We start from the raw sequence: 261,792 nt of genomic DNA, 5'->3' as shown, positions 1-261,792 counted from the left end.
GTTAAAAAGGAATGTTTTTGCCTGGCGCCTAAAAGTGTGTAATGAAGGCACCAGGTGAACTTCCCTGGGGAGAGCATTCCACAGATGGGGAGCCACTGCAGAAAAGGCCCATTCTCATGCTGCCACCTTCCGGACCTCTCGAGGAGGAGGCACACGAAGAAGGACCTCAGAAAATGATCTCAGGGTTCGGGTAGGTTCATATGGAAAGAGGCGGTCCTTGAGGTATTGCGGTCCTGAGAGGGAGGTCTACTTGGCTCCAAATTTGCCATCATTTTGACGCCATTTTGTTTTCCCAAGCATTTGGGCATAGGGTTGCCAGACTCTATAGAGGACAGGACTTCTGTGCCTTTAACTGCCCTGCTCTCTTTTGAGTCTGGAAACCTTAAAGAGAAACCAGCAGACCCTTTGTTTAATTTCCAAGCAAAGGGTGACCGCTGGTTTCTCTTTAAGGTTTCCAGACTCAAAAGAGAGCAGGGCAATTAAAGGCACAGAAGTCCTGTCCTCTATTGAGTCTGGCAACCCTATTCGGGCATCATTGGTTACTTATTTTGAACATTCCTCTTTGACAAGGGATGGGATTTGTCAAGCAATGGCAAGCAGCTAGGAGGAAGATGGGATTCTAGACCAGTCCATTACCTGCTGTACTGGCTGTTTGCAAAGCTTGCAATCTGATATGATACAGTTACTCCTCTATCTCATTTGTTGCATGTGTACATCTGAAGGCAACCCTGTAACGGGAAATTTTTAACGTGTAATGTTTTACCATTTTTTATGTGCTGTAAGTCGCCCAGAGTGGCTGGGGAAACCCAGCCAGATGGCAGGGATATAAATAATAAAATTCTTATTCTTATTATTACATCAAGCCTCTAGAACCAGCAATTCCTAGCCTTTGGTTCCCAGGCAAATTTGGGCTGTGACACCCATCATCCTTTAAAGCCATTATTATTATTATTATTATTATTATTATTATTATTATTATTATTATCCCTAGATGGCACAGCCCATGTGCAAGAAAGATGGGAATTTTAGTCAGGAACATCTTGAGTGCCAGAGGTTCCCATCCCTGCACCATGGCTTAGACTAGACCAGGGGTCAGCAAACTTTTTCAGCAGGGGGCCAGTCCACTGTCCCTCAGACCTTGTGGGGGGCCAGACTATATTTTGAAAAAAATATATGAACGAATTCCTATGCCCCACAAATAACCCAGAGATGCATTTTAAATAAAAGGACACATTCTACTCATGTAAAAACACCAGGCAGGCCCCGCAAATAACCCAGAGATGCATTTTAAATAAAAGAACACATCTACTCATGTAAAAGAACACATCTACTCTGCACATGGGGTCACGAAGAGTCGGGCACGACTAACGACTAAACAACAACAACAACTCATGTAAAAACATGCTGATTCCTGGACTGTCCATGGGCCAGATTTAGAAGGCGACTGGCCGCATCCGGCCCCCGGGCCTTAGTCTGGGGACCCCTGGACTAGACAATGCTCTTAACTTTTTGTTGTTCTTTACAGATCTACTGTTCCCATGCTATTCTACCCATAGACCAGGCATCCCCAAACTGCGGCCCTCCAGATGTTTTGGCCTACAACTCCCATGATCCCTAGCTAACAGGACAAGTGGTCAGGGATGATGGGAATTGTAGTCCAAAACATCTGGAGGGCCGAAGTTTGGGGATGCCTGCCATAGACACTGGGGCAGTGAGATTAATACCCATGGCACCCAAATGTAGCAAAAAATACCTCCGTACCCATTTCATTCACCTGTGCCTGTTTAAGGTTTCCAGAGACTTTGGGTACAAGGTAAAGAAACCAAACATAGTTGCAACTGCTGTCATACAGCTGGTGGGGTTTTTTATTTTTGCAAAAAAAAGTTTTTACCTGTTTGCTTTGCCATTGTGGTGCTACCTACAAACTCTCAAAAAAGAAGTATTGCTGTAGAAGGGTCCTGTTGACGCCACTTTGAGCTGCTGTTCGAAGACTGGAATTGCTCCTAGTATATTTGCTTTTCAGAGCCACTAAGAACAAACCCCACTTTCTGATCCAAAACAAGAGACTTGATCTTTGCTCTGATTTGTTTTCAAAAATGTTAAGTATTAAACCACTGCACACACCATGGTAGCTATTGGTGTGACCTGAAAGGATGGTGCTTTGAACCTTCCAGCAAAGAGGGGAAAGGCAAGGTAGGGGTTATCAAAGGAGAATGCTCAATAAACTTTTTTTATCTTTCTGAAAAATAAGATCATCCTCCTGTCAAGTGTTCAAAGCTTTTGAAATAAAATACAGTCAAAACAATTTATGCCACATTAGAAATGTCTATGCTAGTGCCCTGAGTGCTCACTGGAAGGACAGATCGTGAAACTGAGGCTCCAATACTTTGGCCACCTCATGAGAAGAGAAGACTCCCTGGAAAAGCCCCTGATGTTGGGAAAGATTGAGGGCAGAAGGAGAAGGGGACGACAGAGGACGAGATGGTTGGACAGTGTTCTCGAAGCTACGAACATGAGTTTGACCAAACTGCGGGAGGCAGTGGAAGACAGGAGTGCCTGGCGTGCTATGGTCCATGGGGTCACAAAGAGTCGGACACGACTAAACGACTAAACAACAACAACAACAATGCTAGTACTGAAATTTCTTCCAGGGAACGGCAAAGATATTAATGGGGGTAACTGTGTTGAGTACAAATGCAAGAGTTGCCAAGTGAATTAGAAGAATCAGGAATGTTTGTTTATAACCGGAATATTGTTCTGTACTGGAATTTGCAAAACAATCCGGATAGGCAAAGAGCAATGAGATCCTTATAGACTGGAACATAATATTGTTGATGAGCTTCAAGGGCTTTAGTAATTTTCATGATGTGATCTAAATAGACTCTTGTTTGCTGTGAAAAATCAAAATCTTGTGTGTGAATTTTTTTTATTGTACTGTGTTTCTACACTTTATTGTCGATAAGCAAAACACGTAGTCTAATGGCATCTTATTAACACTGATGCGTGTGGCCCCTTTATCTTCAGCACATCTCAACTTTTCATAGAAATGTTACCAACCACCTCCTCTGTTTCGTGGCCTTCTGACACCTCTTTATATTAACTTTCGTGTCTGTTTGTGTGTCAGCTGAGAATAACCTTTCATATATCTGATGAAGGCAGCTGTAATCCAGAAAAGGATAGGCTACAATAAATCTGAGCCTTTGCTTAAGGACATTGGTGACGTCATCTGTGGCCAAACCTTATAATTTCCACACCCAACAACCTCATGCCCCTCTGTTCTGTCATCTGCATCGGCTTCCACACATCTTGTTGGTGTTGTTTTCATTCCTGAATGCAAACCAAGACCTAGGTGAGGAACCATGACTCTCTAAAAGAATAAGGTGCAACATCCCTTTGCAGGGGTAGTCAACGTACTGCTCTCCATATATCATTGGCTTCCACCTCCCCTCGATCCTAGCCAGCATGATAAACTGTCTGGGATTATAGGATGTCCATCAACATCTAGAGAAGCACAGATTCCCCACCACAGCCTTTGGAGACTGCTTCCCACATTAGAAAACCATTGGACAATTTTAACGCATCTGATGAAACGTATAAAATTATGCATTGTGCATTCAGGAAGCTTTTTCTCCTCCCAAATACTAGCCCTCAGGGTCATCTGGTGAAGATGAATGTTGGAAGATTCAGGACAGGCCAAAGGAGGTTTCTTCACACAACTATGGAACGGTGCTCACGGCAGATGTAGCCGTGGGTGGCTTCGAAAGAAAATAAGACAAATTCATGGAGGGCAAAGCTTTCCATGTCTACCAGCCATGATGGCTATATTCTACCACTGCTGTTGCAGGCATTATGCCTCAGAATCACAAGTGGGGGGAATGGTGATTGCGTTCATGCCCTACTTGTAGGCTTCCCAGAGGCATGTGGTTGGCCAACGCAATAAGTGTGTTTCTATCCAACGTAGCACCAAGTTAAATACACCGGGGCTGTACATTTGCACAAGAGAGTGCACAAGCAAGTCGCCTGTAACTTTGTTGCACAATAGATGGTGCAATTGGTTGCACAGGGAGTTTCTGCAAGCACAGCTGCTGAGTTGGGGCTCCTCTGTTGCGCAACATTAAAGCTCGCCAGTCCATTAGCGAAAACGCTAGTAGCTTTTTGACTGTAGACCGTTAACTCTCGATTTGTTTGAGGGTGTAGGGTGTTGCTCATGTAGCCTGTGACTTTCCAGATGAGGTGGCCTATAAATGTAAGTAACGCAACATGATGACTTGTCGCTGCAGTCCTGCAGGTGCTTCAATGCATGTAAGACCCAGTCACTTCTATGGGGCCTACAAGGGCTGAACGATAAGCAGGGCTGCAGTTTTCGCCATCTGTTCCTCCCCCTCAACGTGAAAGCTGCTCCGATTATGTAATAAGAGGATGAAAAAATATTTTTGTACCAAGTAACATTGTCATCTGTGATCTCTCCCCCCCCTTCATGTTCCTGACCAATTTTTAAAAAAGAAATCGCTGGGGGGGGGGGGACCTGTTTCATGCTGTTCTACTCTGTCGCGTTGGAAAACTGTTAGAGCAAACAGGTGCTTGGGGTGGCCAGATTTACACTTAGCGAGTTTATCTGTTCTTTTAGACTATGTTTTACTTATTTCCTATTTTATTAACTTAACGTGTGTCTTTCAGGCCACCCCTCAGGGCAAAAACAGCCCTCTTTAAAGCGATTTGTAACATAAAATCTGCAGCAGATTGCACCTGTACTTAAAAAACTGCAATAGCTGCCAGTTTACTCCTGGAGGAAGTTAGTGGTGTTACTATTGGTCTATACAGCCTTCTCCACTCTGGGATGATCAGCCAAAAAATACTGAGGCTGTTGTCAAGTTCGTTTAAGAAGAGGGAGAGGTACAGCATTTTGCCGGAGGAAAGTGGGAGCTCATGTGTTTTCCATGATACACAAATGTTGTAGGAGGCATCATCTCAGAAGAGGCTATCTTCCTATCTTCCTGAGTCTCTTGGGCTTGCCGATTGTATGGTTGGCAGATTGAATCCGTGCGATGGGGTGAGCTCCCATGGCTTTGTCCCAGCTCCTGCCAACCTAGCATTTTGAAAGCATACCAGTGTGAGTAGATAAATAGGTACCGCTGCAGCAGGAAAGTAACTGGCATTTCGGTCCCGTTATGCCAGAAGCTGTTTAGTCATGCTGGCCACAAGTCCCAGAAAGCTGTCCTCTGCCTGAAGCGAGATGAGCGCCGCACCCCATAGTCCAGTGATGGCCAAACATGGCCCTCCAGCTGTTTTGGGACTACAGTTCCCATCATTCCTGACCACTGGTCCTGTTAGCTAGGGGTGATGGAAGTTGTAGTCCAAAAACAGCTGGAGGGCCAAGTTTGGCCATCACTGCCATAGTCAAATTCAACTAGACTTAACCGCCCAACCAAAGGTCTTTTACGTTTTCTGTCTTTTTTAATATGCTGCTTGCTGACTTGCAAGTTTCTCTGTGAAAACCGTGTAGCTATCTTTTTGTAATGGCTGTACAACAAAGCACTGGATATAAAGAGCTGAATGTGCGCAGAGTTATGAGCTGTGGATTTAAACCAGGGGTCAGCAAACCTTTTCTTTTTTTTAAATAATTTTTATTAAGATTTTCAAAATTTAAATACAAAGGATACCAAAAAAAACACAATAAATTTCGAATTTCCACATCCGGTTTACAACTAGTAAAATATTAAAAGAACAATTGATAATAATAATTAAAAAGAAAAAGAAAAACAGAAAAAAGAAAAAACCAAACCATACATCGTAATTCAAAATTTCTATAATGGACCTCCTCGATGCCCCCCTCTAACGGTTCATTGCATATCCTTTGCAGGTTCTAGTCATACTTTCACTCCCTATATGCAAATTACAATTTTCCTTATATTTTACTATCCAACTTAATTTCCTACTCTAAATTCCTAAAAAAAAGACAAATTTCTTAACTCTTAACCTGCAACATACATAATTGCTTAGATTAATCTTCAAATATCAATTTTACAATACTTTTTATAATAAATGCCCAGTAGAAAGGATTCTGGTTTCTTAATAAACGTGTTCTTGAACACTCTTTTCAATTCATTATAAATCTTTTCCCAGAAATCCTTAACTAGTGGGCAAGTCCACCACATGTGATAGAATGTTCCTTCCGCTTTTTGACATTTCCAACACTTATTGTCCTGGTTGTGGTAAATCTTAGCAAGTTTCACTGGCAGGGGTCAGCAAACCTTTTCAGCAGGGGGCCGGTCCACTGTCCCTCAGACCTTGTGGGGGGCCGGACTATATTTTGAGAAAAAATATGAACGAATTCCTATGCCCCACAAATAACCCAGAGATGCATTTTAAATAAAAGGACACATTCCATTCATGTAAAAACACCAGGCAGGCCCCACAAATAACCCAGAGATGCATTTTAAATAAAAGGACACATTCTACACATGTAAAAACATGCTGATTCCCGGACCGTCCGTGGGCCGGATTTAGAAGGCGATTGGGCCGCATCCAGCCCCCGGGCCTTAGTTTGGGGACCCCTGATTTAAACACTTAATTTTTGTGATCTGCCTGCTAAAATGACAATGGAACAGCAGCATCTGTACCATCAGTACAGTATCTGTTTTGGAGTTGCTAGTATGGTGCGCTCCAGATGATTTCAGACTCCAGCTCCCATCAGCCCCAGCTAGGGTGGTCAGTGGCCAGGGAAGATGGGACTCGCTGTACAAAACAGCTAGAGGACAGCAGGCTGGCAATGCCTGGAATAAGATCCAGTGTAGTGTGATGGTTAGTGTTCTGACTATGACCTGGAAGACCAGGATTGAAATCTCCTCAGCCACGAAGCTCACTGGGTGACGTAAATTCTGATGGGGTGGGTGAATTTGATGCATTTCTCAAATCTATGCTGCTAATAAGAGTTTTCGTCTTTTCCTTTAGCTGAAATGTTTCCCTTAATAAAGCTGAATAAATAGTTGCTGTAACCTCAGGCATACAATCTTAAAAGGCACATCAAAAGGAATAAAGGAGCGGGGGGGGCAAGAAACCAGATCTTAGTTACAATGTTGTTATAAGGACCAGCTGGAATAGAAAGAATTCAAGGAGAGCACAAAAGTGGCTGGTCTCTCAGCAGAGTGGCACACATTTTATAGCACAGCTGCACCATGAGGCAGTGCTAGCATGTTTGTGTGTGTTTTTTTTGTACCATGCAATATGTGAGCTTAGATGCAAGCTGTAATTAGCTGATGCAATTGATGCCATATAAGAAACAGGAAGATCTACACTTCACATACAGGCTTTTGTACCACTGCAGTGCCTTCAAGCACTGGGGCTGGAGTTTTTTTTAACAGCATTCTTGCAGGCATGAATATGAGCTGTGGTTATTAGACTGCTGATTTGAGACAACTGACAGTAACTTTTTTAAAAAATCAAGATGCTAGCTATCCCTTTTTTAAGCCAAAGTGCCACAAATTCATGACACTTTTTTTGGCTTTGCTGTTGGAAACAGTACGTCCCATGCTGAGTGCTGGGAATCACAGATGGGCAAGGTGCTGTTGCACTCGGGTCCTGCTTGCAGGCTTCCCACAGGCATTTGATTGGCCCCTGGGAGAACAGGATGCTGGGCTGCAATGAGCCTGATCCAGCAGCCTCATGTTCTTATGTTTTTACAATGAATGTTCACAGGCACACAGAAGCATGCTATAATTTGAAAGTGGATTTGGCATTGCCCCATGTATTGAAAAATAAATCACGAGCATTTCTGCAGCTCTAATGGATCCATAATAGATTTAAATAAGGCAGTCCAAATGCCAAGATGTCGACTGTGGTTTAGGCAATAGATGCGTGGGGTTTGCCGGTTGTTGTTTCTTTAATCGAGCCATCAAGGATCCATTAAGATTCCCCCCCCCCTCCCACGTGTGGAGCAAACCCGCTTAACTACCCGAATAAAAACTTTAGGAATATGGCTCCATGATTTTTAGGAAGCATAAGCTTTAATTTAAAACTACTTGGCCACATGCATTTTTCCATCACATCACAGTTTACTCAGAAACAAGCCCTAGTGGGGTAGAATTTACCCTCTCAGGCAGGTATGCATGAGATTGCAGCTGTCTCAGAGTGGGAGCCCACCTTAAGCGCGAATCAGAACAGGAGGACAGGAGCCTGTTTAAAAGGCTGCAGGAGAGCAATCACGTGACCCACAGCTTTCTTCCCTCCCTCCTCCTCCAACCCTCCTCCCCCGCCTCCTCTGCGGCTCTGAAGTTACCGCAGTCTCCGCAGAGGCCACGCCCCTCCCGCCTCCTTTCCAGAGACCACGCCCTCTCAGGCTCCTCAAGCCCGTGAAGCCGAAGCCACGCCCCTTCCGTGGCTGCTTGCTGCAGCTCGTCCCCTTAAGCGTCCCGTCCACCTCCAAACCCCGCCCAGTCCACCTTCGCGCGACTGGCGAGCAGCGCTCCCTCACCCCGAGGAAGCCCCGCCCTCCCGTCACGCCCCCTCTCCGTTCCCTTTTGCAGCTTATAGATTTGGAGCAGGCCCCGCCCACCTCCCCTCAGCCGCGCCTCCCCATTCCCCCCCCCCGGCCGTTGCGCTCGCGCTCTCTCGTTCTCTCTTAGTGTCGCGTGCGCGCGCGCCGTATAAGCCCCGCCCCGTTTCCCTCAGCGGTTCCTCAGAGAGCGGCTGGCGGTTTGTGTGTCGGCGCCGGCGGGCCGCTCCTTCTTGTGTGCCTCTCGCTGTCTTCCTCCTCCACACACAGACACGGACAGCCGGAGCCGGGCAAGGGGAGGGTGGAGTCCAGCCCCTTGTCGCCTTTCCTCTCCTCTTCCCTCCCTCTTATTTCCCCCTCCTTCTTCATCCCCACTCCCCTCCTCTTCCTCCTCCTCCCCTCACGGACAACAACATGGCGGCGGTGTCGGGGGCAGCGGCGGGCAGCTGTGCCAGCCTCGCCGGGGGCCCGGAGATGGTGCGAGGGCAGATCTTCGACGTGGGGCCTCGCTACACCAACCTCTCCTACATCGGGGAAGGGGCTTACGGGATGGTCTGGTAAGAAGGGGCTAATTCTCTCCTCTTGCTTCCACTTCTCCCTCCCCCCCTTCAGCCTTTGCTGCTGCTTCTGCTGAACTTCCCCCTCAGCATTATTATTACAGTACTATTTTAATGCAAGAAAGCGCCCTTGGCTTATGGGGTTAAAGGCGCTGCGCACTAACGCTGCAACGAGGGACTTTACCTTACCTTCCTTCTGAATAAAAGCATGCATGGGATTGGAGATCGGGGCCGAGAGGTTGCAGAGCCCGACGCCTGCAGTGCTGTTCTGCGCGTTTTACTCGGAAATAAGCCTCTGTGCGGGGAGTGAGTACCCAAGGGCAAGAAAGGGAAACAGGACCGCAGCCTTATGTATGGTAGAAAGAGAGACCCCTTTCCTGTTTTTCTGGCTCAGTAAAAGGTACAGCTTGCAGGAGAATAAAAAATGCTTGCACACTGACCTGTTAGTCGTTGGGTTTTCCTTCTCACCTTCCTCTGCCTCCCAGTTTTTCAGAGGCTCCTGTGCCCTGCAAAGATGACCATCCACAGTGTCACTTTTATGCTGAAATCCTGTTGTGCGTGTATGTACAGCACCTGCTACCAACATCGGTGCACTGTATTTAGATTGTGTTGGGCTCCTAAGGGAGGCAGGGTCTGTTGGGAAAGCAAAATAGTATCATAAGTAGACTAGTCTTGCCCAGACATAGATTTACAAAGTGCAGCTCTTCAACTCAAGCTTGTGCAGGTTTACTTACAAGCAAATAGCAGTGACTTCAGTGGACTACCCCCAAGTAAATGTGCACAGAATGGTATATATATGCAAAGGGCTGGATTTCTTTTTTTAACCACCTCTTTTCTGTCAAACCATTAAATCAATAAGAGCATTGGAAGCAGCTTTATACCGAGTCAGATATATGGTCCATTTAGCTCAGTACTGTCCACACCAGGGGTCAGCAACCTTTTCCACCCTCAGACCATGTGGTGGGCCGGACTATATATCTTTGGGGGGGGGGTTTGAACAAATTCCTATGCCCCACAAATAACCCAGAGATTCATTTTAAACAAAAGCACACATTCTACTCATGTAAAAACACGCTGATTCTTGGGCCGTCTGTGGGCCAGATTGAGAAGGCAATTGGGCTGCATCTGGCCCCGGGCCTTAGGTTGCTTACCCCTGGTCTACACAGACTGGCAGTTACTCTCTAGGATTTCAGACAAGGGTTTCTCCCAGCTTTACCTGGACTCCAGGAGATGCTGAGGATTGAACTGTGGGGACCTTCTGCATGCAAAGTAGGTGCTTTTACCATTGAGTTATTGCTCTTTCCTGTGTTTTCTGTTGAGCAAAGTGGAAGTTGTTGTAGGTTATAGGGCAATATATAAATTCAAATTATTATTATTATTTTATTTATTGTAGTTTGTAACATTCATGAGTCGCCTCTCCTTGGCCAACAGCACCCTGTGCAATTTATACTGATAAAAGCAATATAAATATAAAATGTGAAGCCAAGAGCTCAATAATCATATCACTGTGAACATGAAACAAAACCATAGTGTTTGTGTGTTGTGGCTTAGTTGATATATTTGACTTGATTATATATGTAGTGTGGGAGCTTTCTGGGAGGGCATGAGATGCCTCTATAAGCTAGGGAGCTACCTGATCTCTCATTGCTGAAAGAGTAAAAGCAAGGTGACATCTTTTCCCCAATTTATTTTGTCTTAGGGAAAAGTGAGAGAAGAGATCCTTGGTTGGATTTAATTAGCATTAATAACTTGTGGTGGGTTGCCGCTGACTGTATGCTGTCATGAGCAAAAAGAGATGGAGATGCAAGTGGAAGATTGAAAATTGAAAGAAATGATTGATCAAATGCCATCATTTGTCACATTTAGTTGGTACTTATAGGAAGTATGAAGAAAACAATTTGTTCTTGCATGTGTATTATGCTGGTTAACTCACATCCTCATATATCTGTCAAAATATGGATATGAGAAGCTGTGGCAGTAAGGTGCAAGACAGTGTTGTCTAAGCTGTATTTGCTGTTTGATTAGTACTCAAGTTTAATTGCTGGCATTTTCGCTTTTCTTGCTCTGCCAAATGTATTGTAGCAAGTGCAGTAGAACTCTGGCTTACCGTAACTTGGTATCTATCAGTAGTGTTTCAGATTTGCCAGAATAATTGAATATATCTTATTTAAATATCCATATGTTGTTATGAAACAACATAAAGTATACAGCGAATAATGAAGGATGAGAAGTAGTGGTGCATATGTAGGCAAAGTCTTACTGTGCACAAAAAAATCAGAACCAAGTGGTGATAAAACCACATTTTTTGCTTCAACTGCTTTTGGTAGAAGTCTACAAAACTGTGATTCAGTTTTTGTGTGCTTCATTATTATTAAAATAAGTACATTGAAAGTATTTTGAGTCTCAGGGACTTCACTGCAGCATAAACATACCAGTCTTGCAGTGAATGAGCTTTTTTAAAGGAAACATGTAATGGAATATAGTTGGTGAAAGTTAATAAATATTTAAAACATAATTTGACATTAAATATTATCTACCGGAGTCAGAGTGTATCTCTCACATGTACACACCCATTTAAGACTAGGCAACTGCTGCCCTAGAACTTTCTTCAGTTAGCTTATTCAGTTTATTCTATGTAGCCTAGTATCTCCTAATGGCTCTTTTGCAGGCATCAGTGACCACTTTTCAGACAGTGTGGTATCTGTGGACAAGGAGGAAATAATTTTTCTCACAGTGTTTGCTCAGCAGCACTTTGCATCAGGCCCTTTTAAGAAACGTTTTCCCCCCTTAGAAAGGAACATTGCACAGTACTCTGCCCTAGGGGAACTTTTTTTTAAAAGCAATATTAATAAAAGTTAGCATGTGAGCAATTGTTAAGCAATAAATAATACTGATTTAAATCACATTTGAATGCATTTTTTTTAAAAAAAACTTGTTGAATGCTTATTTTAGTGATAAAAAAACAAATGGGTCATTCCTTTAAAAACTATAGGTGATATAAACTGTGAAAACTGTAGTTGTATTTAGTTAAAAACTAAAGTATAGGCATAAGCCACTCAACTGCAGTTAGTAAGTGACCATAACGTGAACACTTATGTCTTAGTGTTACAGTAATGAGATTGGAATAAAGTTTATAGAAGTAGAAATGTCAATATTAAATGTAAAGATGTCATAAACGTATGCACATGCTCTAAAGCAAAGAAACTGTTGGAAGGTTGTGTTAATGTAAACATGTTCAGGACCAGTGTTGAGCTAACTCTGTGACTTTGCTTGAATCACTTAAGATAACTCCACAACAAAAGTTATTTGAAGCCAGGAGGAGGAGGAGGAGGAGTTGTTTATTTAATTTGTATACCGCCGTATACCCGCAAGTCTCAGGACGGTTCACGGGATAAAATCATGATATAAAAATACAGAATACATACTCAAAATAAAAACAAGAACAATACTACATTTTTAATAGGACCAGCCAAAGGCCTGGTTAAAGAGGAACGTTTTTGCCGGGTGCCTAAAGGTGTATAATGAAGGCTCCAGGCGAGCCTCCCTAGAGAGACCATTCCACAAATGGGGAGCCACTGCAGAAAAGGCCCATTCTCGTGTTGCCACCCTCCAGACCTATTGTGGAGGAGGCACACGAAAAAGGGTCTCAGAAAACCATTTCCTCAAGTGACAGCAAAGGATCCAGGAGTACTCCTAAACTATGAACCTGCTCCTTCAGAGGAAGTGTAATCCCATCAAGAGCAGGCAACCTCGAAGCCATCCGATCTAGGGAACCACCCACTAACAGTGCCCCAGTTTTATCTGGATTGAGTTTCAGTTTGTTGGCTCTCATCAAGTCTGTTATTGGGCCAAGACACTAGTCCAGCATTTCCACTGCCTCACCTGCAGATGTAAAGAAAAGTAGAGCTCTCTGTGTCATCAGCATACTGCTGACAGTGTACTCCAGACCTCCGGATAACCCCACCCAACGGTTTCATGTAGATGTTCAGCAGCATAGGAGATAGGATTGATCCCTGAGGAACTCCACATTGAAGGCTCCACAGGGCTGAGTTGAAATATTCTAGATTAACTCTCCTTGTGGATTGTGATACAGTGGTACATCTGTTTAAGTACACAATTGGTTCCAGAAGTCTGTACTTAACCTGAAGCAAACTTTTCCATTGAAAGTAATGGAAAGTGGATGAATCCATTCCAGACGGGTCCGCGGAGTACTTAAACTGAAGCGTACTTAACCTGAAGCGAACTTTCCCATTGAAAGTTAACGGAAAGTGGATTAATCCGTTCCAGACAGGTCTGCGGAGTACTTAAACTGAAAGTACTCAAACCGAAGCGTACTTAAACCGAGGTATGACTGTAATTAGGAATGCTGCTTTTTTGCCTCCCTCTAGCTCATTGCACTCACCAAAATCTGGCTCCCCTCCCCCAACACAGTCTCTGTTGCTGCTCTTGTCTTTTGAAGTTTCTTCTCCCACTCATCCTGACTTGGCTGATGTGATGGCAGAATTGGCTTCTTTGCAAAATCCTGCCATTTCAGCTCCTGGTTGCTTGCTTTTTTCACAGCTTCTCAACCTTCAAAATTCATCTTTTATATTTCCTTTGCATCTCTGGATTGCTGTGGTATATTGCCATTTCCCCATGCTACCTCCCTTTAGCTTTCATGCCATGCCTCATATGGCTTTTCCCTCCCCCCCCCCTGACAATATTCCAATTTTGCTGGTACTTCAGCATTCATACAAATAACCTCATTGACCCAGCTTCCCCTCCCCCCACATTCTCTTTTACACTGACTTCTTTTCAACCTCCACTGATAACCCTTAAGAACTCTCTGACCATTTTCCTGTGGAAATCTGTCTTGGCATTAGCGCTATTTCCTTCCCTCTTCTATCTCTTCCTATTTCTATGATTTGTAGGTGGCTGTGGTCCTCTTGAAAGTGTTATCTTCTGCCTACACCTTAGACTCTGTAAGAATGTAAGAAGTTGCCTCATACTGAGTCAGGTCATTGGTCCTTCTAGCTGCATCTGATCTAAACGTCTACCATCAACTCCTCCCTATCCTATATTATTTGCTTCCTGTTCTGGCTTACTCTTTTTATATAATTCTTGAAGCATCTCTGAAGAAAACAAGATTTGACCAACTTTGCCCATTTTAAAGTCATGCTGCCTTTCTTCTCTGCTGTCTTCCCAACAAAGCACCTTCTGCACCTTCTAATGTACACTCACTAAATCCTAGATGCTTCTTTACCTTTGCTTTGCTAAGGCCTGCACTTACGCTATACTCCTTTTGCTCAGGGCCTTGTTGACAAGGATAAAAATTGCTTCCCACACTGTGTCCATTCCCTTCCCCTTCCCAGGGTAAGTTTATTTAAAAACCAGTCATTTTCATATTGCCAGGAGCTGGAGTCCTTTTGGAACCCCAGCCTTCAACCTGGAGTCCACCTGTGCACACTTGGGGGGTACAGCCTAGAAGTAAAGTGGTGGAGCCCATGCAGTGTGAGCAGAGTCCAGTGGTAAAAGGGTTGTGCCCATGCACCTGGGGGCACAGTGAGGGAGGGAGGAAGCAGAACCCACAGAAAAATGCATTGCCAAGGTGTACTACTCTTCCATGGGCATAGAAGATACCTGCCACTAAGCAGTGTATCCATGCATGACATTAATGACTCTACTTGCTTCACAAGCACAAAGCATTAAGTGCATAACACAGTTTGTTGAGTGCAAGTGCAGTTTACGTGCTAAGTCACAAGTATAAACTACTGTAATGAACTTCCCAATACAGGGCTGCCTTCAGGTGTCTTCTAAAAGTCATATAGTTGTTTATTTCCTTGACATCTGATGGGCACCACTACCAAGAAGGCCCCCTGGCTTGTAACATCACTTCTCACAATAAGGGAATAGTCAGAAAGCCCTTGAAGCTGGACATCGGTGTCCAGGCTGAATGGTGGGGGTGGTAGGTATACTGGGCCTAATGCAAGCTACTAATGCAATGCAAGCTTTATCTAATATGGTTAAAGTTATTGTGATGCTGTATAATCTTGCAACTACCGGTACTGATTCTGAGAAAAATGATAAAGTGCTGAAACCTCACAGTATTTTGGCAGATAAATTGAATTTTGTTATCTTCATGATTGAAAAAGCATTTCTAGAAAACCTGAGTCTTGTTCTGTAGATAATGCCATTAATTTTTTAATAATGACGATTCTTCTTCCAGTTCAGCACATGACAATGTGAATAAAGTTCGGGTGGCCATAAAGAAAATCAGTCCTTTTGAACACCAGACTTACTGCCAGAGAACTCTTAGAGAGATCAAAATCTTACTGCGCTTCAAACATGAAAATATTATTGGGATCAATGACATTATCAGAGCTCCAACAACTGAACAGATGAAAGATGTGTATCCTTTAAAGATGTATGCCCTTGTGCTCTCATTGTTTCAGCTTTCTGCTCTGTATCACTGTTGATTGTTTATCTTGGTGTTATCCTAAATTATATGTTAAAGACTACTTCCTTGATCTTGTCATTCACTGATTCTTGCTGTTTTATTAGTTGTACTAAGCCCAAGTCTTTCTGTTTGTAATGTAACAGAACCTTTTTAATCTGTTGAGGACTTGAATCCCTCATGGGTAATCTGCTGGAGAGAGGGCTGCATGCTGGCAGAGGGTGGGGCCAAGGCTAAAAGTGGACAGAGTTTCAAGTGTAGCATAGCTCGCTCTTTGTACACCTCATCTCTTTTTCCTGTGCCATCCCATCTCTCTGTGCTTCCCTCAACAGCTGTCTATTTTGGCTCCTTCCCCCACCCATCCATTGACACTGTTTGGAACTGATAACTTGCACAGAATCTTCCCACACACACACACTCTCACACACTTCCATTGTTCCACTTGTTTTGATTGTACAGTCGTACCTTGGAAGTCAAATGGAATCCGTTCTGGAAGTCCGTTCGACTTCCGAAACGTTTGGAAACCAAATCAAAGCACGGCTTCTGATTGGCTGCAGGAAACCACGGAAGCCCCTTCAGCTTCCAAAAATAGTTCGCAATCCGGAACACTCACTTCTGGGTTTTGAGCGTTCGGGAGCCAAAACATTCGAGAACTAAGCTGTTCGAAAACCAAGGTACGACTGTCTCCACTTTGGGGAGTTTCCCTCTCCTTCTTTCTTATCCTTCTAGGCCCATCCCAAGGTTCACAACAAGCCTTTTCCCCCTTTAACTTCAGGGCTCATCATCTAACAGCCACTTCTTCTCTACTTTTCACACATGCGCATGTGCACACACATACAAAATGCAGATGAAATGACTTCCAGAGGGGTGGTTCAGAGAGCAAGGTGGCCTCACAGTGTCTGGAGGGCTACATGGAATTTGGCCAATGACTGCAGACTCCCCACCATTGTAATATAATAAGATGGGGAAAGATTATACAAGTATCCCTGCCAAGCACCCTGTTTTAAGCAGGATGGCCCTGCTTTCTTTGAAGGTGATCCAGGCTCTGCCTTTGTCCTGGGACACCCCGATTTCGCACAGCAGATGGGCGAGGGTGAGAAGGGGCAGATGAGGGTATGAGAGAAACAGGTGGCTGGGCGAAAATGTGAGAGAAGTGAGTGAGTGGACAGTGGGTGGCCAGGTGAGCAAAGAGGAGGGGAGATTGCGCGGGCAGGGTGGTGGTGGGGTGTCCCGCTCTACCCTCCCAAAATGTTGGACACTATGTATATGTCCAGTTGTCATACTGGAGAGGATTGTTTGAAGCAGTCATACGAATTTTTCCAAGAGCCCAACTGATTAGCAAATTGTAATAGGATATGGAATCATGCCATTCTCAATTCCTAAGCAATCGTTGTACCATGTGAATGTTGCAATTTAGAATCACAGAACTGTAGATTTGGAAGGGACCAAGAGGCTCATCTAGTCCAACTCCAGCAATGCAGGAATCTTGCCCAACGTGGGGCTCAAACCCACAACCCTAAGATTAAGAGTATTGTGCTCTACCGACTGAGCTATTCTTAAGTAAGACTACTATGACATTAGTTATGGGTGATGTGCTTCTTTATTGATTAACCATCTAGCAATATTGCACATTTTTTCTTCTAAAAATGTAGAAATGATTTTTAAAGAACTTGGGAGCTGAGCAACTCCAGTATTATGTAGTAGAATGTTGGTTTGTTTGCCTTAATACGATTTACAGATACATTGTGCAAGATCTAATGGAGACAGACCTTTACAAGCTCTTAAAGACTCAACATCTCAGCAATGACCACATCTGTTATTTCCTTTACCAGATCCTGAGAGGATTAAAATATATCCATTCAGCCAATGTGCTGCATCGTGACCTCAAACCTTCCAATTTGCTGCTAAACACCACTTGTGATCTCAAGGTTAGCAAGTATCTTTTTGTCAATATGAAAGTATCCATGTCAATATAAAACTTACTCATTCGCTATTTTAAATCAGTGGATTTCTAGGCCGACAAAGATCCCAAAAACTAAGCTGCAACAGAGACTATTAGAAAGGCATGTGTGCCATTGTTGTGGTATTTGGCAATGAAGTTTTAGCACACACACAAAAGTTGTTTATGCATGGATTGAAGCTTTGTTCACTTTTTTGTTCTGATGTTATCTCCATTTCCTTAAAGAATGGAACCTGTAAATGTTCCTTCTTGTTGCCATGGGACAGCTAATCTGCAGATTCTAAAAGACAGAAAGCACATTTACAGTTTTTATTGCAGCTTGAAAATCAGAGGGTTGTTGATGATAGGATCATAGAAATATAGAGTTGGATGGGACCTCAAGGGTCATCTACTCCAATCCCCTGCAATGCAGGAATTTTTGCTTGATTAGGAATATTGATGTGACAAAAATAAAGAGAAAGCTGTCCCTATAACATCTTTGTTTGATTTTATATTAGATCTGTGACTTTGGACTGGCTCGCGTTGCAGATCCAGATCATGATCATACTGGGTTCCTGACAGAATATGTAGCTACGCGTTGGTACAGAGCTCCTGAAATCATGTTGAATTCTAAAGTAAGAGCTATGCATGGAAGAATGCCTCATGTGGTGCTTGAAATATTTAATAACAAATAATAATAAATATTGTTATTCTTATTACTACTACTACTGCTACTACTGTTGTTGTTGGGCTGCCTTCAGGTGTCTTTTAAAAATCACGTACAGTGGTACCTCTACTTACGAATGACTTGACTTACGAATGTTTCTACTTACGAATGGAGCTCCGTCCGCCATCTTGGATGCTGTTTACATAGGATTTTTTCTACTTACGAATTTTTAGATAGGGTTTCTTCGACTTACAAATTTTTTATCCCAATGCATTCCTATGGGAATTGGCTTACAATTTTTTTCGACTTGCGAATGTTCGTTTGGAACGCATTAAATTTGTAAGTATAGGTACCACTGTAGCTGTTTATCTGTTCAACATCTGCTGGGAGAGCATTCCACTACAATGTGGCTCCTGGAAAATCTGATTAATTTCTAAATTTTGTTCATGAACAAATTGCACCCCGATATTTAATTCACTGACAGTGACCATATGAGAGTTTGCTGGCTCAGTTGAATGTCTTGATTATGTGTTTAACCCAGTGTTTCTCAACCAGTGTGCCTCCAGATGTTTTGGGACTACAACTCCCATCATTCCTGACCACTGGTCTTGCTAGCTAGGGATGATGGGAGTTGTAGTCCCAAAACATCTGGAGGCACACTGGTTGAGAAACACTGGTTTAACCAACTGTGCTGCAAACCAGAGCTAGCTTTGACTTCAAGCAGAAATTCTTGATTGCATATCATTGAAAGTTATGTTGCTTTCTGAGAGATGAAGCTGCTTGCGTATGCCTTTTTATATAATTACCAAATTGAGACCACAGTACCTAGTGCTGCTACTTTTTAGCTTTGGAATGAAAATGTGAATATGATAGGAAATAAACTGTAGCAGCCCAGCATTCATTTGCAATTTTAATCCCTGGAAGAAAGTGTACATATGCAGGCATGCAATTATGACTAATGAGAGACAGGAGCTGGCTAAACTGGCAGAGCACAGTGGAACACATGGTTATGGGTTTGCATCCTAGTTTGCAGAAGCAGGCAAGTGGGAATCTAAGGCAGTCTGAAGCTTAGTAGTAGTGGGATCCAACTCACATAAACCCAAAAAAGTTCAATGGACCATGTTCTAATACTTGTCCATTCTTTTAGCATGTATATATAAAATCTTATGCACAGAAGTATATCCAAAGTTCTAGTGCACTTCAGAAATCCATATTGTCAGGTTTTTAATTATTTCTGTATCATCTCTTTGTGTGCAAAATATGCTGTTTATTTCCATATGAAATCAGAAGTTAGTACCATTTTACACATGAGCAGCTCAGGCTAAGTGTGTGGCTTGCTTAACTCTGCAATCATTGAAGTTTAAGTTTCTTGATACTTTGTCTATATCAAAAGATCACACTGGCTTTAGGGCTTGGAATAATAAAAAGAGTAATCTTTGTGGGTTTCACATGGTAACAATTAAATAAAATTTGTATTTTTTGTTTCTAAGACTGCATTCCCATGCACACATGTCAGGGTGAGTGCAAGGGAATCCAGCTGAAAGCAGTGGTTGAATATGCACCTTATGATAAACCATAGTTTAGCATGATGTGAATAAGCAGGAGTTGGCTGTAGCGAGCCTCAGGCTTACATGCTCCCCTCCCCTTTTTTGTTCCTACATGATGATTAGGAATCTGGAAGCTTTTACTTAGTGACCGTTCATAATGTTCTGAACCAACCAACCAACTGTGGTTATTGTTAACTACAGCTAGTTTAAAACAAGCCAGCTTGACACTATTGCTACTGATGTTGGCTTGTTAAGACTAATTGTGGCTAGGCTTAATAGTAGTTCTTAGTCCCAACAGCATGGCAAGCTGTGCTTAAATCAAAAGAAGAAGCTTCTAAACTTCTCATGGCTGAACTGTGGTTTTCTGTGATAAGCAAATATAAACATTGAGACTGACTTTTTAGTAATCATCCATAGATTGTATGGTAGGTGTCTTCTGTACTTTTGTGGTTACCCTTCATATTTATAAAACACAGTGCTTGCCTCATTGTTCAAGAACAGTTATATAAATTCTGATTCATCACAAGTGCTAGGACTGGAATTCTGGATTTCAAAATTACCATATCTTAGCTCTCTTAAATTGCAGTATGTTGAACAGTACAGCAAATGCTAGCAACAAGTGATTTTCCCCATCTTTCTACTTGTAGGGTTATACCAAATCTATTGATATCTGGTCTGTAGGCTGTATTTTGGCAGAGATGCTATCAAACAGACCCATCTTTCCAGGAAAACACTATCTTGATCAGCTGAACCACATCCTTGGTAAGATTTCTATATATAACTATAGGCAAATGCTGCTTTTGTCTACTAATTGCCATTTCTCTCCAGCCTACTGATTTGATTGATGGTACCAGCTGTGGCCATCTATTCATATTTTTATTTTAAATTCATGCTGATTTTCTCCCCTATTCTCACCTCTCCTGCTCTGCATGCAGCACTCTGCACTTCTCCACCAGACAAGGGCACAATCCAGCAGAAACCTCCTTGATGTAAGCGCCACTGAAACAAATAGAAAATGAACAAGAGCAAAATTCCTCTTCAGTACCATCCTTTGATACAAATTTTCATTATCATCCATTGGTACCCAAATATGAATTAGTTTGAGACAGTTCAAGAATACCACATAATTGCCCTTCAGTACTGCTCCCGGTTAATTTAAAATACAGCTTCCAGATTACTAGTAGCTGTTTCCAACCAGTTTCCAAAGTCAACCCCTGAGGAGGGGTTAAATCCGGAGGTAACCAGAGCAGGGATAATGTCAGGAAAGGCAGCAGCTGGTGAAATAACCTTAATTAGTGGAAGGTGCTCAGCACCACAAATGACACATGGGTGTTCAGTGACAAACCTGCATCTATTACTACACCCAATCTAGTAAATGATAACAGATTTAAGAAACTTGATATTAATCTTTATCAAATGCATTCACATGCTTTGTTTCCACAATAATACTCTTTTCTCTATTTTATTGAATTGTAGGAATACTTGGATCTCCTTCTCAAGAAGACTTGAACTGCATAATCAATTTGAAAGCCAGAAACTATTTGCTTTCTCTTCCGTACAAAAACAAGGTGCCATGGAACAGGCTGTTTCCAAATGCTGACCCCAAAGGTAACATAAAAAGATTGAGATAACAACTGGAATATAGTGATGCAAGGTTTGTGACCATTGAAATCTGAAATCTTGCCCATTAAATCTCCCTTCACAGAATATAACTTTATAAACTACGCTATATTTGTGTTTGGTATCAGATTCATTGCAGCTTGTAAAGAGTTTAAATCACAAAAAGTTAGAGATTTGTAGTTTGCTAATTTCTGTTCCTAGTTCATATTCATTGGAGCTAATCACTTCATGTGCTGGTGGTCAGTGGCACTCTGAAGGATGGTTGCTCACCCTAAGCATTAACTTGGCCAAATGCTCATGAAACTCCTTTTAGCTGGTGCTTTTTTCTTTTTCTTTTGGAGTTGGGAGTGAACCTCTATCAATTGTGCTTGACTCCAGGTTAACAAAGCTTGGAAATAAGGGCCAGGCGCTATGGACATGCACACAGTGCATATGGGCTTTGCATTTCATGTTTGGGTGAAATCTACACACATATAAAAAACACTGTGAAAACGTTTTGAAAAATATATTGAATTTGCCATAGCTTACTGTTGCCATCTAGTATCACATTTGTATTTTGCACTTTGCAACACACTTAAAACATTTTATTTGCAGCTGTATAGCTGAGTCCTTGGTGATGAGCAGAGGTAGGGAGCCTCTTTGGCTTCTTTTGCACCCTTCTGGGGCAGAAAGACATAAGTACACTGACTGTGGCAATGTCCAGCAAGATCAGAAGCAGAGGGCTGGCAAGTACCCCAAGACAAAGCACACTTACTGCTCATCTGCTCCCAATAAAATTAATTGTAAGTCCAGTCCAAAGTCCCAAATAGCATGATGCCTTGGAACTTATTAGGGAGATTGTGGGATTTGGTTTGTTCTCCTATAAACTATTTTTCTTCCCACCCTCCAATTTCTGTGTTCTGAATTTGGATATATATGTCTTGTGCTACTGGCTAAACTTATTCAGAACCACTCTGAATCATGCATGAAGGGAAGAACAGTGCTGAATTAATATGGCTGCATTACAACACAAACTGAGTCTAGCTTTCTCTACTATAGCTCTTGATTTGTTGGATAAAATGTTGACCTTCAACCCTCATAAAAGAATTGAAGTGGAAGAAGCTTTGGCGCATCCATATCTAGAGCAGTATTATGATCCAAGCGATGAGGTAGGGGAACATTTTATTTTACTTGGTTTGAAATCACTGAAACTCTTTAAGTAGATGCTTAGAATAGTTTGGGGAATAGAGGAAGCTAGCAAGTAAATCACAAACAAAATTCATAATTTTATATGTAGTAGTACGTAAGTAATTATATATTTACATTTACAGGCAGATCTGATAATTTTTACATTTCCCTCCTTTTGTCAGGCTCCACTAACAAGATCACTGTTAAAGTGACAAAATTCTGTGCAAGCACACTCACTAACATTCAGCAATCCATTCTAGTGTGATTGTGAGTGTGTGACAATGCTCACACATCCTAGCCCTTTGCCATTCTCTTAATTCCAAATACAGTCGTACCTTGGATCTAACGCCTTGGCTCCCAAACCACCTGATCCTCGAAGTAGTTTACATTTACCTCACTGTTACCTTCCTGTTTCCTATGGTGGTTTGGAACAAATTTGTAAACAGGTGTACTAAAAGCTTTCATGTTTTTGTTGTTTTTAGCCTGTAGCTGAAGCACCCTTCAAGTTTGACATGGAGCTGGATGACTTACCAAAGGAAAAACTGAAAGAACTGATTTTTGAGGAAACTGCTAGATTCCAGCCAGGATACAGATCCTAAATGACATACAGGTACATTGAATCTTAGCCTAACTCTGTAAAGATGGCACAAGAAAATAACAGACACATAATGTGTGACGACATTTTTCTAAAGTAATTATTTTATAAATCTTGAATTACTGGATATCATTCTTGAGTAATCTTGGGTAAATTGGGGCCTTCCTCTGCAAGGGAATTCCCTGCTAGCCATCTTAAAATCAAAAAGAGAAAAGTTCAGCCCCAAATTGAAAAATGGTCCAAAAATAAAATAATTAAAACCATTCAAAATAAAGACTCAAAATCAAAATCACAAAGATAAAAATCCAAATAGCCTCAAAAAGCAAAATAGAAGTCAAAAATCCTCAAGTCTCATTGGTGTGTTGCAAAGGAAAGGGGAGGAAAAGGGCAGGCGAGTTGATCCAACAGTAGAACAAAAGAACTCTCGTGGCTTTGAGAAAACAAAACAGAAGAAAAATATTTCTTCAGTTTACGTCATTTTCAATAATTAGTAAAAACCTCAGAAATCTCTGGAATTCTTTCCTATAACCTTATGATGGGCTTTATTAGGTAGGTGAGGCAATATAATTAACTATATTTTATTCCCCTACAGACCCGCATGTGTGGGTTAGCAGCCAAAGAGATCAGCTTAGCAATTGCACTTAAAAGCGTAGGACTGAGCAGAGTTTAAATCCCACCTTAAGCAGTTTAATTGAAAGCATAGGACTTAGCTGTTAGGCTGATTTCTCCCTTTATTATCCCATTTATCAAAGAAACAGGCTACAGACTGAAAATTAAGTTTAAAACATATATTTTACTCACAGTCAAGCATTTGTCCTTAGCAGCAAAAATAAATGCAGGTAAAATATTTTTTTGGGTACAAAAATAAAAGGTTATTTTCAAAATGGGATCTAGGCTTGGGGCGGACCCAGACATGTTCATCTGCTCACACGGTATGAAGCACAGAGAGAGAGAACAGGAAATACTTCTTTTGCTTCCCCCCCCCCCCCAGGAGAGAAGGGGGAAATGACAGCACACGTTAGTCTGAGTTTGCCTATCAGCAATACAGTTCTATGGTCTTAACCCCTTCACATGTTAACTAGCACGAATATGCATTGTTAGATTTTGCATATCTCCCACACTACAAATTTTAGTCAAATGTGCTCTGGGTACACCTGGGGGTAGAGCATAATTTACATTTGATTTGTAAATAGTGGACACAATTGGGTATTTCAGTAGAGTATTAAATGCAGTACTGTTTGGATTATTTACCTCAGGTGGCGCTGTGGGTTAAACCACAGAGTCTAGGGCTTGCTGATCAGAAGGTTGGCGGTTCGAATCCCTGCAACGGGGTGAGCTTCCGTTGCTCGGTCCCAGCTCCTGCCCACCTAGCAGTTCGAAAGCACATCAAAGTGCAAGTAGATAAATAGGGACCGCTCCGGCGGGAAGGTAAACGGCATTTCCGTGTGCTGCTCTGGATCACCAGAAGCAGCTTTGTCATGCTGGCCACATGACCCGGAAGCTGTCTGCGGACAAACGCCGGCTCCCTTGGCCTATAGAGCGAGATAAGCGCCGCAACCCCAGAGTCGGACACGACTGGACCTGATGGTCAGGGGCGCCTTTACCTTTACCTTACCTGCTTTACCCTTCTTAAAGATGTTGCAGAAGGTCTTTCAGAATATTTAAGTGAAGACAGGAAAGAAATATGTTTCAATAATGTTGGTTCTGCTGCCTTGGTTTGCTTTTTTGAGGGCTGTAATTTGATGGTTGGTTCTCATTTCTAATCCTTTCTACTTTAACAATAAATACACACACGGTTCTTTGTTAAAACTTGTTTCTTCTTTGCCTCTCCCTCCCCAGGAAAAAGGAGTTCAAGGGCTGGACATACTCCACATAGATGTTATCTTCCTGGTTCTTTATCTATGGTCATGCCTTGTGGCCTATTTCAGCTTATCCACTAACCACTTCAAGCCATTCAGGAGAACCATTTCTGGTAGTCCTGGCTTTTATGCTTTCAATGGATTCTTTATTTATGCCTGAAAAAATTGTCACTGATATTTCTGTGCGTAATGTCCATCACTGACCTTTATGCAGTACTGTACTTCCATATGCACCTACTGCTGACAATACTGCTTCCTTTTCTGTTTTGAAAGATGCAGTGTTTCATCCCCAGATTTTAACCTAGAAGGTGGCAGACAAAGATTTCTACATCATGAACTGTTTTATTTTCTAGATTTAAATTTTGTTAGTAGCATTTTTATTTTTTAAAGAAAAAGCTACGATTTAGGGCACTTTAAGTCAGTGGCATCCTCCACTCTTTTGCACTTGGTAAATGGCATTTCCGTGCGCTGTTCTGGTTTGCCAGAAGCGGCTTAGTTATGCTGGCCACATGGCCTGGAAGCTGTACGCCAGCTCCCTCGGCCAGTAAAGCAAGCTGAGCGCCGCAACCCCAGAGTCGTCCGCGACTGGACCTAATAGTCAGGGGTCCCTTTACCCTTTACCTTTAAGCAGTAGTGGTTACTAACACACACAGTGCAGATGGACTGAGTGACAGCATAGGCTACATTAATATTAAAATCATGTGCTTGCTCTGATTTCTTCTACACATGTAAATTATTTATTGCAGGGCATTTTACTAGGACATCCAGAAATCTTGCTTTGTTAACCAAACCTTAATAATGGGCGGGGGGGCCATTCTGTCACCTCTTTCAGCAGTCCTAGGTACGTCAACAATTTTCAATTTGAATGGTACTCCCAAAGCATTTACTGTCCTATTTGAAAGATATGCATATCCTAAGCATGTTTACTCAGAAGCAAATCTCAGTGAGTTCAGTAGGACGAGTAGGTATTCCTAGGATGATAGCCTTGCAAACAGAAAGTAGCAGCTCAATAGCAGTGAGAGAGTAATTTAGATAACCAAATTTCATCCTCAGTAGTTTTCTGTTGTGGAAAGGCACCATGTGGTATTCATTAGTGAGTGGATATATTCATATGAATATGTGAACTCAGTCTACATATTAAATACCAGTGAAACACTTCAGGTATCTTTACAATCTTTGAATTTACACGGAGGGCTCTGACAATGGAACACTGCATCTTTGAATAAGAAATTTAGAATTTACCTTGCTGTAATCTTCCCTGTGGTGATAGGCTCTCAAATCCTTTGATTTGATCTACTGCTCAGTTAAATTGTTTATTGATAATGCTGATTTAGGGCCACCAAACGAAGCTATCACTAAATCATGTTTCGTTGAACACCTTACCTTTTTTAATGATAGCTCTTTAAGTATTTGTTTCTGAAACTGTGTCATGTGGAGTTTACTAGGTGTAATGTTCCAGTGCAGTGCCTCCTTTACTTTCCCCACTGCTCTGTGGTGAGAAATTTGCCTTGTTTAAGATAATTACTGTGCCCTCGCATGACTGTTACAAGCTTTCTGTGCAAAGATGATTGTCTAAGTGCCACATGCCTACAATTGAAAAAGTTACCTCCGAGTTGTGTTGAATTAAATTCTATCCAGCAAATAACTTAGGAAAAAAATAGTTTTGTTTTAGCTGTTTTTTCTCTGCTCTGTTGTGTTTTGGAAGCAGTGAAGAATAGACTGTATAAAGAACGCTTACTAATGCGAACAAAGACGCACTTGTAATTAATCAAAAATAAATTTTAATCTTGTATCTTTACATTAACCTTTCAAATAATTTTATTTGCTCTTTGGTAAAGCATTTAAATGGGAATCTGACGTCTGTTGTATTAAAGGACACTTGCTGGTGATAGCACTAATTTTATCTGCAGTATAATTTAGAAAGCATTAACCTAGACTTTTGGCCCTATCATTTTACATATTTACTGAGATTGACAGAACAACTCCCAAGTAATGATACATAGGATGGTTCCAGGCCCCAGCCACCTCAAGTTAGTGATAACCAAATCCCATTGAAAGTATTGGGACACTGGTTAGTCACACCTAAACTAGTTTTGATTGGTTCCAATGGGGCATGCTGCACAATCCTAAGCATGTTTACTTGTCTCATTGAGACTTAAGCTGCAATCCTGTGCACACTTACCTGGGAGTAAGTCCCATTGAACTCGATGAGGTTTACGTCTGAGTAAATGACTTTAGGATTGCAGCTACAGGCACTTTAGCAGAATTCGGGGCCCAGTATAAAAGGGTGCTTATAGGATCCAAAATCCAAATATTTTCTTAATGAATAATTTAGGAATTTGTTTAAGCAGACTAACTTTTAGTAAACACAAGTTTGTCTTCAAAGGGCATTTTCTATTAACTCTTATGGTCCATAGTACTACTACTTTGTAAACCACGAATAGGGGACATAGTTGGGAAAACTGCGAAGATGTCAATTTTGTTAGGATTCTACACTTCGCTGTTTGTACTCAGGTGGAAACGTTTCTTGGACTTTTACAAATCATATCTTAGCCAAAGGCCTGCACCTCATTCAGTTGAAATATAGCCCTAGGCTCTGCATGTACGATCATTACAGAATTAACTTGGTGAGTTTTGACTGTTAGAAAAGCTCTACTGAAATAACACCACTGTTTTATTAGAGCTTTGCCAGCTTTTCATTTACTCCTTGCAGTTATGCTTTGGAGATTTAACTTTAGTAGGATGAACATTACCTTGGATTTACAACTCTACAAAAGAAGCCATGGGCACTATTTACTAATATCTGGTGCTTTGAGGCATTACTTCTGTCTGCTTTTAAAACAGATTGACTTGAAAGCATTAATTGCAGACATCAAATGTTTTAAGGCGTGAAATTCCACCTTGAGCATAAAAGCAGGATTTTCAACAGGAAATATTTTTAAGATGAATGCCTATACCAATGTGTTTTTATTACCTGTCTATTTCTGCATGACTATCCCAGGAATTCCTACTAAAGTGATTGAGAACATGAGGTCATGTTACCAATATAGTATGCAGTTATACGGAAGTTTGTTCAGGGATCTTTGGTGTAAGAAATGCATATTTTGGATTTGATGTGAGTTGAGTGCAGATTGTGCATATTCACCGGTCACTATATTAAATCCTTTGGATAACTTCATATTCAGCTTGGAGACTATGCATATTGATCAGGCAATATATACACTATTCATTCCGTCAGTTTGTGCACATTCTCCGTTCAGCTCCTGTTAGCTGCAACATATGCAAGCTGCCAAACATTCCAGTCTTCGGCTAGTAAGACCCTGCAATTCACAGTGGTATAATGCAACAAAATTATGTTTCCTGGCTGTGATTGATTGAACTTTTGCTTTCTGAGGCCTATTCCCCCCCCCCAAAAAAAAGCCATACATGTGTGCCATACATGGGAAGCCTCATAATGTGTGTTTTAATTGGTAACTGCATTATCACATAGGTAAGATATGAGAGCTGCAGGAGGACTTTGGTAATTGAAGGCAACCAATTTTGTTTCTGCTTTAAAATACTTAAATATGAAGCCGCCTTATAGAGAGTCAGATTATTGGCACATCTACCAAAGTACTTGCAGTGGCTCTCAAATATCATTAATGGGGAGGTTTTCCCCAGCCCTGCTATACGATATTCTTTTAAGCCGGAGATGCCAGGGATTGAACCTTGGACTTTTGGGCCATGCAGACCTTATTGCTTCTGCTACTATGTGCTACACTATGGTATATTTATAATTTGTCAGAAATACATCAGCCAAGAAGCTGTCATGGGGATTGTAAATTCTTAAAGAGTTCCTTGGTTTCCGTAAGTTCAGTATCCTAAATGCTTGCTTAATAAACCAATTTTTAAAATAGCTCAGATAGGGGTATACATACATATGATTTCACTTTTAGTCCTTTGCATAGTACTTCTATATTTATAAAGCAATGTTTTGAAGCAATCCCAAGTTTAAGGGAAAGTATTTTTGTAAGTGTTGCAGTTTAAGTCCAAGAAATCCTTTTCACATAAGTTTAAAATGCATTTCTGCTTTGGCTTGAATGATTTGTCTGAAAAGAAGACACTAATGAAAAGTGCACCTTGGTGAAGTTCATCCAAGCCATCAGTGTTATAGCATGTGCTGTGATCAGAACTGAAGTGATATATTGGAAGAAATTCAACCATAGGACTAACCTTGTGACCCCAGAAGAAACTTGTAAAGGCTGCAGCAGGTTTACTTACTATTGTTGCCTTTTCTTGTGGTGTTTCAGCGTAGAGCACTCCCAAGGAAATACTTCTGCTTTTGTATTTGCTTTGTACTGTTGGTGCCTTAGTCATGTACCCCAAACATCCCGCACAGCTAATTTTAGTTAATGGTAAGATTTAAAACCTAAAACAAAAGCAAAATTTTATAAAGGTTTTCTGTATGTTGTTACATTATAACAACTAAACGTTTATATCGTGTGACAGATTTGTGATTTGTTTATTATAATATGTATAGAATGACTGTGAGTAGAAAAGGTTTATATTTCATCTTCTGTTGATGTAAACGTATATACTTTTTTTTTAATTAAATGTCTTTTTAGTATATGCCATCTGATTCTTGTACAAACAAATGTGAATAAATCATTAAATTGTGATCCTGGATTACCAAAGTAAGAAAGTATTGTGCATATGTAGAATGAATGTGGTAGTTGCCTTTCTAACAACAAAAAACAAACAAACCTAAGAACAAAACGTTAATTGAGGACACATGAAGATATCATATTAAGGTTTTCAGCACCCAAGTAAAAGCTGACTCTCTTAATTAACTTAAATCCATTTTTGCCTAAATAATAAGCTAGCACTTCCAGGATATAAAAATAGAAAAAGTTACTACTACTTATGCTCAGGTTAAGCTATTTACCAAATAACCCTGTGGTGAGGGGGTGGAATATGCTGCCATTTTGCTTGCGGAACAGCCACGATATCCTGTGTGCTCTTCCCCTTCCTGTGCTAACAACAGCTGGAACAGCACAAAACACCAGGCACCCTCCCAATCTCCATAGAAGCACTGTCAAAGCCAACGAAGTAGGAATTGCGCACGGAGTGAGCTGAGAAATGCCTGCCACCACTGTGTCGCAACCTGGTGACACAGCCAGCAAGTGGCCAAGTCACCAGGCACCACTCCAAGCAGGAGTTTGAGTCCCTTTCGCTGTTCATGAGTACCATTTTGGAGCATAATATGGAAGGCAGCTCACACAACACCCACATCACTTCCTGGGGAGGGGACCTGCAGCCAACCTATGTGCACACTCTTGGGACAATATTCAAGACATTCCACCCCCCACTCCATAGCATGGCAGCAGTTGCTAATTGCACGGCATGAGGAATCTTGTGTCATGGAATTGATCCAGAGTAGATTCCAATGTATAGTTAGCAGAGTAACAACTTAACACGTTGCAGGATTCCCCAAAAATAGACCAGAGGCAATTGCATTTCATCCAGCAGAGCTTTACTTGCTACTGAAGGCAAATGAGCATAATGGTCACAAATCCAATACATTCAGGATTGGCAGTGTCCATAAGAAATCCAGTTGTGGCAGACTTGAACTTACAATAACTTCTAATAAGTCTAAACCTTGACACTAAGCATACTGTGTACAGAACACCACACCAGAAAGAAAAGTGAGTGAAAGTGAAAGTGAAACTCAGGCTCCTTCTGGCCTATAATTATAGTTAGCATGAGCTTGACAAAGAGATAACGGAACCAGTTTACGCCAGCTGTACTCGGCTTCTCTGAAGGAATAACCCAACCATCATGAACCTTCTGCTTGTTTCTTTCACACAGAGAAGCTTTCAGTACCCTCTCGAATTAATTAGAATAGGAAAGATCTCTACATATCACATCAATACTTTCTGTGCTAAGAAATGCAAACTGACAATCTGGCCTTCCGACGTCATATTGCACCTCCCACCTTCCTGAGCTTTGGCCTTGTTGGCTGGGGCCAAAGGGAGTTGGAAGTCCAACCCACCTGGAGCACCACAGGTTCCCCACTCCTGGATTACACTTTGTGTGTATGGGTGCTGGGTTTGAATCCAGGGTACCATCCCACCCTAGGGTGGGAGGGACCTGAGGGGCAGGCACTCCTGAGCCAATCAGGAAGAGTGCTGCATGGGCCAACTGCCTGCCTTGTGCATAGGACAGCCAATCCCTTCCCCTGACAACCCACATGACCAAAGGAAATCAAAAAGGAAAAAGTGTGGAGTTCCTGCAGAGTTTACTCCTGTGCGTAGGACAGCAACAGACATCACGATAACAGGTGTAAAGTCCCTTAGGGCTCCAGTTCCCCTGGTAGAAGCATGTCCGCCTCACTATTACAGAGCTTGCAAGGGTCCAGGAGCCTGGCTGGAGAAAGCACAACATCTAAAAACTCAGTAACAGTTTAATAAAATAGCAACCAGGGGCCTTCCTTAAAAGGGTGGTCTTTACAGTAGAAGACCATCAGGTCATAGCTGCCAAGTTTTCCCTTTTCTCACGAGGAAGTAAAAAAAGGGAGAACTTGGCAGCTATGCATCAGGTATGGGAGAATCTCTGGGCCAGGGATTCCAAAGGACATGTGCACTGAAAAGGGGCTTTTTTCAGATTCTGCAACAGGGAGGAATTATACCTTTTCTAAAAAATTGTCCCATCTCCTTGAGAAAAATAACTGGGAGGATAGCCATATTCCTACCATATCCCCCTACAAACCTATCTATAGGAAGGAGTTAAGTCTATAGATGAAGTGTGAGGAATCTTCGCCCCCCCCCCAGCTGTTGCTGAATTGCAACTCCCATCCTCAGTGGCCATTGGCTATGCTGGCTGGGACTGGCTGGAGTTGTAGTTCAGGGTCAAAGGTTCAACAAACCTCCAAACCTTCAACAAAGTGGAGGGTCAAAGGTTAAACAAACCTCCAAATTATTCTACCACCGGCAGCTTCCATCTCAGGAGAACCACAACTGACTGACTGCAGGCTAGCCCTACATATCTTGAAGTGGGTCCTAGAAACTTACGTCCAAAGCATATAGCCTAGTTTTTCAGGTTCTCCTGTCCCAGGAGAAACCTACTGCATCACTGGTGGCAAAAGATATATGTGAAAAAGTCCACAATCACAAAAACTTGGCAATTTACTTGCTAAGCCCACTGAAAAACCACAGAAGGGAGATGGGGAACCTTTGACCCTCTAGATCAGGCATCCCCAAACTTTGGCCCTCCATATGTTTTGGATTACAATTACCATCATCCCTGACCACTGGTCCTGTTAGCTAGGGATCATGGGAGTTGTAGGCCAAAACATCTGGAGGGCCGCAGTTTGGGGATGCCTGCTCTAGATGTTGCCAAACTACAGCTCCCATCATCTGTGGTCATGCTTGCTGGGGTTGATGGGAGTGGAAGTTCAGTGACATCGGGAGGACCAAAGGTTCCTCCTCTTTGCTGTAGACCTGATTCCTGTTCCTCCTTATGGCACAAGTTTTTAAAGAAAAAAAATAGAGATTAATAGATCTGAAAACATTCAAGATGGAGAAATTAGCTCCTCCACGGCTGCAGCTGCATCCCCAGAAGACTCTCTAATGCCTATAGACTTAAAAAGATGCTTGTCTGCATTGCTACCAGAAGCTATAGCGGAAAAATGAAGCAGCAGTGTGGAAATAATAATCACTGTGCAGATCTATTTTTAAGCTGCTTACACTGCTTGTTTAGCGGGTTGTCACAGGCATGTGAACCCTGTGGATTACAATCGCTCTCCCAGCTGCGAGAGAGGGCACTCAGCTTGCAATTGTTTGCTTTTAGAAAGTTGATGCTGCCACCCTCTTAAATTGGCTTTTAAGGCAGGCAGCCAGCCAGCCAGCAATGTATACTGCATTACTATAATTATGTGAAATGCATGAAGGTTCCCATTTGCAAAGGACCGGGACTCATGTGGGTCTCCTGACTAGCTCAAACTAGGCTTCTTGAAGTTAAAAAAACCACTCTGGTTCCTTCTCTCACACTTCAAGTGGGATGCTGGAGCTGTGCAGGGCTAGGCAACCTGGGGCGCTCTCCTGATGTTTCTGGACTCCAGCTCCCATCATCCCTGACTTCTGACCTTGCTGGCTGGGGCTGATGGAAGCTGGAGTCCAACAACACCTGGAGGGTCACAAGCTCCCTACCACCTGACTCAGACCCTGGAAGAAGAACGGAGGAGGTAGCAACCCACTTGAATTCTGCGAGGCCTTTGTGTGTGGGTTACTGGTGGTGGATCTCTGCAGACTGTGGAGCCAGGTGACATGGAGAACAAAGCAGGGGTGTGTTCCTCCAGATGCTCCTAAAGTATCACTTCCACACAAACCCCTGTCCTTTGGTCATGCCGGCTGGAGCTGATGGAAGTTGGGAGTCCAACACGGCATCTGGAAGGAAGCCATCCCTAGACTAGAGACTGAGTCACATATTATTCTGGTTATTCTCTGGTTATTCTGGTTATTCTCATGCAAGTGGATAATATACAAGTGGTAGAGTTTACCCATCGCCAAAGAAGACGCTGCTTTGCCTGTATATACTCAATGTATATATATTTATATAAGAGACAGTTTTAGGGGGGAAACACCATAATTTAAATATAATTGCAACAAGTTGTATCCAACATTAGTCCTGTTCAAAGTACATCCATATGGTGCATTGATTACAGTGGGTCAGGATGTTCACTGTAAAGGCCTGGGTGCCCACTCCGTCTGCTGTCTAGATGCTGCCTGCTGATGGGCATCTTCAATTATTCTGCTTCCCTCCTTTCTTAGGCCTGGACAGTTCTCCAAACAGAGGACTGTCCTCTGTAATGGAAGTCATACAACCAGCCTAGCTGGGTAGCAATCTACTCACTTGAGTAGCATCATGTGTGGGGTGAGCAAGACAGCTAAGCACAGCTATTGCTGTTTTTCTGCTATTAATTCATGGCCCATCACAAAGGCTTGTGGCTTTACAAATATTGTACTCATCATTAGCAATGGGCCAAAATAAATGTGACCCGGGAGATATACATTATCAGGTCTCCTAAAGTGTTCACACACTCCTTAGCAGAGATGAGGCACATGGGAAGCTGCCTTATATCAAGCCAGAGCAATCAGTCCATCCTGCTCAGTATTGCATACACCAAGTGGCAACATCCTTTCCACTGTTTTCGGCAGAGGACATTCCCAGATTTACCTGGAATTGCCTAGGATTGAACCTGAGACATTCTGCATACAAAGCAGACGCTCTACAACCGGGCCACACCCTTTCCTAAACTTGTGGTCCTCTGTGGTAAAACAATACTGTAATTCCCATCTTTGCCGACCATGGGCTATATTAGCTGGAGCTGATGGGAGGCTGAGTCCAACAACTGGAGAGTTACAGGATCCCTAGACCTTGTTTAAAGCAACTGTGAGAGGATGGTTTTTATTGCAGCAGTGATGCTCACTTGTTAAGATCTTATCTTGGGACCCTTCACAAGCTGCCTCTATGTTACCAACTGAGGTGATACCAATAGGGTTTTTCTGATTATTCTTAGCAATAAGGAAGGATTTTGTTGTTGTTGTTGTTGTTTAGTCGTTTACAAATATACAAATAGATTGTCCTTTCCCCATGCCATTATCCTGATCTAAATCACAACCCACCCACCCCTGAAGCTGCCTTTAGACCATGGGTAGGCAAACTAAGGCCCAGGGGCTGGATCCAGCCCAATTGCCTTCTAAATCCGGCCCGCGGATGGTCTGGGAATCAGCGTTTTTTTACATGAGTAGAATGTGTCCTTTCGCTTAAAATGCATCTCTGGGTTATTTGTGAGGCCTGCCTGGTGTTTTTACATGAGTAGAATGTGTGCTTTTATTTAAAATGCATCTCTGGGTTTTTTGTGGGGCATAGGAATTCGTTCATATTTTCTTTTCAAAATATAGTCCGCCCCCCCCCCCAAGATCTGAGGGACAGTGGACTGGCCCCCTGCTGAAAGGGTTTGCTGACCCCTGCTCTAGACTCATAGTTTGTAAAAGGACACACACTTTTATCGTGTCTGTATTCCCTGCCCCCCAGTGGGAATACTAGCAGGAGAGTGGGTGGGCAGGGGGTGGGGGTGGGGTTAGATCAGGAAAACAGCACAAGTGGGGGAAAGCTTCAACATCCCCTCCTCCTGTAGCACTCCTCTAATCAGAATTGTAGCCGCTCTCCACAAGTTCTTTAAAAACCATGAAACATGTTGCAGCATTTATGGGTATGCGCCACTAGTGCAAACTAAAAATTAGAAAATTTGAGTGGCCTTTGCAAAAAAGGAGAGGAAGGAAGGAGGTCTAGAACATAAGGAAAATAGTAGCTGGGTGAGGTCACTGACTTGATGGCTATTTACATACTTTTGCTCACAGAAGCTAAATTTAAGAGCCCCCATTATACAGAATTGTCTCCTGTGTAAACAGGTTCTGCTTGTAGCAGCAGCTGCAAGGATACGTAGGTACAGCTGTGCCATCCAAATAAGGAAAACAGTGTGTTGTTCTCTGTACATCAGAAATGGGTTCTAGTTGTCCTGAAGGCTGCTTCAATAAATGCAGAGCTATAATTACAGCATATAATTAGATGAACCAGAATCCTTTGCACTAGCACCAGAGGAAGAGGTTTAGGTTGGAGAAGTACGATGTGGGAGACTCCTCTCAAATGCCTGTTAGCTTTGGCTGCTAGAAGTCAATGATGGTCTGTGACTCACCTAAGTAGAGCATGATGTATGTTTCCTCCCCCCTCCCAAGAAAAAAAAAATCTCAAAAACCCGGTCCTATTGTTAGGAAAAGAGAGACAGTCACCTCGGGTGGCAGAAATCGGAAGTGGTGGATATGTGTTGGAGGGCAAAACTGTGTGTGCCATGTAGCCCCCACCCTGTGCCTCCTAGGCTAGGGTGCTGCCTTTTGGGAATGTGGTCCTGTCCACATTCTACTTTACAAACAAAAAAACAAAAACCTGACATATTTCATTTCACATGCTACGTACAAGCAAGTCACTGCTATCCAGTGCGAGCAGATACAGGGAAATGATGCAACAATGATAATTCAGCATCTATAAGTGGGGAAATAAAAAAAAAGTAATACACATTTATCCAGTGCTTTCCCCCCCCCCCTTAAAAATATGTTTAGGAGTACTCTCATTTTGACTCAAGAAAACCACCATTTTATAGTTCAAATCGGGGGAAATAGATACAATAAATGGACAAAAGTACAAAGATTCACAAAATGTTTGGGGGTATGCGTACCCCCAGAAAAAAGGACTGCATTTATCCCCCACTTCCCTAGTCTTCACCTGGATAGACTGGTGGGGGAACTGTCACCGATACATGGTCAGACTTGGGAATTGGAACAATATCCAATTTGCATCTTTTATTCCCGTCACAGAACTAAAATTCCCAGAGAATAGGGAATGACTGCCAAACCACTGTGGAAATCATACCTCTGTGACAGGGGTGCTAACTCCTGGGGGTCCAACCCTTTGGGCCCCCCCAAATATTTTGGCGAGGGGGCTGCCCTTCCAATTGAGCACAGAGCCCAAGCATGGCGTGGCTTCAGTGTCTGGCTCCTTCTCCTCCTGCCATGGAGCAGAAGGAGGGGAAGCAGCCCCCGGCCAGTGTCAGTAGCGGCAGGAGGAGATAGAGCCACTGAAGTCACGCTGCCACTGCGTTCAGCTATGCCCCCGGCTCCTCTGTCATCCTGCCACGACATCAGGGCACACGCAACATGGGCGCCCCCAATCTCCCTCACAACTTGGCGACTCTGCTTAGCACCCTTGAAAACTACAGTTCCCAGGATCCTTTGGGGGAAGCCACAACAGTTTAAAGTGGTATGAGGCTGGTTGTTTTAAATGCATAGTGCAAATGAGGCCCAACTTCCATCCCCATCCTCTTTGCTGCTGAGTCTCAACACTGAGACTAAGGAGGAGAAAGCTGCCAGCCAGTGCCAGCCTATGAGCTGTTTGTAAGTAAGGAGGCAGGCAAGCGGGGGCTGGCGAGGCAATGCCCTGCCAGCCTTGAAAGTTGGCATCTCCTTCTGGAAGCACTGGTTTGGCTGGCCTGCATTTAAAAATAACTATTCTGGGGTGGATGTCAGAGTGAGGTTACTTGCGAAGGCTGCCTTGCCAACAACAAATAACGTGGCTTGTGACATCTATGGGGCAACGAGGAACATAATGTTTCCTTGCGAGGGACAGAATGTAGGTGGTTCTGCTGGTCGTTGGTGCTTCTGCAAGGCCATTAGCTAAAGGATGGCAAAGTGCAGCAACCCTTTAGCTCAGCTCTTGTTGCAATAATTATATGTTTAAATGGTTTGAAACGCCACCAGCTTTTTTTTTGCTGCCGGCTGGTGAGATGGAGGGAGAGGCAGAAAGGGGGGGGGGGGAATGCATTTAATTTATGGCCAGAGAGAACAATATAGAAAATCTGTTGCTGTGGTAGCATGCTATCTTACCAGTCCGTTGGCTGCAAATAGGAGATAGTCAGTTTTTCACACTACTAAGAAATTGTCAAAGGGAGGGGTGGCAGAAACAGGGGGGGGGAAACATATTTTATTTATTTACAGACTTACTTACTTAGAAGCAAGTCGTTCTGTGTTTAGTAAGGACAGCGGGAGAAATGCGACTCAGTTTGCATTTGTAGGCGAACCCACCTCGCTAATCCACACTTTCCAAGCCAATTACCAAACCAAAACACAGCCACCTTTGGAAATCCACACTTCCCCAAGTTTTGCAGTGCAGTTCTTCAGCCAAGCATGGGGTAATGTGTCCATTGAAATGTGTATATTAGTGAAAGTAACATACATTATTCTGGAGGAATTGCTCTGGAAAAATGTGCATACACTATTAGGCAAAACTGCATGCAAACAAGTATATTAGGAGAATTTTGTATTAAAATGTGGGTGGGTTTTTTATAAGGACTTTAAAAAAAAATTAACAAATTGCAGACTGATATGGAAATAGTAGGAGATGTGAACTTCAGGTTGAAAAATGAGGAGCTGAAATTGACAGATTCACCCATCCCTAATGGTCAGTGGGGACATACTCCCTGGTAAGTGTGGGCCTTTGGCTGAATGTGAATTGTGAACCCCACTCGCTTCTGTTAATTCACCCTCGTCCAACTAATGCTCTCCCATGCTTTCTCCTTCCTAAACCAGATGCTGCACAGGGAATCTCTGGATTGGGGCTACTTTGATCTGTGGATCTGGCACTGCTAAAGGTGCCACATGATACTTGTTCAGCATTTGTAAGAAAAATTGATCTTTTTGTGCATCTGCACTTGGGAACTCCCTGCCCATTGACATCAGACAGGGGCCTTCACTGTCGTCTTTCCAGCTCCGGCTAAAGACTTTTTTGTCCAGCCAAGCTTCTCCAGGCACATAGAATATTGAGAGGCATTTTAATCTGGATTTTAGCTTACCATTTATTTTAATTATTTCTAAATGTTTTATAGAGTTGCTTTAAAATGTTTTTACTGATAATTCTATTGTTTTATTCTCTTTTTACAAACTGATCTGAGGCTGTTGCTTTGTTTACAATTAAATGGTGTAAAATTATTGTGTAACAATTTTTAAAATATATATATATATATATATCAGAGTTTAGTACCACATTCCTGCCAGGTATATAGAACGCTAAAGGAGGGTATAAAGTAAGGCTGAGGAGGAGTGTGGTCAGGGGATAAGGTGGGTAGCTGAGGTGAAGCTGTGGCCTAAGGAGATTCTTGAGGGTCAGATATGTAGGCTTGGAGGGTCATATCTAGCCCCAGGCCTAAGTATACTCAGCCAGTGCTAGGCAAAGTAAAAGTAAAAAAATAAGGTAAAGGACCCCTGGACAGTTAAGTCCAGTCAAAAGCAACTATGAGGTTGCAGCGCTCATCTCGCTTTCAGGCTAAGGGACCCGGCATTTGTCCACAGACAGCTTTCTGGGTCATGTGGCCAGCATGACTAAACCGCTTCTGGCACAACGGAACACCTTGACGGAAACCAGAGCGCACGAAAACGCTGTTTACCTTCCCGCCGCAGCGGTTCCTAGTTATCTACTTGCACTGGCATGCTTTCAAACTGCTAGGTTGGCAGGAGCAGGGACAGAGCAACAGGAGCTCACTCGGTCATGGGGATTCGAACCGCTGACCTTCTGATTGGCAAGCCACAGCGCCATACTATAGAGCCATACTAGGCAAAGTATGGGTTGTAATATGACTGCCTACTGATGAACCTATCAGAGTCTAAGAACAGCATTCTGCACTAGCTGCAGTCTCCAGGGAAGCCCAATGTAGAGGGCATTGCAGCAATCTAAGCACAAGTTTACAAGAGCATGCAGCAGAATGGCAGGGCTATCCTGGCCCAAGAATGACTACAGCTGGTCTTACCAGCTGGAGTTGTTCACCAGGCCCTCTTTCCCACCTGGTTCTCAAGTGGATTCAGGAGTACCTGCCCCCCAGCTATGAAGCTGCTGCTCTTAGGGGGAATGTGACTCCACCAAGGGCAGGTCATACATCCAGTTTCCCATCATGAGTCTAAGAACAGCATTCTGCACTAGCTGCAGTCTCCAGGGAAGCCCAATGTAGAGGGCATTGCAGCAATCTAAGCACAAGTTTACAAGAGCATGCAGCAGAATGGCAGGGCTATCCTGGCCCAAGAATGACTACAGCTGGTCTTACCAGCTGGAGTTGTTCACCAGGCCCTCTTTCTCACCTGGTTCTCAAGTGGATTCAGGAGTACCTGCCCCCCAGCTATGAAGCTGCTGCTCTTAGGGGGAATGTGACTCCACCAAGGGCAGGTCATACATCCAGTTTCCCATCATGAAAACCGCCCATCGGCACACCCTCTGTCTCAACAGGATTCAACTTCAGTTTATCAGCCCTCAACCAACTCATTTACTGCCTCCAGAGCTGTTGTTAGCCCCTCCTTCTATGATAAATGCTTGCCCATTAAGGGAAGAAAACCCTGATTGTAGACAAATTATTTTTGCCTATACATTGGTACCTCGGTTTTTGAACGTAATCCGTTCCGGAAGACCGTTCAACTTCCGAAACGTTCAAAAACTGAAACCTCAATAGATGACAGTTATTTTGGACTCGGCGGAAGCCGCGTAGTATGTTTGACTTCCGAGGTTTGTTCAAAAAACGAAGCATTGACTTCTCGGTTTTCGGCGTTTGAAAACCGAATGTTTGACTGTATAATGATTTTATCAATTTTAGCAGACATACCAAAAAAAAAAAAAAAAGACACAGCAAATTTCACCACAAGATGGAGCCATCGTAATACCATATCTATGCGTGATGGTGTATTGCTATAAGCATGTTTTCTGGATCCCACCAGCGAGACGTGTTGTAGTATAGAGAAAGCAACAAAGGGTATTGAGGCACACTGAAGAATAACACATCTATTAAGGCATAATAATATGCTCTCAGCACCAGCCAGTGTGGCCTAAGCTCGGGAGTTGTATAGGAATGCAGGGGAGATAGGAAGTTGCCTTATACTGAGTTTATACCATTGGTCTGTCTAGCTCAGCAGTATCTACACTGACTGGCAGCAAATCTCCAGGATTTCGGGCAGAGATGCTCTCCAAGCCCTACCTGGAGATGCTGGGGATTAAACCTGGGACCTTCTGCATGCAAAGCCAATGCTCTACCACTGAACTATGGCCCTTAAGAAACCACGTTGGCCCACACGGTCAGTCAGAGATGATGGGAAGTGGACCCCAGACTCTCCTCTACCTTCTTCTTCCCAGAACACCCTGCTAAAAACACTCTTTTCCTGTCACCTCACACCCATTTACCCTGACAGCTTTCTAAACTCTGTTCACAGGACAAGGGGGAAGGGCAGTTCTCTTTCATTGGCTCTCAATGGCCCTGTATTGTTTCTTAATGTCCATAGCTTGGCCAAGTCATTTTACATAGGTGAGCCCATGAATTCCTCTGTAGCTGGTATTTCTAGCTTCACATCTCAAATAATCAAAATCCTACCATTTATTAATTTCTAGGGTTTAAGGGAGTCCCCCCCCCAAAAAAAACCTGGCCACATGACCTGGAAGCTGTACGCCGGCTCCCTCGGTCAATAACCCACGATCTCTTCTTAGGTCATTATGACGTGTCAAGTATTTTAAGTAAGCCCTGTTTAGAGGAAAGGCTGTGTCCATGGGTGTATTCAGGGGGTGGGAGAGAGCAGCTGCCTCCCCAATCAAGTAAATAAATAAAAATGCTTAACTAAAAATAGAAATTGCAGAAAGATTTTGACAGATTTTTCTGAGCACTTGGGGTCAAAAGAAAGTAATTTAAAACAACTGCTGTTGAGACATTTCATTCCGAATCTGATAGACAGCCAGACAGAGGATGATGACAGGTGGGCGCCCTGTCTCCCTAACATAAATCCTGACTATTGCCCACGGCTGTGCCCTTTAATCTGAACGGCAATTGAACCTGCTCTGCATTATTTATAAACAGATTTCTACACTGCCTTTCACCAAAAATGGTTGCAGGGTTAAACAACAAAAAATTAAAAGGTAATGTAAATCATAATACAATTTTTTTAAAAAAATTCTAGTAAAGTACATAAGTAACAACAAAAATGACTTCAGATTCAAAGCTTGACAACAAAAGGTGAGTTTTTACCTGACACCTAAAAGAATAAAAAGTTAGGTCAAAGTCATTCTGCAGATGCAGAGTCACCACCGCAAAGGCTCTTCGACAGGCCCGCACAGAACTCATTTAATTTAACACAGGGACCCCAAAGCGACCAGTCTTTCGTTGATGGGCAGGTTGATATGGGAAGTGTTAACAGGACCCCAGGCTATTCAGGGCTTTAAATGCCAACATAAGCCCCATGAATTGAGAGTGGAACGTTGGGTTATTGATCATTATGAAGTGGTCCAGCATTAAACGAGAGTGTAGTGAATTAGCAAAGAGCCTTTGAAAAAGTCTCAAGATCCCTTCCCATGCTGAGTGGTGCATCTTTCTTTCAGGGTACCCACTGTGTGTATGTGGTAAAGAGTGACATCATAAGTGCTCACAAGTAGGGCTTTTAAGTCATGTGCATCAACTTACCTCCCCATAGTATGGGCATCCTGAACCTGCCGTCAAGTTTTCCTGTAATGTTTTGGCCGAGCATTGCTTGGCATAGAACACTGTGGCTGTGGAGATTCCTAAAAGTAAAGGTGAGGAAAGCTCTTTTAATTATGCCAAATGTATATGAAGGTAAAGATGCATACTTTATAAGGTAGCAGAAAAGTAGCTAACTTCCTGCTATAGAGCACGTTGCCAACACTGGTGCAATGGTACCTTTGAGGCCATTTTTTTTAAAAAAGCTTTTGTACTGCTGAATTTATTATAATTGTTTCACCGTGGATGTTTTAGTTGTATTTTTTAAATTTGTTATTATTTGATTGCTATATGCAAACTTTCTGTGTTACACAACATCTCTAAATAAATAAAAAAACATTAAAAGGTTACCAGGTCATAATCTTGCAGATTAAAAACCGTTACCTGTTCCAGATGTTTATTTTCCTTATGTTATTGAGCTTCACATCGCATAAGGTGGCTTCTTAACGCATCAACGGGGCCATGAAGAGAAAATGCATCACCAAAAGGTGCTGGTTTGTATAACATTTACATATGCTAATTTATATGCATAGATTTACATTTTAAAATAATTCCTTTTGTTTAAATATAATCTTCTCCAACTTCAACTATGTAATAGCAAGGAGACAATACAAATCGGGAGTTGGGGGCTTCGTTTATGTAGCCAGTTTCACAAAAGATTTTCTCCCAAAGAATCCTGGGAATTGTGGTTTACCCCTCAAAGAGCCATAATTCTCAGCACCGTTAGCTACAGTTCCCAGGATCCTTTGGGGGCAGTCATGAACTTTAAATGTGTGCGCAGCCTGTAGAATCTTATGCTTGACTATTTGAGAAGGAAGTCCTTACTGTGTCCCGTGTAGACTTATCCACGGGAAAGCATGCATGGATCGTATCCTTACAGTGCAATCCTAAATTAGATAAATTAGATAAATTAGATAAACAAATAGCAAAATATACATCAGGAGGCTTAGTTTGGTCAGTATTGAGTATACACTTCCAGAGTTAAAGCAAAATACATTACTTCTGGTGAATGAGTCACCATAGCTGCTAGTGGGCCGTGAAATTTTGTGCCCCAGTTTTTAAAGATATCTACCCATGTACTACCTGAAACCAGAGGGGCACATTGGTTGCCAGATGTGACATTTTTTCAGCTCTCCACCCCCACTATAAAGATTTTACCTGAAGGACATCAAGTTGATGAAGGTTGGCAGACGGGGTCCTCTTCATCAGATGCACCGTTGTTCTTGAATTACCAGTTTATCCGGGAAGGGCAGGGGGTTAAATGAAGAGGCCAGAAGGAAAGGATATAGAAAAGTACAGTCAGTGATAATTATTAAGAGCAGCCATTCAGGGAAATCACACAAAACAATTGTGTTGAAACAGACATCCTAGTAACAAGGCAATTAACAAAAGTAGTGTTATAAGAATTTTGAGGTCATATATATATATATATATATATATATATATATATATATATATGGACAGATCGTGAAGCTGAGGCTCCAATACTTTGGCCACCTCATGAGAAGAGAAGAATCCTTGGAAAAGACCCTGATGTTGGGAAAGATGGAGGGCACTAGGAGAAGGGGACGACAGAGGACAAGATGGTTGGACAGTGTTCTCGAAGCTACGAACATGAGTTTGACCAAACTACGGGAGGCAGTGCAAGACAGGAGTGCCTGGCGTGCTATGGTCCATGGGGTCACGAAGAGTCGGACACGACTAAACGACTAAACAACAACATATATATATATATATATATATATATATATATATATATATATATATATATATATATATAATTGTTCATAAAACATGTACATGAATGTACAGAAACATGTCTGAAGCAGCACAGGAAGACAGGCCTGACTGACACCATTTTGACTCTCTCTCTGACCAGGTGTTCCTCTGCAAGGAAGAAGGGGGGTGGGGGGAACCTTCTCATTGTCTCAGGAATTAAAGTGATAATCCCTGGCATCCTGATACCTGGGTGCCAGACAAAAGGGTGCGATTAACTTGGCTGGGAAACAGGGAAATGTAAATATCTCTCTTTTTTGTTGATTAGGTTTTGGGGGCAGGGGACAGGGTCCAGGATGCTCAGATTACTGCCACCAGACCTCCCCTTTCATGATGTACCTATGATGAATCTAGGGAGGGGGGTCTTGGGCTACACCCCTTCTGTGACATATGGATGATGCTTCTGGGGGGTGGGCTGAAACCAATTTCAAATTTCTTTTTAAGGGCAGGACACCTTTGTTTGGGGTTCCTTCCTTGTTCTCCTGCGTGAGAGGAAGGACCCTGTTGCAACAGCGAAAATAAAAGTGCCTTGCTTCGTAAGTCCTGGTTTGGTCTCTGTTATTTGGTGGGCAGGAGACGCTTAAATTCGTCTGCCTGCCAGGATACCTGGACTCTACCTGGGTCAAGGATCCACTTATTCCTAGGACCGTGTAGCTCCGCAAATTTTTACAACAGTAGTGTGATAAAAATCCACAAGTGAAAGCACTGAACCTTGTGATTAATTTATGTATCAGATTGATATATAAAAACACAACCAAAACACTCAATATCTCTCCCTCTATATTATATACTACAGCAAAAAAGTACAAAAATTGACAATTCAATTTGAGCCTGAGAAGTTTACAAAATAATCACAGTGACTCTTCACAAGGGCTGTGGCAAGCAAAAACTATACAAAATACTCCTCTGGAATTTGTCTCCACATATTTCCTAGAAACATAGCTGCCAAGTTTTCACTTTTCTCGCGAGGAAGCCTATTCAGCATAAGGGAAAATCCCTGTAAAAAAGGGATAACTTGGCAGCTATGCCTAGAAAAAGAGAAAATACTGGCTGTTATCTTGTTATGATAAATCTTTAATAAAAGTAAAGAGAAATTATCTAAACGTGTTGGGAATCCACACAGTCAACTTTCTTTGTTTCTGTAACAACCCAAAGTTGAGCGGCACCATAAAGCATTAGCGTTTGTGGACTTCATAGAAAGCATGAATTGTTATCCTTAAGATTATCTGCGCAAATAGTTGCCAGCATAGGAGCCAACTCCTAGGGTCAACCTCCCAATAAAATATTTGATGGGACCGCCCCTCCCCAAAAAAAGGTTAATGGGCATTGCCTTTCAAACTGTGTGCATGCACCACATCTTGTGATTATGTGGGGCAAGGTTTACCTGCCCTCCCCCCAATATTTTTTTCAAGATGCTGCTTTTTAAAGGGCTGTAAAGAGCTGTATTATAATATGCAACCTTCATGGGGCATTTTAATGTTAGCTGGTATCAATAAATAGCTCATCAGCTACCGGTAATTAACAAGTGATGTCATTAAAAAACCACTTTACCCCTATTATTTATTTATTTATTTAAATTTGTATACCGCCCTCGGTAGAGCTCAGGGCAGTTCACATAACATAAAAATACAAGATAAAAACCACACAAAAATCTATGTATTCTGCATCATTATTGCATTCCCCACACGTCGCCCTTTGCAGCAACTGCAACGTTGTTGTTTTTAAGAAAGGGGGTGGGGAGTATATGACTCGTGATTGACAACGTGCGGCCGCAGCGGCAACATTCCACGTCTATCATTTATACAATATTTATTTATTTATTTATTTATTTATTCATTTAACGGCTACAAACTCCCGCCTTTCCCAGAAGCGCATGCGCCTTGCCTCAAAAGTCCGCGCGCGGGCCAAACGTCGCTGTACTGCCCCTCCCCCCGCCCACAGCGCTTGTTAACGGCAGCGCGCAAGCCTCGCGCCTTAGCTGCGCGCCTGCGCCTCGCCTTGAAAGTCCGTGCGCGAGGGACAGAGAGCGCTAAAAGGGGGCGGAGTTGTTGTTGTTGTTTTTTTAAAAAACCACAACAGCCCAAAAGAGCGTGTGCGAAGCGGAGGGGGTTTAAAAACCACGAGTCCACGTTCTTAACGGCGGCTCAGGACATGAATAGCGCGCACCAAGTGTGGGCGGAGTTAGAGAGGCGGGGCGGAGAGCGCAAGGCAAATCACGAGTCTTTCGCGTTGAAGCGCGCGCGGGCGCTCAAGGGGGGCGGAGCCAAAACGCGAGAGTTCCCTCCCCCCACCCCAGCTGCTAATAAATTAACGACAGCGCGCGTGCGCCTTCGGCTGAAGTGCGCGCGAGCAGAGGGGGCGGAGAGAGAGGGGAGAAAAAGCAAGAGAGTCCAAGCAAAACAAAAGGCCGGCGAGGGGGCGGGGCGGCGTCAAACGTGCGTGTGGGGGTCGTGAAGGAGGAAAGAGCAACGGCGGCGGCGGCAACAGCAACCACGACTACACCGACGACCGAAGGACGACCAGGATGACTTCTCGGTCGCTTCTCGGCCCTGAGAAGAGCGGGGGGGACCGGCTCGGGAGCAGCAGCGGCGGTGGCGGTTGGCGCTTTCTATGACCTCCCTCACAGGACACCCAAGCCCGCCCACCCCGCTGCCCGCCTCGCGTTGGGTCATGGTCGGCGCTCGTTGAGCAGGCGGCGGTGGCGGCGCGACCCTCCCCCCCCCATAGCAGGTAGACACTCTCTACCTCCTCGGCCGCTTGGTGCTCACCTGCCTTTTTTCCCCCGTCTGGGACGAGGGAAGAAAGAAGAAAGGGGAACTGGACTGTGTGTGTGTGTGTGTGAGTTGGTGTTTGGCGGGGAGGCACATCTCGATAGGGTGGGGGGTACGCTCCTCACACATTTCAGTGTCTTGTCTCCCTCCCCCTTCTCTTTCATTCCTCCCCCTCCCAAATAAAAACCACACACCTGAGGATTGTGAGGAGTTCAGGTAGTCCTTCCTGGAAGGGTTGTCATTGATGGGGGGGCAGGATCAGTTTATAATTGGGGTGGACTTGTCCTTTTCTCCTCCACAACATTTGTGATTGGGGGGATGAACTTTGGGGCTGATGACGATCCCTTTATTTGTATGACTGCCTCTGTTGGCAGGAGGTAGGGTATTTATATTTTGTGTGTGTCCAGTCAACTACTTTATTGACTATATTTTCATATTCCCTGGAGGTTCAGAGGGGCTTATAGCAACTTCCCAAAATGATGTTTGTTGTTTGGGTGATGGTATCCTGCCTCTAGGTAAACCTGCCAAGGCTGCTTGGGGAAAAAAAGAGGATTTCTAAAATATGAACAGCTACAATTCTACTGCATATGTACTCAGAAGTAATCCACACTCAAGTTCAGTGGGACTTATTCCCAAGGTGTAGATATGTAGGATTGCAGCCTAGGAAGACAGCAACAGTAATACAAAAGGACAGGGAAGCAAAATGCATTCAGATAATGAGAAGCTGACAAACAAAAGTGTTATAAAAGTAATTCAGAAAAATATTTTAAAAAAATACTCTGGGATAGTGATAGCCTTGACTAATACTTATTATTTTGCTAATAACTGCAAGTTTATATTCTATTGCATCCTCTTGGCAGAGGCAACTTACAGCAATTTCAACATCATCTGAGCCCCTTGAGATGACAACCTTAAGTAATGTGGTCTGTTTGGCCTGAGGAGAAAGATTTGTTTACTTGGATTTTTTTGTCTCTTCCAAGGTTCACCGTTAAAAGATGAATAAATCCTGAACGAAATAAAAGAAACCTCCAACACATGGAGGAAAAGAATAGTTGTTTTTCTATTTGCTGTAGAAGGAAAAGAATTGTGCATCCTTGAGAAAGGTCTGATCAGAGCTGCTAGCCAGGGACTCCTGTTACCTGTTTGTCTCAAATGGAAGTCCAGTTTCTTAATAGAATTACTATAGGTGAATGTGTATTGGAATGTACTCTGCACAGGCTCAGAAACCCAATAGCATGCAACTTAATGCTTTGTATGTTCTAGAGTTTTTTTCTGATTCATATTTAAGCATCAGTTCGCATATACACAGAAGGCTTCCCTCTTTCTCCTCCCTTGTTTGAGCAGTCTGAGAAAGGAGTGCAGGGGGATTTGGCTTTTGCAGCCTGTGGAGGTAATAGGGGACACAATAGCCTCCATGAGGGTTTTTTGTTTGCTTAAAGGTTTAGAAAGAAATTGTGTTGCAAGATGAGTGTTGTTATTTTTAATTAGCGTGTTACCGAGAGGGGGACAAGAGCTTATCCTAGCCAATTCAGTTGTAATCTTCTGTATGCGTCGGTGATTTAATTTCCTTCTCACGCTCCGCACTCCATCTTTCAGGGCTGCGCACCACAAGGGCGGTATGTTTACCCCTGATCATAGCGTCGCAGAAATTCCCTGCAAGATGCAGGCGGTCCTTGAGCCTGTTATCTGGGGCAGTAGAACAGTAAACATCTCTGGGTCGGTTTTGTGTCACTCTGCCTCCGCAAGCTCTTTGTCGGTTTGGAGCTGAGGTGCGGGGGGGGGGGGGGCGTTTTGTTTGCTGCTCGGATTCGCACATTTTCCGATGACGATCGTGCTGAGCAGCTGGGGGGGTCGTCTATACGTGCCGCCCCTTCTGCAGTTTCTTGTTGTTTTGGAGCCTGCTAGGCTGCTATTCAATGGCTCGATCAAGTAAGCCCCAGAGGTAAGGGGATTTTCGTTCAGCTTCAGCTGCAGAACCGGATCTGTTTTGCTTTGCTTTGTTTGTGACTGCATGCTGGCTTGCTCTTTTCCGTCAGCCCTCGAGGCTTTTTCCTCGCCAGATCTTTCGCTTTCATTGATTTAACCGCAGAAAAGAGAACTTGCCCTTTCTCCCCCTCCCCTTTCGGTTTCGTGGTGGTTGGAATTTGGGGCAGAGTGGAATTGGAATTCTGGCTCGAGCTGATCGCCCTGCGGCTGGACAAGGAAATGAAGCTGGAAAAACACCTTTCTTCCCCGACCTTTTGCCAGAACTGGACACCCCCCACCCGGGGCAAGTCGAAGCCAGCGTGGTTCACTTCGCTCTAGGTCGACCCCGCCGGGGGCGCTCAGACACTGTTTGTAAACAGTGCCAGAAAGTGAGCCGTTTGCAGCAGCCGTTGGCCTTTTGTTTTGATCCACCGGGCGCGGGCTGGCTGCTGCTGTTGTGGGTAGGCTGGCTGGGACTTTGCTGCTGCACGTCCTTTCATCTCCTCCCCCCCCCCGGTGCTGTATTGTCCAAAACAGACTGGAGGTGCATGTTTATTTTTAGAACGTTGCTTCTTGCAATGCCCTTGCCTTTCTCGATGAAAAGTTGCCTTTTCCTCAAGGCTCCGAACCCATTGTTTCTACACTTCAGAGGAAGAACAGGCAAAAGAAAGGGTGGGAGGGGATGTTTTGGTTAAAATCAGAGCAGGCAGTGATGTTTAGCTTTGTGGTCTGTGTGTGGTAGTGAGTTTTCGATTAGAAAACTCCACTAACAACAGCCCATGAAAGTAAAGATCAAATCTGCACAAGTCTTTTGTTTCTCTTTATTTTAGCATTGTTTGAAGATTAGTAAGGGTGAGGTCTATTAAATGGTCTTATGGAAATGTGTTTTCACAGAAGTCACTTTAGCACTGTCTACAATGCAGCAACATCTATTTCTATATATACATTTGATGCAGTCTGGATTGCTGGTGGATCAAAAAGGTTCTTTAGCGTTCACAGACTTCATGGGAAAGTCCAGGACAGGAAAACAAAATTGATCTTTCTGAGTTCTTACTTACTGTTTAGAGGGGGTGGGAAACAACTTCTCTTCAGTTAAATGAACAATTATCCAGCCACATTTTATGTGTCTTATATAACAAATCTTAGGGGTTTTAAACCTAGCAAAAATCAACTGTGCGTGTTTCTTCAGAAATAAATACTTATCTGCTTATTGCAGTGTACTCTCATAAGTAAGGATAATGTTATAACCACGATTTTTGTAGTTCATATTTAATAGAAGCCCTTTTAGTAGCTTGGTAAAAACATGAATGAAATTAAGGCTTGTTATAGTACAAAACCTCTATAAGTATAATGTGTGAAATAGCAGTGGGACATGCTGTATGTTAGAATCAGATGACCTGTTGCTTGTGTTCCTGATAAAAGCCATTTTATGGTTTGAGAATATCTTAATTTTCTGTAGATCTGTTGTATGCTGATAATGTTCTGTTGCAGCTAACATGCTTAAATATTTGTTTATACATCCGGGTGCAGAATTAGGACAGCCCACTATGCTTAAGATTGGCTGCTGCTTGCCTACTAAGATTACGCTTTCCTTTAAATGACATCATGCTGCTAGACAGAAGAGCTAACATTGTATGCATTCAGTGTATGAATACCACATGAAAATAACACTTATTTATCCATCTAATAAAACAGGTAGCATGTTCAAGTGGGAGTAGCAAGGGCATGATGAAAATGAAAATTGTGTTGATTGCGTCTAGAATGAATGTTTGAAAAAACATGTTTTGAAAAAAACATATGTTTTGAAAAAAAACATGAAAAAACATATGTTCCAATGCTTGAACCTGTTTTCACATGGGGCTTGGCAGAGAATATCAGATTTGTACAGCATGCCCTTCTGTATGTTTTGTCGTTTAGTCGTGTCCGACTCTTTGTGACCCCATGGACCATAGCACGCCAGGCACTCCTGTCTTCCACTGCCTCCCGCAGTTTGGTCAAACTCATGTTCATAGCTTCGAGAACACTGTCCAACCATCTGTATAGTTAGCATTTTAGGAGACAAACATTTTGATGGCTTTTAAAACTCCTTTAGTTTGGGGAAATGGAATGGGGGGGACTTGGTTGTCGTTACAATCTCAATCAGTTTTGCTTACACTTTTAAAAGGGAAATCTTTTCATAGTTCAGTAAATTTGAGCTCTATTTTCATCTCTCTCTCTTTGGTACTTCTGTAAACCTCAGGATTCGCCCACACCTGTAGTGTGTGGATGGTGCTGTTTTGGTTGCAGTAGGTATGGCAATTCATGTAGGTCTGTTTCAAAGAAACTACTGTTTGTTTGTTTGTTTGTTTGTTCCTTTATATACCACAAAACCGATATCTATGCAGTGTACAATATGAGTCAGTTTAAAACCAAAACAACATAACAAATAAAATAGAAACAAACTACATTAAAAACAAACAAACAAACAGAAGCACAGAATGGGTCACCTAACATGAAGGTTCTGAAAAACAAGTTAATCATTTTCATAAGAATGCTCCCTGAAATAATTAAGTAATGGTGCCTAAAACGCATTATAGTTGGTGCCAGCTTGATTTTATTAGGTAGACTACCCATAAACCGGGTGCCACCACACTAAATGCACAATCTGTCACTGCCAGGCACTCTTAGATGTACCTCAATGGCAGATTGCAGATATCAGGGATAGGTATATGAATAGTACTTAATCAAGGGTTCAGAAATCTTTGGCTTAACTTATTAGGCAGTTATTACCCTTGAGCCCTCCTATCGCTATATCTTCTGCCTGTGCCTGTGGCGGTGGAGTTTGGGAGGAAAAAAACTTTGTCTTGAAGATTTGACAGATGGTTTAATCTTACGCAACAGCCCAGTCAAAAATACAGAAAGACCCAACCCTTGATTCCAGTGCTTTATAAATGCTTCCAGAGACTGTGGGGAAGCACTGAGAGGGTCCCATTGCTTTTTCTGAAGATCTGTAAAAGATGAAACAAGACCTCCACCCCCAAGAAGTTACCTGTGCATGCCAAAGAGTATGGGAGGGGTCTATTCGTGTTTCATTTCTCACAGGATTTTTGCAGAATGCAAAACTCCACAAAGCAAGTGCAAAGGGAATCATATTCCTCCATGTTCTCTGCATCTCCTCAAGAACTTGGGGAAAGGACTAATCAGCAGAGGGAGGATAGGGTTAGGGTTATTGCACTTCCTTGCACTCAGGTTGATTTATTATGGGATACAGCATTGGTACTAGATGTCTGTGGTCTCCAGACCCTAAGTTCATTATTACATGTTAGAATCAAATGAGACCACCTTGAAGCTCGAGGATCTGAAGAGAATGTATCTCTTGCTTCAGCTGGCTGATAATGAACAGAGGTTTATGAGTGTCTGGCATCCATGGAGTGATAACATCTGCCAAGTTTCTGGAAATCATCTTCCTTTTGAACAGCAGTATTTCTTATAAAAAAGGACCCAGGTGGCGCTGTGAGTTAAACCACAGAGTCTAGGGCTTGCTGATCAGAAGGTCGGCGGTTCGAATCCCTGCAACGGGGTGAGCTCCCGTTGCTTGGTCCCAGCTCCTGCCCACCTAGCAGTTCGAAAGCACATCAAAGTGCAAGTAGATAAATAGGGACTACTCCGGCGGGAAGGTAAACGGCGTTTCCGTGCGCTGCTCTGGTTTGCCAGAAGCAGCTTTGTCATGCTGGCCACATAACCCAGAATCTGTCTGCGGACAAACACTGGCTCCCTCGGCCTATAGAGCGAGATGAGCGCCGCAACCCCAGAGTCAGACACGACTGGACCTGATGGTCAGGGGCCCCTTTACCTTTACCTATTTCTTATAGAAAGCTGTTTGAAGAGGCTACTCTATGAAGTTTTTGAATCCACATATTTCAGTATTTATTTGGGCTTTGGCTGTGTTTAAACGTCCTTATACACCATGGCTTATTGTGATGGAAATGAGCCAAGGTGAGCCTTGGACTCAATATGCTCCCTGTCTTTCCCCTCCTTCTCCAGTGTGGCTGCAAGCTGCTTCTTTCATCCAAACCTGATAGCCGGTGGTTAACCGTTTGATTTGAACAAGCAGACTTCAGAATGCACTTATTTTGTGGGGAACCTATGGGCAAAAAGTTTCATAGTTGGCCTACCCAGCAACTATTTTGTGTTGGCTGAGTGGAATGTTAGTTATGCTTGCCTTTTGTTCATCTAGCTGTTTTACCTCCCTTGAGTTTCCAATACTTGTGTTTGCATACTGCCCTCTGTTGCAATGTTCCCCATCTCTCTTTTGGATGGGAGGTTGGGTGCACCTCAGTATTACAGTGCACAAATAGGGCCCCCCTACCCTACCGTTTCCTCTCCTCTCCCATGTAGGACTCTGTGGCATATACATGCAGGCATGATACTTTAACAGGGAGCAACACTGCATGTAACTTAAGGTACCCATTTCATTTTAAACTTAAACTAATGATAAAATGGAGAAGTTAAATGTTTAATTAGAAATAAGTACTATAAAAAGACTTGAAGTGGCTTATATGCCTCTTTCTTAAGGTTACCAGATTTTTTTTCAATGAATCCGGGGACACTTTTCAACTTCAATGGATTTTGTATGGGGACTGGTTTGTAAATCCAGGGACTGTGCCCGGGAAATGGGGACATCTGGTAACCTTATTCTTTCTTCTGTTGCAGGTTTTGATTGTTTCTTCTGTGGCGTTTGTGTGGAAGCTGCCACACACACTCCAGAACAACAACGGCTTTTGCTTGCATTTTCCAGTGTTTCTTTTGTCAGCAAGTTCAGCAAAGTTGTAATTCTTCAAGTGCCAGCCCTGATCAGAGTGAAGAACTGGCAACAGAAATGGTAAAAATGACAAAATCCAAAACGTTCCAGGCTTACCTACCAAACTGTCATCGGACCTACAGTTGTATCCACTGCAGAGCCCATCTAGCCAATCATGATGAACTAATTTCCAAGGCAAGTGGCCTGTCTCTAGACCTCATGAATGCATGATCTGGTGCCTGTTTGTAACTACCATAATGAGACAAAAAGATACACCCAAAGCTATGTGTTTCAGGGTCTATCAGAAATACACCGCGTAAAAAATTACATAATGTATTTCCTGATTACATTCTGTTTGTGTTCAGGCGCTACTTCTTGAGGGGTGTTTGGTCTCTTCTCAGGCAGGAATGATGTGTAATTGATATTTTAAAAGAAGTGCTCTTAATGTGAAGCACATTGATCAGGGTTGTGGTCACTTGAGGTAATGTGACTAACCTGCTTGTTTTAGTTTGGTAGCATGATTCTTCCAAAGAGAATCGCTGTGTAACTTACACTATGTTCAAATGTTAATGTGTTCTTAATACATTCTTTTGAAGGACTTTTGGTAACAACTGTGAATCAAGGCTCTTCTTTGAGATCTGAATATATGAAGAAACCTCTCCCCAGGCAGTTTTCCCAACTCCTATGCAAAGATTTGGGAGTTTCTATGTTTCTGAAATGAGAGACCATATTCTCCCAAGCATATATTCATATTCACCTGCTCTGTATCCACTCTTCATGTGCATTGGGGAGGAATTTGGACTTCAGGAAGAGCATCTAATATTCAGATTTTCCTTCACAGCAATGGGGTCTCTCATGATTGCTATATGCTGCGATCTACATGCATATATTCTGAAGAATATGCATTTGTTAGCGGTTGCTACAGCTCTGGTTTGTGCTGCAGATTTAAGCTTATCACACAGAAACACAATAAAGGGAATATGACAAGAGAGATGCTCCCTCCACTGATTTTTGTTTCTCCCCCTCACCCCCAGTCAATTTTGCACCAAAATTAAAGAAATAATTTTTTTAAACAAAGTATATTCTGTAAAGAAACCTCACATAATTTTGTACTTCCTGTGTGTTAAAAATAGTATTGTATTCTCAGGTAAAAGCATAATAAACAATCTACCAAACATTTAAAATGGTTTCAGACTGACAATTTGTCTAACACCCATCTTCTTTAATTGTTACAAGATTAGTATACTGTGACTAATATGTTGGTGGGACAGGGTCATGTAACTGTAAAATATGCCTGGTAATTAAACGTTGTACTTAATTAGGTTAATTGGTATAGTTTTTAGATGACGGAGAGAGAGGTGAGGGTTTCCGCTACGGTTATTGATTTTTTCAATGCCTGGTTTTCCTAATTAGGTATGTTCACAAGACTTTGATGGGATGAAAATTGAATACATAGCAGTAATTTAAAGGTGTAAATGATTGGGTATGCCTGTTTTAAAAACAAACACTACAGTGCAATTAGTTGACTCACTGTTGCCCTTAAAATAAATCCAAACACTCCCTGGTTTGCATACTACATGGCGTGGTGATATGTGAATCACTCACACTGCTGAAAAGATGGGAGGAAGATTGCTTTCCAGTATAACTTGCAACCCACCAATTCTGGTGCTCCTCCGGAATTCCTGTTTCTTCCAGCAATGAATATTGGAGGGCAGATTTCCTAGGAACTCCCACTATTGCAGTAACATACAGTATTGGGTAACCTTCCAAAGAGAACTATTAGTAGCTTAGCTTCAATCATCCTCATGCACTGACATTGAAACAAATATATGAGGTGTGTGTGTGTGTGTGTACACTTTGTACACAAATGGCAATGGCTAGTGGATGGTACAGATATGTGTGATACTGTGATTGTGTTGCATACAAATTATGTAAAGAAGGGGTGTAGCACCTTGCCAATCTGATCTTACTGTCTTAACTTCATTTCCCTCCCTCTAGCCCTCCCACAGGCTATTTGTTTGCCTGAAAAGTTTGCTTGACTTACAGTTCTGGGTACTATAGCTAGTAATTTTTAAATTTTTAATCTTATTTTTTTATTCAACTGCAAGACCATTTTACCCTGCTGATGTATATTGGACATGGGACTTGTTAATAACTCTTGAACAATTAAATAATATGAATCAGAGGAGCCAATACTTGGAAAGGCAACTAAGTTGTAATAAAACAGGTGCTAATAAAATTCTTAACCCTGAGTATTGTAAGTAACAATAACTTATGGCTATAAGCCATAAATTTGTGACTCACAATTTTGTTGTTTGCTGCACATCAGTATTTTGACACATGTTTTCTCAGGCACACATAGCTCAGATTAAAATTCCCTGCTAAGGATAATGTTAAAATATATGGTGTAACTTTCTCTGATCTTTTCTGACAGGGTGGTAATGAAAACTAAATGAATTAATCCTGAATTTTTTGCTGGTTTATGGAATAGACATCATTTTACAGCCATTTTTATGTATTCAAATTCCTGTTTGAGATCTGTATTCCCGTTTGGCCTGTTAGGTAGCAATGATGATGAATTCAAGAGCTTCATTTCAAGTACAGTGGTGCCTCAACTTACGAATTTAATCCGTTCCGAAGGCACCTTCGTAGGTTGAAAAATTCGTAAGTTGAAAAACGCCATTAGAATGCATTGGAAACGAAAAAAATCGTAAGTCGAAGCAACCCTATCTAAAACCGCCGCGGTTTCCTTTCAGATGTTGAGACATTCGTAAGCGCGCGGCCATTACCCCCATTCATAAGTCGAAAAATTCAGTTGTCGAGTCCTTCGTAAGTCGAGGTACCACTGTACTGTATATAGGGAGTATAGGAAGGTGCTTTGATACAATTGCATTCCATATGACTACAATGTGGTTTTTAGCATGTAACTAATAACTGGTGCAGAATCCCATTGCCCCTTGCATAAATTTGCATGTACTTCGAAAGGGGCTGTCACCTCCTGTTTTTTTTTCCTGCCCAGCGCATCTCGTGCTCTGAGGAGAACTATTAATATGGAGATTATTTTAGATTTTAAAAATGGATCGTACCAACTGTGTAGTAGTTGGAGCTTCCTAAGTGTTGGTGGCATCTCTTTCTGAATGCTCTAGCTCATGTTTATGTGTTACTTTATCCTTTATCAGTTCTGCCATTTAACTGTAAATGGACACAGCCATTTCTTCAGGAATTCTAAATCTTCCATATGTGATACTTTTTAGCAACAAGAACTCTATAGAGTCTTTGTGTCTCTGCCATCTATCACACTGCAACATTTTCTGCCACTTAGTTAACAATGTTTCAAGGACTGGCAGTGTTTGAAATAAAAACAATTATTTAGGAATAATATACATCTTGTATTAAATGCAGTTTTCTGACCTATGTCAACTTTTACGTGCTCTATAATGACAATCTTGCTGAATCTGAACATTCACCAGGTCATAAGCAACTCTGCATAGAGCTCATTTGTAGGAACAGTTTTACAGAATATTACCATTTTGTCTCAGGTTGGTTCTTTCTGGCTCTTGTTCACTAAGAACATTCTCATATTCATATTATCTCCTTAATCGCCTGATAGCTTAGCACAAGAATTAAAGACTAGCTTTAGTTGGTTTTTTGGGGTGAGGGGGATCTGGTTTTTTTAAACCAAAAAAGGAGCCAGCCAGATTGGTAAAAGGGGGAGATGGGGGACCTAAGAACTGCTGCTTGTTCTGCTGGGTTGATTATAATTTGTTTTCTGCTCCCCCATTCATCATCTCCGCTTCAGACAGTGCTTAACCCAGGGGTGCAAACTTGAATAATACATGGGGGGAGGCAGGTGAGCACTCCTCCCACATAATCGATCACATGACACGGTGTGCACACACCATTTGAATGGCGATTCCTATAATAATAAAATAATAATAATAATAATAATAATAATATATTATTTATACCCCGCCCATCTGGCTGGGTTTCCTACCAACTTTTTTTGGGGGGGCGACCCCCTCAAATATTTTATTGGGGAGCAAAGACGCTAGGAGTAGGCTCGCCAGACTCATTTTTTAAAGCACCAGCTATAACTGAGTGTCATTTTAAATCTCCAGTTTTAATTGTGTCCCTTCTCCTAACACTAGAATCCTTTGGTGGGGTGGGGTGGGGTGCACTTTGACAGTTTCACACACACACCCAACTTGAAACTCTTTCTAATAACTCAAGAACTGAATGGAGAATGCCCAGTGAACTCATTTTTCTAGTTATCCAATTTTAATTTTCTGTAATCCTATACAATTGCACCTGTGTCATTTTTTGGCTTAGTTTAGGGAATAATGACCCAAGTTGATTAAAAGCAAAATTTATTTAAAACTTACTTATTTAGCTTACTAAATAAGCAACAAAAGTGGAGGGCAAAGTGAGTGCAATAAATTATTGAGAGGCAAATCCATGTATTTTTCACATGTTTTATTTCAATAAGGTTTCAATAATATTATAAGGTAGACTGTTACTATCCCCATATTACTGATGGGGAAGGAACAGTGGATTGCCTTAAAACAGTGTGTGTTAATGGTAGAGTGGAGCTACAGACTTCTATAGCTAAGGTTTTGAACTGTGCCATATCTTTCTTTGCTATACTACATTACGTTAACTCCCGTACCATACTTTTTCTTTTGTCTATTGCAGCAGTGTCAGACACTGTTGGCTTAAAGAAGGCACTATACCTAGCAGTAGTTGCACAAACAATTGGAGAAAGATTTGGTTTTGAGATTAGAGCTTAGACAATGAGTTTCCAGCCCCATGTGGCAGATCTGAAGAATAATTACTTGGAACAATACTGTACATGCAGCTGAATTTGCACTTGACATACAATGTGCTAGTTTCAAAGTTCAGATGCAATGCTTTGATTTGCCTCTTCATTGAGACAATGTTTTAGTGCTTTAAAAAAATATTTATATATATGTATATGTCTTCTTTTTCTTTTACAGTCCTTTCAGGGAAGCCAGGGGCGAGCCTACCTCTTTAATTCAGTGTAAGTGCAATTATTATTTTCTATGAAATAGGAGGACTATTTTACACCAATAGCATGTGAGTGGATTGGCTTTTTGTCATGGTTTATGCAAAGACCCAAGTCGAGCCCTATGGGATCAGCCCAGTGGCCCATCTAGTCTAGCAGTCTGCTTCCCACAGTGCCTAGCAGACATCTTGGAAGCCATAAACATGGCTGAAATACAGTAGCCCTTCTGTGTTGTTGCTCCCTGGCATCTGGCATTTTGTAGTTTTCAAATACTTTGAATGGAGTGAGAGAAGGATTTTGCTCTGCCTGCAGAAGGCCACACATCCTTCAGTCAGGCACATGTGGAAGGCTTCTGAGGGCTGAACGGCTGTGACTCAGTAAAAGAGTGCATGCTTTGCATGCGAAAGATCCACAGTCTAGATCAAGTCTAGATAAGAAAGGTTCCTGGAGAGATGCTGCCAACCAGTGTAAACAAAACTGAGCTAGGTGGACTAGTGGGCTGACTTGATATAAGACAGCTAAGTTCCTCTTAATTAGCATGCCAGAAAAGTTCTGTTTGGAACCAGCCCATACGGAAACATAATTCTAACTAACTATAGACTTTACAGTGCAACGTTTTTTCTTCTTTAGAGTATCTATTAAAATCCTTTTCAATGTAGGTAATAACTTCTGTTGGTGGCATATAACCACCTTTTCCTAGCCATAGCTAAAAGAAACATGGGGTGCAGGTGGCGCTATTGGTCTAAACCCAATCAGAAGGTTGGCAGTTCTAATCCCTGCGACGGGGTGAGCTCCCGTTGCTCTGTCCCAGCTCCTGTCAACTTAGCAGTTCAAAAGCATGCCAGTGCAGGTAGATAAATAGGTACTGCCGCGGCCGGAAGGTACACGGTGTTTCTGTGCACTCTGGTTTCCGTCACGGTGTTCCGTTGTGCCAGAAGCGGTTTAGTCCTGCTAGCCACATGCCCCGAAAGCTGTCTGTGGACAAACATCGGCTCCCTCAGCCGAAAAGTGAGATGAGCGCCGCAACCCCATAGTCGCCTTTGACTGGACTTAATTCTCCAAGGGTCCTTTACTTTTAAAAGAAACACAGAAACAAAGCCATAGTTAAAGCCAGGGCTTTTTTTTCCAGATGAAGCTCACCAGAGCTCAGCTCCAGCACCTCTCAGGTGGGCACCATTGCCATTCTAAGAGAACAAGGGAGAACTTCATGATGAGCTCTGGCACCTCTTTTTCTAGAAAAATGGCACTGGCTACAACAATTTACCTGGTAATTAATACTAGGTTGGAAATCACACAAATGTTTAATTTGGTTTGTGTTCAAAAGCTTGCTGTATGTAAGGAGGAACAAGCAAAGCATCTTGGCTTTAAAATGGCTTCCTTGTGTGATGTTGGAAATATTTGCCAAAAATCCTGGTGTGAATGATCTTGAGATTTTGCATCTAGCATTTGCATATAGAGTGGTACCTCGCAAGGCGATTGCCTCGCGCAACGAAAAACTTGCTAGACGAAAGCGCCTAGCAATTCTTTGTTGCCTCGCAAGACAAAGCTTTCTATGGCCGCGTCTCGCAAGACGAATTTTTTTTTGCCGCTTTTTTTTTGCCATCTGCCATTTGTTTCCACAAGACGAAAATTTTCGTAAGACGGCACGACCCGCAGAACGAATTATTTTCGTCTTGCGAGGTATCACTGTATCTTTATATTAATGGGAGGGGAAGTTAAATTCTTATAAAATGGCTTATGCTTTCCCCACTCTCTCTCTCTTGCAGGGTGAATGTGGGCTGTGGTCCTGCAGAAGAGAGAGTTCTTCTGACAGGCTTGCATGCAGTAGCAGATATTTATTGTGAAAACTGCAAAACCACTCTTGGATGGAAATATGTAAGCATTTGCCCATTTTTGGACATGCAACCGCTTGGTTTTGTCTGGTCATTGGAATAGGCTGTGTGCAAATGTGGGAGTATCTGGGTTGTCGCCAACTAAGTACTACTCGGAGTAGACTCATTAAAGTTATTAATGTCTGTTTATTTCAGTGGGTCTAGTGTGAGTACCCCAACATTGATACCCTCTGGGTCTTGTCAGTCCCTCTTTGATGCCTTGTGTTCTTGTCAGACTGGTGGCCTGAGGATAAATTGACCAAGTCTGGCTACAATTCAGATCCATGGGTAAAAGTTATCCACATCTTAGAGAGGTAACCCAATCTTCCATCACCAGTTGGCCTTCCTCTAGTAGAAGTAGTAGTAGTAGTAGTAATTGGGTTATTTGTGGGGCATAGGAATTCGTTCATTTTTTTCCCCTAAATATAGTCTGGCCCCCCACAAAGTCTGAGGGACAGTGGACTGGACCCCTGCTGAAAAAGTTTGTTGACCCCCCGTTTTAGGCTTTCCAGTGAGGCTGTTCTGGCTTGGCCATGCCCACCTACCATTTACCTGACACCAGGAGCTGGTTCAATAAAGCTGTGGCGCAAAGGAGCAATCAGGAGCCTTTGAGTCTCCTGCTTTGGCGCTGCTTAAATAGGGCACCAAATACAAGCCCTGTGGCTTTTGCTCAGGTCACTCCACTGATCATATGGAATCAGCACAGCTGCCCACCTGACAAATATGCCCATGGAGGGTTAGGCACTGATTGATCTAGACCAGGGGTCAGCAACCTTTTTCAGCTGTGGGCCAGTCCACTGTCCCTCAAACAATGTGGTGGGATGAACGAATTCCTATGCCCCACAAATAACCCAGAGATGCATTTTAAATAAAAGCACACATTCTACTCATGTAAAAGCATGCTGATTTCCAGACTGTCTGTGGGCCGGATTGAGAAGGCGATTGAGCCGCATCCGCCCCCCAGGCCTTAGGTTGCCTACCCCTGATCTAGTCTTCTGGTTGAAAGTGGTTTCCACTCTTGCTTTAAATCAACAGTCTTCTGCTAATAATTGAGTCCATTGCTCACCTGTGTAAAGTATTGAACTGTTGAGGTTTGAACCAGGTCACCCCTCTTTCGTTCATACAGTGATGCTGAAGTGCATAAAGTACAACAGTTAAGCTGAGCAATACTCTTGCCTTGCCCCTAACAGATATGTTAAGAAGCATTCTTATTTGAGGCGGCGGATCACGAAATCTAATACTTTATTTTCTTGCCTAGGAACATGCGTTTGAAAGCAGTCAGAAATACAAAGAAGGAAAATTCATCATTGAACTTGCCCACATGATCAAAGACAATGGCTGGGAGTAAATGGGAACACTTCTCTCTCTCTCTCTTTGGACAATTAATCTGTGGAACATGCTTTATAAAGACTAATGCAAAAAGGATTTTGGTTGGGCTGGCTGAGAAAATTGCTGCGTTTTTGAAACCTCCAAACTGAGTAGTGTAATTTTGTGCCCCCCCCTTTCCCCGAAAGGCCATCTTTTGCCTTTTTCTCTTTGTGTAAGTTTCCCTCTTTTTGAATATGTATTCCTGTGTGAACAGTTGTTTTGGATCGACTTTTTCTACAAACTCTAGAGGAATAATTCCCTAATTTCAAATTACTTTTAATAGCTAGCGCTCTCTTTTGACCTGTGCTTTTTAAATGCTCCTTTCTTCTGTGCATGCTTTCCCCCCATCACTTGCCCCAGAATTTTGTTGAAGGCCTGCGTGAACAGTCCTAGAGTGAATGTAAGGCATGTTCCTTCCCCATGACCCCAAACATAGCAATTTCTGTGCTCTCTTTGCAGTGAGAAGGACATAATATTGTAGTAACCATTAGTTCTTTTTTTCAAAAAAAAAAGTACTGCAGCTTGTGTGTATCTTCGGGCAGGTTGGTTAAAGGTTTAGTCATTTGTACTGGCTGAGGTTTATAAATCCTTGCTTTTAGTTTAAAAAGAAAATGAGAAGGAGGGTGGAATAATAATTTACAAGGTCAACTAACTTATAAGGTCTGACCGAAATCAAAACATTCCTAAGAAAGTTAAACTTTGCTCTTTTAAGAAAGAATGTCTAGCAAAGTCTTCAAGATCAAAGGATGCAACTATATGCAGCTCTTATTTTTAATGTCATGTGAAATGTCTCGGTACTGTACCTTTAACAAGGACTTGTACATCCACTGAAGTTTTTATGGCTGGTTCCATGTAGCTACATACTTTTTAATGCACTGGATAAAGAGGTTGATATTAATTAAGTGATTTGCTCTTGCAGCCCTTAAGCACACAGGATTATTTTTGTGTGTGAAAGTGGCCAGAGCTTCTAGCTGTTACCTGTGGGAGGTTGGAAGTTGGGGAGCAGGTAAAAAAAAACGCAAATTGACTTCTTCATGATAGGTTTTTTAAGGGGCGTTTGATTTGCTGGCTGAATCATCCCTAAGCACATTTTGTAATAAACAGTTATGTGAAATAAGCATCAGCTTGTAATTTCCCCCAGCTGCTGCTTTTATGTGGGGTGACTCAGTCAGACACTTCCACTATGTGTTTGTGTGTGTATGTGTGTGTGTATGTAAAGTTCACTGATAGGAACTTTTCTACACACTGTTTCAAGAGATTTGAATAATTTTTATGGCATGATTTTTGCATTAATATTCTAAAATTTATGAGAGGAGGAACGGATTGGAGGATATTTTACACTAACACCACATAGCTGCTGATAGCATGAATAATACGGAAAGCCTTACATTGGAAAATCTGCTTCTTTCTAATACCGGTACAATGTCTTTTACATGGCGTAAGAAAAACGTTGCATTGTTCCTCTCTGCTGGCTGCTGCTATCCTCGTCTGATGGGCTTTCAAGTCTCTACTGCACTTTAGCTTTATCTTTCATGTTAAACGTAAGAGTAATCTTTCCCTAAAGAGGAAATGTCCCTTCCCTCTTCTGTTTGAAGAATTATTTCCCAAGCAAACCATCTGGGAAGTAGTATGGTTACACTGTGATGCAAAAAAAAAAAAAAAGGATATTGAATATATCTGTTTAAATGTGTGTGTACATAGTTACCTCTTAGGCATTCAAATCCAAAGAGCTGTACTAGTGACAGCTAGATTCAAATTTTGTTTTGCTGAATGACCTTTTATTCTGGTGCTTAATTTAATATGAATGAGGGTTTGTTTGTTTGTTTATCCATTCATCTTCAGTACAGTACTTGATCTAAATGTACACTAGAACCAGGAGTTATCTTGACTCACGCCTAGACAGCAGCAGCAGCTTCAGCCGCCCCCATCGACCACAAGCCGCTGAAGTTTCTCTCGTGAGAAGACTTGGCTCTCTGGTATCCCCCTTAGTGCTGCCATCACAGATCCTTCCAGTCCCCTTGGACTAAGAGTAATCAGCATGGGAACCTAGAATAGGCAGGCGCTGTGTGTCTTGTGGGTTAGTGACTTGTGCAAACATCTGTCTGGTGTGCCTCGCTGAATATCAGTAAACGGTCTTTGTTTATTTTGTATTGCTTTCAAATCGCTTTATCCGAAAGGTCTGGTTTCCCATCTTCCCTCCACTGCTTATGGCTGAAACAGTAAATAACTATATTGAACTATATTCTAACTGGTATGCCAACCATGAAAGTACTGAAATCGTAAGCAGATGGGCCCTGTTGTTGGCTCACAATGCTGGCTGTAAGCCGTACCAGCTATGAAATTTGCTAGAAGCGTATCTTTTTCAAAAGCATGGTTCCTCATTGGTTTAAATGTCTCTCAGCTAGTACTTACAGGAATTAGAGGACAAATTTCGGTCAGGTTTTTTGGGCAGGAGTTTGAGACTCAAAAGAGTTTGAGAGACAAAATGTTTAGAGGGGAAAAAACCTAAGAGTAATCCAACCTCTTTTTATCCGTGCATTATTCATATTCTAAACCTAAATCACTTAGGTCTAAACTACACGTTGGAGGCAAGCATGTAATCGTAGCCTTCCTTAAAAGTTGAAAATTCACTTTGGGATGAAAAAAGTGGAGACGGGAGATGCTTAGACTTTCCCCTGCTCCAAATCATTTCCCCAAGTATTCTCCCTCTGCCCCCACGGTTTCAATTGTATGTTTGTATTTTGGGGGCAAGCTGTGGGTAGGGCCTGAAGAGGGGCTGGAGTGGAGCTCCTCTTCTCTCTCTCTCTCTCTTTTCCATTCTTACTAATTCTCCTGAATGTTTTACGGTTAAAAAAAGAGAGGGGCTTTTAAGAAAACACACTTGCATATATTGTGTAGTTTGGCCTTCAGGGTACAAGGTTTCACCTAAACCTTTTGTTAAACCTGGATGCCAAAAACTTGAGATTTTTATTTTTTAGTTGGCACCTGGAGTATCAAATTGCGGGTAAAAAATCTAATGCAAGTCATTTGTAGTGATAAGGCATTTAAGAATACCAAATAGAGCAATATTTTTATGGATTTTGAAAAGGGGATGAGAAGGGTGGTAGAGAACTCTAAATCTAAAAATGATACTGTAGGTATCAAGTAGCATTGCATATTAGATCCTTTGGGGGGAAATGAATGATTTTTCTTGGCATTGCAGGAAGGTCTTTAAAACTGGGTGCTTCAATTTTACAGGTTGGGTGTCAGTATAGGATCCAGATACTGCTGGATGTTGGTTGATGTATAAAAGGTCAGTCTGGTTACTGAACTTTCAAGCATTACATAAGCATAATACTTGAACATTTTTCAAAACATTTACCCTCTTAACCATTTTGAGTGTGTGTAATGTATTCTATTTAAGGTTTTGTGTGTTCTTTCTGGGTAAGTTTACGCTATCCCTTCAACTTGAGCACTTTTGTTACCTGTTATTTTTATTACTGTTGGTCTTAACATTTATTATATATATATATATATATATTTTATAAATTGTAACAACAATTTTTTGTGAACTTCTGTGTGCTACCTACTAGCTCCCCCCCCCTTTTTGGACTAGATGAACTGACTACAAGCTGGTTCTTGGGAAGAATGTTCATTCGCACATACAGAAAATGTGCTCGCAAAGTGTACATGTATTGAGGTGTTTTTCCCTTCGAACTCAATAGCCATGGCTAGCACAAACGAACCAAACAATATGGCATGACTGAGGGCCAGATCAGGCAATTTAAAAATCTCCATGTGGAAGAAGGAATGTCTAATCTTGCAGAACCACAATGGCAGGCACCTAGCAAAGTAAACGCTAGGAAACAATGCCATGACATGGTCATGCTGGATCAGATGCTAACTTCCTCCATGCAGATGTATCTATAAGGATGCTGATGTGAAGCTTTTTTGTGCATCTGAACTAGCCCCACTGTGCACCTTTTTTTCCTCTTCCATTTTTTCCCCTAGCTCCTTTGGTGTGAGCGTTACAGTAGTAAGAACTAATTTCATGTGGCAGTTACTTCTCTAACAGCTGTGGACAGCTTTTCACCACTGGAAGAAAACACCAGGCTTCCAGAATATTAAGTTGCATTATTTCACCACTTGTCCCAATAAAAGCTTGCTTCTCAGCCTAATCAGTCTTGTTATACACACGGATTTGACTTGCTGTGCTATTGCCATGAATCCTATTATGTAACAACCCAGAACAACTTGAACTCGCCTTGGCCCGTTTCTTAAACAAGGCTAGAGAGCATTGCTTTACTCTTGGCCCAAGTTTAACTATATTATGTTGTGGAGTTGAAATTACCAATGTCTCTCTAAATTGCTTTATTACCTGTATGATGAACCTTATGTCACAGGACTGCATTATGCATAAGCGTTACTGAAAGCTCCCTTGGTGTCGGGTGAAATTAGATTTTCAGAGGAGCAGTGTTCCCCTTTTTAAGGGAAAGGGACAGTGCACTTGGTCATTAATATGAATGTCAGCATTAATTGGGCTTGTACCATTTTGATTTCTAATAAATCTGAAATGTGAGATTTACAAAAATACGCTGTTTTTTTCCAGAGATGATTATGGTCTGCTACGATAACCTGTTTTATGATGACACAACCCAGATAGCCACAGTTTATTATCCAACTTTGTATAATGGTGAAAGGAATGACAGCAAATGTTCAAGTTAATGGTACCTGCTGTACCATTAGTGTAGAGGCAACCACCAGTACTCTTATGCTGGCGTGAACAGGGATTTCACAGAAGCAAGGTAGGGTCAAAAACACAGGAGTGATAGCAGGTGCCCATTGACTTGTGCCTCATTGCTGGAACACTTTGGGGAAAACGCTTACTTTTTGCGCAGCTGATGTGGCTTCTTTCTGGTTTCTGTCTTGGCAATACTGTACACAAGTTGTTGTTTCCCTTTATTGTATCTACTTGAGGTATCACAATAAACGTTTTCAGTTTTGTTGGATTTTGTGCTTCCCCCGCCCTCCCCCTTTAAGAGGATGGAGAAGAGTCACATTTTAACGAGAAAGCAATTCTTACACAAAACGTGAAGTTTTTGTTGCAAAAGATTCTAGTTGTTGTGAAAGATTCTAGTTCCACTTTCCCTGGACCAATATTAGGGTGTAGAGGGCAATTGTTGCTGGCTGCTACTGATGTGGGGGAATGATCTGATCACGGTATAAAATAAAAAAAATAAAAAAGCAGCAGCAGGGCCAGCACCTGAATGTTCACGGTTCTAGTTAGCCATGCCTTCCCCCACAATTGTCTCTTCTATCCTTTCCAGCAGTCAATCCTCAGTCCATGGCAACTGAGCATGCTTGGCGTTCGTTGAGCTATTTCCCTGTAAATAATTATGTTTGTCCTACTTCCTTGCAAGCTTGAGTTTGCTGGTATGGTTTTGGCTGCATAAGGCTCAAAACCTGGAAAGCTGAAATCGTCACCAGTATATCCTGTTCTCAAGTCAGTCTGCAAATTCAGTGCCCACCACTGATACCTTATGTATTCCATATGCCAATAAAAAAAGAAAAGTATGGTAAATTTTCTTACTCAACTTGTTAAGTATAGAGGTAGGAAGGAGATAGTGGCAGACCAGCTATCCCAGACCAATATTGAAATGCTAAGAAGTGTTGGACTAAAGCACAAATGCAAATCCATAAGCAATATTAAGTTAGGAGTCTAATTAATTTTCCTCCATTCTGGGATTGACCAATCATGATTCCAGGATTAGGTATCACTGCCTGCCTTCGGATGGTCCTTTCACAGGGAAGGAAGGAAAAGTCAAAAGTCAGCCTATTTTTTCCACCCCATATAAGGTAGAGGATCGCATGTCTGAAAATTGTCCATGGGTTTGTAGAAGGGAAGGAATCCACCCAGAGTCAATAGAGGATAAATTTTCAAGATACATAAAATGTCAAGCCTGCTGTGTTCAAAATAAAACCTTCCCCAGGGGCTCTGTAAAAACCAGTGTATGCTTCTCAAATACTAGAAAAACTGGAGCATAGGCAGGGCAGAGAGAAAGGGGTGCCCTGATCCCACCAGTTCTGGTTCCATTCACTACCGGCATGCAGCCCTTTGACAAATTAAGCAGCCTTCAACTGCAGGAAAAAGTCCCCCCACTTCTACTATAGAGGCTTCTCTTGGGGAAATAACACCAGAAGGAGCAAAGGTGTTCACTCAGAGCCATATATCCTCAGAGGCCTTGGGAAAGGGTTCACCAGTACTTCCTTCCAAGGACAGCTGCAGCATTGCTTGCTGTCAGGAAAATACATGACTCATAAATTTTATGGTTAAGCGGGAGCACAAAGTATTGGTCACTGTAATTTTCCACCCACTCTCCACAAGTTCATATTTCTTTCCTTCCTTCCTTCCTTCCTTCCTTCCTTCCTTCCTTCCTTCCTTCCTTCCTTCCTTCCTTCCTTCCTTCCTTCCTTCCTTCCTTCCTTCTCTTCTCTTCTCTTCTCTTCTCTTCTCTTCTCTTCTCTCTCTCTCCACTAAAGCCAATACATAATTACAAAAGATAATGGCAATCGGACACTTTTGGACCTTGGCACAACATGGATGTTGTGTAAAAGTTGTTAGCAGCTCAACGTTTAAGTTACCTAGAGAGACTAGACGAATGCAAGGAGGATGAAGCTGTGTTCAACATGCGTCTGAATGCCAGATGCTGGGAAATCACAAGGGGGACAAACAGCTCAGGTCCTGCTTGCGGGCTGGTCACACTGAGAACAGAATGGTGGACCAGATGGGTTATTGGCCTGATCCCAGATGCCCCAATGGGAAACCTGCAAGCGGGACCTGAGCACAATAGTGCTCTCCCCTATTGTGGTTTCCAGCAACTGGCTTTCAGAAACATTACTGCCTCCCCAAAGGCCAAATGTGGAGAAAGAGAATACCTCCATAATGGCTAGTAGCCACTGATTGCCTGATCCTCCAGGAACTTGTCCAACCCTCTTTTAAAGCAATCCAAGCTGGTGGCCATCGCTGCCACCTGTGTGTGAGAGAGTTCCTTAGTTTATGTGCTGTGTACTTAATTTTATCCTGAACCTTCAAACAACCAGCTTCATTGAATGTCCATGAGTTCTAGTATGATGGGAGTTCATGAATTGTTGGCAGCGACTGGAGGATTGAGCCAGTGTCTACTCGAGGGCTTCCGAGAGGCACCAGTCAGCTACTGTAGAAGCTAGATGTTGCACTAGATTCCAAAAGAGCTCTTCAATATTGCTCTGATCCTATAAGGTTCCTCCTACATTTTTAGGGTTTAAACTGCTGTGACCCTCTTGAGTAACCCGTTCATGTAAGTATCTCTTGCTGTGATTTGGTTGGCTCTTGATCACATAAACTATTGCCTTCTGGGACAAGGAGGTCTCTGGCATGATTAAAATTTGCCGGAACTGAGCTCTCACAAAAATAGCTAAAAGCATTAGGGAAGAGATTTTAAAATAAAGCCGCTGATGTTGTTTATAACACCCTTATACAAATCTACGATGCGGCTATACTTAGAATATTATAAACGGCTCTGGGTCGCACCATTTAAAAATAAAATAAATGTTTCACTGGGAAAGGAGTAGAAACGATGAAGGAATCAGAGCACCTGCCCTATTGGAAAAGGCAACAATATTTGGGGCTTTCTTTGCTGGGAAAGAAAGATAGCTGCAATAAGAGATTTAGAAAACATGCAGCGTATGGATAAATGGGGCCTTCTGGAAGACCACTTCTATCACGCACCTCTCCCCCCACCCCAGTCATTTGCCGTGTTTGCTGAAGCTAATGGGAATTGTAAGTCAACAACATCTGGAGGGCCAGAGGTTCCCCCCACCACCACCCCACCCTTATTTTGAAAGAGGAGCCGATAAATTCATGGAGAAAAAGCTGCTGGCGATTAGTCAGGTTTGCCAAATGGCACTTCCAGATTCAACAGCCTCATGCTCCTGAATGCCAATGGCTTTGGGGGGGGGAGGGCTGTGCTCTTAGCTGCCCTGGGGATGCACTCACCAAAGCCATCCGACTGGCTCCTGTGGGAAGCAGGAAGCTGGATTAGGAGGCCCCTTGGGTCTGATTTAGCTGAGGGGCTCTTATCTTAGTTCTGTATCCCTGTGGTTGGAATATACGTAGGTGGCCACCCAGACAGCTGGCTGTAGACGAAGCAGCACAGATTGCCCTCTATGGAACCTTGGCCTCCATAACTATTTGTGGTGTGGGAGGTGCACCTGTTGGTATGAAAACAGGCCTAAGCTTAGGCTCTTGTGAAATCCAAGGCACCTCTCTGCTTCTTTGCTTTCTCTTCTGTAATCTGAATGGATGCTACTGGCTTTCAGGAGGCATCTCTTCCCCCTTGGGGAAAAAATTCCCCTGCTGCATCCATCTCATTGTCAAGATAGCGGCCAGCTTGCTTTGCACTTCAGTCTTTTATCAATAATTCCATTGGATTTTTAGGCAAACCCCTTTGAGGTTTTGAAAACTGAGCACCCTACAAAATTCTGTAAAATAAACGAAACAGAGACAGAACTGCCCCTGTGTGCAAATGCTCATGTACGGACGAATTTGATGTTCTCAAAGCTCTCTTTGTATTTATCGAAGAGATGATTGAATTGGGTATCCAGTTCTAGGCTCAGGAAGCATGGTTGTGAAGGCCTTGGCCACCAAACCCATCTGAGTAGATGCATGACATCAAATTATTATTTTGCCGTCTTTCTTGTTATTTAAGTGTATGTGAACATGCACTGGAGAATGAGAGAGCGAGAGCGTGCACATCATTTTAAAACCACATCTTATGTTTCAGCCAATTTAGGCTTTTATGTTTGAAAGGCATATACACTGGGTGATAATGTATCAGAGAAATCACCCTGATCTTCCCATCAGTCTCCCTCCCTCTTTGTTTTCTATTTCCAGCAGAGTTGTCATCATCCTCATCTTTGAGGAGGGGGAATGTTGGGGGAGGGGAAGCACAGCAAAACAATGCTTCCTTTGGTTCCCAGGGGGGTGAGGTCATCCTCAAAGGCAGCAGTTTTTCAGCTTGGTGGAAGATGACAGAGATTGGATTGATCCATGCCACATGCTAGGCTGAAACAGTGAGCAAGACATATACAGTACACTGGACTGCAACAGTGGCTTATTATGACCCGATGAACCAGAGGCTATATAAGCAAACAGCCTGGGCAGAAACCAAGCGAGGCCTTTGCGTAAAAGCTTTTGGTCCTTGCACATGGCAGATGATGGCCATTGACCATCAAGTGAAGCCAAACTGGCCAAAACCCCATTGCATTTGCTCCTTTTTCTGTAATCACTTGTCCCGATCTCCTCAAAGGCTTCCCTTGCAGCTTCAGGAAGACGCCGAGGGTTGCAGCACAGCCCTTAGTCCTGCAAGGTCCCAGTTGTGAGGAACAAGCAAAATAAGCAGTGGCGCAGTTCAATTAATTTGGGACCATAGATTTTGAATGGTCTTGTGTGGGACCAAGGTGGGTTGTGGGAGAGTCTTTAGGTTGTCAGGCAGGAACAGTCCTGGTTGAAGAGGGGAGAAGAAGTGCTTCTAAGTAAATAAAGGTAAAGGTAAAGGGACCCCTGACCATTAGGTCCAGTCGTGACCGACTCTGGGGTTGCGCGCTCATCTCGCATTATTGGCTGAGGGAGCCGGCGTATAGCTTCCAGGTCATGTGGCCAGCATGACAAAGCCGCTTCTGGCCAACCAGAGCAGCACACGGAAACGCCGTTTACCTTCCCGCTGTAGCGGTTCCTATTTATCTACTTGCCTTTTGACGTGCTTTCAAACTGCTAGGTTGGCAGGAGCTGGGACCGAGCAACGGGAGCTCACCCCGTCACAGGGATTCGAACCGCTGACCTTCTGATCAGCAAGCCCTAGGCTCAGTGGTTTAACCACAGCGCCATCTAAGTAAATGCATAATTTCAAAATGTGGTCATCTATCGCTCCTATCTTTGAGGACCCCATTCATTATCAGTTCTTTGTCCCTTTCCCCCTACAACACAACTGAGAACAAACCATTGGCATCTTCCTAATCTAGATTCAGTTTGATAAACCATACATTAGTACTTTCCACTCTACAGTCAGTGAGTGAGTGAGTGTGTTGAGGTTAGAAAGTTTCATAGCTCAGTGGCAGAGCATCTGCCCTCATGCAGAAGATCCCCGGCTCAACCCCCAGCATCTCTAGGCAGGGCAAGAAGAGACCCCTGCCTGAGAACCTGGAAAGCTGCTGCCAGACAGTGCAGATAATAGTGTCGTACCTTGGGAGTTGAACGGAATCTGTTCCAGAAGTCCGTTCAACTTCCAAAACGTTCGGAAACCAAAGTGTGGCTTCTGATTGGCTGCAGGAAGCTCCTGCAGCCAACCGGAAGCCCCGTTGGACATTTGGCTTCCAAAAATAGTTCACAGACCGGAACACTCACTTCCGGGTTTGCGGCGTTAGGGAGCCAAAACGTTCGAGAACTAAGCTGTTCGAAAACCAAGGTATGACTTTACTGGCAAACAGACTTGGTACACTCCGACCGGTGAATCTTTGCTGACGAAGAATTGTCGAAACAGGGCCTTGTCCTGATTTTTTACTGGAATTTATTTTTAGTTGCCTACTATACTGGGATTGATTCCTACTTGAACTCTTCATCACACAAATAAAACCTTGTGAAGATATATTTGAAATCCATTTTTCTTCTGGCCCAAGTTCTTGCAATTTACTGTTTATTTCTGGACTTTACCAAGAACTCCAATTTCTACTGACTCAGCGCAAGGCAGCTTCCTATGTTATAGGGATATTTAAGTAATTGGTTTCCCCATGACACCTATGATTTGATAAATGGGGGGAGGGAAAGCACAGCAAAGTTTCAAGAGTGCCATAGTTGGGTATATAACCCAATAACATTACTGTCTGCACTTCACTTCCCTCTGATCTCAGAGTTTGCAGTCACCTAATAGCAGCCACTGTTAGGAGTCTTCTGGTGAAGAATACAGCTTTTATGAAACTATGGTTTGTCACCCTGAGCCTCCCCAAGACTATCGGACATAAATGACTATGGTGAACAGAGAATTAAGATCTTTTCCAAAGCCTTTTCAGTATTGGTACCCAAATTCCTTCCTATATATATATATATATATTGTTCTCTTCTGACAAATGGCATGGAGCAGCTTAAGGTGTGAAGAGCTATAACCAATTTTCTGTCTGCTAGCACAAGAGCCCTAGCATCAGGGGGTGACAAGGCTTAAAGGCGGCCCACTAAAGGAATCCAACTCAGCTTTTGCACTACTGGAAATTTGCAGCAGCTGATTCTTGTTCCACACTATTTTGATGATGTCCCTGCTTTTTCCCTTGCATAACAACATTCCATCATAGCAACAACTATACCAACAGGCGACTTTAACATAGTACCACACTGGATACAACACACAGTGATAGTTGGCCCAGTGGGAGGGCTAACTTCAGCTACTTTTCTTTCCACAGATTGAGGAGGAGGGCCCAACAAGCAAAGGGAACAGTGTCCTCCTGTGTTCTGCGAACAGGGTATAAGATAGGCATGACCTCCTGAATAATGATCCCCTGTAGTGTTACTCCACTGCTCACTTGAATGCTGTTGCTTTAAAATACAGTGGTACCTCTACTTACAAATTTAATGCGTTCCGAACGCACATTCATAAGCCGAAAAAAATTGTAAGTCGAATCCCATAGGAAGGCATTGTGAGAAAAAATTTGTAAGTCGAAGCAACCCTATCTAAAAATTCGTAAGTAGAAAAAATCCTATCTAAACCGCATCCAAGATGGCGGACGGAGCTCCATTCGTAAGTACAAACATTCGTAAGTAGAGGTACCACTGTATAGAGCCAATTTTGGAAACTAGACAGTGCCAGCGACTGTATCTCACTGGAGGCCCCCCCCATGTTTTGTTGAAGTACTTTTAAACAGGAACTTCTGATGCACAAGTTAAAACAGGCAAACTTTCCCCTGGCACAGCGGTAGTAATAAGAACCTGCTAAGCCAGCGTTTCCCAATCTTGGGTCGCTAGCTGTTGTTGGACTACAATTTCCATCATTCTTGACCACTGGTCCTGTTCTCTATGGGTGATGCGAGTTGTAGTCCAAAAGCTGCAGTTAAGTCCTGGAATATGCAGCCATGTGAAGTAGAATTTATGGCTTTCCAAAGGAAGACAGGTAACATTTTGTGGCGTCACTGTGTTGTCACGTAAGCGAGTGACTCATGAACAAGTCCTCAGTTACATAGTGCCTGAAAATGTCACCAATTAGGGTAAGAAATGGTTTCCGCCAGCTTTCATCCCTTCCCAACCCTCTTTTGTTTAGCTGATCAATGAGTGAGAGGTTCTAAAGTCATAGGGCAAGAGGCACTGCCTGTCTTCTTCAAGATAACTATTTCTTCTTGCATGTCCAGCCACAAATTGAAAACCAATCTGCAGCAAACAGAATTAATTGCTTTTCTTTATAAACACACACACTCTCGTCTTCTTCATATGTCTGGGTGGTTCTGTATTCAGTTCCAGGCAGCAAGCCTCTTGTCTCAGAAGCACTTTTGATGTAGACAGTTTTGATTTCCTTTTGCTCATCAGACCTTTGCTCCTGCTAAAACCTGCTGCTTTTTCCTTTGTAATATTTCTGTCCGCTTTTAAACCACTGGTTTGGCTCACATATAGTCTCATTATTGCATCTTCTGTTCAACCCTGATATATTCCACCCCCTGCCCCCAGGAAGTCGCCTTCTGTGAGGACAGAGGAGAGCAGAAAAAAGTGGAAGGCTGGTTACAGATTTTGGGAGGTATTTCGTGTGAGGCTCTCCAAGGAAGTAACTTTCACAAACAATGACACACACCTCTAGAGTGATGACAGATGACCAAGCAGCAATGCCTCCTCTTTGGGGTTGGAATCAATCTGGACTGCTGCTCAGAGGACAGGTGAGCAAGTGGGCATCTTGGGTCCAGAATACCTGTGACCTCTTATATCTCTGAGGTCTTCAGGGGAGTCACTGTTTTGTGGTTCCTCATAGCGCCGATGAATGACTCATACGTACCAGGAGCCATGCTTTTAGAAATGTAGGCTCCATTTTATGGAACTCCCCCCCCCCCAGCTGAAGTCAAGCAGCTTCCCACTCTGTTGTTATTTCCAGGCATTTAATCGGAATTCATTTTAAACCATCTTTTCCCCTTTTCCAAGTACTACATCCCTTGCACACAATTTGGATGCAGTACAAGCAATTCCCAATTTAGGCGGGGGTTGCGTTCCAAGGCACCACACGTTTTGGTGAAATTGCGTATATCTGAAAAGATTCCATCAACAGTATCTCCGAAAATTTTTACACGTCACTTGGGAAGACAGGTGAACTAATGCCAGTGTCGAAGCAATGATTCTTCAACATCAACTTCGTTGGACTGGTCATGTTGTGTGGATGCCTGATTATTATATTCCAAAGCAACTACAGTAGTACCTCTACTTACGAATTTAATGCGTTCCGAACGCACATTCGTAAGTAGAAAAAAATTGTAAGTTGAATCCCATAGGAAAGCATTGGGAGAAAAAATTCGTAAGTGGAAGCAACCCTATCTAAAAATTCGTAGGTAGAAAAAAATCCTATCTAAACCGCATCCAAGATGGCGGACGGAGTTCTGTTCGTAAGTAGAAACATTCGTAAGTAGAGTTATTCGTAAGTAGAGGTACCACTTACGAGGCCCGCCTGTAACACAGAACTGACGCAAGTCTCCTGCGCGAGTGGCGAAACCCGGAAGTAACCCATTCCGGTACTTCTGGGTTGCCGCGGGACGCAACACGAAATCACATAACCTGAAGCGGATGCAACATGAGGTATGACTGTATTCCGAACTTACAAATGGAAAGAGTAATGCTGGTGGTCAACAAAAGAGGTTTAAAGACTCTCTCAAGACAAATCTTAAAAAATCTAGTATAGACACCGAGAACTGGGAAACACTGGCCTGCGTGTGCTCCACCTGGAGAACAGCCTTTACCAAAGGTGTCATGGGCTTTGAAGATGCTTGAACTCAGGACAAAAGGGAGAAACGTGCTAAGAGGAAGGCATGTTTGGGCAAACTCACCGTGATAAACTCCCGCCCGGAAACCTATGACCCCACTGTGGAAGGACGTGTGGATCCAGAATTGGCCTCCACAGTCCCTCACGGTCTCACTGTTAAAACTGTGTTCATGGAAGACAATCTTACTCGGCTACGAGTGATCACTAAAGAAGAAGATAGCTTTTAAGTAAACAGCAGTAGCAACAAGCTTGGACCAAATGCAGTGGACTTTGCTGGTGTACTAGGCTCCTCACACCAGCCGCCCAGGCGGCCAGCTGTTGACACGTCTCTGCTTTAAACAAACACACACACACACACACACACACACAGCATATAAACTGAAGGCTCTATGTTCATCTTTTCAAGCAAGGCTGAACTCCTTATAGAGCTGCAAACCATTTCCTCAAAAGAAATCAAGGCTCCAGTAAGAATCTTAGAAAATATAGGTGACTCATTTCCTGGCAAGCCAAACAAAAGAGTTTTGGCAGGGTCCCGGAAAAACTGAACGGGAAAGCAGGAAGCAAAAGAAAATTTAATTCTTTAATGGAAAAAAACCCGTATCACAGACAATTTTGTGTCAAGGGGACTTGATGTTTTCTTTCTTCATAAACAAGGTGGTACTGCGATTAAAGAAGTTATTTTCTCAAGCAAGAGGTCCTCACTTCTTGCCAGGGGGTGTCAGTTGATCAGTCCAAGCAGTAGAAGTAAATACTCCAATGTGTCTGGCCAGGGTGCTGGTATTATGATGGTCTGTCGGTGGATGGAATTTGGGGCCTGTCTTTTAGCAGCAATCCCTGTCGCTTAGTCTGCAAAGATCATTTAAATATTCTAGGCAGGCTCCCAGGGAGGGTGTGGTCTGTACATTGGAAGTGGAGAAGTAGAGTAGAACTGGCCATTTTATTTGGGCCACTTTCGCCAAGAAGTGGTTTCACTGCTTTTGGATACCAGCCCAGGTAGCACATAACAGTAACCCATCATTAGCAACTTCTGGTGCCCAAAAACCAGTTCACTCCTTTTGCTGCAGCCTGCCAGTCTGGGGGAGAAACGAACCACAAAGCTTGATTCAGTATTATGTTAGAATCAGCACTCATAGTTTGTTTCTCTCGGAGGGGACAAGGCAGAACAGAGAGGAAGTGACTAAGCACCACACTGCTTGTTCAGAGTAAGCCATGGTTTATTACTGACTATGGTTTACTGTTACAAGGCCAATGAGTAAAAACAAATGTAATCAATGACAGTCTAGCTAGCGTCTTTCTTTTATTACAACTTTCTGCTGACCGCGAGCCCTTTTGATTGATTTCCTGCAATCCAGGCAGCTAGAAAAGTTGCACATATTTGTGCCGGTGGTCTTTTCTTTACCTATAAATATAATTATATGAAAATAGAAATACATATATACATAAGCAAATGGCATTTGGCATTCACTCAGCCAATGCTTCTAAGCAATCTGGGGCTCCAGACACACCTTAACCCTGCCCATATTTAGTAGAAAGGGCAGAATGCGCATTGCACAGAAATGCACACGGTGACTGCTGGGCAGTCGTTTTTGTTAATGAGGATAGTAGGTTTAGGAGGGGTTAGCTTCAAGCCGAAAGAAGGGCTCAAACTGCTCCTTGCTGACCGTTTCCTCTCCAAATGGCATCTTCTAGCTGATTCTCCTCCTAAGGGTCACCCCTAAGGGTCAAAAGCACTTGGAGGGGATTTGCAAATGATAAAAAGGATGGGCAAAGAAAGGAGTAAGCAAACCCTCCAGTCTGGTCCCTGTGCTTCTTAAAGCGGGAGGTCATTTTTCTAATTGTGTCCTAGCTGGGCTGCAACCTCTTCATGCTGCACATCAAAAATGAGGGGGGGGGCAGTGGAGCTTCAATTTGTGCCTGCAAGCAGAAGATCTGAACTGAACTGATGCAGATCCCTCCGTCAAACCTGGTAGCTCGGGCACTGTATTCCTAAGAGAGAGGACACTGGGCAGCTGCAGCTCTGTTATGATCCCAGAGCCCATAGAGAGAAGAGGCGGGTGCTTCTAAGCAGCAGCAAGGTTGCTCTCATACAGTGCAGTAGGAGGTGTGAAATGGAGGGAGGGTGCTCAGGCGGTGTTTACAAATTAAAACTGGGAAGGCGTAAAGCGTTATGTGTCTCCTGCAACAAGGGTACAGCTCTAATGCTCTCGCCGCCTCCTCTGAAATCTGGCAATTACCCATTTAAGCCGGGAATAGAACCTCTCTCATTCATCTGTTTTTAGCATCCTCTCGTGTTCTGCTGATAAATCTGCTGAGCAACAACGCATTAAGAGTCCTCCTTGAATTAGGGAGCCCAGCAGCTCACTGAAAAAGCAAAGCGGTTCTTCCTGAGAAGGGCGAGAGAAAGAGAGAGAAAGGCCAAAGAAATTTGACTTAAATCATGTTAGGAAAAATGACTTGAAGTGGCTGGGTTTGGGTTTCTTTGCCCGCTGCAGGAGAGATGTAGAACTTGGGCTTTCTCTGTCCAAGAGTCCAGGCTTGGTTACGGCTGGGTTTTTGGTCCCTACCAGGAGCTGAAGTCCCCAAAGCCTGCGCTCTTCTTGTCTTTCTTTGCAGCTGTGCTGGTGGACGGCCCATCATCTTCAGCCACTCGCTTCCTGTAATGGAAACCACACCGGTCAGGGTTCAGGCTGTGAGCCTAACCCTACCCACCTGGGGAAATGAACCCCAATGAGTGCAACCAGACTTCCTTCTGAGTACATGCAGCTAGGATGGAGGGCAGCCCTTTTTATTTACATCTTCTGCCCCACCCATCAATCCAAAGATCAGCAACCCTCCCTCCTCTTGGTCCCCCACAACCATCTTGTGAAGCAGGTTAGGCTGAAAAAGGGCGACTGGTCACTCGGTACTGTTCTGTTCCTGAATAGGGGGTGTGAATCTGGGCCTCCCCAATGAAACCATGGTGTGGGTGTGGCTTTCCTATGAACACATAAAGCTTCTGTATAGTAAGACGACTTGTTCACCCAGTCTCTGTTCAGGTTTCTCTTAATTGGTTCTCTGGGAAACAATCAGACTCTTGCTTCTCAAACTAATAACTCTGGGAGTCAATTAAGACTGGGCAGAAAGCCAAGTTCTGCCAGAGACATAGCAACTACTCTCTCATTGGTTGAAGGTCAGCACTGAGCTCTGTTATTAAGGAATGCTAGCACATTTGTTCTGTGTGGTGGTGTAGGTGAGAGTTAGAAGGAGACGTGTTGTATCAGATGGTTGTGAGAGAGAGAGAGTAAGGATTTATTTTGCTTTGCTTTGTATATAGAAACTCTGTTTTTCTTTTATTTAATAAATCCTGTATATAGTTATTCTGCGTCCAGACGTCTAGTCATTGAAACCTCTGGAAGTTTCCGTGTTGTGCAGCGATACTCTGCTACGTTTGGGCTAAAGCCGCTAGAGCTACGCCTGACACTTTATCAAAATTCTAAGAGTCTCGTCCTGTCCAGTGGAGCTTTTGAACACTTGCGAGTCCTCCAGACGTTTTGGACTACAACTCCCATGAGCCACAGCAGTTGTGCTGTGTGGCTGATGGGAGTTGAAGTCAAAAACATCTGGAGGGCACCAAGTTGGCAAATGCTGGTCTACTCCGACCAGCAGCACACTCTCTGGAGTCTCCCACAAAAAGTCCGCCTGAGATTCATTTTTTAGCGAGATGCTGGGGATTGAACCTGCCACCTTCAACACGGAAAGCTTGGGCTCTAACCCTGAGCTATGTCTTGGTCCCCATCGCTATCTGCTCAGCAGCAGAGTGCTGAGCTCTTCTCTTGCTCAAAAACACGAAGAACCTGAGGTATTGTTTGCCTTTTAAAAATTATTTATTTCGTAAGATTTATATCCTGCTTTTCGACTAATAGTAACAATAATTTTTTTTATTATTTGTACCCATCTGATTGGGTTGCTCCAGCCACTCTGGGAGGCTTCCAACAAATATATAAGCATCCAATCTTAAAAACTTCTTGATACAGGGCAGCCTTCAGTTGCCTTCTACAAGTTGTACAGTCATTCATCGCCTTGACATCTGACGGGAGGGCATTCCACAGGGACGTGACTCCTGCGAAGGCCCTCTGCCTGGTTCCCTGCAACTTTAATTCTTGCAGTGAGGGAACCACCAGAAGGCTCTCAGAGCTGGACCTCAGTGTTGGCTAGAAAGCCTGGGTGGGTGTTGGCCTTGAGCTGGCCGAGACCCCCCCACCTCAAGGAACACCAGCTGGGCTTGCAAAGCTGATGCTGCTCTTGTCTCACGCTCCGTCCTGCTCGTACTGCCTTTGCTCAGGGACCAAGCAGTGCTAGGTTACCCAATGGGCAGACTGAGTAGGTGCTCAGGGCAACAGCGAAGCAGGAACACACACACAAATTGAGAAGTTTCTGAAAGGATTTAGTATTGATCTTATTTTTTGAAAGCACCCGTGTGGATATAATGGGGAAAATCAGAACTTTGTTAGACTACCTTACACTCCATTGCACCACCTTTCCCCATTTTTTTCTTGTTCTCTTTTTATCATTATGTATCCCCACAGAAACCAAACCAAAAAAGAAACCAGGGGGCCATCCTACCAACGTAGATTTAAAGACCGCGAGGAAATCGGTACAGCACAAGACTCTTAATCTCAGGGTCATGGGTTCGAGCCCCACCACACTGGGCAAAATATCCCTGCATTGCAGGGGGTTGGACTAGATGACCCTCAGGGTCCCTTCCAACTCTACAAACTATTCTATGAAATCAGATCTCACCATGGGGTTGCGTATAACACAAATGCCTATGCATTTCGGCACACGCGTCTCGTGTCATTTCAAAAAAGTAAAATGTTGTCTTTCTGTTTCTTGTTGGGTACATTTTGAATAACAAATGGGGTATCGCAATCTTTTCAGTGCTTAGGAACTCTTGATCTGTGTGCAACGCTGGCTTTCCGAGGAAAGGCAGCTGCTAAAGCCTGCAGCTACCACCACTACCCACCCACCCCTGCTACTTCTGACTCCTCCTGAGGCTGCCACGATCGCCTGCTCACACTCACAGTCTAACGACTAAGTGCCCAGTTGGGGGGGGGGGGCAGGCCATGGACTCTGAATGATCCTAGCATTGAGCTACACCCTCCCCTTTTTAAAAAACGGAACTTAAGGCTGGAAGACAGGAGTGAAAGAGAAGCACGCCAGAGGAGCCAGACTCCCTGCTAACAGGCATCAATTACTTTCCCTCCGCATCTTCATGGCAAACCAAGACTGGAGGAGAAAAAGCAATTTTAAACTCAATGGGCTCCTGGCATGGCTTCGTATCAGAGGCAAGAAGCAACATCGGTCAAGGAAACGTCACACCTTCGCCTCAGGCTGTTTGTCTTCAGCTGGTGGGCCCTGGTCTAATCTAAAGTGGATCACACCAGGGTAACTGCCATCAATTCTCTCTCGTCCACTCGCTCAAGTTTTTCCCTCTCTCATTCGCTCGCTTTTCAATTTGTTAAGGGAAGGAGAAAGAGGCAAGAGAAATTTTGGTGAAAATGGGCTCTCCTCTGCAAACCTCCCCAAGCGTTCCAGGCATTTTAATACTTTATAGTGATTTACTGGGATGAGCCCTTGATCCAACACTGTCATGAGGGAGAGGGGAGACTGGGAGCCCCCCCCCCTTCAGCTCCACTCAGCTGCCATTCGCCTCCTTCCATCCAGACATGGGCACCTGCAGCGTTAGAGGAACCATAAATCCTAGATTCCCAGCTTTCCTTCTTTTAAAAGTATGTTTCTAGCATTAGTAAAGCTTGCGATACGAGACGGGCAGTGTTCTTATTTTGTGTGTTTGAGAGAGAAAATAACCTGCTGGTGTCAGGGACCGTGTGGAGGAGGGCGGCACTGAGGAGGAACGGTGGGGGCCACCCCTGACCCCTCACCCTGACCAGGATCCTGAATCTTCCCAGGAGCAGTGGGACAGTATAGATTTGGAGCAGTGTTTTGCAGTGGGACATAGTTCAGTGAACAGCTAGGAGAAGAACTGGGGGAGAGAAAGTTAACAGATTCACTTTCACTGGAAAGCGTCCATCTGCTCAGCCCAAGGTCAAGGAGAGCAGATAAGGTGGCAACTCAAAAAGCACAGTGGTTCTGAGATCAGGGTGCAAGATGCAGAAGTGACGGGGTGACTAGGGGGGAAGTGGGTGGAACCCTTCCTTGGGAGCACCTTCATGCTAGGAATGGATTCTTTGTTCTCTCGCTGTGGTCGTTAAACTTTCTAACTGGCAAGAGATTCCTTTCGCTTTGTTCTGCTTATCTACTGCCAAAGGGGTGGGGGAGGAAGCCAAGTCCCTGAAGCCTGACAGCTACTCACTTTCAGTGTTTTACTCAAACACTACTGATATAATAATAATAATAACAACAACAACAACAACAACTTTTGTCCCCACCCGCTGCCTTCTGAAAACATTCCCATCTCCAACACCTTCAGCTTTTGAAGGTTGCACATGACACCCACCCTGATATCCTGGAGAGTGTGCTGCCAGTCAGAGTTGACAATAAAGGTAAAGGAAAAGGGACCCCTGATTGTTAGGTCCAGTCGCAGACGACTCTGGGGTTGCGTGCTCATCTTGCTTTACTGGCCGAGGGAGCCGGCGTTTGTCCGCAGACAGCTTCTGGGTCATGTGGCCAGCAGGACAAAGCCGCTTCTGGCGAACCAGAGTAGTGCATGGAAACGCCGTTTACCTTCCCGCCGGAAGTACCTATTTATCTACTTGCACTTTGATGTGCTTTTGAACTTCTAGGTTGGCAGGAGTTGGGACCGAACAACGGGAGCTCACTCTGTCGTGGGGATTCGAACCGCCAACCTTCTGATCAACAAGCCCTAGGCTCTGTGGTTTAGACCACAGCGCCATCCACGTCCCTCAGAGTTGACAATACTGGGGGCCAAAAGGCAAACAGTCTGATCTTGCCTATGTAACAAAGACGTGGAGCAATTTCACTTCTTCTCAAGTTCAGTCGCACAACTCACGCTGCGGCTATGTTGATGTACTTCCCGACACCCTCCCGGTACGTCTTTGGAATCTGCTGCTCCTTCTTTGGGACGACGACTTTGGTCTTCTCCTTGGCTGCCTCCTCCTCTTGCTGAGCCTTCTCTCTCTCTTTGGCGACCTTTGAAGAAGAAGAGGAGACACAAGAGCAGGTAAGGTCCCGAAAGGCACGACATCAAACAGACCGGAGGGCCATTTATCTAGATATCGAGAGCCAGCAAGGCGAAGCGATGAGTGTCCTAGACCAGCGTTTCTCAACCGCTGTTCCGCGGCACACTAGTGTGCCGCGAGACGCTGGCTGGTGTGCGGCGACGTGCGGCGACGAGAAGGGCGATTTGCATTGTCACGTGCTTGGCGGCCGCCAATAAACAACACTGACCCACCGGAAAGCAATATTTCTCCTCCTCTTTCCCAAAGCTCAGTGCAAACGACTGGAGGGTGGTTTTAGACAAACTTAAAGAAGCTGGCTGGATGAGCTCAACCTGAAACTTGCTGAGCAAAGGATTGTGCTGGCAGAGAAATCAGCGGCTTGTGAAGCCTTATTACAGGAGATTGCAACCAACACAGCAATTGGCAAGTGTTTCTTACAGTCATAATTATATAGTCAATATAGGGCGGCACAGAGTTAATTTTTTAAACTTTTTAAATGGTGGTGTGCCTCGTGATTTTTTTCATGGAACAAGTGTGCCTTGGCCCAAAAAAGGTTGAGAAACACTGTCCTAGACTAGGACTTGAGAGAACAGGGTTCAAATCCTCCCACTCGGCCATGAAGCTCACTTGAGTGGCCTTTGGCCGGTCACTGCCTCTCATCTTGACCTCCTTCACAGGGTTTGCTGTGGGGGATTAAATGAGGAGCGGGAGAACCACACCTTGAGCTCCTCGCAGAAGAAGGTGGGATATAAATGCAGAAAATCAACAACTAAAATAGTCAAAAGATGGGACCGCCCACACTTTTTATGAGGATAAAATGGAACAGAGGGGGCAGAACTATGTACAACACCTTGAGCTCATTGGGGGGGGGGAGGTAAGAGAGAAAGGTAATCAGAAAGAAGCAAGTAAACTGTAAAACAATCTTGCCTAAAGGGCATGTCATGCCCAAAGGTTGTAAATAAATAAAATCCGATTAAGTCAGGTTTTCTTGAAATTCAAAAGCGCGGACACAATCAAACACACGCACACAGAACTAAGGGCTGCCTAGGGAGGTATTAAATTAATTTCCTGCTTGAGTGGCTCTCTGTGCTAGCCTGCTTATGTCCCAAGTTTCCACCATCACCTGAGCATCTGCTTCTTCATATGGATCAACGAAAACAGTCGCCGACATGATTTTTATTTCTTCCTGGGGACAAAAGGAGACAAGCGGGTGGGTTTAGGTATATGGTGCGCTCCACGGATCAGTGCCACTGCTCCTGAACTTAAAGCGTGCTCAAGCGCAGGAGTGGCAGAGGACGACGAGGCCACAAAGTTCAGGCAAGTAACCTGTTGCTGCAGGTGATGCTACCTTGGGACGATCCGTTTTGGGATCACTTTCCACGTTCTCCATTGCTGTCAGCGTCTCGAAGCCACCGACCACTCTGTAAAAGAAAAAAAGACAATATGAGTGGAGGGATAAAACAAAGTGGGGAGAAAGAGGGGGGTGGAATGCATCGTCCCAAAAGCATTTGCGACATTTCGGTCACCTTTGTAAAGCTATCACCTTAACGCGGACCTTGTGATTGTTTGGTTGCGGGCCGGCACGACTACTTTCGCTTTTCCGTTTTCCATTATTTTAGATTTTCATGATGTTGCATGTATTTTAGTTGCTATCTGGAAGAGGATTTGAACACTGGGAAAGCAACACAAAGGCGCTCTAAATTAAATTGATAAAAAATAACCCCAGGCAAGCAGCAACTACTGCAAACTCTGGCCACCCAGTGGAAGGAAATAATCCTGCTCAAGTTTCTGTTTGAATGATACATGGTTCAGTCCTTTGCCAGGCAGGATGAAAACACAAATATCAGTCAATAGGGTCCTAATCTCTTCTTGACCAGGCAAGGGAGAAGACTTAGGGGCGTTTCCACCAAGCTGTTTCACAAATGGTTTCTATGTGCTCCCAGCAACAGCTCCTTTTTATGACGACGCTTCAGGCTGACAGCAACAGAAGAAGCCTTTACACAACGCTGAAGACACAAAGCTCATACAACATGGGTGCTCTACATTTTTAATTGCCCTCGATTTAAGTCCTGAAGCATTCTCTCACAAATCAACTCAAGCTTTCTTATTGGGGATCTTTATTTTAATTGGGCTTTAATAATCCCAAAACATCCAGAATATCACATGCTGGCCGCCTCCAAAAAAGGAGGGGGGAAGGGAGGGGGAACCCTTTTTAGGACCCAAATCAAGCACCCCCCCCCAAAAAAAACCCCACTGTTCAGAAACACATGGTTGAGTGTGGACTAGAAGCCTGGTCTCCCGGGACCTGGTATGACACTCAAACCACTCCACCACATGGTCTTAATATTCAATGATATTAAAGGTAAAGGTAAAGGGGCCCCTGACCATTAGGTCCAGTCGTGTCCGACTCTGGGGTTGCAGCGCTCATCTCGCTCTATAGGCCGAGGGAGCTGGCGTTTGTCTGCAGACAGCTTCCGGGTCATGTGGCCAGCATGACAAAGCTGCTTCTGGCGAACCAGAGCAGCGCACGGAAACGGCGTTTACCTTCCCGCCGGAGCGATCCCTATTTATCTACTTGCACTTTGATGTGCTTTCGAACTGCTAGGTGGGCAGGAGCTGGGACTGAGCAACGGGAGCTCACCCCGTTGCAGGGATTCGAACCGCCAACCTTCTGATCAGCAAGCCTGTGGTTTAACCCACAGCACCACCTGGGTCAATGATATTAATAATGTTATTAATAATGATTCATATTATTACCAATGACCAATTCTGAATGCTGTTATTTGTACAGCTGCCAAAAGGAAACGCAGCACTAAGGTCAGGCCTTGCCAAGGCACAAAAGTCTCTACGCTGATCCCTACATTTAGGGAGAGACCTTCGCCTGCTCTGCTGACATCTGTGCTGAGACGTTTTTCTTTCCGCTTGTGTGTTTTTCTCTCCTGCTCCCAAATTATATCAATTAAGCAGCTTGCCATATTGCGCTGGCTGGGGCCCAAGGCAAAACACAGTTTCCTGCTCAGGAGACAATGCAAAAATAAATAAATAAAGTATCTGGAATACTTTAGGGAGAGAAACGAAAACACGGAGCAGAAGGAAGGGGGGAAGGGGACTTGCCTGCGGAAGAAAAATCTACACGTCCGCTTGGCAAATCTGTGTTTACCGGGGGGGGGGGGGGGGGGAGTTGATCGAAGTATGGCACCCTTTATAGCTGGAGGAGCCAAATTCTGAAGGTTGGTATTAGGGCTGCCTAGAACTCAAAAGATTCGTTTGCAGATTTCCAGTGCGTGCAGCAAAAGACATAATGCACTGCATTCATTACGCAAGGACTTAAAGTGACTCCCATCAGCCTCAACCAGCATGGCTAGTGGCCCAGGATGATGGGAGTTGTAGTCCAGCTATGTCTGCAGGGCCACCATTGACCCATCCCTGGTTTACACGCCCATGAAGATCACTGGGCGTACTTGGACCAGGCATGGTCTCTCAACCTGACCTACCTCACAGGTTGTTGTAGGGATCAAAGGAGGAGTGGGGGGGGGACCACGTACAGCACTTTGAGCTCCTTGGATGAACAGGCAGCACATAAATGCAACAAACAAACAAAGCATTGTGGGAACTTCGGAAGCTGCCCTGTACTGCATTAAGACACACTGGTCCATCTATTTCAGTACCATTTCCCCCAGGGGTTACCAACCTGGTGCCCACGGGCACCATGACACATGTAAAGCCTCTCACTTGTGGCCCTAGGCAGGAGCGGCACACCCCAAGCTTTCATAAAAAAACAAAAACAAGTCTCTAGTCCAGGGGTCAGCAAACTTTTTCAGCAGGGGGCCGGTCCACTGCCCCTCAGACCTTGGGGGGGGGCCGGACTATTTTTTGAAAAAAAATATGAATGAATTCATATGCCCCACAAATAACCCAGAGATGCATTTTAAATAAAAGCACACATTCTACTCATGTAAAAACACCAGGCAGGCCCCACAAATAACCCAGAGATGCATTTTAAATAAAAGCACACATTCTACTCATGTAAAAACATGCCGATTCCCGGACCGTCCGCGGGCCGGATTTAGAAGGTGATTGGGCCGCATCCGGCCCCGGGGCCTTAGTTTGGGGACCCTGCTCTAGTCCATCTAGAAAGTAAGTTATTGGGGGGGGGAATGCAGGTACCTCATCAGTGATTTCTGTGATTTGAAAGTGAGTGTGATGTGGCAACATTATATATATTTTCTGGTAGTGAGGAATGTTCCCTCTTGTTGTTACGATAGCAGGGGCTGAATGAAGACCTAGGGGTCAAAATGGGGTCAGAAAGAGCCTGGAGCTGGAAAAACAGGTTTACAAGGTACAGCGTGAAAAAAACTAATTAGGAACTACGAGCCACAGAAATAAAGTGCATGGGCATATACAGAGTGCCCCTTCCTTGCTGATGGGAAACCTTTGCACTTAATAAGTGTGGGATACAACAGTCTTCTCAGAAAGTGCTGCTTTATTGCTTTAAAAAAAGGGGGTTACAGCTGCTATTTGCTTTTTTGTGCTAGTTTTAATGCATATATGTGTCTGGTTTTTTGTTTAAAATATTGTAAGTCACTTTGGGTTGCCATGGCAAAAAAGCAATGAATAAAATTAATCACCACCATCATTATTAATTTATTTATTTTGTTGTTTGTTTCAAAGAACGTTTGTTATGTTCTTCAGAATTTGGATTGGGTTAAAAGGTGACTTTGTAAGCTCCTCAGGGGGTCAACGAATGCAGAACTTTGGCAAGCCCTGATCTAAGGAGCATATGTGGGTTGATGCCCTTTTATGCTCACAACCCTCTTGCAAGGCGGGCTAGACTGAAAGGCGAAGAACCAGCCCAAACTCTCCACTGGAGCTTTTGTGGCATAGCTGGAGATCGAACGCAGGTCTCCCCAGTCCTAACCACTCTAAACACACCACACCAGCTATTTATCTGGTGCCCAAGTACACAGGAAAACGGGATGTATGTTGCAATGAACTTGCTTCTTTTACCTTCCAAACACTGTGTGCTTCCTGTCCAGGTATGCACAGGATCGGAATGTGATGAAGCTGGAGAGAGGGGAAAACAGACAGACCTGCCATAAAACACATCAATATTTCTTTCTTATATACAGTATATATATAAAAAAAACCCTGGAGAATTTCAAAGACAGAAGCCAGATGGCAAAGATTTAGGGGAGGGGTTCCCCATCCTGGTGGAGTTGGACTACAACTCCCATCAGGCAGCATGGTTGGTTAATGGGTCGTTGATTCCTCACAAGGATTCTACCTTTCCATTAACCCTTTCGGGTTGCTTGCAGAAAAAAATAAAATAGCGCAAAGGGCAAACAAGCGGATTGAAAGCAGTAAGAGGATCGCGTTAGTCTTAAAAACAAGTAAGAGAGGTTGTAAAGGGTGAAATTGTTAGACAGCGACCCGGCCCCAAGCTTTTCACAGAATTCCACATGCTCCTTAAATGGGTTTTAAAGCCATGTGCCTTGAGATAAAAAAAGAGCCAAGCAAATACTCACAACTGGGACTTGTTATTGTTGGGTCCGGTATTAGCCATGCTGAGGATGCCACGTCCCGTATGGGACAGGTTGGGCTTGAACTCATCTTTGAAAGGCTTCCCCCAATAGGACTCTCCCCCTGAAACAAACATTATTATTATTATTATTATTATTATTATTATTATTAGTCCACACTTGGTCACGCCAGTCCCAAACACACAGGCACAAGATAGGTCAAAAGGCCAGAAGAAAAGGCGGCGCCATACTGAGACAAGGCGATGGTCCATCTAGCTCAGCATTGACTCTCCCAGCAAAACCCGCCTGGCAACTTTGCTGGCAACTAGGTTAGAGACTTATTTTTTTCTCCCTGGGCTTTTGCTATGGTTTTGTTACAAGCAATTCCCACAGCTGTTATGAGGGATTGTCCCGAGCACACCCAGCCCAACGAGGAAAAGCTTTTTGGAAGTGTATTTCCAAACCCACCCAGATGGGCGGGGTATAAATAATAAATTATTATTGTTATTATTATCATCATCATTATCATTATTGGCAAAGCACTCGGTTACACCAGCTCCTCAGGTGCCAGGGCTACACACACCACCCCTGCTAACCAGCTGCCCAGGTGATCTACCTCTGCTCCAATCCAGACAGTTGGAAGCAACAGCGTGACCAGGCCATACCTGCCAAGTCTCCCACTGAAAAATTCGGGATCAGCAGCGGCGTGGCACCGGAAGATGCGTAGAAGCAACTTCCGGGGCCGCTCTTCCCATGTGTGGGCACCGGAAATCGGGCAGAGCGGCACCGGAAGTCGCTTCTACGCATGCCCAGCGGCCACCAAGATGGCCGCCTGGCATGCGTAGAAGCGACTTCCGGTGCTGCTCTGCCCGATTTCCGCTGCCCACACATGGGAAGAGCGGCACCCAAAATGGAGTCTCCCTGACAGGTAGGAAATCCGGGGGATTTCCGGGATTTTTCTCCATTTGGGAGAACAGCGGGAAATGGATTAAATTCCGGGAGTTTCCTGCGAAAAACGGGAAATTGGCAGCTAAGGACCAGGCCCCTTTCAGCTTACCAAAAACCCCTTGTCTGAGGTGTCTGCGCGAACTCTCAGTGACTCCAGCTAGTCCCGTCGCTTCAAGCCCCACCTTGTGCGTAGAGACCGCGGAGGGGAGGATAGGAGAGATTCTGAAGGCATGGCTCTCCCAGGGACCATGGCAGCTTCTTCCGCCTCCGAGATTCCCTGAAACTCTTCTCCCACCTCCTTTCTGCCCCCCTCCCCGGTCTCAGGCTGCCTGGTCTCTTCCCCTTGGGTCCCCACTTCCACCGCCCCCACAGCACCTGCCTCATGGGTGGCACAGAACCCCACAAATTGTGGGCCCCTACCCCATGATTGTCCTTGTGCTCCCCTGTTCACACATCCTCTCCCCTCCCCAACCTCTTCAGACTCCAGTCCACCCCAGACATCGGTGCCATTCTGATAACACAAGGATCGGCCAGAGCCGGCCCAGTCATTAGGCAAGGTGAGGCTGTTGCTCCAGGCAGAAGTCTCATAGGTGGCACACCCACAGGTGTGTCCCCCCAACCCCACCGCCACCTCTTCCAGCGGCAAGAGAAATGCCAGCAATTTGGGGCAAGATTCAGTCCATTTTGGATGCGGCGAAGCAGGACACACCACTCGTGGGACAGGTTTATTGGAGGGTAAGCTCATTTCTTTATGCATACAAATGGGAGCAGCACTGAGTGCTTTGGGCTCAACGTCCCATCCAGCTGTGCCTTCTTCCAGGTCACTCCATTCCTCCTCCCACCAGTTCAAACTAAGTGCCGGCATTCCATGGCCAGTGAGGATGTTCGGTAGTCAATGAGCAGTTTGGTGTCCTGCCTCCCCTTCTGCCGATTATAAATGAGAACTTCTGCAAACCTTCCCATGCCTACAAATGCCTCTCTCTTGTTTGTGGATGGTGGCTGTTTGGGCTACATAAAGCAGGACAGGCTAGCCTGCCACCCTCCGCGTTACATTGCTGACCAAATCTCAGCAGCTCTGCACAAACAGTAGAATGGGATGATCAGAGCTGCAGTCCAACATCCAGAGAGCCACAGGGTAGCTAGTCCTTAAACAAAAGACAGGCACCTGGGAGAATGAGCTTGCTATCTGCCTTGTTGGATTCCACTGGGATTACTGAAGCTTCTGCTCAAAAGGTCACCATTATCCATCTCACAGAACCCTCGCGTGGCATATGTAGCTGCCCCCAAAATCTCCAACCTCTGCAGGAGGAGCAAACTCCCTCAAGATTCATGTGGGACTTGCAATGTTGCAACATTTGAGCCCACTAAGGAGCTGGTCCCCACCCCCTTGAGCAGAGACAAAAGGCAACCGCAGGTGGAGTGCATGCAGCTCATCTGCTTTGGGCTCCTCACTTTCATGTTATTTATGACAGATGTGTGACATTTTCATTTTCCTCCAGGACTATTCCTAATCAGGAGAGAACATTCTGAGATGAGTCATTCCCAGAGTTATATAGTCGATTTCTCCCCCCCCCCCCGGCCACTTTGCATCATTACCAGAAACAAAACACCAGAAAACGCATCTGCAACAAGCAGAGAAGAAGGTGGCTTGGCTTGCAGAACAAACCTTAATGATCCTCTGGAGGAATCGCATCACTGGCGGAACAGCCGCTTCCAAAAAGCCTCTGCTGTACTTGGGAGGCTTTTGGCGCACGTAGGCTGCAAAGTGAGCAGGGGAGAAGAATCCAAGGGAAGGGATAAGGAGAGGCAGACCAGAAGCTACTGGCAATGGAGTCTGCTCCATTGGGGAAACGGGCCTCAGCCCCGTCCACCTCTGTCTCGATCCCTTCCAATCCTTCTTTAACTTAAGGGGTGGCAGAGGCCGCCTGCTTCCTCTTTAGCCTCAGTATTGCTTTTGCATAGTACTTTTTTCCTAGGGGGAATAGTGCCGGTACTCACCAGCAAGCAGCGGGCATGGCCAATGCATGGGGACGGGCGTGGCCCAATGCCAAGGCTGTGCTCCCTCGCCCACCTACCAGGGCACTGCTGCCCAGGTGAAAAGGCCTCCCTTGCTTGACTTTGGGAAGGAGGCGGCAGGACATCCCCAAGGTGGGCAAATGCTTCCTGGGCTCGGGGAAGGAGGCACGATGCTCTGACGGGATCCAAGAGCCCTCCCGCCTCTTCCCCTTCAAAAAGATAGTGGTACTGTTGCATGCCGCTGGAAAACAGCACAGCTTTTGCAGGACTTAACAAAGAGAAGGAGGAAGAGGAGGATGGAGGCAAAACCAGAGTTAGCCGGCCTTGCCTATCGTCAGCTCTGGCTCCCGTCCACTGTTGGGCTCCCTATCTCCCCCCCCCCCCAGCAGTGCCAATGGACACCAGCCACTGCTCGCTCTGCTCCCCACACACCCCAGGTTATCAACTTCATGCATACAAACCCAGTGCGGAGACAGATTAGGATAAAGATCTCCAATTAAAAGGGTTGCTGAGAAAAGAAGGTCTTCAGTTAAGTGCCAAAAGACAATAGAGACGGTGCTTATAGTTCCACAGGGTAGGTGCTGCCACACTTCAATTCCTATATTGTATGGAACAGACCTACTGGTAAGACGGCATTTATCCATTTAACGAAATTTATGCTCCACTTGATTGCAGAAAACCTCAAAGCGGTTTACGAAGCCGGCAAAGAGCAGGTCGAAAATCACAACCCTACTTTAAAACATACGGAAGTCAAAATGCTAAAACAGATTAAAAATTACCCCCTTTTTTCTAAGCGTCTGGGTAGGCTTGTTTAAACAAGGAGGTTTTTTAGCAGGCGCTGAAAAGAGTAAAGTGATCTCAACAGGCAGCGTTGCCACACTAAACGATCCGAATTCTTACAAATTCAGGGTTGGTTTTATGCCGTGGCACTTGGGAGTAGTGCCAGCTCTCCCGATCCAAGTGGTCAAATGGGCGCATGCGGGGTCCGGCCGATCTTGTAGGAGGCATGGGCATACAGTGGAACCTCTACTTACAACCATAATCCGTTCCGGAGGTCCGGTCGTAACTAGAAGCGTACATGAGTAGAGGCGCACTTTTCCATTGAAAGTAATGGAAAAGTGGGCTGAAAAGTGGAAATGTAGTTGGGTGGTATTGTGCAACAGCTAGGGAACTGGGGAGGCAGCAGGGGACGAAGAAGGGAGAGTGGTGGATAGGTGGTGAAAGAGCGGGAGTGGGGTGAGGAGTAATAATGGATGTTATTATTATTTTTACTGATCAAGACGGCCTGAAACTGGAAAGACCTATGGAACTGGCTGATTCATCTGGGAGACCCAGAGTCCAGGGGAGGGGGGGCTGAATTAGATTTAAGTGTTTCAATGTTATTATGATAAATGAAATAATATTTGAATGTATGGAAATTTTTTGGGTATAAATTTGAGGCTAAGGGGAGAAATAGAGGATAGATGGATGGGAAAATAAATTTAGATTTGGACTAAGATGAATTATGGGTGGAAGATAGATGAGCTGCTGCATTCTGCACTGGCTGCAGCTTCCAGGCCAACCTCAAGGGCAGCCCCACACAAAACACACTGCAGCAATCTAACTGGGAGAACACCTCCAGTGCCTGGAGGGCAGTAGGCAGGCTATTCTGGTCTAGAAATGGCCATCTCTTACAGAGCACAGTGAGTGGCTGGCCACATAAGAGATGAGATACCAATCTTTTAGGTATCCTAAAATAGTGACTTTTAAACAGAAGGAGCGGGCGAGGAACACAAAAATAAATTATGTGTTTATGTGTGCACAGGGTGGGTGTACTGGGGTGGGGGGAAGAGACAGGAGTTTGCAATGCATCCTCCCCAGAGATATTGAAGCGGCCATGCATTCTCTCAACTGCTTCTCAAAACCATAGCAACTCAGCTCTGTTGCCACGGAAAAGATGTGCTCTCCCTTGTGAGCTTGACATTTGCCACATACAGGTGCTGCTTTAAATGAGGGGCCTGTTAAAATAACAAAACCTGCAATATTCCAAACAAAAGGTGTAGGTGGGAAACGCATCATGCATGGCATTTTAAAAATGAATTGCCATTTACTCAATTGGGTAGAAAGGGGGCGGATGTGAAGGAAGGGGATTGGGCGAATGAAGTGGGAGGGCTTCTTGTTTAACCAACTGACAGCTTGCTTTCGTTCTCCCTTGTGACACTGGGGTTAACCTACACTGTAGATGTTTGTAACAATCCCCCAGTCTCTTTGTTAAAGGAAAGGTGGCTTCAGTGGGGCTGGGGTAGCTTTTGAGCTGAAAAACAACAGAGGATGAGGTGCTTAACCCTCTTCCTGCCATGTGTTTTTCTTCTCCAAATTGGCCTCCCAAGTGTTCCAACTTCATGTTTTTTCTTTGCAGAAAGGGACGGGGTCCCCCCAATGGGAATCCCAAGGGGGCTTGGATCTCCCTCTGATGTTAACGAAAGGTTTCAAACTTATGAATGATGCCACTAAACTAGTTCTGTGAAAAAAGAAGGGTCTGCACTAGCCTTGAGTTACTTTATTCTATCTCCACCTCAGTGCACCTCACCTGTAAAATGGGACTATTCATTGAATGCTTTTGAAACTCTCTTGGTGCATTTTTAGTGTTTGGTGCAAGAATTGCAAGCTCAGGTGTGGATTTGTTCCTGTATACACAGGTCACCCCGGAATATGGTGCTTGGGGTGCAGCGTGTAATTCTGATCCCCTGTGCTGCGATTTTGAGACTGTCCTTAGCTGGTGAACGATGGGTTGCTAGTAAAAACTGAAAATCCTAGGTAGTTGTTGTGTTTGTTTATAGGGGGTGGGGAGAATCCAAAATCCACTTTAGGCCACTACCGCCACCTTTATTTGGACCAATCTCCCGCTTGGACTACTGGTTATCTCCCGCTTGGACTACTGCAATGAGCTCTATGTGGGGCTACCTTTGAAGGTGACCCGGAAACTGCAATTAATCCAGAATGCGGCAGCTAGACTAGTGACTGGGAGTGGCAGCCGGGACCACATAACACCGGTCCTGAGAGATCTACACTGGCTCCCAGTACGTTTTCGAGCACAATTCAAAGTGTTGGTACTGACCTTTAAAGCCCTAAACGGCCTCGGTCCTGTATACCTGAAGGAGTGTCTCCACCCCCATCATTCAGCCCGGACACTGAGATCCAGCTCCAAGGGCCTTCTGGCGGTTCCCTCATTACGCGAAGTGAGGTTACAGGGAACCAAACAGAGGGCCTCCTCGGTAGTGGCACCCGCCCTGTGGAACGGCCTCCCAGCAGATGTCAAGGCAATAAGTAACTATTTTACTTTTAGAAGACAACTGAAGGCGGCCCTGTTTAGGGAAGTTTTTAATGTCTGATGCTGTACTGTTTTTAATATTTGGTTGGAAGCTGCCCAGAGTGGCTGGGGAAACCCAGCCAGATGGGCGGGGTATAAATAATAAATTATTATTATTATTATTATTATTATTATTATTATTATTATTATTATTATTTAGAATTAAAAATATGAGAGGTGGTGGTGGCTAATTCAGGTAGGTAGTCATGTTGGTCTGACGCAGTAGAAATATATAATAAAAAATTAAAAAATTGTCCAGTAACACCTTAGAGACCAACTAAGTTTGTTCTTGGTATGAGCTTTCGTGTGCATGCACACTCTGGTGACTTCTGTTTCAGTGTATCTCAGTGTCTCAGCCTGCGTACCAGATGGAGCTGATAGACAGCTGCCCTGGACACAGAATTAACCTGTGCATGCATGGACAGCTGAGAGTCCAAAATGACTCCCAGGCTGCACACCTGGTGCTTCAGTGGCATAGTTACCCCATTCAGGACCAGGGAGTCCTCCACACCTGCCCGCCTCCTGTCCCCCACAAACAATACTTCTGTCTTGTCAGGATTCAACCTCAATCTGTTAACCACCACCCATCCTCTGACCGCCTCCAGCCACTCACACAGGACCTTCACCGCCTTCACTGGTTCTGATTTGAAAGAGAGGTAGAGCTGGGTATCATCCGCATACTGATGAACACCCAGCCCAAACCCCCTGATGATCTCTCCCAGCGGCTGCATGTAGATGTTAAAAAGCATGGGGGAGAGGACAGAACCCTGAGGCACCCCACAAGTGAGAGCCCAGGGGTCTGAACACTTATCCCCCATCACCACTTTCTGAACACGGCCCAGGAGGAAGGAGCGGAACCACTGTATAACAGTGCCCCCAGCTCCCAACCCCTCTAGATGGTCCAGAAGGATGTTATGGTCGATGGTGTCAAAAGCCGCTGAGAGATCCAGCAGAACAAGGAAACAGCTCTTACCTTTGTCCCTAGCCCGCCGGAGATCATCGACCAGTGCGACCAAGGCAGTTTCAGTCCCATGGTGAGGCCTGAATCCCGACTGGAAGGGATCCAAATGGTCCACTTCTTCCAGGCGTGCCTGGAGTTGTTCAGCAACCACCCGCTCAATCACCTTGCCCAGGAATTGCAGATTTGCGACTGGGTGATAGTCCAGAACTGCCCTGGAGAAGAGCCATAACTCCGTAGTAGAGCATCTCCAAGTAGGGAATGTCCCCTGCCCAATAACCTGGCGAACCACACCAGTGCCTACAATATGGAACTAGATGAACTGATGGTTTGACTCAGTACAAGGCAGTTTCCTGTGTTGATTTGGGTAGCAAATAATTTATTTGGGAGGTATTTGGATGGGGAGTCTATTGGCTTGGATTTTGTGGAATTTAAATTCTAGACACACTTTCTGAATTTTAATCTATACTTACAAATTAACAAATGCTTTATTTATTATTATTATTATTATTATTATTATTATTATTATTATTATTATTAAAAAACAAATTCATACAAGCTTGTGTCCTCTTTCTCAATGGCGCACATCCTTTGCTTCAATGCCTAAGCGGGCACCCGAGATTGCCTGGTCGCCACACAGTGGCACTTCCCAGCCTTGCTCGTGGATTGGCATGGCAGTTACCGGTAAACCCATTTAATACAATGCAAAGGGAGCCTCAAGACAAACCCTCCCTAGCTTCTGGAAATGGAAGTCTCTGAGCTTTTATCTCTCTCCCTCTCCCTCTCTGTGAAACAGGGAGCACAGCGCACATTACAGCAAATCCTTAAGACCGATTACCGCAAGGAATTTCAAATGCCACATGACTTGTTAAGATAAAGGAATATTTCTAGTCTGGCTGCAATGTAAATCAGGCTTGCCTCAGGACTGAAATACTGAATTAGATTAAGAGGAAGGTAACATTCTGATTGCTTCTTCTAAGCACGCATCTGAAGCTTCCTTCTTAAACAGCTGCATAGAGTAAATGGAATCTTAAATAGCTACACACTGTTAAGAGAACCAAAAACAGTATATTAAGCCAGAATGCCACTTATTCCGCAATTGGCAATGTAACCACTCCAGTTCTTTAATACTCTTGGTTGTTGACTTTTAAAATCCCATCTACTACACTCCAAAGGCTTAGAATGCATAACATCTGCTTGATCACACCCTCCTCAAACATATTGTTGGCCTCCATCTGTCTTGAGAGACAATGTAGTGCGCCTCGGGTGTGTGTGTGTATGAAGTCAAACTGTTAAGTGATTTCCCTGAGATGCAACCCTGGGAAGTGTGTATGGAGGTCTTGGGCTGCCCAGACTACAAGAGCCCACTCTCAGCCTCACTGATGTGGCCCAAAGGAGAGCAGAGCAATACATTTGGCACCAGCTTGGCTGCAGGAGATACCGGAAGGATGCAGACAAGGTGTCATCCAACCATTTTAGGGACTCCACTCCGGATTTGTGTAGAGGTGGCGCTGTGGGTTAAACCACAGAGTCTAGGGCTTGCTGATCAGAAGGTCGGCGGTTTGAATCCCTGCAACGGGGTGAGCTCCCATTGCTCGGTCCCAGCTCCTGCCCACCTAGCAGTTCGAAAGCACATCAAAGTGCAAGTAGATAAATAGGGACCGCTCCGGCGGGAAGGTAAACGGCGTTTCCATGCACTGCTGTGGTTCGACAGAAGCAGCTTTGTCATGCTGGCCACATGACCACATGCTCCCGCGGCCTATAGAGCAAGATGAGTGCCGCAACCCCAGAGTCGGACACCACTGGACCTGATGGTCAAGGGCCCCTTTACCTTTTTACTCCTCATACAGTGGTACCTCCGTTTACGAACTTAATACGTTCCGGAGGTCCGTTCTTAAGCCAAAACCGTTCACAACCCGAGGTGAGCTTTCGCTAATGGCGCCTGCCACACTGCCGGCACACGACTTCCGCTCACATCCCGGGGCAAAGTTCCCAACAAAGTTCCCTACTTCCAGGTTAGCGGCGCTCGTAATCCGCAGCGTTCGCAAGGAGGACAGTACGTAACACGAGGTTCCATTGTATATATTTAATCTGAAACTGAAACCACACTAAATTAAAGTTATAAGTTCTTTAAAAGAGTGTCTTGCATAGTTTTTAAAGGGGGGGTGGGGGAGAGAATGAAAGGGTCAAACGACCCAGGGCTGTCTTCCGGATGCCCTGCAAATGAGAACTACAGTCTAATTTCCCACACTTTCCACAAGTCTCTCGGTCTCTGCTTCTGTCATCTGATAACCGCAGCAATAACTGAAACCCGATCCCTCAGGGATATTGGGGGGGGGGAGGTTAGGCTGGTAATCTTCGCACAATCACAGGTACAGGATCCGTGGCAGTGCAGAGCAGTCTTTCCTGCAAGCACTCTAGAGAGTTTGCTCTCTTTGTGCCAGTGATTTAGCCACATGGCTCTGAAGCATGCAATAAGAGTAACTCCCCTTAATTCACTCTGAATGATGGTGGCTGCTGGGAAGAGCTCCTTTCCAGAATCGCTTAAGCGGCAGCTTTGCAAAAGTTGCTACAAGCTCCGAGGGAGGGAGCTCTGAGGCCCGCTGAGCCAGCAGGCGGAGATAGATGCAAGATGGAAACATTGAGAAAGCTTGCCCTCAATGTGAAGATAACTTATCTTCTTCTTTTTAAACAAAAGAAGAAGAATGAATCCAGGAAAGTCCCCTTCTGGGCGTTTTATTGGCACTTGGAGTTCAGTCCCCTGCAATTCCTACTACGAGGATTAAGATTTCCCCCTCAGATGGCACTTGTGTCACGGCCCCAAACCAGGGGCCAAACATTTAAAGCCCTATGACACCACTTCAAAAAGTCATAATTGGTTAAGGCCGCCATATACCAGAGGTACAGTTCCCATAGTGGTGTAAAATTCAACCCCTTTTCACAGTGAAGTATGAAAATTGTGATTCTGGGAGGGAACCGGGGTGTGTGGGTGTGTCCCTCCCCACAATTATTAGCACCTTCAACAAACTACAGCGCCCAGAATTCTTTGGAGGAAGGCACAACTGTTTAAAGTGGTGCCGCAGTGCTTTATGTTTGCAGTGTGAATGAGGCCCAGGAATCACAGAATCACAGACTTGTACAGCTGGAAGGGGCCACGAGGGTCATCCAGTCCAACCCCTGCAATGCAGGAAACTTTCATCCAACGTGGGGCTCGAACCCATGAACCTGGGGATTAAGAGTCTCTACCGACTGAGCTATCCAGCCTCATATGCAGTGTGCTACTCTAAAAGTCGCCCCAGGCTGGAGAATGATCTACCACCTGCTCCTTCCCACATGGATCTGTTGGCACCAGAGCCTGCATCTGAATCCCTAGGAGACACTTCAGCCAGCAGAGTCTGACTGAACCACAGACCCTTTGGGGGGGGGGAGGACTGAGCACTTGACCACATGATGGGCTTTAAAAGACACGTCAGAAAACACCTGATCCAAAGAGGCGAGTAGGAAAGTTGAATTTTGCCCACAGGTCCCCCAAGCCAGTGAACTAATCAGACAAGTCTTCAGCTCAGGAAAGTGCCCTCGAGAACAGTTCCCCACGTCATTTGCGGGGCATCTGCCTTTGTCTTATACTGTTCTTGACCGCCTTTCAAGGTGTCCACACCAGCCAAGAAAGCAAGGGCAGATCTGGGGGGGTGGGCAGGAAGGTGGGGGTGGGGCAGTATATGAGGAACAAGAAAACTTTTGTTCTTAACTTCACGAAGCGATTGAGGGACTAATAGCAAGATTGAACTTGGATGGAACCGACCATTCTTGAGCCAGGAGCAATTCCACAAACACCTCTTTCATTCTGAACATAACGAAGGCCTTGCTTGAAGCCAAGGCATCTCTCTCTGCCCCACCCCCCCCACCCCCACCCGCCATTCTGTAGTTCTCAAAATAACCTACTCTGGAGTGGTTTTGGGGGAGGCGCTGCAGCTAATGCAAAGCAAACAATTTAAGAACTGTAGACAGTTTGGGTAAGGTCTGGGGCTCAGAGAGCTGCTGCCAGTCAGTGCTGGCGGTGCTGAGCTAGAAAGACCAATGATGTATCTCAGTATTTCGTTCAACAATAATTCAAGGCATGTGAATTATTACAAATAACCTGGTGGAAAAAAAATCACATTTCTATTTCCTAAAATCCTAGAGGAAACAAGCGTTTACATACTATAATGTAACCACTTGGGTTGTCAATAAAGCAAAGGGCCATCAAGGAATTCCAATTAGTTCCGTTCAGCTTAATGCTTCCGTTCCAATAACCGAAACATTCACCAAGCACACTTACCCTGCCAATTTGCTTTACCTAAAATATTCTCTCCCCCCCCCCCCCCGCTTCATAAATGGTGGGCATAAAAATATAAACAGTACGCCGAGCCGGAATTAAGGTTGCTGCACCCTGAAGTGTTGACTGTAAACAGAAGGGATAAGCAGGCAGCCTGTTTCAACCACCGGCTGAAGGGGTTTCCAGCTTTAAAAGATGGGATTTGTTGCAAATCATGAACGACCCAATTGAAGGTAAGGAATCGACCCAGTTTTGCTTTTGGTATTCTCATACCTTTTCCTGTTTCTTTACATTCTGTAAATCCTTTGCTTTTGTTTTGTTATATTTTGTAATGTTTTAAAGATTCGAAATAAAGATCTTTTAAACAAACAAACAAACCAAGGAATCAACCCAGTTTGCTTACCTGTTCCTGTTCCCGTTGGATCCCCTCCTTGGATCTGTGGAATCAAAAGATATGGAAGATTTAGGGTGGGAAGAGGTGGGGAGAAAGGATGCAGATGGAATAATTGGGTGCCAAGGAGGCAGAGGATCTGCTGATGGGCAGACCCCGAGTCAAGGAGTTAGATTACTAGTTGTGGATAGGGTGGTACTCCCTTGGAAGGATCAGGTGTGCAGTCTGGGGGTACCCAGTATTCAGCTCTGTCATTGGTTGGCCACCATGAGAACAGGATCCTGAGCTACCGGTAGGTGGGCCACCGGCCTGATCCAGCAGGTTCTTCTTATGTTCTAATGGAGCTGACTTTTAGAAGACATCTGAAGGCAGCCCTGTTTAGGGAAGTTTTTAATGTTTGATGCTTTATCGTGTTTTTAATACAGTGGTACCTCAGAAGTCGAATGTAATCTGTTCCGGAAGGACGTTTGACCTCCGAAGCGTCCGATTTCCAAGGCGTGGCTTCTGACTGGCTCTTGCCAATCAGAAGCCGCTTGTCTGCTGCATTGGATGTTTGGCTTCCAAAAAATGTTCGAAAACGAGAACGGGGTTTTGACGTTCGGGAGGCGAAATGTTCGGCAACGGAGACGATCGAAAACCAAGGTTTGACTGTATTCTGTTGGGGAGCCGCCCAGAGTGGCTGGGGAAGCCCAGCCAGATGGGCAAGGTATAATAAATTCTTCTTCTTCTTCTTCTTCTTCTTCTTCTTCTTCTTCTTCTTCTTCTTCTTCTTCTTCTTCTTCTTCTTCTTCTTCTATCAAGGGAATGGGACCCTTGCTTCCTCTCTTGTCTTCGCTCTAGTTATCCCCACAACAATGTGTGGGTTGACGGACAATGTGGGTTGCGTGGAACTGATGAATATGCAGTGGCAATTTCATGTGTTAAAAGGTGATTTTTGCTACATCTATTTCCTCCAAGGAGCTCAAGGTGGCAGACATTGCTCTCCCCTTCTAAATTTCATCCTCGCAGAAACCTTGTGAGGTAGGTTAGGCTGAGAGACAGAGACAGGCCCGAGGTGAGCACAGCGAGTGGAGATTTGGAACCTGGTCTTTGGGGTCTTGGTCTGGCACTCTACGCACCAAGCCCCTTAGAGCAATGCAGTTCAGAGTTTGGCCTTTCATATCGCCCAGTGAACCCAAGTTTCAAATGTCACAAGCCATGGAGTCTGAATGAAAACTGAGTGATGACAACATTCTTCCTTTCTGAGTGCTTGGAAACGGCTGATGACAGCCTGACTTATTCAACGCAGGTTGCTAGGCAATCAGATGTCGCTCTCACTCCAGAAAAGCGATCTTGTTCTCAAGGAATATTCTTTTTCTATTAACGTCAGCCTTCTTTTTTGTCTGGCAAATTCTAGTCCAGAAGGAGATTTGGGGGGGGGGGAACACAACAACAACACACACACACAACCCCACAAAGAGTGAAAATTAATACCTCTTGACATAACTACAGTTCTCTGCTCTGGTCATAAAACACTTGAGATAAAAAGCTTTCTCCCCCCACTCTCAATACTCACCACAAAATTACGAATTGATCTGTGAAAAATAGTCCCGTCGTAGTAATTTTTCTTGCACAGTTTAATGAAGTTTTCACAGGTTTTAGGGGTCTGGGAAAAAAAAAGCATTAGGCAGTTGTAATTAAAGAATGTCTTTCACACAGTCAAAACAATGATTATGTGTTTCCATTCTTCTTTTTAACGCCCATTGTATCACACAACACAATGACGCATTACCTGGCTGGAATTGTTCCGGTCTATTTCCCACCAAACTAGCGCTAACAAGTCCCTTTTCTTTATTCCTTCCTGCCAGCTTTCTATTTTACCATTTCAATAGCAATTTCTTTTAGGACGAAGTTGTACTAAACCTAGGCGAACTGCAATTCAGATGAACTCGTGAACTGCACCTCATTTTTCCTCTCCTGGAACTTTAAGAACCGAAGAAAAGTCCTGCTGGGTCAGACCAAAGGCCCATCTAGTACAGTAATCTGTTCTCAAAGTAGTCTCTACGAGACGCCTTTGGGAATCCCCTAAGCAGGATGTTGAGTGCAATAGCACCCTACTTCCTCATCTTCCAAAGCAATTGAATTCAAAGGCATAGTACCTCTGATCTTGCTAAATTCAATAGGCCTGTAGGAAAAGAGACAATCTTTCAAATATTTGTATGGCGGTAGATTCGAGGCAGACAAAGTACCAGCACACAACTACAAGATGTAGTGATGGCTACCCACTTGGGTGGCTTTTTAAAAAATTACAGAAATTCATAGAGGATATCAATGGCTGCTAGTCTTTATGGCTCTTTTATTTCCTTCAGGATCAGAGTTGCCATGTCTCTGAATACAAGTCACTGGGGAACAACAGCAGAAGATGGGCAATTGGGTTTCCTTGAGGCATCCAACTGGCTATCAGTGGAAAATGCGTCTCTGGATCCGACAGGCCTCTGGTCTGATCCAGCGGGGGATTATTTGTACATTCTTATGAGCACAATTAACTGTCTAACTGGATGACTCTGTTTTTAAGTGGTGAATGATGGCATAGTTGAAAGATAAAGCAAGTATGTTCATTTTTGTCTGCGAATCAAAAAGAGAATAAGCAGCTTTTAGCAATAGTTGGTGCACAGCCTGTGATTTATTTATTTTTTAAAGGAACAACACAGTTGGGGCAATAAACACATTTTGCAATGACTCTCTGAAAAAGCACGGAGGGGAGGAATGAAATTAGCTCGAAGCCGAGGTGCCTGTGAGAATACAAAGTCCCACTTCAGCATTCTAGAAACCAATAAAAAAAACCTACCAGAGGTTGATAAGAGACAAATTGCTTCTTTACTTTGGAACTATTTTGTGGGCTGCAGCTTGGTAAATGAGGACAAGCACTTCCCTGCAATTTCCCCCCCTTCCTCCTGTAAAAAGCTATCAGTGTGTTCCCATGGCCACTGCGTGCATCGCGCAAGGCAGACAATGCTCCGGCAAGCGAGTGGTTCCTTAGCAACCTTATCAGAACGAAGCGCTGTTAGAAACCAGCCCAGGTTTCTTTCCCCTGTCAGAAAGAGAAGCCAATTTCATCCTTCCGGCAGGTAAAGACGTGACACCTTCATTCCTTAATTACGTAACAATCTTATGCTCTGAATCTTTCCTTAACTTTCATTCAAAGCAACAACAAAAACAACCCAGCTGTCACTATATAATTGGACCCCACTGAGATGGTCCATAAGGAAGGAGGCAGTTCGGAACCCCAGCCAGTAAACTGGTTGCTGCCTTTTCAACCAACTGAAGTTTTTGAAGTCACCTTCAAGGGCACCCCATAAAAAAGTGCATTGCAACAATCCAGTCTGGGAATTACCAGAGCATGGTCAAATCATCTTTGTCCAAGAGGGGTCATAACTGGTTGAATTCAGGAGCACCCCTAAGCTGTGAAACCTGCTCCTTTCAGTGCAACCCCACCCAGTGGCTCCTAGCGATGGTGTCTATGTCCTACCTACCTCCACTGAATGCCACTCGCTGGAAATCACAAGTGAGAAGAGTGCTGCTGCACTCAAGACCTGTCTACAGGCTTCCTGTAGGCCTCTGCTTGGCCACTGTGAGAACAGAACGCTGGACTAGATGGGCCTTTGGCCTGATCCTGCTGCATGGCTTTTCTTATGTTCTTGTATACCATCTTTCTAAACCTCTAACTACTGATATCCTAGCTATTTCTCACTTATACAGTCATGCTCAAGCAATGACATCTGAATCTTTAGGTATGAATCAAGACAAGCTCATGTACCTTACTGATGCGCCAACCAGGGATATCCCGTTCTTATATCAATGGCATTTATCTTCCGCATTTTATTAATAAAGTAATATCTTAGCTTCTAATACCAACAGATGCTGATATTAAGCCATGATCACCAGCCCACCTGTCAGTCCTTATTCCTACGACCTTTAATCAACCAACCAACCAATAAACTAATTAAAAGTACAGCCGTGCATGCAACATGATAAACAGCAACACTGCAATAAAATCAACAAAAGCATCAATCAATAAAGATTGGTTGGCAATAATGAAACCCGCACTTCAAAGGTCTTTTTGAAGGGGTGTGAAACAGGCAGGGATAATTCCTGTTAAACCTCTACTGGCAGGGACTTCCACATGGCAGGTCTGCCACGCTACAGAGGAAGGGTCTGGAACATGGAGTTTAGGTTCCATCTAGGTCTACTCTACTGCGTGTGTTACAATATTCAGTGTTCCCCTATGTTTGTTGCTTTAATTTTAAAAACTCAGTGCAAGAAAGAAGACTAGGGCAAAACACCTCCCTGATGTGCTGGTTTTTCGTTTGTGCAAAGGTTTCTTTTTTAAAAAAGTAAATGGGAGCGTTAAAAAAAAAGACCCCCCCAACTGCTGGTTGAAGTGGTACAGTCAATTCTTGCCACCTTGGTATTCTACTATCATTCTACTGCGCATGTACAGGCCAGGAGTGCTTCATCAGCTCTCAGGGGTCAAAAGAGAGTGCTATGCTCACACCTGTGTTATCATATCGCCGCCACCATCAACACTGTGATGGATTTTTACATCCGTTGGATTTCAAATTGCTTTAAGCTGCTTTGGGAGCCAATCTTAATGGAAAAGCATGCACAAATAAATTAAACAGGCAAGCCTTGCTTGCAGCCAGGAGGCTACAGCTCAAGCCAGACAAAATCCATGTATTCGCAGAGATGCCAAGTCTACTGATTTTAGCATTTTCACAAGCAGACTACTGACGTGCCTGCCTCTCTGCAGCCCTGCTGCTTTTTTATCGGTTGCCGGGGCTTTCAAAGGCAGAATGTGCCAGCAGTTCAGTCATTAGACCAAGAGCTTTGTTAGCGCTGTGCGCCTCGGGGGCACTCTCCCCACCCCCTCACTTTCTCCAAGGGGATATTTTCAATCAATTCTGCCCAGCCAGCTGTCAGATACTGTGAGATACTGAAAAACCTTTGGACGTCAAAGATGGGGGGGGGGTGCTTCAGGACTTGGGGGGGGTTGCTTTCGGCGCTACCCAGTCACTGCTCTTCTTCTGTTAGTTACAAGCGGAATTGGAACTGACACTTGGCTGATGTGGCTCATATTCTGCCCAGTCAGGGTTTCCCAAACTTCTGAGTTCATTGACCCCTTGATGAGCTTATAAAAGTTACCATCAACCCCAATCTGAATTCTTAGGATGCTGTTGGACTCCAGCCCCCATCAGTCCCAGTCAGCATGGCCAGTGGAGCAGGAATATGCCAGTGTGGGCGGGGCCAGAAACAAAAGAGGGCAGAGCCATGGATGCAAATTTTGACTGGAGTTTCTACATATACAATAGTCTCACACAGCAGAGGCGTAGTAATGGGGGGTGGAGGTGGGGTGTGCCACCCTGGGCAGCCGGCTGGACGGGGCAGACCAATGCCAATGGCCGCTGCCATGGAGGAGAACCCCCAACACAAGTGAGACTCCCTCACTCTGTGGCTTGCTTGTGGGGTTTGCCGCCGCGGCACGGCGTATGACTCCTGTGCACGCATGCAGCATGCGCCACACATCATGACGTGCAACACATGCATCGTGACGCGCGACACATGTGCGTGACGGACACCCCACCCCCCCGGCGGGGTGCCTTTGCATTTGCCACCCCGGGCAGCCAGGCGGCTAGCTACGCCGCTGTCACACAGTGTTAGAAACTCAAGAAATATAAGCTAGGAGCCAAATGGCTCCTTAAACCAAGACTACAGCCACCAAAACTGTACTATCCAGTTGCCATTTGGGGGGCAAGGCAGCTCCAAAGTCTTATTTTTCAAAAGATTGTCCAGATAAAATACAGCTGATAGAATTCTACAGGATGTGGTATGAGCGTGTAAAAACAGTCAAGATCCAATGATCTCCAGATGGTTGCAAGTGGTCAAAAGCCAGGTGCATAATGTGCCTGGCAACTGACTCATTTTGAACACTGCTCGCACACCCCTCTCGATCCTCCATCTAGGCCAGGCATCCCCAAACTTCGGCCCTCCAGATGTTTGGACTACAATTCCCATCTTCCCCGACCACTGGTCCTGTTAGCTAAGGATCATGGGAGTTGTAGGCCAAAACATCTGGAGGGCCACAGTTTGGGGATGCCTGATCTAGGCAAGCAAAGGGTATGGTCAGAGTTGAAGGACCCATTCCAGCCAAGAAAATATACTCCAGAAGGACACAAAGTTGGGCCAGTAGGGAGTGTGTGGCCTGGGGAAAGCCCTGAGGCCCACACAGGGAGACTTGGAGGGCCACATTTGACCTTCAGGTCTGAGGTTTGCCACCCCTCCTTTGAGTGCTCATTGTAAAACAGAACATTTTTTTCACACCCATGAGCCGTGTCTGCTTCTCTCAACTGTCCTACTTTCTCCTCCCCTCGAGATGCTCCATTGCCCCCCAAAAGACATCCTTCAGCAACACCTAACACTTCTTGGCTCATGAATACTTCACAAGTACAGGCCAGGCTCTTCTGTGTAGGCAAAGGGCTGCTTAAAATCTGGCCAGATTTCAACACTATAAAGGCGCGATAACAAGGCCAATAAAAGCTCTCAAGAATGCCATCCTGGAGGACTCTCTGTACAATGACAGCAAGGGGATGGACTTGCTTCCTAGGAAATTTAGATCACCAGCAGCTCTGCCAAGGACAGAAGCAACAGTGGCCAGAGAACGAGTACAGCAATCCCTCAAGTTATGTGCATTTGACTCGCACAATTTAAGCATAACCCTTGAAACCATTGAATCCGTTCCGGAAGTTAGTTTGACTTCCAAAACGTTCGGAAACCAAGGCGTGGCTTACGATTGGCTGTAGGAAGCTCTTGCAGCCAATCGGAAGCTGCATCAGATGTTCAAGTTCTAAAATGTTAGAAAACCAGAACACAAACTTCCCGGGTTTGTGGTGTTCGGGAGCCAAAACGTTAGAGTCGCAAGGCGTGCGTCAATCAAGGTATAACTGTATCTGCATTGTGAAACCCAGCTAAATAAATCTTCTTCTTTGGCAATCACTCACAGCCGAGTAAGATTTTCTTCCATAAACACGGTTTTAACAATGAGTCCGTAAGTGACTGTGAAGGCCAATTCTGGATCCACACATCCTTCCACAGTGGGGACATTGGTTTCCAGGCAGGAGTTGATCACGGTGTGGATTTGCCAAGCGTTCCTTCCTCTTAGCATGTTTCTCCCTTGTGTCCTGAGATCGAGTGTCTTCAAAGCCTTCAAAGCCAGTCTTCAAAGGCTGTTCTCCAACTGGAGCGCTCGCAGGCCAGTGTTTCCCAGTTGTCAGTGTTTATACTACATTTTTTTAGATTTGCCTTGAGACAGTCTTTAAACCTCTTTTGTTGGCCACCAGCATTACGCTTTCCATTTTAAAGTTCGGAATAGAGTAGTTGCTTTGGAAGACGATCATCAGGCATCCACACAACATGACCAGTCCAACGAAGTTGATGTTGAAGAATCATTGCCCTAGGCTCTGTGGTTTAACCCACAGCGCCATCCACACTACACATTTAAAGCGGTATCAAAGCACTTTCAACATTCATGGCTTCCCCCAACGAATCCTGTGAAATATAGCTTGTTACGGGTGCTGAGAGTCATGAGGAGACTCCTCCCGCTGTCAACTCACAGAGTTACACTTCCCAGAGTGGTTTAAGAGGCAACCCCTCTTCTCAGGGAACTCTGGGAACTGTAGATCCGAGAGGGGAATGGCGGCCTTCCGACAACTCCCAGCACCCTTAACAAACGACACTATTTGAGGGGGAAGCCATGTCTTTTCAAAGCAGTATGATGCTGCCTTAAATGCATAGTGCAGATGGTGCCTTACTCAAAACATAGACTGTTCATTCTGGTGCTGTTCCAAATAACTAATACCCTAGTATCCTTTGGCTTTCATCCTCTGCTTTCAATGTGACTCAGCGAATAAAGAGGAAAAACAGGTCAGCATTAAAAACACTTGATGAAGGCTCCTGAGAACCACCCCAGCACAATGTGGTTCCAAAATGTTTGCATCACCCTGCCACATAGCTGACGACTCATCACGTGCTGAGTCGATACCACACAGGCCACCTGCCGCTTGCACCCATCTGGGAGAAAGGCGCATAGATGGGTGGCTGGCGAAAAAGCTGTCCCAAAGCCTCATTGTTGCTCCCACCCATTTCTCCCTGGGGAGGCCCTTCTAGAAACCCATGGAATATTACCACTCTCCCCACTGCTGTTTTACAGTGGTTCTACTGTATTATAATTCCACCGGCCTTTTAAATATTTCTTTAGGACTACTTAAATTATACTGAGTTTTTTCAGTGTAAATAATGGCAGGCAGATTTCCCCCATTAGGACCACTTCCATTCCCTTTTTAAAGTCTCCCTGGGTTCTCATTGCAGGTAAGGCAGCCAGTAAATGGTAAAAAATATATTCTAGAGCACACCCAGATGATTCAGCTTTAATTTATATTTGATTTTTATGCATAAACTAAAAAAAAGCAGAAATTAACACCCCTGCAAGAAAACCTCTTTCTCTATGTGCGTGTGTGTTTATGTGAGACACAGACACACAGAGAGATATACACACACTGTATGTATATATGAATATACAAATGCTGTATACACAATTATAACTCCAATGGTACGTAATCATAATTCATGCATTCCAAATTTCCAAGCAAACCTCAGGAAGCTGTGAAAGAAGGCCTGCATTGGTAGCCTATATAATAAAATCCCACCATGTAGCCTGAAAAAGTTACCCATTAGCATGAATTGCCACTAGCATACGGTAATTTGGATAGCAAACCCTATAGATCAGAGGGGGGAACCTTTTCGCCTTTGCAGGCCAGATCTGCCTTGTGGGCTAAAATTTAACAGGTGGGTGGTGGAATGATGCCAGGTGATTGAGTGCTCTGAAGTCCTGGAGGACTTATAAAGATCCCAGAGCAATGTCTTAAAACTGCTGAGTATTTGTCTCTAATGCCCACCAGCTGATGGGCAGCAGAGTCTCAGCCTGCTTTCTCTTGCCAATTCACAGTTGGGAGTGCACTTTAAGGCTCTCAATTGTGCACGTCTCTCTACCCGCCCAACACAAGATGAGCCTCTGGCCTAATCCAGCAGGCTTTTCTCATGTTCTTATGACATCACATATGACGTAGGGCAGGTGGGTGAGGTTTGGGAGTAATGTCCTCATGGGCTAAATTTGTCTCACAGGCCAAAAGTTCTCCACCTATGCTGTAGATCAGTGTTTCCTAAACTTGGGTCTCCAGTGGCTTACAGACTACAATTCCCACCATCCCTGACTACGGGTCTTGCTACGGTAGCTATGGATGATGGGAGTTGTAGTCCAAAAAAACAAACAAACCAACCACAGATGGAGATCCAAGTTTGGGAAACACTGCTGCAAGTCTGACATCCTTCTCTGTTCATTCACAAATGCAAAACCTTGATAACGCAGCAATGGCATGGCCCATTTTATTATTAGTCATTTTTACCAGTCTGTGACTGTGTAATAGCATTTGTGACGGCATAATCAAACAGCCACGTACCATGTCGCAGTGCAATTCCAGGTTGAGATCCCCTTTGTTGGTGTGAAGCCGCACGTAGCCCTTCTTCTTCTTCAAGTACTGGTATCGCACCACGTCGTCATCAATAGCAGCTGCTCACCGAAGCAAAGGGTGAAATTATTAGCACTTGTTAAATGTGTCTCAGTCATCGGTGATGATAAAAAATGAGTAAGAGACAACCTGCTACAGGGAACATCTTCACCCTCCACCTTTCAAAGGTCACTTGAAATCCGTCCTGCTCCCCTGTGCTTCTGGAGGCCAAGCAATGTGACTTGAATTCAGAAGGGTCAGATAACCTTCCACGTGAAACGTCATTGTCGCCCACTAAAATTAAGGGAATTACGCCGCAGCTTGCCATGCATATTAAACGGCAGGCTTAACAGTGTTTTCAGAATAACTCGTTCTTTTATCATCTCCCCAATGACCTATGAAACTTTTCCCCCAAGCAGTAATAGATTTTTTTTTTAAAAAAAGTGTAGGTCATAGAATCATAGATTTGTGGAGCTGGAAAGGACCCCAAGGGTCACCCATCCCAACCCCTGCAATGCAGGAATCTCGACTAAAGCATCTGTGACAGATGGTCATCCAACCTCTGCTTAAAAACCTCCAAGGAAGCAGAGTCCACAGCCTCCCAAGCGGGACCATTCCACTGTCAAACAGCTCTTACTGTCAGAAAGTTCTTCCTGAAGTTTAGTCAGAATCTCCGTCCTAGGAACTTGAAACCATTGGTTCGAGTCCTACCCTCTAGAGCAGGTGAAAACAAGCTTGTTCTCTCTTCCACGTGACAGTCCTTGAGATATTTGAAGATAGCAATCATATCTCCCTCTCAGTCTCCTCTTTTCCAACCTAAACATACCCAGCTCCTTCAACCTTTCCTCATAAGGCTCAGTTTCTAGGTCATCTGAGGAACATTTAGAAGAGGAAGGGGCAGCCCTACAATGTACCTTCTGCCTGGTGATATTATTTTTAAACTGGAAACCGAACTTGGGATTTTCTACATGCAAAGCATGTGATTTGCTTTGGCACTAACGCTGCACCTTCATTTGCAGCTGCTTGTAGGGTTTTTCTACAAGAGGTGCGGATTGTGTAGAGGGATGCCTCTCCCCCCCCCCCCCGGCTACCTTGCCACAATGGGAAAGGGGTGTGAGAGAGAAGAGGACAAGCCCCCCACCCCTGCATGATGGTACCTGCTTCGTGCATTGTTTCAGGTGCCATGGCAGTGGACGTGAACGAAGCACTCACTCTGCCTGTGGAATAGTGAGCCTGTTAAAACAAAACAAAATTACGTAATTCAAGATGCTTCTGTCTGGCCTTCCTTTTCAAAACAAAGACAGCTAACCATCACATGTGCGGTGATACAAAATCTTCCCTCCTGGCCACACAGGATAATTTAAAAATTGCAAACGTTTAGCATGTACCAACAAACGTGTGAAACAATACGTAAAAATTACACCATGAGAATTAATGTCACTATTGGGAAGGAGCGTCATCTCATTGTTTAAATCCACACTGTGCCCCTCCAAACCCATTTCCGCTAAGTTGGGCAAAAGGAGCAGGATGCTGCAGTGTCAGATGGTTGATGCAAATCTACTACAGGCAGCAACCGATTTGCAGAGGGGTTACCTTCTGGGCCCCCTTTTTGTGATGTTCTCGGGTCACTTCCAGGTTTGGCGTGATGCTTGTCTGCGCACATATCGGACACGCTTAAAATGGTTGCTGCCTGTACCTGCATCTTTGGGTTATTATATACAGCGTTGCTCATGCAGCACACTTCAGGTTGTGCGACAAAACTCCCCACTCCTTTCCCCTGCACACCCTCAAAATCTGTTCCAGAAGGCTGGGAGACCGTCCAGAGCAGACTTTTTTGGGGGGTGCAGGGGAGAGGAGAGGAAGGTGACACCCCATTAGACACAACCCAATGTGTGTGATCCTACAAGATGTACTGCTGACTGGCATTCTTTCTTTTCAGGCCGCAATAATATATTCAGCAACACCCTGGTGCACCATCAAGCCACGGAATCTGCATTCCAGACCGGCAGAAAAACCAGGACCCCATCGCTATGAAGCAATGACATACGGCAATCCTGCGCCACAACATTTCCCACCGTAAACCAGAAACCTTTTGATCCTCCAGATGTCTTTTGAGCTGCAGTTGTATAACTGGGCTGAAATTCTAATTATTTTTACAGGCAATTCTCATGATTGTCTAACGCAACCCTTTGGATCACTCTTGCGCATGGGAGGAATAGTGATGTTAAATTCTCGAGAATAATATTTTGGAGAATATATTCTCAAGAATATTCGTGATTAATGAGATGTGTACATTTAAAGCAGCTGTGCAGACGACAGAGAATTTACAGTTTGTGGAGACTATTCTCCGGAGAATTTTCTAGCACAGAATATTCTCCGGAGAATATTCACACCTCACATCACTAGGGAGGAAGGAGGAAGGTTAAGATGTGAGGAGTAACAAGTAACCGAAGGGGTTAACTGTGTACTGTGTACCACCTGACCACTGAGGAAGATATCATATTACAGAATGTGCCAGAAGTGTTTCTGTGTGTATCAGTTGGTTTCGTTTTTGCCTGGGAGACGGTCGCAAGATGTCTGCGATCTCACCAGGTTGTTAGTTTATTTTCTCTTTAAAATAAACTCCAGTAGTTATTAGAACACCTTGGACTCTGTGTGTTCTTAAGAGGCTTTTTATCCAACGGCTATACAAGTTTCCGCTGTGTGTGAGAAGAAGAAGAACTCTGCTGTGTGTTTTACTGCCAGCCCGGGTCTACGGAGCAGAGGCGCTAGAGAAAGCGTGCCGGGCGATAATCAGTGGCTCCTAATTGAGTCATAAACAACTCAAAGGAGTCCTATACCCGTCACATAAGAAACCTCAGGATATATCCCTTAATTTATGGGTTTTCGATGGTTGCCAAGTGTTAGAAATGAAGGTTGGGTCAGTGCTCATTTATTTAAAACAGGGATGGGAAGTCTGGGCCCACAAGGTGCTGTTGGATCTCAGCTCCCATCAGAGAGAGCACAGCCCTAAAGAGTGCAGCCACAGACTCCCCACCTCTGCCTTAAAACATACGCATCAGAGCATAAGGCTACATCTGCACTGCATCATACAACTCTAAGCAGTCATAGCAAAGAATCTTGGGAACTGTAGTTTGTCAAGGGTGCTGTTAAGAGGCCTCTATTCCCTGCCTATAACTACAGTTAGAGTAGTTTGACAATCACTCTTCCCAGGGAACTCTGGGAACTGTAGTTCCCAGAGGGGGACAGGAGCCTCCCAACAACTCTCAGCGTCCTCAGGGCTGGAGGAGCAGGGCTGGAGGACGCAGGGAAGGGAGGGGAAGCCACAGCTTCTGACAAGAGCCTGGTGTCTTGCATAATGTACAGTTTGTTGGCACAACTACCAACACAGAGGCCAAGGTCCCAGCCAATCAACAGCTACTATTGGGGAGAAGTGAATCTGCGGCTGGTTAGCCGGGCTGCTTCCCTGCTGCTGATGCATCCAGCCTCTCTCTTTTATACTGAAGATGCCTCCTGCCTTCCCGCTAGCCATTCAGAAGTGGCCCTTTACAAATCAGCAAACGCAACTCACCGCATTCAGCTTATCGACTTTCTTCTTCTCTGGACCCCTCATTGTTGCCGCCAAAACTTCATCCCCTTTGAATTCTTTGTAAAGTTCCGACAGCGTCTCCCGGGTCTCGACATTTGCATTTTTCAGGTAGTAGGACGGGTCTGACCTTGCTTTTTCATCATCTGCAAAACAACATCAACAGGGAAGGGGCTTCTTGGCATTCGCGTTTTTTGCTGGTGTTTCATATCTGACAATCTCTGGCACCCACAGCAGGTGCCTTAAGGCCAGGGTAACGGAATGGCCTCCCTTAGTGAGGTGGCTCTGTCTGCCTCATTAAATTGCTCCCAAAAGTTAATAAGGAAGCAATAAAGCCCACCTCACAAGGGATGCCATTTCGTTACCCTGGCCTTAGACACCTGAGGTATGTGTTTTCAGGATCCACCCTACTGACAGTAATTGGTTCCAACTATTTTCAAAACTGAATTTTAAATTGTTGTCACCTTCTCTGGAACCTGATGATTGTATGGCCCGAGAGGGTTGATCTTGGGAAAGTGGGGTGGTTTTTTTTAGGCACTTGGGTGTGAAGAGTCTTGTGGCTTTGTACACCAGTACAGTGGTACCTCAGTACTCGAATGGCTTGGCTCCCAAACAAGTCGGCTCCCAAACGCTGCAAACCCGGAAGTAGGTGCTCTGGTTTGTGGATGTTTTTCGGAAGCCAAACATCCAACGCGGCTTCCGATTGACTTTAGGAAGCTCCTGCAGCCAATCAGAAGCCGCGCCTTGGTATTTGATCGGTTTCGAGAGTCAAACAGACTCCAGGAACGGATTAAGTTCGAGAACCAAGGTACCACTGTACTAACAGCTGGAACTGGGCCTGTTAGCTCACTGGCCGCCAGCACTGCCCTTTCAGGACAAGTGACAAGTAGCTCCATTGGGTGTCCCACCCCCATTTTGATGTGACAATGGCTCAGTCTGTTTTCCATTGGCTGTTCTGCTTTGCTTCTTTCGTGGCCTCCAGGCCTCCTGATAACCGTTCTTACCTGGATCGGTCACTTTCAAGTTGTTCTTCACGTGGAAAAAGCCGGAGACGTTAAATTTGTCCAAATTGGTTGGATCCTAAAAACAAAAGGGAAACACAATGCAAAAATATGTGAAGGCCAAGCCATCTTGAAATGTCAAGCCAGGAAGCTGACAATCCAACCATATTTATCCCATTGCGGGGGGAGGGTGTAGCATTTTCTCCAGTGACAGCTTTAAATTAAACTCTTCATGCCAGGGTGCTCTATTTGAGTGCGATGAAACTTGAAGCCAAGGGGGGAGGGGTCCTCCAAAATGACTTGATGATTTTCTAGAGGCATATACAGTAGCTTTACAGGGTAGTAAGGAGGGCAGAGTGTGGCCTCAAGTCAAAAAGCAACACTGGGAGAACTGTCTAATATGTCAATATGAATGCAAATGGGGAAAGTCAAGATGAATGCAGCATTGTGACTTTAGATAAGAAATCATCCAATATTCCATCACCACTAACTCACCAGAGAGCGCCAACTGCTCTGCCTCTCATTAAATAACATAATTATGTCTTTCATTCATCCCTGAAATTGTTTGCTTTCACTGGTGAATAAATCTTTAGTTTTACGGCTGGCAGTAAAACCAAAAGACATTTTCGAAGTCAAGCAGCGCGGGCCGGCACCCAACCGACAGCCCACTGGCTTCCTTTCTTTCCCCTTTCCGCACGCTTGTAAATTATTTCCCTTGTTTTCCCCTTTAAGAGCTGGACGGTAGCTGAAGAAAATGGATTTTCATTGCACAGAACACAGATGGGCATAGAAGCTGCATGCAAAAGATTATTCTGCAGCTTGCACTTTTCCAAATCACGTTTTATTACTTCCACAGTTTTTGATAAGAGATGTAGAAGATCAGGAATGCTGGACCTCAGCCCCAGGGCCCGTATGTGGCCCCCCATGACTCTTTATGTGGCCTTTGAAACTCTCCCTAGGCCACAACCCCTCCCCAGCCACACTCTTCACAGGCCTTGCTTCACACCCTCTTTGAGTGCTTTTGCCTTGATGGAATGTGCCTCAAACTCAGATTTTGCATATAGCTTGCCTAGGCAGTTAGTTAGCTAGCTAGCTAGCTAACTAACTAACTAACTAACTAACTGTTATTGATCAATTAATTTATATACCACTTTCCCCCCAAATCTGCTTCCAAGCAGTTTAGAACTATTAACATCAGTACACAATTAAAATAGGTAAAGGTAAAGGGACCCCTGACCATTAGGTCCAGTTGTGACCGACTCTGGGGTTGCGCGCTCATCTTGCATTATTGGCCGAGGGAGCCGGCGTACAGCTTCCAGGTCATGTGGCCAGCATGACTAAGCCGCTTCTGGTGAACCAGAGCAGCACACGGAAACGCTGTTTACTTTCCTGCTTGGAGCGGTACCTATTTATCTACTTGTACTTTGATGTGCTTTTGAATTGCTAGGTTGGCAGGAGCAGGGACCAAGCAACGGGAGCTCACCCCGTCAGGGGATTCGAACCGCCGACCTTCCAATCAGCAAGTCCAAACCACAGAGCCACCCACATCCCACATAATTAAAATACCTAATAACAAATCCATTAGGGCAATCAAACATCCTTAGCAGGTTGGCATCCATCTGTCTCAAAAAACAATGGTATTGTGCCTCGGGGGTGAAGTCAAACTGCTGTGTTGGCAGCAGCGGCAGTGTGTATGGAGGTCCTGGGCTGTCCAGAGGACAAGCCTTGCTGATGTGGACCAAAGGAAAGGAGAGCAATATGCTTGGCTGCAGGTGTTGCCGGAAGGAGGCATACAATGAGATGCCATCCAAACATCTAAGGCCCCCCCACTCTGGATTTGTGTAGGGTTTACTCCTTAGCCTTTTCTTCTCTTGAAGATATCCAGCAAGACAGCGGAGGTGTAGGATCAGAGCTTTCCATTTCCTAGATGGGGTACTTTCCCAGGTGGAGGAGCCCCTTTGTCTCTCACTTCACTCTACCGCACATGCAGAAACTGCCTGCTGGACGGTTGGACCCACTATTGGTCCTGTTTGCTCAATCTGTCAGAGCCTGCCTTCCCATGCAGGGGAAGTCCCTAACTCACTGAGGATTTGAGACCCATCGACCACCCTCACCTGGTTTAGCTGGCCAGTCAAAATCATTCCTTGAGTGTAGCAGCTGACAGCTTCTAGGAGCTACAGGTGAGAGTTGAGTGCAGGTGGGGACCAAAGGTGGACAAACTACCCCCAAAAGATCATGATGTACCCCCCTCCCCTAACACCCCATACACCCCTTAATTAAACATCCTTAATTAATTAAAACAGTGATAATAGTATCTTACCTGTAGCGTGATAATATCTTGCCTAGTAAAGGGCTCATCACTTAAGAGATCTTTGTAGGTTTTTGTTTTTATGTTTAGCTGTTCAACTGCCTGAAAAAAGTCAGATGTAGAAAAAGACATGTGAAGTCAGAAAAGACGTCCCCAAAGTTCAAAGCAATATTTTACCTTTTACAATCCTATAAGGCAGGCATCCCCAAACTGTGGCCCTCCAGATGTTTTGGCCTACAACTCCCATGATCCCTGGCTAACAGGACCAGTGGTCGGGGAAGATGGGAATTGTAGTCCAAAACATCTGGAGGGCTGAAGTTTGGGGATGCCTGCTATAAGGCAAGAGCAGGGAACCTGCGGCCCTGCAGTTGTTGTTGGACTCCAACTCCCATCAGCTTCAGCCAGCAAGGCCGTTCAATGCACAGGGATTGTAGGAGCTCTAGCCTAGCTGTAAGAGCAGTTCTGCTGGATCAGGCCCATGGCCCGCCTAGTCCAGCATCCTGTTCTCACAGTGGCCAACCAGATGTCTCTGGGAAGCCAACAAGCAGGACCTGAGCGCAGAAGCACTCTCCCATCCTCTGTTTTCTATCAACTGGGATTCAGAAGCACTACTGCCTCCTCCCAAGGAGAAGGAAAGTGTTTCTTCTGGTTCTTTTGGGTGCAGGGAGGAAATGAAAACACTAACTTCTAAAGTGCTGTGTTTTAGAGTTCAGTTAATCCATGCACTAAGAATACTGTAACCACAAGCATTAAGAACGCTGTAGGCGCAGACCCAACTGCCAAGTTTTAACAATATTTTTGTAGGACTCAAAAACTCATGAACCTTAAGAGGATTACAGCGGAACCTTGGTTTTTGAACGTAATCTGTTCCGGAAGACCATTCAACTGCCGAAATGTTCAAAACCTGAAAACTCAATACGGAAATCTCAATACAATAGGGAAACTCAAATTGGAAGCCATGTAACACGTTCGGCTTCCGGAAATTGTTCAAAAACTGGAGCAGGCCCTCTGGGTTTTCGGCATTCGAAAGCCGAAATGTTCGACTACGGAGGCGTTTGACAACCGAGGTTCCACTGTACAACTCAAATAAATTCCTAGCCGCACGTTAGCCACATGAAGGGAAGGGCCAACACATAGGTGGGGAGCAGTGCTACAAAAGTTTTCCTTGCCTCTGTCATTGCATGTGACACCAGTTCTGCCCCATCTTCCATGCAACGAGCTGCATGCTGCAAAGAGGCGCCCAAGAAGCACTCAGCACGACAGACAGATCCCGTGCGGAGCCTGTATGCCCTGGGCTACTCAAGGGTAGGTGCCCTTTTGCAGATGAAGGGCTACCACATGAAAGATGGAGTGTGCTCGTTTTCTGCCACGCCAGAGGTTAGCACCCGAACCCATGGATTCAAATTAAAAGAAAGGCAATTCTGATGAAACATAACTTTCTGGCAGTAAGAGCTGTTCTACAGTGGAGTGGACTACTCTGGAATGTGTTGAGACTCTCCTTCATTGGAGGTTTCCAAACAGAGGTTGGGTGGCCATCTGTCAGGGATTCCTCAGCACTGCAAGGGGTTGGACTAGATGACCGTGTGTCGAGTGTGAGGCCAGCAGTGTATGTTGATCATACCTGGTTGCACTTTCCTTTCCTATTTCTTCCAATTTTGTAAACAGGTCTCGTTCTATACTGCTATTTTTAATTGTTACTTGCCTTTTCCTTTCAGTGAGCTTATTTGGGTTAGGCCTTGGTTCTAAACCATGTTTTGGACGTCTTTGGCCACATCTGCTACCATGTAATCTGGCTTCTTTCGTCTGAGGCGCCAGAAGCAGAGCATGGTACTTTAGATTTTCTCTTGGGGACACCCAGAGCACAGCTTGAGATCTCCTGGCTCATGCTGGGTGGACAACTGCCCTGCCCAATAGGGATGGTTTTACACCCTGGGTGTTGGCACCATCTGAACCCCCGAGAACCAAGGACTTGGATTTTGGGTGAGGTTTTCTTGTCAGATGAATCAAGATTGAGAGGTTCTTTGGACTGCAAAGCGCATTTAGGATCGGGTGATATCAAGGAGAGGTGCTCTGACATTAAGGATCAGCATGACGAAGGAGCAGCACACCATTCCGAGTCGTGGCTGGAATATTGCTAGGTGATGCCGCTGGGTATTTTTTTAAGCCTGGGCATTCTTTGCCTCCATTGTGCTCTGGAATGTGCACTGTTCCGTTTTCAGAATCAACACAAAGCATTTAAACAAAAGGGGTCAGGAGGTGACTGCGTAGCAAGAATTTGCGTCAAAGGAGCAGAAATATCAGCACCCAAAAGCTCCCGACAGGAAAAAGGGCAGCTGCAAGCAGAAGTGCAAGTGCTTGTCATTTATAGCTTATCGTGGTTTTGAATAAGTAACAGGTACATATGCAAGCACGGCAGAACCGAAGCACGATTCAAAAATTATAACCAAGCAGAAAGGATTTAAGGGTAATATTCAATTAACATTTATCGTTCAAAAGTGGCTCGTTTGTTTTTAAGTAGCCCTTTGTCTCCCTCCCAGTGTACTTCAGCAAGCTGCTGCTCCCCAACTTCCCCACCCCTCTGTAACCCCTAGACTCATATCCCAGGGCCTTTTTGGGGTCCTTCCCCCCCCCCCATGAGATGCTTCTGGGGCAGCAGAACTGTTGGCTGCTGGGAATACCCCTTTTATGTGGAGCTAGCTGTAGAGCAGGTGTGAGGAACCTTTCCCCCCCCCCAGATGCTGCTGAACTACAACTCCCATCATCCCTGGCCTTTGACCACGCTTGCTGGGGTTGATGGGAGTTGTAGCTCAGCAACATCTAGAGGGCCTGCTGCTCTACAGCTGGCTCTGTGTAAAAGCATGTGAGATGCAACCTGCTTCAGCAGGCTCCACAGAGAGGGAGGGACGGAGAGAAGGTTGTATATTGCCTTGCAATATTTTATAAGAAAGCATGATTAAATATGCAAACAAACCAAGGATCAAGACACCAATATTTTCTAACAGGGTAACTTCATAACCTGGTTCAGTAGAGAACTCACCTCATAAGCAAACACGTTTCCAGTTGTCTTGATAGCCACTATGTGAGAATTATTGGTGAACACAGTGAAGAGAACTGGGCAGTGGTATTTACCTGATTTGGAGAAGGGTTCAGAAACAAGCACCAATTATTACATGCATTGTGCAATGTGCAGCAGCAGATGCTACAAGCAACTTTCTGAAGAATATACAGAATTATATATGTGTGTTTGTAGCTAGATACAGATATTGTCGGGGGCTGGACTGAGGAGGAATGGTGGGGACTGTCCCTCCTGAACCTTCCCTAGAACAGAAGGATAGATTTACAACAGTGGTTTGCAGAAAGTCATAGTTCAGAAGCTGCAGAGGGGAGAAGCTGTGAAATATTGGGAGAGGAACAGCAGGAAGAAGCAACACCAGCGGAGAGATAGATTCAGTGCTGAAAGATTCAGTGTCTTTGGAAAGCATTCCTGGTCACCCACCACCCCACCCACCCAAGGACCAGGCAGGCCTTGAGAGCAGTAGAACAGAAAGCTCAGAGCAGAAAGCTCAAATCAGCCAACACAGGGATGACGTAGAATAGTAGAGACAGAGAGGGGTGGGACTTTACTCAGAGCAATGCCATTATCTAAGAGAGACTGCATTTCTTTGTCTCTCTCTGTGAATACTGAATAAAGTACTTGGTAAGAACTCTTCGTGTTTATCTGCTTCTTGGCTGCCACCGTGGGAGAGATCAGATTCCCTGAATCCTGACAGTTATATAGCGATAGATATAAAAGAACACCCTCCAGCAAAAGTGGCTGATGGCTAAGAAATCCAACGGTTGCTCCTCCATGCCTTTCTTCCTCAGAACAACCCTGTGAGGCTGAGAGTTACTGGCTTGATGGGTAAGTGGAGATCTGAACTCAGGTCTCTCTGGTTCTAGTCTGGGACTCTAACCACTACACTGCACTGGCTCATCACACAGCATTCCAAAAATTTATGGCCTTTTCAAGTGCAACAGCTGCAACCTAATGGTACACCACAAAGCAGAAATACATTCACATATCAATCCATGTTCTTCTGCATTTCTCGGAGTGGCCTAACAATCAATCCCTATCCCCAGGGAATTCTGGGAACTGCAGCTCTTCTGTGGGGGGGGGGGAATAGGAGGCTCTCCTAACAACTCTCAGCACATTGGACAAACTACACATCCCAGGATTCTTTGCCGGAAGTCATGACTGTTTAAAGTGCATATGCGAGAGAGGGGGGAGGGAGGGAGGCATAGCTGTCAAGTTTTCTCTTTTCTCACGAGGAAGCCTATTCAGCATAAGGGAATTTCCCTTAAAAAAGGAAGAACTTGACAGCTATGGAGGGAGGGAGGAGGGAGGGAGGGAGAGGGAGAGAGAAAGAGAGAGTGTGTGTGTGTCAGTCAACTTCAGATTGCATAACCCATCTGGGCAATGGTCTGTGTCACTCTGCATTCTGTGCAGCATCTATTCACATTTCCAACTCCTTTAAATAGAAGGGGGATGGGAAAGCTTTCAAAAGACTAAAGAGTGCCGACTCACCATTGCTGTTTTTAGCAAAGTTCAGTTTGATGAGAGATTTGGCCTCCAGCTTCTGCAGGGGGTAAACAAACATAGCGGTTAATCATCGTCCCTGGCACTGACCCCAAAGAGCAACTAAGAAAGTAACCATGGCACTAAGTGACTCAGAGCACAGCGCAGATGCTCTCGCCACCACACAGATACAGAGAGAAAACCATCCGCCCAAGATGTGCTGCTGAATTGAATGGGCATCCTGGACATGGACACCATCCACACAATTACATGATTTATTTTTATTTTTAAGTTTCTTTAAACTAAACCAGAAACAGCCCACTCCAAATCCACATCAGGCCTCTGTAAGGGATTTTTTTTTATTTTCTGCACCCAGCATAGCTGCGATGCACCTTTTACTTGGGTTCAAGACTAAAGTTGCAGTTGGCACCAAAAACACCCCCTGCCACCAATGAAAATAGCAAATGGGGGCAATGTTCAAAATTCAAAACACGCCAGGCACATTTTGCTACTAGCGCTGGGTCCAACTGCAACCACATGGAGATTTCTGGGCGCCAGGTTGGCAGCCGCAGTTTAAAAACCTCTGCCTTAGTCCATAGGTAAAGGTTAAGGGATCCCTGACCATTAGGTCCAGTCGTGACCGACTCTGGGGTTGCGGTGCTCATCTCGCATTATTGGCTGAGGAAGCCGGCGTACAGCTTCCAGGTAATGTGGCCAGCATGACAAAGCCGCTTCTGGTGAACCAGAGCAGCGCACGGAAACGCCGTTTACCTTCCCGCCGGAGCGGTCCCTATTTATCTACTTGCACTTTGACGTGCTTTCGAACTGCTAGGTTGGCAGGAGCTGGGACTGAGCAACGGGAGCTCACCCCGTCGCGGGGATTCGAACTGACGACCTTCTGATCGGCAATCCCTAGGCTCAGTGGTTTAACCCACAGCGCCACCCATGTCCCTGCCTTAGTCCAGTTAATACCATTTCCATTTTCACTGTGTTTCTCTTTCTTGCATACCGGGATGAGTGAACTGTTGTAAGAGCAAACTACAATCAAGCAATGGGAGTTGAGATCACAGAATCGTAGAACTGTAGCATCGGAAGGAACCCTGAGGGTCACCCTGGCGAACAGACATTCCGCTGTGGCGACCATAGCCTAGAATTAAGATGCCATTTGACACCCAGCTTATATATCTGAGTTTCTAACACTGAATTGGGGGTAGGGTGGGGCATAAAACTTGAGACCTCGCAGTGGCAAATCACACCAGGAAACCAATGAAAATGAGGGCCTCAACACCTATTAGGTTCACTCAACATCTGAAAAACCAAAGTGCTCCACCAACAAGTACAAAATAACCCCTCTGCAGCACCACAGGTCCAACTCAATGGTGTAACATTGAAAAAGGTCGGTCACTTCTCCTACCTAGGCAGTTATCTTTCCACAAGGGCCAACATTGATGCCGAAATCCAGCATCGCCTGAGCTCTATGAGTGTGGCTTTCTCCCGATTGAAGTGCAGGGTGTTTGTTTACAAAGCTATTGTACTACCAACCTTACTATATGCTTGTGAAACAGGGACCACTTATAAACGCCATCTCCAACTGCTCGAAAGATTACATCAACGGTGTCTCCGAAATTTTTTACACATCACTTGGGAAGACAGGCAAACTAATATCAGTGTACTGGAAGAAGCAAAGATCACCAGTGCTGAAGCAATGATTCTTCAACATCAACTTCGTTGGACTGGTCATGTTGTGCGGATGCCTGATGATCGTCTTCCAAAGCAACTACAGTGGTCCCTCGCAAAACGAATTTAATTCATTCCACGAGTCAATTCGTTTTGCGAAAAATTCCGAACTTAAAAATGGAAAGTGTAATGCTGCCGGCTGCCAGTCGCAAAATGTGCTCGGAACCCAGCTAATTTTGAATGCTGATAAAAAGCAGCGTTCCTATGTTTGGGAAGGGTCATGGCTCAGTGGAAGAACAGCTGCTTTGTCAGCAGAAGGTTCCAGGTTCAGCCACTGACATTTCCAGATAGGGCTGCGAAAGACTCCCTGCCCGAAACCTTGAAGACCTGGTCTCAGGCACAACGTGGGCAACAGTGAATTTGTTGGACCAATGGCCTGACTTGGTATAAGACAGTTCCATATGTTCCTATGCTAAATGGAATGTAGGACATTCACATCTAGCTTTGTCCTATATCAACTCTGTTATTAAGTGCAATACTAGAGGACCCATCTAGGTACTTCCTAATTTCTGGAGGACAGGCATAGGGCTACTACAAAGAGCCTTTTCAGTGGTGGCACCTCTGCTATGGAACCTCCTTCCTTTAACAGTTCAGTTGGCATCAAATCAAATGTCCTTTGGGTGCCCAGTTAAAATGATCTTGATTTCATGGTCTTTATTTTTAGACTGCACAATGAGGACACTTCTGTAATGAATATAAACACACCAGACCAAGACAAAAGCACCAAACCATTAGGAAGCATGCATCTCCAACTTCCCCTTTGCACTCTAAATGATTAAGGCTAGCATATCAGTAAAAACTGAATGTAAGCGGTCCCTACAAGATGGAACACACCCAGTTCCAATATTTGACAGTACAAGAACAAGATTTTAACTTTCTTTCTCTTTTAATTGCATTAACATCTTATGTAATGGATGGGGAATGTGTTTCGGCCAGAGTGCCACATTCTCTCACTTGAGGGATCATCTGGGGGCCGCATTCCATTGATGGGTGAGGCCAGAGGCAAAAGATGTGACTCTCACCTTTGCATGGTAGGCTGCGTTCCAAAATTCATTCATCCAGAGGATGCTACACACACATGCATACACTTTTCCATCCAGGCAAGCAAGAAGCTTTATCTTAGGTCAAGGACACTTTTCAAGACAGGCAAAGGTACTCAAGCAGGACATGGAGCAAGGCTGGTGAGGGGTGCAGCTTGTGAAAGTCCCAAGGGCCAGGAAAAGTCCTGGAGGGCCACATTTGGTTGCCCATCACTACTTCACATAACAATCTTAGAAAACAGTTTTTTATTTTACTTCATCATTTCTTTCAGGGGGACCTATCATAACTCCTCCACCGTCATCAAACACTTTTCCTTTGGGGGAGGGGGTTCAGATGGCCAATAAAACCAAAGCGGAGCTTGCTGAAGCTATCTTTGCTAGCTGAAGATAAATGAAAGAACCCCCAGAGTGAAACTTTCATTTCCAGCTTGCTGCGGCCCAAATTAAAAGGTCTTTGCACGAAAAGCAGAACACGGCAACCCTCGCAGCAAAGGCATTCGTATGAGAGCCAGCTAAGCTGATTGAAAGTGACAACTCCAAAAAGGATTTCCGCTGGAAGGTTATAGAGTGAGCTAGTTATTACTGCAATTAGTCTTATTAATTTGACCACTGAAATAACCACAGATATCATTTTTGGGGTTTAGAAAAACATAAGCGCTGGATCCAATGCCTATCTTACTCCGTTGAAGCTAATGGATATAACTAAGTCAGGCATAGGCAAACTCGGCCCTCCAGATATTTTGGGACTACAACTCCCATCATCCCTAGCTAACAGGACCAGTGGTCAGGGATGATGGGAATTGTAGTCTCAAAACATCTGGAGGGCCGAGTTTGCCTATGCCTGAACTAAGTCATCTCAAAGCATCTGCTTTCAGTAGAACCAAGTGGGAGAAAACCCACAGACTGTGATTTCTCTCTTGGTCTTGCAAACAAGATTCGGTAACTGATGGATGGGCTCTTCATGTAATTCAGGTGTTGGGAGCCAGTCTTCCTCCAGATGTTGCTGGACAGCAGCTCCCATCAATCTTGACTATTGGCCATGCTGGCTTGATAGCTCATAACAGCTGGAGTCCAACAACTGAATAGCCATATGTTTCTCATCCCTGACATAAATACTAAGCTAGATGGGCCATTGTTCTGATTCTGTGCAAGGCAGCTTCCCAGGTATAGGTTGAACAGGGTGCTGCAAGGACACCCGTTTTACTTGGATGAAACACAGACAGGCATACTGGACGTCTTTGCTAGAACAGTGCAAAACACGTGTCAAAGGCTCGGCATAAAAAACCTGCCTACCTAAAGGAGTGGAAAAGGCTTTCCACTGCCCTAAAGGGGCATAAGAATCACTTCCACACCATACATTTAGAGTACTATTATGAGATTTTAAACAGCCATGGCTTTCCCCCAAAACAATCCCAAGACCTGCAGTTTGTTAAGGGTGCTGAGAGCTGTTAGAAGACTCCCTCACAGATTGATCATTCCCATCACCCATAATAAACTACAGTTCCCAGTATTCTTTGGGGTAAAACCCTGACTGTTAAAAGTGGTATAAAAGTGCTTTAAATGTGACCTACCACTCCAAAGTACGAAGTTCCACAGCTATTGAGGTCCAGCTCCGAGGGTCTTCTGGTGGTACCCTCACTGTGAGAAGTGAAGCTACAGGGAACCAGCCTTCTCAGAATTGGCACCCTCCCTGTGGAACCCCCTCCCATCAGATGTCAAGGAGACAAATAGCTACGCAACTTTTAGGAGACACCTGAAGGCAGCCCTGTATAAGGAAGTTTCTAATGTTTAATGTTTTATTATGTTTTTATATGTGTTGGAAGCCACCCAGAGGGGCTGGGACAACCCAGCCAGATAAGCAGAATATAAATAATATTTTATTTATTTATTATTAGGTAATTATTTAGGGAGGGGTTCTCAGGGTAAAGGTCTACTAGTATCACTCCCTAACAGAGGTAGCAGGTAGCTGGTCAGGGATTTTAAAGGCAGTGCAACAGCTGGGTGATAACTGCACTGAACATAGGAATAGTTCCTTTGAAATGTAGCTATTAACAGCACACTCCATGCTCCAGGAAGGGCTGGGAGAAAGCCCCTGTTTGAAATCCAGGAGGGCTGCTGCCAGTCAGTGTAGACAATAGTAAGGTGGATGGACCAGTAATCTGAGGCTGGTTCCTACGCTCCTAATGTGACAGAGATCAGAGTCTCACCACTGCAACCTTGGTAAGTCTGTGAGGGAGAATAAAATATTGAGACTCTTCCACGGGTAAAAGGGACTCTAGGTGAGAGAAGTCAGCCTAGAGATAAACGAAGAAGATTCATGGTGGATTCTCTGGCATTAACACCAGTGAACTCTAGGATCAAGAGCTGTCCTGAAGGATAAGGAATAAGGGTTGCTGGGAAGGTGTTTGTTTGTTTGTTATTGGAATTTTTTAATCAAAAGGCACGGAATACTGTAAAGTACAAATGATATTCAAACCAGAATGAAGTCCTGCCTGGAGATCTTGAGGGGATTAACTTGAATATAGTCAGAGTGGTGGATGAAGAAGGAGAAGCTTGCTCAGTGTTCCTGCTTTCCGTCTCCAACAGGGGAAAAGGAACAGAAAGCAACTAGGTCATGTTAAACCCAAATGATTCTAAAGCTCTGGGAGCCAGCATATAATCAACAGATTGTTCCAAGCCCAGAAAAGTAAGGAAAAGATTGCAAAGATGTTCTTGCAGTAAACAGCGATGATTCAGACAAGAACTTCCTTGCAACAGTGCGGTCCATATGGACTCATGCTACTCCCACACGATCCTGTGACTCGGAGCCATCTGTAAAAAAAAATAATGCAGCATAATTTGTTGTGGCATAAGCAGCATGGATAATACAGCTGCCGGTAAAACTGCAGGGGCATTGTGGCCCGTGGAAGCCAGCCAAAGAAATGCAAAGGTTTACAAAGCCTGACGGTCCAGGAAGTGCGTGAGAATATTAGTGAAACAATGCTGCCCAGTGATCATTTCTGTCTTTTCCCAGGAAATGGAAGGCAAGCCAATCATGCATGAAGCTGGCAGCACTGTTTCATGTTGCAGAATCCGGGTTATCATGACGCAGAATGTAAATTAATGTGCACAGACCCAGTTTGACATGCGTTTTTTTTCTTTTTTAAAAAATAATTCTGAACGGGTTTACCACACCATTTATTTAGATAAAACGAAAATCAACATCACGGCACGTCATATGTCTGATGCTTGGGGTATGGGTGCTACCTTTTGTCGTCCGCCCCCCCCCCAAAAAAAAACCAGCAGCCAAGAGACTTTTGGCAAGGCAGCCTCCTTTCCAGCAATTAGGAGCAAGCCTTGGCACTGAGCTCTCTCTCTTCCCGTCTGCCAGCTGACACGGCTCACCCCTCCCAGGATTGAGGAGGGCAGCCTCTCCCGCTCCTCCTGGCTGCCGCCATCACACAAAAGCAGGAGCTCTTTGACTGTGTAGGTTAGTGGGGCACCAGGGCAGACCGAAGATGAAACAAAACAGCTGAAATTGATTGCCCTTCTGCCACAGACAAGCGTGTGATGGATGAGCCAGCTGACAAATTCTCACACGGCCATTTGTCACGCACGTAGGGTGCCATGCTGCATTAAAAGGATTTGTAGCCAATGACATCAAAAGGCTGCACCAGGCACTGAGAGAAAAGGAGGTCTCTTCCTTCCACCGGGCACCCCACACAGATAAGGGTGCAGCCCATGCATAACTGCTAAAGGAGGGGGGGGGCTCCCATTGAAGGCAGCTTGGAAGCTGCAGGCGGCACAGAAGTCTCATCTCCTGCCTTTCAGCTACAACTGCATAATAACAAACATAGGAAGTTGCCTAATATCCAGTCAGACCACTGAGCCACCTAGCTCAGTATTGTCTACTGGCAGCAGCTCCCAGGATTTCAGGTGGTAGTTCTTGCCCTGGAGATGCCATTGCCATGCACTGAATCTGCGACCTTCTGTGTGCAAAGCAAATGCTCTACCACTGAGCTACAGCCCTTCCCTCAAGGCACAGAAACATGGGAAGTTAGAATAATAGAACTGTAGAGTTGGAAGGGGCCCCGAGGATCATCTAGTCTGACCCTCTGCAATGCAGGAATATGCAGCTGTCCCAAATAGGGAATCGAACCTGCAACCTTTGCATTATCAGCACCATTCTCGTATAAACTGAGCCTTATACAGAGTCATACCATTAGTCCAACTGCTTAAGCATTGTCTACACTGACTGGCAGCAGCTCTCCAGAGATTGAGGCAAGGGGTCTCTCTCCCTGCCCTGCCTGGAGATGCCTTCTGCTTGTAGATTCTCTTACTACTGAACTATAGCCATTCCCCAAGCAACAAATCACCCACCTATTCTCATGTTTAAGCCAGTGCACCATTGTGGTTGGAGTAGCAGACTAGATTCAGGGAGACCCAAGTTCAAACCCCCAATCAGCCATGATGTTCTTGGAAACTACCTTACACAGTTGTTTGTTGTGATTATAAAAAGGGGAAGAGGAAGGACCAAGTGTTCTGGCCTATGCTCCTTGGAAGAGGGGCAGGATAAAAATAAAGTATGCATCACCAAAAATATGCACCTGTCCATATTCATCAGCACTAGATGCCAATACAGCTCAAGGTACAAGTTCCAAATGTCAATCAGGTACCAAGCCAAGTTCAATGGGTTGGTACCAAAATACAAAGCCCTGTACAGCTCAGAACCAGGTTACTTGAGAGATGGCCTTATCCCTTAATAGAGCCCTATGATCTGCTAGAAATTTCAAAATCTTGGAAGCCTGCTCTGCAGCAACTTAGAGCAGGGCTTTTAGCATGGCTGCCCCTGCTCTGTGGAATAGCATTCTCCTCAAGATACAACACATCACAACAGCAGTTCTCTGGGTGGCGTGGAAAATTAAACAGGTTTTTTTAAATATTGCAGCTTCCCAATAACTAGAATGAAGAATTAATACACCAGCAATCCTCCACTGACTTGCGGAATATCTTCCGAGAGAAGAAAAGGCTAAGGAGCAAACCCTTACACTAATCTGGAGTGGAGTCCTTAAGGCGGTTGGGTGGTGTCTTGTGTGCCTCCTTCTGTCAACTCCTGCAGCCGATCTGGTGCCAAATGTTTTGCTCTGCTTTTCTTTGGTCCACATCAGCGGGACCAAAGGCAGCCCAGGACCTCCAGACACACTGCCCAGTCTTGTGCTCCAAAGAGGTCATGTTAGTGCTGCTAACACAGTGGTTTGACTTCATCCCTGGAGGTGCACTTCTTTGTCTCCCGAGACAGATGGATGCGGCCGCCAACAACAACAAAAACAACAAATTACAGTGGTACCTCGGTTTAAGTACACAATTGGTTCCAGAAGTCTGTACTTAACCTGAAGCGTACTTAACCTGAAGCGAACTTTCCCATTGAAAGTAATGGAAAGTGGATGAATCCGTTCCAGACGGGTCCGCGGAGTACTTAAACTGAAGCGTACTTAACCTGAAACGAACTTTCCCATTGAAAGTAACGGAAAGTGGGTGAATCCGTTCCAGACAGGTCCGCGGAGTACTTAAACTGAAGCGTACTTAACCTGAAGCGAACTTTCCCATTGAAAGTAATGGAAAGTAGATTAATCGTTCCACACGGGTCCACAGAGTACTTAAACTGAAAGTACTCAAACTGAAGCGTACTTAAACCGAGGTATGACTGTAAAGCCATGCGAGGAAATACCCATTCCAAATCCAGCTGGAGTGGAGTTGGTTCACAGCAGTGTGTAAATTGTAGGAGAAGCAGAAGATTTACAGGGCCCCTAAAGGCAAGCTGTGCTTCATCACAACTCCCATCAGTCCCAGTTACAGGTAGGTAGCTGTGTTGGTCTGACGTAGTCAAAACAAAAAAAATTATTTAAAAAAAAGGAACGATTTTTTATATTTTGTTCGCATCGGTCCCATTAGAGCAGGCATAGGCAAACTCGGCCCTCCAGATGTTTTGGGATTACAATTCCCATCATCCCTGACCACTGGTCCTGGTCCATTCCCAACTGCCACCAGCGACTTAAGCCAAAGCATGCCCACCAACAAGCTATCTAAAAACAGTAGTTAAAGGGGCCAAGTCAAAAGTCCAAGTCAGCCAAATCCATGGTCTTAAGTGCTGGTTCAACAATGGCATCTACTGAGCTGTGCATGTTCTGCAACTGGGCAAGAAAAACAGAGTAATCACAAGACACACCACAGTGTTAATTTCTCTTGAACTGTAACCATAGTGCCAGTATCAAAGCCCAACAATCCAGGTAAGGGATATGACATTATCCCTTGGAACAACTCCGTGGAAGCCGGAGAGGATGTTGCAAAGGTCAATTAATAATGTTTCTCCCCTAAATGGACCGCGGCAGCACTGTACACTCCCATCTGCAGGAGATGACAATGGGAAAAGCATAAGAGAAAAACAAGTATCGGAGTGAGTGGGAAGGAAGGCATGAAAATAACTCTCTAATGCACTTGGGGAAGGTTTAGTCATCCTCAGGCTACATTTCAGAAAGAGTTATGAGCATATTATTATTATTAACACTGCATTTGCCAACCTGGCCCCCTCCAGATGTTTCAGAGTACAACTTCAACTTGCTGGGGCTGATGGGAGTTGTAGTCCAAAAGGGCGCCAGGTTGGTGGATGCTGGATTAACACATCATAGAAAAGGTGCAGATTTTCCCCCCTGCTCCTTCCAGAATACCCACCAGCTATTAAAGCCCCTGCAACTTCCCTTGGAGGAGAAAAACAAGGCAGACAACAAGCATTCAGAACCTATCACTGGCTGTCTGCAGCGCATACAAAATTTACTAAGAAGCCCCCCCCCTTAAAGTAACACTTATCCTGTTTGGATCATGGACAACACTGCAGTTCATAATCATGAAACAGTGGTTAATTAGAGGGATTCCTGGATTGTTTGTTAGTGGCACGAAGGTGCTATGTGCTTGGAGAAGAGGCTCATTATTAGCTAGACTTACTGAGCTGAGTTGTGATTGTGAGAACACAGCAACTAATTCATCTGCTGTCATGGAGCTGGAAATACTTCCCAATTTAAACAAAACATGGCATATTGTTGTTGCAGCGCCACCTTGCACCCTTCAGCTCAGATTGCACGAAGGTGCTAAACCTTGCACCTAGGATGTATCACTTCAGACTATACTTAGGGGCTCATTCTGAAAGCACATTTTCCACACCAAAAGAACGAAACAAACCTGTGCAGACAAAGCTAGCACATCAGGGGTAAGGCTCAGCAATTTGAATACTCCTTGTCACCAATGTACTATTTTCTACATTGGGGGGTGGGGTTTGTATGGAGGAGCATTCAGTCATGGCCAACTTGCACCTACAGTCTGAAGATACAGGTTTACCACCTCAGTGGGAATTACACCTCACAGAAAACAAAACCAAATACATTAAAAAAAAACTTGTGTTTCTTTATGGGGAAGCTTTGGCCACAGGCCATATTAGGTCCCACAGCTGCAGAAGAACAACAGGCAGCCTTAAAGTCAGCGGTGAGGAACCTTATGCCCGACAAGGAGTCCCCTCCTGTGGTTCTTGCAACTGGGATTCAGAACCATTACTGCCTCTGGCAGTGGAGGTAAACACACGGCCATCATGATTCATAGCAGATGATAGCCTTTCTCCTCCATGAATTTGTCCGATCCTCTTTTAAAGCCTTACAAGTCAGTGGCCATCACTGCCTTCTATGGGAGCAAGTGTCACAGGTTAACTCCACACTGTGCGAAGAAGTACTTACTTTCTTCTGTCTACCCTGAATCGTCTAACGTTCCACTCACAAGATCTAGTGTTATGAGAGAGGGAGAAAAACTTTTCTCTTTTCTACTTTCTCCACCCTGTGCAAAATTTCATACACGTCTATCATGTCGTCGCGTTGCTACTCCAGAGTAGACCTGCTGAAGTGATGAATGGGCATGGCTAACTTAGGTTCATTAATTTCAACGGGTCTACTCCTGAGTAGAACTTCGTTGGGTACAACCCAATGATTCTAAGCATGCACAGCATCACACTCCTGCTCACAGATCGCTTCTCGGCCAGAATAATTCCCCAAAGCGCACCGAGGGGTGGTGGTGGTACAGGTTACAGAGAAGAGAACCATGTGCACATCTCTACAAGAGACGAAAACCCTGGTACAAATAATTTTTGGGGGCCAAACCTTTCACACTCATATCACAGCTGCCATCTAGTGTTTAAAAGAAATCTGCAGTTTCCAACAAGACACCCTCATAACAAATGTCACGTATTTCTGGACTGTCCTGAAAACAGGCACAAAAGGCTGTGAAGCATGGAATAATTGCAACCCACAGCAAATAAAACTCTGTTGTGTTTAGATGCTATCGGCACTACTAGCCTCAGTTTAGGCAAGAGATTTAATCCGCTTTAATCCCAGGAGCACAAAAAGTTTCCCAGAAGGGTTAATTCAGGCAGCAGCAGAAGGCAGCAACCAAGGGGGGAAAGCAACAATCCACACAGAAATATAAATATGTGAAATAAGTTAAATTTAAAACGAGGCTCAAGTTAACAAAGAAATTGAAGGCAAGACGTTTGGGATGGCTTCATCAATAAACGGAAAGGAGGAAAAAGAGCACACAGGCAGGGCCGGATTCAGGTTTGATAAGGCCCTAAGGTACTGAAGGTAATGGGGCCCTTTATATGTCCAGTTGTCCTTTATCAACAACAAATTGTCACTGTTTTTTTGTGTTGAATATATGCTATATGGTAATTTATGGACCTAATAGGTACCTAAAGCCATTTGCGCATAACAAAATATGTATTTTATCAATTTTATTTGTTTTTTATCTTATATTTTGGAAATGTACATCCAGTTGTTGTTGTTTTTTCCTTTAAATTTTTAGGGGCCCCCAAGCTATAGCTTGTTTAGCTTATATGTAAATTCCGCACTGCACAGGGCACACATAGCAAGGATACCATCTAGAGAAACTCAAGGAATGAATTAAGGTACATATCAGTCAAATAGTCTTTCCCATATACAAAACCTTAGCTGACTGCCAGCTTACTGGGGCTTTGGAAATGAGACTTTCCCAGCCCTAGCTGGAGATGCCGGGGAATGAACCTGGGGTTTCTGCATGCAAAGCAGATGCTTTGCACCTCTCTATGCTTTTCTTTAAATCTACGAGGACCATGTGGCCAATTTAAAACTGGCATGCAGCCCACAACCGAGGAGCATAGTGCATGCTCTCACAAGTCAGGATAGCACATGCGCGCACAACTTCCAATTCAGAATCAAGATAAAATGCAGAGTGGGCTGAATCTAAGGATTTATGGGAGGACAACGAAAGTGGATTTTGAGAGTCCTTATGGTGGCCAAGAGATTTATACTTCAAGCCTGGAAGGATCAATACCCATTGTCTATTACACAATGGTCTAAGGCAGTGGTTTTCAACCAGTGTGCCATGGCACCCTGGGGTGCCTTGAATGATGGTCAGGGATGCCATGGGCAACACTGGCCTCTGTCCCCCTTCCTTCCTTCCTTCCTTCCTTCCTTCCTTCCTTCCTTCCTTCCTTCCTTCCTTCCTTCCTTCCTTGCCCTCCCTCCCTCCAAAGTCCTCTCCTGTCTCTGCCTCCCAATGGCTTGCACAGCTGTTTATTGCAGCAGCCCTGGCTATAACCTCCGTAGGCCTCTGGGAGGCACCTCTCTAGGGCGGGGTGGGGGCAGCTCAGAGACCAGGGGCGGCAGCAGTGGCTGCCGAGAAGACTCCCAAGGTGAGGGGAGAGGACAGGAGGCTGAAAGGAACACTCCGCCAGGGAAGGTTTTCAAAAAAGGGTGAGGAGCTGCCAGCTCTGCAGGCAAGGGGTGGCAGAACTGGGCTCCTGAGCCCCACAGAGGTGCCGCAGAAAGAATGTAGTTTGTTAAGGGAGCCCTGTCCTCAAAAAGGTCGAAAACCTCTGGTCTAAGGACCTCACAGCCCTGGCAACGTTTAAATGAATTTCATATACTATGCATAATTTACATGTGGATACCTATTTGAACATCTGCAGGGCCTATATCAATTTATTAATTTACTTGTGTACTGATGGTCACTGTATCCCCAAAGTGAACAGATTGTGGTCTACTGTTATTACTAGTGTTATCAGTATATTATAATTTGCTTTCCTCTCTCTTTTATTTCTTCCTTAATTTTATTTATTCCATTTCTCTTCCTTGCTAAATCGGCAAACAAGATAAGATAAGGTAAGATAAACTTTATTTCGGCCATAGGCCCATAATGTACTGCAACCAAGAATAAAACAGTATAAAACCGACATACATAAAAACAATCAGACAAAATAAAGACATAAAAGAATCAGTGCAATCAGACAAAATTAGTCCCTCATACAAGGAACTTATGTACAACATTTTTAAACGTTTCAAGTAGTTTTGTGGGGCTTTTAGCTATGGTTAAAACGTTTTTCATTACTCAGATCAGAAGGTTACTAGCTTGATGTCAGTAGTCATAAAGTAAGTTATGCTGTTTTTTGTAAGAAAGAACTGAAATCAAATATCTTGCTACAAGTAATGTTTTGGTCGTATCATCATCTTGCAGCAGGTATGTTAATTGGGTCTCCAGCGGCTTGTCCGTGATTTCCAGAATTAGAGGGTACAAGATTTTAGTCCGAGCGGGCGTATGCAGGGGGCAACAGAACAGTATGTGGTAGAGGGATTCTATTGTTCTGTTGTCACACGTGCATAAAACTGAGATTTGGCCTTTGGAAAACCTGTGCCCCAGGACAAATCAGCAAACAAGAAATTAATTTTTAGAAAAAGCAGAGTGCACCAAATCAAGAGTAAATGTGAAAGCTGGACGGAGGCTCAGCAGCAGTCCTGCTGATGGGCTCCAATCCCCTCCTTCCCCAGCTGCTTGCTACGTTGGCTGGGGCTCATGGGAGCTGGGCTGCCATCAACTTCTAGAGGAACACAGCCCACCCCCCATCCAAGAAAACCTACCTCCCCTGTGCTTGGATTCGTTCCATACTTCTTTATCCAGGGAACGATATTCCTAAAACAAGAGCAAAAAAGATGCACCGGATTAGATACAAAACCAAAAGTGCCTGGTTCCTCCCGAAAAGTCACATGTGTTCTGGTACTGTATAGCCTAGGGGCTTAGGAAAGTGAGCTGAGAAGCCCCTAGCTTAAATAGCACCTTGGATATGAGCTCACTTTCCATTAATAATAATAATAATAATAATAACTTTTTATTTACTTTACTAGGTTCACATAACAAAAGCATAAGTTCATTCCACGTATCTTTACAATTTGCCTTTCCCGCCTTTCCCCCCAGTCCTCCCCCCTCCCTTCCCACCCTCCCCCCTGATCGGGACTTCCTTCTTCATATCTTTAAACATGTACACAGTCTGTTCATTCGTGCTTGTATATTCGGGTTGGCTTCTCCCCTTTCTACCCAATTCCTATAAAATGCCCACATGTTTGTGATTTTTTGGCATTTATTTTCCCATCTATCCTCTCCCGCTATCTGTGCAAATATTTCTGATTGTACATATTCAAAAACATAATCATTCCATTTTAATAATAATAATAATAAATTTATACCCCACCCATCTGGCTGGGTTTCCCCAGCCACTCTGGGAAGCTACCAATAGATTATTATTATTATTATTATTAGCGATAAAATATCAAACATTAAAAACTTCCCTAAACAGGGCTGCCTTCGGATATCTTCTAAAAGTCAGATAGTTGTTTATTTCCTTGACATCTGGTGGGAGGGCGTTCCACAGGGCAGGTGCCACTACCGAGAAACCCCTCTGCCTGGTTCCCTGTAACCTCACTTCTCGCAGTGAGGGAACCGCTGGAAGGCTCTCGGAGCTGGACCTCAGTGTCTGGGCTGAACGATGGGGTGGAGACACTCCTTCAGGTATACTGAGCCGAGGCCATTTAGGGCTTTAAAGGTCAGCATCAACACTTTGAATTGTGCTCGGAAATGTACCGGAAGCCAACGTAGGTCTTTCAGGACGTACATTATTCTCCCCACCTATTAGCAACTTGTGAAGATAACAACTGTGCATTCTAGATGGCAGATCTGCTAAATTTTCCTTCAAGGAGAGAAGAGCTATACTAATGGGGGGAGGGGGGGGGAAGAGAGGGAGACCACTGAAAAAGTAGCAACTTACAGCAAGTCGAAGATGGTGCCTTCCAGTGTGCAAACAGGATATTCAAATGGCTGCAAAGATAAGCTAGGGGGGGGAAGAAAAAAAGAAGTGTGAGGATTAAGTAAATGTGAATTAAATATCAGCAGAAGAGCACAATGATGAGCCAGCAATGCAGTTCTACCTAAATCCTGGGATGGGGACCGTGTGTGCCTTGCATATTCTGTTGAATGACAATCCCCATCAGCATGGAGTTCAACAACATGCCCCATTCCTGACCTAAGCAATGACCACAAAGAAATATTTCTGGCTCGGATATTCTGCAATTGGAGCTCCACCACCCAAAAAAGAACCCTGTTCAGAGTAGATCCTCACTTAAAACTCTGGGAAAGCCAGTGCGGTGTAGTGGTTAGAGCATCAGACTTGGACCTGGGAAAATGGGGTTCAAATCCTCACTCGGGCCACAAAGCTCACTGGTGACCCTGGGCCAACCTCTGTATCTCCACCTATCCTACCTCACAGAGTTGTTGTGAGGGGGAAAAGGGAAGATTTGGGCCACACTGAAGGAAAGATGGAATATAAATGCAACAACAACAATAATATAAAGCAAACAAATAAAAATAAAGTTGGGTAACCTGGAGAAAAATCTCAGATGAAGAAATGGGCATGTTCTAACAAGTGCTTATAAGCTTCCTTAAAAGGCAATTAGAATCACAGAACTGTAGAGCTGGGAGGGACCAAGATGGTCATCTAGTCCAACCCCCTGCAATGCAAGAATCTTTTGCCCAATGTAGGACTCAAACCCATGACCCTGAGATTAAGACTCTCATGCTCTACCAACTCATGTGCTATCCCAGTGCCAAAAGGATGCTAAAGATGGCACCAGGTGGATCTCACTAGGGGGCCACAAGTGATTAAGGTGCAAAGGGGGCTATTACAAATGAACATATTAACACTATGTACAGTTCTGAGCTTCAGGGATCAAATGGTCTGACTCTGCATAAGGGAGCTTCCTATTTTCCCATAAGAATTATAAAGGAATTAAATCAGAATTTAATATTTCTTCAGTGCTCACCTGCAGTGATCAAAAGGCAGACGTCTGAAGTTGGACTGTGGAATTTCTGTTCAATTAAAAGAAAATAAAAATATTTCACACACACATCATGTTCATCCTGGGATAAACAGATTGTTTTCCCGATTATAATGCTAGAGCTTCTGTCTCAGTTTCTAACATTCCCTTTACATTGCATTAATGAACTGTGGATCATTGATCGATTATCCACGTTACCCTAAATATCATTCACGCCAGTAGGCATGCAGCAGATGTCACTGGATAATGTCACACACACACACACACACACACACACACACACACCCTTATGCACATTTCTGATCCCAATGATGCACCCATGAAAACAGTAGGAAATAACTGTATGTCGGAATACTGTGAGTAAGAGGCAACATGATAGATTCTCCAAAGTGTGGAGAAATTGGATGCAGAAAAGTTTTTCCTCCTCTCTCATAGCACTAGAATTCACAGACGTCCAATGAAGTTCAATGTTGGAATACTCAGGACAGAGAAAAGAAAATACCTCTCCACCCAACACATTGTTAAACTACTGAACTCGCTCCCACAAAAAGGCAGTAGTAGCCACCAACTTGAATGCCTTTAAAAGAGGATTTGACAAATTCATGTGGGAGAGGAATATCAATGGCTACTAGCCATAATATCTATGCTCTGCCTCCACAGCAATGCTTCTAAATACTAGTTGCTAGAAACCACAAGGGATTTTGAATCTTATGTGCCTGAATCCTGCTTGTGAGTTTCCCACAGGCGTCTGGTCAGCTACCGTGAGAACAAGATGCTGAGCTAGATGGGCCATTGGCCTGATCCAGCGGGCTCTTCCCATGTTCTTAAAAGAAAAGTGTTGTAAATCCAAGGCACATACCTGCTTTCTTTCCTCCATAAAAATGGGTGTATTCTGCACAAGTTATGTACCTAGAGAGATAAAAAGACAGAGGGACAACAGTTATTGGCCCAAGTTTTGTTTCCAGAGCTTGGAACTGCTGCTACAGTTAAATATTATTTTGGGCTGATACAGAGAAAAATGGGTGTGACATCCAAATTTAAAATGCCTTTTGCAACGTAGCTGAATGGAAAAACCATCTAATAAGGGCAAAGGAGAAGGGAGCTTGTAAGTAGCCAAAAGATTTAGGCTACAATCCTAAAAGCACTTAAGAAGAAGCAAGCCCCAGTCAGGACCCAGACCCTGGTTCAAGTCTCACCTTGCCCCATAAACTCACCAGGAGACCTGAAGGCAAATGGCTCTCTCTTTCTTGGTTCCCTCATCACCATCTACAAGATAATAGTACTAGCTTTCCTTATAGGGTTGTTGTGTGTGGGCATGAAGCTCTCTGACCAGTAAAAAACAACAACAACAAACAAACCTGTTTTACAAATGTCAAGCCTTATTTACTGATGTCACCTTTTAGGGCAGAGCTTTGAGTTACTTAAGCAATCCTATACCTGTACCAGTACAATTTTATATCTTTTTTAAAACAACCATTAAACAGCTAATATGCATCCAGTGACGTAGCTGGATTTAAAACAAACACAGCCAGTTTAAAACCAGCTGCACTATTCTTGGAACGCATGTGACAAGAGGGCAACATACACAACAGCCTCACAGCCGTTTGGACTAAGATACAGAACTATGATCTAAGCCTTGTGAACGATGCGGTTGGTGTGCTGCGCTGTTGCGAGCGCTCCAATTGGAGAACAGCCTTTACCAAAGGTGCCATGGGTTTCGAAGACACTATCTATCATACGTATTAACTGAATCATGGGCGTAGCCAGGATTTTTGTTATGGGGTTGGGAGGCTTTTAAAATGTTATTATTAAAAAAAAACAGCAGTCCAGCGAAACCTGGTGGGTTTTTAGATATAGATAGATATACGTGTATGTGTATCTATCTAATGTATTAACTGAGTAGTAGTAGTAATAATAATAATAATAATAATAATTTATTTATACCCTGCCCATCTGGCTCGGTTTCCCCAGCCACTCTGGGCAGATTCCAGATTAAAAAGACATTAAAACATCAGCCATTAAAAACTTCCCTACATAGGGCCGCCTACAGATGCCTTCTAAATGTCAGATAGTTGTTTATTTCTTTGACATCTGATGGGAGGGCGTTCCACAGGGCGGGCGCCACTACCGAGAAGGCCCTCATGGGCATAGGCAGGATTTTTGTTAGGAGGGGATCAGAACCTCAGATTTGTATTGATTTGCATTGATTTAGGCCTGCCGCCCCCGCCCGCACTCATGAACTGAATAAAAAACCTGAAAAACAAAAGTGACACAACGGCATGCAGAGACTACTAAACATATTTATTTTTATACTGTTGTTGTTGTTGTCGTCGTCTCCCGCCCCTGCATTTATATGCCGCCTTTTCTACCGAGGCAACCCCAACAGATCCCCCCCCCCGCGTGGTAAGAACCTGAGAGGAGAGGCTCAGCGGCCCCCAGCCTCACTAAGGGGCCGTTTCGCTTCGGGTGTGGGAAAGGAGAGCCGGAGCTTTCCACTCACATCTTGTCCTTCTGGTGCTGCCTTTTCCCCATTCTGGCTGCTGAGCTTGGTCACCTCCACGGTGGCCTCGGGGAGGGAGGAAGAAAAAGGCAACGCCACACGGAGCAGAGCCGGTAATCCAAACGGAGGAGAGAGAGAGAGTCGCCTGAAGAGAAAAGCGGAAGATGCGGCTACTTCCGGTTGAGCGGAGTGCGCCGCTCATAGGGATCCCCCTAACCGGAAGCACCGAGCCGGCACTTTAAGTTCCGCGCTTCTCCACGCTCCCTCTTCTCTCAAATTAAAAAAAAATAGATAAAGTGCCGGATTTACGTATAAGCTAAACAACCTATAGCTTAGGGCCCCCAAAAATGTAAAGAAAAAAACAACTTAAGTTAGAGCTTAATCATTATTTCACTATTAATATACTTCTTAATTTTATTTCACTATTAATATACTTCTTAATTGTATTTCAGTTTAACAATTACTTTGATAAAATACATGTTTTGTTAGGTGCAAACGGCTTTAGGTACCTATTAGGTCCATAAATTACCATATAGCATATATTCAACACAAAAAAACAGCAACAATTGGGTGTTGACAAAGGACAGCTGGACATATAAAGGGCCCCATTACCTTCAGTACCTTATGGCAGGAATTCATTGATGGGTGAATTCCCCCCTCCCCTTCCCCCATTTTGTAAGTTCATTGGTATCAATTAATGGATGGTGGTGGAAATGAATATCTGGCAAGTGTGGCAGTTTCAACATTTCAGCTTTGTTTACTAAATACTAGGAGAAATATTAGATCACTTGCTAAGGCAGATGATGCTAAACTACATCCAGCCTAATGCTTTCCCTTCAGCACAAGTCTCTGTCCTGTATGCGAACCTGTGCTAATACCGGTAATAGTCAAAATATTCACTGAATGAAAAAGGGGCTGGGGATGTACACACACCCCCTCCAATACATTAGGGACTACTACGAAGATGCACCCACACACCCAGAAGGGTGTCCTGTATGAGAAGGCACTGAATCACATTGAGCCTAAAGCTTTCTGTGGCTGCAAGACTCTGTCAAATATGGCACCCTCATGCCAATAAGTGCAAAACATGTTGGAATGAGCAGGGAGGGTGTATTCATTGTGTCCACTTTTGCCTCTAACTCCACCCACATGTTAGGTTACCCATGAGGGAAACCTGGATAGCTTACAATTATTATTATTTAAAAAATCAATCTAAACATAAAACAAGCTATAAAATCAAAGGCAACATAAATACATTCTTTTTGTTAAAAACACAGGTATAAAAATGGAGAGCCATTCTGAGTTTTATAACTGGTTTATTTAACTGGGTTCGAGTTCACACATGACATGGGTTATTTTACGGCCTTTTGGGAAGGCCAATGTATCGACTGGTAGATCATCTTGCTTTGCACAGAGGTCTTGGGCTCCATCTCCAGTTAGGACTGGGAAACACTCATGTCTGAAACCCCGGAGAGTCACTGCCAGTCAGTGTACCAGTGTTTCTCAAATGTGGCTCCTCATCTGTTGTTGGACTACAAGTCCCATCATCCCTGACCGCTGGTCCTGCTAACTAGGGATGGTGGGAGTTGTAGTTCAACAACAGCTAGGGACCCACTTTTCAAGAACACTGGTAGACAGTATGGAGCTAGATGGGCCAATAGTCTGACATGGTATGAGACAGCTCTTCCTATGAAGGAATGGGGCCCTAGGACCAATTCAATTTTTATCCTGCCTTTCATCATGAAGGAGCCCAGGATATGCTGTGCCACTTGTAGCGGAGTCCATCTAACAAAATACCATGAACGCCAAACTTCAGTGGTTAAATTTCCATAACTGAATGTTAACCCTGCCAACCTGGTGTTTGGTTTCTGTAGTTCATGGTTCGCCCCTTAACTTCCAAAAGTAAATAGTCGCTCTGTATACACTTGCCACAGGTCTTGAGAGCCAGCTGACTGACAGCCAGTCTATGTCTAAACCACAACCAATCCTTCTTGTGTATGGGCAAGACTGGCTGATATGCTCTTTATTCATTCCATACATTCAGCCAGATCATCGGCAAGCTAACTATTTGGATCTCATAACTGTAGCTACTCACAGAATCACTTTTATAGAACAAATATATAATGTCATTCTCTCTGCTTTTTTAGATGGCCGTTATAAAAAAGAAAACCCTTGGAACTGTATTTTTGTGCAATGTGTAAAACCGCCACAAAGGAGTTTGTCCTTTATATAAAGATGCCTGTCAAAAATATTTGTCAAGAGTTTAGTTGCAGGAACCTAGTCACACCTAGAAAGTTTGTTTTCATTATCAAACAGCAAAAATAAAAATAAAAAATGCAGTTACTTTGCTTGTGTCTTTACCTACACTGATGACCAGGAAATTAAGAGTGTATTTTTGGCTCAACCTTTCAATTTAGGTAAAGGGTAAAGGGGCCCCTGACCATCAGGTCCAGTCGTGTCCGACTCTGGGGTTGCGGCGCTCATCTCGCTCTATAGGCCGAGGGAGCCAGCGTTTGTCCGCAGACAGCTTCCGGGTCATGTGGCCAGCATGACAAAGCTGCTTCTGGCAAACCAGAACAGTGCACGGAAACGCCGTTTACCTTCCCGCCGGAGCGGTCCCTATTTATCTACTTGCACTTTGATGTGCTTTCGAACTGCTAGGTGGGCAGGAGCTGGGACCGAGCAACGGGAGCTCACCCCATTGCAGGGATTCGAACCGCCGACCTTCGGATCAGCAAGCCCTAGGCTCAGTGGTTTAACCCACAGCGCCACCTGGGTCCCCATTATTACTCTGTTTTATTACAGATTACAGCTAAACAAATACAGTTATTGCCTACCGTGAATGCCTCTTCTAAAATTATTTATGACCAACTTACTTATGTAATCCCAATACTTGTGTGTTTGTGCGATACTGCTTCCTCTCTCCCTTTCAGGCTTGATTTGTAAATATACTTCAGTGATGACCCACAGCTGAAATAGATACAAATGACCACCCACTGAAAACAAAGGCTGCATTCAGTTTTTGTTTTAAACAGGCTGTGGCCCGTACAGTTTAATGCTACTACAAGCAGCACAAGAACTTCCACTTTGTTCATAGATCAATGCAATGTTCATTTATTATTTGTACTTACAAAACCCCTCCCCCAAAAGCCCAGCCCCTCCCTTTTCAGCTACCTCCCCATCCCACCTCCCCCACAAATGCCTTTTACAAATAGTTAAAAATTAAAAACCAGGTGACATTAATTTTGGTACAATTATTCAGCAATATAGCCGTCATAATTAATGGGTTACGTTTCATTACAACCAGGGTGATTTGGGTAAAGGGGGCGGGGAATTCTTGTTATTGGCCAAATAAAATCTCATATTACAAGTTAGCAAATTCTAGTACAAAAATAGTCCATGTGATAGAACAGCCTGTAATTTTTTTTATTTTTATTGTTATTCACAGTTAAGAGAGTCTGTTGGCTGCATAATTCCTTAAGTATTTTATGAATTTTTCTTTTATGGGGCTTCTTCTTATATAACCCAAATATAGGACAGAGCCTCAATAAATCCTTAGCAAAGAACCCTAGAATGAGGGTTAATAAGCTGTTCAGTTTATCTTCTTGTAATGTGCTTTTCATGGGATATCCAAAACCCAACTGGTTCCCCAGGTAGTCTCTTTTGATATTTGTCACTATGAGATCTAGAATCAAAAGGACCCTTAAAGGACATTCTCCAGAACTTTTCCATGGCGGCCACAGGCCACGGTAGCGATATTCAAATTCCACGTGGGGAGGGGGTGTGCAAAAGCATGCTCTGTTCATCCCCATTTCCCCCACACATTCCTCTTGTCACCTCCTTTCAAAAAATCATCAGTATTTTGCTCATTAAAACACCTCAGGCCTGGTTCTTCTTCGCATCTCTCCCAGGAGTTGTGACTATGGCCCCTTCCATTTCCACCTGTTATCAATGCTTTTCTGCAATTTGTTTCTTTTTCCTTAGGCCAGAGAAACATCTGCAGAAGTGCTACTTGTCCCTCAAGATATCTAGCTGCTCTTGGTATTCGGTGAAAAGCCGTTGCAAACGAAGGTTCTGACCGATGACGGGAAGCAGTTCCTTGAGGAGCTCTCGCTTGCGTAAGCCCTGCACGGGAAAGGGAAAAAAATCCTTGTAATGTCCATCACACGGTGAATACCAGAGTCTGATTGTGGGATTACAGGAGACTCCCCACTTGTGACTGACTTATGCACAACCACGTATGCGCACAGCGCCGGGAAACAATTAATTTAATTCATACCAGGAAATGGAAGAGGAGAGCTGGAGTCCTTGTGGAGTGCAAGGAGATGTTCCCCGAAGCCCGAAGAGGACATCAGTAAGGACAGAGAAGAGACTGGATGCTCAGTGGGGCTTTGTTTAAGCTGCTCAGCCTCCCCAGCTAACATCTAATGTGTGCGATAGCGCAGCAGCAACAACAACAACAAAAACTGTGTGTGCCCTCCAGCCCCATGCTGGCCCCAGAGCTTCAATTCCAGTAGTGGATATTTTTGGTACAGTGTTTGTTTTTTTTATCTGGATTGGAGTGGCTGGATTGTCAGAATGCCAGGACTGTGTGCTTTGCACCTTCTCCTTGGTAACTTTGCCGCTTCGCAAACGGAGAGAGAGAGAGAGAGGCAAGGAATTTGTGTAATCTATTCTGAAAGGAAGCCACCTTACCACAACAGTTGATTCCCACTGACTTCCAGCTGAGCTGTGGACTGGACCCAATAAATCCTTGCATAATTCCCGCAATCGATATTCAAACCCTAATAAAAGACAGAAGATGAAATCATGTTCAGAGGCATCACAATAAATCCTTTGCATAAATCATATAGCAGAACGTAGTGAGGGTAGCCCTTACAAGATCCCAGGAGTACCGTAAATTGCTTGAGTAAGAAATAGGACAAAATCAAGAAGACAGAGCTAAGAATTTGTTATGAACTTGGTTGTTGTTGTTTTTTTAAAAAAGTTGACCATCTATGTTCATAACAATTAAGGTTCTGTCTGTTGTCTGCATCACATTGAAGAACCCAAAATGGATAGTGACACTGCATATTATTCCGTTCTTTGAAGGACTGACTTTGTGATTGAGCTAGCCAAGTGGATGTCGGGTGGAAACTCAAGAGGCAGCTGAATTGCGTCAGTTGAATCCAAGCATATTTACTATTATTAGATTTGATTTATTGCCTGCTTTGCACCATAAGTTCCCAGGGTAGGGTGCAGCAATTTAAAAACACAGTACTGTATGTAAAACAGTTTAAGACAAATTGAGAGTCGTGGGAATAAGGTGGGTCCTTAAAATATGCATGTTCAGTGCAAAAGACAAGGGTAAAGAGGTTCGTCTTCAACATATGATAGAAACTACAAACAGTGGTACCTCTGGTTATGAACTGCCCCCTTTGCGAATGTTTCGGGCTACGCACGCGGCAAACCCAGAAGTAAAGGAAAGGTTTCAGCTGCCGGCGCCTGCATGGAAGTGGGGTACTGCTGCCCGCGCCTGTGCAGAACAGTGCGCCTCTGGATACGAATGTTAATTCGTTTTGGGGAACGAATTAAGTTCGTATCCAGAGGTACCACTGTAATGATGGTTCCTGATGCACCTCTTAGAGAGGGAATCTGACAAGTTAGTGGCTCTCCTGGCCACCTCTACTCCATCCAAAGTTCTGAGGGCAGTGGACAGCCCCCTCTGCTCATTGTAACATCTGGGAGGGTCTGTAGGGGCAGGAGCTCTTGAGGGTCAGTTTGCAGCAACTCACCGCATAAGGAGAGGGACCAGTTGCTGACCATGGTGCTGATGAGGGGGTTAAGGCAACAAAGGGGAATTGGGGACAAAAACTCTCAAACAAGAGATGCATAAGCAGCATTGAGAGAAACATCTTGGGGGGGAGGGAAAGGTATCTGCCAGTGCTGCTGTACTCACTACCACAGTGTAAACAACCCAACCCTAATGACAGGACAGCAAAAGTGGATTTTGCAAGCCCTTGTGGACGCCAAGTGACTTTAGCAAGCCCAGAAGGGCAAACACCCACCATTTATTCTGCAATGGTCTAAGGCAGGCATCCCCAAACTGTGGCCCTCCAGATGTTTTGGCCTACAACTCCCATGATCCCTAGCTAACAGGACTAGTGGTTGGGGAAGATGGGAATTGTAGTCCAAAACATCTGGAGGGCCGAAATTTGGGGATGCCTGGTCTAAGGAGCTGACTGCCCTTGCTATTTTTAATGCACTTCTTACATATGTCTATTTTGTTTGGATACCTGTCAGGAAATCTGGATGGCGCATAGATAGATAGATAGATAGATAGATAGATAGATAGATAGATAGATAGATAGATAGATAGAGTGGTACCTCGGTTTATGAACACAATTGGTTCCGGAAGTCTGTGCATAAACTGAAGCGTTCATAAACTGAAGCGAACTTTCCCATTGAAAGTAATGGAAAGTGGATTATCCGTTCCAGACGGGTCAGCGGAGTACTCAACCTGAAGCGTACTTAACCCGAAGCATGGGTGTAATTGGTTCCGGAAACTGAAGCGAACTTTCCCATTGAAAGTAATGGAAAGTGAATTAATCCATTCCAGATGGGTCCGCGGCGTTCGTAAACCAAAAATTCGTAAACCGAGGTGTTCATAAACCGAGGTTCCAGTGTATAGATATAGATATATAGATATATGGCGCCAGGTGAAAACGTTTCTCTTTAACCAGGCTTTTGGACAATTCATGTTCTACAGCTTTTTAAATATGTTTGTAGGAGGGGGGGGGGATATTGCTCGGTCCAGTATACCTGAAGGAGCGTCTCCACCCCCATCGTTCAGCCCAGACACTGAGGTCCAGTGCCGAGGGCCTTCTGGCGGTTCCCTCGCTACGAGAAGCTAAGTTACAGGGAACCAGGCAGAGGGCCGTCTCAGTAGTGGCACCCACCCTGTGGAATGCCCTCCCACCAGAGGTCAATGAAAACAATTACCAGACCTTTAGAAAGCATCTCAAGGCAGCCCTGTTTAGGGAAGCTTTTAATGTTTGATGGATTTCTGTATTTTAATATTTTGTTGGAAGCTGCCCAACTGAGCAACGGGAGCTCACCCCAACGCGGGGATTCGAACCGCCGACCTTCTGATCAGCAAGCCCTAGGCTCTGTGGTTTAACCCACAGCGCCACCTGTGTCCCGCAATCTATCAACTTACATATGTCTAAAGTGAGAGGGATATATTAATGTTCATTAATCAAGTGTGCTAATGTTTCCCTTCTTTCGTTTGTTAAATTTGCTCAAAGAAGCACATACATACACACTCTGAGCCTCACCTTCATTAACTAGATACCGTGCATAGATAAGGAGCCAGTGGCGGTATTCGTGACTTGACTGTAAAGTCAGCGCTGCGGCTACCTGGCTCTCCAGATACGCCAGAGTCGTTTCCTGCTGCACCAAATGAGGCATGGAGAACAATCTTGCCGCTTGCCTCCCGGAGCTGCAATGAAGAGCAGAGACAGGAATGTTTTCAGAAGCGAAGAAGCAACTGCTTCAACTGTAAGTGCCCATATCTATGTTGGACTCAACAGCAACCTTGAGCTCACACTCTCTCTTCCCTGCTCCACCTCTCTTCGCCAAGAGATCAGAAGCTTCTGCTCATTAATCAGGAATGAAGGGGGCAAAGGATTGCATGAGCCAGAAGCTATTTGTGCTTGTAATGGCAAGCCAACAATAGCAGATGCTTCTGAATTATTGCCATTAATACTGGATTATCCCTGTAGATGGTGCTTCACAAAGACCAAGGGGGTGGGCCCTTACCCAAAATGGCTCACAGTGTAAAGGGAGACAGGAGGGAGACAACAGAGGAAGGAAAAAGAAAGGGCACCAGGGTAAACGGGGTGACGATTCAATTACTTCAGTTACACACACTTGGTCTTTAGTCCCTGACCCTCCAGATGGGAACATAACGCGGGACTAAAAAGACCTTCAGTCTGATCCAGTAGGGCAGTGGCTCTATGCTTTTGTGGCTCTAGATTCTAGGTTTTGAACCAAGTGAGAAGGGCAGGCGAACCTTGAGGAATAAACTAGCTCCCAGCCATGCAAAATCCGGCTACTTGCCAGGGATAACGCCAAGGAAACTACTGGGGAGGCATCAACAACAACAAAAAGACGAGGTTTAGTAAGTCCATACTTAGACGTTCTCCCTTGTATTATAGCTAACGGTCCTGAACACAGCATAGCCTCCTGCGATGGCAAGCTGTTCCTGAAGTCTGCACATTGCGCTAGAGTCTCCTGCTTGTCAGATACAAGGTTCCTGCAAAGACAACAAAAGATTTGCAGGTGATTAAAAAGGAGGGGGTGGGGAGGAGATTAAACTAAAATAGGGGGGATTATTAGTTTTAATATTTATATACAGGTGGCGCTGTGGGTTAAACCACTGAGCCTAGGGCTTGCTGATCAGAAGGTCGGCGGTTCAAATCCCTGTGACGGGGTGAGCTCCCGTTGCTTGGTCCCAGCTCCTGCCAACCTAGCAGTTCGAAAGCACGTCAAAGTGCAAGTAGATAAATACGGACCGCTACAGCGGGAAGGTAAAGGGCATTTCCGTGTGCTGCTCTGGTTTACCAGAAGCGGCTTTGTCATGCTGGCCACATGAGCTGGAAGCTGTACGCCGGCTCCCTCGGCCAATAATGCAAGATGAGCGCGCAACCCCAGAGTCGGTCACGACTGGACCTAATGGTCAGGGGTCCCTTTACCTTTACCTTTAGGGTATCAACCCAAAGTGCTCAAAGCTGTTTGCCTAGGCAGCAAAATGTGACTTGCAAACATGTTTTGGGTAAAGCGGAGGCTCACAAACGAGGCCGTCCCCATTAGGCCTCTTCTACCTCACCTGGGACGAGGGCAGTCTGCCACTCCAGCAGACTGCCCCAGTGGAAGAGGTGAGAAGTAGGATTCATTCCATCGGCTTTGATAAAAGCCCGGCTCCATCAGGCACCTCTTGCCCCCAAACCGGGCCAGCAGATCATTGTAAGAACAGCTGTTTAAGAACAGGTGCCTGAGTTTGATTCCCCCCAACTTCCCGCCCCTGCCCCTTGTGTATCTTCTCTCTCTCTCTCTTTTAAGACTGTAAGCCCGCAGATAGGAACGGTCTTGTTTTAATTGATTATATGCAAGACATTCCGGGAGCCTACACTGGCTGAAGAGCGAGGTACAAATGCTCTACATAAACAAATAAGCAAAGGTTGGCTTTCACGTTTCGGGCTTCCATCCTCGGACAAAGGAACGCATTCGCCAAACCCATTTTTTCCCCTCCTCTAGGTGCTTACCAAGAAGACAAAGAAGGGTTAAAGCAATAGGCTTTTCCATCAGACATATTCATTAAGGGGATGCCATGCTGTGTCAACAAGATCTGAGACACAGTTGTTTCGCTTCCTGTAAAAATCAAATCAGATAATGAGACTTCCTTGGAGCAAAGTCATAGCAGGGTTACAAGTCTGGGTAGAACTTAGTTGGGTAGAATCCATCATGTCTAAAGAAGATAAATGTGGAGGGGGATGAAAAGGAGAAGGGGGGGAGAGAGATGTGGCAATGAAGTGTCAGGGTGATGTGCTTTGACCACACAAGACGTTTAAGGCATAGCACTACAAAGCACCCCTAACTGGAAATAATTTCATTACCTGCTAAAATTGTTTGCAGGGACTCGTCTTTCACCACTACCGCCTGTTTTTGAGCATTCCTGGAAAGTACAGAAAGGGAATGGCATTTCAGTTCAGCAAAACACGGAAGAGGCATTTCTGCAAAGGGGGAAACTGAAACACAGCACAGTAAAATATTAAAACTGAAAACCAAGGAATTGCCGCTGGAACTTTGGCACCAGCCTCATAGGATGCTAAGGGTCACACCGATATAATTCTTGGTAAGATTCCAGGGAATATCATTGCATTGGCACCGGCTCACATAGGAAAGCCTGAAATGAACCAGATCCTGCTTTTGAGAAGCTGTACTGAAAGACTAGAGGATAAGGCTACCCATGGCTACCAGCTACAATGACTATGTTTGGCCTCCGCCATTAGAGGCAGTAAGCCCCTGAATGCCAGTTGATGGGAATCACAGGTGGGGAGAGGGCTCCTGTGCTCAGGTCCTGCTTGCAGGCTTCCCACAGGCATCTGGCCAGCCATTGTGAGAACAAGATGCTGGATTAGATTAGCTCTTCGCCTGATCCAGAAGGCCCTCCCCCCCATGGGAGATGGTGTCAGTGTTAGCTTGTTTTCAGCGAGTCTGAACAAGGTCCATTTTCCATCCACATATACAACCCTCAGCTGCTCCAAAGCCTCCTGCTTCCTCAAATTTTCCCTTGGTGCCTCTTATAACTAGAATTGCCTCCTGGAATGCCTCTGAGTGACCACCTCTCTTTAGTTCCTCATTCACCTTTTCCAGGAAACCTCTAGATCTCCACCCGCTACCCCCCAAAAAATATACAGTGGTACTTCACAAGACGAATGCCTCGCGCAACGGAAAACTTGCAAGACGAAAGCGTTTTGCGATGTTTTTGGTGACTCGCAAGACGAAGTTTTCTATGGCCTCGCTTTGCGAGACGAAGTTTTTCAGCGGGTTTTTTGCCGCGGCAAACCGCGCTTCGCAAGACGAAATTATCACGAGATAAAGCGACTCACGGAACGAATTACTTTTGTCTTGCGAGGCACCACTGTAGTTGCCGCCACACTTGCTCACAGAGAGAAACCTTTTGCACCTCAGCTCTGCTCGCAATGGAAGGTGGGTGCCCAGTGGTGGCATCCAACAGCCTCTCACATATTGTGGATTTTGGAGGGGATATTTAAGGACACCTTTTGCAGTTGCCAGAGGAGGGACTGGCAGGGACAGTTATGCCCATGGGCAGCATGTTGGTGACCCTGGGCTCATTGCAACTAAGCTAAAGTAAGTGCAATGGAAATAGCCACATATGCTTCCCATGCTTCCACACCCCTCCTTTCTCTGTTGTTTCTCTGGTTCAACAAACGAGTCATGCCAGACGAAGCTCAGGCAAGGAGTTGTGCTAGCACAATGAGGTTCCCCCCGCCATCTCCCTTGCCCCCTAAATCGGCTCTTGTGGGGGGTGGGAGAATCCCAAGAACGGGGCACAAGGGAGGGAGGGAGGGGATTGCTTCATTTGGTAAGCTGAAATGAATGAACTGATCGAACAACTGCCGTTGCACTCGCTGAATTCCTCCCTCTGCACCCATTGACTGTAAGCTTCCTGAGGGCCAGTGAAATGCCAACAGCTTAGTGCTTACCAGACGGAGAGAGTTGCAGCCGTGGTGAGAGCCATGATGTAGAAGCCCGTGCAGTGCAAAGTGGAGATTGGCGAATGCAATACGATGGGAGGGAGAAGGCGGCGGCCGCAAGCCGAAAACACAGACAGGGTCCGCTTCTCACAAGCAACGCTCACTACCTTGCTGGAAAAGAGCCGGGGCGGACGGGGACGAAAATCAATAAAGAACTTCCAGTTATTTAATATGACCGACGCGTCAAGCTTTGCATGAACACAGTCTCCAAAGCGGCTTGCGCACAAAAGGAAAATGCAACAAGAAGGTGCAAAACAAAAACACACTTAAAAAATCACACACATACCCGACCTCCATGGTAAACAAGAGGGGAAAGCTACAAACATCTCTGTAGTTGCATCCCAGAGAAAGCTTGGGAGAATGGAACAGCTAAACCAAAAACCTAAAATATATTTATGAAAGGCATTCCCATACTGCCTTTCTGTTATCAATACGAGGCACTCCATCAGCTGGTGGAGCATGTAGAATGTATTTTTAATTTGTTTTTATCCTAGTCAGAGAGCTGCCCTTGGGACTTGGTGATTGGGTGGCATGGGAACAGGAGGTCGCCGAGCACTGAGCAGATGCTTCCACAGATCGCAGCACCTGAACAGGTGTTTATGGGGTAAGGGGCAACCATGAGTAAACTGGTGCCAAGACATTAAGGGCTTTATATACCAAGTTGATGCCTTCAACTTGGCCTGCTTGTGACTGCGTTTGCACACAGACAGACAGACACACACACACACACACACTCACCAGCTTCCTGCTGCTGAGAGAATTCGGCTGGTGAGGACCGTTTCCCATTCTTTTCCTTCCCGGTTGCACTTTAACCTGCTGAGTTTCGAACCTCCCACGGTGGTGATTTCGTTCTCCACTTCAATGTACATGGAGGGATCTGAGCTGACCTGCAAAAGTTGGTTCTCTTAAAATGAAAGCTGAGTAAGAGAAAGTCAAATATATACCCCCCCGTTCAAACAATTGGAAACACCCTGGAAATTTGAAGGTGCCGTTACCCAGCATCGAAAATGGTAGATTCTTTATTTAAGAATGCACATTGCTCAAAACACGGTGGCTCATCGGAAATACCAGCCCGTTCACAGCTATAATGTAGTAATAACTGAAACGTTATTAAAAGTGCCTGCCAACAGCATTATTCAGATTCATCATTATTACCAGGCTCTTACCATATTTTATTTGCTTGTTAAATTTACATACTGCTCCTAAAGAACAGCTCTCTGAAGTTTACAACTGCAGACTTGAGAGGAAAGGTAAGGAACAGCATTTAAGTACAATGAATCTGCTCTACTCTGTCAAATCCAAATCCACTCTGTCCAAATCTTTATTATTCTCCCAAGGGTCAATTATACAGTACCCCCCCCCCACAATAAATCATTTAGGGCATGCTACAGCAAAATAGCGGGACACGGGTGGCGCTGTGGTCTAAACCACTGAGCCTAGGGCTTGCTGATCAGAAGGTCGGCAGTTCGAATCCCCACGATGGGGCGAGCTCCCGTTGCTCAGTCCTGGCTCCTGCCAACCTAGCAGTTCGAAAGCACGTCAAAGTGCAGGTAGATAAATAGGTACCGCTCCGGCGGGAAGGTAAACAGCGTTTCCGTGCGCTGCTCTGGTTCGCCAGAAGCAGCTTTGTCATGCTGGCCACATGACCCGGAAGCTGTCTGTGGACAAATGGCAGCTCCCTCAGCCTATAGAGCGAGATGAGCGCCGCAACCCCAGAGTCGTCCGTGACTGGACCTAATGGTCAGGGGTACCTTTACCTTTACAGCAAAATAGCACATCTGAACTTCCATGCTACACCAATACTTATCAACAAGGGCTCATTACAAAGGAAGTGAAATGCTACTATTTATAATTTAACCTGATACTTTAACCCAAAGTTAGCAAAAACCTATTACCCTGTTTCCCCGAAAATAAGACATACCCATAAAATAAGCCGCAGCAGGATTTCTAAGCATTTGCGCAATATAAGCCATACCCCGAAAATAAGACATAGTGATAGGTGCAGTTCTGGAGGGCGCCAAGGAAGAGGTGAGGCTTGGCGCATAATAAAAAAATAAGACACCCCCTGAAAATAAGCCATAGTGTGTCTTCTTGAGGAAAAATAAATATAAGACAGTGTCTTATTTTCAGGAAAACACGGCATCCGGCTTTTCCTTTTGTTTTCTTGCCACCTCTGTTGTTCTGAACCAAGCTGGCAAGTTAACAGAGAGGCAGTAGGGTGCAGTGGTTAGAGCGTTGGATGAACCTGGGAGACCAGGGCTCAAATCCCCACTGGGCAATGAAGCTCACTGGGTGACCGCGGGCCAATCGCTGCCTCTCAGCTGATCCTCTCTCACAAGGTTGTTTGCGGCGATTAAATGAGGAGGGGGAGAACCCTGTATGCCACGCTGAGCAACTTGGAGAAAAGGGTGGGGTATAAATGCAATAAATAAAGCATATGGGATTCAGCTCCATCCTTTTTAATAGACACGAGCTGAAATAGGAAGCTGGCCAGGTTAAATATGGTTCTATGGGTCCGACTTGTCTGCAGGAAGACCAGTATGTCACCTTCTCCCCAATCCCTTCCCAACCACTTTGCTGGGAACCTCTGCCTTGGGCAACTGTGAAGACTTCGCTGCAGCTCCTTGTGCTCCAGGGTTTCCGCAGCTGGCTCTCCATGCTGATCCTAGCACTCCTCTTGGAACTAACCTGATGTTAACTGCAGAAGGGTCAGTGTAGTTGTTTTTAAATTATCCAACACTTACTTGCAATGCAAACGATTTCTGAGGGACTGGGGTTGGCAGTTTAAGTGCTAGCGGTGCACTGTGGCAAGCACCATCCTTCTCAGAAGCCAGGATTGCTGGAGACTGAAAGGCAAGAAGGAGAAACTCAACCAGGCTGCTCGGCGCAAAAATGCCTGTGTCAATTTAATTGCAAACACCAGCTGGAGCCGTTGCCTTCCCACCAAGTGGTCTATGGAAAAGAATCCGGGAAAGAGAGAAGGAGTTTTCTGCTGCAGTCTTCACCTGCTTTTCTCCTTCCTGGAGATTCCTTTCCACGAAGCTCTCAGTGGGAAAGGGACATTTTAATCACAATCACCTGCTCTTGCTCCACCAAGAGTTTTGTTTTTCTCATGGTTCTTTACATATCTGTGTATTTTTCATTTTAAAAAAATGATTAAAGATTTCTTGGTTTACAAAAGTATGTGCAATGTCTCTTTTTTCAAGTTATGTTTTCCACAGATCAGTTTCATTTGTTGAGACATTAGTGTTACATTAGGAAGAAAAGGGAAAGAGGTGGAGGGGGGATATGGTGAATGAGGTGGGGGTCAGGTGGCAATGCTTCCATTCTACTTAGTGTATGTGTAGGGTTTTGTGTCAGCGTCACTTGTGTAAGTTCTCTTTACTATTTGCTTGTATTCCTTTGGTGGTTAGAGAGGTTGGGGTTGGCCTAGGGTGTGGGCTGGTTGTCTTTGACTGGCTGTGGTGAAATTTGTTTTCGTGTGTGAGTGGGGTGTGTGTGTGTGTGTGTGTGTGTATGTGTGTGTGTGTGTGTGTGTTTGGATCAGGTTAGCTGTAGCATCCTGGAAATCATCATGAACTAATTTGGTCATATACTGGTTGAGTCGGATACTCCTGGATGGATATTCAGTCGAGTAGGGGACTCCTAAGTTGGGCCACCTTGGAAAATGATTTCTGATATGAATTATACGGGCTGCACATTTTGCTGCTTTTGCCCTGCCAGTTATTTGCAGGCAAGCACAGACAAATTGCTGCAAGCAGGTAAACAATCAGACCATTTGTTTTCCCTGGCCAGGCATCCTGCCTTTGAAGTAGGTTTCTCGAGGTGATAAAAACCTGCTTTCCTGCCTGCTCTCTTTTAATCCTACCAGGAACCTCTAAAGCAGGCATCCCCATACTGCAGCCCTCCAGATGTTTTGGCCTACAACTCCCATGATCCCTAGCTAACAGGACCAGTGGTCGGGGAAGATAGGAATTGCAGTGCAAAACATCTGGAGGGCCGAAGTTTGGGGATGCCTGCTCTAAAGTGTGTTTCCCGCTCTTCTTTCCTGTTTATTTTAGCCTCAGTGTTTATTACATGCTTTGTAGTGCAGATAGATCTGTAGCATGGCAAAGGCCTTCCTGTTTTTCCTCACGTATTCTCTGCTACCTGATCCTCTCCCACGTGAAACCTTTTTGGGATGTGCTATGTGAAATCTAATTGGGTCTTTTTAATTCTGCGAGGGAAGTCCTTTGTGCGTAATAAAAAACGATCGGGCACGAGGAGAGGGCAGACTCCACTCTCCAGATGCACTCGGGACGTGCTCAGAGTCTTGCTGGCAAAATTCTGGCTGTCTTTGTTTTATTTTTCCCTTACCCCATTCTTCCCTACACTGATGCACTCCTACAGTTAGCCAGATTGCTTCGAATGTTGTTGGCGGGTTCTTCTTGTTGTCTTGCTGTGCTGAGTACGTGATAAAAGGTAACCATACCAGGGTGAAGGCATCTTCTTCTATTTTTCCCTGTGTCAGTTTCAGTTTGTTGGTTAGTTTTTCTAACAAGGCTGTTTCCCATACTATTTTATACCATTGGTCTATCTATGCTTACTCCTGACAGGTCTTCTCCAGTGTCTGGCTATGATGTTTCTGGCTGCTGAGAGTAGGAGAGAGTTATGAGCTCTTTGTGTATTTGGTAAATGGTGTGCCGCTTCAAGGTTGCCAGTCAAAACATAGGATGCAAATCGAGCACAGATAAATATTTTTTTCTCGTAAGCAAATGAGTAAGGGAAGATGACAGGCACCTGAACTGTTAGAGTAACAGGCATTAGTCTTGAGTCCTTCCGAGGCCTGCCTTTCTTCTTCTTTTCTACTTCAAGGTCCAGTTTACGCTTGGACAGAGACATAGGCTTGGCTGGGATCTTTTCCTCGCTGTCGCTGCTGCTCTCCAAGATATCCTTGGGTTTGCTTTCCCTAATTGAGTTCTGCTCCTTCAATCTGCAGGAGAAGCACAGGGTTACTCGACAAAGTTTCAAAAGCAGTTTCTGGTGAAAATACAGAGGGTTGGGGGAAGCGGCCTTTTAACAAATCAGATGGCCCTGGTATCTCTTGAAGGGAACCATCTCCTCTGACTAGCAAAGGTGCTCCAAAGTCTCAGGCAGAGAGGGGACTCTTTCAACCCTGCTACCCAAGACCCTTTTAACTCAGGGATTGGTAAACTTTGGCCCTGCAGATGTTGTTGGATTACGACTCTCTTCGTCCCTCACCATTGGCCACGCTAGTTGAGATGATGGGAGTTGTAGTCCCAACAACATCTGGAGAACCAAGGATGAGAGAATTTGCTCCAAACACACAGCATAGCAATTAGCCATGGATGATAATGATAATTTCATTTATCAGTCGCTTTTTGCAATGACAAAAGCAAAGCGACGTGACAAAAATTAAATGCTACACATGTGAAAAACAAATTAAAACCTGAGGAATAATTAAAAACACATACAACTGAAAATACGTAAGGTACTCATCCAGCAACGTATTAGTAAGGACCCCAGTAAAAGATGAGCACCACCACAGGAGACATTAATTAACTGAAGGCCTGAGAAAAGAATTATTGTGGCACTTAACAGCTGACAGAAATGGTGCCAGGCATGTCTCTCAGATGAAGATGGCAGGGTCTGGGCTGGCCGAATGGCGAAATATCCCGTAATTCCTCCAGATTTCTTCTGGTGCCGCTCTGCCCATGTCTGGGCACCGGAAATCGGGCAGTGGCGGCACCAGAAGTTGCTTCTATGCATGTCTGGACATGCGTAGTAGTGACTTCCGGTGCTGACGCAACTTCCGGTGCCGCTCTGCCCATGTCTGGGCACCAGAAATCGGGCAGCGCCGGCACCGGAAGCCGCTTCTACACATGTCTGGACATGCATAGAAGCGACTTCCGGTGCCGGCGCTGCTGATCCCGTATTTTTCTAACTGGGACTTGGCAGCTATGCTCTAAATACCCCACCCCAACTTTCCAATTTTAATAATATGTGATTGAATACATCCTTCAATGTCCTTCTTTAATTAACTTTTGAATAAACATGCATTCTTCAGTTTCTTCATTCATTAACTTTTGATTCATTGTCTTATTCATTAGTTGCTTCTTCCTTGCTCAATAGTCTAAGGTTAATTGTAACGTTCTGCCTAGCTAATTTATTGCATTCCTATAATGTGCCACAGTGCAGGTTTCCATGGTTGTTGCCCCCACACTTTTTTTAAAAAAAACACTGGGAAGGGTTAGCGAAAGTTCATTGGCTACACCACCAGGCTACACAACAAGAAGACGGGAGTCTTAAGGAAATGCAGCTTTGGAGAAAGTGGAACTTCCTCCTTCACTCTCACCTGGGCACAGCTCATTCCTCACCTGTCTATGGCAATCTGATTTGTGAGTGTTATGGCAGAAGTTCCTGAGGTGGCTTTGGATCGCTCCGTGAATCGAGAATCAAACGCTTTCATTGGCTCTATCTTGGAAGAGGCTGGCAGCACAGAGGGCGAAGATGCAGGGGGAGCAGCTGAAGCAGAGGTAGCATTTACACTGCAAAAAAGGAAGAAAAAACTGAGTTAGGGCAATATATATATTGGAGGGGAGGAGTGTTCTACAGGCCAACAAAACACCAAAATGAAAGTTCACAAGCAGTGGAAAATGGCGACATCAACCCCCATTGTTTCACCTCAGTCCCCAGGATGGAAGCTGTTTTTCATCCTAACATGGCACATCTTGGGTAAAGTGGCGTCTTCTGCCCTTCTGGGTAATATTGGAGGGTCCCTGCTTAGCTGGAGTGAAGAGAACTGGAATGAAGCCACTGGAAGCCAGTGACTTGCCTTGTCCCTCCCATGCCTTCCAGGTACTTCTTTGGGAAGGTTATTTTTTTAATTTCATTTTATGAAATTACAGTGGCACCTTGGTTCTCAAACTTAATCCGTTCCGGGAGTCCGTTTGGCTCACGAAACCATTCGAAAACCAAGGTGTGGCTTCCGATTGGCTGCAGGAGCTTCCTGCACTCAAGCAGAAGCCACGTCGGATGTTCAGCTTCCGAAAAAACGTTCGCAATTATATCACCATGAATTCCTGACTGCGCTGGAAAGAGTTTGCTGTATATGACTCCAGCTTATGTATTTAAACAACTGGTAAATAATACCAACTGATATTGTGTTAAGAGTGTGGGATATTGCTGGGGGGAGGGCCATAGCTCAGTGGAAGGGCATCTGCTTTGCATGCAGAAGGTCTCAGGTTCAATCCCCAGCATCTCAGGGTGTGGTGGGGTGTGTCACCTGCCTGAAAACCTGGAGAGCTGCTCTCAGAGTAGACAGTGTTAAGCCACATAGACCAATGGTCTGACTCCATATAAGGCAACTTTCTATGTTCCTAGACTATTTTCTTTTAACAAACTTAAAATGTTATAAAGTGGTGCAAGCAGGAGTGCAACCCTTAATGAGTCTGTGTGTGCTTTTGAGAATCCCACAAAGTAAAGACTGCACACACACACCATACATTCAAAGCACATGGCTTATCCAATAGAATCCTGGGGACTGTAGTTTACCTTTCAGAGTTACCCTTAACAAACTACTGTTCCCAGAATTCTTGGGGGGTGTTGCTGTTGTGTGATTTAAAGGCACTGTTCGTATACAACAGGCATCCCCAAACTGCGACCCTCCAGATGTTTTGGCCTACAACTCCCATGATCCCTAGCTAACAGGACCAGTGGTCAGGGATGATGGGAATTGTAGTCCAAAACATCTGGAGGGCCGAAGTTTGGGGATGCCTGGTATACAACCTCAGTTTATGATAAGTGGTTAAGTGGTGTCTGTCTGACTATTTCCCTGTAACCATTTAACATATTCCCAAGAGAGTTGGATTTTTTCCCCTGTTCTTTTGCGTTGTTATAACTACACAGAATGTTTTTTAAAAACACATTTTCAAATCACTGACAATCAGTGAGAGGCAATATGAAAGTTATTTCCGCGATGGCTTATTCAGAAACACACAAAGTCATAGCTAAGAAGAGTCGCAGAACGATCGACATACAGTGCATGGACAGAGCCCCCAAGTCACAAAAAGTTAGAAGACGAGATCTCCGTTGCCCAATACTGACCCATCTTTGTTGGCTGCGTCTTCAGTTGGTTTAACACTCACTGCCACCGGCTCTAAGGCAGGCTTAGACGCGCAAAGGATATTGGTTGCATTGTAATCTAATGACATCAGCTGATTGGTTTGAGAAGCTGACATCATTGAGCCTGCTAAGGATCCAGATATTGGAATACTATTAAAAAAAGCTGTAGAAAAATCCCTGTTTTTCGGGGGGAAACAAACAAACAAACAGACAACAGTCAAGAGATTAGCTGGGTTATATACGTGCCACATAATCAAAGGTGTATACATTTTTAAACACAAATGTATGCATTGAATTATATAATAAAAAGGAGGAAGAGATTTTGGGCTGTGTCTAAAGTAGCACCAAGAGACATGTTCCATCAGCTCAAAGATTTCTGCTGCGTGCAGAGTCGGAGGTGAGTGCACCAACCTCCTTCTGGGATTCTTAGCATATCTGAGTTACACAATCAGAAATGGCTGCGTTCGATTTGGCATTGCCATTTTCACCACTGTAGCAATTGCCCCCCCCCCCCCGCCCTTGTGGTATCGGAAACAGTCAGAGGCTACCAGTTCATGCAGGGAACTTGAAATTCCCGGGAAGTCTTCCCAAAGGTAGCCCCAGGTACAGTGCACCGCGGTAGTCAATTGGTTTAGCAGTTACCAGGGTATGAGCAATGGCAACCAGACTGCATACCCTGAAAGAACCTAAACTGCTTAGATCTAGGTTGCACAGGGCTTCCGCTTACATAGCTCATTAGTTGACCCTCACCCTGATTCTTTAAGAAGCAGCAATAACTTAGAAAAAGTACATACATCAAAAGACAAGTTGCAAAGTAGTATAAAAGTATTTTCACAACAGGAAGACAGGAGGGTTTCTTTTTAAGTACACAAATGATTTAAGAAAATCTCAACAGAAGAAAATATAAGACCTGTCATACACATACACACACACACACACACATATATATACCCAGTATCCAGCTGAGCTATGCAGAGAGGTGTGATTCTTCTCCGTCCATCTGCTGTCCGAGTCTCAACTTGTTTCTTTAAAAGATTCTGTTGGGGGGAATGATGGCTGTTGGAACTTTTGCTTGTAATTGCTATAAAGGCCTGTCGCAATGCATCAAAAGTCTATAAACTGGATATTTTGTTTATTCAGTTTATTAAAAATACTTCTATCCCTCCCACTCATATAAAATAACAAGGCAGCGTATGACCTTTGCAATAAAACAATTATAACAAAATGTAAGGTACCATAAAGAGAATACAAAATAATAACGATAGCCGGCTCATCATAAGAAAATTTGAGGAGGTAAATAGGCCTGTTGCCATAAAATAAAATAAAAAGGCGCGAGGAGCTGTCTGAAAGTTAGCACTGATTACGCCTGCTGAATCTCTGAGAGCCCAAGTCCAAAATTCTGGATAAGCCCACTCAGTAGTTTCATGTAGATGTTAAATATCATAGGGGGTTTTCAACCCACGTGCCGTGGCACTCTGGGGTGCCTTGAATGATGGTCAGGGGTGCTGCTGCGGGCAACACTGGCCTCTGTCCCTCTTTCCTTCCCTCCCTCCCTCCCCCTGATGCCCTCTTGTGTCTCTGCCTCTCAGAGGCTTGCACAGCTGTTTGTTGCAGCAGCCTCGGCTACAAACTCTGTAGGCCAGGCATGTCCAACAGGTAGATCGTGATCTACCGCTAGATCACTGGACGTCTGCGGTAGATCACTGGTAGATCATTGGCTCCCCCCAAAGAAGCTGAACAACTCCTCCCTGAAAAAACTCAACAACTTTGACCCGACCCCCCCCCCCCAATGGGCCTTCCTCCTTCCTAAAAAAAGCTCAACAATTTTGACCTGAACCCCCCAAAAGGGGGTAGATCACTGACAGTTTTTAACTCTGTGAGTAGATCGCAGTCTCTTGGGAGCTGGCCACCTCTGCTGTAGGCGAATGGTGTCTCTGGGGCTGGCCAGGGGGTGCTGGTTGCTAGGAACCGAGGCGGCCTTGGAGTAAGCAAGCAAGCCGGCGAGGGAGCCCAGCCAGCATGTCCGCCAGCTCTTGCTGTTGGGAATGGACAGACAAGTACCAGACAGGCAAGGGGTGCTCTGCAGGCAAGGGGTGACATTACTGGGCTCCTGAGCCCCACCGTGGTGACGCAGAAAGAAGGATACCACGGTCAATGATATCAAAGGCCCCTGAGAGGTAAGGAGAATGAAGAGGAACACATTTTCCCTGCCTCGCTCCCGACACAGGTCATCATCATACAGGGCCACCAAAGCAATTTCTGAGCCAAAACCGGGTTTAAACCCAGATTGAAATGGAACTTAAGAAAGGACTGAATGGCTCAATGCATCGCCAAGGCTCTACTTGTCCATGTCACAGCCTCTCCAGGACTAAGCATGAGTGGCTGGAGGTCTGTGTAAATGACACATGGGAACCACGGCGTGTCAAAACAATTGTGTCTAGTTTGACCTCCAGCAACCCTTCTGTGCTGCGTCAAATGGTCGGAAGGTGCCAGGTGCCAAACTTTCCCCTTTTGCAAAGGTGACATGAAGGGAAATAAACCCCCGCCAGAGTCACCTACCTTCCTAATGTCTTCCAAGCTCTCCCCATTCACCATGCTTGCTACTTTAGGCGCTGCAGCCGAGGCAGCTGCCTCTCTCGCTGCTTCGTTCTTCTTTTCCACCTGCTGCTGCCTTTGCTGGTACTTCAGCATCTCCGGATTCTCAATTATAGCAGTAGACAGGTGTGCCTCGGTCATTATAGCCAAGCTCTTGCCGTAAGTGGTCTGGTGGATGTTGCTCTAAGGGGCGCAAAGGTGAGAACACAAAAGCAGCCGCTTAAACTGCGTGGACGAAGCTTGATCAAAAATGACAAAGAACTCGGGCAATAGACTGAATATCCAAACAATGCAGAAACCTTCAGCTGTAGTGACTCATTTATTTCTGGCTGCATTTTTCTGCCGGCTTTCACCATTATTTAGAAATGATTCAGGTGCTATGCAAAAATGAAGGCAGGAGACGGACTCTGAGAAAGAGGTTTAGAGCAGGGGTAGGTCTGGGAATCAGTGTTTTTTTACAAGAGTAGAATGAGTGCTTTTATTTAAAATGCATCTCCGGGTTATTTGTGGGCCATAGGAATTCGTTCATTTTCCCTCCCAAAATATAGTCCGGCCCACCACATGGTCTTAGGGACGGTGGACTGGCCCACGGCTGAAAAAGGTTGCTGACCCCTGGTTTAGAGTATGCGGACAGGAGGGACCAGAGGAGCAGAAAAGAGAGTAGACTAAGAAAAAGCAAGAGATAAATGAGAATTTCTGAATGAAGCGATGGAGGATATTTCAAACACCAATGATGCTGTAGACCAGGCACCCCCAAACTTCGGCCCTCCAGATGTTTTGGGCTACAATTCCCATCATCCCTGACCAGTGGCCCTGTTAGCTAGGGATCATGGGAGTTGTAGGCCAAAACATCTGGAAGGCCGCAGTTTGGGGATGCCTGCTGTAGACTGAGCATGCAAAGCATGTACAACCCCACTAAGCTAGCCTTCTCCAGCCTAGTGCCCTGCAGATATTTTGGACAGCAAAACCCATTGTCCCTGCCCAGTGGCCATACTGGGGGGGGGTCATGGGGGAGTCCAAAGCACCTGCCAGCTACCAAGTTGAGGAATGCTGCTCTGAGCTATATGGACCTCCCCTTTCAATGATGGCAGAAAAAGGAAAGAAGACTTGAAAAGCATACACAAAAAACAACAACAGGCGTCTGTTGAGCGCAGGAATACAGGCACATAACCTGTTTATAGTGCACCTGCCACATTTCCACGTTTCCCCAACTGTGATCCAAAGGATGTGCTAGAACTGGCAATATGACCCCCACCCTGACATCGGCAACAAAAGGTTCTCCCATCCTTAAAATGAGACTGATCAGCACAGTTGATCAGTCTACTCAGAATCAAGTCCTGTTGAATCCAATCGGGATGACTCCCAGGTAAGTGAGATTAGGACTGCAGCCTTAATTAGCACGCCCGGCCAAAAAAAGCGCAGGGTACCTTCTCTTCCTCGCTCAGAGGGTCGCCAAGCTCGTCTTGGGAAAAATCCAAAAACGCTACTGACCCATCCATGGAACACACCAAGATGCCAAGGCCATTTAAGGTCCTGGGAAGACAAAGATCGAGGATTTTGATTAGTACCGTACCTTACACTGGAAAGAACAGGTCATGTAACTGGAAGAACAGGGGTTTGGGTGGGATGTAACCCCCCCCCCAAGCAAAACACCACTCTATATATACAGGTACAATACAATTAGGTGAGAGGTTACATGAGTCACCGCAGGCCGCTGACTCATGCTGACTCAGCTCCCCCAGCATTAAAGACACAGCGGCCAATTTTTAGCCCCTTTTTTCCCAGAAAAATGCCACTGGGTATTACTACTCTGGTTGTACACTCTGCCCCGAAAGCAATGCTGAAATCTGCAGCCTAAAAATCTTTTAAACAAGGGGGGGGGAGCACTTTTTCTAACCACCCACTTCCTGCTTAGGCACACCTTTTATTATCATGCTGAGCTCAATCAAGGCCCAGATCATCAGCTTTGCTTCTCTTACCACCTAATCATTTCAAAACAGCAGAGGGAGCAACCAGAAAGAGGAGCGAGGGAACAGGCTTTTTACTGAAACTGAAGTAGCACTGCGGTGCCGTCAAGTGGCAGGGAGGTATCATTGCGATGTGGCATGAGAACAGAAACATAGCCTCTTTTGGTGGGTGGGGTTCCATAGTTTAACCGAGTGCTATCAACTAGGCACCACACCTGCCTTTCCAACCTGAACAGAGCCCCCAAAATTTATTGCATTTGTTTTTGCACTGCACTACAGTCTATTAGACTTCTGATTGTTTCTAAGGCACTCACCATGGTGTCTTAGCCACAAGCAAAAGACAAAATCATGGGTATGTTGTAAACCACAATGTTTTTATTTTGTTTAAAAAAAAAAACAGCTGAAAACTCGGGAAGCCAGACATTATTAAATGGGAACTGATGGTTGACCACAAGGATAGAGTTTAATGAAACTGCAGAATTACAAATGACTGGCTGGGCTTGCTGCCAACAGGAGATCACTATTTCCCAGTTAAAAAGCAAAGGAAATATCTTTTGTCGCAATCAAAGCCATATTTTGACAGCCAGTGTGGTGCAATGGTTAGATCACTGGACTAACACCACGGAGACCCAAGTTCAAATCCCCACTCAAGCGGAAGAAGATTGGAAAAAATTTAAAATATATTTGAAAAAAATATTGCAATATTTAGAAAACTGTTTCCCTTAGTGAAGATAATATAGGCTAGAAGCGATTAAATTAAGATTTTGATGTAGAGTTAATAAATGTATAAGTTAAACAGTTGGTTAATAGATAAATGAATATTTAAATTAACATTTGGTTATTAGACTGCTAAAGATGTATTATAATGAAATTCAGAAAGAAGGGAGCGAGGGAAGTCATTTGATGATGTTAATGAAAATAAGGTTTATATAAGAAATAGGTTTTTTGTTTTTAGATTTGTTTAGGTTGTATTGTGTGTGTTTTTTCCTGTTTGTTGTTTCTTATAAAATGAATAAGTATCATTTTTTTAAAAAAACAAACAAATCCCCTCTCAAGTCATGAAGCTCATGGGTTGAACTTGGGCAACTCTTTTTCAGCCTGACCTACCACACAGGGCTGCTGCAAGGATAGAATGGAAGTGATGAGAACCGTAGCCGCTACCTTGCTCTTGAGAGGAAAGGGGGAATTTAAAACGTAGTTAATGAATAAAATCTTACCATGAGATGTCCATGATTGACTTGTCAAACAGCTCATGTATGACAACCAAAGGCCTTTTCAGACACGTAAGCTAAACAACAGAAAGTTGCATGGTGGTTATTGCCATACACAAGTCTCACATCCCATTCTCCAAGATCCGGCAACATGTAGAAGCTCATGAAACATATTAATTCAGGCAAGCTGAATGCCCAACAATGGAAAACCTAGAGTAAGGTGGTCCAGCACATGACCCATGGGCCACGAGGCCCTAGGGTTGCCAGACTCAATAGAGGACTGCCCTGCTCTCTTTTGAGTCTGGAAACCTTAAAGAGAAACCAGCAGACCCTTTGTTTAATTTCCAAGCAAAGGGTGACCGCTGGTTTCTCTTTAAGGTTCCCAGACTCAAAAGAGAGCAGGGCAATTAAAGGCACAGAAGTCCTGTCCTCTATTGAGTCTGGCAATAGACTCAAGGCCTTTTTTGGTGGCCCTCAACAACATTTGACACCACACCACACACCCCTCCCCAGCCTTCAAGCTGTCTTCCCAAAGCCAGGTAAGCAAGGCTTCGGGAAGGACGCGTGAGGGCTCTGACAGGGTCCTAAAGTCATCCTGCCTTCTTCCAAAAGCCTAGTTAGAGGCCTCGCTCTCCCCACACCCTGCGTGACAAGGCAGGTTGTGGCCCACGGGTTCTGTGTTGAAGTACACTTGGGCCGCCCTGACTTAGAGGGAGAGAGGGAGGGAAGTAGGATCGTGACGTTCCCAGTAAAACAGCAACTGGGCCATAATGCACCACACACTAGCAGAGACAGACATAACTCCTAGGAACAAGCACAGGTTTTACTGTTGTGACTCTCCCTGACCCCCAAGCTTCACTTTTTTACTGCTAAAGATACAGGAACACAAGAAGCTGCCCTATACTGAGCAGAGCCGTCTTTCCCATTGGGTTTACTGGCGCATTGCGACAGGGCGCTGGCCTCTCAGGGGCGCCCGAGTGAGTGGGGGAGCTGCGTGGCTTTGCCGGCGGCCTCCCCTTTCCCTCCTGCACGTCCACCAGCTGCGCCCCGTCAACCCTATGGCTGGTGGGCGTGCAGCTTCCTTCCCAAGCCTTCGCAGGAGGAGAGTGATCCCCGCAGAGGCTTAGGATGGAAGCTGCGCCCCGCCAACAATATGGCTGGCGGACATGCAGCTTCCTTCCCAACCCTCCGCGGGAGGAGAGTGATCCCCGCAGAGGCTTGGGAAAAGGTCGACAACTCTGGGAAACGGGGGGTGGGGCGCCGGAGGAATCGTTCCACCATGGCGCTGGATATGCTTAAGACAGCCCTGATACTGAGTCTGACCACTGGCCAGTCTAACTCAGTATCGTCCACACTGACTGGCAGTGGCTCTACGGGGTTTCCAAGCAGGGGTCTCTCCCAGCCCTGCCTGGCTTGCAAGGCAGATGCTCTATAACGGAACAGCCACAACAGGGTGGTTGGTGGCACTACTGTGATCTCCACAAGGCTTACCTTCCAAGTCCCGGACTGCAGAATCCGGGACCGGCAGCCGTGTGACACCGGAAGTTGCGTTGATGTAACTTCCGGTGTCGCTTTGCCCTTCTATGGGCACCAAAAATGGCCGCCACCGGCTTCGAAAGTCGCTTGTACGCATGTCAGGAAGTGCATCGACGCAACTTCCGGTGTCGCTCCGCCCGTCTATGGGCACAAAAAATGGCCGCCGCTGACACCAGAAGTCGCGTCTATGCACTTCCGGACATGCGTAGATGCGACTTTTGAAGCCGGCGGCGGCCATTTTTTGCGCCCATAGAAGGGCAAATTGGAAAGGAAAAAAAATGGCCGCCGGCAGGAGAAAATAACGGAGAAAAACGGGAGACGAAGTGATACGGGGGACCACCGGGAAAAGGTAAGAAAATCGGGGTTTTCCCGGAGAAAACGGGGTACTTGGCAGCTATGCCACAAGGGCCAGCCAGCCAGCACCCTCCGCAGCCTGATAGGAAGGTGGGAGAAAGGTGGCTTTGTGATTGTTGCGAAGACTAGCCAATCAGCACTCTGCACAGCTGGGTTACAACCAGCTGCACCTATGCACAATTCGATTAAGTTCATACACCTGTCCTAAGAGGCGGAACCAGAGTGGGGCCCACTGCTCAAGATACACGTCTAGCTCAGCCTGAGCTGTGCCATGTCAGCTAGAACAGAAGACTTACTTACCCAGACAGAAAGTGACCGATCTTTGCTGCCAACAGCACAGCAGCAGTAAGGGTGGCTAGATTTGGTTGAGCTCCCATTCTTCTGCTTCTTTTTGAAGATTTTTGGGTTGAATTTCTAGGGAAGGGAAGGGGAAGCGACCAGAGGGTCCTCTTAAAAATTAATTTGTTTTAAGAAGCCGAGTTAAGGTGCAAAGGAGGAGCAAGCAGGTATTTTTGGTCCTCGCTAAAACTTTTATGTCAGGCCATGACCCAAACAAAAAATTATATAAATCTCTCCCAACATGCCTATTTTGTATATTTCTGGGATAGCTGCAATGAAATACAATTAGTGCAAAGAAAAAAAGAAAAAGAAAGCTCTTTTGGCTCCTGTAGCCTCCTCGGCTACCCTCCTCCTCTCTTTCAAGACCTTAATAAATAGCTAAAATAAGCACATTTGTCACTTTTTGTTCCTGAAGCCTACTCTACTATTGTCCTCCTCACCCCACCCTGCCACCCCATGCAAGACCTGGCTTAATAATTACCTAAAATAAGAACAATTGTCTCTTCGGTTCTGCTTCACTTCTGTCTACGAACAGGACAGGGAGCAATTTAGACCATTTGGGGAAATTCTAGGGGTGGTGCCACACCTTAAAGAAATAACAGGGCAGTGACCTGGAAATGGCCATGTTCTGCTATTGCTCCTGCCACCATAGGACAACCTTCCCCCTGCCTTACACACGAAGTAGCAGCTTATCACCTGCTTCAGGTATCTTGTAAAGGTGTAGCTTTTTGCCTGACTGATAAGATCAAGCCCTATCATCATTTGTTTGAATTATTTATTTCTATATCCTTTTATGCTTTATTTTTAGTTTAATAATATTGTTTGTTTTTGATGCAGTACATTGCTTAATTTTTTAATACAGTGGTACCTTGGTTCTCAAACGTCTTGGTACTCAAACAACTTGGAACTCAAACACTGCAAACCCGGAAGTAAGTGTTCCGGTTTGCAAACTTTTTCCGGAAACCGAATGTGCTCCATTTTGAGTGCTACGCTTCCAATTTGAGGGCCACACTTCCGTTTTGAGTGTTACACTGGTGTCTGTCTCCTTTTGCTATTCATTTTGGGTTTTTGTTTTTGTGGCTCTTTTTGTTTTGTTTTTGTGACTGTGTGGAACCCAGTTCAGCCTACTGATTTATTGTGTGACCGCAGTACATTGTTTATTACTTTCATTTTATGGATCAGTGGTCTCATTAGATAGCAAAATTCATGTTAAATTGCTGTTTTAGGGGTTGTTTTTACAAGTCTGGAACGGATTAATCCATTTTGAATTACTTTCTATGGGAAAGCGCGCCTTGGAACGCTTTGGTTTTGGAACGGACTTCCGGAACAGATTAAGTTTGAGAACCAAGGTACCACTCTCTCTGTGTGTGTGTGTGTGTGTGTGCGCACATGTATCAGTTCATAAACGCTTTTAAATAAATCAACCTACCACCACTGTCACTGCTTTGCGATGGCCAACAAAATCCATGTTGGTCTTCCACCCGTCTCGCTCAATGATCTGTGCCGTGGGACCAGAATTATTCATGGCATGAGCAGAGACTAGATAGTGTCCGTCGGGTGACCAGCTGAGACGTAAAACATGGGTCGTTCCTCCACACTGAAAAGTAAAATCAGGCCGCAGAAGGGACTGACCATCACGTTTGCCAAAAGTTCATGAATGATAAATGACACCCTTATCTGTAACCACATTCAACACGTATTATCTGTCACTGGCATCATCTGCGGTTCCCATGTCACCCAACCACTTTGGCTTCCTGGAGGATAAAGCTGCCAATGGCTGCTAGCTGGGGATGCTGCATTCTACCTTCACGGTTGAAGGCAGTCTGCCTCTGAATACCAGTTGCTGCTGTTGCATTCAGGTTCTGTTACAGGCTTCCCAAAGGCATCTGGTTGGCCACGGTGAGAACAGGATGCTTCACTAGATGGGCCGTTGGCCGTTTCCAGGAGGCTCCCTGTATGTTCTTATGTTTTCAGTTGGGCACAGAAGTTACGATTTGCAACCGGAGAAGTCTTAAGCCTATACTACGTGAACCCCCAGTTTCAGAATGCAGCGACTGGGGAGAACAGACACTGAATTCCTAAGCTGTATGTGGGAGGGGAAACGGTCTCAGGCACCCAAATATATATGGACCAAAGCGGCACACGGTGCTCAGCCTGGAAATGATGGCACCTGCTCATTTCAAAGGCACCTGACGGAAGAAGGCAAAATCGGTCAGCTGCTACGGCTCAGCTCAGATCAAGAACAGGCCAGGAAGCAGGAGTTCAGTTAGCTGCTTTTAGACTACAGGCAAACCTCGGTTCTCGAACGGCTCCGTTTTTGAACGTTTCGGCTCCCCAACGCCGAAAACACAGAAGTAAATGCTCAGGTTTTTGAATGTTTTTCGGAACCTGAATGTCCATCATGGCTTCCGCTTGAGTGCAAGAAGCTCTTTCAACCAATCGGAAGCCGTGCCTTGGTTGTTGAAAGTTTCGGAAGTCAAATGGTCTTCCAGAACGGACTACGTTCAACAACCGAGGTTTGACTGTATGAGATTAACAGATGTACACCTTTAGGGGCTAATGTGTATTACAGTACTTCAATTACTCTGCTGTGTTTGGGGGCCGTTCTACTTAATTGGCTGGGTGTTTGGCGCAAAGTCCTGTCTTGGAGGGCAGGTGCCTTGGACTCACACTTGCCCACTTCTCTTTGCAGGTTGTAAAGTCCTCCTTCCCCTGGATTGCAGGATGTGAACCGCCAAACAACGGTTTGCATTTGTCCTGTGAGCCAGAACTGCAAACCTGGGAGCCCCGACATCTTGATACGCATAAGGGTCAGATAAATAAACCCTTGTGGAGGTCTTGAAAGACATCTCCTGTACGAAGGTTTAAAATTACATTCATTGCTCCTCCTACTTCTTCCTCCGGCCCTGCCCATCACTGGCATGTGCCCCTCCACCTGGAAAGCAATGTAGCCCCTGTGCTAAAAAAGCTACCCCACATCTGCAGTTGTGTTTGTTCACAGGATGAGTTGTTGAGATGGCTAACACAACACACACCTCATCAAATGGTTTGGTGATGCTGGTTTCTAGCTGCCAGTCCATGGTACGCCACACCTTCAAGCTTCGGTCATCTGCTTGCGACGCAATATATTTCCCAACTGGGTCCCAGGTGAGCCCCTTAACTAAGCCAGAATGTCCCTTCAGAGTGGCGAGAATTTCTGCATGCAGCAAAGAGATAAAAAGATTTTTTTAAAAAAAAATACATGCTGACTTTTTCGCGAACTATTTAACTGGATAAAGCTGAGAGAGCTTTAAAATGCTACTGAAACCTGACAATGTATTGGTACAAGCTGGCATTCAATCATGCTGAATTCATAGTAGTAGTAGTTGTTTTTAAAAGCTGCTTGCATACAAATGCAGCTAGGAGGTATGAAAGAATAATCCTCTAAAGCTTAACAATTGCAAAGCGGTAGAAGAGAAGATGCTGGAAGACTGACAATAATATTAACAGGGTCAATAATATTCATGAGGTCAGCACGGTAGCCCAGTTTGCATGTAGCCCCAAGTCAAACCATGGCTTACTGCAAATGAGCAAACACGTGGGCTCCCAGAGAGAAGATCGCAGCCCTTGCAATCCTCTCTCAATCCTGCCACTGGCATGCTACCTGGGGATAAGCCATGGTTTGGCTTAGCATTACATCTGAGTTTGGGCTCATGGTTTGCCTTCGCCAGACAAATCGTAAGTGGTAAACCGAGAACAAACCCTGGTTACAGTACAGTCATACCTCGACATCCGAACGCTTCCGACTTCCGAAGGTTTCGACTTCCGAAGTCGACAACCCCGGAAGTTTTTTTGCCTGCACAGAAGCACGGAATCACGCTTCGCGCTTGCGCCAACAGCGCGCTTTGACATCCGAAAACCTCGACTTACGAAGACGGCCGCGGAACAGATCGTCTTCGTAAGTCGAGGTACCTCTGTATGTGGTTTTTCTGGAGCAAGACAAACCATGAGCCCAGGTTCAAACGTAACACTAAGCCAAACCATGGCTTAGTCCTAGGTAGCATGGCGGCAGCAGGACCAGGAGAGGGCACAGTCCTTGTTCCGGGAACCCACATGGTGCTCATTTGTGCTAAACCATGGGCTTCGCTTAGCGCTATATGGGTGAACCGGGTTGGTGAGGAAGTTTTTGTTTGTTTTGTTTAAAAAAGGTTTGCCATATTGAGTGGCAGCCGCCATGAAACAAAACCATTACCTCTTGATAGTCAGAACTCTGCATTATACCTGGGAATTTGACAGCGTTCCAGATGACAACAGTGTTATCCACACTACAAGAGGCCAGCCAAGCATCATGGGGAGACCACGCCACATCCATGACATCTGTAGGGGATATAAAAAACAGCAACACACCTTAAGTGAACCATTTCTCAGGGGAAACAGAAAACTAGCCACCCAATCCACTTAACAGCTCCCTTTGAGTTCAGAGAACTGAAATTCACAGCCGACCTAACCACATCTAAGATTCTATGGTCAAGGGGTTTACATGAGTCTCTCTCTGTGTGTAAGTGGACTCATTTGTTCAATCTGTGCTACTCCTCTCCAAGAAAGCTTATTTAGGATATCACACAAATATAAGTGTAAGGGGGAGGGCTTATAGGGAACAGCCCCCCCTCATCAGGAGCAGCCCATCTCCCAGCAGTAATGAAAGCGAAGGGTCGGAAGGGGAAAGTCAGGAGACGGAGAGGGAGTGCCAGAGCTCTGGCAACATCCAAGAGCCACTGCTCCTCATACAGGAAGAGAGGGAGGGGGAAAGAGAGGATGGGACTCAGATGGGCTGGAGACCTTTCCCCCCGACACCGGAATTAAGGAGGAGGAGAAAGGGGAGGAGGTTCGCTGTCCTGCGACTCTTATGTTGGTCAAGGTCGCGAAAGGGGGCAGTGCCGGATTCTGAATCGGACTGATGAGACATGAAACCAGCAGCTCACTTCACTGTAAATAATGTGCACCAATAAAAGTTCCTGAAAGACAAGCATGTGGAGGGTCGTTACTCAAGAGTAGTTGCAAAAACCCTGACAATAAGAAAGAGGAAATGGTTTTAATGGCATATTCAGCACACAAGGTTCTATCCATCTAAGCCAGGCATAGGCAACCTTGGCTCTCCAGATGTTTTGGAACTACAACTCCCATGATCCCTAGCTAACAGGGCCAGTGGTCACGGATCATGGGAGTTGTAGTTCCAAGTCATTTGGAGATCCAAGGTTGCCCATGCCTGATCTAAGCTGTATTCAAGAGTGGAACACAGGAAATTAATGGATCTAACTAACTGGGGTCCATTAATTCTAATGCGTCTTCCTCTGAGTACAATCAGCATTTACAGAGTAGCTGTTTGGGCTTTTGTATGGCTTACAGGGACTCTGTGTTGATGGCTCTGTCACTGTACTTCAGGGACTATTTGGCAGCAGTACAGTACCTTTATCCAGTTACTGCTGCCATTTTAGCTTTAAAAAACCTTTACTGATTGTTGTGTGCTTATTTTGTTATTGCGAGTTATCTTGGAGGCCTGTAGCTAGATACAAATAAATATAACAATGTAAGACTTGAGCAGCGTTAATTTATATTGGTTATATATATAAAATCATATATCATATTTATCTCGTTTTTTTAACCCTCTATGTGCAACCAGCAATCCAGGAAATTATTTTTTCTCCCTACACACACACACCCCGTTTCCAATTCTTTCCTAGTTTACCTACTTATTTTTTAAAATGTGTAAAATGTGCACTCAGCTAGGTTCACAATAAAAACAACAAATTCAGATCCTAAAACACAAAGCCGTTTGCACCGCTCCTGACATGAGACAAATCAGTAGCCGTAGTTTTACTCTGTACGTTTTGGTTCAGGTTTTATTTTAATTTTTAATTTGATTTGTATACCACCCTTCATCTTAGCATCACAAGGCGGATCGCCAGAATGATAGCACCTCTGCATTTGCAACAACCCCTGCAATAATTACATTCAAGCTGCTGAAAATACAGAGCAAAATTACCATACTTTCCCGTGTACAAGACTAGGTTTTTTTAAGCTCTAAAATAAGGTTTAAAAACTGGGGGCGTCTTATACACGGGTAGTGGGCAGGGGGGACAGGTAATTGGTTGCAGCCGCGAGTTGCAGATTGTCATTGGCAATTTGGTGTGTGATTGGTCGCTGCGTCAAGGGGTAACTAGTTCTGGTGTTGGCGATTGGGCAGACGCTTGTTGCAGACGCAAGCGATTGTCAGTGAGCAGTGCGAGCGATTTTAACTGTTGGGGTTAGTGATTCACTGCATTCCCCCCCCCCTCCCAAAAAAAGAAAGCTGAATAACTCTGGGCAATCTTCTGAAATTGGAGTCCCCCAAAATACACGGGGGCGTGTTATACATGGAAAAGTACAGTAATGACTATGTGATGAGCTCATAGGGTATGACTCTTGCTATTTGCTGCCTTTTATCCAGCTGGCCACCTGTTAAGTGGGGATGTAAATAACTGCACAGAAGCAGTGCAATGGAAAACAATGCTGACCATTCTACTGGGTGCCAAATACCATCAATCTAAAGCTTAGGGAGCTGGGTATGTTTAGCCTGGAGAAGAGAAGGTTAAGGGGTGATATGATAGTCATGTTCAAATATATGAAAGGATGTCATATGGAGGAGGGAGAAAGATTGTTTTCTGCTGCTCCAGAGAAGCGGACACGGAGCAATGGATTTAAACTTCAAGAAAGAAGATTCCACCTAAACATTAGGAAGAACTTCCTGACAGTAAGAGCTGTTCGGCAGTGGAATTTGCTACCAAGGAGTGTGGTGGAGTCTCCTTCTTTGGAGGTCTTTAAGCAGAGGCTTGACAGGCATATGTCAAGAATGCTTTGAAGGTGTGGCCCTTGTGGTCTCTTCCAACTCTATGATTCTATGATTCTAAAGCAGACCAGATAGCAGGGAGTGAACTTTGGATTGGTTCTGAGAACAAGTAAACACACTGTGAGCATCTTCCAGTGTTTCAAACACACTTACCCCCTGAATGGCTTCTAAGGATTGAGACGCACCTCCACTGTTCTACGTTAGCAAGTTTACTACTGGAACCAAACACTGTGCTCGGCCCAATGTACCTATGGAAGAAAGACGGGAACAAGAGTTACCAAAAGCAAACACATGGCAGAATCCCTTTGAGAACCACCACAACAGTTGATATGAACTTTAGCAAACAAAAACCTCACCCCACCCCACATTTAGAGGAGACTTTTAATAGGGAGCCTGCATTTATTTAATTTCTTCATTTTATTCAAAAGCCTAACCACAATATTTTTTTTAAAAAAAAAAACTATAAGCAGTGTAGACTCTGTACATTCATTGGAACAAAAATACAAACCTAAAACAAAGAAAACCAATATCAAAACATATACATTTGTACCTCGCAAGTCGAATGGAATCCGTTCCGGAAATCCACCCAACTTCCAAAACGTTCGGAAACCAAGGCACAGCTTCCGATTGCCTGCAGGAAGCTCCTGCAGCCAATCGGAAACCGTGGAACCTGCATCGGACACTCGGGCTCCAAAAGAACGTTCGCAAACCGGAACACTCACTTCCGGGTTCGCAGCGTTTGGGAGCCAAAACGTTTGACTCGCAAGGCGTTCAACTTCAGAGGTACGACTGTAAAAGCAAGTAAAACTGGAATTCAGGAGATTGAGACGTATAAGTCAGGGTGCAACCTTGTGGGTCAGGGGAAGCCTGGGCAAAAAAAAATTAGCTTTTCGTATTCTAGAAAGTGTTTACACAGGGAATAATTCAACAAACGTTCAGAGAACAAGGAATGGTGTAAATTTGGGGCAGGCAGCACACTTACGCAGCTCTTTTCCAAATCATGATCAGCTTGTCGTCTCCCCCGGAAGCCAGATACATGCCATTGTTTGACCATCGTACGCAGTTCACACATGCTAAAATGGAAGAAACACACACAAACGGAAAGAAGGTGGATTTTTATATCGAGGCACATCAGAATAGTTCGCAGTATTATTTATGGGTTCACACCCTTTGCAATTCTCTCTGTATGCTTCTGATAATCGTAATGGCGTGTTTATCTTTCTACAGTGTTCATGCACTGGATCTCAGCTGCAGCAACAGATTGTGTTTCTGTCCCACCAGTGGGAGGTGTGGGCTGCACCCACCAAACAGTACGAGTGGAGGGGGTAACTAACCATGAATGAAGAGGGAAGGAAATGTGATTGCCTACATTTCAAACAATGCTTTTCTTCAGAGATGTTGTGTTACCAACCAAACAAGTATTTGAAATGTACTTATTGTTTAGAACTTTTGCTTTTTCCACCTGCAATGACCAAACAGCTTACAAGCCAAGCAAAGCGGCATAATGTCATGTCTGTAAAACAGGAACCCAGGAAAGCAAAATAAAACGAAACGAAAACTCAGCAACATCAGAGGCAAAGAAATATAATGTTCTCAATAGCAGTATGCTTCGTTTGATAAGCAGGTATTAACTGCCAATGACAAGATTCAATATGCTCAATGCTCAACTGGAAAGACTCTGTCTTTTGTACCCACATACATATTCTGGCGGTGGATAAAGGGCAAGGCCATAGATGCTTATCTCACAACTTGGGCTGGGTCATATTGGAGGAGGTCGTGTGTATGGGCACCTAAATCAGGCTTCCTCAAACTCGGCCCCCCAGATGTTTTGAGACTACAATTCCCATCATCCCTGACCACTGGTCCTGCTAGCTAAGGATCATGGGAGTTGCAGGCTAAAAAGCATCTGGAGGGCCGAGTTTGAGGAAGCCTGGCCTTAATCTTTACAGCCTCTGTTCTCCTTTAAAATGAATGGGTCACCGGGCAAATATTTCAGTGGCATAACTTAAGGTCCTTTTAAAAAATGGTGCACTGAGAATGAGTAACATCTGGCATTATAGTACAACCCGCTCATCCCTGGACATCAGAAAGGTTATTTCTAAAAAGGGGAACAAGCGGGGGGGGGGGCATGCAAGAAGATGGGTCATTCCTTAACACCAAACCATGGCTTAGTGTAACATTTAAAGCAGTTTTCAAAGTCTAAAATCCTCCGATATGCAATTAAGGCCCATGGTTCTCTACACCAGAGTTCTTCAACCTGTGACCCTCCCCCCCCCTTTATGTTGTTGGACTACAACTCCCATCATCCCTGGCCAGCTTAGCCAATTGTGAAAGATGATGGGAGTTGTAGTCCAACAACACCTGAGGACCCAACATTGAAGAACACGACTCCATGCCATTCCTCGCACTTTACTGACCAAACAGCGCCGAAATGGAAATGTAATTCTCCAGGAGGGATAGATAGAAGGTAGATAAGAGATGTAGTGTTATATCTCTGGGCAATTTTCAGTAAATGGTCAAGGATTTCTGACTATCAATTATTAAAGAACAAAATTCCGGCCCTGGCCCTTTAAAATTATACGTCTGAAATTACGAGAGCTGGGGGTGAAGGGTAAACCAGAAGCGGATTTATCTGCTGAAGGGCTGTGAGCTCTGTCCATTTCTGGTACTGTACTAAAAAGCAGTCAAACAAATTCCACGTCTCAAAATCCTTTGATCCTTACTGTATGCCTGTTGCACCTAACCACCCTGCTGGATGTTGGAGCTCTCCTAGACCCCACAAGCCTGAAGTCTGCCCTCCCCTGCTCTACAATACCTAAATGATTGTCCATCTGACAGAGCATCTTGGGTACATTCTCGTTCTTTTCATCTTCCTCTTTGAGGACGGGAGCCATGTTCCATATCACAACCTTCCCAGAATCCTGTCCTAAGGAGAAAGAGAAATCAACATACCATTTTACAGAAACGTGTTGGCGTTTACACAGAGAATACTTTCATTACCTGTAGGCTGCCATGATGATGATGATCAAATAGAGAAAGACTGGCAGTGCAACACTGTGGGGTGGGTGGGTTCCTTCCTCTCCAATCTGCTCCAGAGGGTTGAGGGGGAAACCCAGAACTGATGTTTTTTTGGGGGGGGAGGTGTAACAAGAGGGGGGGGCGTAAATTCCATTGCACAAGAGTAAATACTTGCACTTGTTGCTTTGGATAGAGCACACAACAAATCTGCTCAGGACATAGGTCTGAGCAGCCTGGGTTGGGGCCCAGAGATAGGTTGCAAGGCCACATCAGGTGGTCCGCAGCAAAGCTGTTGCCGCCATGTTGGATTCCAGCTTCGGCTGACCAGACCAAAGGAGCACTGCATGCTTATCTGGACCAGGACGCATTCGCCGGACAAAATGCTCATTTTATCAATTTCCACCAGTGCCGCAATGTGGAAGGAGGAAGGCAGGAGCCATTCAAAATAAATAAGTAAAAATGCACATTTCTGGGCAACGGCATGCTCACGCCTTTCCTCTTGTCACACTGCAGGATTCGTTTTCATTCAGTTGTAATGCAGAAGTAGCACTATGTATATTGCTCTGTGAATTGCCATTTTAGGGTTCAATAATATGCATTACTATAATGCTAAAGGTAAAGGTAAAGGGACCCCTGACCATTAGGTCCAGTCGTGACCGACTCTGGGGTTGCGCGCTCATCTCGCATTATTGGCCGAGGGAGCCGGCGTACAGCTTCCAGGTCATGTGGCCAGCATGACAAAGCCGCTCCTGGCGAACCAGAGCAGCACATGGAAACGCTGTTTACCTTCCCGCTGTAGCGGTTCCTATTTATCTACTTGCATTTTGACGTGCTTTCGAACTGCTAGGTTGGCAGGAGCTGGGACCAAGCAATGGGAGCTCACCCCGTCACAGGGATTCGAACTGCCGACCTTCTGATCAGCAAGCCCTAGGCTCAGTGGTTAACCACAGCGCCAGCATTAAATCAGATGGGTCCTATGTTGCAGATTGGAAGTCAGAGGTGGGTTTCAAGTCTTGACTGGTTGAGGGCCACTGGCTGGAAGCACCACTGAGTCCAATGGGATTTATTTCCAAGTAAAACTATATAGGATTGCAGCAGGCATGTGCAAAGTCCTTATCTGGCCCGCCGGTCAATTTAATCTGGCCCCCGTGGCAGTAAATGTCCTCAACAACTTTGGTCGGCCCTCACACATGTTCACTTCATCAAATCTGGTCCTCTTTGAAAAAGTTTGGGATAACAGCCTACAACTCTTTGGCATCCAAGCGGTGTTTCATAGAACCATAGAATTCAGAACTGCTGAATCATAGAATTGTAGAGTTGGAAAGGGACCACAAGGCTCATCTATTCCAACCCCCTGCAAAGCAGGAATCTTTTGCCCAACATGGGGCTCAAACCCACGGCCCTGAGATTAGAAGTCTTGTGCTCTAGCAGCTGAGCTATCCCATACATTCCCATTCAAAATACATTCAGCTAATTTGCCCTTGGCACTGGGAAACTGAATTGTCTACGCAGAAACAAAAGCTGCAGCCCAGCCCATAGCATACAGATTTGCTAAAATTGACAGGGTTTAAGGGATTGTGTAGTTGCAGGTTGGATTCCAGGAGGAAATCAAAACAACAAAACAGTATCATATGGAGACAAATAGCTAGAATGATTATTCAAACTTATGACCTAAGAAAGGGAAATGGCCAAGACGATTTACTCAGATTATCAGATGTCACTGTTCAGAAACAGCAACAAGGTTTGTTTGCATCGTTGATTTGATTAACAGAAAGGGGTTGAGCCAGCCAATGCAAAGAAAGGAAACCAGTTACAGACTGTTATTAAATTGTTGTTGTTGTTGTTGTTGTTTAGTCGTTTAGTCGTGTCTGACTCTTCGTGACCCCATGGACCATAGCACGCCAGGCACTCCTGTCTTGCACTGCCTCCCGCAGTTTGGTCAAACTCATGTTCGTAGCTTCGAGAACACTGTCCAACCATCTCGTCCTCTGTCGTCCCCTTCTCCTAGTGCCCTCCATCTTTCCCAACATCAGGGTCTTTTCCAAGGATTCTTCTCTTCTCATGAGGTGGCCAAAGTATTGGAGCCTCAGCTTCACGATCTGTCCTTCCAGGGAGCACTCAGGGCTGATTTCCTTAAGAATGGATAGGTTTGATCTTCTAGCAGTCCATGGGACTCTCAAGAGTCTCCTCCAGCACCATAATTCAAAAGCATCAATTCTTCGACGATCAGCCTTCTTTATGGTCCAGCTCTCACTTCCATACATCACTACTGGGAAAACCATAGCTTTAACTATACGGACCTTTGTCGGCAAAGTGATGTCTCTGCTTTTTAAGAGGCTGTCTAGGTTTGTCATTGCTTTTCTCCCAAGAAGCAGGCGTCTTTTAATTTCGTGACTGCTGTCACCATCTGCAGTGATCAAGGAGCCCAAGAAAGTAAAATCTCTCACTGCCTCCATTTCTTCCCCTTCTATTTGCCAGGAGGTGATGGGACCAGTGGCCATGATCTTGGTTTTTTTGATGTTGAGCTTCAGACCATATTTTGCGCTCTCCTCTTTCACCCTCATTAAAAGGTTCTTTAATTCCTCCTCGCTTTCTGCCATCAAGGTTGTGTCATCTGCATATCTGAGGTTGTTGATATTTCTTCCGGCAATCTTAATTCCGGCTTGGGATTCATCTAGTCCAGCCTTTCGCATGATGAATTCTGCATATAAGTTAAATAAGCAGGGAGACAATATACAACCTTGTCGTACTCCTTCCCCAATTTTGAACCAATCAGTTGTTCCATATCCAGTTCTAACTGTAGCTTCTTGTCCCACATAGAGATTTCTCAGGAGACAGATGAGGTGATCAGGCACTCCCATTTCTTTAAGAACTTGCCATAGTTTGCTGTGGTCGACACAGTCGAAGGCTTTTGCATAGTCAATGAAGCAGAAGTAGACGTTTTTCTGGAACTCTCTAGCTTTCTCCATAATCCAGCGCATGTTTGCTATTTGGTCTCTGGTTCCTCTGCCCTTTCGAAATCCAGCTTGCACTTCTGGGAGTTCTCGGTCCACATACTGCCTAAGCCTGCCTTGTAGAATTTTAAGCATAACCTTGCTAGCGTGTGAAATGAGCGCGATTGTGCGGTAGTTGGAGCATTCTTTGGCACTGCCCTTCTTTGGAATTGGGATGTAGACTGATCTTCTCCAATCCTCTGGCCATTGCTGAGTTTTCCAAACTTGCTGGCATATTGGGTGTAGCACCTTAACAGCATCATCTTTTAAAATTTTAAATAGTTCAGCTGGAATATCATCACTTCCACTGGCCTTGTTATTAGCAGTGCTTTCTAAGGCCCATTTGACTTCACTCTCCAAGATGTCTGGCTCAAGGTCAGCAACCACACTACCTGGGGTGTACGAGACCTCCATATCTTTCTGGTATAATTCCTCTGTGTATTCCTGCCACCTCTTCTTGATGTCTTCTGCTTCTGTTAGGTCCTTACCACTTTTGTCCTTGATTATGGTAATCTTTGTACGAAATGTTCCTTTCATATCTCCAATTTTCTTGAACAGATCTCTGGTTTTCCCCATTCTATTGTTTTCCTCTATTTCTTTGCATTGCTCATTTAAGAAGACCCTCTTGTCTCTCCTTGCTGTTTTTTGGAAATCTGCATTCAGTTTCCTGTATCTTTCCCTATCTCCCTTGCATTTTGCTTGCCTCCTCTCCTCCGCTATTTGTAAGGCCTCGTTGGATAGCCATTTTGCTTTCTTGCATTTCCTTTTCCTTGGGATGGTTTTCGTTGCTGCCTCCTGTATAATGTTACGAGCCTCCATCCATAGTTCTTCAGGCACTCTGTCCACCAAATCTAAATCCTTAAACCTGTTCCTCACTTCCACTGTGTATTCATAAGGGATTTGATTCAGATTGTATCTTACTGGCCCAGTGCTTTTTCCTACTTTCTTCAGTTTAAGCTGGAATTTTGCTATAAGAAGCTGATGATCTGAGTTACAGTCAGCTCCAGGTCTTGTTTTTGCTGACTGTATAGAGCTTCTCCATCTTTGGCTGCAGAGAATATAATCAATCTGATTTCGATGCTGCCCATTTGGTGATATCCATGTGTAGAGTCGTCTCTTGTGTTGTTGGAAGAGAGTGTTTGTGATGACCAGCTTGTTCTCTTGACAGAACTCTATTAGCCTTTGCCCTGCTTCATTTTGAACTCCAAGGCCAAACTTGCCAGTTGTTCCTTTTATCTCTTGATTCCCTACTTTAGCATTCCAATCCCCTGTAATGAGAAGAACATCCTTCTTTGGTGTCATTTCTAGAAGTTGTTGTAGGTCTTCATAGAATTGGTCAATTTCACTTTCTTCAGCACCGGTAGTTGGTGCATAAACTTGGATTACTGTGATGTTAAAAGGTCTGCCTTGGATTCGTATCGAGATCATTCTGTCATTTTTGAGATTGCATCCCATTACAGCTTTTGCCACTCTTTTGTTGACTATGAGGGCCACTCCATTTCTGCTACAGGATTCTTGCCCACAGTAGTAGATATGATAGTCACCCGAACTGAATTCGCCCATTCCCTTCCATTTTAGTTCACTGATGCCCAGGATGTCGATATTTATTCTTGTCATCTCATTTTTGACCACATCCAGCTTACCTCCACTCATGGTTCTTACATTCCAGGTTCCTATGCAATATTTTTCTTTACAGCATCGGACTTTCCTTTCGCTTCCAGGCATATCCGCAACTGAGCATCCTTTCGGCTTTGGCCCAGTCGCTTCATCAGCTCTGAATCTACTTGTACTTGTCCTCCGCTCTTCCTCAGTAGCATGTTGGACGCCTTCCGACCTGAGGGGCTCATCTTCCAGCGTCATAACTTTTATATGCCTGTTGTCTTTGTCCATAGAGTTTTCTTGGCAGGGATACTGGAGTGGCTTGCCAGTTCCTTCTCCAGGTGGATCACGTTTAGTCAAAACTCTCCACTATGACCTGTCCATCTTGGGTGGCCCTGCATGGCATAGCTCATAGCTTCTCCGAGTTATTCAAGCCCCTTCGCCACGACAAGGCATTGATCCATGAAGGGGCCATGTGCCGCTATGTACTTCTTTAAGAAGCCCTCTGAACAGACGCAGGCTGGGGAGGAGAGTTATTAAATTACACATTTTAAACTATGTTGAGCCATGTCAAGATTATTGTAAGCTAACAAAATGCCCTTCATTGTGGCAGGGAAAACTTGTGTGTGGAGAAGGTCTATCAATATGAGGCAAGCTGTATTGTGATGATTATCTAGCACAGGCATGTCCAACAGGTAGATCGTGATCTACTGGTACATCACTGGACTTCTGCGGTAGATCACTGGTAGATCATTGGCTCCCCCCAAAGTAGCTGAACAACTGTGGCTCCCCTAAAAAAAGCTCAACATTTTACCTCCTCCCTGAAAAAGCTCAACAACTTTGACCTGAACCCCAAAAAGGGGATAGATCACTGCCAGTTTTTAACTCTGTGAGTAGATCTCAGTCTCTTAGGAGTTGGCCACCCCTGATCTAGCACATGGGTAGACAAACTAAGGCCCGTCGGCTGGATCTGGCCCAATCACCTTCTAAATCCAGCCCGTGAACGGTCTGGGAATCAGCGCTTTTTTACATGAGTAAAATGTGTGCTTTTATTTAAAATGCCTCTCTGGGTTATTTGTGGAGCCTGCCTGGTGTTTTTACATTAGCAGAATATGTGCTTTTATTTAAAATGGGTTATTTGTGGGGCATAGGAATTTGTTCTCTTTTTTTTCCTTTCAAAATATAGTCCGGTCCCCAAGGTCTGAGGGACAGTGGACTGGCCCCCTGCTGAAAAAGTTTGCTGACCAATGCTCTAGCAGTTACATTGCTGTCAGTTCTTGTTTCTGTTCTTTTCTATGGTGAGGTTACAGATTTTTAATTATTTCTATAGTTTTAAAATCATGTCACTCCAAGCACTGGAAAAGGACAGTTAAAATAGCATCAGCAACGATACTAATAATAAATTATTGCTTTCTTATTTGAAAACCTAACAAGGAAAAGAAATGGTTGGGAGAGAAGAACCTGAATGATATTATTTGTATAACAAGCATGCGTTGTTTGTCATGATTTTAAAATGTGTGATTTAATAACATTCCGTTGTCTGTTTCCTTTTCTTACAGGATTTACACAGAGCCCACAGACACACACAAACACATATTCAACAAGCACACAATCTTTATACACAACAGTTGGGCTGAACATTTATTCACATGTAACCACCAGCAAGTATACAGTCTGTAGGCATCCTTACATGCTAGCTGAGCTGTACAAATGAAGAAGTAAACGCCGCTTTCAAACAAACAGATGTATACAGCGTACCCACATTCCATGTGATGCGTGAAAAAGCCTAATGGGATCTCTAGTGTGGCAGGAAAGGTATCAGGTCTTGTCCCCATTGAAATGCTGCCATCCCCTTCAATTTCTATTGGATAAGGGAAATGGCCGTTTGCGTGTTATCTGTGATTATTTCACCTCTTTTAAGTGGGAAGGCAAATAATCAGTGGGGGGGGGTGACACTTGTCATACCATAATTTGTGCACTCCATCCCCTTCTCTCCGTGTGAAGGACAGCATCAACAGGAGCCACAGATCTGAACTAGCCCTGAACTGGTGCATAGGTGCCAACTCCCAGATTGAAAAATCCAGGATCGGCAGCGGTGCGGCACCGGAAGTCGCGCTGCGGCCATTTTGGAACTGGGCAGAGCAGCACTGGAAGTTACTTCTAAACATGCTCTGCCCATTTCCAAAATGGCCGCAGCGCCGGAAGTCGCACTGCAGCCATTTTGGAACTGGGCAGAGTGGCACCGGAAGTCGCTTCTACGCATGCTCTGCCCATTTCCAAAATGGCCGCAGCGCCAGAAATCGCTTCTGCGCATGTCCAGAGACTCCAGACATGCGCAGAAGGACCCTCCCCGGGCCGGTAAGAATCCGGGGGATTTACGGGGGGTTTTAAAATCTGGGCTGCCAGTGGGAAACGGCTGGAAAAACGGGGGTTCCCGGGAATACGGGAGACTTGGCAGCTATGAGCTGGTGTCAAACAGCAATGAATTATCATTGTCATCCATTTAGAATCATAGAGTTGGAAGAGACCACAAGGGCCATCCAGTCCAATCCCCTTTCACACAATAATCTCAAGGCAGTCACCACACACAAAAACACAACTGATACAATTAAACAAAACTAAAAGAATGCCAAATAGACACACTCATGGCAAGGACACGTTTATCCAGCTGGGAAAGCCTGTTGGAACAAAAAACGTTTTCCATTGTTTCTGGAAAGTACAGACTGTGACCGCCTGTCATATCTCAACAGGAATGCTATTCAACAGAACGAGGGCAGCCTGACTGTACGGTAATTTAAGGAAGAAATGTCTTAATATGTTACATTGGGCATCCTACAGAAAATATGAATGTTGAAAGATTTACAGCAAGTCTCATTTATGGTTTGGACCTCATGCTATACCATAGTTTAGTCCGAATGCAGAGTTCACTCGCGTTTTGCTTCCCCTGTTGCACAAGCGAGACGAGAGCAGCAAATCACGAACCATGGCACACTTTTACATCCAAGCTGGGGATCATGGCTTGTTTCATGCCAACAAAAGCGAAGAACGCACCTTGGCTTAACAATCATGGCCCAAATGAAGCAGATTCCTGGTTCAGACATAACGTTAAGCCACAAACTGTGGCTCGTTACTTCTGCGTGCATGAAAGGAAGGTACATCAGTTTTATGAGAAATGGCTTATGCCATAGCTACCTTCCACCTCTGCATCAAAGTAAAAAAAGATGTAGGGTTTGGAATGGTCATCATGCAATCAGTCCACATGTAACTCTTTGGTACTGCACTGAAAAAAACATGATCCGTGTTTTATTTTCAAGGTAACCAGTAATCAACTTGGAAACAGAGTTTTCTCAAGAGGATAGAATCTGTGAACATACCTTGCCCTCCAGTTGCAAACTTGGTCCCATCTGGATGAATGTCAACTGAAAATATCGGCTTCCCTGAAAAACAATAAGAGGAACAAAATCTGATGACTTGGGAGACAGAGTTGTGTGTGTGTGTGGCAGGAAGGTGGGGGAAGAGAAAGAAGAAACACAGCAAGAGAGTTACCCAGAGTGCAGTATAATTGTTATTTCCAGTACAATAGCAGCCCTCTGTATTTGCATTTTGCCAAAACAGAACATCGGACTGGATCCAATAGTGCCCTCCGAAATGGGGAAGGCATGTTCCACTCATAGAAAGGCTGCTTTATAGCTGGAGACGGAGGCCAGATTTGCACTGACACTTTTGCAGAAAAGCCATAGCTCGGTGGCAAAACATCTGCTCTGAATGCAGAAGGTCTCAGGTTCAATCCCAGGCATCTCCAAGTCGGGCTGGGAAAAATTCTCTGTCTGAAACCTTGGAGAGCTGCTGTCAGTCAATGCAGACTGGAACCCAGCATCCTGTTCTCACAGTGGCCAACCAGATACATGCAGGAAGCCGGAAAGCAAGTCTTTAGTGAAACAGCACTCCCCCCTCCTGCAGTTTCCAACAACTGGCACAATCCGAATCCAAGCACACAGGCAGAGCAAAGCCACTGAGTCTAGCACAGGCATCCCCAAACTTCGGCCCTCCAGATGTTTTGGACTACAATTCCCATCACCCCTGACCACTGGTCCTGTTAGCTAGGGATCATGGGAGTTGTAGGCCAAAACATCTGGAGGGCCGCAGTTTGGGGATGCCTGGTCTAGCAGCTGCTGACAGCCTTTACCTCCATGAATTTCTGAGTTAAGCCAAGAAACTTTGCTCAATAAACTGTGCCGAGACACGCAGCCTCATTTCTCTTGCGTTACTCCCTCCCTTGGCATTATGACTGAATCCAAGATTGTGGCTTGTTCCTCCCCAACAAGCCACCACAGCTAGTCTGATTTAAAACCATGTTCTGTTACTGACTTGCAGATTATGGATTGTTAGGGAGCAAAACTGGACACAAACAGGTATGTAATGTTCTTTATTTATTTCTTTATTGTATTGTGAAATTGCTTCGAGATGCTTGATAGGAAGTGGTTCATAAATTAAATCATCGCCATTATTATCCTCTGCCCTTTCTCACTCTGGATCTGCCCCATTTGGGAACTTTTAAAAGCTAAAGGCTTAGGCATCTATCTGTCAGGGTAGCTGCTTTCACTTCCCAGCACCAACGCCACAATTTATTTGGATTTGCAGCGGCTGCGTTATACTTTGGTCCCTCTTGACAGTTGGCCTATTTTTATATCCTGTTGAAACAAGCCAAAAAAGGTATTTGCTCCTGTCTGACAAGGATTGATGACTGCCCTATTTGGCACAGGCATGAGGAGAAAAAGGAAACTCGGGGCTTCTGTTGAAATCTGACCAGTTAAGGAGGTAAAACAGCAATTCGGCAAATAGCAAAACAACAAATAATATAATACTTCATCAAACATGATAAAATAAATTTCCAGAGCTCAAATGTTACAGTAATCAAATCCAGCAGGTCCAATACTCCCAAAATATTTTAAGTAATCACATCTTTAGTAAGACGTCAACTTTTTTCAAAAGGAAAACAGAAAAGCAAAAGTAAAACATTTATTCAATACAGTGGTACCTCGACTTACGAAGACGATCCGTTCCGAGGCCGTCTTCGTAAGTCAAGGTTTTCAGTGTTGAAGCGCTGCTTCGGCGCATGCACCGACCCCGCATGGCACTCTGTGCAGGCGCAGAATGTGCGCGCCGGGCGCGTGCGCCGAAAAGACTTCCGGAGGTTGCCGACTTCGGAAGTCGAAGCCTTCGTAAGTCGAGGTATGACTGTACTTCTTGACAAAGAAGGCACTTTTTGTTGGTTTCTGTTGCCTTTTCACTCGTCCAACAAAATGCTGGAGATTCAGCACAGGGCTTTCTATGGCTAGCCATATATCCTGCATCCAAGTGTCTCCACTGCAGGAATGGTGGCGCACATTTTTCAGCTAACAGCAAGATGCTTTTATTGATTGATTGATTTAGTTAATTTGTATGCCTCTTTTTCCATAGTGAGCTGTGCCAAAAACACCTTACAAAAAATGTCCACCTAATATCGAAGCGCAAAACATTTATTTTGGTGGGGGGTGGCAACACACCAGTTTATAAAAGGGGTCAATGAATTCAAACAGAGAGAAATTCAACAATTTTCCACACTGTCCGTTTAAGCATTTTTACCTTGCTTTTTTAGTGTCAAAGAGTTTGTCAGGGAGGCTTACAGAACAATAAAGAAAACCGAGAGAGTCCCTGCTCTCAGGCTTACAATCTTTTCGACACGGCACAAAATTTTAAAAGAGAGAGAGAGAGATGGGGATTGAGCAGTAGGCAGAGTGTGGAGGCACCTGTTTCTGAAGCTTCAGTTTTTTATACTGACCAGCTAGAATGGAAAATGTTCAGGCAACTTAAGTCTGGGAAGCTGGTATTTCAGCAGAACTGATGGAAGAGTCCTGTTTCTCCCCCTGTTTGCAGCTTGCTATAACAGCTGCTGTTAGGTGACAGTCTGGAGTTGTCCTCATATTGAAGCAGACGTTGTAAAAACCCTTCAAAACCTTCTGGGTTGTTTTTTTTGGGGGGGTGAGAAAAGAATAAAGACTCAAAGCTAAGTAAAAGTTTATCCAAATGTGCATTTTTAATGATAACGTTTTCTGAAATCTGCCAGCCATCGGAGGTCTGAATGAAGCTTTGGCTACTTTATGGAACACCTTCTTCCACCAAGGACTGAGCATCTGGTAACAGATGAGCAAAGGATGATACACTGGGATTACAGGGATTAGCTGTCTGGAAACAGCAAGATAAGGAACGGTACACGCAGCTATGTTTTCATAGCAGTATTTGCAAACCTACCGAAACTGATATGTTGGGGGAGGATTTTAGCTTCGTGCAGAAGATTGCATTTGATAAACCAATGAGGTCCCATTCCGCCCGAAAATATTTAAATGAATAGGCTTGAGTATATTTTGTCCCCACCCCCACCCCCCGAGGACAAACTTATTCCAAAGATCTGAAAAGTCTGAACATGCTAGAATCATACGAGTTAAAATATGCTAGAATCATGCAGGAATACACAGCTGTCCCACACCTTGGCATGATCAGCATAACACTCTACCAACTGGGCTATGCAGGATGCAGCCACTTTGACGATCTGCTCCTTGGGCATTTGGGAAAGTCGCAGTATTTTTTATTACAAATAAAAGGATTATTGTTTAAATATATGCACCCGGATAGTAATGGCTCAAGGAGATGTTGAATTCTACACCCTTTTCCCCCTTTTAACTTTTAAGATCCAATTCCGCAAGGAAATTCATCAGAAAGTCTTGTTGTGCCATTTGCTGGTAATGGTTTAACGATGGTTTGAAGTGACATGCAATTGTTGTCACTGAATTGGACCACTGATCCATCTAGCTCAGCTTTAGCTACCCTAAATGGCAGCAGCTCTCCAAGGTTGCAGGCGGGAATCTTTCTTTCCCAGCCCTACATGGAAATGTCAGGGGTTGAACCTAAGACTTCCTGCATCCAAAGCATGAACCTCAATCCTAGTTACAGCCCTTCCCTACACTCAGTAGATACTTATACAATATTATTTAGAAGACGAATTAAAACTTTTTTAAAAAAGCTTCTTCTTCTTTTTTAAAGAACACCCAAGCTTCTAGCAGTATTTCACTTTATCGGTTGCTTTGATGGCTGCAGCTCTGCAGACGCCTATATTTTATGCAAAATTTGCTTGTAATTGTTTTTTGTAAGTCAGCTTTTAAACCACTTCCATGGCTGAAAACAGGATATAAAGGTAAAGGGACCCCTGACCATTAGGTCCAGTCGTGACCGACTCTGGGGTTGCGGCACTCATCTTGCTTTACTGGCCGTGGGAGCCGGCATACAGCTTCCGGGTCATGTGGCCAGCATGACTAAGCCGCTTCTGGTGAACCAGAGCAGCTCACTAAAATGCCGTTTACCTTCCCGCTGTAGCGGTTCCTATTTATCTATTTGCATTTTTGACGTGCTTTCGAACTGCTAGGTTGGCAGGAGCTGGGACCAAGCAACGGGAGCTCACCCCGTCACAGGGATTCGAACCGCCGACCTTCTGATCAGCAAGCCCTAGGCTCAGTGGTTTAACCATAGCGCCACCTGGGTCCCAGGAAACAGGATTCTAGAAAACAGGATATACATGGTTTTAAATAAACAAACATTGGCATCACTTGGTGACACACACCATTCCAAGACCCACAAGTTCGGGTGGCCTGGTTAGAACCTTAGGCTTCATGAGCTCCCTCTCTACACCACCAGCAGGGTAGCCCAATGAGCTGTGTTAGGGAATCCTAAAAATCTCAGCTAAAAGGCACGAGGCAGGCCTCTAATGCAGGAATGGGGAACTTGTGACCTTACGGACATTTTTGGAATACATCTCCCATCAGCCCCAGCCAACATGACCAATGGTCAGGGATGATGGGAGTGTGGTGTGAAAACAGAGGGGGTCACTCTGAAATACAAGCAGCAGCTCAAATTCCTTTCTTAAAACAATACTGATGAAGATAGCATGCAAATTATGACAAGAACATGCAAACAAAATATTCAGATTATTTAAACATACATCTAGTAGAACATCTACATGCTTCGAGCATTTCTCCCTCTGTTGGAGGTACCTCCACTGTGAACCTAGTGTTTTATTACTTAGGAAGGAGTGTGGTATGTCTCTTAATAGCAGCTCATTTAGAGGGTTTCCGATTCTTTCCTTTCTTACTACAGCAGTTCAGAGGCATGATGTCTGGATGAGGACAGATCTATGCCATTCTTTTCTACAGGCATCACTTCGACAATCAGCTTTACTAGCCCAAATACCCTACAATTAGCATTCTTATGAACAAGTTGCCTAGTTATAGCAATTTCCCTAATGACAGCTTGCCTTGGTTTGGAACGCTTGTGCAGTTTGGGCCAGAAGGTTCTTCTGCAACTATCCAAGCTACAGCGTTCTAGCCCAAAGGCACGCCACACACAAGCAGCAACCACAACAGTACATTATGCTGCAGGAACTAGCGTTTAACTCTTCCATTTCCCCCTGAAGTCAATATCAACTGCCCTAAGGTACACATTCCAAAATGGTATGGCCCAGATTGCTTTCTGTCCTGTTATTTTCACAGTTACAGGGTTTCCCACCTTTGAAGAGGTCATAACCAGGCTCAAACTAAGCCTTCTGCTATTAGCGTTTGGAAGTGTGAACTACCATTCAAGGAAGGCACAATCTGATCCAAGGTAGGTCACAACTAAGGCTGGGCGATATCTGGTTTTCAACTTTGTGATATATCACCAGTTAAGTGTCGCAATATACTGAGATATCACAATGTCAGAAATAAGGATGGAGCTACCGGATGTAGAGGCATTGGCTGGCTTCATGCTTTTTTCCACATTGCGATTTTTGCATAGCACACACACACACACCATAATTTGCAATATATTGGCCAGGTCAAAAACTATTAAACCAATATCGCAATTTGGACTTCAAACCAGTTTTGGACGCTATACTGTTATACCATCACCCAGCCCTAGTCACAACAGCGGTTCTACCACAATCTCTTTCTGCTTCTATATTTAGGTTTTTGTTTTGTTTTTAAAAGAGGAAATAAATGAGGAAGGAAAAGCACAGAAGCAACAGAAGGTGGAAGGAACTCTTTCTACCTTGGACACTGGTGCAAGAAAACAAAATTTCAGTAGGTATAGCTTTTGGCCTAGCTAACAAATTGTACCTGCCAAGCCTATACAGTCACAACAAGAGGAACATGAAGAGTGTTAGAAACTCAGAAATATAAGCTAATTGCCAAATGGCACCTTAAATCTAGGTTGCAGTTGCCACATTGGAATGTCTAGGCGCCATTTTTCTTTTACAATGAGAAGTATTATTATTATTTTTCATTTCTATACCACTTTGTATTTTAAAGAATTTTTTTTGGGGGGGGGACCTCAAAGTGGTTTACAACACAGGGTCATTGTAGGGATTGACGGAGATTGGGGGAGTGGGTGTCTGTGAACCATGGACTCCTTGGAGAAAAATGGCAGGATATAAATGCAATAAATGAGCTCTTCTGCTTACCTGCTGCAGGGGCCAGCCAGATGGAGATATCAGTTGCCAACCTGCCACCCAGAGATCTCCACATGGTCACAATTGGACCCGTGCCAATAGCAAATAGCAAACGAGCCTGGCTAATTTCTTACACTGGACCGAGGGCACTGTCTAGGTTTGGGCAATGCCTGGCAAACCCTATCAATAGCACCCCCAGCTCAATCCCAGAAGAAAGCAGATAGATAAAAGTGTAATAAATAAGCACACCTTGACACTTCAAAAGCATTCTCATAAAAAGTCACACTAACTTTATTTAAGGCATCCTCTCCCCGCCCGCCAGGGACAGGTGATATCAAGAACACAGGCTGCACCTGATACGTTAAGAACTTAAAAATCATTTTCCTTTCACTTGCTAATACACCTGTGTTTACCTATCCTCTTCGGAACTGGTCCTTTTCTTACACTTTGTAAACCATGAAAACTTGCCACTTTTTGAAGGCCCAACACAAGATATTACAGACACTGAAGAGGACCACGGCATAAACCAACGCCTCTGAACATTTTCAGTCGGAATTCTTAGCGTGGTTAATAGTGATCTTCACTATCAGCGACTTTGCCGGAGTCTTATTTTCAAAATCCACAAGCAGCGGACCTCTAAAGCAAGCTTAACTCAAAAAGGGCAGCCTAATCTGGCGTGCTGCTTCCTACAGTGTCTGAATAGATCATAGATGTGTGAGCTTCCCAGAGGCCAGCAGGGCCATGAAGGTCCTAGCCGTGGGATATCAACCTCTGTACTGTATTCTTGCAGGGAGGTGTTTGCCACATGACCCACCCTTTTCATTGGTGTTTATGTGTGTTTCGGAGTGGGACTGGCTCAGCCTTTACAACAAATTTCCAAAGGAGCTCCCAATTGCAGCAATATATATGAAATCACACAGAGATGCAACGTTATAGCAACTCCTATTCCACAAAGCTTGGGGCTTCCGGTTAAGTAAGCTTGCTTCATAGACCAACTATTCTAGGCCATTGTCAAAGAGTGATTTGAAAAGGGTAAAACAATGAATGCTGCCCAGTGTTAAATAGTAGAACGGGCAGTGACAGAACTATGTACCCATCCACAGGGCCGGCCCTACGTGCAGGCTGGGTGGCGCAGGGCACCATGGCGCCGGCTGGCCGGCCCACCACGCAGCTGCGCCCACGGCAACCGCGCTGTGCCTGCCCGCCCGCCCGCCGCGCAGCAGCGCCTGTGGCAGCCGTGCTGCGCCCGCCCACCGCGCTGGGAAACGGGGCGGGGCGGGCGCCGGAGGGATCTGTCGCACCACGGCGCCAGGGGCACTTAAGACAGCCCTGCCCATCCAGAATAAATTGTGGACAGATGCACCCTGGGTATTCCTTCCAACCTACTCTAGCAGGGCTCTAAAGCAGGGCTCTGCAAACTTTTTCAGCAGGGGGCCGGTCCACTGTCCCTCAGACCTTGTGGGAGGCCGGACTATATTTGGAGGTGTGTGTGAACGAATTCCTATGCCCCACAAATAACCCAGAGATGCATTTTAAATAACAGGGCACATTCTACTCAAGTAAAAACACGCTGATTCCGGGACCGTCCACGGGCCAGATTTAGAAGGCGATTGGGCCAGATCCGGCACACGGGCCTTAGTTTGCCTACCCATGCTCTAAAGCACCCATAAACAACAGCAAGCTATCCTAACACTAAACACCAAAAGAACACTAAACACCCTAAACACCAAAAGAAGCCGCACCAGCCTGTCTCTGCAGACCATCAGCTAAGGGGATATTTCTGAGACGAGGTAAATGATACGGTATCCAGCCGAACTTCTGCAGCATGTGGTAGGTGGGGTGGATTACTTTGCCCCTCTCTCCTCAAAATGCAGACAGACACCCAATTTCCTGTCCTTCCAGATTAAAGCTCCACTCTCTTGAGGCACTTGTCGCCCATGCTGAATAAATGGACAGAGCAATGGTGACCCACTTTAGATGTTATTTAATCCGAGGAGACACATTCCCCCCCACCGGAAAAAAAAACCCCACTTATTTTTACTGATGCTGTATGCAAAAAACAAGTTTAAGGTTGCAATCTTAACCCCACTTACCCGGGAGTAAGCCCTGCTGAATTCAACAGAACTTACTTCTGAGTATACATGGTCAGGACTGTGCTATAAGTACTGCAGAATGTGCATGTAGCAGCAGCTCAGTAATCTGGGTGATGCACACCTGGTAAGGGGCTTTTAAAAAGTTATGCTCCGCATCCTCAGAATATGCGCTTTCTTGTGTTATGTGCACCGGGAAAATAATATTTCAATTGGGCCTGGTCTGATGCAATAAGGTTTGCTACGCAACCGAATCAGTCCGTCTGGTCCAGTGGAACCATTTATTTTCATCCTATAATCTAAGCGGGTGGCGCTGTGGGTTAAAACCACTGAGCCTAGGGCTTGCTGATCAGAAGTTCGGCAGTTCGAATCCCTGCGACGGGGTGAAGTCCCGTTGCTTGGCCCCAGCTCCTGCCAACCTAGCAGTTCGAAAGCACGTCAAAATGCAAGTAGATAAATAGGTACCGCTACAGTGGGAAGGTAAACGGCGTTTCCGTGTGCTGCTCTGGTTCGCCAGAAGCGGCTTTGTCATGCTGGCCACATGACCTGGAAGCTGTACGCCGGCTCCCTCGGCCAAAAACGTGAGATGAGCGGCGCAACCCCAGAGTCGGGATCATGACTGAACCTAATGGTCAGGGTTCCCTTTATAATCTAATCACCTCATCTGTCTCCTGAGAAATCTCTATGTGGGACAAGAAGCTACAGTTAGAACTGGATATGGAATAACTGGTTCAAAATTAAAAAAAATTCCTTCAGTAGCACCTTAAAGACCAACTAAGTTTTAATTTTGGTATGAGCTATCTGATGAAGGGTGCATGCACACGAAAGCTCATACCAAAATTAAAACTTAGTTGGTCTTTAAGGTGCTACTGAAGGAATTTTTTTTTATTTTGTTTCGACTCAGACCAACACGGCTACCTACCTGTGATTGGTTCAAATTTGGGAAAGGAGTATGTCAAGGCTGTATATTGTCTCCCTGCTTATTTAACTTATATGCAGAATTCATCACGTTAAAGGCTGGACTGGATGAATCCCAAGCCAGAATTAAGATTGCCGAAAGATGACACAACCTTGATGGCAGAACGTGAGGAGGAATTAAAGAACCTTTTAATGAGGGTGAAAGAGGAGAGCACAAAATATGGTCTGAAGCTCAACATAAAAAAAAACCTAAGATAATGGCCACTGGTCCCATCACCTCCTGACAAATAGAAGGGGAAGAAATGGAGGCAGTGAGAGATTTTACTTTCTTGGGTTCCACGATCACTGCAGATGGTGACAGTAGTCACAAAATTAAAAGACATCTGCTTCTTGGGAGAAAAGCAATGACAAACCTAGACAGCATCTTAAAAAGCAGAGACATCACCTTGCCTACAAAGGTCCGTATAGTTAAAGCTATGTTTTTCCCAGTAGTGATGTATGGAAGTGAGAGCTAGACCATAAAGAAGGCTGGTTGCGAAAAACTGATGCTTTTGAATTATGCTGTTGTAGGAGACTCTTGAGAGTCCCATGGACTGCAAGAAGATCAAACCTATCCATTCTGAAGGAGATCAGCCCTGAGTGCTCACTGGAAGCACAGATCCTGAAGCTGAGGCTCCAATACTTTGGCCACCTATGAGAAGAGAAGACTCCCTGGAAAAGATCCTGATGTTGGGAAAGATGGAGGGCACAAGGAGAAGGGGACAACAGAGGATGAGATGCTTGGACAATGTTCTCGAAGCTACGAACATGAGTTTGACCAAACTGCAGGAGGCAGTGGAAGACAGGAGTGCCTGGCGTGCTCTGGTCCATGGGGTCACTAAACAACAACAATCTAATTCTCTCTGAATGACAAAGCAACCAGCCTTGGGAGCCTCTGTGGTCAATCTCCACCCCAAGAGTGCGCGCCCATACGCATGCACACACGCGATTTCCAGCGCACTTCCAGGTTGCCAGAACACTGTGTACATGCACTTCCTCCGGCCTGGAAGCACGCCGGAAATGACGCTTGCGCATGCGCACAAGCTATTTCCGACACTCCGGGGACCTGGAAGTGGGCAGCTGCAGCATGCCATTAAGAGCGGGCGGCAGCAGCGGGCAGGGGGGTTGCCGGGGGCCGCATAAAAGAGCCTCGCGGGCCGCATTCGGCCCCCGGGCCTTAGTTTGGGGAAGCCTGGTCTTCACCATACAATCAGGTATTACATATCAGGTTCTCCTAGAGCAAAGGTGGGGAACTGTATGTGACCCACAGTCCAAATCATTATCTCCCTTATCACCTCCCTGCTTGCCCCAGGTCACATTTGACAGGAAGATGGGGCTTCCCCACCTGTTAATCACCAGACATCAGAGTGGAAAATGTCAAAAATCAACTGATGGTCTCCAGTCTTGTGAACTTAGTACTGTGAACAGCATTCTGCAAGTGCCAAGGATCAGCTGATTGCTGGAGCTAGCCAAGTCAGGTCACTGTCTCTCAGCCATTTGAGAATATAAGCGGTGTGTGTGTGTGTATGTGTGTATATATATATATATATATATATATATATATATATATATATATATGTGTGTGTGTGTGTGTGTGTGTGTGTGTGTGTGTATACATACACACACATACATACACACTTACATACATACAGGCCACCTGATCATCAGGGTTTGTAAAGCCCAGGGCACAGTGCTCTGCAGTGCCTGCAAATCCTGTTTCTGCTCAGCCACATCTTTACCTGCAACACACCTGATCAGGTGTATGGGAGGTAAAAAAAAAAAGGTAAAGGACCCCTGACAGTTAAGGCCCGTCGCAGACGACTCTGGGGTTGCGGCACTTATCTCGCTTTACTGGCTGAGGGAGCCAGCATTTCTCCGCAGACAGTTTTTCCAGATCATGTGGCCAGCATGACTAAGTTGCTTCTGGCGAACCAGAGCAGTGCCATTTACCTTCCCACCGGAGCGGTACCTATTTATCTACTTGTACTTTTGATGTGCTCTCGAACTGCTAGGTTGGCAGGAGCTGGGACCGAACAATAGGAGCTCACCCCGTCACGGGGATTCGAACCACCGACCTTCTGATCAGCAAGCCCTAGGCTCAGTGGTTTAGACCAGTGGTCCTCAACCCCCGGGCCACGGACTGGTACCGGTCCGTGGATCAATTGGTACCGGGCCGCCCAAGGAACATTAAATACAATTAAATTAAAATTATTAAATCAAAACAATCTAAATAAAATATAAACAATCAACGTCCCCCCCCCTCAGCGGGCAGCAGTAAAATTATCAAACGTTGACTGGTCCGCAGCGATAAAAAGGTTGGGGAGCACTGGTTTAGACCACAGCACCACCCGCATCCCATATGGAAGGTAGGTATGACTTGATCAAAATGGCCTCAAGGCTCAAACGACATGACCCCACTCCACTCCCACAGGCCCAGTTTCCCATGGCTGTCATGGGGTATGATTATACTGAAGCAGTATGCTATTAACACTTACTTAAAGTAGCACAAAGTAGGGACGGGGTGGCGCTGAGTCTAAACCACTGAGTCTAGGGTTTGCTGATCGGAAGGTCGGCAGTTCGAATCCCCGCTTTACTTTAAAGTAGCATAGAAAAGCTCTCTCCTTGCTCTGCTCCTATTGCAAACTGTCAGATTAAGGGCTTGCAGCTGACATCTTGTAAAACTTACTTAGCTTAATGCAAAGAGCTCGAGGGGGTTGCTTTGATTTCTAAGCTGCACAAGTGCAATAAAGACTTGTGCCAGCAGTTCTTTGGAGCCGTCTTACCCCAAAATGGCAACTAGACACCCCGTTTTGGCAACTGTAACCTTGGTTTAAGGAGCCATTTGGCACCTAGCTTATGTATATACTAGTATCATTTAGCCCGTTAAATTAACGGGTGCTAGAACATATGCGGTGAAACATTTGTAAAAACAGACTTGTTAAATGCTTTTACCACTGCAAGTCCGCTATTACATGTACAGCACTGCAAACCTTCTTAATTCCATCCACGTGTCACAACATTATTGCTCCTGTTGTTGTTGTTGTTCGTAGTGTTTGGCTGCGGAGATGAAGGGGGGGAAGCGCAAAGTGGAAGGGAGGGCTGTGGGGAGGCGAGAGAAAGAGAGAGAGGACTGACACCTGTCGGTTTGTGCGTGTGTGTGTGAGGGGGAGACTCAAGACCGGAAAGAAAAGAGCGTCTGGCTTTGTGTCGCCTCCTCGGGCATTAATCCCCCGCCACTGGCGGCGGTGGCGGCGCTCCCCCGTCACGGAGCAAGGGAGCCCGGCGGGGCTCTGCCCTCACAAAGAGGTGCAGCGGCGGCAGCAACGGCCGGCCGAGCCCTCAGCCCAGGGGAAAGGCGGGAGAGAAAGGGGCGCGAGCGTCTCCCTCCATGTCCCCCCTCCCTCTCACCCGTGCGCAACCGCCGCCGCTGTGCGCCAACTTCCATCCTGCCTCCCGCCGCTCTTCAGTTACCGTTGTGAGTAGCGGTCTCATCTCCTCCCCCAACCGCTCCTCCTCCATGGTGCAGGGCTCAGGAGGAGAGAGGGTGGCTGCGCTGGAAGGAGTTCCGCCCGTCCGAGCGCTCTGCGTTCTAAGTCCCAACGGCTGTCCGTGGGGCACATGCGCAGTAGCGCAATCCCACCGACACAGGGACTAGACGCAGAGACACTTGGACTTTATTATAGAGGAGAGAGAGTTTCCAACTGTATATGCTCAGAAAATTTCAGAGATTGACCTGTGTGTCCCAAAGTATGGTCTGATCTCAGAGTACAGCCAGAAGGCATGCAAGACCACTACTTTTCTAAAGGTAGTGGCACCCGCCCTGTGGAACGCCCTCCCACCAGATGTCAAAAAGAAAAAGAACTACCTGGCTTTTAGACTTTTAGAGGACACCTGAAGGCAGCCCTGTTTAGGGAAGCTTTTAATCTTTAAGAAATTAGTGTATTGTAATATTTCTGTTGGAAGCCGCCCAGAGTGGCTGGGGAAAGCCAAATGGGCGGGGTATAAATAATAAATTATTATTATAAATTATCATTATTAAAGCTAAGCCACCCTGGGTTCCATGATGGAAGTAAGATGGAATGTAAATGCGAGGAAATAAAACATCAGAGAAAGTCACGTTCACTGAACTGCACCCTGGAAACCTCTATCTGCTTCACACCAAGTGTGTGGGGTATGCCCAGTGGATACCTCAGTAATAAAGAGAAGGGGCCACCACTCTGCAGGTGCTCAGAGACCCTTCGGAGACAGATTGACAGCCTGATTCAATGCAAAGCAGGTTCCTAGGTGTGTGCTGTGGAACACCTGTCAACCTCATCCTCAGCAACAAAGAAAGGAGGGACTCTACACATGCCCAGAGATCCCTCGGCTTCTCCAGAGCCCAACTGAGGATGCTGCACATGCTCCGAGCCAACCCTACTCCTTTAGGGGGAGAACAGGTGTGTGCGTGTGAAACTCTGCACATGCTCAGAGATCCTTCAGCTTCTCTGGTGCCCAACCAAGGAGAGCTGCCAACCCTACTCCTTTAGGGGGAGAACAGGTGTGTGCGTGTGAAACTCTGCACATGCTCAGAGATCCTTCAGCTTTTCTGGAGCCCAACCATGGAGGGCTGCACATGCTTCAAGCCAACCCTAATTCTTTAAGAGGAGAACAGGTGTGTAGGGGTGTGCATGAGTGTGTGTGTGTGTGTGAGAGAGAGAGAGAGAAACTCTGCACGTGCTCAGATATCCCTTGGCTTCTCGGGAGTCCAACCATGGAGGGCTGCACATGCTCCGAGCCAACCCTACTCCTTTAGGGGGAGAACAGGTGTGTGTGTGTGTGTGTGTGTGAGAGAGAGAGAGAGAGAGAGAGAGAGAGAGAGAGAGAGAGAGATAAACTCTGTACATGCTCAGAGATCACTTAAGCTGCACATGCTCCGAGCCAACCCTACTCCTTTAGGAGGAGAACAGGTGCGTGTGTTACAGGTAGGTAGGGGTGTGTGTGGAACTCTGCACATGCTCAGCCCTCCCCCTGCTTCTCCGGGGCCTTGCCCGAGAGGCTCGCGGGAGCTGTGCACATGCACAGAATCCGAGAGCACCTCCCCAGAGCCTTGGGCGGGGGTGGGTAAGCTCTCTGCACATGCTCTCCCACACCCTGCCCGAGAAGCCCCGTCCCGTCCCCCTCTCTCTTAGGGGCGGCCGGAGACGCATCCCCTCTGGCTCACCGCTGTGGTTGACCCAGGTCGGCTTCAGGAGCTTCATTTTCCTCCTCCTCTTCCTCCTCCTCTTCTTCCTCCTCCTCCTCCTCCCGCTGCTCGGGTGCCTGGGCCTCCGTGTTGAGGGCGGCTGCAGGTCGGGGCAGGCTCCGCGAGGCTGGCGAGGGAGCTGCGGGTGGTGGTGGCGGCGGAAGGCAGGCGAGGGCTGGGGAGTCGCTGCTGCCGCCGCCGCCGCCGCCGCCGCCGCTGGCCTCACAGCCGGAGCCCCGCCGCCATGGGCTGCCACCCTCCTCCTGCGCTCGCCCCGGTCCCACCACCGGCCGCCGCCGCCGCCTCCTCCTCACGGGAGCTCCATCCCGGCCGCCCGTCCCGCCAGCCGCCCCTTCTGCCTCCGCCCGGCAGCATCCCCCGCTCCCGGCGGCTCCCCGGCAACGCCGGAAGTCAGCGGAGGGCGACGACCTAAGCGGCCCGGCGGGAAACAAGAGGCGACGCCCAGGGAGGAGGCTGGGGGCCGGGGAGGGAAAGGGCGGCTGGGCTCGCTCGTGGGGAAGGGGAAGAAAGGGGAAAGCAGCCTTTGGGGGGGGGAAGCCCCTCAGCTGCAGCCAGCTCCCTGGGCTCCCCTTTTCTGAGAGGGTGGGTTGCTGGGGTGCAGCTAGATGTCCCTCCTGTGCTGTATGATACAGGGTTGTCCCTTATTGGAAAATGCGCTCTCTCTCTCTCTCTCTCTCTCTCTCTGCCAAGTCGTGGGTCCTCTCCGCGTGTCTGGAAGACTGTGTGAAAGGTCCAGAGATAGTATTATCAATTTACCATGGGGTGGAAGCAGGGCCGGATTTAGGTTTGGAGAGGCCCTAAGCTACTGAAGGTAATGGGGCCCGTTATATGTCCAGCTGCCCTTTGTCAACAACAAATTGTCGCTGTTTTTTGTGTTGAGTATATGCTTTATGGGAATTTATGGACCTAATAGGTATCTGAACCCATTCGCACATGCGGAATGTAGGCAGCCTATATGTAGGTAAAGGTAAAGGGATCCCTGACCATTGGGAAGAAAGGAAGGTCATGTAGTTCAGCTCCGGGTAGCCAAGCACAGACAGATTGGCAAATTTTCTCACGTGTGTTTGTGTGACAAATTCCAGAGGGGTCATCCTGTCTGGCTGCAACAGATTGGAATGGATTGCTTTGAAGTGACTTCAGGACCAGATGCAAAATCAATTAAATGACACACAAGCCTCCAACCGCCCCACCCTAGCAGTTGTTCCTGAAATGGTGCATTTGGATATTGCCATTGTTGCCGGAGCTGCCAACACCCATCGGTCCCAGCCAGCAGGGGAAACAGTCAGGGGGGATAGGAGTTAGAGTCCAACACAAATCCGCATCGTGGGAGCTGGGAGTCCAACACAAATCTGGATAATGGGAGTTGGAGTCCTACATAAATCCAGATGGTGGGAGTTGGGAGTACAACACAAATCCCTACTCCTGGGGTATGAAGTTGCTTCAAGACCTGCCAAATTGGGAAACCTGTGGTCCTCCAGATGCTGCAGGAGGACACACCCACACCCAATACTCTCATCATCTCCAACTATTGGACTTGCTGTCTTGGAGTGATGGGAGTTGGGATTCCAGCAACATCTGGAAGGCCACAGGTTCCCTCCTCCTGGTGTGTGAAGTTTTTTTGAAACTCCCTGTATCAAAGACGGGAAACCTATCGGCCTACAAGAGTGTAGCAACTTCATACACCTGTGGCCTTCATACACCTGTGGCCTTCTAGATGTTGTTGGACTCCCAATTCACTCGGTCCCAGATAGCAAGTCCAATATTCTGAGAGAATTAGACTATCGGACTTCCTATCTGGGACCGAGTGCATTGGGTGTCCAACAACATCTACAAGGCCACAGGTGTATGAAGTTGCTTCAAGACCCGCCTGCGGCCCTCTAAATGCTGCAGGAACCTCAGTATTGGGAGTTGGGGGTCCAGCAACATCTTGGATATAGCAGGTGTTTAAATACCTTCATGTATCAGGTGTGGACCTCCGGTTTTTGTAGGGCTACAGCTTCCATTATCCCTGGCTGTTTATTATGCTGGCCGGGGCTGGTGGAAGTTGGGAGTCCAAGAGTGACTGAAGAGCACTACAGGCTCTCAATCTCTGCTGTACTGTATACATACTGTTGACTTCCTCACAACAATCCCAGTTGGTATTATTCCCCATATTCTAGACCAGGCATAGGCAACCTTGGCTCTCCAGATGTTTTGGAACTACAACTCCCATGACCCCTAGCTAACAGGCCCAATGGTCAGGGATCATGGGAGTTGTAGTTCCAAAACATCTGGAGAGCCAAGGTTGCCTATGCCTGGTCTAGATGGAAACTTTAGGCTGAGAGAGGAGGCAGCACAGACACACCCGACCTCAAGCAAATAATAAATAGAAAATAAACCTTTTGTCATTTTTTCCTCCTCTATAATTATATGATTTTATGAAGGGCTTGAGTGACTAATTATTGAATTTTACAATTTTGTGCATGTTTACTTAGAAGTAAGTAGTTTTAATTTCAACTAAACTTAACCACAACTGAGAGTAAGAGTGTTCAGGTAGCTCTGCATTAATTCTATTTAAATTCATCTTTAAAACTGTCTAATAAAGTCTTTGAATCCCATATATCCCAAATCATAATCCATAAAATTACATAAACTTTATTAAGTACAGTATATACTTTACAACATCTCATAAAGTACATAACACCTTTTGAAGAATACGCTGCTGTATACAAAAATATAATAAAGGATTCCCAATTCTGTATATGTTTCTGTTGTTTCTGTTGACCTTCTTAAACTTGCAACATATCATTGCAACTTTTAGTCCCATTCAACCATTGTCAAAACTGAATATTGTTTCCAATATTTGCATAACAAAGCTTGATGCCAACATTCATCTAGATTGTCATATGCACAAATTATGTTGGTTGATTGGCAAGTGGGCACAATTTGGGGGAAATAGCATCACTGGTCAAATTCGACACTCTAGTCTAGGGGTCCCCAGACTATGGCCCGCGGACCAGATGCGGCTCAATTGGCCTCCCAATCCGGCCTGCGACGACCCCCGCTGCCGCCGCCCGCTCTTCTGCCGCCTGCTGCCGCCGCCACGCTTCCAGATCGGGAAAAAATCACCGAAAATCATTTCTGAGCATGCATATAGGCCTCTCCCGACCCAGAAGAGGTCATTTCCGGTGCACTTCCGGGTCGGGGGAGGCCCATACGCATGCGTACAAACGATTTTCAGCGATTTTTCCCGACCTGGAAGCGTGCCACCGCGCCAGTAAGTGTGTGTGCGCATGCGCACGGGTGCGCACTCCCCTGCCCTCCAGCCCAAAGGCGGGTAAGTCTGGGGACCCCTGCTCTAGTCAGCCAAGATTGGCCTGCAGGCCAAAGGTTTTCCACCCCAATATACAACATTAACTCTCAGAAATGTGCAGGTATGTTTTTTAAATAATAAATAAAATAAAATTTTGTTTTCTCTTTGTACTTGCATTTTTTTATTTCCATTACCTCTTATGGTATCCAAAATTTATTTGCCTTGGTGCATTTCCACCATAAATAAAGTAAAAAAAAAATCAGTTTTGCATTTTTTGCATCTCTGGTCTAAATTTATAGCACCTGCTATGCTATAACAAATCTCTCATATACTAGCGCACTGTGAAAAAGCATGCCTCACTTTTCATGTACAGTACAGTACAGTGGAACCTCAGTTTACGAACACCTCGGTTTATGAATTTTCAGTTTACAAACGCCGCGGACCCACCTGGAACGGATTAATTCACTTTCCATTACTTCCAATGGGACAGTTCACTTCAGTTTATGAACGCTTCAGTTTATGAACAGACTTCTGGAACCAATTACACCCATGCTTCAGGTTAAATACGCTTCAGGTTGAGTACTCCGTGGACCCGTCTGGAACGGATTAATCCACTTTCCATTACTTTCAATGGGAAAGTTCGCTTCAGTTTATGAACGCTTCAGTTTAAGTACTCTGCGGACCGCCTGGAACGGATTAATCCACTTTCAATTACTTTCAATGGGAAAGTTCGCTTCAGTTTATGAACGCTTCAGTTTATGAACAGACTTCCAGAACCAATTGTGTTCATAAACCGAGGTACCACTGTACAGCATACTTCCAGATCTCATACATTATGGACACTTTGTTAAACACTGGCCTGAGCCTGGCCTATCTCCTTATCAAAGAGATTCAAAATGTTGCGCGACAGAGGAATCTAACGCAAGAGATTGCCCAGTCTAATGTGCAACGAAGTTACCAGCAACCTTATGCGTTCTCTTGTGCAACAGTGTTATTCCAGGACAAAACATTTCTTGAGCGGAACATGAATACTGCACCATTAAGTGACCAACAGTGTTGCATTGAATATAACATGAAATGTTACCCTTCCAGGCCAACACAGGTATGCGACTTCCTCCAGCTGTTATTGGAATCCAATTCCCATCACCCCGACCATTGAGCATGCTGACTGTGCCTGATGAAAGTCGTAATCCAGTCACGTTGGTTCCTCATCTCTGCTTTAGAACTGTTACTTTCCCATGTGCAACAAATATTGCTCCCCCTCATATGCAAACGAATGCAGATTTACTAAGTCGACTACAATATATAATGAACTGACTACAATCCTTATATAGACTTTCATTACATGAAATTGTCCTATTAAAATAGGATTTCAGACCTTTCTTAAAAGTATTTAAAGGGAATTGATTTAGACTGCAACACTATGCACAGGAGTAAGTCCCACCGAGTTAGTGGCGTTTTAACTTCTGGGTAGATATGAATAGGACTGCACTATCAGGCTGCTACTGTGCTTAGAACTGGTACCACAAAGTGTGGCATATTGCATTTATGGAGAAACTAGACACTAACCTCCAAATTGTGAGTTTTCCATGGTACGTCGAAGACAGACAAGTTAACTTCAAATGGGAGGGTTTTTTTTGGTTAATTATAAGGAAGACAATCCACAACATCCTTCCTCATACTATGTAAAAATCAGGAATACTTAACATCGGTATTACTAATGCATTCCCAACATGTACAATGTGCTTACTACTGATGATCTTATCCTTTTATATCTTTCAATGTAAGCAGTTTTCCCTGGTCTTATTTATCTTGTCTCCTACTGTAATTGAGTTTTGCTGAAGTGTTATTATGGAGGATGCCCTGTGCGCTGCTTGCTAACATTATAAAATTATTATTATTATTATTATTATTATTATTATTATTATTATTACTATTATTATATTTCAAATAATTTTTATTCATTTTCCAAATACAAAACACACACACACACACAAAAAAACTCAAAACCGGGGGGGGGGGGTGTACTAAGAGAAAACATAAAAAAGAAAAACATCTCAAATCTTATATTATTTACTTAACATTGTTGACTTCCTCAATTCCCCCCGCACTGGGTCCATTTTAAAATTCCAATTAAGCAGTTTTCATCTTATGAACATTTTAAAATTATTATTTTGGAGGGGGCCGGGGGCAAACAGCCTTTTTCGTTCCATTGTTACTTGTTGCACTCACCAACCATTGCAACAGCCTTTTAAAAAAATGCCAAATATCTGTACTGCTGAGGACGTTTTTTAATTAATCTATATGCGGGTGGCCTGTTGTCTTTGTTCATGGAGTTTTCTTGGCAGGGATACTGGAGTGGCTTGCCAGTTCCTTCTCCAGGTGGATCACGTTTAGTCAAAACTCTCCACTATGACCTGTCCATCTTGGGTGGCCCTGCATGGCATAGCTCATAGCTTCTCTGAGTTATTCAAGCCCCTTCGCCACGACAAGGCATTGATCCATGAAGGGGCATTGATCCATGAAGGGGAGAAAAGCAATGACAAACCTAGACAGCATCTTAAAAAGCAGAGACATCACCTTGCCGACAAAGGTCCGTATAGTTAAAGCTATGGTTTTCCCAGTAGTGATGTATGGAAGTGAGAGCTGGACCATAAAGAAGGCTGATCACCAAAGAAATGATGCTTTTGAATTATGGTGCTGGAGGAGACTCTTGAGAGTCCCATGGACTGCAAGAAGATCAAACCTATCCATTCTTAAGGAAATCAGCCCTGAGTGCTCCCTGGAAGGACCGATCGTGAAGCTGAGGCTCCAATACTTTGGCCACCTCATGAGAAGAGAAGACTCCCTGGAAAAGACCTTGATGTTGGGAAAGATTGAGGGCACTAGGAGAAGGGGACGACAGAGGACGAGATGGTTGGACAGTGTTCTCGAAGCTACGAACATGAGTTTGACCAAATTGCGGGAGGCAGTGGAAGACAGGAGTGCCTGGCGTGCTCTGGTCCATGGGGTCACGAAGAGTCGGACACGACTAAACGACTAAACAACAACATGCGGGTGGCACTGTGGTCTAAACCAGAGAGCCTAGGGCTTGCCGATCAGCGGTTCGAATTCCCATGACGGGGTGAGCTCCCGTTGCTCTGGCCCTACTCCTGCCAACCTAGCAGTTCGAAAGCACGCCAGTGCACGTAGATAAATAGGTACCACTCTGGCGGGAAGGTAAACGCCGTTTCCGTGCGCTGATCTGGTTCACCAGAAGTAGCTTAGTCATGCTGGCTACATGACCCGAAAGCTGTATGCCGGCTCCCTTGGCCAGTAAAGCGAGATGAGCGCCGCAACCTCAGAGTCGTCTACAACTGGACCTGTCAGGGGTCCCTTTACCTAGATATGATTCTTCAAAGTAAATAAATATATACAACAACAATAACAGCTAAAGAATTGGAGCCTTGGTTTTCTACTGTTCCCAGATTAATATAACCTAAATTCCCCAAATGTCTGGGATAGCCAATAAAAGAATGGAAGACAACCTGTAGACTTAAAGCTCTTTTATTAACGGGAAAACAACTCCAAACCGGGTCGGTTTTCCCCTGCCCGGAACCTTTGTGCCAGACCTCGTGAGTGGGGAGGACCTCAATGGCGGCAGGACCGTTGTGCAATGCCGGAAGTGTCCCCTTCCGGAACGGAGAGACCTTGTGCGCTGCTGCACTTGGGAAGGTTCGCTGCGCTGAAGATCGGAGGAGAGGCATGTTGGGCCAGGTTGTCGCTTCTGGGGCGCTGAGCCTCCTTCGCAGCGGGGCAGGAAGCTCTTTACTTAGGTAGGGGGCAGGGTAGTTTTTTGTGTTGAATATATGCTATATGGTAATTTATGGACCTAATAGGTGTCTAAAGCCATTTGCACATAACAAAATATGTATTTTATCAAAGTAATTGTTGAACTGAAATGCAACTAAGAAGAAGTATATTAATAGTGAAATACGGTAATAATTAAGCCCTGACTTAAAATGATTGGGGGCCCATTACTTACATAGGAGCCTACACAACACAAAACGCTGTTGCTGTATGTTGGTTTTATTTTATTCGTTTTTTTATCTTATATATTGGAAATGTACATCCAGTTTTTTCCCCTTTACATTTTTTGGGGGCCCCAAGAGAGTGGGGCCCTAAGCTATAGTTTGTTTAGCTTACATATAAATCTGGCACTGGATGGGGGGCAGGATGGGAGGGCTGATCCATCCATCACCTGTCAAAAGGAAAATGTTTCCTCGTGTGTCTCCAGATACAGTACATAAAAGGTGTGCCTGCTAATATCAGGCCAAGAATCCGTGTAGACCAGTGTCCTCTTTCCAACATTGAGCTTGCAAGAAAATTAGTAGGTTTGTCATTCAAGCAGAGTAGACTGCACTGGGGCATGGAGGTGCCTTTTTAAAATGTTTTTTTTTAATTAAAAAAAATAGATCATTGTCTGAATCATTCAGGCTGGGATAGTACAGTCATTAGAGCATGAGGCTCTTGATCTCAGGGTTGAGGGTTCAAGCCCCATGTGAGGCTAAATATTTCTGCATTAAGGTAAAGGACCACTGGATGGTTAAGTCCAGTCAAAGGCGACTGTGGGGTTGCGGCGCTCATCTCACTTCAGGCAGAGGGATCCAGCGTTTGTCCGCATACAGCTTTTCTGGGTCATGTGCCCAGCATGACTAAAATGCTTCTGGTGCAACGGGACACCGTGATGGAGACCAGAGTGCACGGAAACACTATTTATTTACCTTCCCACCGCAGTGGTACCTATTTATCTACTTGCACTGGTGTGCTTTCAAACTGCTAGGTTGGCAGGAGTTGGGACAGAGCAACGGGAGCTCACTCCGTCATGGGAATTCGAACCGCCAACCTTCCGACCGGCAAGCCAAAGAGCCTCAGTGGTTTAGACCACAGCGCCATCTGCGTTCCTATTTTCTGTATTGCAGGGGCTTGGACTTGATGACCCTTGTGGTCCTTTCCAACTGAACGATTCTGAGATTCCATTCTATGGTTGCTATGTATTGACGGTTTCAAATACAGTACTTAGGTTGCTCCTGGGACATTGCCGTGCACTGGGCAAATGGTGAGACACCATTGCTTAGTCCAGCCCGCAGTGGCTATGTCAGACAAAAAAAGGGGGGGGGACACAACAAAACCTGATGGGCCCAATTCACAGTCCTTTATGCCTTAGCTTCAATAAGTTGGTTTGAAACATTTGCAAACAGGAGTGGAAGAAATGACCATCCAGAATCATAGAATCATAGAGTTGGAAGAGACCACAAGGGCCATCCAGTCCAACCCCCTGCCAAGCAGGAAACACCATCAAAGCATTCCTGACGTATGCCTGTCAAGCCTCTGCTTAAAGACCTCCAAAGAAGGAGACTCCACCACACTCCTTGGTAGCAAATTCCACTGCCGAACAGCTCTTACTGTCAGGAAGTTCTTCCTAATGTTTAGGTGGAATCTTCTTTCATGTAGTTGTCGTTGCCCTCTTCTGGACACGTTCCAGCTTGTCAATATCCTTCTTGAACTGTGGTGCCCAGAACTGGACACAGTACTCCAGGTGAGGTCTGACCAGAGCAGAATACAGTGGTACTATTATTTCCCTAGATCTAGATGCTATAGTCCTATTGATGAAGCCCAGAATTGCATTGGCTTTTTTAGCTGCTGCATCACACTGCTGACTCATGTGAAGTGAAGAAGGGTTTGCAGTTGGGTTTGTCACTGGAAGTTGCCCACGATTGGGGCACTAGGGGCACAAAGAAGGTATAGAGGAGGCCAAGCTGGATTTAAATGGGGTGTTGGGTGATGCCTGTAATCTTTGCTTTTGGGTGTGATATATTAATATGGGAATGAATGTAATATTGCTTATTTCTTAGTTCTCAGCTAATCTGGAATGTTCAAGGTCGAGCGAACCACTGGCAGTCTTCACTTCTTGGATTGAGGGCAGCACTACCTATGAGGTAAAACCCAAGTCAGCTTTGACCATATAGTTACACAACAAGCCTGTGAGAGTGAGTGCGACTGGCCCAAGGTCACCAGTAAGCTTTGTAGCTGAGTGGGGATCTGAATCCAGGTCACCAGGTTTCGAGCCCCATGTTGGGCAAATAGATTCCTACATTGCAGGGGGGTTCTAAGGCTAAAATCTTAGTCACATTTACCTGGGAGTCAACCCAGCTGAATACCGCAAGACTTATTTTTAAAGAAACGTGTAGCATTGTGCATTTAAGAAGAGTTCTGTGTATTTCATGGGTGATCCAATAAAACAGGGACGGGGAACCTGTTGCCTCTCCAGATGTAGTTGGACTCCCAACTCCCATCCAACATGGCCAGTGGACAGAGATGATGGGAGTTGTAGTCCAATGTCTGGAAGGATACAGGCTCACCAATCCTGCAATCTAACGTATAGTTTGAAATGTTTTCGGCCCAGCCTGTTTTTGAAACCATCAAGGTAATCGTTCAGAGGCATTGTTGGTATGTAGTATATAGTAGGCCTGAGTGATAATGTTGCATGCCTATAATTGCTGATAAGAACTCTTTGAATTGTTTTTCTCTCCCCATTAGAGCAGAACCAAGGAAGAAGAAGAAGGTGGATCCAAAGAGAGAGATAGCCATGAGAGAGCGGTTGAGGAAGAAAATAAAAAAATTACAAAAAGCCCCTCACGAACTAATTCCTATTGAAGACTTTATAACACCGTTCAGATTTCTAGATGAGAAAAGGTAATTATCAGGGATTCCCATGCATACAGTGTGGCTGCAATATATTTTGCATGGTTTGCAAAGCAGATTTCCAGTATTTTGTTCTCTGTAAGGGAAGTGATTCTGGAGTATGAGTATTAATCTGATTTAGTTACGTGAAAAAACTAAATTGTGTGCATGATTGAAAGAGGGGGCAGTTTATACTTTGGCTGCATTTGGGCAATCATATTTCAATTCAATAAGCCAAGTATTTTCCTTGCATACACGGACCCTTCTCTCATCCGTTTGCATGATACACCCTTTATGGGGCATGTCTCAGTGAATGGCAGTGGCATCCAACTAACCATTGTTTCTGTGTCCAGTTCTGGGCGTCACAATTTAAGGGGGATACTGACAAGCTGGAACATGTGCAGAGGAGGGCAACCAAGATTATAAAGGGTCTGGAAACCAAGCCTTTAATAGCTGAGGGAGTTGGATATGTTTAGTCTGGAAGAGACTTAGAGAATATACGATAGCTGTCTTCAAATATCTGAAGGGCTGTCACATAGAAGATGGAGCAAGCTTATTTTCTCCAGCTTCAGAGGTAGGACCCAAAACAATGACTTCAAGTGACAAGAAAGGAGATTCTGACTAAACATCAGGAAGAACTTTCAGATGATAAGAGCTGTTTGACAGTGGAACAGATTCCCACGAGAACTGAAGAACTCTCCTTCCTTGGAGGTTTTAAGCAGATGGCTGGCAATCTGTGATGCATTAGTTGAGATTCCTGCATTGCAGGAGGTTGGACTAGATGACCCTTGGGGTACCTTCCAACTCTACAATTCTATGATTCCCATTTCATCCAGACTAGGGACATAGGTGGTTATTAGCCTTGGAACAAGCCAGAATTTTAAATCACGGTTTGAAGGAGGTTTAAGATCGTGGCTTGTTCTGAAGCTGGTAAACCTATTTTCCTAAGTTCAGACAAAAAAGGAAACCATGAGTAATTGGATATTTCTTTATTACATTGAGGTCTGTTGTCCAGGAAGGAGAAGAAGGGGTTGTATGCATAATCAAAATACTTGTAGTTCATAATATGGGATATGTTTGTCCAAATGAAGCCAGTGCTAGCTTGAGACTAATGTATCTGAGTTCAGTTCAACTTCTGATTCATTGACATGTTCAAGAAGAGGACTGGATATTAAATAGCACTGAAAGTTTCAGCAATCAGTAGCTATTTTCATGTGAAGACAAAATATGGTGAATATAGCATGCTGCCTGTCTCAGACCCTTGGTCCATCTGTCTTAGAATTGTCTATGCTTACTGGTAACAGCTCACTTCACATCTTTCCCTGCCCTACATGGAGATGTCTGGGATTGAAATGGGGAACATCTGTGTGCAGAGCAAGTACTTTTTCATACAAATTCCTTATTAATGATATGGGTTTCCTTGCTTCAGGATTACAGTTCTGTGTGGTTTAAGTCAGTGTTTCCCAACCTTGTGCCTCCAGCTGTTTTCGGACTACAATTCCCATCATTCCTGACCACTGGTCTTGCTAGCTCGGGATTATGGGAGTTGTAGTCCCAAAACATCTGGAGGCACAAGGTTGGGAAACACTGGTTTAAGTAACTTAAAGATAGTTGATGCCTCCAAATTACCGGTACACAGATCAGCCAAAGGGTATTTGTTAAGGCAAAAGAATTATTAGACACTGATGTTGCTCAGCTTTAATATAACAGAAATATTTCACAATAAAGTCAAGAACCCAGAGCTGCAATGCGGCACAATGGACCTGATAACCACACAGGCACACTTCTAAAATTGCTTCTTTTCCAGAGCTTCAAGAGCTTAAGAAATTTTAGCTCTCGTAGTTTCACCTTCTGAAACAAGGATTAACAGCTCAGGAACTTGTGCAGGTCTTGTAAAAAATATATATCTTCCAACTGATTGGCCCCAAGTATGTAACTGTGTTTTGTTTTTCTCTTTTAGGGTGCGAGACACCCCTCCACTCTCCCCTGAGGAAAGCGAAAGGCGAGCTCTGCTTCTGAAGAAGTGGTCATTTTACAGGCAAAAGCAGCACGAGGCAGAGGAAGGTACAATCAAATCCCTTGTGGATGCCCAGGAGGCAGCGTTAAAAGAACTGCGCCTTGAATCAGAGGAACTGTACGAGGCAGCAATTCAGCGAGATGATGGGCTCTTCCCTTTTGAGAGGCAGGAGCTTATGCACTCACCACCACTGCCTAAGTATGACGCTCCCGAAGGAAAATGTGTTGACATCACCAAAGTATATACACAGTGATTCGGAAACGTTGCCAAGGAACTACTGGAAGATTCAGCAAATGCAAAACACAGTAGCATGAACAATGTGTGGTCATTCATTACTTCTGAATTACCAGAAACGAATAGAACACATCACAAGAGCAAGCCTCCCTTTTAGAATAGGGTACATTCTAGACATCCACTATCCTTTCCTCTTTGTGCAAAGAATATGTGACATAAACAACATTTTTATGATGATTTCCCCCCCGCCATTTTTTCCTGATTAGTAGCCAACTTCTGGTCTGCCAGTTGTTGTGTGGAGTACAACTCCCATCGTTCCTCACTGTTGGTTATGCTGTTTGGGGCTGATGGAAATTGATTGGTTAAGCCACCTTTGTTCTGAGCACCAGCTTGAACAGAATTTGTTCATCTAGGATATGTTACTGCGTCTGGGTCTACATTCTAAGGAAAGCTATGCGAGAAGGAGTGAAGGGTTCTTTCCAGCTTTTCATAGCAACCCCTCTTGAGCCCTAGTGGGTAGGGCTGCTCCCCACAACAAGGACTCTGGGAATTGCAAAGATGGAGAGGTCAGAAGATTGTACATCCCATGGGGTTGCCAACCGTTGAGAGTGTGCTGGGGACACTAGTCCCCAAACAGCTGCCACAGGAGGGTGGCCTAACACATGGTAGGCATATATTGGTGAAGCTTTCCCCATAATTGTATTTCCTACGAGAAGATGCTTAACCAACCTCTTGTATGTTATGTAGAAAATAGGCAGCAAACGCGCATTAAGAGCAAGAGGGAAACAGCAGTTCTTTAGGGCCTTGGGATTCCTATCACTTGCGGTCCAAACAACTCACTCACCAATCACAGCTCTGATCATTCATTGTCTAAAAACACAGACAGGCATGAACAACCAGGCTCCCTCATTTCACAAAAATCCATTGGAAGGATTTCTGCACATTTTGCTTCATAACTTTCTAGGAAGGCTAGAGACCTTTTCAAAAATGAAAACTCGCGAGCCTGTGGTTCATGTCAAGGTGACAAATGAAGGTCTTCCCCAGCTCCCCCAGCACCAGGTTAGCAGCCCCTGCTTTATCACATATTCAGAACGTATGTGCTGCATTTGTAGTACAGTCAAACCTCGGTTGTCGAACGTAATCCGTTCCGGAAGACCGTTCGACTTCTGAAAGGTTCGACAACCGAGGATCAAAGGGCTGTTGGCAAAGTCAATGGAGAGAAAAGAAAAAAAATCCCCGGAAGCCGTTCAGCTTCCAAAAACCATTTGAAAACCAGAGCAGTTACTTCCGGGTTTTCGGCGTTTGGGAGCCAAAATGTTCCAAAACGGAGGTGTTTTGGAGCCGAGGTTTGACTGTACACAAGAACTTCTAAACCACCTCCACTCGTCGTGTAGAAATCTACAGGATCGTGTCCATTGTAGTTCTGTCCTGAAAGTCACTTAGTGGTATTCTGACGGTACTGTTTAGAACATTGTTGTGTGAGGGAAAACACAAAGGGTGCTAGAGGACAGCTCACAACATTGGATAAAGCCCATTTGCCATGACAGTTAAATGGTACATTCACATTCGGAGACAATATACCTCTTAACTAGCAAGTATGGGGACTTGTAACAGTGTTATCTCCCCAAAATTATCTCTTTAACACACTGTTTACTAAATGGTTCAGAACAGATTGTACTTAAAAATAAATAAATTGAGCACCACTATAGCGAAGCATATGGTTGCTGGGAGCATGGGTTTATGGCTGAGAACTCTTCTATACAGCACAGTGTTAGGATTCCATAGAAGTCATCGCCCAGAAGTCCAGCACCTGGTATTCCAGGGCTTCATCATTTGGGTTTGTCTTCATCCAGAGGCAGATACCAGTTTATGGGAGGGCCTTTCCTCAAGTCCCACACCGGAGCATACTTCTTCTTCTCCATAATCCGCTCTCTTTCGCTCTTGCATAGGGAGTCCTGGAAAAAGACAGAATCATCAATAATAATAATAATAATAATAATAATAATAATAATAACAACTATTATTCATACAATGCCCTCAGTGAGCATGGTGCTATGCAGAACAGAAGATCTCGGGTTCAAACTGGGGTCTCCAGGTAGGGCTTGAAACAACTGTGAAATCCTGGAGAGCTGGATACGCATCTCAGGGTAGGCGTTCCTGACCCAGGCAGGCCAATGGTCCCAGCTGGTAAAAGAAAGCTTTGTCTGCAATCTTAGAATTGTCAGGGGCCACGAGCATCGTCTAGTCCAACCCCCTGCAATGTAGGAAACCTTTGCCCTAAATGGGACTTGAACCCATTGAACAATGAGATCCAGAGTCTCATGCTCTACCAACTGAGCCATCTTGTAGGTCATGCATGGCTCACTGGTAGAACACCTGCTTTGGGTGCAGAAGGTCTCAGCTTCAACCTCCAGATAGGACTGGGAAAGACTGGAATACCGGAGCTGCTGCCAGTGCAGACAGTACTGATTGATGGACCAATGGTCTGACTCAGTGTAAGGCAGCTTTCTATGTCCCTCGGTATTAAGAGAAGGATGCCTGCAAAATGTCCCAGGTTCAATCCCCAGCATCTCCAGGTAAGGGTTAGGGAAAAGCACCTGTGTGAAATGGTGGGGAGCAGCTGCCAATCAGTGTTGATGTACATCAGGGATGGGCTTGTGGTAGATGGAGTGGGGGCATCTACTGGTTAAATATCTGGGTTATCGGTAGATCAGTAAGGGGTTCCGACTCCCCATAGTAACAACAAAAACCCAATTTTGGTTAGTGATTTTATACTTGTAAACCGTTTAGAAGCTGCCTTGGCAATTTAGTGGTACTGTATATAAAAGAACTAATAAACAACAATAATAGTTGATAAAAAAAGTTATGCTGCTACAATAAAGCAAACTTGGGGGTAACAAGACATGAGATTGTGTGCAAAAGTAGTTCTGGTATTGAAAATAAGGGTTGTATCCAGCTAGTTCTGCAGGTGTGGGTGAGCTTTGGCCCTCCAGATCTTGCTGAACTACAACCCCCACCATCCCTGGCCATTGCCCATGCTTGCTGGGGCTGACGGGAGTTGTTCAGCAACACTGGGGAGCCAAAGGTTCCTCGCACCCGTTCTACTCATTTCAGTACAACCACGGAAATTAATCCAAGTTCATTATGTCTGTTAAACTTGAATGAGTATGCTGAGGATGGATAACACGGGAGTACAGAGAACCAAATATATTTAGCATTTCTGTTGTGCTTAGGTTAGGACATACAGACAACGACCATTTTGCATGCATTCCAGGCATGCGCCCGCCTGATCAGACCCGGACGGGGTGGGTTTGCACTACACTGTAGCGTGCAATGACACAAAATGCAACTCCAGCAGAAATTGGGGGTTGCCTGTATTGCAAAACCAGTTTGTACTCACCATCATTACGAACCACACGATAGGCTGCAACCAATGCCAGTCCTACTCATAACAGACCCAGTGGCATTAAGAAATACACCCACTCTATGCTCATCAATTTCTGTTTCCTTACTCTGTGTGGGATTGAGTTGAACCATTGTTTGAGAGCAGCAGGCAAACCACTGTTTTGAACACTCTATTATTTAGTTTTGATGGTGTGTTATTTGCACCTGGCTCTAGTTCAGGCACCCCCAAACTGCGGCCCTCCAGATGTTTTGGCCTACAACTCCCATGATCCCTAGCTAACAGGACCAGTGGTCAGGGAAGATGGGAATTGTAGTCCAAAACATCTGGAGGGCCCGCTGCGCCCCAAAGAACCCCGGGTCGAGTGTCCCGGGGACGAAATTGCTCAGCAGAGCTCCAATCCGGACTCCCCAACTCTCCGGTAATCTCTAATAAGAACCCCGGAGCGAGAAGGGTGGTAGTCGCGGGGGCCATCTTGAGCGACAGCGTTACCCTAGTGGAGTGAAGCTCCGAGCTGGAGGCGGAGAGCGCTGGATACCTCCAAAGAACAAGCTGGAAAAAAGACTGTGAGTAGGCTTCCGGATTCAGCGCCAGCGCCGATCGGCGGGGTCTCGTCTCGTCTCCGAGACGGCCCGTCCCTGCTAGGAGTGGGGAGGGCAGCGAGAGCGACGCTGCGCCCCTTAGAACCTCGGGAAGGGCGTCCCGGGGGCAATTTGCTCGGCACAGCCCAAATCCGGACTCCCCAACTCTTCGGTTAGCTCTAATAAGAGCCCCGGAGCGAGGAGGGTAGAAGTCGCGGGGGCCATTTTGAGCGGCAACGTTATTCTAGCAGGGAGAAGCTTCGAGCCGAAGGCGGAGAGCGCTGGATTCTTCCGAAAATAAAACGATTGGAAAAGATTGTAAGTAACCTCACGATTTGGATTATAAAACAATTTGGATCTGGGAGAGAGGGGAGAAAAGAGGAAGCCACCCCCCCCCACGGCAACAAAAGAGACAGTAAATAGAAACCCGAAGCCACAAACAGAAGATTTACAATTCAAAGGATCCCTCAAAGGCATCAAAGAGAATCTCCCCTTTGATGCAGGGTGAGAAGGGGAGAGAGACTGTGGTTTATGACTGCCCTGCAGCAAGAGGTAAAGGCTGAGAAAAATCTTTCTTTTCCTCGGGAGCCGGCAGCCCAGGCAACCCAGTGAGTTGATCAGGATTTATGAGTCAATTTTTATTTCATTTTGTATTTCTGGACTTTGTGGAATTTCTTTTCTGGTTTAAATGTTTGTGAAATGTGAGTTCGAACTGTATTGTTAATAAGACTTGAAGAATGCAGCCAGCTTGTTAAAATGGAGTCGAGAAAATAAACTGTGATCATATTCCACCCCACGTGACAAGTTTTGACCTTGGCAGGATTGAATTATGTCAACAAAAAAGTGTTCCCCTGAGTTCCAGCGGTCTGTTTTGACCTTAATGTGGGAAACAAGAATAGTGCTATGTCAAGAGGAGACACGACGGCAAGAGTTACAGGGAAAATTTCAGATGGTGATGGCAGAATATGATTTTTTAGGAGATGAAGCTTTTGACACTGAAAAAGATGAATGTGAGAATGACAATGATGATGACTGTGATTTGGAAGGAAAAGATGAAGATGAGGACTGTGATGATTTAACACAAAATGAAGCACACCACGGAAAAAATGATGACTTTACTCTACAAAAAGTTGGATGGAGTGCCCCGCTTTTGAGGGGGGCACGATTGGTATTATTGGAACTCCAGAACGCCCACAGGGAAGAAGGAAAAAATATGCAGAGAAGAGAAGAAATTCAGGGGCCCTGTATGGTGGCCTGGATGGCAAAAGACTGTAAACAGGGGGTGGGGTGAAGGGAAAGTGATGTTGTGATTACATGGATGGATTAACAGGTTTATAACTGGTCTGCTGATTATGGAATTTGCTGGATTGGGGGGGTGGAGCCGGTAATCGGGGATGTAAGTTTAAGTTGAGAATAGTTATAGTTTTAAAAGTGAATGGATTTTGGAAAATGTGAAAATATGGAGGCTTATAGAGGGAGAAAAAATTAGGCACGGGAAGATAAAATGGGAGTTTGATTTTTCAGTGATTTGAAGTTGTATAAGATACAAAGGTGTATTTCTATAAACTAAGAAACTGTTGCAGATGATAAAAAAGGGATGAAAACCGGGGAAGGGGGGGGGAAGCCCACAAAATATGGTTTTAAAATCATGAATGTAAGAAAAAATTTTCTGTTTTGTATTGTTTTTTTCTCTTTTTTTGCCCTTTCTTTTTTTTCTTTTTTCCTATTTCTATTTTTCTCTTTTTTTTTTGGTATGACAATAGATGGTTGGATGGATGGCCTCCTGCGTACTGCCCTGGTTTGCTGGAGCTCCCTGGTGGCAGGGGGGGGCTTTGGGGTCAGGGGAGGGGGAGGAGGACAGAAATCCAAGCATAAAATGGAACATCTCTGACTGTTCACATACATGGGATACTTCTGTGGCAGGGGAGGACCCATGTGGGTGGGTAGGAAGGAGGTGGAAAAGGTGTTTATGTATGTACCGTTTTTGTTTTTTTTTGTTTTTTTGTATTCTGTAAAATTAATAAAAAGTATGTTTAAAAAAAAAAAGGAAAAAAGACTGTGAGTAAAGGATTTAAAAGCATTTTATTAGATGATAATTTGGAAATGGGAGAGAGAGAGAAAACGGAAGCCACCTCCTCCCACTGGTAGTTTTAAGAAGCAGTTAATAAAAGTACCCGAAGCCGAGATCAGAATTTTCTTTTTAATATAAAGATATCTCCAAGGACTTAAAAAAGATTCTCCCCTGGAAGCAGGGTAAAAGGGGAGAAGGATTGGTGATTAAAATTCCCTGCAAAGAGAGGAATCAGAATTGGGAAAAGCCTATTTCTTCCCTGGAGCCGGCAGCCCTGACAGATCAGCGAGTTTATTAGGATATTATATAGGAAAAGAAGGAAAAGAGATCTTGACTTTCTGGAATTTATATGTTAAATATTTGCATAGAATTTAGTGTAACAGGACTTTGAGAAAATACATTGCAGCCAGTTTTGTGAAAATGCGGTTGGGGAAATAAGTAGCGACCATTTCCCGTCCCCCAAGACAAGTTTTGACCTTGAAAGGACTGGAAAATGTCAACAAAAGTGTATCCACCTGGGTTTCAGCAAAATGTTTTGAGAAGCCTGTGGGAACTGAAAATTGGAATGTATCATGACGGAATACAACTGCAAGAAATAAAGCAGCAACTACAGATGGAGGACACTAATGATGGAATACCAGACGAAGACAGTACAGAAATTGAATCGAAAGACAGTGACAGTGATAGTGTAAACCAAAATGAAGTCCACCACGAAGGAAAAGAGGAATACGTACAACAAGAAGGCCTGAGGAATATCCCTCTTATGTGGAGGGAAGGACAGGAACTTGTAGGAATGCAGAACACCAACAAGGAAAAGGACGTTCAAAGAAGCGGAAAAATCCAGGGGGGGGGCACGGCACAATGATAGCTGGGTTGTAAAACATTGGAGAAAGGGGGTGGGATGAAGGGAGAATGGACATTTGATTACTAGGACTGATTAAAAGGACTGAAAACTGGACTGACGATTATGGAACTTGCTGGAATGGAAGGGGTTAGCTGGGAATAGGGGAAGAGAAGGAATATTAGAGGATAGTCATATAGTGAATTAAAATTGGGAATGAAAAAATGGTTTAAAAGTTATGGAGGTTTTTGGAGGAAAAAATAGGCAAGGGAAGAAAGTAGATTTTGAATAGGTTGAATTAAGATATGTTATGAAAATGATAATATTAAATTTAGAATGTTGTAAGAAGTCATAAGAAAAAGGATTAGTATATTTAAAATAAGGTTAGAAAAATTGGCCCAAAAAAGGGGGACAATGATAAGAAAACTGTTAAAGGAGAATTAAAAATGAAGACCAGGGAAGGGGGGAAGTAGGGGAAGCCTTCAAAATAATGTTTATGGATAATGAATGGATATGGTATATTTCTTCTTTTTTTCTGTTTTTACTTTTCTGTTTTTTTTTCTTTTCCTTTTTTCATTTTTTGTGGGGAGGCGGGGCTTTTCTTTTTTATAAGATATGTATAGATAGATAGTTGGGTGGAGACCCTCCTTTATCTTCCCTCGCCATCCTAGAGCTTCCTGGTGGCAGGAGGGGGCTCGGGGGAGGGGGAGAGAGGGAGGAGGGGACAAACCCAATTATAAAATGGACCACCTTCAACTATCCCCTTTGCATGGGACTCTCTCGTGGCAGGAGAGGGCTTGTGGGGGGGGGGTAGAAGAAGGGGGAGAATATGTTATGTATATCTTGCTTTATTGTGTAAAATTAATAAAAAATATTTTTTAAAAAACAAAACATCTGGAGGGCTGAGGTTTGGGGATGCCTGCTCTAGTTGCTCAATCCTGAGGTTACGGGGGGGGGGGGGAAGCAACGTAGATCTGACACATCTGAAATCTGCCCACCCTACAGAAGACTAGTCTGAGCTAGATACATTGATGGTTGAGTAAAAGGCAGCTTCCTATGAATGGATTTTTCCATTGTTACAAACCCGCGCTTTGTCCCTTGGCATACCTTAGCCTTTGAACTTTTTGTCTTCTCCCATGCTTTACAGTTCTCATAATCTCTCTTCCACTGCTTACAGGAAGGTGCTTCCCCATAGGTATAGTAGTAATGGAACAGATTTGGGATGCTCTTGCAATGTTTCCATTCAGACCAGTAGTCATCGCAGGCTCGTGGGGGCTGCCAAACAAACACACAAAATGTATAAGCAAGGAATCAACCCTCGTCTACAGGACAGAGAGGACCAAAGAACCTCCAACAAAATGTTGCAGTGCAAAGTGCTCTTCTGTTCCAGGTGCCTTCCCAGACCCGCTCAAAGAGGTGGTTATTAAACCGCTTCTTAAAAAAAAAATCTTTGGACCTGGCCTTCATGGCCAACTATCACCCAGTCTCAAATTTTCCATTCTTGGGCAAGGCGATTGAGCACATGGTCGTTGAACAACTCCAGACACACCTGGAGGATGCAAACCATTTGGATCCCTTCCAATCGGGATTCAGGCCTCATCATGGGACTGAAACTGCCTTGGTCACGATGGTTGATGATCTCTGGCAGGCCAGGGACTGAGATGAAAGCTGTTCCCTGGTCCTGCTGGGATCTCTCAGCGGCCTTTGACACCATTGATCATGACATCCTTATGGACTGTCTGAAGGAGTTGGGAGCTGGGGGCACTGTTATACAGTGGTCCCGCAACTTCCTCCTGGGCCATGCCCAGGAAGTGGTGTTGGGAAGGTGAGTGTTTGGACCCCTGGGCTTTCATTTGTGGGGTGCCTTGGGGTTCTGTCCTCTCCCCCATGCTTTTTAACATCTACATGAAGCTGCTGGGAGAGATAACCAGGGGGTTTGGGCTGGGTGTTCATCAGTATGTGGATGATACCCAGCTCTACCTCTCCTTCAAATCAGAACCAGTGGAGGCAGTGAATGTCCTGTGTGAGTGTCTGAAGTGGTTGGTGGGTGAATGCCAGCTAACAGATTGATGTTGAATCCTGACAAGACAAGAAGTACTGTTCTTGGGGACAGGGGGCGGACCCTTGGTCCTGAACGGGGTAACCATGTCCCTGAAAACCAGGTGCACAGCCTGGGAGTCACTGGACTCACAGCTGTCCATGGAGGTGCAGGTCAATTCTGTGTCCACAGCAGCTGTTTACCAGCTCCATCTGGTATGCAGGCCGAGACCCTATCTGCCCACAGACTGTCTTGCCAGAGTGGCGCATGTTCTGGTTATCTCCCGCTTGGAATACTGCAATGAGCTCTACATGGGGCTACCTTTGAGGGTGACCCGGAAACAACTAATAAAGAATGCGGCAGCTAGACTGGTGACTGTGAGTGGCTGCCGAGACCATATAACACCGGTCCTAAAGGATCTTCACTGGCTCCCAATAAATTTCTGAGCACAATTCAAAGTGTTGGTGCTGAACTTTAAAACCCTGAATGGCCTCAGCCCAGTATACCTGAAAGAGCGTCTCCACCTCCATCATTCAGACAAGACACTAAGGTCCTCCGCTGAGGGTCTTCTGGCGGTTCCCTCACTGCGAGAAGTGAGGCTATAGTATAGGGAACCAGGCAGAGGGCCTTCTTGATAGTAGCACCCGCCCTGTGGAAAACCCTCCCTTCAGATGTCAAGGAAATAAACAACAAGCTGACTTTTAGAAAACATCTGAAGGCAGCCTTGTTTAGGGAAGTTTGTAAGGATTGCTGTTTTTATTATGTTTTCAGATATGTTGTAAGCCGTCCAGAGTGGCTGGGGAAATCCAGCCAGACGGGTGGGGCATAATAATAATAATAATAATAATAATAATAATACAGTAATAGGAATTGTAGTCCAAAAGCAGCTGGAGAAACACTGCTCTAACCCAGCTCTTCTCAGCCCCAGTTGTTGTTGAACAACTCCCACCCTCCCTGCTAGCAAGGGGTGATGGGAGTTGTAGTCCCAGAACACCTGGATGGCGCTATAAGGGACCTATTCGACTCATATACCTGTACAGTATTAGGCACAAGGAATTCTGCAGCCTGCACACCTTCTGCCACAAAAGATCAGTCTTTTGAGGCTTATAAAAGGCTTACACACAACTGTGTCTCTTGAAGGCTTTTTAAGGCAGCCTTCCTATTCTGAGCCCCACATTATCCCCCTCCCCGTCCCCCGCTTACCCTCCAGGTATCGCTGTCAGCCATGCTGCTCCCTGCTCCGTCCATCCCTCCCTCCCTCTCCGTAAAGAGGCGGGGCTTTGTGACGGATTGACCCAGCCGCGCTACCGTCCGCAAGCCAAGAAGCAGCCGAAGTCAAAGAGGTAAAGCCCCAGCGGTTGGCTTAGAGACGACTTCCGGCTCTAGTTTGCGGCAGTTTGGAGAAGGCTCCGCCATGTGGGGGGTTTCAGAGTGGCGGGGAAAGGCGGATTAGGGGGATAATTGGGCAAGGGGAGAAAACACTTTCCCTACCCACCCAGTGCTTTTGAAATAATAATAATATTATTATTATAATAATGATGATAATAATAATAATAATAATATTTATAGAGCGCTTTTCCGAAGCGTTCAAAGCGCTTTACATTACCTTGAAATCCTTACAACATCCCTGTAAGGTAGGCCAGTACTGTTATTCCCAAAATTAGAGGGGGGAAAGAGGGCTTCCAAGAACTGAGAGACAGCAGCTTACCAAACGCCAATCAGCAAATTCGTAGCTCAGCTGAGATTTGAACTGGGGCCTTCTGGCTCATAGCTCATGCTCTGAACCATTCTGCTCAAGCACACACTTGCAGGGAGTGATGGAATACGCAGCGCAGAACTGCCTTGCTAGAAATCGGGTTTTCCTGGCACTTCCTGGGCCTGCTTGCCTCCCCCTCCCCCTCACACCCTGGACACACAAACACACCTTGGGGTGCCCACTGCCGAGAGCACCAGGACCCCACAGCCAAGACAACTCTCCAGTAAACAAAATAATTGTAGCCAGTGCAAAACAGAGAAGAACAAAATGACTTTTTTTTTAAAAGTCCTTATTTAGTACAGTAATATTATTATTCAGCAATACCAACTCAGTCTGGATAGCAGAGTGCAGTGCTGATAATGCAGTAGGACAGCAGCATACAAATGAAATGATTTGTGTATGTATGTATGTAAAATAAAAAATACATGTGTTGGGTCATATCTAACGCTAGCCAAACCAGCATTTGTATATACTGTACACTATACCTTTAAAGCACATTCTTTCCCTCAAATATTTTTGGGCACTGTAGTTTACCCCACAGTTAAGAATTCCCAGCAAACCTTAAACTACAGGACCCAGAATTCTCTGAGGGAAAGAATGCGCTTTAAATATACAGTTTGTACACAACCATGGTGTAGAGCAGGCACCCCCAAACTGCGGCCCTCCAGATGTTTTGGCCTACAACTCCCATGATCCCTAGCTAACAGGGCCAGTGGTGGGGGAAGATGGGAATTGTAGTCCAAAACATCTGGAGGGCCGAAGTTTGGGGGTGCCTGGTGTAGAGCCATTGAAATGAACAAACCTAAGTTAGTCATCTCCATTCATTTCAATGAGACTACGCCGATAGGTCTGGGACACAACCCACTGTATATTCACTTCCCCAAAATAAAAGGGGAGGATTTCTAAGGGAACAGTCTGCTTCGAGGTAACAATAACTTCTCTGGGTCGTTGCCTAGAAAAATGCAATGAAATATTATCCTAACAGTCTACTAAGAAGTAAATATTGAGTTGAATGGAACTTTCTCCCAGGTGGCTGAGGACAGGATTGCAGCCTAAGTGAGTCTTTTTTTTGGCTTCTCTGGTTTCCCACTGTACTATCAAATTTTTGCAATAGTCACTAAGGCCCCAATTGGCAACTTGGGCATAGCGGTAATTGCCTAAGCACTTAACTACACAATGTGAAAACACAACAGTATGGTGCGGCCCTTTTTTCAGCCATCAGAAGGTAGAAACTTTGCTTTGCTTATTTATGCTGAAACATTCATGGAGGATGAGACGATCAATGGCTACCAACCCTGATGGTTATGTTCTAGCTCCACTGTCTTCTGAATTATCAGTTGCTGGAAATCACAGGAGGGGAGAGAGCTGTCGCGTTCAGGTCCTGCTTACAAGCTTCCCCTGGGCATCTGGCTGGCCACTGGGAGGGCAGGAGGCCAGACTAGATAGGCCTTTGGTTTAAGCAGGGGTTTTCTTATTTAATCAGGATAACTATTAAGAAAAAAGGATGTCATATAGAGGAGGGTGAAAAGTTGTTTTCTGCTGCTACAGAGAAGCGGACACGGAGCAATGGATTCAAACTACAAGAAAGAAGATTCCACCTAAACATTAGGAAGAACTTCCTGACAGTAAGAGCTGTTCGACAGTGGAATTTGCTGCCAAGAAGGGTGGTGGAGTCTCCTTCTTTGGAGGTCTTTAAGCAGAGGCTTGACAGACATATGTCAAGAATGCTTTGATGGTGTTTCCTGCTTGGCAGGGGGTTGGACTGGATGGCCCTTGTGGTCTCTTCCAACTCTATGATTCTATGATTAAACCATATCTTTACCAGCCATTCCACATGCATGTAAACCACTAATTTTATTCCATCTAGTTCTAGCTAAGAAACCTGCACCTGAGCTGTAACACTTCACAGTACAGGTCAGGTATCAAATGGCTGAATGTTCTGGCATACAAAGGCATTCAAAGGCAAGAGTACAAAAATCAGTCATTCATACCTGTTGCTTTTGCTTCTGGCCCTGCCCAACACTGGCATGCGGGCCCTGGAAGGTTGCCCACAAGGCTTCCACAACCCTGCCCTAAATTGTAAGGGAACCATGGGGTGCCTATTTTCCAAGTGTTGGGAAGTTAACATACAAGAAAGCAACTTATTCAAGAACACTTTGCTGCCATGAATAAAAAGCAGCCTTCCAGGGGAGCCATTAGAAATCCACATTCTTTTCACGTCTCTGCTGCTCAGTGTTACCAGAGTTGTCTTCATCAACACGCAACTTACAATGTTCTACTAAGTAAAATCCACTGAACCACAACACTTCACTTGAAAGTGCAGAACCAGATTAGAATGTCCTTAGGTTGCTTATGAACAAGAGTACCACCCCCCTATACAACGTTCTTTTACAAAAGAAAAGCTAAAATAAGTCAGGAAACGCTGCAGTGTTATTTTATTCTTCCCAACCAACTCCTGGTTCCGGGAGTTATGGTTTTCTTCCTTTCTTGCGGAGTGACTGGCCTTCTCCAGAAAAGGCAATGAAGCGGCTCCCAGAGTCATCCTGAAAACAGAGGTGTGGAAATATTACTTTGTAAACTCACGTCAATATTCATTATTGCACATGCAAGAAGTGAAGACCTGGGCTTTTCAGGCACCATGAGTAGTTCCAGCTTTGCACTGATCCTGCGATTTCAGCTGAGCTGACTTCTGCTTATTCACTTATTTATTGAAAATGCTTATAAATGCCAAAGTACACGAGGTAAACGAGTTGTAGGCGTAGTGCAAATAACAGATTTATTGTGACTGACCAAGATCTCTTCCCCAGCTCTCTTGTCATATTCCTTGGGTGGTTATTTATTAATTAAGTGCTGGTCTTAACCAACACTGCAGTGCAGATGGACAGGGCTGGGTGGGGCAGAGCAAGTTAGGAGAAAAGACATTCCACTGCAAAGGTGGAAGGCCTTCTGCAAATGGGATGACTTCACTGGGGACAACCTCAAGTGAAAAAGGCAGAGTTTTACTCACTTCTTCTACTTTCTTGACCAGCGGCCGAGAATTTCTGATGAATGTGATCTTGCCAATTTTGAAGTCATAGTTGGGAATCCCCCTGCAGAAGAGACAAATGAGGTGCATTGTACTTCATATATTCGTTTCCCTTCTGCCTTATGGAGCCAGCTGACAATTTACAGAAAAATATTAACATCCAAATCAAATTGAGGGGGAAAAAACATGAAGTTAAGGGTTTGCTCCTGCTTGGAAAGAAGGAAAAACTTGGTATGATTTTTTTGACTTGGGTTCTAATATTTTTTTTAAGCTGGGGTGAGGAGAGGACCCAAAAACAATTCAATGAAGACTGAGCATGCTCAGAATGTTGACTGATTGTTGGGCGGGTGAAGGAGAATGGAACAGCTGGAGGCCGGGAACAGGATGGGGTCTCCTAAAGGTAGGCACGGCCCGCCATTCGGCTTCTGAAATGTTCGACAACTGAATCACAGCTTCCAATTGGTTGCAAAAGCTTCCTATTCTCAGTGGAAGCTGCGTTGGATGTTCAGCTTCTGAAAAACATTCAAAAACTGGAGCATTTACTTCCAGTTTTTGGGTGTTCGGGAGGCAAATCGTTCGAAAATGGAGCCATTTGGGAGCCAAGGTTTGACTGGGGAGAGAGAGAGACAGAGATAGTGCATGTTGGAAGGCAGATCCAGCTGTCTCCTTTTGCTTGGCTTCTACTGAAAGAGTAATTATCCCCCTCACTGGCTCCTGGTGGATGAGCCATTTTAAACACGTGGTTTCACAAGGCTTCTTTAAGTCGCGGGTCGATCTCAGATGGAGTTGTCGAAATGCATTATCCTGGCTTGTGCGAGACTTGCCGCTGTAAACAAATGAGCCAGCCTTTCCCTGTTTGGTGCCTTCCAGATGTTTTGGACTGCGCATCTCATCACTCCCAAACCAGCACAGCTGAGGAGGGTGAGGGATAAATGAAAGTTTTAGTCCACAATATCTGAAGGGCACCAGGTTTGGGGAAGGTGAAGTCACAATATTATCCACAGCAAGAAGTGTTGTGACGTGGGGCTTCTTTAGCCTGCTGGACAGTGAGTGACCAGAGAGGACCTGGGTGAAACAGGGTGACCTTGAGCTAGTTGCTCATTCTTAGCCTAACCACTAAAGACCTGCTTCTAGACACCCTTCTCTGTCCTCCATCCAGACAAGCAAAAGGATGAATGCACACATTCTAACCAGGCAAAAATTGCTCAGGTGGTGAAGCAGGGACCCATAATGGGGTGTGGCCTGGGGAAGAGTTCTAAGGGCCAGATAGAGAGGCTTGGGGGCCACATTGGCCTCCTGGACCTGAGATTTCCCGTATCCGACATGGCTGCTGTTTCTTTTCTTCCTTTCCAAGCCATGTTACTGCACTCCAAGCGAGAATATCCAACTCGCAGGAATACTGAAGCCATGGCAGCTGCAGACGGAGATGGAAACGGCCCGAGTCATTTTACTTGGGAGGACACACAGAAGAAAGAATTGCATCAAGGCAAACCAACCTTCTAATGTCTTCTGGTTTAATTGGAGAAGGATTTGGCTCGACGCCTTTCTTTTTCCCGTCCAGCCTGTTCCCAGATCCTGAAAAGGCCTGCAGGGATAAGAAAGGTACAGTCACCGCCATGAAATCACCATCCTTGTAAAATGGAGCATCTCAAGTCATGGCTCGCGTAGGATAACGCCTATATCCACCTGATCCAGTCCTGATCCAATTTATCCAAGAAATCCCCAAGGAAACTAAGCAGAAAAACAACAACAACTCTACTAAGGATTGTCTTTGAGAGGCTGCCCATTAGACTGCAACTGTTCTACGGTTTGGAAAGGAATTATATCTACCGTACTTTTCCGTGTATAAGACTAGGTTTTTTTAACTGAAGAGTTACCGGTATGGTTAAAATTGGGGGTCGTCTTAATACATGGGTAGTGCCTAGGGGTGACGTGGGATTGGTTGATGGCATGAGCCGGAGACAGTCTGCAGCGTGCTATTGGTGTCTGCGGCAAGGAGTGGTGTTGATTGGGTGTTTCTGTGTCAATTGGGTGGGCAATAGGCTGCTTCTGCTGGCGAGGGGACAGACATTAGGAGGCACAAGTGTTAGCGTTGCCCAGGTGGGTGAGTGATTTTTGGCAAAAAAAAAAAACCCTTAAAAAGGCTCAATAACTCTGTGCAATCTTCCCCATTTTCTTAATTTTTAGTCCCCCCCAAATCTTATGCATGGGGGTGTGTGATACATGGAAAAGTACGGTATATTCTGAATTTGGATTCTTAACATGCTGCAAGTCTTATCATACGTGAAACATTTCAGTGGGTTCACTGTAATATCTAAGCAGCTTCCTTCATATAGGGCGATGCAGAGGGTGTTGACTCCCCATTTGTGGGATGTTTGATATCTATTTTTAATCTTTGTGTTTGTGAGTAGCTTTGAGTTCTTTTTAAAAATGTCCAGAGTAGCTGGGGAAACCCAGTCAGATGGGTGGGGTATAAATAAAACTGTTTTTGTTATTATTTCTTAAAAAGCAGCTAAATTAAATATAGTTTAATTCATCAAAGAGACTTACACGGAATCCCAGGTCACCCACATAGCCGCTATGGTCTGCCTCCACATCCTGAAAAGCAAGCGGGGAAACAAGTTGACTTGTTTTACAATGGCTCCACAGCACTCTCTCCACTCGATTCTGGTGCTTCATGTGGCTTCCGACAGTAGAGGGGAGAAGATATCCACCGACAGTGAACTGGTCTAATCCTTTTCTGAAAATTATCCAAATTGATGACCATCACCGCCTCTTGTGGGAGTGAGTTCCACCGTTTAATTATGCCCTTTGTGAAGAAATCCTGAATCCTCCAACAAAATGACCGCTCTGTTGACCAACTCAATCAAGAAAATGAATTGCAAGGAGTAAATCAACTTGACAACCAGCTTTATCAATTTATTTGTCGCATTCACTGCTTCTTCTGAGTGGGTGTTTTTTATTTGCAGGGGGGGGAGGAAAAAGCAAGTAAAAAGAGAGACGACTATACAAGGCCACTTACTGTGGACTCCTCGTGATGTGTCTGTCTTTCTGGTTCTTTGTAACCCAAGGGTGCATCAAAATCCACCTGTATAATTAATAATAATAATAATAATAATAATAATAATAATAATAATAATAATAATAATTTATTATTTATTATTTATACCCCACCCATCTGGCTGGGTATAGAGTCAATATTGAATTCACAATCAGGGTAAGAAACAAGAGCAACATGGCTAAGAAATGGCTTCCTCCCTTACTTAATCTACCAAAGCGGTCTATCCCTTCCCCAGAAGTAGAATTAAAGCAACTATCCCTGCAGCCAGGTTTCACGGGGTCCTCTGGCCCCCCCCCCTCAAGACCATCAGTTGTACAATGGGTTTTGATGTTGTGCAAAATTGTAGCTCCTTCCTCTGCAAGAAGATCAAAACAGAGGAGCGGATTTGGGGGGCTTGTGGTACTTGGGGGGGGGAATGCAAAAAAGCAGCCCGTGCATTCTGCATTTGCAATTGCATCCTGAATTTTGCCTTTGCGGTTGCACTTTGAAGTTTGAGAACTTAAAAAGCTGCAAGGCAGGACTTGCAGTCCAGCTGTGTGCATTGAGGGTTTTTGCATCATTTTGCTGGAAACACCGGGTGCTTTTTCCCTTTCGGACAGCCAGGAGAGATAATGGGTATACAAACTCGGCTGCTGTTTTTAAAAGTCTATTAAAAAATTTAAAGTGAAACATGGACGGAGTTACTAGAAACTAAATATATTTTAATGGGAATGTGAACCCATGGGAAATAGCTGGGGTGGGTGGGGGGGCTATACGGGAACACAGGCCCCTGACAGCTTTCCACTGGAGTAATGTGGCCCTTGTGTTAAAAAAGGCTCCCAACCCATTTTAAGCGGTCAGTGAGACTGAAAATGCCCATCTCCCACTTACATTCATGTCACACTCTATGATGGACACAGCTTTGTCGGGTTTCGTCTCCATCACTCGGAGCTCATAGATCTAAAAAAAAAAGACAGCCGATCTCATCATCAATATAATCTCTACAAAGTTGTCTTGCCACTCTTGTAACTCTTTTACTCGCACGCTGCCCTGCCCCATGCCAGCTCTTAAATTCAATCTAATACCTAAAAGTCACCTAAAAACCCACTTAAAAACCAGGGGACAGCCCTGGATGCAATATCAAATGCACAGATAGATGCACGCACAAGTTTCTGGATTATGATGCCTAATCATTCCCTCCAGGGCTCCTCGGGTATAGCTTATTCCGCTTCAAATGGCATGTAGTACCTTTTCATTGTAGTTGATGGCTATGACATCTCCGGTGGTCAGGCAAGCGAAATTTCTGAGCGCGTTTTCCAGTCTTAACAGGATGTTAAATTGAAATACAAACCTTACTGGTAGCATAAAAGGTTGCATTTCACAACTGCAGCTACATCACCAGCTGCTTTTAACCCTACCCATCTCCTTGAGGCTCCCTCTCTCCTTCAATTGTCACCTGGCAGGCTGCCATTCCACTGGGCTAGAGCAGAGGAAGAGAGGTGAAGCAGGAACACTTCACTGGGTCTGGCTCTGTCAAGCTCCTCTTCTCCCTGAACAGCTTTCTATTCTAGCTGATCATTATCTGGACCAGTGCCTGCATTTGCTTGGTGTTTTTTTTTTCCATCTTCCCTCCTCACTCGTTTTTCCTTTTGTGCTATGCCTGTTGGCAGGGGGGACTTACTCTTTATTGATCTTAAGTTAGCCACCCTGGGAGCCTTTTTGACTGCAGAGCAGGGTTAAGATGCTTGAAAATAAATAGGCACCCAACTTCCATGGTGCAGAAAATCTGCTTTAGAATAACATGGTCTGTTAACTTTCTCCTACATCTTATTCTCATAAGATAAACTCTCCCCTCCTCAAGTCTCCAGCTCATGGCATGTTACCAGCTTTTGGAAAGGAGACACACAGATCGGTGACACTGGCGTCCACGGTAAACTGAAGTCGATGAGGCTACATCAGAGGAAGCGGTCTCTGAACTGGCCCCTGTTCACCTGGTTTTGGAGCCCAGGGGCCACCTTCCCTCCTAAGTAACCTTCTGGGGCTGCGTGCCAATGGTAGGCAAGGCCAGAGGGGAGACAAAGCAACTCTTACCTATGTACACTCAGAGGCTCTGCCAGTTAGCTCAGCTGGTTAGCACATGGTACTGATTATGCCAAGGGCGCAGGTTCAAACCCCCACATGGGTCACCTGCATCTTCCTGCATTGCATGGGGTTGGACTACATGACCCTCAGGGTCAGCCAGGCCAAACAAGAGACAGGAAGGGGTGTGGCCTGGGGAGGAAGTGCATGCTGGGAAGAGCTCCAAGGTCCAGATAGACAGCCCTGGAGAACCACATTTGGTCCTGAGGTTCCTTACTCCCTTGTTGGAAAAAGGCAATTCATCTTCCTTCCCTGGGGCCACAGCTCAAACCACCCCCTGCAACTTCCCCTGAGGTTTAACGAAAAGGATACACTGCTTTGGGGTTGGTGATGTCAAGGAAATCAGGGCTCTGCGGCTGAAATTTGGAGTACGTCGCCACCTGCAAGTTGACGCTCTCGACCTGCACCAGCCCCCCTTCCTCCAAGAGCAGGTTCTGCATCATCTGTCAAAAGGAAACAAAGACAGGTGCTCAAATGATGTCTTGGGAGACACTCAGAGCTTCTTGCAAAAAAAGCCTGTGGCCTGTAGTTCGTTAAGGAGCTGAGAGTTGTCGGGAGACCCTTATTCCCTCTCAAAGAGCTGTAATTCCCAGAGTTCCCTGGGAAGAGGGACCAACAGTATAAACTACCCTGAGAATTGTAGCTCCATGATGGGAATATACATTCTATCCGCAGTTTGTATGAGACATCACCACGAGCCAGTGATAGTGAAATGATTTTAAAATAAAATAAAAAATAAGGGAGAAATTCATTTCATAGAACCCTTGTAGAAGTTTTGAGTCGAGAAAAGAATCAAGGTGCCTACTTACCCAGTGTGGAAGGTAACAAATGCCTTCGTCGGCCACAAACTCAAGCACGCCACAGTGTGTCATCCGGTCAGAATTTTTATTTGTCAGTTTAAACAACATAGGATAGGTGATATTAAGACGGCCTAGGAAAAAATGGAGGGGGGGGAAAGAGAAGCACTGCATTATATCCAATAGAATTTCCTTGGAAGCTCGCATAAAGAATCTTGGACTGTGAGCCTACACTTGCTTACTTGGGAGTAAGCCTCGCTGGATTTGTGTAGGATTTGTGTCCAAAAAAACTTGTGCAGGACTGGATTGAACATAGGAAAATGCCATTGATCTAATTCAGGGTTTCCAAGCTCCAAGGAGTAGGCGCCACCACACTAAAGGCACTATTCCAATGCCTCCTGCTTGGACTACTGTAATGTACTCTACATGGGGCTGCCCTTGAAGACAGCTTCAGCTAGTGCAGAATATGGCTGCTAGAATGCTAAGTGAGGAATCTTGATAGGACCAGGTGACATTAGCCCTGAAAGCGTTGCAAATTCAAGGTGTTATTAGCAACATATAAAGCCCTAATTGGCATGGGAGCTAAAAACCTAAAATAGTACAGAGCTGACCTCCTAATGGGATATCTGCAGGAGGCCTTCTCCTACAGAGAGGTGGGCTACAGCAGAAATACATCACAGGGGGGCGGTCTACAAACAGAAATCCTGTCTGGCAGGATACAGATAATGGTCACTTGAATGCTTTACCTGGGCAGCCTAGCCATTCCTTTTGAGATGCTACTTAGTTCCTCAATCCAGGTCACAGGCTCACCCTATTCATGCACAAATACACCCTTAAGACAGGATTTGTGAGCAAAGAGACAATGGGGAGACTTTTCCCATTTCCTTCCTCACTGCAGAGAATATTTGAAGTCACTGGAAGAGTCAAAATGGCTTCAGGATTGCTCTCCTGTACTATATCAGACATGTGGTTTATATACTTATGTACAGTGGTACCTCCACTTATGAATGCGATCCATTTTGGGGTGCTGTTCGCACCCCGAAAAGTCCGTAAGTAGAGTGTTGTTACTGCACATGCGCGAAGCGCGCTAGATTGCTTCTGCACGTGGGGCAAACCCGGAAGTTTTTACACTTCTGGGTTTGCCGCGTTCGTAACCTGAAAAGCTGCAACGTGAAGCAAACGTAACACAAGGTATGACTGTATGTATTTGCCTTGTAGATTTATGAACATATAATTTATATATATGTGAGACCTTAGAATTCCTATAACAGTTGAGTATATAAGGGGGTGAGACAACCTTTTAGGCATCCTGGTCCCTAGCTTTGTACACCAGTAGCAGCCCCTTGAACGAAGGCTAGTACCTAACTCAGGGGTCCCCAGACTTACCGGGCTTCGGGCCGGTGCCCGCCGCACCGACCGCGCGGCGGGCCGGAGGGCAGGGGAGTGCGCGCCCGTGCGCATGCGCACACGGTCGGAAAAAAAATCGCCGAAAATCGCTTGTGCGCATGTGTATGGGCCTCCCCTGCCCCGGAAGTGCATCGGAAATGACCTCTTCTGGGGTCATATGCATGCGCACAAAGGATTTTCGGCGATTTTTTGCCGATTTTGAAGATCGTCGCCGCGCCGCGCGCCGTAAGAGCGGGCGGCGGCAGTCGTCGCGGGCCGGATTGGGAGGCCAATTGGGCCGCATCCGGCCCGGGGGCTGTAGTCTGGGGACCCCTGACCTAACTGATAGCCAGCACAATTAATTCAGTAGCAGTGTAATGTGGTGGCAAGAAAACAAAAATAGTTCTGTCTGAGCACCTTGTGACTCTGGAGCAAGGAGACGTTGGGACAAGAGCTGACCATTATTGTGCCCTTTCACATTCTATGGGATGGAAAGCCAAGAGGAAATAATTGTAGTGTTACTGTAGGACAGGCATCCCCAAACTTCGGCCCTCCAGATGTTTTGGACTACAATTCCCATCTTCCCCGACCACTGGTCCTGTTAGCTAGGGATCATCGGAGTTGTAGGCCAAAACATCTGGAGGGCCGCAGTTTGGGGATGCCTGCTGTAGCAGCAATTTTACATACATCAGCAATCCAAAATGCTGATTGGCTTCTTACTGATTTAACCAGCTACAACCTTAATATTTAACTGGTAGGTCAGGAGCCACAACTGGATTGCGGCCTGAACCAAAGTGGGGCGCGATGACAGCATTGCTGTCATACAAATACAAGATTAAAACAATTAAGATGTGGGTCTCTAAACCCCAGTCTTGATTAAAGGTGGATTGGAAAACACTGAAAACATTTGCAGTGAGAGAATACACTTTACATCTTCATAAGTACGCTGAATAGAAGATACTCACTGAGTTGATCCAAAGCAGAGGGTGGCATAATTACTGCGAAAAAAGGAAATTAACAGTAAGATTAGGTATGGCATGGCAATGGAAAACAAGCACAGGAAAATCAAGGTGTGTACTTTAATATGAGAATAGACTCCTCCGTTGAATTCCTACCCGCAGACGTTAAAACACAGAGAAGTTTATCCAATGTCCCTTTGTCATAACACCTAGATTTCCCTTTCCTGATTTAGAGTAGGGTGTGTGGAAACCAAGAGAGTAAGTACAGTGGTACCTCGGGTTACAAACGCTTCAAGATACAAATGCTTCAGGTTACAAACTCCGCTAACCCAGAAATAGTACCCCAGGTTAAGAACTTTGCTTCAGGATGAGAACAGAAATTGTGCTCCGGCGGCGCGGCGGCAGCGGGAGGCCCCATCAGCTAAAGTGGTGCTTCAGGTTAAGAACAGTTTCAGGTTAAGAACGGACCTCCGGAACGAATTAAGTTCTTAATCAGAGGTACCACTGTATCCTATACTACACATTTCAGTGGGGAGGGAGACTCAACACGAGGCTACCACAGGGATGGGGAATCCCAGGCCTGTGGCCCAAATGTGACACTCTGGTCAAGTGTAGGAAACCTGTGGTTGATGAACTAAATCTCCCCTCCTCTTTGGTGAGGCATGCTGGGGCTGTTGGTAATTGCAGTTCATCAACATCTAGAGCAGGGGTAGGGCAACCTAAGGCCTGCAGGTCGGATGCGACCCAATCGCCTTCTAAATCCGGCCTGTGGACGGTCTGGGAATCAGCGTGTTTTTACATGAGTAGAATGTGTCCTTTTTATTTAAAATGAATCTCTGGGTTATTTGTGGGGCATAGGAATTTGTTCACACACACACCCCCCCCCCCCGGATAAAAATAGTCCGGCCCACCAAATGGTCTGAGGGACGGTGGACTGGCCCACGGCTGAAAAAGGTTGCTGACCCCTGATCTAGAGCAGTGTTTCCCAACCTTGTGCCTCCAGCTGTTTTCGGACTACAATTCCCATCATTCCTGACCACTGGTCTTGCTAGCTAGGGATGATGGGAGTTGTAGTCCCAAAACGTCTGTAGGCACAAGGTTGGGAAACACTGATCTAGAGAGTCACAGGTTCCCCACCTCAGCGCTAGGCCTCTCAACCTGGCCCTTAGGAACTCTCCCCAGCCTACCCCTCCTACTGGATGGAATGTGTCCTCGACCACAGAAAATACCTTTTGCTTGTCTGGAAGACAAGTGTGTAGAAACTATCCTACCATACAAAGGCAAAATGTTACATCCACTTGTGCCTCTGACCTCACCCAGAGCCCTGGAAAGTGGTCCAGAAGGGAATGTGGCCCTTGGACTTCCATAAGCCAGAAAAAGCTCCTGAATCCCATTTGCTGGAAGGGGAGAGTGCTCTTGTGTTTGGGTCCTGCTTGAAGGCTTCCCACAGGCAAGTGGTTGGTCACTATGAGAACAGGATGCCGGACTAGATGGGCCATTGGCCTGATCCAGCAGGCTCCTCTCACGTTCTTATGCTCTCTGTTTGGGGGAGCTTAGCCACTACGTGTTGCTTAATGCTCTTTTCAAGGACCACCCCCTGCAAAACGCAAAACCATCCAGCCCTCAAGAGAATATTCAAAAAGAAAAATGTGCACATACTCTTCCCGCCTTTCTCCACATCTGACCTGTCATTAGGTCCAGCAAGCATGGAAACCGAGAAACAGCGGTACTGAGTCGAGAAGCGGTTCTGGAACACTCTGGGGATCGGGTGATCGAACATATTGAAAGAAAACTGGGGAGGAAGAACAAGAGGATGCATTAGAAGAGGCAAGTTATAGAATAGATAAATATGCTGCCATAGGTCTATCTAGCTTAATACTGTCAACTTCTGGGTTCTTCAACCTTGAGTCTCCTGGTGTTCTTGGACTACAACATCCATCAGCACTTGCAGTCCCACATAGAGCACATTACAATTATCCAATCTGGAAGTTACCAGAGCATGGAGCACATACTCACTGATGAGACAAGTAGGCCTCAAAGCAATATCCACAGTCCTGGGGCCTCAAGTTGTTCAAACCTTTTGTACACGAGAACCAAGACCTTGAATTGAGCTCTGTTGCTCACGTGGAGCCAGCACAGTGCTTTAAGGATCAACCACATACAATTCTATCTTGCTGTCCCACTTGACAGCAGTATCCTGTACCAGCGGCAGCCCCCAGACCATCTTCAAGGGCAGCCCCACACAGAACGCATTGCAGTAGTCTCTAACAGTGAGGTTCTTAGAGCATGGCTGCCTGAATCTAGGCTTTCCCAGGCCAGGAATGGTACACTGTGCTTTAAAGTTGTTGTCTTTATTATTTCACTTCGCAAGTTGCCCAGAGAATTTCTGATAAGCGGCAGCTGTATAAATGCAAATAAATACTGTACATAAACAACAGCCCACAAAAGCTGCTCTCGTGGAAAGACGGCAATCTGCATATAATTTACCCTGAACCCAGGAAAGCAGTCTGGCAACTGACTGGTTAAGATTCCTACTTGCCCTGGGGCAATTTTTAGTCAAAACTCTTTTTTGCCATTTAGTTTTTAATGAGGTTTTTTGGTTTTTCCCAGCCTTTTCTGGATCTTGCCTGCTTGAATCTACTGTCCGTCGCGCAAACTACTGTCACGGCGCTGTGCACACACAAAAGTAAAATGGGGATTGTGCTGCCGCAAATCTAAACCTTTAAGTGGGTTGGGCACGACTTGTTCCATTTAAACATACTGCCGAGGTGTGCACTTCAGCTTTCACTCATTGTTGTTTCCCCCCGTGTTGTCGCTTTACTCTTACTTTGCAAGGCATAGAAACCCTATTTGCATTCGCCACTGGCCGTAGCAATAAAATAAAATACAATATACTGAGGATAGAGCAAAATGCTTAGCTAAACCAAATACGTCCTGGAGGCTCAATTGCCGCTTTACTTTTAGTTTGCAGGGCATAAGTGCATAGAAACCCTATTTGCCTTCGCCACTGGCCGTAGCAATAAAATAAAATACAATATATTGAGGACAGAGCTAAATGCTTAGCTATATTCCAAATACGTTCTAGAGGCTCATGTGGACGCAAATGACAGAACTTGACACATCATCCTTCCTCTGCAGATAAGACGGGTGAACCGATAGGCTTCCTTTTGATTTTTGTTTTAATCATAAACAACAACAACTGAGCAATGTTAGAAAGTCGATCAAACAGGTCTTATTCTTAGTGCCCCTGCTGAAAGATTTGCAAGGTTTTTTGGGCTGTATATTATTACTGTTATTATTATTATTATTATTACCTGAGTGGAAAAATGAGTGTCGTCATCCCCACCCCACCCCATCCTAATAACTTTTTTTCGAGGTACCACAGAACTACAATGGTGTGTGGGTGTGGGTGTGGGTGTGTGTTTGTGTGTTGTGTGTGTACTTTTGCAATTCCTTACAGCCAGGATGACTCTGCATTTCCCACCACCAACATCCAATATTAGTCCCCCCCCCAACCCAAAGAAAGACCCCCCCCAACAAAGGCCCCCTACCATGATGGTGGCGGCTTCTCCTCCTCCTCCTCGTCCCCTTCGCTATTGACAGGCCTCCCGGAGCCGAGGAGTTCTAGCCAACTTGCCTCTTTCGAGGCCGACAGGAAGCCTCGTTAGGCGCCGAGGGAAACGGAGCGAAGGGCGGTGTGTGTGTGTGGGGGGGGAATCCCTTGGCTAAGGAGGACGCGGGTGGGGACTTCTTTCCCAGGGGGTGGAAATCAGCGACCTTTACTCAAAAGCCCCCTTTGCATTCGACACCCGATAAGCCGGCATTTCCGTGTGATGAAAACCTCAAGGGATCGCGCCTATCACGTTCGTTCGGGCTTTAACAACAACCGCAACAAAAACCACATTTCCCAGAATGCCATTCGAACGCTCGGTCCGCCCAAGGTTTTGTTCCGTGTGAAGTTCAAATGAAGGAGGGGCGGGGAAGGCTCTCGTGTTTCTCATTTTTAACGTCTCGTTTTTAATTTCATCTTTTTTAAAATCACGGTGTTGTGCATCGGTTTGGGGTTTTTTGGGGGCGCTTTTTGGTGTGTTTACCAGCCCAGAGAGTTAGGAGGACATTAAAGAGAAAGGCAGTGCCCGAATCGAACATGGCGACCACGGCGTTGCTTGCCCCTACAATGGAAAACTCCGACTTCGGGGTTGTTGGGTTTTTTGCCCGCTTCTAAAACGAACAAAATGGTGGATGGGCACGCCCTCTCCTGTGACCAAAGAGTTGTTAGGTGCGACACGGAAGTGTTCTTCACAATCCTCTCTTCCGGTTTTGATGAGACCTCTTGCGGGGCAAGGTTGGCAGAAAGCGGCTATGCCTCCCTTTTTGGGCTTTGGGGAAAGCATTGTTGTCGGCATCATCCTATATTTTATAGGATTTTATATACAGCAATCAACGTAAACATGTAAATAAGATTAGCAGGATTAGCTATTCACCCCGCAAGCGCAGCCCCAGAGAAGGATAACCTTTATCCGACCTTTTATTATTATTATTACAGGAATGATTAGTTCAAGCCCTGGTAGGAAAGGGAGTCTCTAAACCACGCCTAGGCAATTTTACATCCATTCCCTTGCATATTTCCGCCACTCATATCTCGCAAATGGAGACTGCTACTCCAACATGCAACCGGGAACCGGACGTCGCGTCCTACTGAACAAGACTGCACATCCTCTGCCCTTGCCGCCCAATCTCCCTTCTGACTGCAAAAAGGGTCTTGCCGGTCCGCCTCGGAGCTGCCCGTTTGGGGGAATGGGCGGAGCACACGTCCAATCAAAGCGCCAGAGAGGCCGCACGGTGGGCGGGTCGGGGAGCCTATTGGGCGAGATTCGGAGCGCGGCGACCAATGGGCAAAGCCAAAGGTATTTGGCGCCTTCCTTTGAGCGGAGCCCAAATCGCTGCCTCAGTTCGCATTCGTCGCCGCCGCTGCCGACGGGATCCTCTCAGGGGTTTGAAAGCCCGGCCTTCCCGGTCATGTTCCTGACGGACTTTCGCAGAGATTTCTATGAGGTGGTCGTGAACCAGGTGAGCGGGACTCCTCACCGGCTGTGTGCGGGTCCCGGCGGGGCCAAGAGGGTCCGGCCGGCCCTGCCAGATCCCCGCCAGAGAAGGCCTCGCTCAGCCCTGAAGCCCGTTGGGTGGCCTCGGTCGAGGATGTTGCTGCCCAAGCGAGCACGTTCTTGTTCTTATGACCAGGGTGGATTTGATTTAAATCAAATCAATTTAAATCACTAGTCAGTAAGGCTTGAGTTAAATCATTTATTTTTTTATTTTTTTACAGAAAGACTGAATTCTTGCTGGTATAATCTTAATATTTACAACCAGATGAATGTTTCATTTTTGGAATACAGTAATAACTTTTCAGAGTAGTTTTTACAGTTATATCAGAAATTAATGATTTTGTTATATTATTAAAATACATTGACAGGTAATTATGAAATTATTGTGAGGTTTAATAAGTTAACTGTTTATATTTGGACAACTTTTCTGCTGTTCTTCATTGGAAGGAGAAAAATAATCATTTATTTAATAAGAATTTAAACTATTTAACTAAAACAATAACATTATAGCATATGTATCTGTGTTTGTTAACTGATGTGGTTACAGTAAATTATTTAAAAAAACAACAACCCCTTAGACTGAGTTTTAACACACATGAAAAACTTTTTAAAAATCCTTATTTCCTGATGAATAGCCTTTGGACTATAATGTAACTTAAATAGAAAACTATCTTTAGAAAGATTTTTCCTCCAAAGCGTTTTATTTTTAAAATCCAATTTAAATTTTAAAAAATTGATTGTGTTTATGAAAACATATATTTTTATCCACCCTGCTTATGACCATACCCTCCAACATTTCTCCATTGAAAATAGGGGCATCCCATTTTATTATTATTATTATTATTATCATCATCATATAATTGAATATTATTATATAATTATAACATTTTGTTATTGTTTTTGTTACTTTTACCCCACACATCTTACTAGGTTGCCCCAGCTTCCAACATATATAAAAAGAAAATAAAACCATTAAACATCTTTAAAAAAAACAAAAACTTCCCTTTAGATGTCTTCTAAAGGTTGTATAGTTACTGATCACTTTGGGCTTTGGCTCGGGAATCACTTAACATTTTCCTGATGAAAATAGGGACATCCTATTCCATAATAATAGTAATAATAATAATTAATGTTATTATTAATATCTCACCCATTTGAATGAGTTGCCCCAGCCACTCTGGGCAGCTTCCAACATATATTAAAACAGGAGAAAACCATTAAACGCTTAAAAAAACAACCTTCCCTAAACAGGGGTGCCTTCAGATGTCTAGGATACTTTTTATACACCTTCAAGTGAAGTTTCTTTCAAGTTCTTTCTGTATCCAGAATTGTGATGAATGAAGTGGTTACAGATTGTTATTCTGTAGTGTGCTATTGTCATAGACACTAATTAAAATGTTCTCTCTTTTCTTTTTTGGTAGCGGGTGCTACTTCTTGTTGCTTCAGATGTAGATGCGTTATGTGCTTGTAAAATACTCCAAGTAAGTCTCCTTTTTATGTCCTGTTAAAGTGCAAAAGGCAAAATGGGTGTAAACTGACCTGTGTGGGGAGTCTAGTTTTCTAAGATTGTATCCAGCTAAGCTCAACTGAGAGTAGACACATTGAAATTAATGGCTCCAACTTTGTTGTTTCCATTTATTTCAATGGGTCTAGTCCATTGGATGTTACCCAGCCTTTTTTTTGTGCAGTTAAAATACTGTCACCTGATAAGCAAAACTATATCTAAAGTAAGCAGTGTTTTATCTTTAAATTGCCTTGAGTTCCTGCCAAGGAAAAAGATGGGGTATATATAAGTATATTATTATTATTATTATTATTATTATTATTATTATTATTATTATTAAATTTCTATACTGCCTTTCCTCTGAGAATCACAGGCTTCACAATATAAAAACACAAAAATACAGGCCACAGTAACAAACAAAAACAATCACACACCAGTTTAAAAGGCCATAGATTGTTTAATTAGCCAAAGGCTAATAAGCAGTGGAATCCTTTTCACACTTATATTATTTGGGACACTTTACCATATTTAGAGTGCAAAACATGCACTAAGAAATAGATTATTAAACAATGTTTTATTTACAGAACTCTGTGAATTTTTGATTGCTTGGATTATTGTGCTTGTCTTCAAGGAAATCTTATTTATTTTTATATGACAGTGTGATAAATGTTTGGCCTTGCTCAAACTGCTGTTGAGCAAAAGCCATAAACTGCAATACTATACAAATGGTGATGGCTTGCCTACCTCTTCCTCTAAAATATTACTTCCATTTCTTTTTAGGCTTTATTTCAGTGTGATCATGTGCAGTATACTTTAGTCCCAGTATCTGGATGGCAAGAACTTGAAACTGCATTTCTTGAACATAAAGATCAGGTAAAAACATAATTCGGATTTTTTTTAAAAATCCATTTATTTTCTAGTATCTCATGTTATAGCTGTTATAAGAATTTTGAGGTCATATATATATATATATATATATATAATAATTGTTCATAAAACATGTACATGAATGTACAGTACAGGCACATGTCTGAAGCAGCACAGGAAGACAGGCCTTTCTGACACCATTTTGACTCTCTCTCTCTGACCAGGTGTTCCTCTGCAAGGAAGAAGGGGGGTGGGGGGAACCTTCTCATTGTCTCAGGAATTAAAGTGATAATCCCTGGCATCCTGATACCTGGGTGCCAGACAAAAGGGTGTGATTAACTTGGCTGGGAAACAGGGAAATGTAAATATCTCTCTTTTTTGTTGATTAGGTTTTGGGGGCAGGGGGCAGGGTCCAGGATGCTCAGATTACTGCCACCAGACCTCCCCTTTCATGATGTACCTATGATGAATCTAGGGAGCGGGGTCTTGGGCTACACCCCTTCTGTGACATATGGATGATGCTTCTGGGGGGTGGGCTGAAACCAATTTCAAATTTCTTTTTAAGGGCAAGACACCTTTGTTTGGGGTTCCTTCCTTGTTCTCCTGCGTGAGAGGAAGGACCCTGTTGCAACAGTTTTTATTCTTTAATAAACTGTACTTTGCTTTTGACAGCCTTAGTTTGGTCTCTGTCATTCTACGGCTAGCGGCAACATCGTGCCTGCTTGCCTGGATCCTTGGGCTCTCCCTGGGTCAGGATCCATTTCTCTGGGTTCATAGGAACCAGCTTAAAATTTTACTTCATAGCGCTATGTGTATTTGATAAGAAGGAAATCCTATTAACTCCATTGGTGCTTCGTCCCAAATAATTCTACATGTGATTACAGTAGTCCAGCCCACACCTACGAAGAGTTAGCATATGAAGCTAAACCAGATCATTGATCCACATAATGTAATATTCAGTGGCTCTCCAGAATTTTCTTTGCTAGCCCTACTTAGAGATGCTAAGGAACGAACCTCAGGGCTTTTGTATGCAGCATAGATGCAGTATCACTGAGTTATATCCCTTCTCCACATGTGACTGATTCTGCATGGGAGTTAATTACTTTTTATTGCTGTGGGTGGCCTGAGTTCTCAGATTAAGCAGTGTCATGTTAGATTCTGTTGTGGACAACTTAGAGTAAGACTCTAATTACTTTCTGTAGTCCCAGGGAATTAGCTATACAGTGGTACTTCTGTATGCGGACACGATCCGTTCTGGGGTGCTGTTTGCATCCCGAAAAGTCCGCAATTAGAGTGGCGCTTCTGTGCGTGCGCGGCAAAACCCGGAAGTAAACACTTCCGGGTTTGCCGCGTTCGCAAGCTGAAAAGACACAATATGAAGTGGACGCAACATGAGGTATGACTGTATTTTCTCTAAGGAAACGTAAAAAGCTAATATTTCATAACAGCCCTGAGGATATGAGGCTAAAGGAACCATTAATCTTTTGGATATGGGCCAGCATTTCATAAACAACAACAGTCTTCCTTGCATATTAATATTACTTCCTTATTTACAGTTCCAGTATTTTGTTCTCATAAATTGTGGTGCCAATGTTGATCTACTTGATGTCCTTCAACCCGAAGAAGACAGTGTTTTCTTTGTCTGTGACACACACAGGCCTATCAATATAGTGAATGTTTACAACGAGCCACAGGTAAATTCTGCTTCTTGAGAAAATGGTTGATCAGAATCCATTCACATTGTGATAGATAGGAGTTTATAGGTGGATCCTTTAGTTCTAGACATAATCTTGCTCCTTAAACTGGCATGGGTGAAATTCCATTAGTTTGTCTTGTTTTATATATTATAAATTCCGTATTGATTTGTTAATCATATAATCATATAACACCGGTCTTGAAAGATCTACATTGGCTGCCAGTACGTTTCCGAGCACAATTCAAAGTGTTGGTGCTGACCTTTAAAGCCCTAAACGGCCTATGTCCAGTATACCTGAAGGAGTGTCTCCACCTCCATCGTTCTGCCCGGACACTGAGGTCCAGCACCGAGGGCCTTCTGGCGGTTCCCTCGTTGCGAGAAGCCAAGTTGCAGGGAACCAGATAGAGGGCCTTCTCGGTGGTGGCGCCCGCCCTGTGGAACGCCTACCCATCAGATGTCAAAGAGAAAAACAGCTACCTGATTTTTAGAAGACACCTGAAGGCAGCCCTGTTTAGGGAAGCTTTTAATGTTTAATAGTTTATTGTATTTTATTTTTCTGTTGGAAGCCGCCCAGAGTGGCTGGGGAAACCCAGCCAGATGGGCGGGGTATAAATAATTTATTATTATTATTATTATTATTATTATTATTATTATTATTATACTTTTACTGTAGTTGTGATGCTTAGTTTAGTTAATTTTTGGTTACTGTTTAGCTAATACTGTTTTATAGATTGTAATTGTTTTATTGATTTGTTAATTATCTTTCACTTGAATCGTTATTTCCTTAAAATGTTTTATTTAATTAAGCATTTTCTTTTACTAGATCAAACTACTGGTAAAGCAAGATGATGACCTTGAAATTCCTGCCTTTGATGATATCTTTAGGGATGAGGAGGAGGAGGAAGATTCTGGTAACGAAAGTGATGGTTCAGAGCCTTCAGGAAAGCGGAGGCGATTTGAAGAGGTTAGTTCCTTAAATCATGGAAGCTTAAATAAAATATACCCATGTATTAAAGGGAAATTATTGTTTCTATCACAGGGCAAAGTTTGTAAATAGGCGTTCATAATTTACTAGCCACTTTGCTATGAGGAAGTGAAGGAAGATGCACTAAGCAAGCAAATGGGTTATTGTTTTTTTTCTGAGAACTTCATTCTATGTAAACATAAAAACTACAAGTTCAGGGAGTTAGAATTCAGTAGGCGGCTGTTCTTTCAGGCACTACTTGCAGGACTACTTTATAATCAGTTGTGACAAGGAGAGAGAAGGGAAATGTAATTTGCTATTCTAATCTCTGTAGGAAATAGTGGAAAGAACAATGAAAAGACGGCAAAGAAGAGAGTGGGAAGCACGCAGGTATGTCTTCAGATTGTACACATTATACTTCTGTTCTGTCTAATGGTAAAATTGAGATTGGAAGCTCTGAAATATTGACATGGTTAGTGCATCATAGAAGGTGTATCTATATTGCTTTTTAAAGAATTGCTTAGCGTATACAGTGGTGCCTCGCTTAACAAAATTTCCGCTTAACGAAATGATTTTTCGAGCGGAGTTTGCCTCGCTAGACGAATGCGTTTTACGAAAAATTCGTCTAGCGAATCACAGTTTCCCATAGGAATGCATTGAAATTCAATTAATGCGTTCCTATGGGCTAAAAAAGTCCAAAAAAAATCCAATGCATTCCTATGGGATTCGCTAGACGAATTTTTCGCTATAAGAAAAGACCCGTGGAACGAATTAATTTCATCTATTGAGGCACCACTGTATACTAATAATAATAATAAGGCTGGGTTTCCCCAGCCACTCTGGGCGGCTTCCAACAGAAGAATAAAATAATCGATTAAAGATTAAAAGCCTCTCTAAACAGGGCTGCCTTCAGATGTCTTCTAAAAATCTGGTAGCTGTTTTTCTCTTTGACATCTGATGGGAGGGTGTTCCACAGGGCGGGCGCCGCTACCGAGAAGGCCCTCTGTCTGGTTCCCTGCAACTTGGCTTCTCACAACGAGGGAACCGCCAGAAGGCCCTCGGCACTGGAGCTCAGTGTCTGGGCAGAACGATGGGGGTGGAGACGCTCCTTCAGTTATACTGGACCGAGTATATCTTGAAGACAAAGATCTGTGCTCAGCAGTTGTGTTTTGAAATATGTTATAGGTTCAAATACTGTAAATATAGCTCTTAGCTCGCAGGCAATTACAATTACATTTAAAGCAGAGGTTGGTCGGCCATCAGTCATGGGTGCTTTAGTTGAGATTCCTGCATTGCAGGGGGTTGGACTAAATGACCCTTCGGGGTTCCTTCCAACCCTATGTTTCTATGATGTGGCATTAGTTGGATGATAGGATATTATCAAGGATAGAAATTGGTCACCTTTAGTAGGAAAGGCTTAGTTAATTACCTCTTTGATTGTGTTTCCTCCCCAAATCCAAATAAAGTGGAATCTCGGTTTTTGAACGTAATCCATTCCAGAACACCCTTCAACTTCCGAAATGTTCGAAAACTTAAAGCGGAAGCCTCAATACAATAGGGAAACCCAAAACAGAAGCCACGTGGCATGTTCGGCTTCTGAAAATCGTTCAAAAACCAAAACAGTTACTTCTGGGTTTTTGGCGTTTGAAAGCCAAAACATTCGACTTCCGAGACCCTCGAAAACGGAGGTTCCACTGTATTTCTTGTGGGTACAGGATCTCTCCTGCGCACAAAATTTTTTGGCCTGTAGAGGCAGCAGTTATAATATATATAGCAAGAACTAGTGTTTCCTTGCATGAAAATAAACAGGGCAACCTTTGCATGTAAGAGCTCTGTGTACACAAGGAGTGCTTTTGATTGGGTTGGCTCTCTTTTTCCACATTACATAATGGAAATAATTATTTACAGGTTTAACCTTTTATATACAGCAATTGTTGGAGTACAGTGTTCTTTGTCCACTAATGGAGGAGCCCTTGTGCTAGTGGAGGGCATCGTTTAAATGCTGCGGAGCAAAAGAACCCAAAGCAACAATTACACTAGCAGAAGCTTGTTTTTCAACAGATGATTCTTGTTGTGCAATCTGTTTTGTAAACCGCTCTGAGGTTTTTTCTACAGTCAAGTGCCGTATAAATTTGATGAAGTAAATACATAAATATTCAGTTATGTGCTTGTGTTTTCCCTTGCACAACGACAGTCCTTCAGCTTAACTATATTGCTAAGTGCCTTTAACTTACTGCTACATTGGACTTCTTTCTGTTTTTCAGGCAAGAAATTCTGTTTGACTATGAGCAGTATGAATATCACGGGACTTCAGTAAGTATCAAATAGTGTCAGCAGACCATGAACTGGAACCTTTTTTCAAGTGAAGATTTTATTACTTTGCAAAATTAACAGCAGTTAGTTCAGGATGCCTTACTTTGTGGAAAGCAAGCTTAGCTATTAGCACCATAGTATATTCTTTATAAACAAATTCTGTGTTTCTGGCTTTCTTGTCATGCCACATATTTAGAAAGGTCCCTTCTTGGGTATGCATTTTTGCATCCTCTTCTTGGGGATACATTTTTGCAGTAGCTTTTAATCTTTCTGTGAGAATGGGGAAACCTTTGAACCATGCTGCTTTTCAGGGATAAATAAGTTTAGCAATTAGTGTTACTTATGCATCAACAATAAGAGAGTGATTTCTAATGGGAGTGCATCTTCACTTCAGGGAAATACTATATTGGGAAAAACACAGAGGAAGCTAACATAGCAGGACAGCTTACTCTATGGTATTAACCCCTTCATGTGTTAATTACTCATAAGCATGTTGGTTATGTGAGTTTTGTTATCCCCCAAACCTTGGTGATGATATGAGCTACATATTCAGCTGCCCCCCGACAGACTTCTGAGTGGTGGTGCTGTATTCTGAATGTGCAGGTGGGGGGAGGGGGCTGAAATCTCAGGTCACTCTTGTACAATTTGAGGCTGAGCTCTTGTCTGCTGCTGCTTTCAGAAACAAGCAACAACAGTTAATAACAGATGTTGTAATTAGTTCAGTTTCAGAAGAGACTAACAAGCCATGGCTGTCCCTTACTTTTGATAAGAGTAGTAACACTGGACCTGCTGGATGCTGAAAACATTTGCTTGTGTGGAAAAATCTGTCCACACTCAGCTATTAATTGTTGTTTTTCCCCCCTCTTGTAGTCTGCCATGATGATGTTTGACTTGGCATGGATAATGTCTAAAGATTTAAATGATATGTTGTGGTACGTAATCTAGTTTGTGATAGTAGTATTGCTGACTTTCTTCCAGATGTGTTCCAACTTGTATAGAAATGTCCCTGCCAATTGCTCTATCGAAGAGGAAAATCCATTGAAATCCATTTCTGATTATGTCTTACGGATATCACATGAATTACTATTTCGTTTATGATCCCACCCTAAAAAACTTTAGTTTTTAGGGTAGGATCATAATCCCTGATGTTTTACTAAACATGTTTTGTTTAATGGTGGATTTCTACAAATGAGACCCTCCATTCGATACAGCACTCAAAATTTGCCAGGCACATTTTGCACCTGACTATTGGCCACTTGCGACCAAGTGAAGATGCCCGGGTGCCAGGATGGCACCTGTCGTCTCCCCCACCAGGAGGTGCATGCCTGGGCTGTCCTTGCATCTTGACTGTTTTCACACACTAGCAACACATCCTGTAGAATTCTGTCTGTGATATTTTATCTGCACAATCAGAATGAATTCAGAACGGATTCAAACTACAAGAAAGAAAATTCCACCTAAACATTAGGAAGAACTTCCTGACAGTAAGAGCTGTTCGGCAGTGGAATTTGCTGCCAAGGAGTCTGGTGGAGTCTCCTTCTTTGGAGGTCTTTAAGCAGAGGCTTGACAGCCATCTGTCAGGAATGCTTTGATGGTGTTTCCTGCTTGGCAGGGGGTTGGACTGGATGGCCCTTGTGGTCTCTTCCAACTCTATGATTCTATGATTCTATGAATTTCAGGAACCAGAAAGTCATATTGGAAAATACAACTTTTGAGCCGTCTGGCCCCCAAACGGCAACTAGGCATTCCGTTTTGGTGACTGTAACCCTGGTTCAAGGAGCCGATTGGCACCTAGCTTATATATCTTGAGTTTCTAAAACTGGTTGTATGCTATTAATAAGGCAGATATAAAAGGAAATGTCCTTGAGGCACAGGCATTAAATGTCATTCATAGCTATAAGTATTTTCATACATTCTATTATTTATTTCTATTTAATAATTGCTTCCTTTAAAACAAGATGCTTTAACAATAAAAATATTTCATACATCAAAACAATTTCAAATCCAGTAGAAATATATCCTGAATCATCCATGCTCCGTTCCTGATATTTCCAGTTGAAAGGAACCCAGGGAGCAGAATTGGAAAAGGCTTCAGAAGGCTTCTGCCAGTTGAAATAGGTAGAACTGGGTAGTTATACCAGTACAGTGGTACCTCGACATACGAATGCCTCAACTTGCGAAGGTTTTGACTTCTGAAGTCCACTAACCCGGAAGTATTTTCGTCGTGTGCGCCGCAGAACTGGGTAGTTATACCAGTACAGTGGTACCTCGACATACGAATGCCTCAACTTGCGAAGGTTTCAACTTCTGAAGTCCACTAACCCGGAAGTATTTTTGCCGTGCGCGCCACATGCGCAGAAGCGGCGCACACGGCCTGCGCAAAGCGCAAAATCGCACACAAAATGGACTTCCGAAGGTTTCAACTTCCGAAGAGTGCCGCGGAACGGATCGCCTTCATAAGTCGAGGTACCACTGTAGTCTGAGTTGGTATGAAGCAGCTTCAAATGTTCCATTGGAAAGTGTGGGGAAATATTTTCTACTTGCTAGTTGGGCATACCTGTGGGTACCTGAAAGCTTATCAGAAATGTTTAAAGGGAAGTCCTAGACATGTCTACTTGGAAATAAGTCCCATTGAGTTCAATGGTACATACTCCCAGCTTTCTATCCTGGTGCCCTCCAGATGTTTTGAAATATAATTCCCATCCCTGATTATAGGCCATGCTTACTGGACTGATGGGAGTTGTATGATGGAGGTATGCTAAGGTATAGAATTGCACCTTAAAGTCTTCGGGGAAACTTTTAAATAATTGTTCACTATTCAGTCTCAGCAGGGACAGATACAAATTCTAGATTCAATTGATTTGGTTTGCTTTTTAGGTGGGCTATTGTTGGACTAACAGACCAGTGGATTCAAGACAAAATCACTCAGTAAGTGTTAGCTGCTTTGGGCGTCCTTGTGACTGGACAGAAAGAGGCATTTAAAGAGTTAACTAATGTTATAACAAATTGAATCCTTTAATTTATTCAATTATGGTGAGGACAGAATTATTTTTTAAAGCAGCATGCCTATTTCATGTGTTATGAGCTATCCCCAATTCTGCAATGAACTGGGAAACTTGTTTTTACTGAGAAGCACAGTATTTATAGCATTTGCTAAGACTGCATTGTATTTGAGAGACAATAGACTTCATTCCTTTATAACGTCAAAGGAATTTTACAGCATGCATTTTAGTGGCAAGCTGTTTTTAATGAATTGACTTCTTTCCACATTGAATATCCCGAAAGCAGGAATGGTCAAACTTTATTTCCTTTTCTATAGAACCCTGCACTCCACCAATCAGAGCTAGTTGCAAAGCAGTGAATGAGGGTGGCAGACATATATTTTCTTAGAATTAAGGAACAGGGCATCTACAAAGCACATGCTGAGCTCAGTAATTTGTGTTTAGTACCAGAACTAATCTTGCAGCCCTTCCTAAATTCCACTTCTGGCTTCTCCTATATTTTTTCAAAAATTCAACAATCTAACTTAGAAAATGCCTTTACTGTTATCAGACATAAAACCCTTGCAAATCTGCTCATCTCCTAGAGATCTGCTGGTAGATATCAGTATATTGCTCATCCTTTCTCCAAAATACATTTAATATTTAAAAGGCAGATGATAGAGGTGTCTGGAAAAGAGATTGAAGTAACTATTTTGTATCTGTTTTCTTTCTTAAAAAGAATGAAATACGTAACAGACATTGGATCTCTACAGCGGCATGTATCTCGGCATAACCATCGCAACGGGGATGAAGAAAATTCTCTTTCTATTGACTGCATGAGAATAGCATTTGAATATGAGTATCCTTCTAAATAACGGAAAATATTTCTAAGACTTGGATGAAGTGGTTTGTAGTACCAGTTGTTCCCTTGCCTTTGCCATGTGAGTGGTTCAGTTCAGACATAATGGCACTACTGTATTTCAAAGCAACCTGTTTATTGGCACACAAGTGAATACTGAACTCAAGCGCTCTTGCCTTCCCTTTTCCCTCTTCCCTCTGGAAACTGGTCTCCGAAAACAGGAAGTCCCTCAACAGCCAGATGCAGGAGAGGGAGGACTTGGGATTGCCATCTGTTCATGCTCCAACAAACTATGGTTTATTGAAGCAGCCGTGTCATATCTTAAGCAGGTCATTGTGATCCAGACAAGTCATTTTGAACAAGAATGTAATAGGTGTTTTTTTAAATCCAACCTGCTGTAATTATTTTTCCTAATTCTTATTGATGCTCTTAGCTTGTGCCTTGCGCTCTATCAACATTGGTCTCTGTATGAAAGCCTCTGTAATACCTGCTACACTTCTGCCAGCTTCAAGCTTTGGTCTGTTCAAGGTCAGAAGAGACTGCAGGAATTCCTTGCTGATATGGGGTGAGTTAATAAGGAAATTTTAAATAAATAAATAAATAGTTTATATATACTGTATAATATATAGCAGCATCAATGTGTGTGGCACTTTTACAACGTTCAGGAGAACAGGTCCTTGTTCCAAATTGTTTACAATAGAAAGCACATCATAGAGGATACAACATAGAAAGGGGAGCAAAATGGAGAAAAGGATAATGGGGGGGGATTTGCATTTATTTCAGTTAACAGGCTTATTCACAGTAGGGCATGGGGACTAGGGCAGTGATGGGGAACCCCTATGCCCAACTGATTCCCCGCCCACAGCAGGGTTTGTAGGCGTTTCCAACCTGCTGATTGGCAGTGTCTGCAAAGCCCTCTGCCTTTGCCCTTGCAGTTTGATTTCCAATTGTGCAGGGAATGAAATACTTCATCTGCTGTCATGGTGATGTTAGGTGATTGACAGGAGTGCCCTGCAGATCTTGGGAGAGGTCAGGATCTGGAGCACTAGCTGGATCCAGTTCACTGTCCTGGACTAGGGGATTGAGACAAAGGATTTGCAGGAATGGTTTTGAAGGTGGATTTTGAAGGAAGCAAGAGGAGGCATTGCATGGATAATGTTGCATGTAGGCCTTTGCATAAGGGGCAAAAGGAGAATTTGGATGGCTGAAGGCAGTGGAGCTTCAGTAAAGGTCATGAGCAAGGCTGCCAAGCCAGGTGAAGTTTGACATTCCTTCATCTATACTATTGGGAACCTCTCCAGAAATTCCCATGTTTAAATCTAGCATCTCCAGGTACAACTGGTCTGAAATCATGCCATTCATTGTAGACGTTACCAAGCTATATGGCCTTATGGCTTGATTCAGTTTAAGGCAGTCTTCTATATTCAGTTAGAATACAGCCATTAACTAACCAGCAATAGTTTTTGAGTAATGAACATGAAGGGATTGTGACTTGGCAGACTGGGTTCATCACTGAAAATGTGATCTCTTCCCCACCCCCGCTCCTTTCCCCCAGCTTACCTTTGAAGCAAGTAAAACAGAAATTCCACTCTATGGACATTTCCTTGAAAGAGAATCTACGGGAGATGATTGAAGAGTCTGCAAATAAGTTTGGGTAAAACACTTTTTTACGTATTTGGAAGTCTTAGTAAACCTTTTCATCTCTGTGTGATGGCCTAAAAGGGTATTGTAGCCTGTCTGGAATGAGCAGAAGCAGAAACCCACTCTTGCCCATACATTTCTCCTAAACTTTCAACCAACTATTGAACAGTTCATCAATTTAAAAAACAAACAAAAACTAAAGCACTACTAGCAGGTCTGCCCTTGCTGCTTACTATTTCACAAATATTTTTATTTATTACATTTATATCCCACCTTCCAAGGAGCTCAGGGTCTTAGGGTGGTATATGTAGCATGGAGATTATAACGCAAACCTAATCTGCAGGGTTGTTTTAGTGATTTCTAAAGTAACGTGATTTTTTAAAAACATGATTTTTTGGTGTGTGCCTAGGGGGAGGGAAATACTGTTTATAAATAGTAACACTCTAAAAGGAACTATTTGGCTGTTGATTGGACTAGCTGCCCTGATAACACAGAGATGGCAGGGCAGGCAGAGTTCTTCAGCTGCCACCAGCTGAACTGAGTTGATGTAATCCGAGAGAGGGTCAAGGCAAGCAGAAAATGTTAAGTGTTAGGCCTAGGAAATGAGGATTGGAGCAGGGAAATGCCTAGAAAAATGAGAGGAAGAGGAAAAGAATAAGGAAAACTGAGAGAAAGACAAGCTCCTACATATTGCCATGAGCTACATAGGGAAGGGATTCAGGTGGACAGAGTTTTGTTATTAGGTAATCTTCCAGAAATGGCCTTTAGAACATTAAATTCATGATTGCTTTAGCAATGGTGTGTACATATACAGGTGAAACTTGGAAAATTAAAATATTGTCGAAAAGTGTTCAGTAATGCAACTTTTAATTTTTACAAATGCTTTCTTTTGGAAATTCCACAGTAATAAAACAAATAGTTACAATAATACAAAAATAAACATCGCTATTACATTTCATTAATTACATTCCATTTATAATTGACCCGCCTAACAACAAATAATTACAATTACAATAAATGAAGCAGCCATAGGCAACCTTGGCTCTCCAGATGTTTTGGAACTACAACTCCCATGATCCCTGACCACTGGACCGGTTAGCTAGGGATAATGGGAATTGTAGTTCCAAAACATCTGGAGAGCCAAGGTTGCCTATGCCTGAAAAAAAGGCTTGACATATCTTGCTTTGCATGTCATGCAGCTATCTCATATATTGGTTTCATCTTTTAAGTTGCATTACTGAAATAAATGCACTTTTCGACGATATTCTAATTTTACAAGTTTCACCTGTAGTATGTTCAGTGCTAAGACTGCAGTAGGGATTAAAAAAAACACTTTTAACATCTCTCTGTTGGCTTAATTTGGTTTTGCAGAATGAAGAATTTAAGAGTACAAACCTTCAGCATCCAGTTTGGTTTTAAAAATAAGTTTTTAGCAAGTGATGTAGTTTATGCTGCTGCTTCTTTAATGGAGAACATGGAGAAAGACGAAAGTGGAACTGACAATTTCATCAAAGCTTTGGATAGTCTTTCCAGGTAACACACATAGTTTTTCAAACTCATTCAAATTGCTTTTTAAAAAATTTTTTACCCACAACTGATTGGCAGTAAGGCATTGTAAACTGTTACATCAAAAATTCAAAGTAAACATCCTGTAAGAATGTACCAAGCAAGTGATTCATGATAATAAATCAAGAAGTCTTCAGTGCAGGTTTTTCTCTTCTCTGGTAAAGTAACCTTCTTTCTGTTTTCCTTTCTTCAGGAGTAACCTGGACAAGTTGCATCAAGGGCTGGAACTAGCCAAAAAGCAACTTCGTGCAATTCAGCAGACCATAGCCAGCTGTATCTGCACCAATCTTGTAATCAATCAGGGACCGTTCCTTTACTGTTATCTCATGGAGGTAAAATTTGCCTGGACTTGTTTCTCAGTTCTGTGCTGCACTTTTAAAACACTTCATTTACGTTAACAAGCTTGAAGTTCAAAACCGAGTGGTTTTTAGCTTCACAGACTTGGCACATGCTGTATCTACAGCTTTTCAGGGCCAAACTTAGATTAGACAGTGGAAGTGCTTTTAAAAGAAGTGTAAAGAGATGAGAGATCTGATTGCAAATCCGCAATGTTTGGCCCTGGGTTATGGAGCCCAGGAGAGAGCAGTGTTTTGTCCTTTAACATCTTAAGATTTGACTCTGCATGAAATCAGGGCTTTGAGTGAAACTTGCAAGGATGCCAGTCACTGTACAGTGGAACCTCAGTTTATGAACACCTCGGTTTACGATTTTTCGGTTTATGAACGCCGCGGAACCATCTGGAATGGATTAATTCACTTTCCATTACTTTCAATGGGAAAGTTCGCTTCAGTTTATGAGCAGACTTCCGGAACCAATTGTGTTCATAAACCGAGGTACCACTGTACACTTCATTTTAACTGATTTTAGTATTGTATTTTTTAAATTGTTGCAACCGGCCCCAGGGAGTTTGTGGTGAAGGGCAGGTAAGAAATACTATACGTTGATGGTGGTAGATTTGTGATCCAGGAGGTTCACTTATCGCCTTCAGTAAAGCAGCTGCACAACTGAACTTTTATTTATCTTAATAATAGCCCTGCATGCTGCTTGGCAAGAACCTTTTGAATCTCAGCAAGAGAATCTGTTGGGGAGAAAAGAGACCCAGTGGCCTGGTGTACGTGTAGAAGATCTGGCACACATCTAAAAGGACCACCTGCCCTATAGCCTGTCTCTGGAAATTACTGCCTTTGGGGGGCGGGTTTAGTAATTATATCTCTTTTTCCCTTCCCAGGGCACACCAGATGTGAAATTGTTCTCCAGACCAGTATCGTTATGCCTGCTTAGCAAATACTTACTCAAGTCATTTGTTTGTTCTGTAAGTCATTTTCTGTTTCCTCTTCAGGGTTTGCTTAAGTAACGATGTTCCTTATCTAGCAGCATTGCTCAGACAAGACCTCTTCCCACAGCAGAATGGGGCGGGGGAGCAATTTTCAGAGATCTGCTCTCTGTCCTGCAGTCCCCACACCCACATAATCTGCTCCAGGAGCTCCTTTACACCTCTTGAATACATTTAAAGGAGGGGGATGTTGAGTGGCCCTGCTGGATACAACACGTCATCTCCATGATGTTGAGCAGCACAATTTTAATATGCACTCCTAAAGAGAGGCGTGCTGAAGTGATATATAATTGTACTCATAAGGACCAAATTACAAAGCACATGACTTGAAATGCATACAGTAAGCCTGCAACTTTACTCGGTGGTTATATTCCGGGGATCACGCCTAAAGCCAAAACCGTGTACAGTGGTACCTCTACTTACGAATTTAATGTGTTCCGAACACACATTTGTAAGTCGAAAAAATTTGCAAGTCGAATCCCATAGGAATGCATTGGGAGAAAAAAATTGTAAGTCGAAGCAACCCTATCTAAAAATCCGTAAGTAGAAAAAATCCTATCTAAACCGCATCCAAGATGGCGGACGGAGCTCCATTTGTAAGTAGAAAAATTCGTAAGTAGAGTTATTTGTAAGTAGAGGTACCACTGTATAGTCAAAAAACATTGGGTGCAATGGTGGGTGGGATTGGCAAAGTCATTTTTCCTGGGGGTCTGCCCCCTTTATCTTTTCTTTTTAATTTTTGTTTTTCTAAGTGCATAAAGCTGAATGCACACAAGTTAAATGTGTGTATGTTGTGGGTTTACTGTAGCTAAATTTAATGTGCAGATTAAAAAAAACAACAAATAGCGCCAGTGATGTTACTAGGAAATTTACTCACAGTACAAATGGCATTTCGGGCAAGCGATTTTTCTTAGGTTAGGGGCAAGGGGTGAAGGGGTTAAATTCTTCCCTCTCTATTTGCTGCAATTTAATATAACTTCTTACTTTGGCTCTAGAGTTAGATGTGAAGGCCTGGGTGGGGGGAAAGGAACAATGCTGGGAGAGCCCACATTCCCCCCCAATTTTTCTGTTTTTCCCTAGGCTTTCTCATGTGTACCCTAAATTAACTCAAGAACTGACTTAAACAAGGGATTGTATTGGAAAAGTAATATTACAGGACAGTTTTATTTCTGAGCATCATGTGTTGGATGATGTCTTTTTATTCATTTGGTAAGGCAGAACATAGCAAATTTACAAAAGGAGCAGGTTTTCAACCTTTCCAAGGAAAAGCACATTCAAAAAAGAATTATTCATTTCATCCACCGTAGTGTTATAACAATTTCTGTTTTAAAATTTTATTAAATTGCACTTTAAGCAATTTAGCATAGCATTTAAACTGTTTTTATTGTAAGGCACACATGAGTTCCTTTTAAATATGGGTAAGGTAAAATCTGATAAACCTAGCAGAGCAGTAAGTATAAATAAATATCTGTGTGTGAGATTACTGGAAAAAATGTCTGTCTGGTTACTGCTGTCTAAGGAACCTCGAAACGTCTAGCGAATGTTTGATCTGTAATCCTTTTTAGATAACTTTAACCCCCAAATTAACTCCTCATCAGTACTTTAAAAAGCAGAGCTGAAGTTTTCTGATTCTGTCTTTGAAGTTTATGTAATCAATCTGCTTTCTGGTTTCCAGACAAAAAACAAGCGCTGCAAGCTGCTGCCAATGGTTATGGCTGCACCAATGGACACTGAGCAAGGCACAGTGATCATGGTGGGGATTCCACCTCATCTGGAAAGCTCAGACAAAAAGAAGTACGAGTTTTATTTGCTGGCCTCTTTTGATAAGATGCTCCATAAACTAAGCTGGCTGTTCCAAGTCTGATAATTGTTCTGGAGTGTGTGAGGGGGGGGGGGGAACCACAGATATGCATTTGCAATGAAATAGGCCAACTCTGTGTGGTTGTTTGGGTGCATGCTGAGAATTAGCCTGGTGTAGCGGCTTGCATTTTGCACTTGAACCAAGGAGACTCAAGCCATGAAATTCACTGGGTAATCTTGAGCCAGTCACTCTTTCAGTCTAACTTACCTCGTATTGTTGAGGTGTTGGCAGGGACCGAAACTCTTTGGAGGAAAGGAAGCATGGGAATGCTTTGCTCAGTTTGCACAGCTGCCATTTTTGCAGCTTGTTAAACTTAAGCTGTTGTATCAAATGATTTTGCACTTGTGCAACGTGGGGCACCTGGATTTTGCCAATCCCCTACAGCCTCCCACATCCCCTGAAAAACTGCTCCTGGGGGTTGGAGGGCTTTCTGGAGCAGTATGGGGGGCTGTAACAGGGGGGGGGAGATCAGTGCTTCACCCTAGGACCAAATACAACTGTTTAAGGCAGCCATAGGCAAACTCTAGGGACCCAGGTGGCACTGTGGTTAAACCACTGAGCCAAGGGCTTGCTGATCAGAAGGTCGGCGGTTCGAATCCCTGTGACGGGGTGAGCTCCCATTGCTTGGTCACAGCTCCTGCCAACCTAGCAGTTCGAAAGCACGTCAAATTGCAAGTAGATAAATAGGAACCGCTACAGCGGGAAGGTAAACGGCGTTTCCATGTGCTGCTCTGGTTTGCCAGAAGCGGCTTTGTCATGCTGGCCACATGACCTGGAAGCTATACGCCGGCTCCCTCGGCCAATAATGCGAGATGAGCGCGCAACCCCAGATTTGGTCACGACTGGACCTAATGGTCAGGGGTCCCTTTACCTTTTAGGCAAACTCTGGCCCTCCAGGTGTTTGGGGACTACAATTCCCATCATCCCTAGCTAACAGGACCAGTGATCAGAGATGATGGGAATTGTAGTCCCAAACATCTGGAGGGCCAGAGTTTGCCTATGCCTGCCTTAGACAGTTGCATTTGATGATGATGATGATGATGATAATATAATTTATTATTTATACCCCTCCCATCTGGCTGGGTTTCCCCAGCCACTCTGGGCGGCTTCCAACAGAAATATTAAAATACAATAATTTAAGGTGCGTGTTCTTATTTAATAGATGCTTGGGGTACTTTTAAGAGAAAGGCTAAACGCTTGTTGACTTTTCCTTTCTGGGCAAATGCAAAATGCTTGTTTTTCTCTCCCTCTCTAGCTTTTTTGGAAGAGCATTTGAAAAAGCTGCAGAGAATACCAGTTCTCGGACTTTACACAACCATTTTGACATGTCTAGTAAGTAAATGCTGCATATCTTATATAAGCTAGTGCATCAGCAGCTTTTAGACTTTTCCATGCATGCCTTTGTTTACTTGTTTTTTTAATGAGGCACATTTCAGAGAAAATCGTGCAATTCTGAGTACTTTACTAAGTATTTGTAAGCTTGTAAAAGAGCTGTGGCAGTCAAACATCACTGAGACTTGGAATGTGCACCAGGAGCCAACAATGTGCTTCACCTACTGATGTGCCCTAAAACCAAGTAGCTGCTGTTGCTTTGCATGGATGATGGATCAAAGAGGTAAAAGGCTTATTGGCTCCAAGTATTTACCTCTTGGCAGTGAAGTAGTGCAGCTTCTAGTTTTAAAGTTTCAAGCGTGCACCCTCATCAGTTGATGAGCACAAGACCAACTGATGACTGGCATGTGTGAAAAAAATAACCCCACATCATACATCACAGACTAATGACCTGACATTCTTTCAACTAAAGTCCTTTTTGGTGGGAACACTTGATACATTTATCTTTGAGTGTGAGTCATTGGGTGATTCGATTGATGATTATGTATGTATGAATGAACTATGAGGAAATATTACAATGTTGGGAGCTTTATTTCTAGCACTCTTCCGGGTCGGAGGAGCACCCGTGCACATGCGCACACACTATTTCCAGTGCTCTTCCGACTCGGAAGTTGGTCCCCGCAGCGAGAAAAAAATGGTGTCGTGGGGGGGGGGGGAGAGAGCACGGAATCCCCATGCCGATCCATGGAACAGCAGTGGGCCGGTTCCAGGAAGCTCATGGGCCGGAATCGGCCTATGGGCCTTTTGTTGCTGACCTCTGTTTTAAGGTCATCCAACTAACTGGAAGAGTGGGACACTGAGGAAGAGGAAGAATGTCACAAAGGGCATAGTTAAACTGTGAAATTCTCTACCACAAGAAGTGGTGATGGCCACCAACTTGGGCATATTTAAAATGGGATTGGACAAATTAATGATAACGCTCTCAGTATCTACTAATCACGATGGCAGTGAAGTAGCATCAGGGTCAGAGGTAGCGTGCCTCTGAGGAGAAGTTGCTGGAGAACAACCGTTAAGAGAGAATTGCTGTCCTCATGTCCAACTTGTGGCCTTCCCGCAGTCATGGCTGACCACTGTGGAAAAAGTGAATTTTCTTATGTTAAGTAGTCCCAAAATGAACTCTGCATCTGCAATGGTTACCAGTTAATACCGGCAGCGCTGGCTTCTAAATTGACTAAATTGACTTGAGCAATGTAGAGTGACTGGGGAAACCAAGCCAGATGGGCGGGGTATAAGTAATAAATTATTATTATTACTGCCAGAAAACGTTTAAATCAAGTTGTCACTGTAATCAGTATTCGTGCCATTACAGAAATTTCTTTTATTGTTTTAGTTATTGAATTGAAAATGGAAGATCGAAGCAAATTTCTGGATGCACTTATTTCTCTTTTGTCCTAGTGGTAAGATGGTGCTGAAGGATTTTTTTTTTAGCCATTGAATCTTGAACAATTGTAGAACTCATTAAAATGTATCTGATTGTGTTCTATTTTTAAACTTTTGTCTTTCTCTTTTGGTAAGCTCTTGATACCGTTTTATCTGTGAGTTTTACCTTATGTATATGGAATTTGTAAATAGCAATTATCTTGTATCTACCATGTTTGGCTTGTATAGCTTTGATGTAAACCTATTTTAAAGCAGGTTTGTTCTTGAAAAATTTAATCAAATAAATTTTTCATTTTATGTCTTGATGTAAAATCACTGTGCTATCTGATAATGCCGGGAACATCAATATTTTGCTAATCTACATATTACTATACAAAAAATGGAAATACAGACCATTTCATTTTATACTTAGGGATATGTGCCATGGGTTTCACTTAGCATGAACTGGTCCACCAGTATTCAGAATTTGTAATGTGCTTTTTAATGCTTCGGTGTGTTTTGCTTCTATTTATTTTTATTTTGCAATGTTTTTATACCGCTTAATCAACAAAATATTAATCAACAAAAATTGTGCTTGTATGGCCACATAAATTATTGCTATTTTCCAAGTTGTGGGTATTGGCTACGTCTATGACAGTAACATTGTGTGCTTTGGTTTCCCCCCCCCCCCACGCCCCATCCAATCTTCAGTTTCTTTCCCTATCTCTGTCCCCCTCTATGATGAAGCCCATGGATGTGTCTTGAGCAGAGGTCAGCAAACTTTTTCAGCAGGGTGCCGGTCCACTGTCCCTCAGACCTTGTGGGGGGCCGGACTAAATTTTGGAGAGAAAAAATAATGAACGAATTCCTATGCCCCACAAATAACCCAGAGATGCATTTTAAATAAAAGGACACATTCTACTCATGTATAAACACACTGATTCCCGGACCATCCACGGGCCAGATTTAGAAGGTGATTGGGCCGGATCTGGCCCCCAGGCCTTAGTTTGCCTACCCATGGTCTAGAGCAGGGATGTCCAACCGGTAGATCACCGGCTGACCCTGGTAGATCGTGGGATCCTTATCATGTACAAAAAGTTATTGGGGGGGGAGTAAAAAAACTGTGCAGTCCTCCCCCCAAAAAAGCTCAACATCTCTGGGCACTTCACTGCTAAAATAAAAAAGCTCAACTACTCTGGGCAATCCACTCAACCCATGTATGCTCCTCCTCCCACCAATGACAATGGGTAGATCACTGCCAGTTTTTTTATACAGGGAGTAAATCACAGTCTCTTGGGGAGTTGGACATGCCTGGTCTAGAGGGTGCAGAGGCGGAAAACAGACAGGTAGGGTTCAGTCAGGATCATAAATCTGAACAATGATGACAGCTGGAGGCAAATCTTTCAGGACCCCGGACAGAGCCCAGGGAGCAGACAGCTTATTCTGAGAAGAACCATCTCAGCTGAGCCCCCGACTGTCCCTCTCAAGGCTCCACCCCCTTGCTGATTAGTGCACATCCCCTGGCTTAGAGCCTGGCATTCCAATGCCTCTCCAGGATCCAAGGCCTGCCTGCCCATGAAACAGGGTGAAGCAGCTGCCTCAGGCGGCCAAACCCCCCAAGGCGGCATTTTCACAGGTGGCTGCCCTGGCGGAGAAGAAGCAGCAGCACCATTGGCACTGCTTTCCGGCAGCATCTTACCAAGATCTCGCAGAGTGCAAGATGATCACGCGCGATTTCTGCGAGATCTCATGAGAACTTGCTGAAAATTAGAGGCAGAGCCCTGTTTCTCCTCAAGTGGCGAAATGGGACGTAACACCCCTGCCAGGATCTCATACTAAGCACACTGTCTGTCTGTTAGCAAGCCAGCTTGGCGGAATGCGAGTCCCTTGGAGGATGCAAGCCCCTCTGGAAAGGGGCTTGGTCTCGAGGGGGTTTCTGGTTGTTAGGGCCAGTGTCTTCGCAGTCAACACTATTGGCACCTTACCCTCTGTGCTTGGGCTGTTGCTGCTGGTAGAGTTCATGGCAATTTTTTAAAAGCAGTTGATTGGTTCTCTTCCTTCCATTTTTTTAATGCATTAATGCTTTAGTTGAGATTCCTGCATTGCTGGGAATTGACTAGATGACCCTCAGGGTCTCTTCCAGCTCTGCAATTCTATTACTCTATTAATCTTCCGGTTATCCATGGCTTATTGTATATATGCCATGCCTGTTGTCTTTGTCCATTGAGTTTTCTTGGCAAAATACTGGAGTGGTTTACCAGTTCCTTCTCCAGGTGGATCACATTTGGTCTAAACTCTCAGCTATGGCCTGTCCATCTTGGGTGGCCCTGCATGGCATAGGTTCTCTGAGTTATTCAAGCTCCTTCGCCACGGCAAGGCAGTGATCCATGAAGGATGAGATGGTTGGACAGTGTTCTCGAAGTTACCAACATGAGTCTGACCAAGCTGCGGGAGGCAATGGAAGACAGGAGTGCCTGGCATGCTCTGGTCCATGGGGTCATGAAGAGTCGGACAAAACTAAACGACTAAACAACAACAATATATGCCATGTTTTAA

The 261,792-nt window shown here is 44.7% G+C and overlaps 8 protein-coding genes and 2 long non-coding RNA genes across 13 annotated transcripts; 5 read left to right on the top strand and 5 right to left on the bottom strand.

Moving 5' to 3' along the window:
• The first annotated feature begins 8,653 nt into the window (after positions 1 to 8,653).
• Positions 8,654 to 29,556, top strand: MAPK1 (mitogen-activated protein kinase 1). The gene is made up of 9 exons (XM_035098160.2): positions 8,654 to 9,048; positions 15,254 to 15,436; positions 17,220 to 17,409; positions 17,939 to 18,055; positions 20,282 to 20,396; positions 21,111 to 21,242; positions 22,293 to 22,402; positions 22,904 to 23,031; positions 24,856 to 29,556. The coding sequence occupies exons 1-8, from the start codon at positions 8,906 to 8,908 to the stop codon at positions 23,018 to 23,020; spliced, it is 1,107 nt and encodes a 368-aa protein (XP_034954051.1). The 5' UTR covers positions 8,654 to 8,905; the 3' UTR covers positions 23,021 to 23,031; positions 24,856 to 29,556.
• On the bottom strand, positions 23,994 to 24,858 carry LOC132591392 (uncharacterized). The gene is made up of 2 exons (XR_009556947.1): positions 24,632 to 24,858; positions 23,994 to 24,267 (listed from the first exon to the last, which is right to left on the bottom strand). It is a non-coding gene; the product is annotated as an uncharacterized LOC132591392 (long non-coding RNA).
• A 16,569-nt stretch (positions 29,557 to 46,125) lies between the features above and the next one.
• Positions 46,126 to 66,539, top strand: YPEL1 (yippee like 1). 3 transcript variants are annotated; one of them, XM_035098430.2, is made up of 5 exons: positions 46,126 to 46,503; positions 53,202 to 53,484; positions 58,284 to 58,327; positions 60,079 to 60,187; positions 61,442 to 66,539. In XM_035098430.2, the coding sequence occupies exons 2-5, from the start codon at positions 53,368 to 53,370 to the stop codon at positions 61,529 to 61,531; spliced, it is 360 nt and encodes a 119-aa protein (XP_034954321.1). In that variant the 5' UTR covers positions 46,126 to 46,503; positions 53,202 to 53,367; the 3' UTR covers positions 61,532 to 66,539. The 3 variants fall into 3 exon arrangements, with proteins under 3 accessions (XP_034954321.1, XP_034954317.1, XP_060125655.1); XM_035098426.2 differs by lacking the exon at positions 46,126 to 46,503 and adding an exon at positions 47,441 to 48,486; XM_060269672.1 differs by lacking the exon at positions 46,126 to 46,503 and having other exon boundaries at positions 47,441 to 53,484.
• A 9,575-nt stretch (positions 66,540 to 76,114) lies between these two features.
• On the bottom strand, positions 76,115 to 139,970 carry PPIL2 (peptidylprolyl isomerase like 2). Its single transcript, XM_035097876.2, has 20 exons — positions 139,769 to 139,970; positions 138,128 to 138,177; positions 137,254 to 137,299; positions 136,203 to 136,265; positions 135,022 to 135,073; positions 121,290 to 121,341; positions 119,763 to 119,854; positions 116,738 to 116,827; positions 114,421 to 114,496; positions 113,402 to 113,562; positions 110,988 to 111,063; positions 109,783 to 109,892; positions 101,790 to 101,879; positions 100,247 to 100,280; positions 88,264 to 88,381; positions 87,746 to 87,802; positions 84,087 to 84,159; positions 83,862 to 83,924; positions 82,570 to 82,709; positions 76,115 to 78,214 (listed from the first exon to the last, which is right to left on the bottom strand). Exons 1-20 carry the CDS (start codon positions 139,798 to 139,800, stop codon positions 78,121 to 78,123), a joined length of 1,569 nt encoding a protein of 522 aa, XP_034953767.1. The 5' UTR covers positions 139,801 to 139,970; the 3' UTR covers positions 76,115 to 78,120.
• LOC132591348 (uncharacterized) lies at positions 100,002 to 112,685 on the top strand. The gene is made up of 3 exons (XR_009556920.1): positions 100,002 to 100,076; positions 100,660 to 100,876; positions 111,770 to 112,685. It is a non-coding gene; the product is annotated as an uncharacterized LOC132591348 (long non-coding RNA).
• A 2,960-nt stretch (positions 139,971 to 142,930) lies between the features above and the next one.
• On the bottom strand, positions 142,931 to 199,858 carry LOC118075872 (protein HIRA). Its single transcript, XM_035098234.2, has 25 exons — positions 199,452 to 199,858; positions 185,065 to 185,127; positions 176,896 to 177,006; positions 175,063 to 175,153; positions 174,234 to 174,328; positions 171,476 to 171,571; positions 170,251 to 170,411; positions 168,645 to 168,812; positions 167,177 to 167,290; positions 164,993 to 165,063; positions 163,236 to 163,341; positions 161,773 to 161,991; positions 160,165 to 160,250; positions 159,196 to 159,390; positions 157,467 to 157,637; positions 155,869 to 156,061; positions 153,834 to 153,935; positions 151,828 to 151,976; positions 151,039 to 151,200; positions 149,425 to 149,483; positions 149,074 to 149,179; positions 147,942 to 148,064; positions 147,085 to 147,248; positions 144,464 to 144,552; positions 142,931 to 143,893 (listed from the first exon to the last, which is right to left on the bottom strand). Exons 1-25 carry the CDS (start codon positions 199,486 to 199,488, stop codon positions 143,777 to 143,779), a joined length of 3,048 nt encoding a protein of 1,015 aa, XP_034954125.1. The 5' UTR covers positions 199,489 to 199,858; the 3' UTR covers positions 142,931 to 143,776.
• A 6,608-nt stretch (positions 199,859 to 206,466) lies between these two features.
• MRPL40 (mitochondrial ribosomal protein L40) lies at positions 206,467 to 211,994 on the top strand. Its single transcript, XM_035098973.2, has 4 exons — positions 206,467 to 206,600; positions 208,680 to 208,763; positions 209,365 to 209,520; positions 211,469 to 211,994. The coding sequence occupies exons 1-4, from the start codon at positions 206,530 to 206,532 to the stop codon at positions 211,776 to 211,778; spliced, it is 621 nt and encodes a 206-aa protein (XP_034954864.1). The 5' UTR covers positions 206,467 to 206,529; the 3' UTR covers positions 211,779 to 211,994.
• Positions 211,995 to 212,046: 52 nt separating this feature from the next.
• Positions 212,047 to 222,206, bottom strand: C17H22orf39 (chromosome 17 C22orf39 homolog). 2 transcript variants are annotated; one of them, XM_035098974.2, is made up of 3 exons: positions 221,897 to 222,206; positions 219,763 to 219,930; positions 212,047 to 213,714 (listed from the first exon to the last, which is right to left on the bottom strand). In XM_035098974.2, the coding sequence occupies exons 1-3, from the start codon at positions 221,939 to 221,941 to the stop codon at positions 213,589 to 213,591; spliced, it is 339 nt and encodes a 112-aa protein (XP_034954865.1). In that variant the 5' UTR covers positions 221,942 to 222,206; the 3' UTR covers positions 212,047 to 213,588. The 2 variants fall into 2 exon arrangements, with proteins under 2 accessions (XP_034954865.1, XP_034954866.1); XM_035098975.2 differs by lacking the exon at positions 221,897 to 222,206 and adding an exon at positions 221,200 to 221,461.
• Positions 222,207 to 224,284: 2,078 nt separating this feature from the next.
• On the bottom strand, positions 224,285 to 237,689 carry UFD1 (ubiquitin recognition factor in ER associated degradation 1). The gene is made up of 12 exons (XM_035098991.2): positions 237,347 to 237,689; positions 235,455 to 235,587; positions 233,802 to 233,834; positions 231,463 to 231,584; positions 230,966 to 231,096; positions 229,763 to 229,835; positions 229,406 to 229,474; positions 228,497 to 228,562; positions 228,025 to 228,072; positions 226,971 to 227,059; positions 225,457 to 225,538; positions 224,285 to 224,992 (listed from the first exon to the last, which is right to left on the bottom strand). The coding sequence occupies exons 1-12, from the start codon at positions 237,347 to 237,349 to the stop codon at positions 224,918 to 224,920; spliced, it is 924 nt and encodes a 307-aa protein (XP_034954882.1). The 5' UTR covers positions 237,350 to 237,689; the 3' UTR covers positions 224,285 to 224,917.
• Positions 237,690 to 238,759: 1,070 nt separating this feature from the next.
• CDC45 (cell division cycle 45) lies at positions 238,760 to 259,505 on the top strand. The gene is made up of 18 exons (XM_035098260.2): positions 238,760 to 238,865; positions 240,322 to 240,381; positions 241,185 to 241,277; positions 242,828 to 242,965; positions 243,791 to 243,931; positions 244,266 to 244,321; positions 246,196 to 246,244; positions 247,115 to 247,176; positions 249,122 to 249,172; positions 249,965 to 250,084; positions 250,518 to 250,649; positions 251,640 to 251,738; positions 253,097 to 253,258; positions 253,485 to 253,623; positions 254,520 to 254,603; positions 256,300 to 256,418; positions 257,741 to 257,817; positions 259,208 to 259,505. Exons 1-18 carry the CDS (start codon positions 238,815 to 238,817, stop codon positions 259,270 to 259,272), a joined length of 1,698 nt encoding a protein of 565 aa, XP_034954151.2. The 5' UTR covers positions 238,760 to 238,814; the 3' UTR covers positions 259,273 to 259,505.
• Positions 259,506 to 261,792: the final 2,287 nt, after the last annotated feature.

This window comes from Zootoca vivipara, chromosome 17 (assembly GCF_963506605.1).
Source record: "Zootoca vivipara chromosome 17, rZooViv1.1, whole genome shotgun sequence".
Lineage (NCBI taxonomy): Eukaryota > Metazoa > Chordata > Lepidosauria > Squamata > Lacertidae > Zootoca > Zootoca vivipara.
This window is presented reverse-complemented; position numbering and strand designations above follow the sequence as displayed.

Coding starts and splice junctions, on each gene's coding strand:
- PPIL2 (XM_035097876.2), bottom strand. CDS start 139,800: ATGGGGAAAAGGCAGCACCAGAAGGACAAGAT. Junction 111,064..113,401: donor AAGTCGATAAGCTGAATGCG/GTGAGTTGCGTT, acceptor TTGTTTTAACAG/GCTCACTATTCCACAGGCAG. Junction 87,803..88,263: donor AACAATAACAAGTCCCAGTT/GTGAGTATTTGC, acceptor CCCTCTCTCCAG/CTTCATCACATTCCGATCCT.
- YPEL1 (XM_035098430.2), top strand. CDS start 53,368: ATGGTAAAAATGACAAAATCCAAAACGTTCCAGGCTTACCTACCAAAC. Junction 58,328..60,078: donor GCCTACCTCTTTAATTCAGT/GTAAGTGCAATT, acceptor TCTCTCTTGCAG/GGTGAATGTGGGCTGTGGTC. Junction 60,188..61,441: donor CCACTCTTGGATGGAAATAT/GTAAGCATTTGC, acceptor TTTCTTGCCTAG/GAACATGCGTTTGAAAGCAG.
- LOC118075872 (XM_035098234.2), bottom strand. CDS start 199,488: ATGAAGCTCCTGAAGCCGACCTGGGTCAACCACAGCG. Junction 161,992..163,235: donor CTCTGAGCGAGGAAGAGAAG/GTACCCTGCGCT, acceptor TGCGCCCCTTAG/AGCAACATCCACCAGACCAC. Junction 144,553..147,084: donor ACGGTATCTAGTTAATGAAG/GTGAGGCTCAGA, acceptor GTCTTTTATTAG/GGTTTGAATATCGATTGCGG.
- UFD1 (XM_035098991.2), bottom strand. Junction 228,563..229,405: donor TCATAGAGTGTGACATGAAT/GTAAGTGGGAGA, acceptor TTAATTATACAG/GTGGATTTTGATGCACCCTT. Junction 227,060..228,024: donor TGGGTGACCTGGGATTCCGT/GTAAGTCTCTTT, acceptor TTATCCCTGCAG/GCCTTTTCAGGATCTGGGAA.
- MAPK1 (XM_035098160.2), top strand. CDS start 8,906: ATGGCGGCGGTGTCGGGGGCAGCGGCGGGCAGCTGTGCCAGCCTCGCC. Junction 17,410..17,938: donor ACACCACTTGTGATCTCAAG/GTTAGCAAGTAT, acceptor ATTTTATATTAG/ATCTGTGACTTTGGACTGGC. Junction 20,397..21,110: donor TCAGCTGAACCACATCCTTG/GTAAGATTTCTA, acceptor ATTGAATTGTAG/GAATACTTGGATCTCCTTCT.
- CDC45 (XM_035098260.2), top strand. CDS start 238,815: ATGTTCCTGACGGACTTTCGCAGAGATTTCTATGAGGTGGTCGTGAAC. Junction 247,177..249,121: donor GATTTAAATGATATGTTGTG/GTACGTAATCTA, acceptor TTTGCTTTTTAG/GTGGGCTATTGTTGGACTAA. Junction 250,085..250,517: donor AGAATAGCATTTGAATATGA/GTATCCTTCTAA, acceptor TGATGCTCTTAG/CTTGTGCCTTGCGCTCTATC.
- C17H22orf39 (XM_035098974.2), bottom strand. CDS start 221,941: ATGGACGGAGCAGGGAGCAGCATGGCTGACAGCGATACCTGGAGG. Junction 219,931..221,896: donor CTGACAGCGATACCTGGAGG/GTAAGCGGGGGA, acceptor TTTGTTTGGCAG/CCCCCACGAGCCTGCGATGA. Junction 213,715..219,762: donor CAAAAAGTTCAAAGGCTAAG/GTATGCCAAGGG, acceptor GTCTTTTTCCAG/GACTCCCTATGCAAGAGCGA.
- MRPL40 (XM_035098973.2), top strand. CDS start 206,530: ATGTTGGGCCAGGTTGTCGCTTCTGGGGCGCTGAGCCTCCTTCGCAGC. Junction 206,601..208,679: donor GCAGGAAGCTCTTTACTTAG/GTAGGGGGCAGG, acceptor CTTATTTCTTAG/TTCTCAGCTAATCTGGAATG. Junction 208,764..209,364: donor AGGGCAGCACTACCTATGAG/GTAAAACCCAAG, acceptor TCTCCCCATTAG/AGCAGAACCAAGGAAGAAGA.